The 288,358-nt window shown below is 31.7% G+C and overlaps 2 long non-coding RNA genes across 5 annotated transcripts; one reads left to right on the forward strand and one right to left on the reverse strand.

Moving 5' to 3' along the window:
• Window positions 1–5,838: 5,838 nt before the first annotated feature.
• Window positions 5,839–209,455, reverse strand: LOC142321394 (uncharacterized). 4 transcript variants are annotated; one of them, XR_012755617.1, is made up of 7 exons: window positions 131,960–132,119; window positions 28,603–28,754; window positions 24,484–24,637; window positions 24,009–24,181; window positions 22,661–22,786; window positions 13,591–13,785; window positions 5,839–11,460 (listed from the first exon to the last, which is right to left on the reverse strand). It is a non-coding gene; the product is annotated as an uncharacterized LOC142321394 (long non-coding RNA). The 4 variants fall into 4 exon arrangements; XR_012755618.1 differs by having other exon boundaries at window positions 13,591–13,801; XR_012755616.1 differs by lacking the exons at window positions 13,591–13,785; window positions 131,960–132,119 and adding an exon at window positions 209,213–209,455 and having other exon boundaries at window positions 5,840–11,460.
• On the forward strand, window positions 146,119–198,664 carry LOC142320848 (uncharacterized). Its single transcript, XR_012755488.1, has 5 exons — window positions 146,119–146,208; window positions 162,141–162,335; window positions 195,518–195,613; window positions 196,119–196,569; window positions 198,153–198,664. It is a non-coding gene; the product is annotated as an uncharacterized LOC142320848 (long non-coding RNA).
• Window positions 209,456–288,358: the final 78,903 nt, after the last annotated feature.

Consider the following 288,358-nt stretch of genomic DNA (forward strand, 5'->3'; position numbering starts at 1 on the left):
AAACTGTGTTCCATGGAACCCTGGGGTCCCGTGAAACGTATGTCCTTTTTTTCTTAACATTCAAAACAAAACTATAAAAATTAACCCCCCCCGAAATTAAAAAATAAAATCCCAAATAACCATCGCTTCCACTAGCTTACGCAGTACGATTTTTTTTGTAACATCACACCAAAATCCTGTCTTTACATCAGGTGTTTAGGTGTGCATGGTTGCCTGCCTACATTATTGTGGACATTATTTAAATATGGTAATTTACACAGTAATCTTTAAAATCAATAGGTGTATCCATAAATATATTAACGTGTTCACACAAGTATGTATACATTAACTTACCCATCTGTGATTTTAATATGCAATCATTAGCATGGTTGTGAAAATAAATGAATAAAACCATAAGCACTGCAAAAACAATCACAATATCGTCTTTGCGTTTGACACAACCTCAAAATGAAAACACTATCACCAACAATGGAGTTCAGGTAATGTTTTCATTGATAAAGTATAGTTAGTGTAACAGAGCTAAAGATGATGAAATGATTTCATTTTCTGTCAATAAATAGTTTTCACCCATGATAATTAAGAATTTAATTAATGTCATCTGTCATAAGTCCAGTCAAATTCAATTGCATTTATAACGAAATAAATGAAATAGTCACTTGTCGATGTGTCATATTTTTTTTATTTTAAATATTTACTTATTGATAAACTTTATTGGTTTTGTCTTTGAAGTTTTAAAACCCATAAATTGTATTAATAATGTGTTTGTGTTTTATATTCCGTAGTTAATCATATAATCAATGTTAGTAACCATATAAACTTTATCCTGATTTAAAAGCTACCTGCCACACAATTTTTTGCTTTAAAATCATTTTCAACATTTTGTTACAGGATGGAAAGGAGGTCACTAAAGCGTTTTACTGTAGAACTTGACTCTTCTACTTCGGACTCAACAACTAAGTCTTTTGTTAAAGATAACGTTGGTTATAACGAGAGTGCTATAAATAAAATGACCTCAAAAGAAGTTACGCCAGTTATTGCTTCTACAAGTTCAATCCAGGCAGTTACTAAAAAGCTCAGGAAGTATGATGTAAGTTATGTCTTTAGGATTTGTGGCAATCCTCATTGTGTATATATGCAGCAAGTTCTCCCAAATAGTTCCAGCTAAAATGCGTCGGCATTTGAAATCTGTTCATAGCGAATTAAAAGAAAAAGATGTTGAATTCTTCATTAAAAAAAGTGAAGAACTTTTAAAATTAAAAAGTTTTATGGAATTACAAAAACGGTAAATGAAAAAGCAACTGAGGCTTCTTAGTCAGCTAACGGATAGCTCAACACGGTGAAGCTTTCTCAATTGCGGAAAATCTTATTAAGCCTTCCGTTGTGGAGATAGTAAAATGTATGTCAGATGTTAAATCAACAAAAGAAATTGCTAAGATCCCAATTTTGAATGACAGGTAGCTCGGCACATCAGAGATTTAGCAGCTATTTTAAAGAATGAACTTACTTTTCGTCTGAAATCTTGCAAATTTTCATTACAAATGGATGAATCTACCGACATAGCTGGATTTGCAGTTTTAATTGTAATCGTTAGATATGAGCACGAAAATGCATTATTGGGGGATCTTCTGTTCTGTAAATCTCTACCACACATACTACTGGAGTCGAAATATTTGATTCCTCAAATTCTTTTCTTGAAGAGAATCAAATACCATGGAACAACTGTATTGATATCTGTACCTATGGAGTAAAAGGCATATAAACTAAATAAATAAATGGTTTGATTATAAACAGTGGCATCATTAATGGGGCTGTACAGCTTATTAAAAATATCCCCAGAACTGTTCTAGTAGCCACTGCATGATTATATGTAAAAATATTTCACACTTGTTGCGAAAGAGCGCAATTGTAAAAAAATTGTCTCCCAGTCATAGAATTGCTTTTGATGAGGTCAAAATGATTAATTTCATAAAATCTTGGCTACTAAATAATGGTTTATTCAAAATACTATGTGAGGATATGGGAAGGGTACATTCATCTCTTCTTTTACAACTAAAAGATGGTTATCTCGAGAAAAGATACTAACCCGTATTTTTGAGCTAAAGGTGCTTGCCTTTTTCTAGACCACAATTTTGAATTGAAAAATCAATTATTTGATAGAAATTGGCTGTTTAAATTGCCTATTTAAGTGATATTTTTACAAAAATTGATGAACTTAATTTAATCGTTCAGGGAAAACAAGTAAATGAATTTACTACCCACGAAAAGATTCTTGCTTTTAAAAAAAGATTGAATTTTGGACAATTTGTGTGAGCTCCAACAATTTTTATTGCTTCCCAACAATAAAACGTTTTTCAGAAGAAGGTGTTCAAATAGAAGAAACATATATTGAAGAAATTATTCAGAACCTGAAAGGTTTGAGTGAAGCTTTAAAAAGTATTTTTCAAATGAACAACAGATTAAATATCAAAATTCATTGTGGTTTATTGTCAATGCAAAACCTCCAACAACTATGTCAGCAGAAGAGTACAAAACTTTTACTGAAATGACCTCTGAGTCAATATTGCAAGAAAAATTTTAATTAATGATACTAATAGAATTCTGGTGCAGTTGATACTCAAAGATGAATATCCTCATGTGTCAAAAAAGGCCATGTTGCCACTTTTACCATTTGCAATTATATATATGAGCAAAACGAGGTTCTCAGCTTGTGTCGACAAAAAATAAATATCGCCACAGAATGAATGCCAAACCTGACATGAGAATTCAACTTTCATTTATAAAACCTAATATTAAGTATATCTGCGATAATAAAATGCAGTACCACTCATTTAATTAAAATTCAAATTCTGTTTAAATAACTTATTTTTTAGATATTTTAAGATTTTTGCATTAATGTTAAAATTATTATTTGAAGCAAATAAATATTGTTCAAAATAATTTTTTCATTGTTATTGCAAATAATCCATTTATAAAAAATTGCATTAAAACCATACTATTGAAGCAAACCAGGGGGTTCCACAAAAAAGGTGGGCATTAAACAGGGTTCCACTTATAAAAAAGTTAAACAAACACTGATATATAGATAATAAAAATGAATTTCTGCAGAACACATGTTTACCAAAAATTATTTGTCTTCCAGTACAATTTGACTGAAGTTCTTTGTATTGCATATCTGGGGGCAGGTTGTTTACTGAATTTTCTTTGTGTAAGGGCAAAGAACTTGAAGACGTTCAACGTTGCTACAAGTGCTCCCAGTTTCGACACACAGTTGAACGGTGGAAAATCCGGTGGTAGTGTGCTTCCATTTTGATGATGAGAAACATAAACGAGAACAGTATTCAACGTAGTCGGTGGGCCCGACAAGTGTTTACTGCAGACGTCTTCGGAAGTACCGTAAGCACTCTGTAAATAGTAAGTATTGTGCGTGTTTTAAGGGGGCTATCGTAATGTATTACAATTGAATACCCTTAGATAGTTAAAATTCAGAAATTAAATGGGTAGGGTGCTTACATTGCTCAGGTTGAACTTGGTAAGATCGCCATGCGTAGGGGGTTGGATGTTTTCTTGTTACAGCATCCTATGTTGTTTAAGGATCATCAACAAAAGAAGTCGTTTATCTCAGAGAAGACCACTCTGATGCTTCCCCAAGGATGTTTGGGGGCGAGTCGGCGTATCGATACTCGAACACGAAAAATATTCAGTCTTCACAAAGACAATTATAAGGGGATCACTTTTTCTAAATTTCCTGACTTCCTGTTTGTCCCAGACCAATACCGATCCGGGCCTTCGCTGTCTCCTGATACTAAATCCAAAAAACCCTCCCCCCCCAAAAAAAAATCTTCATCAGGCCAAATTTTATTAATAACATAGTTCATGCTTTCATTAAGAGGCTTGATGTCTGGATTACTTGTCTTCAAAGTAACAATTTTGATTATACTGAGAAGAATTATTATTCACCACAGTTTGAATAGCATGAAGATGCATTTGCCTGAGCTAAAAATTCAGTGGGCGAGTGTTTCCCGGAAGATAAAAATTTTTTCTGGAAGAGATTGGTACTGAATTTATTTATTAGCTGCAACTGCTAAGTTACCATTTGGAGATTCACGACCAGTTCATGGAAATGTCTACCGATAAAACACTGGAACTCTTGACTTCCTAAAATGCTGATTTTGGAAGACGTTTTCACTACTAAACCAACCCGGTAGGTTATCCCAGAACACCTAGGTTCTTCAAACCTAGCACTGCAGTTGTCAATATATCTGACTGAAATTTTTTTTTTACAATTTTGAAATTTTAGGTAAATAAAAAAATCAGTATCTGTTCCTTTGTAATTCAATGGCGGTGTTGACGCTTCAAACCATCTGGGCTTGATCTTCAATTCCCTCCTTGATCACATGGACAGGACTAAAGAAGTGTAAATTCTGTAGTACTATCCAGAACGATCTCTCGTCTTTTCTGGTAAAAGCATGTCCTATAAGATTGCGTTCTCTAAGGGATTGAATAATCCTTTTATAAGCATTATTCTCAGTTGTTTTTTATCAATCACTCGCATACTGTACTCGGATTTGGTCACGATTGTTTTTAACAATTCATAATGTTTTCATGCGTCAGTGACACCATACAATACAATTGGTGAAGGTTTAACCTTCTCCTACTGATTAGTTTGCTCACTGGCCTCTTCCACAGGAAGATGATTAAACTGATTACAAAGTGTTCTTAGATCATTATTAAAAACCAAAAACACCAAGGGTTTGCAAACTATTTTCTGGTGTGCACAAATTGGTAGAGTTTGCCATGGTATATTCTCCGTTAGGAAACGCACATTATCAGATTCACTTTCATTCCCTGAGATATCACTATTACTATCAACAATATCGTCTCTAATCAATCTGTGGACATGATGATTCTGGGGTCATTATCCCCCAGAATAATTATTATGGAGATTAGTTTGTAATAATTATAATTACAGACTAATAATGCTTAAAGTCATTATTATTAGTCTTCATTCGTGTTGCCCAAACTTTTGGGTAGCACCTTGTAATACTACACAAATTCCTAAAGTTTTAGGCAATGCGAGCATGTCTGTTCAGCTGCTATTGTACGAATTTTTGCACGCAAGTACTGCGTATGAAGTGTGCGAACAAATAAATAATTACTGGATCGAATCCTCTATAATGTACCGACAGTAATGGTGGAAACTATGGGTATTTTGATGACACGGTACAACTTCATACTTATGGAGGTTTATGGGAGTTGACTACAGTTGGATAGATTTTTGCATTAATTTTTGAAGTCTATCCTAAGATGAACTTTACGCAAAGTTTCTTAATAAATTATTGTGTCTTATATATTATTTTAGTGAACTATTTTAACGCTCATGGACAGTTCTAGGAGGCATGTTTGAGATTGTCTGTGGTCATTTTTGCACCTGAATGTAAAACCACTAATATAGTTTGCAGGGAAGTGTTCAAAATCCATATTATCTGCGCCACTGCAAATAATATGGATTGTCAATAAAATCTGTAGTAAAAAACATTCCCAAAATAAAGTCAGATGCTATAAACAATTTGATAAGATTAAAGTATTATTAAAGCCAAGGTAAATCGACCAATTTACCCACTAAAATATCCGTCTTTAAATTACGATAGAATTTAAAAAATCTTATGTTTCTTTAAAAGACTTATTTTTTTAACATCTTGTTTTCTATATTCAGATTTATTTCAATAACCATTTAATTTACTACTAAATAAATATTCTGTTGTAAGAATTAATAAAGAACTAAAGTGGTAAGGACATAATAAAACAACAAATGGCATTAATAACATATTTTATCATATCACAGACTAAATATTAAGAAATATAATTAAAAATAAAACAATAATAAATAATAAAAGATTACTTAATTACTTAATAAAACAATAATTATAAGAATAATTAATAATATATTATTTATATATAAGTTATATACAAAAATAAAAGCTAGTTATTTATAAAGCTATTTAAGAAAATAATTTTTTATGATTTATTCCTTTAATTATATAATACTATAGAAAATTATATTTATAATTTTTATATTAAAGAAAATCACCTTAATCTATGAATCAATCTTTTAACTTTGTTTGAGTGATGTAACACTTAAATTAAACACTTAAACATAAAAAGATTTTTTATGTTTTATAGCATAACATTAAAGGTTTGTGGTATTCGAACTGGTGTGAAACAATCATTCATAAAAATAGCATAATTATACACAACAATAACTAGCATCTGATGATAGGTTTATTTCAAATGAGAAATGAAGTAGCTTCCTGATGCCTTGATTAAAGTTAATTATACTTATACTTATGATGATGCCAAACCCAATGTAGGTAATTTTCAGTTCTAAAAGTGAAATCCACATTATATTCACCATTAAATATTGAATCCATTCAATTGTTTGTTTATAATAGGGAATGACAGTACAATATACATCATTCTTACAAAAAGTATTTTACGACTAGTGCACCATTTATATCAGATAATTTGTATGTATCACAGTCATAAGAAGAGAATTGAATAAACAGCAGAAAGGGACAAATTAATTAATTCCTTTCTGTGGGAATACATCTCTTCACTAAGCAGGGAAATCGATGTTTACAGGAGTTACAAACATCAATTTCCCTGCTTAGTGAAGAGATGGTGGAATTCCAATTACAATCTTTCAGTCTTGTTAAGTTTATCATAAAATATAAATTACTATGATAATTTTACACATATCTCGCAATCATGTCGATGTTTTTGTACAGTGTATGTTGTTAAAAGTTGACTGATACTTTGAAATGATTTCTGTCTCAATATCCTGTCCTTCTTCACTTAACGACTGATGATTGTACGATACAATATATTTATCGAAAAGAGATTTTGTCTTGAACTTCTGAAGCTATGAATTTGAAATTCTTATATTACAACCGTTTTTATCCACTTCTACGTTAATGTATTTATAGTTCTTGGTGGAATCTGTGCAGTTATAAGTAAGAATTAATATTCCTATGGCACAAGCTTTCTAGTTATATGGTGAATTAATTATCAAAATAAAAAAAAACAAAAAGGTATTTAGTCGGGGCTTTTTAATCACCTGTATAAAAACTGATCGCAAACTTTTGATAAATGTATATAAAATCAGTTGTCTTATTTATTTATAAACAAGTATTTTTATAATTTACAAAAAAATTAATATAAGTGAACAACAATTTTAACCTGATAACAGGATTACACAACTCAGATTGCTTCATTATATCAATAAACAAAGTTGCAAGACTGATCCAAAAAAAAAAGTGTAAATTTATTCCATTAAAATTAAAATAAACAAAAAATCCAATCCGAAGAAAAAATCCACAAATTGAATAACTTGAATACAATAATACAAATACAATAATAATAATAAATAATAATAATAATAATAATACAATAATATAATTGAATAACTAATACAATACAAAATTTATGTATTAAATATTTTTAAATACAATAATAATCATTTTGTTTATATTTCATTTGTATATTTATAAAACTTCCATGTTCCAAATTAAATTGAACACAATGCAAAGATTAATTTGAAAAATTGTCGTTAATAGTAGATACTGGTAACAGCTATGCCTTACTGCAAAGTAATCACTCAACAAGAGATTCATACCAACTGCTCTGATGTCTGTTAGTAATTTTGTTAACTCCTAATTAAAATGTAGGATCTTCATACAAGAATAGTGGGGGTTTTGAACATGGATTAAATGAAAACAAAAATACCTACAGTTGATGTTTATTTATCAAATTTCTCATCTCATATAGTTTTCTTACATAACTAAAAATTTGAATTGGGCACCATTAGTTGCTCGGCAAATCATAAAAGAAAGTTGGACTTTCTCTAATTCAGATGCTGATTTCTGTGGTGTGAATGGTAGCATCTCGACCTTTCATCCGGAGGTTCTGGGTTTGAATTCCTGTCAGGCAAGGCATTTTCACATGCTATAAAAATTTCATTCATTTCATCCTCTGAAGCAATACCTAACAGTAGTCCCAGAGGTTAAAAAAAGGATCAAAGCAGAAGGGAAATTTTGAAAAGTTATTTTGGTAGCCCTGATAGTCTCCAACCTAAACGTTTGTGTAACAGCAGTTCAAACCACCGCAGTAGATTTGTATTATTGCGGAAGCGTTCATTATTATGTTCACTGTTCAAAAAAAAGCTATGTGTGTTTTGTGGCGGGCAGAATTAAAGTCTGTAATTTTAGTTCAGCATGCCTTTTGACGTTAAAATGAAAAATAGCCACCACATAAAAATAACGTATGATTGGTTCAAATAGTTCTTGAGAAAGAAACTGGTTCTTTCTCAAGGAAACATCAACTGGCAGACCACGAGTATCAGATGAAACTGTTGAACAAATTATCAGTTGATAATTAACTGTTGAACAATTAACTGTTAATTGTTAACAGTTAACAATAAACTGTTGATTCAATTAACTGTTGAACAATCTGCAATCAGGAGTCTAACAAATCTATCTCTCGTCAAAGCCTTGACTTAGATATTTTGAAAATAACAATTCAAAAAGTTTTATAAAAAAAATTGAAAAATACATGACATATGCCACTTAAAGAAAAGAATTAAAGAAGCAGTTGTAACCATAACAGAAGATATGTTAATTCAGGAATGGGCAGAAAACTGAGTATCAATTGGAGATTTACTGAGTGACTAATGGCACATATTGAAATTTATTAATTATGTAAGAAAAACTGTTTGAGATGACAAATTTGATAAGTAAACAACATCAACTGAAAGCATTTTTGTTTTCATTTAATACATGTTTAAAACCACCATTCTTTAATGAAGATTCTGAATATCAGTTTGATATCCAGAAAGGTTTTGACTCAAACTAAACTTCCTTTCAAGGAAATTTCTTAAATTAAATAATAATGTATATTAAATACAAATTCTAAACAAGATAAATTTTTTTGTAAAAAATTTTGCTGTAAGAAGATTATATTATGTGAATCCAAAAATAATTTAATACAATGTACATTTTTTTATATAGTTATACAGTTTTATTAGGTAACATAACCATAATGATTGCAAGCAATTTGGCTTAAGTCACAATTTACTTAAGAAAAAGTTCTTCTCAAACATAAAAACATCCCTTGCAAGGTTTAACAAGGTAATGGCTCATCATTTCCCTACAGCAATAGGTAAATTACTTTGTGGTATTCAATTGCCTTCTTCAATGAGCCTGATATAGAAATGAACAATAGCATTTTAGGACCACCAAAATGCAATTGATATTCACCAAAATATATGAAAATTTGAACATGGAAGAATTCTATGCGATTATTCATACTATGTTTCTTTGTAAGCATTAACACACACAGATATATTTACATAAATATAATAAAAAATAAATAATAATTATTTAATAAATGTTGAATATATTGCTTGATAATAAAATATCTACAATACTTTATGTTAATTTGTAATCGTTGAATGTTTATAGCGTTTATTGATATTCATACTGATTCTAAACTTTTATTACAAAAGTAAAACTTTTTAAAATAGAATCAAACGTAAAATTGTTTTGCTAAAAATGAATTTGTATTTGGTAGAAAAAATTTATACAACTCAAAAAAGTTTTATTTTTACAACTACTTACAACCTTTGTTTTATATTTCTAAATATCTCTTTCGCAACTAAGGCATTTATTTTAATTAGGAGATGTGCTTTAAGATCTCCATATCACAGAACTCAAACACCAATCCATTTAAAATAATATATAAAAGTAATGAACAAAAGAGTTTCTAGTAATCTAAAATCAATCATATATTCCAATGGACCATCCTAGGACACTGTTGTTAATTGAACCCTATGAAAAAAATATACCAGTAACTAAGTATTCTAGTACAATTTTAAGCTACTTTTCCTTTAATTAAATTTTAACCATAGTCCTGCAGCCTGAGAAAATTTTTTATATAAATAAAAATGGTGAATTATTTTAAAAATATCTAATTATATACAGTGGCATACAAAATGATCTAACTTTGTTTTGTCAATAATTGTTTATGTTAATTATTAATGTGTTTTATGTTGGCAGAAGTGACAGCAGTTCATGTATATTAGTCTCTTCTCTTTCCGAGTGTGCTGTTTGTGTATCGTTCCAAGATGGCTGACAAACGAAGACTAATTGTTGAATAGTGCATAAAGACTGTTGTTTTTTAATGAAACGAAAAGTGTAGTACTTACACAGACGTTTCGTGCACAGTTTCAAACTCTGTGATCACCCTTATTTAAAACAATATGTAGACTTTATGAAAAAATTAATAATGATGGTTCAGTGTTTGAGAGTAAGTGCAAACGGTCTGCCAATGTTCATTCTCCACAGAATGTTGAAGATGTCAGAGCAGCGTTGCCAAGGGGCCCGGGCAAATCAAGAAGAAAAGCAGAAGCACAACTTGGGATTTCTAGGTGATCTGTACAGCGAATTTTAAAAACTGATTGCATTTGTATCCAAACAAAATATCAGTGTTGCCTAAATTAATGGTTGACAATATACATCAATGAATGGCATTCACTGAATGGGCTGTGAACCGAGATGTATTGTTGAACAATGTTTGGTTTTCAGATGAGACACATTTTTACCTAAACAGGGTTGTTAACAAACAAAATGTGCATTTTTGGATTTCCAAAAATCCACATGTGTTTCATGAAAAGATGCATCATGCTTCAAGAATTACAGTATGGGCCGCTATCTCAAGTCATCTGGTAACAGGACCATTCTTTTTTGAACAGACAATAAACAGTGAACGTTATCTAAACATGCTGCATAAAAATTTTGTTACTGAGTTCTTGCAAAAGAGTTTCAATTAGAAAATGAGTGGCTCACGCAGAAAGGAACCACAACACACACAGCTAATGTTGTTTTAAACTATATACATGAAACTTTTAGTGTAAATGTCATTTCAAACTGATTTTCTAATTGTTTTGGGTGTGGACAGAATAATCCTGATTTGAATTCGTGTGATTATTTTCTTTGGGGATTTCTAAAGGAAAAGATTTTCCCTAAATATCCTCATAAGTGATGGAACTGTGAGTGTTGATCATTGAGGTGTGCTATGGGATAACCAGAGATATGTGTCGTTGGGTTATTAACATAGGAGTTCATGTTGAAGAAGTAAAAGTAAGTGATGGTGGTTGTATTAAACATGTGATAAGCAGAACATAATCTCCAGGTATATAGTAAACACATGTATTTTGCTTTTCTGTATTGCGATTCAAATAAATATTTTTTAACAAAAAAATTGTTGGATCATTTTGTACGCCACCATGTAGTAAATGGAGAGATGACCTTTTAATTGTATCTTGAGTTGCTGGTGTCCTATAGACAATATGTCTTTGAAAAGTGTATCCATACATAAAAATTCTGCTACTTTTCCTTGTCCTTAGCCCTAAAAAATATTTAAGAAAGATTGGTATTACAAAAAAGAAATATTTTATATGCTTTTGTTTATGTTATTTCCAATGAATTAAATAAGATCTGTCCAAAAAGTAGAATTAGTTTTGCTTAGTACAATTCTTTACTATTAACACTAGGAAAAAGACGGGCCCGTTGTGAAAATGTTATTTAGTTTGTTTCATTACACATGAACATGATTTTGCCAATTGCAACTAAATAATGTTTATGAATTTAGCATACTAACAACAACAAAAATTTTTCAATGGAAAGCTACAAAATCCTAGACATTTTTAGTTATTTCTTGAGTTGTGATTTTTTAAACACAGCTCTAGCTCTAACCCCCAATGTTTCCTTTTTTATCCCCAAAACACAAATATAATTTTAGATAAATTATTTAAACAAATGAATTGTTTGTGCGCTGCGTGCAGCTGCTCGGTGCTGCTCTGGGTAGCTAAAGTAAAAATGTGAGCATACACAACAAATAAACCCACGCACTATTTTTTTTTATAGGAAAGCATACAATAATTTATTAAATTAATTTACGTTTCCTAGTTAATAAAAATGAGCAGTTTGAATATTTTTTGGCAGGTAAAAAGAATTAAGAGAAAAACTAAGAAACTATATGTTTTATACATTTTTTTCCAGAATAGAAGACTTTCAAAAAATGTCATAATATATTTTATGTAGAGAATGAATGAGCTATACAGAGTACTACATAATAATGTGGGATTACTATGACATATATAAAGAAAGTTCTTTAAATATAATAAAATGATAATGTTATTTTAATCGGAAAAGCGTGATGATTCAACAAGTTACCATTGGAGAAAATGATAGTACTTTAAGGTAGTTGATTTCTAATTCAATAGATAGCAGTTTGGATTACAAATACATCGTTTAAGGTTTATTTTAATGTATTTTTTTATAACTACTTTTATATACTGATTTTCATTAAGGGGAATTTTGTTCACATGTGTATGACCTTATTAACAACTAATATTACTTCCAACTTATTTATTGCACCCTTAATTTTTTTAAACACTTGTTCAGTGTTTATAACATCAATGGGGGAAAATGCTATGTATTTGATACTAGTAGGAGATAAAAAAAATACACTGATATAAAACAGTATTATATCTCAAGGCAAAAATAAGGAATAATAAAAATACATATTACATGTTTTAGATTGGATAATAATAAAGATGGCTGGCTGTATTTGTTAAAATTAAAGCCAAATAATTATAAACAAATTTGTTATGCAAATGAGTTGAGTTCATCATATAAAATTAATAATGATGTTTATTTTAAAAAATAACACATTTGAGGGAGATAATGAGAATAAAAGAGTTATGAAGAATATAAAAAATATGATATGAATGCTATACTTTGACAATGCACTCATTTATTTACAATATCTTATGCTTATTATAATTTTTAGAAGAATTAGAAGGTTTGACTTCACCCAATTGGCACTTCAGCTATTATTAGACTTATTATGCAGTCACCAATGAAAAAAGAGTCCTGGATTGTTGTATTCAAGATTGCTACTTGTCATCATATCATTAGGATGAACATAATAGGGTCACACATACACTCACAGTAACAAAATGGAGAAATTAAGGATAAGGAAAAGGAGCGGGCGCTCAATAAGGAATGATCTACCTTTCTAGGAACTCCAGTACACAACAAAAAACTCCACACTTGATGTAACTTAAAGGTTCTTTCCAGAAGATCTAACCTGCAAACAATTTCTTGGGAGATTGAAATTTCTCCCTAAACAGAAGCATATATTTTTTGTCATGATTTTGTGTTGAATTCCTCTAATATAAGAAACAACCAACAGTGTTTTAACTCCAGAAATAAAAGAATCATTGGAGAATACGTACAAAATTCCTTAATTAAGAAAACCAATTATTTTTCTCTAAAATTGGGTAGAACGTAACTTAACTGTAAAACTATATATAAACCAAACCCATTACTAGATTAGTCTCTTATGTCACTTTTGTATGAAAAAAAGAAAAATAAATGATTGTTAGAACAATTTAGTTTTCAAAATTTTTTTTTATATGGATGAAATCTACCCTGATTGATCATTATTTTCAACTAATTAAAAAATAGTCACCTTTTTTTTAGATAGTCCGTTTTTATTACAGTGAATAAAATATAGTGTATGTAATATCTGAAGGCTAGTCCGTAGTATGCTATGGCATCCCCTCCATTGCTCTTAACATCACAAAGCCATTTCTCCTCACACCAGCAACCAAAGTAGTGTACTCCAAAAGTCACATCAATTAATTTGCAATGACTTGCACCATATCTAATTATGACAATCACTATAATAGTAACAAAATATGTTCTGGTAATTTGTTATTATAAATAAAATTAATTATCCCTAACATTTTATTCAAGATATATATGAAGTAATTTATTTATTAATTTCTTGAACGTATATGTTTTTATTTCCAAGTATGTTAAACTGTTGTTGTTAAGCTCTCGAGATGACTGAATTTTCACTCTGTGAAATAGTACTTGTTTTCATTGTTATTGTTTTTCTGTTTATGGTTTTTGTTTTCATTATTAAGTTTTATTTTTTTGCATTTTCTCCATCGTTCTGTTGTATTTTTGTTGTGTCTTTAGAGTTTATTTGAGTTTGTTTTGTTTCCTGTTTGTTGTTTTGCGCATTTTTTGCACTTGTATGAGTGTTTTTACTCAGTTCCATGGTGTTAATTGCTGTATTCATTGTTAATTTGTTGTTTGTTATTTGTTTTAAATCGTCTTTGGTGTTTTATATTTATAAAAATGCTTCTTAGCCTATGGTTATCAGGGCTTGATGACTGGAAAGCAGCTGTGTTTATTTCATTTCCATCTCTGTTTACATTCGGCTTACAGAGTTTATTAAGTCGACTTTTATAATCTTATTTAAATTATTTTTTATATTAGCGGTTCAGAGTACAAAAATTTTGAATAATTTTTTTCCCTCCATCAGGGTTGTTGTTTACATCTGCACTTAGAATAATTTTTGTACTGGATTTTTCGGGTGCTGTGTTTTGTAAGTTTAATAATTTATTTTTATGGTTATTATTTCTTGATTCAGTTATTTATTTTGTTTTTGTTTTATATAAACTTGTAACTGATATATGGCTGATTCAGGTGGACCTGAGGACAAGGTCCCGATCTGATATGAAACAAGAGTGTTTTGCACAAAACATGAGGCTTCTCTTTCATAGTCCGAGGGAGCTGAATTTACTGATTCAACAGCACTCGAATATTAAACTTGAAATTAAAGGGTGCTCTGAGGATATGGACAGAGGTGTTTGTATGTTGGAGTCTTTTGAAGAAATTCTGGGCCGACCAGAAGATGGATCTCAACGGCAAAAAACGGTTTGAGCAAATACAGAACAAGGCTACTCAGATGTGCTATGTCATCTCTGTCACAGCATCTCAGACTCCAGATGGGGGATTGGGACGGATCACAACTTGGTCGCTGGAGGAGCTTTGACAGGTGGTCGAAGATGGAGTTGCTGATGTTGACCTTGAGCAGCTGGTCCTTAGGGACTCTCCAAAGACATCTTTCAATCCTCCACTCTTGTGGAGGACACTGACGGATTGGATGAAGTTGGATCCACCTGGGTTGCTGACATGGCAGCTGGAATTGAGCAGTCCCAGCATATGACGGTACACTGGAAAGCTCCATGGCTTAAGGACTTGGTTGCTACTGGTAAATTAAAACCTGGCCAGATTTTCCTTTTGCAGTCAACTACTCGGGACCTTTCCGAGGAGGGTAGCAGCACCATGGTTGCACTCGGTCGGACTGATTATGCTCTGGTCTTTGTTTCATCAGCAGGGGATTGTGGGATGTCCTCTATCTGCAATCCATCCTGCGGGTGTTGGAGGATAACAGGATCGAAAAGTGTGCTTTTGTGATCTGCAAGGGCGGATCGGGCAAATTTTACTACGTTCTGTGGAGTATGTGGGCAGAAGAGCAAGGAAGCAACTTCTCGTCCATTTGATACGGGCGTCGCCACCATCGATGCCTACAGGCAAGAAGCGACCTGCGGGTTCACCGTTGTGGTTAAGGTGAAGGGGCGGACGTTCGCAGATCTTCTCAGTTTGGTGAAGGGGGCGGTTTCACCGGTGCAAACTGAGGTTCCTTCCTTCCGGCAAAGCAAAGGGGAGAATCTTTACCATTCTGGCGGACAAACTATTATCTGATGGACGCATCCGCATTGGATGGGTGGCCTGTCTAGGTCACCCTAGAAGTTTGTTCCGGGTGCCTCTGATGAAGTTTGTTTCAGATGTTGGAATTCATGCCACAGGGCCAAGTTTTGCTCTGGTGTAAATGGGAGTGGCCACATTTTACATGCAGTAAAAACGGCCATTTATGTAAGGATTGCAAGCAGGAACTTAGATGCTCGTTCTGCAAGTCACATGGTCATGCGCCCGGAGGTCAGGGATGTAAGACAGCTTCATCTACATCTGGAACTGTGTCTTCATAGGAACATCATGGTTTCTTTGAGGGAAAGCCTCACTCAGGAGGGGTGGTTCTACCTACGATGATATCGGGTGGCGACTCCCTTGAGATGCCATTGAGGGGTAAAAATTAGACCGTAGTCCTGGTGGGGAATCCCAAATAGAGGCAAGGCATCAAAACCGCAATCCCGATGGGGGTCCTTGCCCCTATGGCATGGGGGCAAGGATTCCCCCACTTGAGGCATGACAAGCAAAAAAACCTAGTCCTGGCTACGCACCCCTCCCCCCTGGAACTGAGTTTAAGCTTAATTGTGGGTCTGGCTCTGGGGGGCTCGGAAACAAAAGATGCCAAGAAAAAAAGAACTTTAAAATATATTTTTGCTATAAATAAGCAATAATGATGACGGAATACAAAAGTATATGAAATGTGAAATGATTTGTTTATTTATTATAGATTATAATGTTATTTTCTTTGACGTGGTGTAGTTTTTATGAAAATTATTTCTAAATAGCACCGTTCGCACCAATAACTAATATTCTTTTGAACTTTGTAGGCCTACAAAATGCAAAATAAAAATATTAAATTATACAAAAAAAATACATAAATAAATAAAAATTTATGAATACTACAGAAATATTAATTTCATACTATAAATAATGTAAAATTAATTTAATTAAAACATTAATTTGCACTATATTTTATAAACGTAAAACGGAATGATTTCATACAAAATAATCTATATAGCAGCTCAAATAAATAAATACAGTAGAATAAGTATATAACAGATAAAATAAATAATTAAATGACAAATTTAAATAAATAAATAATAGAAAAAATAAATGAATACAGTAGAATAAACAATAATAAAAAAATAAAAATAATAATAAATACAAGTCTATCATTTTTGAGGTCTTACTTTTGTGGCAATCAGTAGTAGCACATGTTCCACATTTTGAGTTATAGGAGGAAAGTAGAGGCAGCTTGTAGGTAGGACCGGCCTTTAGATTTTACAAACACTATAGTTTTTAATATAGAAGTTTTATATTTTTCGGTTCTTTCTTAATTACTGATGTAGAAATTTTCAAATATTTAGTTAAGAATATTTATTACTTCACATGTGTTCTTCACGTGTTCATTTAAAGGATGGCTGTACCATTTTAAGGAGGACGAAAGAAAAATTATGGTAACTCTGAATGAAATTATGCGATGTCTGTAAAACATTAATCACCAACTGACCATGATGTAAGTCAATTCATATTTACTTACTTGAGATACATAAAAAAAACTACTAGAATAAATCAAAGAAATAAAATTTACAAAAAAAAATTTGTAATATGTTTTTGAAATCGTGAATAATTTTACATTCTGCCAGTAAAATAAGCTTTTCTGGTTCTGTCACTGAAAGTACATTAACAAAAAAGAGTTTACAAGCCCAAACAGCTCAAACTTATATGGAACTTTTTTCTCACATAGATTTTACTGACTGGTATAATAATTTACATTTAATACATTTACTGGTAATTTCTTCAGCTTAGCAAGTTAGTTACCTCAACGAAGTCGAGAAATTTAGCTAGTGTTTTATTGTAACAAGAATAAAACTTCAGCTACTTTCTCATACAAATGTTCATCTATAAACATATTTATTTAGAAGAAATCTTCAGATTAGACAGAGGAAGATGGAACACTTGTTCCATTTATCAATTATCAGAGCAAAGCAATTTTTACAAAAAGTTTTTTAATCAGATTCATCAGAATCAGTTGGATTTAAGAACTTTAAAGTACACAGACAATTTTAATGTACCATCGTAAAAAAGTGAGCATTAAGTATATCGATAAAAATGAAACTTTAGGCTTTATAGTAAGGCCTATAATTTAACTGCTCTATGATAAAAAGCTAAATAATTAACAACACGATGAATTTAATATCCAGAAACACACAATTTAATAAAATAGAATGAATTAAGAAGTAAGGATTCTTTTGAACTCAAGACAAGAGAATTACCTAACACAGACTTGATAAAAAATTTTATTGTATTACATGATCAAAATTTCATAAATATTTTGTACTTCAGTAATACAAAAACTACTATCAAAGGGGTGCTTCATTTTTATTTCAATAATTTACATACAAGAATACACCAAAAGCTTGCACCATACTCATCAGTATGAATGGCCTAATAATTTATTTTACGTTCTATTGATATTTAATTTTTATTATAAGTATTAAATGTAATAAAATGTATTATGTGTATTAAAATGTATTAAGTATTAAACATAAAATGCAAATTAAGAAAAAAATAGTCAAATTTTGAAAGATTAGTGAGCCTAAATATATAATCTGCCTATACAATCATCAGTACTGAGATTTCTAAATGATTTAATAGTATAAAATAAATTAAAGCCTTTATTTTAGAGAAGAAAACTGCTACAGACCAATTTTTTATTTTAAGGATTCGTAATTTTCATACTTAAAACAAAGGATCTTGAACAAAATAATTGTTGAAAGCAACAAGAAACAATAATTATTTCCAGAAAACATTGAAAAAACAATTAATCATTTTCAGAAATCATTGAAGTTAAAATAATTATGAAGATGTTACTGTGTTATATTTTCTTCATATTTTGTACCATTAACAAAACAAATAACAATAAATGTACCATTAACAAGGTTTAATATCAAGCAACTGTTCCAGTCTTCTTCTTCCTCTTAGAGAAGATAATTTATCATTTTACCCACATTTAACATAGATATGGGTCAGGTGTACAATTTTGAAAGATGATCTGTATATTTAATCTTAAGACTAGAAAGTGCAATAACTAATCAATACTTTTATGGCAATTAAAAATTAGAAAAGTCTAATTATAGTTTGGATTCAATGTGATACCAACACATGATAGATGGTGCTGCCAAACTGATTATTACGGTTTTCTTTAACTTATCTTTTTGTGGAAATATATGCATTCCAAGGTATTAGAATAACTTTTAGAGATACCCAGTGACCGGTTAACTAAGCTGTAATTTTTGGGATCCTAGTTTCAAATTCTAATTTCATTGCATATAGGAATGTTCCAACAAATCAGACGTCCTGTAACAATAATGGTACCCAGAACTGACTTTGATTGGTGCAGAAGTAAAAAAAAAAAAAAAACACTATATAAGAGAGAACAGAAGAAAAAGAAAAAGTTAAAATAAATTTAATTAGAAAAACAGAAAAATAATAATAAAATCACTAGCGATACAACTATCCAGATTTATATTTCAGAGGCCAATTTGTTACTGAATATGAACCGGTGTTTAACTTCAGGTAATGTGCCAAGACACTATTGCAACCTACAGGAATATGACATTAACAATTTCTGAACAATTGGCTACTCTTAATTTACACCAGACTTTAATAGTGTGGTTAAAAATAGCTGTATTAAAAGACTTCCTCTATGAATCATGAGACCTTGCTGATGGTGAGGGGGCTTGAGTGCTCAGTGATACAAAGTAGCTGGAACAAAGGTGCAACCATATTGGAGAGGTATCTGTTGAGAGCCAGACAAAAGAATGATTCCTGAAAGAGGGCAGAAGCTCATTCAGTAGTTGTTAAGGGCACAGGTTTGGAGAAATTAAATGATCATATCAACATCACTCAATCTTATGAGCACTGCGAAGCTAAGAACAATGGAAAACTACAGGTGTTATTTTTCCAAGAAAATGTAGCTCTCTGTATTTTCATGTAACAAAGATGGAGGCGCCTTCCTTGGTAAACTAGTCCCCCATTTGGATCTCTGGATAGGGACTACAGAAAATTAAAAAATAACGTTTTACAAGTCATAGCATGGAATGTTATAAGTCTAAAATAGGTTGATACGTTACAAAATTTAAAGAGTGAAATGACTTTTTGTCTGGGAAATTTAGAATAATTAACTCAGCATCAAATAAAGGGCAGGAAGGAGTAGGTCTCATAATGAACAAGAAGATAGGGGAGAGATATTAATCATTGTAATAAGGATAAAATCAAAACCTAAGCCGACGATTGTTAACATCTATATGCCTGTAGCAAGTGCCCATAACAATGATGATGAGGTAGAGAGTATATACAAAGAAATTGACGAAGCAATTAAATACATAAAAGGGGATGAATGAAAATTTAATAATATTTGGAGACTGGAATGCAAGCATCGTAAAAGGCAAGGTAGGAAATACTGTAGGTGAATATGGGCTGGGAAAAAGGAATGAAAGAGCGGACCGACTTATTCAGTTCTGCATGAAGTACAGCTTAGTAATTACAAACACCCTTTTTAAAAAGCATAATAGAAGAATATATACATGAAAAAAGCTGGGCAATACTGCAAGGTATCAGATAGATTATATCATGGTTAAACAAGATTTAGAAATCAACTCGTCAACTGCAAAGCATATTTAGGAGCAGACATTGATAGCGACCACAATTTAGTGATAATGAAATGTAGATTGGGGTTTAAAAAACCTGAAGAAAAGGTGTCAGATGAATCGGTAGAATTTAGAGAAGCTTGAGGAAGAGTAGGTAAATAAGATTTTTGAGGAGGACATCGAAAGAGGTCTGAATAAAAAAGATAAGTTAAAACATGCAGAAGAAGAATGGAAAAATGTTAAAAAGGGAATTCTTAAATCAGCAGAAGCGAATTTAGGCGGAACAAAGAAAATTTGTAGAAAACCTTGGATATCAGAGGATATATTGCAACTGATGGTTGAACGTAGAAAGTATAAGAATGCTAGTGACGAAGAATGTAAAAGGAACTATCCACAATTTAAGAAATACCATAAACAGGAAGTGCAAATTAGCAAAAGAGTAGCGGATTAAAGAAAAGTGTTCAGAAGTGGAAAGAGAAATGATCATCGGTAAAATAGACAGAGCATACAGGAATGACAAGGAGAATTTTGTAGTACATAAGTTAAAATCTAATAATGTGTTAAATAAAGATGGCACACCGATTTATACTATGAAAGAAAAGGTCAATAGGTGGGTGATATAAATTGAACAGTTATACGGAGAAAATGAATTAGAAACTGGTGTTATAGAGAAAGAAGAGGAAGTTAAAGAGGATGAAAAAAGAGATACAATACTGAGATCTGAATTTAATAGAACACTAAAAGATTTGAATGGCAGAAAGGCTCCTTTGATAGATGGGATACCTGCAGAATTACTGTGCAGTGCAGGTGAGGAAGTATATACAAACTGGTGTGAAATATTTATTAAAAAGGGAAAGTTCCATCAGACTTCAAAAAGAGTGTTATGACATGATATCAAAGAAAGTAGAATCAGATAGATGTGAACAGTACAGAACAATTAGCTTAACTACTCATGCATAAAAAATCTTAACTAGAATTCTGTACAGAAGAATGAGAGGAGAATGGAAGAAGTGTTAGGAGAAGGACATATTGGTTTCAGGAAAAGTATAGGGACAAGGGAAGCAATTTTAGTGCTCAGATTAATAGTAGAAGGAAGACCAAAAAAGCAAACCAACATACATGGCATTTATAGACTTACAAAAGGCATTTGATAACGTAGACTGGAATAAAATGTTCAGTATTTAAAAAAATTTAGGTTCTAGTATAGAGATACAAGAACAATTGCTAACATTTACAGGAACAAAACTGCAACAGTAATAATCGAAGAGCATAAGAAAGAAGCCCTAATAAAACAAGAGTCTGACAAGGATGGTCCCTATCCCTGTTACTTTTTAATCTTTACATAGAACTAGGAGTTAATGATGTTTAAGAACAATTTAGAATCCAGAGTAACAGTGTAAGGTGAAAAGATAAAGATGCTATGATTTGCTGATGATATAGTAATTCTAACTAAAAGTAAAAATTATTTAAAAGAAACAATGAATGGCATAGATCTTCATCCATGCCATTCATCCTATGCAAGAACTACCGCATACAAATAAACAAGAACAAAACGACAGTAATGAAATGTATTAGAAATAACTTAGGTAAACCACTGAATATAAAATTAGGAAGAGAAAAGATAGAAGGGGTAGAAGAATTTTGTTATTTGGGAAGTAGAATTACTAAAGATGGATGAAGCAGAAGCGACATAAAATGTCAAATAGTACAGGCAAAATGAGCTTTCAGTCAGAAATATAATTTGTTTACATCAAAAATTAATTTAGACAACAGGAAGACATTTTTGAAAGTATGTGTCTGGAGCATCGCTTTATATGGAAGTGAAACTTGGATGGATGATCAGAGTACTTGAAAAGAAAAGATTAGAAGCTTTTGAAATGCAGTGCTATAGAAGAATGTTGAAGATCAGATGGATGGATAAAGTGACAAATGAAGAGGTGTCATGGCAAATTGATGAAGAAAGAAGCATTTGGAAAAATAGTTAAAAGAAGAGACAAACTTATAGGCCACATCTTAAGGCATCCTGGAATAGTCGCTTTGATATTGGATGGACAGGTAGAAGGGAAAAACCCTGAAGGCAGGTAACATTTGGAATATGTAAAACAAATTGTTAGGGATGTAGGGGGCATACAAACATGAAACAACTGGCACTTGATTGGGAATCTTGGGAAGCTGCATTAAACCAGTCAAATAACTGAAGACAATTAAAAAACAATATTAAGAGAAATAAATTCAAGAGGACTGGATAATATTAATGAAAACTGAGAGATTATGACTTAGAATTAATATACAACACATTAGAAATGATGATCTTCATAGCGAAAATTAATTTTATATACTCACCAACACACATACGGACATCATTAACAGTAAAATTTGCCCTAGGTACTTGCAATACCAGCCCAGTTTTCTCTTTAAATAAAAGCGGTGTGTTGAATCCATGTCGCTGTAAGTAAGCTAAATTAAAATCTGTAAACATAAAAGAAATACATTAATTAGCACAATCATAGAAGCATTAAAATAAACAAGTATATTTAATTATTACAAAAGCAGTAGTAATAACTACATAGCTGAAATATACATTATATAAAAATGTGCCATATATGTTTTTTTATATTAAACAGCTACATCTACTTGTTGCGAGCAATGATATGCCATATGTTTCACAACTTTCACCGGTAGTAGTAAGGTAGCTTACTAAGTAACATATCATGTTTGGATGTATCGATTATTCTCTACCTGCTGCTCGCACACCATTTATTCAACGAATTCCAAAACTTCTAACTTAAACCCTACAGTGAAACTTTTCCATGAATTCACTTTACCAGCAACGCAGACACAATGCAAGAGAAACTCACTTTCCATAAAGTTGCTACTGTTCTAACCAAAGGTCTTGTCTTACTAGTAAAAAGAACTCGGGTAGTAGGATTGAAGCTGCCACTGTGTAAAGGTCGTCTCACCTTCTACCCCCTCCGTCAAATATCATACCATTGTTTTGCAAACATCTGAAAGTGTAAAATTTGTCCTTGGCCAACAACAAAGAAAATTCCCGAAGAACTGTTTTCCTAGAAATTACAGCCTGTCAAACTGACGGGTCTAACATTCACAAATTTTTTTTTCTAAAATTTGCCTGCAAAACTTGGAGGATCTTACAATCAAAGGGGTCTTATTTTTTAATAAATATATTTTGTATAAAAACATATTTATTTATGATTTGTTGAAATTATTTATTGAAAATTTTGAAATTTATTATGTACAAATGTGCAAATTCTGCAGTCCAGTAATAAATATGTTTTAATATAATTATATAATTTAATAACAACTGAAGATGTGGGATCCTGTGAAAATCGATTCTTGGAATTAATATAGTTTAGTATAACTTATCCATTTACTGTGTTTTGGTGGGTTATATTTTATTTTATTTTATTTAAATTTTATTAGCACAGTGGTCAATATGTTAATGAATTATTTGAATTTTCCAAAAAAAAATTATACATATATATATATACATTCAAAATATATAAGGTTAATAGAAAGAAACTAAGCACCAACAATACAATCAATTACTGATCCCACCACACTTGATGCAAAACTATTTAAAACCAAAATTTACTATAATCAACAAGAATCAGTGCATTTGAAAAAATTAATTCACACAAAAAAAAACTGAAGTTCATTTATGAATTTTTACCTTGAATGGAGAGCCAGGTATATGTTTGTCAGCAAATTTTATACTGACATCATAATCACCAGGTTCATTTGGTATGTATTCAACAGAACAAGATCCATCTCTATTATCCTTACAAGTCATTTTTGGTTCAGAAGGTCCTTCAATAGCTAAGCCTAAACCACCAGTACCAGCACCTATAAAAGAAACATCATTTGCAAACTAATAAATCAAACTAAAAAGACAGGTATTTACAAAATAATAGGCTAAAGAATATATACAAGAAAAAAATATATAATATAATAACAATTAAAATTAAATTAATATAAAATAATTTGACCTAATTTGAGGACATACAGAATATTTTTTTAACATAACATGTAAAATGAATGTGATGTTAAACATTTATAAAGCTTATTAAGAAGAAATAAATCATCATTTATAAATACTGAAAAACATTATCCATTCAGTTAAAACATTAAGATGAAAGTTTAGTTACCTTTTGTTTCGTCAGTAAACGTATTTGCTTTGTTCACAATGCCTCTGTCCAAATGCTCTGCACTTGCTGGGGTCACATCCTCTTCTTACATTTACAACAAATGGAGAACCAGGAATCGCAAGACCATCATATAGAATATCAATAGTATGTCGACCTAAAATGAAAAAGCTGTATCAAAAAATGAAATTATTTCAAAACAAAAAATAAAATACACTGCAGTCAAAAGTAAATATTACAAAGAACTTTAACTTTTAAAAGATGCATATAAATGACCTTTCACTGTAGTGTAGAAAATAATGTTTTAACATATAGTTGTTCTTATGTAGGTAAGGCATTCAATGAAGGGATGCCTCCCACCAATTACAGTGGCCAACAAGATTCTTGTCTCACGAGTACCAGTAGGTGTACTTAAAATGGTTTTTTAAACTGTTTTCAAATATGTAGTCGGAATTTCTCCATCGCTTACAGATTTTTGTTATTTTAATTTTTTTTAAATATTTTAAAACATTTTTTCGTCCATTTGTCTATTGTCAAGTAAAAGCTCCTAGAACATTGTAAATATGATGGGACCAAATGAGCTAACTCAAAGATTAGTGTTGCTACTGTTGTGTAGGTTCAGATGTGTACAGACATGTACATACGTGATCTATTGTAGCCCACATTCATCAGAACAATGCCAGTTGTGAGATAGTAGTGAACCAGTAAACACGTCATTTCATATATCTGAATTATTGTGTATTACGTATTTACAACTTTATTTCTTTTAATTAGATGTTAGTTACAAAATGCCTAAGTTTGTTTAAATCATCCTAACAATTTTTGTTATGTATATGGTGAAGTGACACTCAAGTAAGGTGGAAAACTTACTCCAATAGTAAAAAAGTGTTGTGAACTTTATTTTGGGTGTAAAGTCGGGGAACAAACAAGAGCCTGGGCCCCACATATCTATTATTTATTGTGTTGTAGGCTTCTCACTGCATGAAAAATGGCACAGGCCACATGCCATTTACTATCCCTATGATTTGGAGAGAACCCAAAGATCACTCTTCTGACTGTTATTTCTGCTTAATAAATATTAAAGGGATTACGTCAAAATCAAAACATACAGTGGTGTACCCTAACTTGTAATCTGCAATAAGACCAGTTGGACACTGGAAAGAATTGCCCATAGTAAAACCTCCAGAGCATGTGACATTAGATGAAGTGAGCTCAGAGTCTGATGGAAGTAAGGAAGAAAAAGAAACAGATTCTGGTGATACAATTTTTAAACAAAGCAGTTCATCTGAGCCTCATTTACTGACTCAAGAAAATCTTAACGATCTCATACAAGATTAAAAATTATCCAAAAAACAGTCTGAAATGCTTGCTTCCCAGCTAAAAGGATGGAATCTTCTTCAAAAGAATACAAAGATATGTACTTACCGTAATCGTTATTCTGAATTTAAAGACTATTTTTCTGAAGAAAATGGCTTAGTGTTTTATAATGACATTTCTTTTCTTATGGAGACACTTTGTAATGAACATAAACCAACAGAATGGCACTTGTTCACCGATTACTCTAGAGTTAGCTTAAAAGTTGTGTTTCTGCATAATGGCAACAAATTCCCATAGTATCTGCGGCTAACTCTGCTAGTATGAAAGAAACATATGAAAACTTTAAATTTATATTGGAAAAGCTTCAATATCCAGTGTATGAATGGAATATTTGTGGTGATTTGAAGGTAATTGCACTTATTCTTGGTCTGCAGCTCGGTTACACAAAGTACTGCTGTTTTTTGTGTAAATGGGATAGTAGGGACAGAAAAAACCATTTCCTTAGAAAAAAAAAGTGGCCTAAACGCGAATCACTCATTCCTGAACAGAAAGATGTGAAACATGACCCATTGTGTAATCTTAAAAATGTGTATCTACCAACGTTACACATCAAACTAAGATTAATGAAGAATTTTGTCAAGGACATGGACAATACTCGTGGTTTCATGTACTTAAAACAGAAGTTTCCTAAAATTAGTGATATAAAAATTAAAGGAGGAATATTTGTGGGTCCACAAATATGACCACTAATGCATGATGAAAAGTTTGAGGAAATATTGAATCCACCAGAGAAAACAGATTGGCAAACATTCAAAAATGTTACTCAAGAGTTTTTTGGGAAATCGAAAGGAGGAAAATTACCGTGATACTGTCAATGATCTTTTAAAAATTTGGGTTATAATATGTTCGTAAAGGCACACTTCCTGCACTTACACCTAGATTTCTTCCCAGAAAATCTTGGCACAGTGAGCAATGAGAATGAGGTACACTTTCATCAGATTTCAGCTATGGAAAAGATGTATCAAGGAAAATGGAATCCTAATATGCTGGCCGATTATTGTTGGACCATCAAGAGGAATGCTGCACAATCAAAATATAGCAGAAAATCATCATTTCTTACTTTCTAGATGAGTCAAATATTTGAATATTGTGTAATTAAGAATGCAAAAAGTATTAAAATGTTTGAAATTATAGATGCCTGTTTCTCAGAAACCTTGTGTAATGGGAAAAAACTGATATCAGATTTAAATTCAATAGAAAAAATACTATTAGAAATACATATTTTTCTTCCTAGGGACAAAAAAAAATTACTTTTTATTCCCCAATGTTATTACTTAAATATGAAGAGTTAGGAAATCTAAAATTTTTGACATGAGTTGAGTAAAAAGAGTAACAAAGGAGGGTAAGTGAGAATAACTAAAAAAAAGAGATTCTAACATAATTTTTCATACGAATTTAGATTATAAAAGAGCTCAGTCACCACAGATTTATTTTTATTAGATAATCCGTTGAAAGAACAACAAATTTTTCATTGTTTTTCTTGAAGGAGATAAATTTTAAACAGTTGATAACTTTAAATATGGTAGTTCCAAACAAAACAATTTTAATGGCAAACCAAGACAAATTTACACTGAATAGACACTTTCATCATAACACTTTCAGAAACTCTTCTGACCTTCCAAGGACATCAAGAAGTTGACAAATATAATAAATTGATTTAGCACAAATAACAAAATGAATTTATCAAATTATTGTAACAAATACACAGATCACTTCCTCATGTCCCTGTGCATGTGTAAATTGTATGGCCACAGCAAATAAAAATCACCTTGCACGCCTTATCTAACATAAGTAAAATATTCAAAAATAACAAAATTAAAACAACAGAAAATTTGACTTTTCTCTCCATGTAAAGAAAAGTGTTACTAAAACACAAAATTAATGGATGTTTTTTTTTCTCTTTAAAAACACAATTATGTTCCTCTACAATGAATGACAGAATAAATATGATTTTATAAAAATTAGCAATAAAAACACTTTAGAAAGAAACTTATTCAACAATCACACAAATAAATCTTTGCAAATAAACATTGTCATGTATACAAAGTTACATATTTTTATGGTTTCTCTTGAACCCTTATGATGACAGTAGAAATTTCAGAAACAATTTTTTATTCATTTAATGGTGGTTTTGAAAAGTTGTAATGACAACTTTGAATCTTTTCTATTAACAGGCAGCATTTTTAAAATTATATAAATAATGTAAGCATACCTTTTTACACACCTATGCTTCAATCAGAAATGTTTATTATGTACATCAGAATATGCAGTTAATTAAATAATACTGTGAATATTAGTCTAATTAAACGCATTATGTAAACAATAAAACATTAAAACCAAAATGAGAAAGGTGATTGAAATAAATTTGTTATTTTGATTTTAAAAAATAAAAAAGAGATAATGAAATCAAAAGTAAAGTAAAAACAGTAAACAATATTTTATGCTAACAAATGCATTCCTGAACTTGTACTAATATATTCTAAGAAATCCAACGAAAAGGTAATCTATCACTTACATTTACAGAAAATACTGCCAATTAATGGAAACGGTTCTCAAGTTTTTTTTAAATACCTAATTTCATTAATTTACTCTTTTTTATATATTTCATTCTATTATTTAAATGTAGACAAACCTAACAATAGACTGGTTATATTATTCAGTTAACTTCACCCTTTTAGAAAACCTTGAACATTAACTAATTTTTATAACTGTTAAAAAATTCACTTAATATAGTAGAACCAATACCTTCTTCAAATGGTGTATAACAACCGATTCAGTATGTTCCATCAGCAAGTGAAGTAATATGGTTTTCTGTGAGAGACCGAGATGGATTGGTTATAGTACATGTCACTTTACGATTTTCTACTTTTCCAATTGCACCAGAATCCACCAGACACCTGTAACAGAAGAACTTAATAATGTATTATACATAAAAAATTAACTATTTTATTTATTTTATTTCATTTGATTATATTATTTTAGACTAGAACCTAAATGTACCTCCTACAGTAAAATAGTATTTTTTCTGTAACTGCAAATTCTGATAATTATCAGAGATCATACTACCTTCAGGTGTTTTTCACGTCTTGAAAAAAAAATTTAGATTAAATTGGAATAATTATGACTTTCTCATAGTTTACCTCACTGATTATAATAATTAAATTTTATTACATTTATATATCCTCAGTTCAATTATTAAGTTATTAAACTTAATTTATTAAACTTAATAAAGCGACACTCCAAACTTACACTTTCAAAAATCTTTTCCTGACATTTAAATTAATTTCTGATGTAAACAAATTATATTTCTTACTGAAGGCTCGTTTAGCTTGTGCTATTTGGCATTTTATATCGCTCCTGCTTCGTCCATCTTTAGTAATTCTACTTCCCAAATAACAAAATTCTTCTACCTCCATAATCTTTTCTCCTCCTATTTTCACATTCAGTGGTTCATCTTTGTTATTTCTACTACATTTCATTACTTTTGTTTTGTTCTTGTTTATTTTCATGCGATAGTTCTTGCGTAGGACTTCATCTATGCCGTTCATTGTTTCTTCTAAATCCTTTTTACTCTGGGCTAGAATTACTATATCATCAGCCAATCGTAGCATCTTTATCTTTTCACCTTGTACTGTTACTCCGAATCTAAATTGTTCTTTAACATCATTAACTGCTAGTTCCATGTAAAGATTAAAAAGTAACGGAGATAGGGAACATCCTTGTCGGACTCCCTTTCTTATTACGGCTTCTTTCTTATGTTCTTCAATTGTTACTGTTGCTGTTTGGTTCCTGTACATGTTAGCAATTGTTCTTCTATCTCTGTATTTGAACCCTAATTTTTTTAAAATGCTGAACATTTTATTGCAGTCTACGTTATCGAATGCCTTTTCTAGGTCTATAAACGCCAAGTATGTTGGTTTGTTTTTCTTTAATCTTCCTTCTACTATTAATCTGAGGCCTAAAATTGCTTCCCTTGTCCCTATACTATTCCTGAAACCAAATTGGTCTTCTAACACTTCTTCCACTCTCCTCTCAATTCTTCTGTATAGAATTCTAGTTAAGATTTTTGATGCATGACTAGTTAAACTAATTGTTCTGTATTCTTCACATTTATCTGCCCCTGCTTTCTTTGGTATCATGACTATAACACTCTTTTTGGAATCTAATGGAACAGATATACGATGTATATAATGTATATAATATATTATTATTAACTGATCAGAATACAAGATTTAATTGACTCATTTAAATAAACAGTCTTGGATGCTAAAGACAGTAACATCTTGAAACTTAAAAGCCAAGAGGAAAAATGGTCTGTCATTAACGGTGAGGCTTTATGGCGTAAACCATACTGCTGGAATGAATGTACGGGAATCAGTCGATTCATTCAACTACAGCCAACAAGTCTATTTTTTGTGAAGGTAGATTCTGCCGTTAGCTAAATTCTTGGTTGTGTCCATAACGATGTATAGACATCGATCGCAACGGTAATCGTGCAGCTAAAAGAAGAGTTGTTAGCGGCAAATTAATCAAGTCATAAGAGGGGAGTCCGTCCCTGACTTCTTTTAACTTTATTTTATTTTGTCAACTATAAGGCCAAATTTGATGTTTTAAATCTATGCGAGAGTAGTCTACGTACATTTGACTAGGGACTAATAGCCGTATGTACTCATTATCTATTTTATACCTAAATATAAGTTTTAAATATTTAGCTTTAACAGTAAAATGACTGCTAACTAAGATTACAATTAGCAACAGCTCCAAAGACTAGACTGCGGGTCTATATGCCATCATTAGGTAGCCTAAAGAGGTAGCAGAAGAAATATTAGTTAAAAAATAAAAATTGATTCATAAAATTTTAATCTTCCTCATCTAAAGTTGAAAACGATTTGTTTGTTTACGTCACTCATATGAAAGGCACAATTCTGTTCATACATTTTGTAAATTAAGCATAGTAAACGATATTAAAGAACAAACATTTTTTGATTTATTTATAACTGGAAAATAACAGATGTTTTTTTGTTGCAAACCCCAGAAATACATATATATGACAAATATCAGTACACGGGATCAAAATACTGTTAAGATTTTATCTGGAACCGATCAGAATAGATTACGTAATTGTAAAATTCTGTTTGAGTTCATTGTTCAAAGAACTTTTATAACTTTTATTCTATTAATCCACATATCAATTACATTCATTGTAATTTTCCTTATTATATAAGCCTTTTTTTAATATTTTATCAAAAATGTATTCATAATAGATCGTTAGAATTGAAGTAATATACTCGTGCTTGTAATGAACTACCGTGAAACATAATGTGTTTTTTCACTCCATTCTTTCTATATTCTCCTGAAGACGGGTGTAACAGGTGAAAGCCTTTCGATATATTTTATCGATAAGAGATTGTAGATTGTTGTTATTATTATATAATTTTTATTTATTTTTGCAGGGAAAAAGGATGGATATCATCAGATGTGGAAGAAATTTATAAATCATAAAGATTTATTATAATTAAAATTGTAATATTATCGTAATGTATAATTTGTTTTTACTATGTTATAAGCCTGTAATGTGAAATTTATCATAGACATAAATATTGTTAGGCTGTTCTTATCAAGGTTTTGCCACGGTTTCCCTTGATACAAGAGGGCAAATGCCGGAACAGTTCGTTTGGTTTTCCGTGGAATTTAATCTTTGATATCCTTATTCTCACCTAAAAATAATAAAAATAAATATTTATTTATAATTTTATTTTTTGTAGTTTTTTTTTCATTACCTGCTTAATGCCGAATTAATGTGACCTCATTAACCACTAAAAATTGAAATTTAGCTCAAATACTTTTTACTTCCTTTACTTCCTACAAGGAAGTAAAAGGATTAATTTTCTATCGGCTAGATGGCGTTCCGCCGTATTACACCGTGCTGCATTATACATCGGTTTCAAAACAAATGGAATGGAAGAGGAGGGCTGATCGCACGGCCACCAAGGAACCTAAACCCCCATTAGATTTCTTTTTGGGAGGGCATGCAAAAATCATTATACGGAGAAAATCCGCGACATCAACCATCTACAGGAGACAGTGCGACAGTAGCATACATTACAATCGACATTTTGACGAGTACGTGGGAAAAGCCGGATTACCGTCTGGACATTTGCAGGGCAACGAATGGACATACGAAGTACACCAACAAAAACTTCAAAATCTACCCGTTAAGGATAGACACTAATGTACAGTAAGTAAGTTAATATACCTTAAATATAATGCCGTTTAAATCATACTTGAAATCAAACAGTTCTGATATAAACCCTCTGTATGTATATTTATTTGCGAGTAAAATCATATTTCTATGGTTTACATAATTTTTCCATATGCAACAGACATCCACATGTGGATCTAACTTACGAGGGATATCTCTAAAGTAAATTTAAAGTAAAGTTTTAAGCGATTCCACGGAACATTTTGCCGATAGGTTATATATACTAAATACAATTCGATGCTGTGTTAATAAATTGTACTAAATCGCCCGCGGTTATGTTTTTTTAGTATTAATACAATTTTTAACTGATTTTAATTTTTTTGTTTTTCATTTAATTAAATATTTTGTGACACTCATTGTCATGAATTTATCACGGTTATGCATTTATCATGATTTTCCTTGATCTATCCAGGAAAATCTTGAGCGGTTCTTTTACTTTCCCGTCTAAATAACGCTATAGTAGAGCTGCAGCTCTAGAAGGAAAAGTATCGTAATTTGTCCATTTGGACATATGCAGTTTTCGCTGGATCTTGACGTTTTCGCATCTACGGAACCCAAAAACCGGATGGAAATTTTCCTAATGTTAACGTTCGTATGTACGAGTGTGTGAGTTCGGGGTTGGCCTTTAAATCGTCTTATATCACCGGATCAACTGGACCGACTTTGACCAAACACGGTCAGATTACTTCTGTATATAGGGCATTGATGCGTTAAATTTTTAACTTAAAAACTCAAGGGGGCGAGGCTGTAGAGCAAGGGCACCCTCAGTATCTCCAGATTTCGCCTAATTAAAGTCGTATTTTTCTTAAAAATAAAAACATTTGCAAAATCGCACCTCCACCCCAAAAAATGCTCTAAACTACTGCTGTACGAGTATATTGTGACGTCACAGGTGAGCGGTAAAATTAAAAAAAATAATTCGGACTGGCTGGATCTCGAACGCGATTGCCTGGTTAATTCAGTACCTCGTGCGTTAAGCCTCACAGCTACAACAATCTGCCGACGGTATAAGCGAAATTTGTTCTGTGCAAGTTGTGAAATTACATTAGTTAGTACCGACTGTTGCCGCTAGTACCGTTACACCTGAGCGAATTAAATACGGTATGCGCGCGCGCTTTAGTTAGAATCATTGAATTAAGTAAACGAATAAATATTATATTTAAATAAAATGATAAATATTTTTAATTAAGTTGTGTGTGTAAGCCGTGCATCAGAATTAAAAATAATGACTAATTGAAGACTACAGAATAAGAAATTCACAGTCCACTTATTTTATTCTATTCCTGTAAAAAATTATATTTGATCTATATATTTTTATAATTTTTTTTTTTTGAAAAGCCAAGGCGCTACCACTAAGCTACGGAAATCAAGTAATTAATTTTATTTTTCACTTTTAGGTAGGTTCAGCTATTAATTACGTTTTGATTGTTTTGTTATACATTTACCATAACTAGGCGGCAATTCAACCCACGACTTACAGTGTGACAGGGGGAGCAGTTCTTTTCCCGTTGTTGCAATCTTCATTCGTTTTACTTATTTAATTTTAAATATTTAGTGATATGCGATATCAAATTTCTATGCGCGCGCGTCCGATTGTATTAATGTGCACTTTTGTATTAATAATAAAGTCGCCTCCATCAAGTCGATAGCACATTTCAATTTGTTTCGCCGATGTCAAATTTTCAAGCAAAAAAATACATCGTTTAAAAATTTAAGATAATTTCTCCCCGCGTCACGTTCTAGTAAGAAAGGGCCTAATTTGTTGTCGATCGTGCCGCATCAAACGTTCACCGAAAATTACGGCTAGAAATTTGATCCGACTGGAGCGTGTGGTTTTCTTCACACCACCGATGTGAATTTCACGTGTTGTTTACGCCGTTACGGATACAAGTAGCTTCGTCCGAAAATAGTACGAACGAGATTTAAAAGTAATTATGTTAACCCGCTGAAAAAACTCGTCCGGCACGGTCACCAAGCTGGAGGTGTTTTATTTTCTGGACGTGACAAGGATTCAGTCCTTGACCGTGTAATGTCCTCCGTACTGTACTTTGTAGAATGTTGAGTAGCGTAAAAATTCTTCGCGTGCTCGTTTTAGAACTAAACTGTATTACTTGAAGAATTTGTTTTTCATCGGCTTGTACCGGTCGAGGTTCAGATGAAACACGAGTGCTGCGAAGTGTACTCTTCTCACAAAGATTAAATTACTCACGAATTAAATTCTATAAAACAATTTGTTGTTTGCGATCTAAATTTATTACGCTTAAAAGTTGTTTTTAATTTTCATAAATTCATTCGCTGTTTTCTATTAAATTTTGTTCTGTTTTGTTTTTAATAATAAAAGTTGATATTTTTTTTTGTTTTTCGTACTTTATTTCATCAATTTTCTCAAAATTAAGTTCTCTACACGTTTTCTTAATAAAATTTACGCATTTTTCAGTCGTTTAACAAAGTTATTGTACTTCAAACCTAAAAAAATGTGTTTTTCGTTACTGAATTTTTCTGTTTTACGGTGGTTATCGTAAAATCTATGGGAGATACAATATTGGAACCTCCTTTATTCGATTTTTCAGGTGAAAATCATAAGAACCCGTCAAGTTTACTCCTTTTATGACCCCCTTAAAAATTTCAGTACGACCTCATTTCACCGGGGAACTGAAATCCGCGCGAAATTTACGCTAACCGTAACTCGACAAACAAACGTTTTCGGACATATGTTTGTTTCTTTATTTCAAGATCTAGAATCGGTTCCCAAATTGTCTCCTTTTACTGAATCGCTCTGTATATAAATTAATGCTGATCTAAACAGTTTTAAAATTTAAAAAAGTTAAAGCGATCTTTCTAAAAGAATAAAACAAAATTAACTTAAATCGATTATACCGTATATAAAAATCTAGTAGTTTCTGAGAGTCTGTTACTCTTTTACGCAAAAAATTACTAAACCGACTTTCTGAAATGTTGCATCAACATTGTTTTTGTACCTCGAAAGAACATATGATTACTGCCATCACGAATTGTTTCACCGTTTCAAGATTGTGGCGGATTAACTAACTTACTTACGGTAACAACCGGATCAGGTCCTTTTTGTTTTCTCCGTTTTCCCTCCAAATGTTTGCAAGTTTCTCGCATGGAAATATTTCAAATAGTAGGAAATATTTTTTTACTCGTACGAAGGACAGTAACCGACTATAACTACTATTTTTAAGATGGAAATCGACTATTTTGAAACCCGTATACTTCAGACCATTCAAAGTTTCGAATCCTGTACTAACCAAACTGTTGCACTGCAGAGATTACACAATACAGTGATCGTTTTTAAAAATTGAAGAGAGTTTGATTGTTATTTGTCACAAGAAGGATAATGAACACGGTGGGGCCCGGCGATAAAAAAGCAAATAGCTTAATGCTCGTTGAAATAACTGCATAATAATTAAAATCGATCGTATAAAAAGAAAATAGAGAAAACATTTTAGAGGTAATTATTATTTATTTAAATTTTTTGTGGTGCTTTGAGACGAATCACTGGAGAACATTTGTCGGTAGTGATATATTATGAATTTTTGTAATATATGTTTTATATTTGTAAAAAATCTTCCAAGCGGATACTGAGCGTCACCTGAATTAGCGTCAGGCATCGCAGAAACGTTGACAACAGCGTTTTGCACATTGTTGTCAACGGCATTGATTTCTGTCGAACGTTCGTTTTCAGTTCATCGATATTGCGGGGGATCGATTCGGAAACCCTACTCTTCAAATACCTGCTAAGGAAAAAATCGCAGTCTCTGCTGACGGTTCGTTCTTCTGTAAAAACAGCACAAACGACTACAACTGAACAGTTTGATATGTAACAAGTTGCTCCGTCTTGTTGAATAAAAACGTACTATTTTTCACGATCTGTTAACCGAATATACAATTATTTTAAAATTGTACGGTACACTTCTGTACTGACGGTCCGGTTAAAAAAAATATCGGCCTCGATATACGATTATCAGAAACAGCACATGATCTACCGATTTTCTAAGCGAAGTGGACGCACAAACATTCAGTGAGGAATTTTAGCCACCCGCTACCTTGTATTTTGCGAATTGAAGTGTCACGATAAACGAATCCGTGTCTCGTCTGACGTGAAATACAACTTCGGGTCTATCTGTTCATCGACTATGGTTTTGTGAAATAGGTCGCAATAATTAAGACGTTTCGGTGTGTCTGTTTTGCTTAGTTTTTACGCGATAAGGTTTCCGATTTAAGTCGTGAAGAATCTTACGACAAGATGTGTATTTTACACGATCTTGGTGCGATAATTTACCCTTTGTTTGGAGGGCAGATTTAGAAGGTGCCGAGATTACAATTTTATAAAATATATCAGAAAATACAGCCTGTTATTTTGAACGTTATTTTATTAAGAAAAAATATTTCGTTTATATTTGTTTAAAATTTACAAACCTACACACAGCCTTTTATTTGAATATACGATTTTCAAGTTATATTAAATCGATAAAACGTTTTTTTAAATAATAAAATAAAGTAAGCAACAGTTAAAATGTGGATTTTGATTTTTACCCTTTTCAAATGTCTAGTCAATTTATCCATTATTTCAATAAATAAGAAATAAAAAAAAATGGTGTCACTTTCCCATCGAAATTATTTTCTCACAATAAAAAAAAAAAAAACGTTTTAACAAATAATGTTAAAACAATTCACGAGGTAAGACTTACATGAAACAAATAATATTTTTTGACTATGATGAATTAATTCATAGATTCAACACAGAAGCTGTTTGAACATACACGTGGGAATATGGAAATGGAATTTTGCAGCGTATGAATCCCATCTCTAACCAGGATTCGTACCCGGGTCCCCCGGATGAAACTCGCAACGGAGATCGAAAGTATACTTTAATATTCTTTTTTAGGTAGGATAGATTTCATAAGAAATCCTGTTGAAATGGGTATAGTGATTCGACTTAGGAAAATTTCAACATATCTTCGCGTTTCATATCCCCCAGACACCAAAACCACCTAGTCCAAAAGTTTATATATATATTTCACTTTTTGTGGACACGATAATTGCCGTAATTTTGCGCCAATCAATTTCAAATTGATACATAAAATATAACGACTCAAAATATCGGTCGAGTTCGTTAATGAACAAAATCTGATCACGGGAGTGTAAATGGAGGGGCTTTTTCGAAAAAGAAAAAAATATCGCTATGACTTTCTTATTAAGTAAAACATCGAATTCATTTAAAGTTTCTACTGTTCTTTGGATAAGAACCTAAAACTTATCTAGGTAAACTTTTTTGATATCTCCAACCATTGACCCAGGGGATGGAAAAAATGGGGTTCTGAAGACAAAAAAATCATACCTCCCTTAATAGGCACAGTATCGAATCGGTTTAAAGTGGTCGTTAGTTCTCTAAACATTACCTAAAACCTTTGTCTGAAACAATTTTTGATATGACCAACCCTTACGGCAAGGGATGGCTAAACCTTTCCTGGAATATTAAGAAGATGGGTTTGTCGTATGCTAAACATGTGAAACTTTTGTTCACATGCAACCGTTGTTGTATTGAGTAAATTTAAAGTTTTTCTTAACTTTAAGGTGGAAATCTTTTTTATCCGTTACTTAGCACCGGTGAAATATACCTCAGCCTTCCGGCGTGCTGGAAAGCGGATTTTTTTTTTTAATTTCTAAGATTCGATTATGTCCCGGTTAAAAAAAATTACACGATTTAATAGGATAAATAATATATATGGCTATATGATAAAATTATTATAAAAATCGACTAGAAAATATTATAAGTAAACGTAATATTTTTGTTAATGAATACTAAATCGTTTATTTATCATAAAAATTATACCTTTTCTAGAATATAATCGGTATGTGTAGGCAGACCACGTTTGGAATATGTAAAACAAATTGTTGGGGATGTAGGATGTAGAGGGTATACTGAAATGAAACGACTAGCACTAGATAGGGAATCTTGGAGAGCTGCATCAAACCAATCAAATGACTGAAGACAAAAAAAAAATCGGTATAAAATAAGTTTCAGAATAAATAAAACAGATAAATGCACATCTCCGTGGCGGAGTGGTAGGTAGCGTCTCAGCCTTTCATCTGGAGGTCCTGGATTCGAACCCCTCTCAGACATGGCGATACTCATACTCTTCAAATTTCCATTCTCACAGAGAAAAATGACCAAAGAGGTTGATGCCCGTCATCTCAAAAAATCGTATCAAAAATTATAAAAAAACGTTGAAAAAGTTATTAAATTCATAAATCGGAGCCCCTAAGGTTACATTTTTAAAAAGTATCCGTTCTGCCCGCATTAATACTAGACACAATTGGACTTTCAATTTTCAAAAATGAAAGTATAAAAAAAAATTATATTTTAGCTATCTCAGTTTTACTCAGCGCCCCCATGTTACGGGGTTTTAATAAGTTTATTATTGGAATATTATTTTTTTTTCAATCGGTTGGTTCAATCTGATGCGATATTAATAAATAATTCGAAAAAAATGGATTGTTTGATTCTCCCTTGTCCAATGGAGACGAAAAATCAACCGATTTATAGTCAACCGACTATTTGTAGCAACTTTCAATTGTTTTTTGGTAAACTGGTTTTCGTTTACTAGGTAGGAGGCAAAATCCGATTAGAAATTATGTTGAATATTCCTACCGTTAAACCGATCGATTTAAAACTTATTTAATACGTACTTTCATTCTACTAAATCTCAATTTTCTACAATCGCTATATAAAAATTCAAAATAACGAAAACTAGCCCTCCCTCGACTTTGTTTTTCAAAAATTTAATCCTATCAATACCTCATAAAGAACATTTTGAGTCGTTTTCCAAGTTTATGTCGAGTCTGTCTGAAGTAATTAATAAAAATACAGGTATGCTACGAACATACAATTCCAGAAATTTCTATTTTGAGTTTTTTTATCTAATAGCGCTTACAAACTTCAGCATCTACAAAAGCCCCAAAATCCAAATCGTTATACTATTTGTTTATAGCTATGCTGTTTCAGCATCGACAGAATTTTAGTCGGGAAGTTAAAATACAGATGAGTTCAACGGTATTACTAAAATAGTCATTAATACGTGAACGTAGAAAGGAAATCGACCAAATTTTTTTTCTACAAACAATCTTCATTTTAAAAAGATTGTAAGGACAGAATAATAATCAAAAAACAACCGCTTACACTTTTCGTAAAGCAAAAGAATACAGACACTGAAAAAAAAAAAATAAATAAACGTAATTTTAGCGTTAACGAGATCGCGTTAAGCAAACTATTCTCTAAGATTGGAAACATTAAACGTAAAATTAATTTTGTCAAGACGGTGCGAAATTATTCTTTAAAGAAAATAAAACCGGTTACAGATTCCTACGGAAAATTTATATTGAAATTAGAATAAAAACCAATTTGGCTCGTTATAAGAAAAGAGAAATACGCCTTTGCGCTAGGCGACTGAAAATAAAATTAATTTAAGTTAGAAAACAATTATTGGAAACTTATTGCAACAGCAATGCAGAAAACTATCGTTAAATAAAAGTACGGAAACACCGTTTAAAAAACTTTAAAATTAAAATTTTTTTCTTTAATTTTTCTTTCTCGCAAAAGTTTCTAGAACGCTAAACGTTACTCTTAACGGTTGTCGAGATTGAATCTTCAGGTCATCGAGTCTTGAGTTAAAATCTTTTTTTATAATACCAAACTTAAAATAAGAAAAGTGAAGCAGCGGCTGGTTACAGGGTATCATTTTATAAATTCATTTTTTAAAATTTAAATTTCTATCTTTGCATTTACAATGCATATTACTGATGTATATAAATATATTTTTATTTAATTACGATTATTTTATTCAGCATAATCTAATTTCTATTAATGATCACAAAGATTAGACGCGTAATAAATTGTTGCCGGTATCGCTTTTGAATAATAACTGTAAATTCTATTACGCTGGAATGAATCTTCGTTAACATCGGGAAACATTGTTTCCCTTTGTAAAGCTATAAGGAAAAAAGAAATTGTGGAATAAACAAATAGATTATGAATATTTTTTTACAAACTAATTTCTATTTTTTGTTATATCCGAACACTTATTTAAATAAAATAAATATTAAAAAAGAAAATATGATTTTATAACCAAGAAAAATCCTTTCCGATCGTGGATTTATTGCATTTCATTACTTTTAGTTGTAAATGCAGTAAATTACAGAACGTTTTAAATTTTAAATATTTTTATAATCTACTAAAGTATATTTTTTTGGCATTGAACACATTTAAAACATACGAGGTACAAGAACCATCATTCAGATAATACTTTTTCTGATAGTAATGATGTTCATTACATCCGCGATCATTCGGAGAGATGTCATTTGTAGAGCTGATAATCACCTGCATTTTAGTTTAACGCAGGTATATAGCAGAAGCTGTTCGTTCAGCTTTAACGAAGAAGGAAACAGGAAACCGCTTCACTCCTGAGGTTTCCTACGTAAACTTGGTATGTTTTGATTGTTGTTCTTAAGAATGTATTTGAAGTTGCGGCTTTTGGCCGGTGTCAGGCTGTTTTAATATTTTCCTGACACCGGTTAATTATTTCTATATAGTGAAAAAATAATGATTCAAGAAAAAAGTTTAAAAAATTCAAAAAAATCGTTATTTTATTACTTTTTCTGCTTTCCTACCCCCAAAATCACATCCCAAGAAAATGTTTAGGTTTATTTTCATTTAGTATATTAAATGGAAGAAATAAGAAAATTTCACTGAAAAATGTACAACAAAAAGTTATCTAAGGTTTCTTTTTTACGGGTGGGGGTGAATCATGATGATTTTTTATTGTAATATTATTAATAAAGATTTAAATAAACTAGAAACTTTTTTAAAAATTCCAGAATTTCATATTTTTAAACTTTGATCGATTCTCCCATCACCAATATTGTCTCCAAAGTTACGAAGACAAAAAGAAAAAAAAATACTGTGGACACCGCATGACTTAATTGTACGCCTATTAAATTACATATACACATCTTTTTAGAATGAAAGATAAATAAAATTTTATTTTATTAATAAATTCGGATATTTTTTCATATTCTTTATTTTATTTAATTATTATTTATTGTAAAAATTGTTTTACAATCAGAGGTTAATAATTGTTAATAAATCAATGTATTTAAATTGAAAAAAAAAGAGATGAAGTCGAATTGGAACCGATCCGATTAAATAAACAATTATTATTAATTAAATTCTGAATAAGTGCTCTGTTTCTGTCCAACCTATGGGCCCAAACGGACGCAGCATAAAAGACCATACTTTCGACGACACCTCAGTACACCGTGTACAAATGACGGCCCGATAGCCCGTAATCCTTCCCAGCAATCCTCCTACGCTTGTGCATCAGAGACACTTACGTACTTATGAACTCTTAACTCGGCTGATCACACAGCCTTTATACTTAATGTGAGGGTCGCCTGGGCCGTGACCCTTTCTGCGAATGTCAGTCTCAGAAATCCGTCAAATACCAGGTTCCACTGCAGCTGACCGAGAACAGAACCCTGCGGGCTTCCCCTGGTGACGGACGTTTCCACAGCCAGGTACGTATCTCTAAACAGAGCCGTACGCTTATACAAATAGTCACGCACTACGGCCTGCAGGGCTACTGCAACATTGCGGCGTTCCAACTCATAGAGGACAGAACTCCAACACATGCCGGTGTTCTTTAGCGATTGGGTTTCAACTAACCACATATCTCGGGTACGGTCGAACTGAGAATGTACAAGACTACACTTCATTTACACTCATACATATCATTCTCATTCATCCTCTGAAGTATTATCTAAAAACGGTAGTTACCCCTCCGGTAACTACCGGTAACTACCTAGACAGGAAAAAGAAAGAGAACTCCAACTCCAACATAAGGATGGAAATGCTCCCTCTATGTCAATAAAAATTGCCAAAACATATTTACAATCGGCGCTTTCCACTTCGGCAAGAGCATTTAAGATGCAATCCTTGGTTCCAACCCTTTTAACGAAGCCGTACTGGCCTCGATTAAGAAGCGAGTTCATATCGATGCTTTCCAGAGCCGTTCCACAACCAGCCTTTCAAGCAACTTGGCTGACGGGTCGATAACTGCTGATTTCACTCGGATCCTTTCCTGATTTTAAGAGCACCCTCACCAAAGTCACCTTCCAAAAATTCGAAAAGCAACCCCAGCTTAGGCACCCCGAGAACAGCCTGCCAAACGGCTCTGATAGAAAATAGCAACAGATGATAGAAAATATCCGGGTCAAGTTGATCAGTCCCCGGTGCCTTTATCTGTGTTATCCTGATTTTTGAACAAGATAGGGTTAAACTAGACAATAACTCGATCAAAAATTTATGAATGTTTAAGCCACCAAAGGAAAAACTGAATAGCAACCGCATTCGTGTAATTTGACGCCTGCAATTTTTAATTTTTTTTTAAACAAAAAAAAACACAGTATTTCCTTTAAATACAAATGACCTGAACAATTTCAAGCTTTTAAATATTTGTTCTGACTTTATAAATCAGAATGAAACTTTATTAAAAATAAAAGATATGCACTTCATCGATTAAACGCTGCATGAACTCGTAAGAACAAAAGGACAACACTCTTAACACTTCTTCCGATGTGAATTGGACATAATAAAACCTTTCTTTATTAACTTTTTTCTAATTAGTATATAGTGAAACAGAATTTTTGTTCACCTGGTCTAAGATACCCGCCTTAGAATTGTTTCATACTATTAAGATGTATTATTTACACGCTTAATAACACATTTTAGCCAGGTTTCTATGTTGCTTGCATGTACTGCCTGTAATTTCATGTAAAAAATGTTACATCACATCGATTATTATATTCAGCATTCCTGATGCTCAGTATATATACAAAATTTGACTTAAACTTTACTGAACGACCGATAACTACATTTTTGAAAAAAATCTTTAGATTCAACCAAGTCGATATTCTATATGTGCGTTTTCAATTTTTTCTAAAAAACTTAATGAATATTACTAACACTGATTGTAAATGCCATGTTATTTCATAAGATATCAATTATTGAAATTTCCAATATTAATATTTTTACATTATTTTATTTTTCTGACAGTACATATATGTATTATTACATCCATAATATTTGATTTAATATTGTACAGCAAATATGACAATGCGTTCTTATGTATGATTAAATTTCATAAGGGCATAAGTTGTAGATGACCTGAAATGAATCCCAGTTACTTCTAAAAATAGTAGAGCCATCCTCAAGAACAATAAAAATCCCGTGCCAGATTTACCAAAAAATGCGAGAAATGATATATTTCCTATGGCCTTCTTCATCGAGTCAAACATATCAGCATGCCGAGTACGTAGAAAAAATCAACTAATATTTAGCTGGCAATGGACTTTTTACTACGCTCGACACACGGACTGGCTTTTTAATAAACATCACTGCTCTCAGAGAAGGCTGCTCTAACTGGTATCTCTTGTGCTTTGTTATCTTTACATGCATTACATTTGTAAAAAGAGACGGGGACAAACAGTGCAAAGTTACATGTTAATTTTTACCTTTCTATTTTGAAACAATTGATTATACACACTGCTTTAACTCGGTAGGAAATATTCATTCGCTCACATATTGCATAATATTAGCGTTTTCACTTTCCCATCTACGTAGTGCTATAGCAGAGCTGTAGCTCTACAAGGGAATGTATTGTAATCGGTCCGATTCGGGCATATGTGGTTTTCAGCCGATCTTCAGGTTTTGACATCTAAGGAATCCAAAAAACCAAAATCCAAAACAAATTTGATTTTGGACTTTTTCTTAACTGCAGTAATAAGCGTTCATCGAGAGCTTTTCAATGATATATCACGAGTGAGACTTTTTCCATCGGTTCTAGAGTTGAACCTAAATGAAAATTTAATTTATGAAATATCTGGATCTATAAGGGGAAGGCATATCGGTTCGAATCAGACATCTCCTTTTCCAGTTTAACATTTTTTTTTTATATTTTTATTTAATTAAATATATTGATTTATTAATAATTATTAACCCGTGATTGTAAAAAGAATTTTACAATAAATAATTATTTTCAATAATAATAAAAAAATATGAAAAAAAAATCAAAAGTTATTAGTGAAATAAAATTTTATGTACTTATAAAAATGAGTAGACTATGTAATTTCACAGGCATTATTACATGTGTGTGTACGAAATAGAGATGGTGAAACATCTGATTATTTAATAATAATTGAAAATTATAATTTAGAATCATATTATTTTTGGAAAGAAAGGAATGAAAAAGAAAGTGTAACTAACTAAACTGGTACAAGGGATTTATTTAATAAATTCAAATATAAAAAATATTTTTAAGAAAAAAAGAAATGATTGTTGATTTTTAATAATTCAAATAAGTGAAGATATCTTTGAAGAAATGTTATTGTATTTATAGAAAGAATAGCTGATCTAAGTACATTAGAAAAGAAAGATATGAAGCAACTGCAGACTACAGTAGTATAATACATTACCGTTAAAAAACAAAGAAACACCGCAGAGAACCAAAAGACATAAATCATTATTAATAGACAAATAACGACAACTGTCCAGTATATTAAAAAACAGTTTTGTAACTCATGTTAGAAAGAGAGAGATGATAATGAGTGAGCTAGTAAGTGCGCAGCTGTGCAATACGAACGAATTATTATGAACAACTAACAAATCTATTACGTTTCTTTTATTCTCTTGGTCGTTGTCTATGCGTTCTACTCGTGCGTCCATATATCTCAATACATACACACGCACGCGCATAAGCAAAGCAAATAAAATGTTTAGACTGCACAATTAAAGGAAAGAATTATTTAAAACTACATTATCTATACGAATATAATTTTGTGTCTTTGATTAAATGTTTTTAAAATTTTTACATTTCCAAGCATATAACTTAGAAGGGATACGAGGGCTTTTAAAATATTAAAAGTTGATAATTTTTATTAATTTACTATCATTAATTTTTATTACATTTAAAGGAGGAAAATAGAAACAGAAAAAAATAATTATCAGCTTCCATTACGGTCCAAAAGCGTACTGCCCCGGGTTGTCTGCTACAACTTGATTGTTTGTCAACGAAATTTTAAAAGTGAGGTGTCATTTTGTTCAAAATAAAATGCTTAATAAATTTTGTAATTAGTAAAAATGTTATCAAACAATTACAAAGATATTGACGAATTAAAATTATGATTATCATTTGTATTATTTTGTAAAATAAAAAATTAGATTTTCTAAATTTAATTAATGTAGGTTTACCCGCTCCTGAGAAATGAGAAATATTTTTTTTTTTGAATATCACAAACTGGCGTCCGAAGGAAAACAAAGCTGAGCAGGACTTATGTTGATATGATTATTAAAAATTTGAATCTGAGAATTTGGAATTTGAATTTTATCTTAACATTTTACTTTTAACAGGTAATTGTGAATAGCGATAAATCTTGAGATCAACAGTCCATACGTAATTACTAAAAATCTATTCCAAATTTTTGAAGTTCTCTACGCATATAGTACGGGCGAACCCGCGACGAGGAATGCTAGTAATCAAATAAAATTTGAACATGATGAATTTTTTAAGGAAAAAGTATTATTTATAAAATATTCAGACGAACCAGAAACTTTCGTGAAAATACCATCATTAAAGAATAAAAAGTAAATTTAGTACTTTTAACTCAAACTTTAGATTCGAGAAACAGGAGAAAAAAAATACGGGATGGTGTCATTTTTTACTGATAGATACACACACGCGCGCGCGCGCGCGCACTAACACATGCATATATACACATACACATTTACTCACTCTCACACATACACACACAAATGCACTCGTATACATACATACACACGCGCGCGCGCGCGCACTCACAGACACACGCCTTAATATACACACACATACGTCACGCCGAAACTAGTCAAAATGGGTTTACGGATGGTCAAAATGGATATTTCCGTTGAAATCTATAAACCGAAATTTTCGTGACAGTAATATATTTTTATTTTTACACTTATATGCCTTTTTTAAAAGATAATATTAATTTACAACATATTTAAGGAAGTATATGACCGCGAAAAATGTCGGTTTTCAGATTTCAACGGAAATATCCGTTTTGACCATCCCTGAATCCATTTTGACTAGTTTCGACGTGACGTCTGTACGTACGTACGCATGTATGTATCTCTCAAGTATGTATGTATCTCTCATAATCTAGAACATATATGTATGTATGTATCTCAAGAACGACTAGCCGTAGCACGATTAAATGTTGGATTTAGGGCTCTTGTACACCTCCCTTTTTGATTTGTTTGATTGCAATCGGGTTGGTTGAGTTTTAAACCCGACCACCAAAGAACACCGGCGGTTTCCACGATCTAGTATTCAAATCCGTGTAAAAATAACTGGCTTTACTACGACTTGAACGCTGTAACTCTCAACTTCCAAATCAGCTGATTTAGGAAGACGCGTTAACCACTAGACCAACCCGATGGGTTGCGGCAGAAACGCTGAAACTACATAAAGTACAGGACGGAGAGAGAATAGAGAAAAGAATCTTACGGAAAATATTAGGCCCGAAAAACAACAGAGGACTAGATTATAAACAAAGATTAAACCAAGAGCTATATTCCAAAATAGAAAAAATAACAGATGTAATCACTAACAAAACATCTTCACCCTACTAAGCACTCACAAGAACAAGATAACCTGGCTTAAAGAAATAGACAATGACCTAGTAAACGATTCAATAGACTCAGACATTTTAAAAGACACAGCGACATTCAGAAAAACAATACAGGAATTTTCAGCAGAGTAAAAACCTCACTAGTAGAAGAGGGTGAACTTTGTTCAAGACGACAAAGAACACCACTCTAGAAAAATGAAAGAAGCACGGGCTAAAAAATTGATTAAGCGTGCCCTCTAAATGGGCTATTCAAAAAGAAAAAAATTGAAAAATTAAGTTAAACACATAGAACCAGAATGTAAAATTATTTAAGTTTACATTGAATTCATATAAAATAAAATACATTTTGGAGAAATAAAACAAATATATATTTTAAGATAACGTATGACACGACCACAAGAAATATTCATAAGATAAGACAACTTAATACTATTATGAAATATACTGCCTTAGCATTCACGGTTTGAAATAAGTAGAGTTTTTAGTGTTAAGTAGTATATTAACGTATTTTGTTGTATGTTATTCGTTACAATTGTATGTTAAACTTATTGTTATTATTGTGGATTATTTGCGTCTTTCAATTTGATAATTAAAAATATATATTGTGTTTCACCCGTTCATCTATTTCTTTGATTAGATTACTATTTATTATTTGGACGTTAAAATGATTGCGGACTTTATTAGAAAATATACTTGCGTAATACGAAAATTGACGTTTGCAAACTGTTAATTTTGAAAAGAATGCGGTATAAGTATATTTTCCTGATGAACGAGTATTGTACGGTGCATTTTTAAATTTGAATTCATTTATATATTTGTTTACGTGTAATATTACTTTCTTGACATATATTTGTCTCAAAGTAGTTACTTTAAAAAATTCAAATAAGCGAGCATCTCTGTAAGGAATTATGTCAAATGTCTTAGTTAAATCGAGGAATGTTGCTATAAAATTACGGTTAATTATTCCAGTTAAATGTAAAACCGCATCTTTTGTTGATTTTCCAGTTTGAAAACCGTACTGATTTTTACGAATAAAATTACTTTTATCAAGAAACTTTATTATTCGTTTTTTTAATAGTTTTTCAATTATTTTGGAGAAGTTACGTAACAAAACTTATAGGTCTGTAATTTGCCGGCTTGTTTTTATCTCCCGATTTATATATTGCTTTTATTTTGGCTTTTTTTAAATTTAGTAGGGAAATATTCTTCAATAAAATATCCATTTATTTGTTCAAGTGGTTTTGCTATGTAGTTACTTATTTTTTTTTAAGCAAGAAGCATTAAAGCTATCGATTCCAGGTGACGAGTTTTTCTTTTTAAATTTTTTATTACGTTTAATATTTCAGTAATATTAGTCGGGTTAAGAAACAGGCTACTAATAGAGGGTAGGATTAACGAAAGAGAGAGATTTTAAGTTATTTGTATTTTTTAGTATCGCATTTGCATAATTTTCTCCTACATTTGTAAAGTATTTAATTTTTGGGTTCAATTTTCGGTCGTGTAATTTCTTTTTTCATATCCAATATTTCATTAATAGATTCCAATTTTTTTCTTAATATTGTTTTTATTTGATTTTAAAATAATTTTGGTTTCTTTATTATAATGTTTAATGTGTTCCTATATTTCTCATAATAATCTTTTAGTTTTGTATTAAAAGCTTGTTTTAATAATTTACGGCGCATTATATCTCTTCCATAGCAGCTACCGTGCTCGGAATGACCAGTTGTTTTAGTGGTTTATTTTTATGTGATATTTTAATAATCAGTTTATGTTTATTTAAGTAGTCGGTAAGTTTATTAATAAAATTCGTTACTACCGGTGTTATTTTTGCATATCCCGTTCCAGTTTTCTTTATCCAAGCTAGATTAAGTTCATCAAACCCACCGGGTTGGTCTAGTGGTAAACTCGTGTTCCTAAATCAGCTGATTTAGAAATCGAGAGTTACAGCGTTCAAGTCCTAGTAAAAGCCAGTTATTTTTCCACGGATTTGAATACTAGATCGTGGATACCGGTGTTCTTTGGTGGTTGGGTTTCAATTAACCACACATCTCAGGAACGATCGAACTGAGAATGTACAAGACCAAGTGAAACTTGGACGATCGGAGTATCTGAGAAGAAAAGATTAGAAGCTTTTGAAATGTGGTGCTATAGGAGAATGTTTAAAATCAGATGGGTGGATAAAGTGACAAATGAAGAGGTATTGCGGAAAATAGATGAAGAAAGAAGCATTTGGAAAAATATAGTTAAAAGAAGAGACAGACTTATAGGCCGCATACTAAGGCATCCTGGAATAGTCGCTTTAATATTGGAAGGACAGGTAGAAGGGAAAAATTGTGTAGGCAGGCCACGTTTGGAATATGTAAAACAAATTGTTAGGGATGTAGGATGTAGAGGGTATACTGAAATGAAACGACTAGCACTAGATAGGGAATCTTGGAGAGCTGCATCAAACCAGTCAAATGACTGAAGACAAAAAAAAACATCTAATCACCACTAGCCATGTACTAACGAATCAGGAGTTTCAGCTAGTGAACAGTACATTCCCGTGCTAAGCTAAGGGGACACAAACATACACACATACAAATGCCGTTTAGTAGGATAGAATTACCTGCGGCAATGGAGCTTTTAAGCGGTCCTCTGTGGCGCGAGTGGTAGCGTCTCGACCTTTCATCTGGAGGACCCGGGTTCGAATTCCGGTCAGACATGGTATTTTCCACACGCTATACAAAAATTGTCATTCATCTCATTCTCTGAAGCAATACCTAAAGGTGGTCCCGGAGAATAAAAAAAAAGTAGCTTTTTTATCGCTTTAGGTATTCCAGAGAATGGAACTTCGTATATATATTTGTAAAAGTATTATTGGAATAAATTTGAATTTGAAATTGAATATACAAATTATACATGTTATTTTCCAACACTGGAGGAATTTGACTCACCGCCTTCAGGGTACACTGATAGTGACTGGACCTTTCAATTTATAAAATTCTGAAAATTTGATTAGATTGTTTATAAATGCGGTGAATTTGATTAATAGCTTCCAGTGTGGGAGAATAACATATTTAATTTGTAAATTTAATGTTAATTAGACGAGATTAGCAAACAGTGTATAGTAGCATAGTAGGTTACATATGTCGAAAATGTAACTCCTTTTTTACGACCATTTCTTGTAATCTATTTACCGTAAACATTGGTATCGCGTGATTTTTTTTTTAAATTTTTAGTTATCGTTTTGACCCTCTACCCCAGAACTTATCTGTGTTGTCACATATTCTGGGGAAGGTCTGAATAAGTAAATATTTTGATATTTCACAGATGTATTTGGTGTGAGCCGATATGTACCGGAGAAAATCCATATTTGTCAGATATCGAGCTTTCACGGTAACATAAATTAATTGTAAACTAAAATTTTGTTTCATATAAATTTAGTTACGAATAAGGTTAGATTTGCTTAAAGTTGAGTCGAACAGAAATCTTGAAGTGTGAATTAATCAGATAAATTACGGAAAATTTCAATCGACTTACTCGTAAACCTAACATTAACCTTGTTCTAAACCTAACTATACTCGATTAAATTTCATTTAAACCAAGCGTTTTACTCCGCAAATAATGTATATTGTACGTTTACCAAAACCCACATCGTAAACTAAACCTAAATTAATTTAACCTTAAGTGAATTTAATTTCATTGAAACCAATTTATTCAGTCCCAAAATAAAGTTTATTTACGCTTGTAATATTTCGAAATTTCGGTAAGGATGCTGCGTAACTTGCAAGGGACGTAACGTAACTCGATGGAAGGCGTTTCCCACGAATAATTTTAATAGTAACGAATAACTTTCTTTTACATAAGTTATATTTCAAATTTCATCAAAATCAGAGGCGAGACCGTAACTTATATAATTGCCAAATTTATTATTAAATGTGGACATAAAATATACAGGAACCAGAGACATTTAAATTTTGCATCTTTTTCATAAATAGAGCAATTTTCCTATAAATAATTTTATAAGCGCACCTTTTTAATTAGAATAGTTGATTTATTATACGTCACACAATGTCTAACAGTACAAACGCAAAGAAGAGTTACTAGATTACCTTTAACTTTCCCGTCTAGATAGCGCTACAGCTCTAGAAAGTATTGAAATCGGTCCGATTTCGGCATATGCGGTTTTCACCGGATCTTGACGTTTTCACGCCTAAGGAACCCAAAAAACCGAATGGAAATTGTCCTGTTGTTAATGTTCGTATAAACATGTGTTCGGTGTTGGCATATAAATCACCTTATATCTCCAGAACTACTGGACCGATTTAGACCAAACTTGGTCTGATTACTTCTTATGAGGCACATGACATTAAATTTTCAACTTAAAAGTTCAAAGGGATGAGGCTGTGAAGCAAGGTCAACCTCAGTCTCGAGATTTCGCCTAATTAAGGTCATATTTTACTTAGGCGCATTTGTTAACGATTAAAAAATAATAATATTTGCAAAAAAACATTTTTTTAAATCGCATGCCCACCACAAAAATTGCTCTAATTTACTGCTAAATTGTGCCGTCACAGGTGAGCGGTAGAATTAAATAAATGAATAATATTTAAAGTGTAAAAAGTAACTCGGTCTAACGGGGAAATTTTTTCTATGCAAGTTGTGAAATTACATTAGTTATATTATATATCATTTGGTAATTCTGAGCAATTATTCCCCCAACCTCAATTTTTTCCAGATTGCAATACGTTATATTGGAGGTCAACACGAAGACGAAAGAAGAGACACGATTTGCCCGAACGTTCGTAGATAACGTGAATGAGCAGTTGAAGATAACAAAAAGAGCAATATTCGTGTTCGGTTATGAGATAAAACAAATAAATATATGGGATATAACATATAAATATATGAGATATATAAATAAATAAATATATGTTTGGTTAAATTATATTCATAGTTATATTGGTAATGTTCAGGAAAACTTTTTAATTTTTATTTTATTATTTAATTATGGTAAATCATTTATTTACGTACGTCTACGTTATATAGAAAAACCTAAATTTTAAACAATGAAGTTTTTTTAAGTCGGTTCAGTACCTCCAAAGTGAGATAAGAAAAAAATCATTTTTATGTTTTATAATTCACAACCGGTAGACTGAAAAATATATCATAACTAGTGTGTTAAGATAGGCTTGATTTATGACAAAAAAAGTCAAAATCCATTCTTTTAACAATCAGTTAAAAGAATAAATTAAATACATACACATACATAGATGTGCGCGCGCGCACGCAAACTCGCACAAAAATGAAAAAATCAATAATAATGTGATGATTATGAAGAATTAATATAAAAGCAATAAAGGATTAGGACACACACACATACACACACATACTACAAGCAGGGTTGAAACAGGTTATTCAATACTATTTTTTTAAATATAATACAAATGGTAATACACTACATTCTATATTAAGTATATGTACATTATTGAGTCTATATTAAAAAGCACATACCATGATGTTAAAATAAAGACGTTAATTTTGTTTAAATAAAACAACACACATTAATGAAACGTAATTTTAATTTTAATTTCGTTTATCGCCCGTAACACTAAGCGGCTGGATCGAGTGAGTTAGGCTGTATACATGTTCGTCCATCTCCGCGTACAATCGGTGATCTTCGGTGTATACACGTCTTAACTTTGTACAATAATAGATGATAAACAATAATACAATAATTGTACAATAATTGATAATATAAACTGTAAACAACAGTAACATTAATCAATTACGTAAAACGTACGCGCACCCTCACATATACATTAAACATCTATTTAAAACAACTAAAATAATAAAATAAATGTTAAAATAATCGGTTAAAATTTAATTTTATACATAAATATTTTTATTTATTATCAAAAGTTAAGAAACTAAATAAAGGTTTATTTAAAAAAGAAAATAGATTAATATTAAAAAAATTTAATTAAAAAACTGTTTAGAAATCGAACTCAGTTTTAAAAAAATATACTGATTTAATAAATTATATTAAGCATACCACTCTTCCGATTACCGTGGCAGTGTGGTAGCGTCTCGGCGTTTCATCTGGAGGTCCCGGATTCGAATACCGGTGAGGTATTTCCATTTTTACATTCCTTTGTAAACTTGTACGGTGAATCATTCATCAGTTGTAGAAAAAAGAACCGATTCAATCGAATCTCATTGAATTTCAATTAAAATTTTATCTTCCCGGTAATGTATTATCTATTACATATACAATTATTTATTATATATACAGAGTGTATCACGAATTTCTTCCGGGACTTTCACAACCTATTCTACTCGCGAAGATAATGGAAAATGTTCATAATAAAAATTTGTCCTAAAATGCTTCGTTTGCGAGTTACGTCGGATTTCAGCTATCCCGGTGAAATAATGTCACTGAAATTTTTAAAACGTTAATTAAGGGACAAAATTAGTGAATCGTTTTGTTTTTGACCGGAAAAATCGAATAAAATATATCCCAGAACCGTATCTGCAGTAGTAGTAGAAATCTAGTGTGAAATTCAATAAATCGGGGTAAAACCCCTGTTTTTAATGTTAGATGTACAATAACTTTGTTAAATAACTTTTAAACAAAACTTGTAGAGGATTTAATTCTAAACAAAATGATATAGAGCAAGTTGAATCAAACAAAGAAAACTTTTTCACGTCTCTTTCATTAGCCGTAAATCGCAAACGAAGTATTTTAGGACGAATGTTTAAATGAAATTTAAACGAGTAGATTATTTTCACGAGTAGAAAGGGTTATGAAAGGGCCCGGGAGAACTTTGTGATACAATCTGTGTAAATATATAGTAATTTTTATGAGGCTGTTATTCTTTCACGCAAAATCTACTCGTCCGATCGAGGTGAAATTTTGTACTAAAATAGGTTTTATAACCGAAAAGAATTTACGACTATTACCGTAACGAAATATTCCACAGTTTCATGACGGTAGTCGTTTAAATTGCTTGCGGTAACCACCGGATTATGTTCCTTTCCTATATTTAAATTTACCACGGCGAAACCGTTGATCGATCGAATTCTGACAGCATTTACAGTTTATGAAATTAAATTTTCTACAAAAAAAAGGTCTCTCTCTATCTTTTGCGATACTATTTTTATTATCGGTAAATATACCTTAAAGGAGCGATGGTGTTCGTGTTCGATGTACATTCCTTTAGACTTGCCCTGACCGGGATTCGTCCCGGTCAGGCATGACATTTTCACACACGCTACAAATCATTCATCTCATCCTCTGAAGAATGCCTAACGGTGGATCCGGAGGTCTTTACATTCAAACACCTTCAGTTTTCAAATAAAGTCGCTTGCTTTATGCTCATGTAGAAACAACGTATATATGCATATTCCAGAGAGAAGAGCTGTAATTCTGTATGCAATTTCAGCATTTAGATTATGACGTTTCAACATAATGTATCGAAAACTTTTTCGCAAAGAAAAATAAATAAAATTGGTCATTTTCTTGTGGTGTTTGTCGGATAACGCTATGAATCGTGCAAAGTACATTTTTACCCGTACGAAAGAGCGTAGAAATAACGCTCAATTACAGTTATTTTTTTTAATAGCTTTCTTATTTTCGAAATCCTGTTTAGATGAAATTTAGTAACTGAAATCTGACAAACTTCCCGTTATCCAATCAAGTTGAAATTTTGCACACACGTTTGGCATGAATGATAATATAATATACCATATTTAATATCGTTCTAAAACAAACATGTCGGACGTTTGTAAAAACATTTATTTGTTTACTTACGGGTAACAAATCATATGTTTCGGTAACTAAGGGTGTGTTGTGGCAGCGAAACGATTTTGTTACGATTACAAAATGGATTTGTTACTATCAACTGCCGTTACTGATTTTTTAGTGTAAGTTATCTGATTTTGTTACGACGACAAACCGATTTGTCGTAAGTAAATGAATTCTGTTACTATAACAAAATCATTTTTCTTCGTGTAGTGTAGATTCTCATGGGAACAAAAAGATGAAACTAGAGTACAAAACAAAAAAAAAACTGCAACACACCGTAAAATACGGTTGGAGAAATAGCATGAAAAGCGAGCGAATGAAAAGCGAAAAGGTAAAACGGGCGAGATTTGACGAGTTGATTTTTAGCGGGCGAAAGTTGAGTTTTTATTTTATTTTTTTACGCGCCCGCTACTAGAGTAGGAAAGAATGAGAAAAAATGATAAACCGATGTGAATGAATCGATAGCATTTGAACGAACAAGCGAAGGCGGGAGACCAAAAAGTAAAAATAAATAAATAAAAAAATGGTATTCTTTTAAAAAAATTTCTCTAAATAGTAGGAAATAATTTTTCAGTAACTGTAATATAATCAAAGTAATTTTCAATATTTGTAAAAAGAAATCCATTGTGGCTCATAAAATTTTACTGAAGAATTGGAATAGGTGTTCTGCGAGGATTAATAAAGGTAAAAAATGCGAACGAACGTAAATTAAAATTATAAAACTAAGTAATATTTTATGAGCGCAAAATTTTTACAAATGTACAAATATTTTCTAGTTTTTGGAGCAATTACGTTTTAAAAGAAACCCATTTCACAATTAAAACATTTTTTTTTACGTAAATATATAAAAAATAAGATATAAACCCTTTTGGGGCATAACTATCTATATTCCTGCAGAAGTAATTTTTAAAATGTTATTAATATCTTTTTATGAAAAATTTTACATACATGCGCGCACGCGCACACACACACGCATGTTAGGATTCAGGATGTAGCATATGTAAGCATTATTAGTGGTATGTATTCCTTTTATTTTTCCTGTTTAGCCTCAGGTAATAACTTTCAGATAATACTTCAGAGGATGAATGAGGATGATATGTATGAGTGTAAATGAAGTGTAGAGTCTTGTACATTCTCAGTTCGACCGTTCCTGAGATGTGTGGTTAATTGAAACCCAACCGCCAAAGAACACCGGTATCCACGATCTAGTATTCAAATTCGTGTAAAAATAACTGGCTTTACAAGGACTTGAACGCTGGAACTCTCGACTTCCAAATCAGCTTATTTGGGAAGACGCCTTCACCACTACACCAACCCGGTGGGCTGGTATGTATTCCTGGTTGAAGTCTTTGTTACGTGTTATTTTATTCAGTTTTAATTAAAAAATCACTGTTAGCATTTACACTTAACATTGGCTAATATAATATAATTCTGGAAGAATATTTATATTGAAATAATTATTTTATACATATAATAAAATGTTTGTTTTTTAAAAGAATAATTATCCTTAAGAAATAACTGTGTGTGTGTGCGTGTGTCTCTATCTCTCTGCGCGCGCGCGTGTGTTACATGATAATTAGATGTACAGTTAAACCTGAAAAATATTCGATATAATATTGATATTGATATTTTTATTTGATGATATATTTTAACAGTTTGTTAGTTATAAAGTTTAAGTTTGTGCAAATATCTTTTTAATAACATTTTTCATTATCCATCATAATCACTTTCTCCGTTACCTTTACTATAGTTTTATCGGTGCTTTCTTGATGAGTATTTAAAATCATAATCCGTACATAGTTATTCCTAAAACAATATTACCGTAAAATATGTAATTGGTTTTTATACTGCAGGATAAAAATTATTAAAAAAAACCAGACTACTCCTGATTGTACACATCTACCTAGAATAAACAACAAAAAATAGTCGAGCGAGTTTTTCTTTATTTTATCGGCATTTTTTTCAGATACAATAGTATAGTCAGCGATATGAAATTTAATATTACTTTTATGCGTTATCTTGTACTCGGGAGTTACCAACTCATACAGCCTACACAGGCACCCGACTACATCAAATATAGAAATAATATTAAATTTCACATCGCTAACTTACTATATCATGAAAAAAAGCTTGTAAGAAAAGAAAGAAAAACAAATATTTTTTGTCGTTTTTCATAATTATTCTAGGTAGATTTTTGTACAATTAGCGTAGTCAGAATTATTTTATTTAGGACTTTTTTGTTGTTTACATAACTTTACATGTCGTACATTTTTTGTTTTTATCTCGAGAATGAAGAATTTTTCTTTTTTTATCGTTTTATGTTCAATTAATGAAATATTTTGCTTTTACAAGGGGAAGGTACATCGGTTCGAATCCGACTTCATTTCCTTTTTTAACAAAAAATGGAAAGTACATAAAATTTTATTTCATTAATAACTACTGATTTTTGTTTTATATTTTTTTTATTTTTTATTATTGAATTATTTATTATAAACCTTTTTTACAATCAGAGGTTAATGATTATTAATACATCAATATAATTTAAAAAGAAGTTGAAAAAGATTTCACCGGTGCTAAGGAGGGAATAAAAAAAATTCCCACCTTAAAGTTGAAGTTAAAACTTCAAATTTACTCAATACGACAATCGTATGTGAAAAAAGTTTCACATGTTTAGCTCACGACAAGCCCGATCTTACAATTCCAGCAACACTTCGGTCATCCCTTGCCGTATGGGTTGGTTATATCAAAAATTGTGTCTGACAAAGTTTTACGTAATGTTTAGACGATTAAAGAACACTTTAAAGCGATGCGATACTCTGCCTATTAAGGGAGGTATGATTTGTTTTTTGTTTTCAAAACTTAATTTTTTCTACCCCCTGTGCCAATGGTTGGTGATATCAAAAAACTTTACTTACAAAAGTTTTAGGCTCTTATCCAAAGAATCGTAGAAACATAAACGAATTCGATATTTTACTTAAAAAGGTTATAGCAATATTTTGTTTTTTTTCGAAAAAGTCCTCCATTTCCATCCCCATCGTCCGATTTTGGCCGTTAACAAACTCGTACGAGATTTGGGTCGAATTTTTTTTTAGGGAACAGTTTGAAAGTGATTTGCGGAAAATTACGGCAGTTATCGTGTCCACGAGAAAATGAAATATATATAAGCTTTTGAGCTGACGGTGGTTTTGGAGTCTGGAGGATGTGAAACGCTTAGATATATCGAAATTTTCCCGAAGTCGAATCACGGTATCCATTACAATAGGTAGCTTTCTAATGAAATCTACCTAATAGCTTACCTACCTTCCAACACATTACGAATATACTAGTTGGAATTCAGAATAAAATTAACCTGTTTATCTTATTTATTCAACTAGTTTAGAGGAACATATATCAAGACTTGAACATGTTTTTGATAGATTTAGATCCGCTAATATTATACCCCGCATTTAAAAATACATATGTAAAATTATATAAATGTAAAATTCGTTTAAAAACAAATCGTGAAAGAATTCCTTTAAATTCAGAAATGAATTTGACTCCAACACCTAAACCACAAAAATACTTCATATCGATAGCGTTTTTTTTTTTTTGAAAATCAAAAGATTTTGTCAATTTAGGTTTTATTTATTTTTAGTTTTTTAGGTTTACACAAGTATAATAGATTGAAAGATCACAATCAACCGAAGCAGCTGATAAATTATTAAATTAATCTATCCATCGTAAAATACCTGAAAAAATTATTTCTAATAATGATCCGAATTCAATAATTAAAAAATTAATGCGGATATATAAAATTAAAATATATTTTACAAACACAACATCCATCGTCTTCGTGAAAGATTTCAGTCTGCGGTAACTGAACATATCAGAATCATTAATAACCGAAAAGTAGTTAAAAACGATAGTATTACAAATGAAATCAAATATGCAGTTATTGCATACAACAGTAGTATTTATTCTGTTACCAAATTAAAACGGTTTGAAAATTTTATGGACATAACCCAACTTCATTGTTATAAGCAGATATACAGCGGCAGATAATAAACGATTACGTCAAAAATCATAAAGAAAAGATGACGAAGTAAAGAGAAAAATAAAAATGATGAAGGAAAAGTCAGTTCAGTGAAAAACAGCACGACATATGCAAAAAGTAAAATACATTTAAGGACCTTGAAAGGTTAAACAGATACAACAGAAAAATCCTCCAATACAGAAGAAACTAATCTGTATTTAAAATATCTTGCAGGTCCTAACTATTAATACGGAAACGGTCCCGATAGAATTAGATTTAGCTAAATTAGAAGCTTCTTACCATACATTTATTCATTATGATAAAGTAGTAAATCTTTTATAAAATTTGAATAATATTTATGAATATTTATTAAATTGTTTTAATTATACCTTTTAATTATAAATTGTATAATGTAAGTAAAAACAGTCATAAGTCTAGAGATGGAAGTAATTATTTAAAATTTATTAATCGTTCGAAAATGAAAAAGTTAGAAATAGTCTTGGTAAGTAACAAAGTAAGAAATAAAAGACGAATTGTTAATGGTCTCGGTTCGATTGTTTAATTCTTTACTACCAATTTACATGGTTATGATGGAGAAAAATATAAAAAATTGTTAGAAGAAATAAAACAAACAAAATGTTATTGTAAATCAGATTAATGACCAGTAATCTTAGTACAGATATTATGAGTTTCATAAAACAGTTAGTATAATTGAAGATAATTTTATGGAATTACGTAATATGTAAATCATTTTGTTGAATTAGAAAAATTAAGACATTTCGTGTATCTATATGTAAAAGAATTAATTTGTAAAATAAAGTTTTTTTTTTCAAAAATATTATTCTTTAAAAGAAATAACTTATATAAATAGAAAAGATAGATTGTCTTGTAAATTAATAAAATGAAAATTAGATTTTCAAACTTACCTTATTTTACATCCAATATCCAAAATATAATATTTTGAAAAATGTAAATTAACTATACACCTTTATCCACTGTTACAAAATGTATTTGAGTTTATTTAAATAAACTTTTCAGTGGTCGACTGAAAACGATCATCCCCCTTACAGTGAGCAACAAAATTAAATGACTCAAGGCTACGACTGAAGAATGGATTTCGAAAGCTTGAAATGATCTGCCATCAGAAGTAGTTAAAAAGACATTCTTGAAGTGCTGCTTATCAAATCCACTGGACGGTTCTGAAGACGATATTACTTTGGAACCAAAGTGACGCAAATGAATCCGACTCAGATGAAATGGACGATGATTCGAAGGTAACATAGAAAGCTAATGAGACACACTGTTTATTCGTAAAAAATTACTGTGATTAATGATAGAATACCGTACTTTAACTTTATATAAAGCTAAATACGTACGTACCTAACTACATTACATTTAAGGTACTATAATACAAAATATAGCGTTAAATGCTTTAGGTGTTTTACTACAAATCTGGATTATTTAATAAATTGTTGTAAGTAGCTACTATTTAACTTTTTATATTCATTTTTCGAAATAGGATGAACTTAATGAAAAATACTGATATATATATATCTATATATATATATATATATATATATATAGATACAAAATACTTATATGACTTACCGTAATTTATAATAAATAAATTATACAGTATTTTAACATTTCTATTGGATATTTTTATTTTTTTCAGAAATTGTTTACTAAATTTACGGTGCATCTTAAATTCGAAGCGATGAGGTATTCTGTGAAATTTTGAAGAAATGATTAATGAAAGTTCAGTTAAACGGGGCTGGATAGTAAATTTAGCTATACAAAGCTTATTTCCTAATATGAAGTATTATAACTAATCGAAATATTAATAGAACCTAACGAAGGTATTCCATAAATGAAATGTACAGTAGTCAAATAATATAGCAAAATCGGGCGTCCCATGATTAGTGCAGAAATGTCACGGTAGGTGGTAGTAGTAGAAGTCTTCCAAACTTCATCACAGATTGGTTCAGATCAGTGCTATGTACCTGATGATCATTTTTTTTTAACTTCTGCTGATTACAACAACCGCAATATTTTTGACGGATAACTAGAAGGAACATAAGGTACTGGAACCACTCAAAATATGAAGGTTTATACATTTTGTATGACGTGTATTTTATCTTTTAAAATAAATTCATCTTTTCTCCTTTTTTTTATAAAATGTTCTAATTTAAATAAGTTTATTTATCGCGTAAAAAGAATAAAATAAGCGGTAAAAAGAATAAAACCGGTTAAGTGGCAAAGAAAAATACGATAAGGCAGCATGTATATTAGTACACAAAGTACTACAGCTGTTTATTTTGTCCTAAAATACTCATATAAGTCTAATGCTTTGTCGATCAAAGTTTTAAGCACAAAAGTATACTTAGGAACATATGTTAATAACCAAAAAGCTAATACTTTTTATAAACAGTTACTATTGATACTATCAATATGTTAAATAAGGCCAATAAATTAGAATCTGTTAATATTAGATAACATAACATTAAACTTTGTCTCGCAAAACCTGCAACAGATATAGAATGAATTTAGCATATAAAAGTAATATCTCAGTAGTTTAGGCGGAGTCATTCTGTCACTCCCATGTATAAGTGCAATTATTGCTTTACGCATACAATATTGCAATGTAAACTATAACTTGTCTGTTGCTGTGGCATGCGGATGATAAACAGAACACAAATAATAACACAACATTTAAGTTAAACGACGTAAAAAATCTACCGATAGATGTTAATTACAAATATTTGGAAAAATTGTATTCAATATGTAATAAAAGAGGAAAAAAAGGATGGGAAGCAGATAGTTTGTGTGATAAATTTGAGAAACGATGACAACGGTTCAACAGGTAGTAGTTTATTGGATATTAAAAAAATACACCAAGGCAATAAATATTTTTTTCTCATTTACTTGATGAAATTTTAATATAGCGGTAACATAATTTCTTAAAATTTTTATTTTTAAGGTAAATATACAATTTTATCTCAATTTTCAAAATTTTTGTATTACCAGTTATTTTTATTAAGTAGAGAAGTTTTTTTCTCAGATGGATGGCACTAAATTAAAAAAAAGTATTATCATCATACTATTATTTTTTGGTTTGCTAATGGTTTTGTGAGACAAGGTTTAGTTGTAAGATCAAAAATAACAGTTATAATGTTCATCATAGAAATTGTTCCCTTAAAGGCACAAATATTACTATATTTAAGACACAAGAGAAAAAACCATTAGTTTTTTTCTAAAATTAAACCATCTATACTAAACAAATTAACTAACATAAAACAGTTACGTGTGCATTAAAATTATAAATAACTTAAAAATATAATTCTACTTTTATCATTAGTAGGTTAATTATTTCTAAAATTATTACGAGTTACTTCTAAGAAGTATGAACATTTTGTAATAATACTTTCTTCATCAAAAACATCCTTAACACAAAATTCTGAACTCTAAACAAGATAAGTTATTAAATACCCACAAGTATCATATAAAAACATTAATGATCCGATTAATAGAAATTAACTTCGGTAGTCATACATTTATAAATGTAAAGGATCATTTTGAGAAGTTAAATTAATAACACTGAAAGTAAAAACCTCCATCCAAAAATTTTGTGTAACAGCCATTTTAACCAGTACATCAATTTCTATATTGTTGTTGAGGTGTGTTTCTTTATTTACTATGTTTTCTATTCAAGAAAAAGGACAATGTGTTTTGTCAGTAATCAGAAAGGTAACTAATCTCCCCTCAATTTCCCTTCTGTGCGGCAACTGTATCATATATTTCTTTTCCTGTTTAGTCTCCAGGAATCACTGTCATGTATTACTTCAGAGGATGAATGAGAATGATATGTATGAGTGTAAGTGAAGTGTAGTCTTCTACAGTTTCAGGTCGACCATCACCGAGATGTGTGATTAATTGAAACCCAACCGCCAAAGAACACCGGTATCCGCTATTTATCCTCTTTATATTTTTATATCGTACTGAGAAATTCTAAAAATAATATTTTGACATTAGAAAGATTACACCTGACATGAGAGACCGGTACCGCATCATTTGAATATAAAATTCACTAATAGTTCTATCAATGACCGACAGGTAGCATTTCAAAACCCAAAGGTTACATGTTGCGAGTATCTTGTAACGTACCGATAGAAACATAAATACTGGATAACAGGTATTTGTAACGCATGAAAATCGCTTGCGTTAAAAAAAAAAACTGCAACTAATGTGTTAATGGATATGTAGTAGATAACAGAATTCACAAATATGGGGATCTGAAAACAGACTTTAGCTTTGAAAAATATATGACATACTTAAAGTTAATGTTTGGTGTGGTTTAATGAAAATCATGCATCTTGGACTTTTTTCTTTGCTGAAAAGTCTATTAATGGAAATATTTATCTTAATATATTAACAGGCTGTTGCTTACCTCAACTGGACGAATGTGAAAATACATGTCAAATTTATTTATAACAAGACGGCTTAAGTAAAGACTTAAGCACGCTTTAATGAATTTGTTGACTAGTCTTGAAATGAAAACTTTGTGCGTAAATAGCTTAACCCCAAGAATTCCAGACCTAAACTCTTAATTTTTCTTGTGGGAATATATTAAAACCGCTATTTACTTGAACAATCAAATGACCTGAATCAGTTAAAGGAAATAATAATGAAGCAAATACAACCGTAACAGAAGATATGTTACATCACATACAGGCAGAAACAATATTGATTGGACATTTGCCGAGCTGAAAATGGTTGCATATTGAAATTCACTTTGTAATAAAACTATTTGAAATGAAAAATTTGACAAATAAAACAATATTTGTCAAATTTTTCAACAATATAAAACTGTAATTTTTGTTTTTATTTAATTCATGCCTTAAACACCGTTCTTTTATGATGAACCTATATATATATTAGAACAAAGAAGATTAACTATATGGAAAATAGCAATAAACTCAATTGTAATATACTCATATACAGAAATTTCAGCCGATAAACAATATAATATAATATCTAGCTTTTGAAAGATTTTAATTTCATTATTTAGGTTTATATAATAAAATGGGTAAGCGAAAAGATGAAAACTATTTGATCGCTCAATCCAGAGCAATCAAGATAACCATCGGTCTAAAAAATGTTTTTTTTTTTTTTTATAAATTTACATAAATCTCTGAAAGATTATTCATATTTCTTGATACATTAAAAGTTTGATCTAAATTTCATATACAATTCATCAAATTTTATGGTGACATAAAATTTCAAAGCAATTTATTAACTTAAAAAAATATAATACAACAAACCAAAATGCTGAATTGAAAACATTTTTCAATTTGTTTTTTTATTTTTAATTTACAAATATAACATTTTTTCTACTAATACTGGTATATCTTTCTGTATATGATTCTCTATACGGTTAAGCACCATTTATCAGACACTATCAACGTTAACCCTCATAAATGTGATATTTTTATTAGGCAAATAATCGTTTCGCATTACCATTGCCCGGGTCAAAAATAATTACAAAAAACCCTTCTCGAATATTAAAATATTAATAAAGTAAGGTTAAAACTAAGATGGAAATTAATACATACGATTAGAATTAAAATAATAAAAAAAAATATATATATAATTGCTACGATAAAATATACAACACGAATAACAAAATAAAATCAAAATTTACGGTCGCTAAACATTAAATTTTATGAAGTATACTGATTGCAAAGTGTATTGACTTTATTTTAAATGTGATATTGCTGGACAGGGAATAACCCTCCCCTCTATGTGTGCATCAAACGATTTAAAATGAAAAATAAAGTGAAAAAGTGTTGAAAGAGCAAAAAAGTTACATAAAATTCAAATTTGTTTCATTGGCCCATTGATGCGTTCAATTGCCATCAACGTGCCACCATCAAGTCACTGTGTTACAACCAGAACACAACCGGCATACAACTCAATTCAGCGTATTATGAATTGTAATCTGCGATCAGGATATCAGAAGTGTTTTGTTGACCATTCATTCCATCATCGCATTATTAAAACAGTATTTACATTGTCACTGGTAAGTATTGTTTTTTCAAATGTACCGCCTATGTCAGAACTGTTTTGTCGACTACAAAAGAAAATTTTCGTTCCTCACTATTATATTATTTACTCTATTTTATTTTTTATGTAATAACACATACGAAATGGTTACACAGTTGAAAAACATTGTGTCAAGAGAACTCTACAGAGATTGCAGAGATGCAATATCTGATGCCAAATCAGATGTAAAATCATATATACAAATACACAAAATAAAAAAAAGTAATAATACAAAGAAAATAACAGTACAAGAAATAAAAACTATAGGAAAAAAAAGAATACAAAAATTTTAAACTACAATTGCAAAACCAAATATGATACCATCCAATACAGTCACTTAAGTATTCATCTATGTGAAATAGCCTTATTTTAAGTTCATTCATCTTAAACCTTTCCAATCTCTTGATACTAGACTTTTCGTTTCAAGAGGAAGTTTATTAAAATAAAACATAGCAGTATATTAATGATTCCTTAGGTTGTATTTTTAGCCCCAGTGGTGAGGGCTGGCATGCTTAAGTGTGTCAGTTCCAAGGATCCACTGGGGACTCCGAGGGAGAATAGGTCTATACAAATGTAAAAGACCCATCGATGCGTCACGACTTTCCAAGGTATGGCGTAGCGATACAGAAGGGCAAATGAGACTCAAAAGACCTGACCGGTGGGCCGACCTGCCTTTCCGGACATACAGCCGGTAGGTGGGGAGGCCCATTAGAGTATAACAGGCACTCCCCTGGGTGGCGTAATACCAACCAGTCGGACCGGCCCAGGGGAGCAGAGTCAAAAAAAAAAAAAAAGAAAAGAAAATGTTGTATTTTGATATTTTTATTTGCTGACCCCCAAGCAATTATACTATACCTCACAATACTGTAATAAATCCCATACATAATAGTAATTAAATTTTGAGCAAGTAAGAATTTTGCTTACTCTAGGTAAACAAATATAGTATGAAAACTATATTATATTTTATTTTATATTTCAAAATACCATCTGAAATGTTGATCGATAAATAATACCTAAATAGTTTGTGTTCCATTTTTTTTTTTTTTAACAAATTCACTTCTGATAACAACAGTAAAATCAGTAGGCAAACAGTCATAATGATTACCAAAAATTAAACAGACAGTCTTATTTACAGTTAGAGCTAACTTATTAGAATCTTTTTCTTTTTCCTGTTTAGCCTCCGGCAATTACCGTTCAGGTAGTACTTCAGAGGATGAATGAGGATGATATGTATGAGTGTAAATATGATATGTAGTCTTGTACAGTCTCATTTCTACCATTCCTGAGATGTGTGGTTAATTGAAACTCAACCACCAAAGAACACCGGTATCCACGATCTAGTATTCAAATCCGTGTAAAAATAACTGACTTTACCGGGACTTGAACGCTGGAACTCTCGACTTTCAAATCAGTTGATTTGAGAAGACGCGTTCACCACTAGACCAATCCGGTCGGTAACTTATTAGAATCTAACAGTGCGTTTTAATTTAGTAAGTTGATTTTCCAATTTATTATAAATTATAAATCAAGAATTTCCATAACTTATTGTAACTGTGTCATCGGCATAAGATAAAATTTTATAATCAGGATTTTGTAGTTCAAATGTATCATTAACATAAACAATAAATAATAAAGGCCCAAGAATGGTTCTTGGACACCTTATTTATTCCTTCATTAAAAGAAAAAGATGGCTGCCCCAACAACCAATTGCACATATAATGCTTGACTACAGTCAATGTCTTTCCTCTCCTAAAATTTCTTTAGGAGAAAAGAAAAGAGAACTTCTTTAGGAAAACGTTTGGTTCAGCAAACCAAACATGTGGAAATCACATGGTGACAAGTTTGAATTGTGTGGCGGGTGTTCAATGAATTTTAGTGAGTTGATCGCAAGTCTGACCTGCTATATGCGGCTGTGCGGTCACAGAGAAGGAGGACATTGAAAATCGGTTGCTGGCATTAACTGTTGCAATAAGCAGTCCTTATGTCATCAGACAACTGGGAGGAAGTAGTATGCTGCATTTATCGTCCCTCATTCAAGCAAGAAATCAATCAACAGCACACCTTTTCAGTCCCAAAACTTTTCAAGCTGACAAGTATTTCTTGGCCTTGAGTGGTACCTCCTCTTCACTTTTCCACCACTCCATACTTGTTCTCTTGCTTTTGGTATAGTGGAGGACCACATTTTGTCAAAGGTCACAATACGGTCCAAGAATGCCTCTCCTTTTTCCTCAAAGCGATTCAGAGGCCACTGACAAATGTCTTTTTAGACATTTCTCTGTGCCTCAGTGAAAAGACATGGAACCAATCTTGCCGACACTTTGCTGTTTCCAAGAATGTCTGACAACATTGTATGCACACGTCCAACACTTATGACCACCTCTGATGCAATTTCAGAGATTTTTTGCAGCAGTCACCTTCCACACGGTCAATTCACAGCCTGAATGTTGTCACCGATGATGCTGGTCCATGGACGACGTTTGTGACTTCTGTTCTCCACTGCGTTACAACCACTTTGAAATTTTTTGGCCCGATCAAACACTTGAGTTTTTGACAAGGTAGCATCTCCCAACTGTGCCTGGAGTCGATTCAAAATTTCAGAGGATTTGACACTTTTATTGGCAAGCGATCTGATTATAATTTGTTACACAACAGATGATGGTACCTCCTGCTCAGAAATTTTGTTTACGTCTCATGCGGTAACAATAGATTTAAAATATTAATATCTAATATCAATCGGCCGTTCATATAACCATACATTTACTAATAACTTTACAGTGTTGCCACTTTAGGTGGCAAAAAAAATAGTTTCATTACTTTATTTACAGACCTCGTATTACGTAGTCATATATTTGGTCGGTTAGACAGATTTAGATCGGCAGGTTGAAAGAATTAAAATTATGAATCACTTGTAGTAAAAAACTCGAATAATGTATGCTTTCTTTACTAAAAAATAAGAAAAAGTAAAATAAATTTACTAGGTAAAAAATTTTATGGACATTTAATCGTCATCTTGATTACTTCATCTTATCGAGAAAAATTACCTGCCGCCGAAATGCGCATCCAGTATCAGGGTATAAAAGTCATTACACGAACGGCGGTATTTATAATATACGAATTCAAATCGTTTACCCGAGTTTTAATAAATATATAAATAATGTAGGTTATAGTAGTAAAATGAAATTATTAAACAAAATTAAATAACGAACGCAAATTTGTTTAATAATAAATTATAAGAATACCAATTCATTCAAATTATGTAATTTGACTTATTCGTTTAAACTCTTCAATTTGAGATATATGTTTGACAAATTTAAAAGAGTAATTACATAATTATTTAAACACTGATAGGCTTCTTATAATCTTCCATTAAATCTTATAACTCTGGAACCGATGAAAATAAATACCACGTATGTATATCGTCGAAAAGCTCTCGATGAAGACATATTACTCCGCTTAAGAAAAAATCGAAAATTCAATTTTTTGGAGTTTGGGCTTTTTTGAACACTTTTGGTCCAGTCGATTGCAATCAAAAGGAGAGGTGCACAACTAGATGTTACAACAGTCCTAAATCCAAAATTTCATCATCCTACGGTTAATCGTTTTTGAGTTATGCGAGGTAGGTACATATGTACAACGTCACACCGAAACTAGTCAATATGGATTCAGGGATGGTCAAAATGGATATTTCCGTTCAAATCTGCGAATCGAAATTTTTCGCGATTACAATACTTCGTACAAGAAAGTATTTGAAAAATCAAAATTCTTAGTAAAAAAAATTGGAATCACTTAATCTTGACCAAATGACGTTTTGATTATCGGAATTATTTCGTATATTTCATCGATAGTCCATCTCATGTAAGTTATTAATACAAGAGAGCCTAAATATTTTAATACAATATACAATTTTTTTTTTTTTTTTAATATACGTCTCTGTACAGTCTTTTGATATGATGAAAAGCATAAAGCTATAAACCTAATATAATAATTAACAGTGTCGTTTAAGTGTAGAACGGGCTTATAAATGCTTTTTAGTATGAACAAAACGTTTTGGACTATCTATATAAGCACTAACTTTGTAATTTATATTTTTATTAGTAGTTTCATAGAAAAATGATAAAATATATGATAGAAACCTAAGGAAATAACCGGTTACCACCATTAATAATAAAAATATTACAAATAACTAACATAAATATACAATACAGAATACAAAACATTAATGAAAGCAGATGAGGGTTTGCCGTCTTATCACATCTGATGTTTTATTACAGGAACTGCTCCCGGAGCATATTCTCCTTTTCTACTGCACGTTTGAAGAAACGGCTGGATCTTTCGAAAATGAAACGCATTCTATTCTGAGCCGGTTTTTAACATACTCCTGAAAGTCCTGCAAATTAAACGATTTGAAAAAGTTAAAAATATATAGAATCGGAGATTAACCTTTTCTGATCATGTAGCCGTTAAACTGGCTATGTAGAATGAAATGTATACTTAAAGTTTTAAACCCAAATAATTCAACGTTAATATAGAACTATTATTAAAAAAAAAAAAAAAAATTGAAACAAGATAAATGTTTTTTATAAAACGACGATAGTGAAAGAGTGCGGACTAGCTTTGTGTAGTGTGATTACGAAAGATGTATAAACACAAGGAAGAGAAATAATCATATTGCGTAATTGCTGCATGTACATTATTCACCGCCTAGCTGTCGCCTATTTAAAACTGTTTCAAAGGATATCGCATTTGCTTAGGCAATTATTTCTAGTTATTTTAACTTGCGTTATACGAGTATTTTGTATAAATAAAAAGCAATATAGAAAATCATTTTTGTACACAAACTCGGTAAGTAATTTAAATAATATTTTGCACTAAGAAAAACAGTTCGGTATTAAATAATGTGATGGAGGAGTAGAACGTTAATTTATTAACAGAATAAACTTGTGAATTTGTGTAACGACAAGAATTAGTGATCTCCCTTTACATCTATAATTTTTTGTCTCTCCAAACAATCTCTGGTCCACATCCCCGTGTGTGTGTGTGTGTGACGGAGGGAGGGGGGAGAGAGAAGAAAAAGAAAATGTAACTATACATTTTATAAGAAGCTTACAAAAAAAGTCTGAAATACAGATGAATAAATAATTATGTCTTATACAAGGTAATATAAGACACGTACAATGATCGATGTACTGCAAGAAGTGAGTGGGGGAGGGTAAAATGGTGAAAAATAAGAAGTGAGGTAACAAGATATAATATATTCAACAATCTTTTTCTTCTAAATCTACAGTATTGTGTAGAGAAGGATGTTAAGCAAACTCCTACATCACACACACACACACACACACACACACATATATATATATATATATATATATATATATATATATATATATATATATATGCGCAGTTCCTAGTGACCAAATTTCATATCCTCAGAGTACAAAAAAGTATCGATTTTTACTTTTTACAAGATATATAAAATAGCGTAAAATGTAACGGATTAACGCATCCCTTTCTGTGGATAACAGTGAATTCTGTACGCATTGTCTACACTCAACGGAGGAAAATACAGTTTCGCATTTAAAATGTTTAAAAGTCGGTTTAATAAAAATAAATCTGAATTATCAGTAAATAACAAGAATTCCATACTGCAGGCTAATGTCACGGCATACATTGAAAGATGTATATTATTAGAATGAATTTGAAAAATGTTATAGTTTTGGTTTGACGTAACCGGACTACAGCAGTAACTACCGTAAAGTACTACTACATAAGCGCAAAATTACTATCTACAGCTCACTCGCATAATCAAAGATCGCTACCGGTTAATATTGTATATAACATACTTCCCCGATAATGGTTGTACCTTTTCCCAGGAGGATCACGCCACGAGAAACCCAAAAATAAAAAACCGGTGGCCATGACATGATGCTCCAGAAGATGGAAACGTTTTTGCTTTCTTTGGTGCACTTTGACTCGATTCCACCCGCTGTTTAATAAACTGCTGTCTGGCGTGTAACTGTGAATGTTTCGTCTACTGTTATGGAACGTCGATGAAACTCCGGAATTGTATTTAAATAAGTCTAAACGACTCTGAAAATTGTTCAGTCAAGCGTTCATCATCTCGAATGGATGTACGAGTACGACTACGTTTAAATTCAGCGATTTATGTTTTTACCGTCGAAGTCGAAAGGGAAGAATCCTTTAACGTAAAATCTAACTCTTTTTGTATGTTTGTTGGATTAAACTTTTCAAAAAAAAGTAATTTATAACAGTTTTAACTTAAATTTTATACATTTTTCAGATGTCAAACCTTGTGTGTGTGATTTTTTAATCTTGGTGTTGATTATAGCGGATGCGTGAGTGTGTGTTACCGTGACTGTTCATAGTGTGAAAAAGAAATTCTGTATTGCGTGTGTTTTTTCCTTGTTGTGATGTGCGACTGATTTGTTACTCCTTGCGTTACTGTTATTCTTGGTATCTCATGAGATGTGTAGCGTAAGTGTGCGTTTGGATGTTTCAGTTGTGATTGTGGTGACCGATTGTGTGTGCGAGCATTTCCCCCTTCCTAAAATAATGCTACTAAGCGGTTTCAAGGAGGGGCGGAAACCCAGAGGTGGAGGTTTAGTCGGTAGTGCGCAGGAACACATACACACTTATTAACATCTTGCGGAACCTGTTAGCGAATCCGACAGTGCTTCGGCGCCCGTAAATGGGGTTCCTCTACCTTTATAACAAAAAACAAAGTAAAAAAGAAACGATGTAAAAACTTGTTTTCTTTACTCGACTGCCACTTACAAGCGACTAAACTCATGCTTTTGAAACTTCGCATCGAGTCATCCTAAAGGATCATACTTGACAAATAATATCTTAGTCGTTCGGTCAAAAAATTAAAACTCAGGTAGTTTTAAATAGTTCTGGTCGATATTTGTATTTCTGTTCGAGTAGCTTTGATAAATATTTCGTTTTTATTCGATATTTATAGTTTTGATCAAGCGGTTAAAATCGGCTTGCGCCATTTTTGTATCGGTTTTTTCTGTTTAGCCTCCGGAATCACCGTAAGGTATGACTTTAGAGGATGATATGTATGAAAGTAAATGAAGTGTAGTCTTGTACGGTCTAAGGTCGACCGTTCCTGAGATGTGCGGTTAATTGAAACACGACCGCCAAAGAAAACCGGTATCCACGATCTAGTATTCAAATCCTTATAAAAATAATTTCCTTTACTAGGATTTGAACCTTAGTACTTCGATTTCGAAATCGGTTGATTTACGATGACGAGTTCACCGTTTGACCGACGGAAACTTTTGTTAGGTATAAAATATAACTTAAAATATTCATGTTAAAAAAAAAAAAATCGAAACTAAATTTTATTCTAGTATAGCGTATAAGTATATTCTTATAGTATACTTTTACGCTATAAAGTATATACCGACGAAAAAAAATTCGGCAAATATGTGATGCAAAATTTAAGTCGAATTAAGATGTACGGATTTACTTTATGTTGACGATAAGTAGACTTGGCTCTCTAATTCTTTTCTGATTGACGACCGTATTTATTATTTCAGTTTATAATATTCTACTTCCTTTTATGCATTATTAATTCCTAAATCGAAAATATACACTGCAAAAATAAACACGGACGTAATCTCTTTGAGATTAATATCACTAAAATCTTACAACTAATATCACAGAAGAAGTTTTTTTTAAAAAAAAAAACTATATAAAATTTGACAAACTCCGATAGGGATTATAAAAGACTCCCTACTCGGATAACAACAGGCTGTCCGTGGAACGGCTCCGGGAATGCATCGATGTTAGATGTCTTTTTAGTTGAGGCCAGTATGGCTTCATGAAGGGGGCAAGTGCATCTTGAATGCACTTGCCGAAGTGGAAGGGGCCGACTGTGGATGTGTTCGGCTTTTTTTTTTTGACATGTTGGCGTCATTTCTTTCTTTGTATTGGAGTTCTATCCTCTGTTGGTTGGAGGACCGCAATGGTCCTGTGCTCTGCAGGCCGTAGTGCGAGACTATTTGTCTAACCGTGCGGCTCTGTTTGGAGATGCGCTGCTGTCTGTGAAAGGGTCCGGGTCGTACTGGCCTTTCCGTACTATACGTAAAGTAATTCCGAATAGTCAGTTGTTTGTTCGCGTACAGACACAACCCGGACAACAGTATCACGTCTATTAATAGATCCTCGGCCTGACGGCAACGTTCTGCCGTCTTGCCTACTACTGAATTGGCGTTCGACTGTAGCAGTCTGAGAGTTTGCCTAACCATTCCTAGATAGCATGTCACACTCTATGATGGACTGAATATCAAGTCCTTCACAGAATTTGCTTGGTGCAGGCGGGGCAATATTGCTGGAATTTCCGGTAGGACATCCTTAATTGTCACTTGTGACAAGAAATCCGTACCGGAACTCTCCTTCGGGAGTGCGGTTATATTTATTTTGCCGCTGGAGGGGCCGGGAGTCATTAACGCATTTTGGTGGGGCGTGGGGCTTCTGGGACCTCTTATTTGCTATAGTTTTTGTGTAACTTTACTAAATAGCTGAATACGTGGGAAGCCACAATAAATGCCTTTTGTTGTGGGTATGAAACGATCTTTAAGGACCACTCACAGACTGTTTACTCTTGCATCACAAAAATTAAAGGCATTACAAGTAAATTTAAGAAATCTGTCTCATATTATACTCTTCCTTCAGTTATGAGAGCCTATTCCAAAAAAATACGATACGTATTAATTTAACACTTCCTTGAATGTATTCTACTGTAATAACTGACAATAATTAGATCGCATTATAATAGGGAAATAAAATATTTATTTTAAATGATAAAAAAAAAAAAAACAGCAAACGTAGTGTAAGTTCCCCGTCTATCATCGTATATCATATGTTGTTATTTAAATTTTCATCGCGTATTTTTTTTCTGTAAAGAAATTATAAAACGCAAGGGACTTTTATTAATATCGATTTCTAATACTGTCACGTCTTCGTTTGAAAATTAAAATTATTTTCTGAAATACGATCGGCTTAATTAGAATCGATACGGTTGTTAATATCATCGAGAGGTTTTTTTTTTTTAATATAAAAATCCACATAATAAAACCGTAATGAAAATATAAATAATGAACGATTGAAATATGAACATTTTTATTAGCTTAGGATTATAATGCGGATGAGTTTTTATTTATCAGACGTATGTAGACTTTTTTATTAAGATTTTACTCCCGGCAAAATATTTATAAGTCTCTGCTTTATTTATGTATATTAGAATTAAATTCTACGTTTTTAAATATTTTATTAAAAATTACACCAAAATATTAATTTCGTTTCCTATTAATACGAGTTGAAATATAACGCACGGTCGCTCTTAACTCGAATACAAAAACAGATAATCAAATTAAACAATTTCGCGTAAAACGAACGTTTTATTTGCTACAAAACTTACATTTATCTTTACTTTCCCGCCCAGCGTTATAGCAGAGCTATAACTAACTGTAGAAGGGAAAATATTGAAATCGAGCCGCTTTGGGCGTATACGATTTTCACCGGATCTTGACGTTTTGACACCCAAGGAACCTAAAAAACCGTACGTGCGTGTGTTCGGTGTCGCATTCTAAGTCACCTTATATCTGCAGAACTACTGGACCGATTTTGACCGAACTTTGTCAGATTACTTTTGAGTACGGGGGCATTGAAGCCATTAAATTTGTAACTTAAAAGGTCAAGGGTGTGAGGCTGTAGAGCAAGGTCATCCTCTGTAAAATCTTGATATTTGTCTAATTAAGTTCTTATTTTTCTTAGGCTCGTTTGTTAACGATTAAAAAAATAGTATTTGAAAAAACATTTTGCAAAATCGCATTCCCGCTCCAAAAAATGCTATAAACTAGCGGCTAAGTGTGTGTACTGCGTCAATAGTACCCGCTGCCATAGGAAGGAGCGCTAGTGTAGCACTGACGTATTTTAAATTAAGTTGTACGTGCATCAGAAAAAAGCCGCGTGGCGGAATAGTCCTACAACTGTGTTGTCGGCTTTTTTCAAGTAGTTTTCTACCGCTTTTCTCCCGACAGTCTCATTTCGCCAGTGAAGAATGATCGCGGTCAATCCTTGATCTACGACCTCAGCGGGTCCTTCAGTCCATCATATCTCTCTTTAATTTTGAAAGAATTGAAAAAATCGCAGGATGCCAAATCTGATGGTTAAGGAGGGTGTGAAGTAGATTGAAATCTCAATTTCCCAAGATCATCGGCGGTTAGTACAATGCGTGTGGCCAAAACGTTTTCGTTTTGCAGAATTATAGGCTCTGTCGATTGTCGAACACAACCGCTCGCGTATCTACAGGAGTTTTAATATCTATGTATCGCACAGAATTTACAGTCAACCCGATTTCGAGGTAGTCAGTCATATACTCGTGATTGGCATCGTAAACGCTGTCAAACGTTTTTTTTTTTTTTGTTGAGGGCTGTGTTTTGAATTGTTTTTTTTTGTTTATATTGTGGCAAACCGTAGTATCAATTTCCTATACGCAGCCGTTTTCGTACTGGGTTATAACGATGCCGCCAGCCGAGTTTTGTCTCCCGTTACTGTACTGAAAAGTAAATCATCTCCTTGTCACGATGACGTTCCAGAGGTTGTTCGTAACATTCCTCCCGTTATTTATTCTTTTCTGTAAGTTTTCGGGGCATCCACCGCAAACAGATTTTAAGATAGTCCAGTTATATCCTAATCGTTCTTTCGACGTAACTAACTGGTTAGCGACGCGTTGGTTTGTGTTGCCGCAGTCATTTTGAATCGGTTCCAGCGTTCAAATCCTAGTAAAGCCAGCTATTTTTACACGGATTTGAATACTAGATTGTGGATACCGGTGTTCTTTGGTGGTTGGGTTTCAATTAACCACACATCTCAGGAATGGTCGAACTGAGAATGTACAAGACTACACTTCATTTACACTCATACATATCATCTTTTGAAGAATTATCTAAACGGTAGTTACCGGAGGCTAAACAGGAAAGAAAGAAGAAGTCATTTTGAATCGATTTATCCATTTTGTTTGGTTCTTGGCATCGCTCACAGAAACCGATCGACCACGGCGAGGTTAATTTTACCTGTTTCTGATGTACGAAGTTTTGTTACCCGCCTATTCACAATACTTTGATAACGTCTCATCACCAAAAAAAGCTTTAGATGATGATGTCATTAGCGTTCACTTTTCCCTTTAAAGATTAAATCGTTGCAAATTGTTGACATATTAGTCGTACTCTCGACTCCATAACAATGGTGACTGAGGAGAAATTAAAGGTCGGTGGTCAGAGTCGAGGAATTTTAGTACGAGTACTACGGGAATGGAACTACCAGATTGCAACACCTGTCAATTTGTTCGATATTTTGGCATATATATATATATAAGATATAATATTTGTCATACATTTTATTCTTTTGCAGCCATTTATTACCACATTTTCAAAGAGATTCCTTTTTTATATATAAAATACTTCCACCTTCCTGACGTAGAATAAAATTAACTTTAATTCAGAAAACATTACTGTGTGTATTCGCGTACGTTCGTTGGCGTGTGAATGTATAGGTTCTTGAATGCAAAATCGATGATAAATATTTAAATATCTACTTCCGAGAAGCTTTTCAAACCTTCTATGCGCATCCTATAAAAAGCAGTTCGCAAGTAATAGAAATGAACTCTTTTTTTATTTCACTGCTTGTTTATTCTGATTGAAAAGTGATTAATGCAGGCAATTTGTATTCACCGACAGTCAATCGGTATTCACTAATATCCGCAAATGTTTCCGATATAGGTATATTATTAATAAATTTAGTGGATGTTTTTAATTTACAATTATATTAATAAATATATAATTAGTAATTATATATATTATTAATAATAATAAAATTTAGTGAATTAACTATAAGTAAATTATTCGGAATTGTAAATGTAAAAATATAATTTTTATTCTTTTGAATATCTGGAATGGCGTATAAAATATATGCTTTATCTACCGCGTTGCGTGCCTATATATATATATATTTTTTTTTTTTTTGTCTGCAGTCATTTGACTGGTTTGATGCAGCTCTCCAAGATTCCCTATCTAGTGCTAGTCGTTTCATTTCGGTATACCCCCTATATCCTACATCTCTAACAATGTGTTTTACATATTCCAAACGTGGCCTGCCTCACGATTTTTCCCTTCTACCTGTCCTTCCAATATTAAAGCGACTATTCCAGGATGCCTTAGTATGTGGCCCATAAGTCTGTCTCTTCTTTTAACTATATTTTTCCAAATGCTTCTTTCTTCATCTATTTGCCGCAACACCTCTTCATTTGTCACTTTATCCACCCATTTGATTTTTAACATTCTCTTATAGCACCGCATTTCAAAAGCTTCAAATTTTTTCTTGTCAGATACTCCGATCGTCCAAGTTTCACTTCCATATAAAGCGACACGCCAGACATATACTTTCAAAAGTCCTTTCCTGACGTTTAAATTAATTTTTGATGTAAACAAATTATATTTCTGACTGAAGGCTCGTTTCGCCTGTGCTATTCGCCATTTTATATTGCTCCTGGTTCGTCCATCTTTAGTAATTCTACTTCCCAAATAACAAAATTCTTCTACCTCCATAATCTTTTCTCCTCCTATTTTCACATTCAGTTGTCCATCTTCATTATTTCTGCTACATTTCATTACTTTCGTTTTGTTCTTGTTTATTTTCACGTGATAGTTCTTGCGTAGGACTTCATCCATGCCGTTCATTGTTTCTTCTAAATCCTTTTTACTCTAGGCTAGAATTACTATATCTTCAGCAAATCGTAGCATTTTTATCTTTTCACCTTGTACTGTTACTCCGAATCTAAATTGTTCTTTAACATCATTAACTGTTATTTCTATGTAAAGATTAAAAAGTAACGGGGATAGGGAACATCCTTGTCGAACTCCCTTTTTAATTACGACTTCTTTCTTATGTTCTTCGATTATTACTGCAGCTGTTTGGTTCCTGTAAATGTTAGCAATTGTTCTTCTATCTCTGTATTAGAACCGTAATTTTTTATAAATGCTGAACATTTTATTCCAGTTTACGTTATCGAATGCCTTTTCTAGGTCTATAAATGCCAAGTATGTCCGTTTTTTTTTTCTTTAATCTTCCTTCTACTATTAATCTGAGGTCTAAAATCGCTTCCTTTGTCTCTATACTTTTCCTGAAACCAAATCGGTCTTCTCCTAACACTTCTTCCACTCTCATCTCAATTCTTCTGTACAGAATTGTAGTTAAGATTTTTGATACACGACTAGTTAAACTAACTGTTCGGTATTCTTCACATTTATCTGCTCCTGCTTTCTTTGGTATCATGACTATAACCCTTTTTTTGAAGGCTGACGGAACTTCCGTCAAAATAATGAAATAATTGCCGATATTAACAGAATTTTTCCCCTTAATGGTGTTTTTTCATTTATCAATAATCTGTTACCCATTGCTAATACTGTAGTAAAAATTTCAGCCCTGTATTACATTTACTCATATTTGAATATTAAAAAAACTTACTTTGCCTGAAAACGATAAAAAACAAAACGATTTATATATTAAATTTATCAGTAAACGTTTTAATAATATTCTAAATGTATAATAAAATCGGATAATATTAATGAGGTTCCATATAATATTCTTTATACGAATATAAAAAACAATATTCCGGGAATTTAATTTTTAAATAAATTATATCGGGTATTTCTATTTTTTTAAATTAGAGATATTTAGTTTTTAAATAAAAACTGTTTAAAGAGTTACTAAAAAGTTACTTTACGAATATTTGTGAGTAGATATGATAGATATGATGATATACGCCATCGTTCTTATTCCCTTTAATTGTAATTAAACTATACAATTGCATTCTCAATGTATTAAGATTCTCAAAACGTCACCTACGACACTTACAAATCTTTTTCTGTTTGAGAACGGAGAGATTTACAAAAGAGATAATTATAAAAAAGAAAAAAAATTATTTTTGACCGTATAATTTCAAGTTTCAGAAAATTGTTGGCCAATTAATACATAATTCAAGAAGGTCATGACTGAAAGAGCCATTAGGCCTTACATATATTTCAGAGATATATTTATTATTCATTTATTTTATATATGTATATATATCTGAGCGTCGTTACTTAACGGTAATAATTTTGGAAACATAAATAGGAAAATGTACGTTTAAAGTTGAAAATTAAATTTGTGGGTTACGTACTCGCAGGATGATTGAACGAAAGAAGTTTTAAAGATTTGAAAGCGATTAATAGTAAAACGTGACAAATAGAATTTTATTTGCGGGTGTTGTAACAAATTGTATTAGATTTTGAAGTAAAATATTAGATATTTAATTTTTAAGTAAAAATTATCGTATTTAATTTTTAGCCGAAGCGTCGGGATATAGAATTTTTAAATAAAATATGAAAACGTTTGATTTTATCGTTAAAATTATAATAAGTATTAGTAGGTGCGAATCTATTATCTTTGTTATTTAATCGATAGAATTATTTATATATTACGATTAAGCCGCGGAATCTTGATGATTTTTAAAGAAAAATAATGTTTGCGTTCTGCGTCCCTTCATTTATTCCAAAGTAGCGTAAAAAGAATTCGGCACAACGATTTGAACTCTCATCCGTATAAAACTACAGAGGTGCAACGAACACGACGATAATCGGATGATATTTTTGTGAAAATTCGAATTAAAGGAGGTATTGTTCCAAGTGGACGGAGCCGGATTTCCAATAGCCCGAATTATCAGAGCATCCATCGGCTACCGATGAAACTCCTGAATTACCTCCGATCGAGAGGTGCTTTCCGGTCGCTCCATAGGAGGAGCCCTGTTTGTATGCGAGTATTTACTCTGAGATTATCTCAAGCCTGGTACCGTATCAGTGATATTATATGAACGTTAACGGACTAAAGGCCTCCACACAAGAAGAAATCGCATCGTACTAGACATCAAGGGGCAAAGAGCGATGTAAAATCTGCGGGAGAGATTGCTATCAACAGATAAAAAATGGTGAGACATTTAATGAAGTACCCCCTTAAATCTGCGGGAGAGATTGCTATCAACAGATAAAAAATGGTGAGACATTTAATGAAGTACCCCCTTATATGCCCCAATCATATTTGCCGTATTTAAATTCTATTTTCGTTTTAAGTCGACTGTTATTTATTAATTATACAGATTTTTATTATTTATTTATTAATTATTAGATTATTATTTATTTATTATACAAATTCTATTTCGAGTAGATAATAGTAATAATAATAATTAAAAACGGGATAAGATTTTACGTTTGAAGATTTTAAATTTTTAAATGTAATTGTGTTAACTCATTAATATTATTTAACGTAATTGTAATTAAATTAATATATTAAAAAAATCATCAAAGAACTGAAAAACTTTCCCTGTGCTGTACCTATGTTCAACAAATTTTTATTGATTTTGCTGAACGTTTTAAAATTTTGTTGCATATAAAGTACAGCACCGGGAAAGTTTTTTCAGTTCTTTGACAATTTTTTTTATATATTAATTTGATTACAATTACTAATACTACAATAATTAATACAGTAACTGGCGAAAAAGTAAAAAAGAAAAAAATAGGCTTATAATTTATAATCGTATAAATTGAAATAGCCAAAATATAAAAATGAAATACAATACTAATATAACGGTATCATCTGATTACTACAAAAATGTAACTTTGAATCTGAAAATAACAAAAAAGAAAAAAAAATGTATTTTTGCCCGCAGCCCTTTATATTGATTTGAATAATGCTAAACACCATCAAAAAATATCTTCGCTTATAGTTACGTAAGAAAATAAAACATGTTCTTCCTGCCCTTTCGACCGATTACAGACACATTAAATATCTACGTTCCAATTACGATAATGTTGCAAATTTTTACTCGAATCGGTTGATCCGGTCTGAAGATATCGATAAAAATCTAAAAAATAAACAGGGTATTATAAAAAAAATTCCAGAAGGATGTATGTACATTCTGTTGGAATTTTTCTATCTTAAAATTTTATTTTTCTGTTAGTTTCTTTTGAAATATGGGCGTCTATAAAATTATCAGTACGTGAAAAATTTGATCCGATGAGCTTACTTATATAATTTAGCAGTGATTCCCAAACTGTGCGCCGCGGCCTCTTCACAGGGGCACCGCGAAATATTGTAAAAGCTTCATAATTAATTGAACAAAGATATTTATAATTAATAAAGTAAATTAATATTAATAAAGTAAAAAAATAATGAAGATACACGAGTTCTTTTATTTACAAACAGCCATACAATTTACTTAGAGTAGAGCGCCATGGAAAAAAGTAATGTATAATTTTACTTTAAATATTATTCTAATAAACTGAAAATTTAATGTTTAAAAAAATATTTAAACAAAAAAAAGTTACTGTAAATTATAAAATATCTATAGATCATACAAAAGAAAAGAAAGAGAATCATTTTTTAAATTGAAATATTTTAAAAAATTAGGTTAATTCAATTAAAATAAATTTTAACTTACCGTAGATTTAAACAAAAATGTTTTATATGAAAAAACTGTTAATTTAAATATATATTCAGACTTAAAAATTAAAACATGTATTTTAATTTTTACGATAAAAAATATTTTTATCCTGTAAAAACTACCCTAATGATATTGACCGATCTCATCAAGTTTTTTTAATATCTTTTTAACGATTAGCCACTAAAAAATACCAAACCGTGTCTTTTTTTTAAATGCTGACTTACACATTTTTTAAATGTATCTCGTATATATAAACATATTTAAACGAAACGTTTTGTTGTTTAACGATCAATTTTTTTTACATTTGCATAGCATTCCTGAAATTCTTTCATTTTTCTGTAAAACACATTTCTGTTTCTCTCGTGTATATATATATATATATATATTACGTAAAAATAATAAATTTCAGGAATGCTATGCAAATGTAAATAAAAAACAGATCATTAATCGACAAAACGCTACGTTTTTTCAGTTATATATGCTAAAACATCCAAATTTGTGTTCCAAACATAAAACGAAGACATTTTAATGTACGTCGGAAGATAAATTCGATTTTTTTGGACTTAAAAAACTGAATAAAATAAAATAATATTCGATTAGATGAACGAATACAATATTTAATGTTAATTTTAAAAAGTTATTGTACGTCTAACCTAAAAAAAATCTGCTGTACTACCTGACTTCCTTGTAAAAGCTATTTACGCTATTTATCGTAAAAATGTTTTACAATCAGTGGTTAATAATTTATTGATAAATCAATATATTTTAATTAAAAAAAAGGAGATGAAGTCTGATTCGAACCGATTTGCCTTCCCATGTAAGATCTAAATATTTAATTAATTAAACTTTTATTTGGTATAACTCTGAAACCGATGAAAATAAGTACCGCTTATAATATATCGTTGAAAAGCTTGCTTATTATTCCAGTTAAGAAAGTCCAAAACCTAAATTTTTTGGAATTTTAGGCTTTTTTGGATACTTTTAGTTCAGTCGATCGCAATCTAAAGGGGACGTGCACAACTAGATTTTATTACAGCCCTAAATAAAAAAAATTTAACTTACTACGAGTAATAGTTTTTTTAGTTATGCGTTTGTTCGTACTGAGGTCGCACCGAAACTAGTCAAAATGATTCAGGGATGATCAAAATTGATATTTCCGTTGAAATCTGAAAACCGAAATTTTTCGCGATTACAATATTTTCTTTACTTCGTACAAGGAAGTAAAAAGTATAGAAAATTTAATTCGAATAAAATTTGTGTACATAAATAAGAGTTTCAGAATTAGATTTTTATTTATTCGCATTAGATTTTTTTTATTTTTAATCGTTTACGTAAATAAAAGGAATTACCTAACAAAAGTTACTCAGATTGGAAAGAGACATCTCATAGTTACCTTGAATTTTACCTTGAACGTGGCTTTTATCTTATTTTAAGGTTAACATGATTTTTTTTTAGAAGGAATGACCTATTTTTGATCCGCCGATGAAGGAGTAGAAAATGTTACATTGAAATATATAATCACACGTATCACCTTGGATCTTTTTTGGAGGTCACACGGCTAACCGTCAGAGCTAATGTTTTAGTGTAGTCATTTTTATGGTCTTTCTCTTTGGAACATAAACGTGTAACTCGTCAGGTCCACTATTCCTGGGATATTTGTTTAATTGAAACCTAACCGCCAAAGAACACCGGTATCCACGATCTAGTATTCAAATCCGTATAAAAGTAACTGCCTTTACTAGGATTTGAACCTTAGAACTTTCGACTTCGAAATCAACCGATTCACCTTATTTAATTTTTCCTTTACTTTCCCGATTAGCGCTATAGTAGAGTTACAGCTATAGAAGGGGGATTATGATAATCGGCCTAATTTGGGCACATACGGTTTTCACCAAATTTTGAGGTTTAGACAGCCAAGGAACCCAAAAAACCGAATGGTAATTTTCCGAAAATTCGTATGTACGTGTCCGTGTTCGGTGTTAGGTGCCACATCCTAAATCACCTTATATCTCTAGAATTACTGAACCGATTTTCACAACCTAATCAGATTACTACTATATATGAGGCATTGATGACATTAAAATTTCAATTTAAAAGGTCAAAGAGGTGAGGCTGTAGAGCAAGGTCACCCTCAATATTAGTACCCCCTCTCACCACAAGAAGCGCTAGTGTAGCACTGACATACAGCTGTTGTAGTCGTCTCTCTTTCTTTTTCTATTTAGTCTCTGGAACCACCGTAAGGTATAACTTCAGAGGACGATATGTATGAATGTAAATGAGTTGCAGCCTTGTGCACTCTCAGGTCGACCGTTTTGAGGTGTGCGGTTAATTGAAACCCAACCGCCAAAGAATACCGGTATCCACGATCTAGTATTCAAATCCGTATAAAAGTAACTGCCTTTACTAGGATTTGAACCTTAGAACTTTCGACTTCGAAATCAACCGATTCACCTTATTTAATTTTTCCTTTACTTTCCCGATTAGCGCTATAGTAGAGTTACAGCTATAGAAGGGGGATTATGATAATCGGCCTAATTTGGGCACATACGGTTTTCACCAAATTTTGAGGTTTAGACAGCCAAGGAACCCAAAAAACCGAATGGTAATTTTCCGAAAATTCGTATGTACGTGTCCGTGTTCGGTGTTAGGTGCCACATCCTAAATCACCTTATATCTCTAGAATTACTGAACCGATTTTCACAACCTAATCAGATTACTACTATATATGAGGCATTGATGAAATTAAAATTTCAATTTAAAAGGTCAAAGAGGTGAGGCTGTAGAGCAAGGTCACCCTCAATATTAGTACCCCCTCTCACCACAAGAAGCGCTAGTGTAGCACTGACATACAGCTGTTGTAGTCGTCTCTCTTTCTTTTCCTATTTAGTCTCTGGAACCACCGTAAGGTATAACTTCAGAGGACGATATGTATGAATGTAAATGAGATGCAGCCTTGTGCACTCTCAGGTCGACCGTTTTGAGGTGTGCGGTTAATTGAAACCCAACCGCCAAAGAATACCGGTATCCACGATCTAGTATTCAAATCCGTATAAAAGTAATTGCCTTTACTAGGATTTGAACTTTGGCTCGCTCGACTTCAAAATTAGGTGATTTGCATGCAGAATTCACCGCTATACCAACCCGGTGGGTATTTTTGTAGACGACTGTTATGTTGTGACGTCGCAGTTGAGCGGCAGAATTAAAAAATTAATAATATTTAAAGTGTAGTAAAGTATTTAAAGTGGCCGCTAGTACCGCCACATCCGCGCGAATGAAATACGGTATGCGCGCGCGCTTTACTTAGAATCATTGAATTAAATTAACGGAAAAATATTATATTTAAATAAAATGATAAATGTTTTAAATTAAGTTGATGTACGTAAGCCGTTCATCAGACAAAAGCCGCGTGACGGAAAAGTACTACAACAGTGTTGTCAGCTTTTTTATTTATTTTTAATAGAGCGATTTTCTCCTTAGATATTTACTAATAATAAAATGGTTTTTGGTCTGGTTTAATAATATTATAATAACGTGTACTTATTCCACGTTTCGTTCTATTTTGTTCAGTCAATCTTTTTATACTTTCCTTTATGTTCAGTCGTTTACATAAATTTACTTAGAATTAAATAATCTACATAAATTTTTTCGTAAGTTTATTTCTTTTCCAGCAGTTTAACGTAAGACGTATCACACTGTTTTTTGCGATTTAAATTTTGTATTTTACATTACTTATCTAACTTATCTAACAGTTACGGTTGTGGAGCATGTTTTGTTCAATATTTGACGTAAAAAAATAGTCTGAACCAGACTCCAATTTTCGCTTCGTGTAATTCACGGGGGTTAGTTGCAGGCCATAGTAATATATTTTGTGAATTAATATGAAACCACGCTTCATCTGTAAAAAATGTCGTGTCGAGGATACCGACGGAATTTTAGTCGGTAATTTAGTCCTTCGGTATGATCTGTAGGCTTCAGTTCTTGAACACACATTGCTTTGTAGGGGAGTTGCAGTTCTTTTGTTAGATTTATTATCGGTAGCAAGTACCATATCTTGATATTGAACGATATAAATTATGTTATACGATATAATTTTATATTGATATTTCTATATTACTTATCGTTCATAAGTTGTGTGACCTTATACGATGTTAATACTAGACATATTTGTTCTTATTCGATGGTGTACATCCATGTTTGTGCATAATCTTAATAGAGATTTTTTGTTTTTCATATTACATCACTTTTTTTTCATTGTTTTCATTCAGTCGCATAACTTGCTTATGAATTTTGAAATGATATTAATTAAAAACTTTTATTTAAAGATAAAACCTTCAATTTTCTACATCCCCATCTATATGTATTCAAATAATTTTCATTATTTTGTAGTTATTTTTACGATTAGTATTTCCATATAATGGTTAAATTTTATACAGTTAATTACATTTAAACAGCGGCGGCTTGTAGCTAAAATTAGTGGGGGTGCTGCTTTAGAAAGTTTTTTTTTCTGGGCCTTTTCAAGCCCCAAAAGTTAAGGTTAGTTAAAGTTTTCTGTAAAATAAAAGAATCAAAAAGAAAAAAAAAATGGATCAAATAGAATAGCCGGAAGCAGGATAATAATCTAATTTTACACTTTATCACATTCAAGATTACGGTACACGTTTTTAAGCGCACTGTTCTTAAAAAACGTATTCGGTTTAACCGAATAAATAATAAAGTGTCGATACTGATAATATTTTTTAGTATAATTAGATAATAACTTAATAAAATGTCTACTTAAAAACACTATAGTCCAGCGGTGCTAATTTAAATTTTTGGTGTGTTTTTGGGCAGATTAGGCAATCAAAGCCAGATGCTTTTCACCATCTTCTGATCGCTATTGAAAAAACAACTAAACCGCTTTCATATTCCTTCCGCCGACTAAACTAGAAAAGGGAACGTTCCGTACATATGCGGAGTAAAAAACTAAACTACCTTCCTCCAGCATGCCAGGGTTGGTACTGCGGGAGCGACAGTGTTCGCTCTCTCTCGTAGCCTCATGTGCAGATTCCTATGCGCACAAAATCCAAAGACCACACTGCTGGAACTGTGAAGCGCACAGTTTCATACAAAGATTTTTTCATAAGATTGCTACTGACATTAAGCGTAAGGATTACGTATTGTATAACTGTAGAGAAAAAAGGACTCGTTATGTTAAACGTTATCGTCAATATCGAGTGGAAATAGGGGGTGCTGCAGTTCCACAGTGCCTGTACACGAGTCGCCACTGCGTTTAATTTTTATTTTTAAAAATTAATTTGAAATTCTGTGTTGTCCGCTTGATCAAGATTTTCCCTTAATCCATCTGGGATAATTCTAGGGCAGTCTATTCTTATTTTTTACCTGTTGAATTGTATATCTATCCGCTCTTGAGTTCTTAGGTGATCTATGTAATGTACTATTATGTACTGATCACAATAATGACGTATTTACTTATTATATATACTTCTGTGATTTCACAATTTTATCTTGCTGTTATTTTAATGTTTAAAGGAACTAATTTTATCTCTTTAAAATTTAAAGTATTGACATTGCACCCATAGAAATAGCTTTTTATTTATTCGCTATAAGAACTAGATATATTTTGTAAGTTAATCTTTTCTGTTTTAAATTTATGTTTTTATCCGTGATATGATTAGCGATGAAAAATATAAACTTTTGCGATGATAAACCAAATTTTATTATAAAATGTTTTTAACCATCTTTACCGTCACTAGTAATCAGTGATGCTGTTTAAGATTTCAGTCTTTTTTTCTAAAATATTCACCGGTCTTAAAGAAGTGATTTTCCTCTTTTCTTTCATTAACTATCGTAATTATTCCTTTCGCTTCGTTGAAAAAAATAAGTAATTTTGACAACAAATATTGAAAAGATAAATAAATAACGACACCGTGCAAAATTTAAACGACATAAACTTTGACCTATTTGATGCGCTAGATATGATAATAAAAATATTTAAATCGCTAAGTAGGTTAGATAATATAAAAAAAAAAATTAGCTTTTTTTTTAATATCCATTTAATTTCATCTTCAGCATATAATTCACTCGTTAAAATACACGTGTATGCTAATACGAGGTCGAATTGTAAATAAAACTGGAAAAATTTTATCTGTTACGTAATAGTAGAATCTTTTTTTTTGTAAAAAATTACAAAACGGATAAACCTTATCGTAATATTTAAAAAATAAATTATAAAAATTAAGGGAGATTAATTATTATTTTAAATAAAATGTAACAAATATAAAATAATCGACAAATCTTGATTTAATTTAATTATATTGAACGTCTATATAAGAAATAGAGATATTAATATTGTTGCTCGCTGGCAATACACACACGTACGCACACATGTAATCAAGTTTACATCGCGTGATCATTACTGTCCGACGGTAGCCAATCAGAGCGAAGGAAGCCAACTGTGTTTTGTTCATTACCTCCCTCATACCACCCTCGTATAGTCGCAGACAGAGAGATGTGTTTACTAGATGAGTCATCCAAAAAAAATTAAAGAAAAAAAGAATTACCTCTAAATTCCTCTTAGCAAAAGTCCTCTGTCACCGCATTCCGATACAATTTTATAAATAATTGTTTTATTTTATCATTAACTATGGAACTACTGTTTTTTTTTGTTTTTTTTTTTTTTAAAGCATTTATTACTATAAAGAATGTATTTATTAAATTTATTTTATTTTATTTATATTTACATTTTCATTTATTTTTTTTTTTTTTTATTAAACACTTCGTTTTTATCATAATCTGATTTTTTTTAAATCTAGCACAGATTATGTATTACAGTAAATAAAACTGTACCTTCAAAACTAGATTGAACTAACAAGGGGTTGATGAAGCTTTCTATTATTTAATAAAATCTAATGTTCCAGCTTAATAAAACTATTGTGTATGTGTCTTTATCAGTAATGCAAGAGTTTGGACACGTACACATTATTATTATTATTTTATTTTATTTTTTATTTTTTGCTTGATATCACCACATAAACTTGAAGCTTGTGCGTGAAATATTTATTATTTACTGTAAATATTATTTTTTCATAGTAAATCTGATTTTTTAAAATCTCAAGTTAAATAACTGTGAGGTACTTACGTATTAACGCCACCGCAGCTACAGCTTTATTTAAAATTGAGTATTTCTTTTATTGTGTCTCTTTATTAATTCTAAAAAATGGTTATTTATATTTATTTATTTTATAAATATAATTTAACCAAACTTAACCTACGCTCGCTTCGCTCACTAACCTTGACTAATTAACACCGTAATTTTTTGAGTATTTATTTAATAAATTCAGTAATTATTGCAATTATTTATTATTTAAATAACAATAATTACTTTTATTTTTATTATTCAACAATCCTGTGTTTTGAGGCCGTGCCTGAGTTTTGGGTAAGGTAGGGTTAAAATTACACATTACCTCCATCAAACTTTTTATGAATGTTCCATAAACTTTTTATGAAAGTCACCAAAGAACAACCGAGTAGCTACCGCATTCGTGTAATTTGACGCCTTATAATATTTCATTCTTTTGAAACAAAAAAGACACGGTATTTCCTTTAAACACAAATGACCTGAACCGTTTCAAGCTTTTAAATATTTGGCCTGATTTTATAAAATCAGGATGAAATTATATTTAAAAAACAAGGATGCGTATTTAATCGGTTAAATGCCGAATGATGTATAAGAACAGAGGGACAACACTTTTAGCACGTCTTCTGATGTGAATCGGACATAATAAATCTTTCTTTATTAACTATTTTCTAATTAGTAAATAAAGACAGAATTTTAGTCCACCCGTCTCAGAATTGTTTCATACCGACAAGATGTATTTCTTACACGCTTAATAACACATTTCAGCTGCATTTCTATGTTGCTTCCACGTACTGCTTGTAATTTCACGTAAAAAAATGTTACATCAAGTCGAATATTATATTCACCATTCCTGATACTGAGTATATGTATATAAAATTTGACTAACATTTCAACGAATGACTAAAAACCACATTTCTGAAAACAATCTTTAGATTCGACACGAGTGAATTTTAAAAAGCTGTACGTTTTCAGTCGCGTACACCTAATATTGTACAATAATTAACTTAAGATTATCACAGGTAATTGCTTTATTTTTTTAACTATTAGGTCTATTATTGTGAAAAAATTATTATTTCATTTGATACTAATTTACAATACCAGAATTAACAATAAATAAAAATAATTAATATTTAACGGAATTGAACGTAAAATGGAGAACGTAAAAATAGACATAAAATTACAACATTAATTTTCTGTCATAACTCGGCTGTTTGTTAACCGATTTTAAAACATAAAATGTAATTTTGTTCCAAATAAAAGGCTTAATAATTTAGCAAAAATATAAATTTTGATAAAACTTATATTTACGGAGACATAACGAATTGAAAAATAAACGTGGCCGCCACTTTGTAATTTGCTAAGATATTTAATTCTTGATTTTTTGGTAATTCTATAACTATATTACCGAGACGCTTACCAAATATATGAATGCGATTCGACTATCCGAACTTGAGATATTAATTTTTATATAAAAATTACAAAACGGTAGACAGGGGAAGAACGAAGGAGAAAACGCATTTTCCTAAGGATATAATAATCGGACTGAACCGTTTTAAATGTATGACCTCGCTTTAGAATCCTTATGTTACCGGAAGTATCATAAGCTGTATAAATATGTATATATATTTCAATAAATTAAAAAAAATTTGTAATTTATTTAAAAATTTTACGGTGTATGTGTGTTTATACATATACCCTAAATACATTACACTCCTTTTTGGTCATTCGTGTAAAAATAAGCGATTCTTTTTATAAAATATTTTAAGTTATATGTATATGTACGTTAATTGTTATAATTCAAAAGATTACACTGCGGAATAAAAAGAATTCTTTTTTGTGTCAGGAAGAAAAATATTCGATTCTGATATCAGATTTTCCCCGTCACGCAAGGTTTCCGACAAAGGCGTATTAAATTTCAAACGTTTTTACTACTTTCTACATTCTTAATTACACAATATTCAAACGTTTGCCTCGCCCAGAAAATAAGAAATGATGATTTTGTGCTTTATTTGGCCTGTGGAGCATCCCTCTTGATGGTCCAACAATAATCGGCGGGCATATTAGGATTCCATTTGCCTTGATACCTCTTTTTCGTACCTGAATTCTCCTGATGAAAGTGTTACCCTTGCTCATCGCTCGCTGCGCCAAGATTTTCCGGGAAGAAAGCTATGTGCGCGTGCAGGAAGTGTAATTTTAAGGACATATTACAATCCGAGTTTTTAAAAAGTAGGCGCCTGAATGAACCGATCGCTAGTGGAGAATTTTGATTCGTTAGTATCAATTTCTAGAATTAAATTTCCAATTTAACTTGGTAAAAGCCGTGTCTCGTTAAACGCCTTGGTTTTCAAATTATAAGCAATAAATTTTGCAAAAACGGAAAAATCGCGCTAGTAATGAAACCAAGTAAAACACTGTGTAGTAATTTAGTAGCAAGTTACAAACCGATTTTACTTAAGGTGTTTTACTTAAACAACATTTGAAACGGGGAGAGGGGAAATGCGCCGAGGGCCTCACCACCGGCAAGTGTAGGTTTAATTGCATATCTTATTCCGTGCTTTATAAGATTGTACATTTTAGGATAAGTAAGTCGCATTTTGTGACGCTTGGGGACGGTCGAATGTGTTTACATGTTCCCGTCGTTACGGTGGAAGCTCGATGTCATTTACGCAGATTTGAATGGATGTATTTCTAGGTCAAATTGATGTTTCGTACGATTCGCTTTGTGGTCTATTACCGGTTCATTTCTCTGATGTATGTGGCTACAATTCCCCCACACTAACGTGCTCGTAGAGCTATATCCTAGAGTCGGTGGGTCGTTGAAGGACTTGCCGTAATTAGGTCTACGATGCGACTGGTATCGCTTAGTAGTTCCTTTCTGGTTACGGGTATAATATAAGCGATCGGTCACTACAAAGGTCACATATAGAAAGAGTACACATATGTACAATTTGAAATTTATCGATTAGTCGGTCTACTGCGGGCGTACTGGTGCACTATGTTTCGGTGTGGTGTGTCAATGGTCTGTTAGTGGATAGTGTGGTTTAGCTGCGCTTTAAATTAAAAATTTGCACGTTTACGTGTAAAATCTGCAATAGTTTTATAAAAGTATATTGCGAGAACTTTTTGTGCCTGTACATTTTTGCGAGAGATTCTTATTAGAATCTCGCTTAAGTACCTTTCGAACTCAAAATTATCGGTTCTTTAAATCGCATCGCTTTATGTTCAATAGAATCGTACTCGATAAGGGAACTGGACGCGGGTTTAACTTTCACCCGGGGCCTAAAGGTGTTTTAATTTTTTTTATCTAGACTAGCTTACACGGAAGTCAACCCTGAAAGAAGCGTATCCTCAGTTCAATTTATACGGTCTTTCAGTTTTACCACTGCCATAGTCTGTTAAGGAGATACATTTTGAATATATCTTGTAGAACGGTACGATTTCAAAATGTATTGTGTGAAATAATTTAGGACCGAAAACATTTTACTAAGTTTAAAATGATATAATTTGATTATTAAAACAAATATCGGTACACCCACCGTTCTGAAAAAGTTTGATTTAGAATGTCAGATCGAAGGTGGACAAAATTTCAGAAAAAAAAAACAAATAGTAGTAAATTTCACACGTAACGTAGTAACTTCGTAATTACGTAGATTCACAGTTGTTTATACCTCCTAGTATTCGTGGTAATTCACGACCGCAGCTAGAGAATAGGGGGCAGACGGCTTTGTCAACCGCCGAGGGCTGGATGGACATGCAAAATTTAAAGATTTCTGTGCCCAATACGAAGTTTATGCTTCTGATGGGTACAAACAAATGATCAAGCAGTCGTAACCCCCACATTAAGTATAAAGGCTGTGTAATCAGCCGAGTAAGGGTTCAAAAGTACCTAGGTGTTTTGTTTGATGACAAGTTGCTTTTTAGTAACCAATTAAGAAAGTTGTGGCGGACGCCGTCTTTGTGATGCACAAACTTAGAAGTAGAGCTCCGAAGGATTACGGGCTGTCGGGCCGTCAAATGTACTTGGTGTACCGAGGTGCCTTTGAGAGCATGATCGCATACGCGGCGCCAATTTGGGCGCATAGGTTGGATAGAAATAGAGCACTGCTTCAAAATTTAAGGAGTGCCCAGCGCAGAGCTTTGATAGTATGCACTGGTGTTTTTAAAACAACCTCCTACGAGGCTACCACCGTATTGGGAAAGACTCTCCCAATCGATTTAGTGGTGAAAGTTCGGGCAGAAAGTTCGTGCGAAAGTTCGCAACTTCCATGTCGAAGTTGCGAAGAGGTCGGGAGGCCGAGGCATTTGGGATGCGGTTTCGATCCGGGCTAGAACCGGAGCGGAACGGGGATCATAATGCACCGGATCTAAATTTCGTTCAGTTGCCCATTTCCCACCTGCGGAAGAGGCTATGGAGCCTCGCGATGAGGCATGGCAGCTTGAATGGCACACTACGACTAAGGAAACGACTTGTATAGGTTTATACAGGATCTGGGGGGATGGTATGCCTCGAATTCATTTTTAAGGGCAGCGGGTGCACAAGTGCTCACCAACCATATGGATTTAAAGCAATATCTGTTTCGGTTTCGCCTAGCGGCTATAAGTTGTGTGTCTGCGGGGAGGTCCAGGCGAACGAGCATATGATGTTCGACTGCCCTGCTCTTGGGGGGACCAGAGACCGGGCTACCCTGGAACTTAGAGGTCAGCGGGAAAACTGGCCGTTTATAAACGGTGAGTCAGTATGGCGAGAGCCGCATTGTCGGACGGTGTGGGAGTTCCTCGTGGGAGGTTGCGAAGTTCAACCGTCATCGCTAGAGCTTTTTAATTAATCTGGGTTATACTGATTCCTATAGCGCCGCTGTGGGAAGTTTTTCCTGAGATAATGGCTGGCCACCAACCAGATACAAGCTCCAAGCGCTTTAAATGGTGGACAGGCACTAGCTGGCATGGCGTGACAGCCTAAATTGCTGTCTTTTATTTTATTAACTTTAATGACTTTTAGTAATTAGTAACAAGGGGTTCGCCTCCCCGATCTAGATTTAGTTTGACAAGTGAGCGGTTGGGACACATAAGCGGGTGGTGAATAGCACCCTGCTTAATCCGCTCACGCTGATAGGTAGCTCACTAGGAGCTTTTAGGTAACGAGATCGCTAAACTGTTTTAGAGGCACAATAGCCGTATCTTGGCACTGGCATTTGGTCTATGCTCTAGGGCGACCGAATGGGGTGATGGCGGGAGAAATGCCAGTTAACCAATACCTTCTAGTATACCTAAGTTTTGAGTAACCAACACAGTATTACAGAATAAGGTAATATTTCTGTTAGAGAAAATATTATAATTTAATAATTGTAAGTAATATTATTTAATATTGTGTTACATCCGTTGAAATTAATGTTATCGGTAAGTTACCCGTTATTTTATATTTTTAATACATCGATTTCTCGCCAATTACATTTACGCTAATTTGTAATTATATTATGTTACGATAATGAGACGTGACATGTATCGGTATCAGTACTCACAACACATCCCGGGCGATCTTTATTAAACGACTTTGCCCGGCGACAAATATACTTTTAAAGCTATAAAATGATCTTTCAATCTAACTGAAAAACCATTAGTTTAAGATAAGACAAAATAAATTGATAAGACAAAAATAAAATTCAGTTTTAATCGAAACTTGAATCAAAATGTGTCAGTACTTCATTTAATATTATATACGCTGTTTAATTAGCGATTAGTATTTTAAACGAATTAAATAGCTACATTTATTTTTAGTTTTCTATTATAATATACACAACATATATTTTTTTTATATATTTTAATACCGCAGAAAATACTACATTTGTTTAGAAATATATATTTTTTTTTCCAGTTATACAACTAGAGAAGGAATGTGTAAACTTTATTATTTTTTTCTAGTACAGGTAGCATTTCATTTTAATAATTAAATACAAATATTTTAACACGATTTGAAATGCACTGTTATTAAACGAGAAAATAAATGGAACTCAAAGTTAAAGAGAAAGAGATGAGTTCAGGGGTAATTAGAGGGTACAGATTAACAATGTCTGAATGAAACAAACAAGAAGTGTAATGAATGAAGGCGGGGTTGAAACGGTACACTACTTGTAGAAGAGGTGTGAATAAAGGACATGAGACGATGGTACTGACGCGGCAGCTCTTTCTTAAATAATACACCAACTGTCGGTTCCAGGTTCGGTCAGGATCTATATTAACATTATTAAGGGAAGGAAGTTCTAAACTGCCATTTCTCTACTCTTCTCTTTACTTCAACGTTCTATTCGACCGTATTTCATATTTTAAGTCGGCTATACCGACTGTCTGACCGACTGATAATGTATTTTCCTATTGTCAGCTAAGATTTTTTTCTTCTCGCTCGATCTTTACCCCGACTATCGCTTCCAAATACTATTATTTGTTGCGTCGGTTAAATTGTCATTTCTTTTATGCGATACTGTTTGTCCGCTGATGTTATGGTGTCCGATATTTAACACTGTTGATTATATTGTGTCCCCGTGTCACCTATTTTGAAAACCGGCCTGTGTTGAACGTAAACGCTTTTATTTATTCGTAATAGGTGCTACCGTTTTTTTTAATTTCCGAACTAAATTATTAAAATCTTATGTTTATAAGATTTAGACGACCGCTTTAAACGATTATTATTTGAATGAATATTATCGAACGAATATCTTCCTAGATTAATTTTTAAAACGATAATAATAATTACTGTTATTTTGAAAATTACGTTATGAAGATAAAAGTTTAATTATTTAATTATGTTATTTTGAAAATAAATTTTATGGATTTTCTTAGGTAATTATTGTTTTATCGCTTTTTTTTTTTTTAAATTTCATCCTTTTATAGTATTAACAACGGTTAATCCTACCCTACTAAAGGGCATTTATACGTGTGTCAGTCTGTCTGTTGTGTGTCCGTCCCCCTTAGCTTACAACATAAAACAACACCACTAGTCCGAGCGAAGTCATTCCGTTCAACAATAAGTAATAATGCGCTCAGGCACCGGAATGTACCGATCGCTAGCGGAAAATTCCGATTCGTTATTATATGTCATGTGGTGGTCAGGTGTACAATTGTTATATTATTATATATTTATTACTTCTACTTATTATTTATACTTGTAATACGTACTTATTTCTTTAATCGTTATGTACGCGAAATATATGTTACTAATATATTTTTTTAAATCTATTATAAACTCTAAATCTATTATAAATAAAAAAACTATTATATTTTTTAAATCGTCTTGCGTTTAAGAAATTCGAGCGTAAAGATGGTTTATGCGATGTAACGAGAGTTATTGTTAGAGGAATGGAGAATAATGTTATAAAGTGCAAAATTTTGACCGGAGATAAGAAAGGAGAAACAGTGTGTTTTCCAAGAATAACTTTGATCGATGAGAGTACAAAAGGGTTTTCATTGAAGAGACTTCAGTTTTCTCTGCGATTAGATTTTGTATAAAGAAACCTTTGAATCGGCCGATATTAATTTGAGAAGTTTTCTGGCACGGGCAGTTGTTTGTCGCGTTATCAAGAGTGATAGCACGGAGTGGAATGAAAGTGAAATTGTCTTCAGAGCGTAGAAATAAACGAGTGAAAAATGTTGTTTTTAAAGAAATTTTGGACGGTCTAGATAAGTGGAACAGTGATTTTCGTTTATTGAAGAGACTTTTTTTAAAAATATAACTTTTTTTTTATTAAATATAATAAAAGAATCGCCTCAAGGTTTTTTGTTTGTATGTTTATTAATAAATTTATTTTATAGTTATATATATGTTTCAATATTTATAAATAAATTTAAATTATACTATACAATATCATTTCGTATAAAAAAATTCAAACTTCCGACGCCTATGCCTCTCTCTTTTTCTGTTTAGCCTCCAGAACCACCGTAAGGTATTACTTCAGAGGATGATGTGTAATCTTGTACGGTCTCAGTTCGACCATCCCTGAGATTTGTGGTTAATTGAAACCCAACCACCGTAGAACACCGGTACCCACGATCTAGTATTCAAATCCGAATACAAGTAATCCGGTCTTCACTAAGGACCAGATTGAATCGGGAAGATTTCCTGATATTTTTTCGCTTTTCCTTGATCGGTTTTCATTTACAAAAGAGGTAATCAATTTTGGACACCACCTAATAGTCCCATTCCGAGACGCCGCCCGCCACGGCAACCAGATCGGAATGCCTAGCTGCGGAGGGCGTGCCATAGGCACGCCGGGAGAAGCTAGTAATAAATTATTTTAATTTATTAATAGCTTCTCTCGAATTACTAGAGAACCCGATTTAATAGAGAAGGAGATGAAATCTGGCAGATAATAGTCGTACATTTTCTGCCAAGTTTATTACTTGTCGTTGTACGTTGTTTCTCGATAATTGCGTGTGGGTTTTCAGAGCCCCATATTCGTGAATTGTGTCTGTTAACGCATCCATTCGCATGGAATGTAGCTGCGTCTGTAAAAATTATATCGTCTAAAAATGATTCGTTTTCACTTATTCTGTCCGACATTTCAACAGCGAAATTGTAACGTCTTACACCATCATCGGGTTTCAATTCCTGCAGTATCTGGATTTTATAAGCGTGTAATTTCAGTTTTTTACGTAAAACTTTGTGAACTGTTGATTTTGGAATACCTAATTCGACGCTTCGACGGGGGATGGACTTCCCAGGACTTCTAATCGCCGATCGTCTAATTAGTTCAACCGTTTCGTCCGGTACACTTGGTCTGCCGGTTGATTTCTGTTACTTAACCGATCCGGTTTCTTCGAATCGTTTGAACGAACGTATTATGTTATTTTTGTGTGGCGGATCTCTTCCGAATTCAGTCGAAACGCAGGTTGAACTAAAATTACGGATTTTAATTCAGCCAGCAATAAAACACACTTTGCTTTGTCTTTATCCGAGAACATAGTAATTCACCGCAACAACAATACAAGAACTGACGTTGTGGTTATAACTGCTGATAAACAAACTTTTGGAGGGTTGGAGGCTTTCGGGGATATTAATATTACATCTATAAATTTCCCTACAATCTTCCTATGAATTACTGAAACCGCACCATTCTTTTATGATAACCCTGTATTTGGATCTTAAAAGGGGAAGACACATCGGAATTCGAATCAGACTTCATTTCCTTTTTTTTATTTAAATATATTCATTTATTAATAATTATTAACCTCTGATTGTAAAAAAAAGATACAATAAATAATAATTCAATAATAACAATAAAAAAAATATGAAAAAATATAAAGTTTTTAATGAAATAAAATTATATATACTTTTAAAAATGTGTATATGTAATTGATAGGCGTTCAAGGAAGTCATGTGCTGTCCACATCAGATTTTTTTTTTAGCCTCTGAGACCAATGTTAGATATTGCTTCAGACGATGGAATAAAATGATACAAATTTGAATTTTGTAGAGAGTGAAAATGCCATGCCTTACCTGGATTCGAACCCGGGACCTTCGTATTAAGACCGAAACTCTACCATTCGCGTCACAGATGTCGGCTAAAAAGTTAGTGTTCACTAAGTGGCATATAACTAAATTTTATCGCGTCTCATTTTCATTTTTATAATAGATTGCTATCGCAATTAGTAGAGCAAATGACTTATTTACTGAAGGTCTCGTGTTCTATGTTTAAGTTGGACACCCCTCGAAAGGGAGGTTGAAGGTTTCAGAGTCGATTCTTGGCTTGAATTGTCATTAAAAACCGATTAATGCACTGAAGGATTCTCGTCTCGGACTCAAATTTGCGTTGGTAATCCTTACCCGCATGTCGCTCACTAACAAAAAAGAAATAATACTGCAACCTAAAGGGATCGATTCTCGGTTACAATAGAAATAATCGCACGCTTAATGATTATAAACATTAATATCACAATCTATTGGTTTCTCATACAAATAAATATTTTTTACCTCGTCATCTACATATAAATTCATAATCAACAGTTTCTAAAAACCTACCGACACACTGAAGGTTTGTGGTTCGATTCTCATATTAGTTACCACCATCGACAATTGTTTAACCAAGTTTCATGCATTAAAAAAAAAATGAACATGGCTTGAATTTAATTCTTGAATTACAAGCATTTTTTTAATAATTCCAATCGAAAAAATAGCCACAACGAATAAAAAAAAATAAATAAATCGTTATGAAAGCGTTTGTAGTGTTTGCAAATTAATTTTATATTTTTGGTTCGGTTTAATTATTTTATAAAATATAGTAATATACGTAGCACTGCTTTAAGGGATGCAATAGTGGTAAACTGTCTAACCTTGAACGCTTGTATGTAGTGAAGTGAGGGAGGGAAAGTTGACTTGGATAGCAACCGTAGTTAGCAACAAGACGTTGCCAGACTGTGCATCAAAAAAATTGTTATTGTCTTTCGCTACTAAAACAAATACTCAATTGACCCATCTAAATTAATTAACAAATTGTTTTATTTTTGTCTTAATACACACACACACACACACACACACACACACACACACATTTCATGGCGGGATAGTAGTAGCGCTTTTCTCTTCAATTCGAAAAGTTTTGAATTAAAATATATATTTTATTTTAAATATATATATATATATATATATATATATATATATATATATATATATATATATATATATATATATATTCATAGAGAGAAGTGGTGGAGATAGCTCAGTGGTAGAACAGTAGAACATGTATTGTCGAATCCGTAAATAAATTTTAACCTTCTCAATGATACTCGCAACAATTCAATCGCAAGAAGTGTCTTTTCTTCAGTAATGGAGTCTGAGAAAGATGATTAGGCGCGGTGCTAGTTTCAAAACTCTTTATTTACCATCGGATTTAGCGGATAATATACTACCTATAATTATACATTTTGAATTACTAGCTAAGTTTTTGAAAATGCAGATACGAATAATCGAGATTTTGATAGATGTTAATCACAAAATATATTTATTTTGAATAGATTTACTTGTTCCGATTTCCAATGAAGGACTTTTTTTTAGCTAAATTAATTAATTTTTTAGCTATAATTAATAATTAATTCAGATAACAATTGAATTGTACAATAAAACTACGCGTATTTTACAATAAATGAAACGCGGAAGTCCGAGTAATTGAGAGTCGGATTAATAAAATCACTGCGAGAGAGAATGATGTAGTGGCGAGAGAGAGTGAGAGTGCATTAATACGCGATATCTTGTTTTACAACGGCCATATAAATTTACTGTTATCTGAAATACCTCATATACTAACGGTCAGAATTGCTTTCTCTGAGAGTAATAATATTCACTATATGAAGCTCTTACAGTGCTGAATATTATCTACATTTTGGTGGGCTTCGTATGTTGATATGCAATCGTATATTCAGTTCGGTAAATAAGTGAAAGGGAAACCATTTATTTCCAGTCTTTACTTTTCCTTGTAAACCTGTCATGTTTTCTTGTAGAAATTGTTTTTCTTAAGGTGGCTGCGTTTTATTCAGAAGCGACTTTTGTAACTCTTGTCGTGTCAGGTCACTTTCGATCGTTAGATAAATGAATTTATCATATATAAATTTTTCACACCCGCGCGCGCGGACGCACAGAAGCTTCTATGAACTGAAGAGTTGCGATTGTAATTTCAAGGTGATAGAATATTCCATAAACAGATGTGGATAAATATTTATTTACCTATCCTGTTACGTCGATGAAAAATGCATTTCTTTATAACTTTCTTTTTTCTGCTTCCAATATATTAACGGTAATCCACCGGGTTGGTCTAGGGGTCATCGTCATCGCAAATCAGCTGATTTCGAAGTCGTGAGTTCTAAGGTTTAAATTCTAGTAAAGGCAGTTACTTTTATACGGATTTGAATAATAGATCGTGGATACCGGTGTTCTTTGATGGTAGGATTTCAATTAACCGCGCTTCTCAGGAACGGTTGACCTGAGACTTTACAAGACTAAACTTCATTTACATTCACACATTTCATCCTCATTCATCCTCTGAAGTAATACCTTACGGTGGTTAAGGAGGCTGAACAGAAAAATAAAAAAATAAATAAAATATGAGAAAATATATTAAAATATCTTAAGAAAAAAAATGTTTACCTGTAGTTTAAATATATTTCATAACATTACTACACGTTTTCAAATATTTTCGGTAAATAAACGTATATTGTAATAAATTGTTGAGTATTATCCAGGTGTCGATGGGTGTTTTGTATTTCTATTTTCTTTTACGGTTATATAGTTCTGGCATAGAGCGGGTTTGTAAAATGTGCAAATAATATGGACAAAATAATCTTTCTACTTCAAGGTGATCCAGAAGAATTCTGTTAAAGGGAGTTTAAATAATATCAAAAGGCGATGAACGGTTAACTCAGATGTAGATAATTCGTTGAATGTAGGCTTAGTTGCCTCATTTATAATTAACCTTTAAATCGATAAATAAAATTACCGACATCCTGAATCCCGTAGGGGAAGATAGAATCGTCTTTTGACGATTCCGGTCGCCACACCACTCTCTCCGTTCCTAGCTCTGATAGGCTATTCTAGAGTCTTAGATGTCTTTTAGACCCGCTATACTTATAACAAGACACAGTCATCGGATTGGCCTCTGTCAGGATGCCACCGATGTAAACGCATCGACAGACATTTCCATTAGTGTATTTATACAACCTGCTGCCCAGGTTTCATTTCACGTTCTTTAAATTTTATTATTAATGAGGAACTTTAGATTTTATTTAAAGAAGGCCTTTTAAATTTTAAAAGTCCTTCGGACGGCTGCACTCGGCTCCCTCGACGCTGAAAGCGAAGCTTTACTTTACGCTGGGTCTCCCCGCTAGAATAGTCAGTCTTCTGCCAATCGTCAGTGATTCAATGTTTTTTAATACAATATCGGTATATATAATGTTACTAAAAGTTCAAATATTATAATAAAATAAATTAAAAATATAAAATAATAAAGACTATTATTTATTTAATTGAACCGGTAAAACATAAGATTTAGAATAATTAAACCTAACCAAAGTACTTCATCAAGGCGGCAGTTATTCATCAATTTTGGTCTTCTGGCCTCTTCAAACTACGACCGCGCACCGTCACTTACAACCTTCAACTAAACAATTAACCGATTTGCGGAAGCGCGATCCCCGCGCCTTCTTTTAACACCGAAGATTTCACACAAACATTCTTTCTACAGCTAACTTCAAAATTTCAGATTTTCTAGCTAGTATATTACGGTACTCTCATGTTGTTCTATTATCTCCATCGGTTGTAGTACACATAAAGAAAATTAATATTTTTGAGCGATTTTGTCGTTATTAAATATGAAATATATTGGAATTTTACTATCGATTGATATCACTATCTATATATTTATTGATATGTATGAAAGACTTAATATTTTTTGTCCTGGGATGAATATCCGCTTATTTTGAGCAAGTTTCCTATTAAGAGAAAACAATTTGTCTTTATGCCATTTATAAGAGCTCTTAACTATTCCGCTCCGATTTATTAACGTAAACAATTTAATTTATTGTCATTAATAGTATTTTATTTGTAAGTGAATCCGGTGCAATCAAAATAATTTTTTTCTTTGTTGTATCCTGGGTTTTGTAATTTTAAAATTATCAAATTTATAGCGGAGAAATTTTGATCGGTGTTATTATTTTAAGACTTCAGTTAATGTTAAATTGATGAACAGTGTACCTCATGGCATTAATTTGATGTCAAGAGATCTCAAAGAGCAAATTGTTAATGCCTGGCTTTGCCGATGCAGTCGCTTCTGCTGATATTATTACTCAGGTTTGGTCTAATAAATTATATATTTATATTTTTATTTAGTATATATAATTTGGTCGTCATTAGAATACTATTTTCTTAGAAATTGCAGCCGTCTGATCGATCGACTGATTAGGAACAGAAATAGGAGGCTTGGCTTTTCTAAGAAAGCAATTCACCCTTACATCTTGTATAACACATTAATTAATTCTACCATTTATTCATTTATCATTGATCATTTACTTAATTCTACTCCTCAGCAGATGACTAAAGCTGTAGTCCGGCCGCTGAGTGGGATGTGCGGTGTGTAAAGGGGGGGGGGGGGCTAGGTTAAGACCCCGCTTTGGTAGGGGAACAAATTTGTGGATCCAACGAGATGCTAATAGGAAAAACCGCAACGATAAAGACCCACTGTACTGCCTTCTACAACGTTTCAAAATTATTTCTATTTTTAGGAGTGGGGGTGAAATTTTGAAAAGAATTTTTTTATAAATGTGCTTACTTTACTGCTATTCAAAATATTATTAAAAAACCAAACTGCAACAAAAATCATCCGTTCTATTGCCTTCTCTAACTCTTCGAAATTAAAACTATTTTTAGAGGTGGCCATATAAATTTAGCAAAACATCTTTTTTATATAAACGTTTATTAATATTCACAAAATTATAAAAAAAAGTGTAACAATTACGTAAATCTTGAAACGATTTCATTTTTCCCTATGTATCCCCCACCCCCTGACTTTTAAATTGAAAATTTAATAGCGTCAGTCCCTCTACCATAAAAATATTATAGCTCTAATTTTGGTGAAAATCGGTCAAGTAGTTATGCAGATTTAAGGCGATTTACACGCCAAAAAACATACATACATACATACATACATACATACATACGTACGCACATTTTTTCGTGGAAATTTCGATGCCATTTTTCGGATTTCTGAGGTCCTTAGGGGTCAATTCGTTAGGATTCGGTGAAAACCGGATATGCACAATTTTAACCGATCACCATACTTTCCCTTCCATATAAATGGGAAATTAAAAGTAAAAGTAAGAATGTTTTTTTAAAAAATTAATTTTTTTCACACCTCTTTAGGTACTATAAATCGATATGAAATTAGAAACAACAAAATAAACTGCCAAATACCCTTACTAATTTGTCATTAATTACACATTAATAACAATGATCCCCTGAGATAGATAATCCCCACGTCCGGAACACAGCACCTACGTTCCACGTCCAGGGCGGCAACAGCTGTATATGCGTACAATTAATATACCTGGTTAACGGGCTCCGAGTATTTTCCTCGGCAATGTGTTCTTTCGTTTGACCTGTTTTTCACTTTTAGGTCACCAAAATAGACTGGATTTTTTTTGGCCGACTGCAGATCACGGATAATTATATAATTTGGAAATGGACTTATACCGAATTTAGAGCTGGCGATGTGGCGGCCTGTGTCGATGTTATTGCAGGTGTAACGGAGACCCTTCCGTGTCCCACATGCCCCCTGCGGTGGCAACCATGTAGCGAAGGTGCCCATGTATGTCGGTGCGTAGGAGCTCTTAAAGCTTCGTTGAGTAGGAGCCTAGAGTCGGTCGCTCTCTGCCAAGACATACGTCGGTTCCACCGAAGTACCGGATCGGACCACCAAGGTTAGTAACTCTGGAGTGGGGATGTACCTCGGCGGCTAGCCTTGCTACAGAAGGGATTAAATTTAATGGAACAAATCAACGTAGCAGAGGGTGCACGTAAACATCCTCGGTTAGAAAGAGCCGATTCCCACAAGCGAAGAGGAACCATATTAAGGAGACAGAGAAATTCAGAAATGATGCTCTGACAGAACCAGTAGAGACTTGAGGAAAGCTTTGCCATACATCGGCTTGATATATGCCAGCTCTTAAACAAACAAAAAAAAAAATACGCTGTAAACAAAAAAAATGTGTTATGTTAAAGAATCAGAATTTATCGTGTTTATATTTCTGCATTTGTTCGATTTTATAAGCAAGAAAGAATTAATTTTCCACACTTTGAAAGTGTGGAAAATTTAAGATTTTTCTTTTCTTTTTTTTTTTTGAAGTGGGAAGGGGCAATGACCAAAGTAATCGATGTTCCTAAAAACCTGAAAAAAAAAATCAAAAAATAATATCCTCTGAAGGAATTTCTTACAGTGATTCTGGGGAAAGAATACAGTACAGGATTGTAATTTTTGTACTTTCTATTTTACTGTTTAACCGGTAAATTAGTAACTATACCTTTTTCTTAAAATACAGCTAAGATTTCTGACTAATTTTAATGGGAATTCTTTTTCTAGTTGAAAAAAAAATAATATGTTAATTTAGATTGTCAAATTCGATATGTACCATAATGTTGTTTTTAATTTCTTTGATGCTACGCTTGCGCCGAGTTCAAGCAGACAGAAATAGTTGTGTATACCGTGTTCATGCCTAGTGCAGGCATTCAAATTTTAAGTCATTCTAAACATCTACTAATCAATCTATCTTCGTTCTTGTCCGTTGGAATTCAGTGAACGGTAATTTCTGTAATTTTTCTGCACTTTGGTGTTAAATTTATAGAAACTACAATGGAACTTGTGTTTCCGTTTATATGCGCGTAGCGTAGATGTAATATCGTTTAAAATTTGCTTTTCTGTTTTTGGAATCGTAAACTTCTATTGCAGCGAGTGTTTTACACTTTATTTTTAAGAATAATAATTCTCAAAAAGAACCTCTAACGTAGAATTTTCAACTCCTTTTTAATGATTATCTTCATATATAGGTAGAATCGCGTCATCTGCATAGAAAATAACCGTGATCGGTCCAAGATTTTGCGGCGGATCATTAATAAACGATAAGAAAAGCGAGGGAGACGTTTTTCTCTGTGGCGCTCTGACTTTCGAATCTTGTAGGTAGGACCTGCGGGATAGTTATCGAAAGGTGAAATTCTCCTCTGATATCAAACTCTAGGATTTTTCATCAGTAACACATGCGCATCTCGATCGAATGCTTTACCGAGATTGCAAAAAAAAATGAAGGCTGGAATATATTTCTTATATTTTAATTACCTATTTCTCCAAATTATGTACTCATATCTTCTATTTTCAAAAGTTTTGAATGGTTGCTATGAAACAGATTTTATAATGATTTTATTGTTACTTTATTTTGAATACTTGAAATACTATTATATATATGTACTGTTTTTACTTATATTTACATAAAGCGTTTGACCTTGATAATTGGTTTTTAAGTCGGTCAATTTTAAATTTGTTACTTTTAATACAAAAAAAAGTTTAAAATGTCAACTTGGATACATTCTTGTAGAATGGTACATAAATGTTGTAGATGTCAATAAATTTATCCCAAATTAACAAATTTAATTATTAAATTGTAAAAGAGAATTATTGATTTTAACTAAAAGTGTAGAATTTAAACGATACCAAAAATAATCTTACTGTATTAATCCCAAATTAAAAATGACCAAAAAATCAAAGAACACCGTACATCAATGACGATTGACTACCAAGGAGACATGTTCATTATATCTTATTTACTTTATTTATAGAGAAATTTAATTCTCTATTTTACAAATGAGCTTCAAGAATATGACCATCATATTCGTTAAGAAATGATCTTTTAAATTATAAGAACCAGAATTGTTGTGGTCACCAACGATTTGTGAATGTCATTATGTAATGATTTGATGAAAATTTCTTACACGTGTACTTTCAACACATACAAAAAAATTCTATGTTATAAAACGCAAAGATATGAGATCCAAAAAATTACTAACAGCATCTCGTTTTATTCAGGTTCAGGCAATTGAAATAAAATAAAATTTTTAAAAGTAAATTTCCTTATAAAGTAAGTATATATTAATGTTTCTACATTCGTATAAGCATATGTATATAGCCTGTCCTAGGAATTGTTGGCCAAACTTAAAGGTTGACAGAACAACATCAATAACAATAAGTTAATGATTTACCATCAAGGTTTATAACTGTTTTGTGAAAAATAATATTTACCCCTAACCTGTTATGCCAGTATTGATTTCCTTTTGAACCATAACACGGGTATAATATATCATTTTGACCAGCATAATCAAGAAAGTTTCATCACTTTTTATTTCGCTAATTTTACTCAATATCTAATACTGTAATATATAATATAAAAAAATATGAATAAAAAAATTAACGGTAATTATTAATATAAAAATTGATCACTTATTTATTATCATAAAATCAATTAAACCTAAATGTATGTGTAGTAATAATACAGATGTAGTTTTATTAAAACTTATATGCACACAAATAATTAATATTGTATCGTATAACAGAAACTAACTAAAGGGAAGCTAAATTTATAAATCATGAAATTTTTCTCAAATTCTGGTAAATACCTGCATGATAAAAATATGAACCCCAACTTCATTGATAGTAGAACATTAAAATTTATGATTTATCAAGATTACCGTGGTTTAATTTCAAGATGTAATCTTTCTTGATAACAATTATTTTCATCTTCCAAGGTGTAATAGTCTCTTTTGAGAACTGTGGAAAATATTAAATGGCCATCATTTTAGTTAAAGTTGTAACGCGATGTTTATTTTTGTCAAAATGTTTGGTTTCCAATTCCCCTTTAATATGACGCATCATACTCCTCGAGTTATTCTCCATGGTACTTGAGCGAGTGTGGTGGTCTCACGAAAAAAAAAGTTATGTAGAGGTAGGAACATTTGTCAAATTTCATTTTTCTACGCTCTGCGGTTGAAAAGCTTTTTTAAGGATCACAATACGTTTATGAAGATGCTGTGTATGTAAAACAAAGTGCTTGAAGCCTATATTATACTTAGAACTAATAGATATACTTGGTACAAATGTGAAAATATTAAATAAATAAAATATAAGTAGAAAAAAAATTGAGTAAGCATTAATGAAAATTTTATAAGCACGTATTTTTTTTTTTTACGTTCAAAGATACTGAAGATTCAAATTTTTTATTCAAGTATTATATAATAAATATATCATCGATAAACTACTTTCTGTTTTTATAAATGAAAATCTTTTTATTTTATTTAAAATAAATCAATAGGAATAATAAGTAATTTACTAGAAATGGTGATGTAAATATACAAATGTTTTTCATAAACCTATGTATTGTGCTATGTTAATGCAGAACACATTTTGTTATCTGGTCTGATTGTATTTAGCAATATTATTTTTTAGGAATAAGTAACCAATATTTTTTTTTTTATTAAAAAAAATACACTATTTTTGATGTAAAGTAATTCCAAGGAAAAGAAAAATATTGGATTTACTAAATATTGGTCTAAATGATTCATACGTAAGGGCAGCAAACAATGAACTTGAAGCCCTATTTTGTATCTTGGAAAGTGTTTTGACTTTTGAAGGAATTTCTTTCTAAGAGATATTATATTTCTGCTGGTATAATAAAATTAATAGTGATAATAAGTTTTGCGTTTTATTAAAATACTTTAACCAAGCAATAATACGGGTTAATTTTATTACAAACTAATTATGTGTATTGTGCCCCAAGGAATTATTATCAAATAAATAAATTATATATATATATATATATATGTTTGTTATTGCATCATGCGAGAACCAACAAACTGATTACGTTCAAATTTACAGGTTACAGTTGTGATATCCCAAGGAAAGTTTTAAGCCATCGACTGAGGTCCTAGTTCCCTTGAAAGTTAAAATATTCATTATTTTTTCACCTCTAAGAAGGATGAAGTTCTGAATAAAAGATATTCATTAAGGAAAAAATTAAATCCTTTTACACTATTATTGTATTTTTGCCACCATGACAAAGAAATAAGTTATGAATTTTTTATTGCCAAAGGTGTGTCTGCTTTAGTTACCGTAGTTTCGATTATTCTATATTTTGTAATTTACTTTTTTTTTCAGGTTAAAGCCTGAATACTATTATTATTATTTATCAGTATTATTCTCAAAGCCATGAGGATAACAGTGTGGGAGTCCAGGGGGTGGAGCCCTTTGGGTAGATGGGAATGAAGCAAGCTCTGAGGATGTCCAGGGTATCAGTACCCGTGGCAAATTGGAATGGGTGAGTGAACCGAGCTCTGCAGCCGTGGGGTAGGTCCCTTGCTGGCTCCAAGGAGCTGCTGAGTTAGCTTCGGGATTCACCTGGGCTAATCTGAGCCCCGAGGGTCCAGGTTCTGGATGGAAGGGTTGTCAGAAGTGTTGCAAAACTGTTGGATTTGTTGCCGATGAGATAGTTTATTTGCTGGAAAATCAGATATGGAAGGTTCAGGATTAGTTGTGTGTACATCACCGAATAAGAAATGAAAAGAAGCTAAAGGAGAAAGGTCGGTCGGGTTATCTGACAAAGGAACTAATGAGCATGAATTTATGCGTGTGAATGAGCATGAATTTACCTGTGTTAATGTACTAGAAAAATTATTTTTTTTTTCTTATTTTACGTGAGTTTTTGTCTGGCAATGTATATCTTGTTTTTAGTAACGACTTTGTATACAGTGTTACAGCAAGATTTTTTTTTTTAGTAGAGGCTAAAATGTTGAGAAAAGATTTTTTAATATTATAGCCATATTGCTGCAGGGCCATTAGTAAAATAAATACAAAATAACTCATACAAATAAACAAACAAATTTGATTCTGGTGTGCGAAACATTTTTGTCACAGAATTGTATCAACCAGTTTATTGCTGAACACTTTGGAAATTGCTGTATTTTATTGATTGTGTCTTATTTTAATTCAGTTTTCATTACTATATATATTTTTTTTATTTATTGCTTTCTTTATTCAATTTTTTTAAAGATTAATCAAATTATGATCTTAGCATAGAGTTCTCTTAATTCATCACCTGTTTTTTCCTCCAACATGTATCAGTTTTTCTCCTCTATAATCAGTTTATAATTTTAATGTTTTTTCTGCCATGTTAAACAAACATTTTCATTAAACAATTCTCTTCTGAACTGCGTGGTAAATGATGCAATCTTTCAATATCTATTTATGCCATCCAACTCCATTTGGGTCTGATGTTTATATGATATTTTTGAGTAGGTTCTAGTAAGGATTAAATTGAATTTTAATTTTAATGGGAATATTTTTAAAAATTCCTTTGTAATTATTTACGATAAAGAATATTTTAAACATGTGCTTTGTGATTGTGTGGGGTGTAATATATAAGGATAGCAAAATAATTTATTTTCGGTAATTTGAATCCAGACAGATGTTTTGTATATTGCGTATTGTATCAATACAATCGATCCAATATTACAAATTTTAATAAGTATTGAATATTTTATGGAATGATAGACGGATTGAATTGCAATTGTGATGATTTTTATATATTATTTTGATCTTCATTTTAAATAATAAGTTTTATGTATTAGATAAAATAACTGTGAACAAAATTTAATTTTTATTATTTTATTTTGAAATTGAAAATATTTTAATACAATTTAATTTACTCAAAAGAACATGTTTCTGTTCTATTAACAATTTTTTTTCTGTGCATTTGTGTAGTAAATATGTTTATTTATTTTTCCATCCTAAAATATCTAGGAAATGTATTCCTCTCTTTGCTTTTCTTTTATATTTCCCTCTATTGTCAAATTAGCTAAACCTGGGTGTCTTATTATACGGCCTGACAACTTAGTTGTCAGGCCGTATAATAAGATTTACCAAGATTCTGTTACAAAATGCTCTTTTCTTATATTCATGTTAAGAAGTCGTTTCAAATTTTATCAGTCCACATTATTTTCAACATTCTCTTGCAATACCACATTTCTAAGGTTTTTATTTTTTCTTCCCCTTTTCCTTGTTGTTCATTTTTCATTTATGGGGTATTACACCCAATCGAAATATCTTCAATAACTTCTTTCTAATTAGTATATCCATATTTAATATTAGTAGACTTTTTTTACATGAAATTTCTCCTTTTCGTGATTATATTACATAAGATTTTCTTATCGACTTCTAAACAAACAGCCTAGCTTTAAAAATTTCCATGCATTATTATTCTATAGATTTTTCTTACCCATTTCTGTTTCCATTGTAAAATACATAAGCTTTTCTTTTTTTTGGCACAATTTGGTCTCATACTCTATAGTAATGTGGGACTCTCCCTTGTGGGCCTGCACACTAAAACCTCTCGACTACAACATGGGATGCTGGGCCCACCTTATGGTATTATCGCAGCACCCATGTGACTTGTCTCAAACCGCACCTCCACTGCTGGCCATACGCCTCGAACTTTTTGGAATCCTGAGTTTTTTTATTTTTAAACTTCAATCTCTTGGGACCAAGAACATGCCTTAAGGGAGACTCAAAAGTAGTAATTCAATCCTGAACATCTTCCACCAACTTGGTGCAGATGATCTTAACCGGCATCACGGACACCGCATGCCACGATCTTTCGGTCTGAAGCATAGTCCCAATGATGTTTTTTGGGGAAAGCATGGCAAATTCTCCCCTGCATGCTTACCTATGCTGCAGGAACTGATCGCACATGAACACCGTGTGTTCTACGGTGCCTCCCTGCAGTAATCGCAATCCACAGAAGGACTCAGTGTCTGTGCACACAAGTTTTAAGGCACAAGTGTGCCTTGAAACATCCGTGACCGCAAAGGAACTGAGTCAACTGTCAACTGTTCCCCGTGTTTTTGTCAACTGATCCCCACTGCCTTTTGTCGACTTTTCCCATCTATTCTGCCATCTCCAGACAAGTGATTTCTCCACATCTGCCTTACCCGCTCCCCTGTACATCTCCTCCCTCTTACGAAGAAGGAAATCCAGAAGCGTAAGTTCACCACTACGATGGAGAAAAATACATAATCTAGCTTACAAAATCAAAGCATAAGTCTGGGATATAGCAAACTTCAAAAATTGGTTTTCTTTTGATTTTTGTATATCTCAAATTTCAGAAGTAAATACCATCCTCAAAATTTAGATATGACCTATTTTTTACAAAATAACATTTTTAAACATTCATAAACGTGTATCACATTCAGGAAAGACATAGATGATCTTTGTAAGTCTTTATCTATGAAGTCTAAGAAGAGTAAAGAAAATGTTCGCTGAGAAACTAGTCATATATTTAGTTAGGAATTAGGTTCTCGATTATTCATTTACTTTTTCACTAAACCATTTTCTGACTACAGTTTTTAACTTGTATAATAGTAATTGCATAAGACAGTTGTGGCTCAATTATTATGTCCTAGTTTTTATTTATTAAAAAAATTATCTTTCCGACTGTGACCCTTGAGTGTCCGTCCTTATATTGCAATTTTAATCTATTTAGTGTTGAAAGATATTAGTTTTTTATTATATTTCCTAACCAGTAAAAAGTAAAAGTGGTTTGGAGTAAATAATTTAAAAATTAGTGGATTATCTGATAATATAACTAAATATGTACTTGTCAGTGCATTTAATTCCTATAATCATTGAAAAAAGTGAAAATCTCTGTTTGAAAATCAAATTAGAATTTGCATAACATTTTAGAAATAAATTAAAAAATTACATTATCATTTACATATTTCCAATCGTAATATAGTATTTATATTCTCTTTCATGTTAAAACACTTAAGTTATTTGGGAAAGTTTTTAGATTTACAGCTATTTATTAACATCACCTACTCTATGAATCATGAGACCTTGCCGTTGGTGAGGGGGCTTGAGTGTTCAGGGATACAGAGTAGCTGGACCGAAGGTGCAACCATATCGGAGAGGTATCTGTTGAGAGCCAGACTAAGGAATGATTCCTGAAAGAGGGCAGCAGCTCTTTCAGTAGTTGTTAGGGGCGTGAGTCACAATGACTTAAACGGCCGTATCAACATCACTCAGTCCTCTGAGTACTGCGCAGCTGAAAGCAATGGAAAACTACAGCTGCTTTTTTTCCAAGAAAATGTGGCTCTCTGCATTTTCACATAGCAATAATGGAGGCGCCTTCCTTAGTAAAATATTCCGGAGGTAAAACAGACCCCCGTTCGGATCTCCGGGTGGGGACTACTAAGGAAGGGGTCACCAGAAAATTAAAAAATAACATTCTACGAGTCGGAGCGTGGAATGTTAGAAGCTTAAAAAAGGTTGGTAGGCTAGAAAATTTAAAAAGGGAAATGGATAGGGTGAATGTGGATATAGTAGGAATTAGTGAGGTTCGGTGGGAAGAGGAAGGCGACTTTTTGGTCAGGTGATTTTAGAGTAATTAATTCAGCGTCAAATAATGGGCAGGCAGGAGTAGGTTTCGTGATGAACAAGAAGATAGGGAGGAGAGTGGAGTATTTCAAAACGCATAGCGATAGAATCATTGTAATAAGGATAAAATCAAAACCTAAACCGACAACGATTGTTAACGTTTATATGCCTACAAGCGCCCATGATGATGATGAGGTAGAGTGTGTATACGAAGAGATTGATGAAGTAATTAAACACGTAAAAGGAGATGAAAATTTAATAATAGTTGGAGATTGGAATGCAAGCATTGGAAAAGGCAAGGAAGGAAATATAGTGGGTGAATACGGGCTGGGCAAAAGGAATGAAAGAGGGGACCGACTTATAGAGTTTTGCACGAAGTATAATTTAGTAATTGCCAACACCCAATTTAAAAATCATAATAGAAGAATATACACTTGGAAAAAGCCAGGCGATACTGCAAGGTATCAGATAGATTATATCATGGTTAAGCAAAGATTTAGAAATCAACTCGTTGACTGCAAAACTTACCCTGGAGCAGACATTGATAGCGACCATAATTTGGTGATAATGAAATGTAGATTGGGGTTTAAAAACCTGAAGAAAAGTTGTCAGATGAATCGGTGGAATTTAGAGAAGCTTGAGGAAGAGGGGGTAAAGAAGATTTTTGAGGAGCACATCGCAAGAGGTCTGAGAAAAAAAGATAACGTAGAAAATGTAGAAGAAGAATGGGAGAATGTTAAAAAGGAAATTCTTAAATCAGCAGAAGCAAACTTAGGCGGAATAAAGAGAACTGGTAGAAAACCTTGGGTTTCAGACGATATATTGCAGCTGATGGATGAACGTAGAAAATATAAGAATGCTAATGATGAAGAAAGTAAAAGGAACTATCGGCAATTAAGAAATGCTATAAATAGGAAGTGCAAACTGGCGAAAGAAAAGTGGATTAAAGAAAAGTGTTCAGAAGTGGAAAGAGAAATGAACATTGGTAAAATAGACGGAGCATACAGGAAAGTTAAGGAAAATTTTGGGGTACATAAATTAAAATCTAATAATGTGTTAAACAAAGATGGTACACCAATATATAATACGAAAGGTAAAGTCGATAGATGGGTGGAATACATTGAAGAGTTATACGGAGGAAATGAATTAGAAAATGGTGTTATAGAGGAAGAAGAGGAAGTTGAGGAGTATGAAATGGGAGAAACAATACTGAGATCTGAATTTAAGAGAGCATTAAAAGATTTAAATGGCAGAAAGGCTCCTGGAATAGACGGAATACCTGTAAAATTACTGCGCAGTGCAGGTGAGTTAGCGATTGATAGATTATACAAACTGGTGTGCAATATTTATGAAAAAGGGGAATTTCCATCAGACTTCAAAAAAAGTGTTATAGTTATGATACCAAAGAAAGCAGGGGCAGATAAATGTGAAGAATATAGAACAATTAGTTTAACTAGTCATACATCAAAAATCTTAACTAGAATTTTATACAGAAGAATTGAGAGGAGAGTGGAGGAAGTGTTAGGAGAAGACCAATTTGGTTTCAGAAAAAGTATAGGGACAAGGGAAGCAATTTTAGGCCTCAGATTAATAGTAGAAGGAAGATTAAAGAAAAACAAACCGACATACTTGGCGTTTATAGACCTAGAAAAGGCTTTCGATAACGTAGATTGGAATATAATGTTCAGCGTTTTAAAAAAATTAGGGTTCAAATACAGAGATAGCAGAACAATTGCTAACATGTACAGGAACCAAACAGCAACAATAACAATTGAAGAACATAAGAAAGAAGCCCTAATAAGAAAGGGAGTCCGACAAGGATGTTCCCTATCTCCGTTACTTTTTAATCTTTACATGGAACTAGCAGTTAATGATGTGAAAGAACAATTTAGATTCGGAGTAACAGTACAAGGTGAAAAGATAAAGATGCTACGATTTGCTGATGATATAGTAATTCTAGCCAAGAGTAAAAAAGATTTAGAAGAAACAATGAACGGCATAGATGAAGTCCTACGCAAGAACTATCGCATGAAAATAAACAAGAACAAAACAAAAGTAATGAAATGTAGTAGAAATAACAAAGATGGACCACTGAATGTGAAAATAGGAGGAGAAAATATAATGGAGGTAGAAGAATTTTGTTATTTGGGAAGTAAAATTACTAAAGATGGACGAAGCAGGAGCGATATAAAATGCCGAATAGCACAAGCTAAACGAGCCTTCAGTAAGAAATATAATTTGGTTACATCAAAAATTAATTTAAATGTCAGGAATAGATTTTTGAAAGTGTATGTTTGGAGTGTCGCTTTATATGGAAGTGAAACTTGGACAATCGGAATATCTGAGAAGAAAAGATTAGAAGCTTTTGAAATGTGGTGCTATAGGAGAATGTTAAAAATCAGATGGGTGGATAAAGTGACAAATGAAGAGGTATTGCGGCAAATAGATGAAGAAAGAAGCATTTGGAAAAATATAGTTAAAAGAAGAGACAGACTTATAGGCCACATACTAAGGCATCCTGGAATAGTCGCTTTAATATTGGAAGGACAGGTCCAAGGGAAAAATTGTGTAGGCAGGCCACGTTTGGAGTATGTAAAACAAATTGTTGGGGATGTAGGATGTAGAGGGTATACTGAAATGAAACGACTAGCACTAGATAGGGAATCTTGGAGAGCTGCATCAAACCAGTTAAATGACTGAAGACAAAAAAAAAAAAAAATTAACATCAATAATTCATGAGCATGTCATATCATTCATTCTGTCCAACTACTCGTGTTTAATTTTGTTCAAAAGCTCCAGTATATAGTAAATTATGTTTTTCATTTCTTATTTGTTAACAGAATGGATAAAGGAAATTTTCTTAAAAGTTTTAAATGTTTGTTAAAAACAACATGTTTACACACTCGTAATTTTATGTTTCAATACATAGATTGTTGGTTAAAATTAATATATTAAAGAAACAATAAAAATATTTAAATTGTTAAGCTTTCTCGTCGTTTACACATTTTGTAATAAAATAATAAAAACCTATGGAAGATTAGTATAAATAAATTATTCTGATAATTGAATTAATTCTATTAGATAAAATTCTATTGTTTATGTTCACTTTACTTAGCCCAATGTACTGGTCTAGTGGTTAACTCATCATCGCAAATCAGTTGTTAACAGCTAATTTTCAAAGCCGAAGGTTCTGAAGTTCAAATCCTAGTAAAAATTAGTTGCTTTTATGCGAATTTAAATACCGGTGGATGGAATTTAAATACCGATGGTGGATACCGGTATACTTTGATGGTTAGGGTTTAATCAACCACATATTTCAGGAATGGTCGGCCTGAGTCTGTTGTTTATTGTTCATTAGTTGAACAGATTGCAACATACATATTAGAAAATAAAAAAAATAAAAAATTTAATTGTATTTATGATTTACTTCAAATATAATGTTGGAAACGTAAATCTAAATTCAAGTGTTAACAATAACACAACATTAATTGTATTTTTTTTTTAATTCAGATTAATAATCGGTCGTGTGGAATTTCATTTTAATTGTAATTTATTTTACCGACACAATAAAAATAAATCTGTATTTTATAAAAATTTCAACCTAAAAAACCGGTTGGAAATTTTCTTAAACCGGTTAATGTTCATATTTACGCGTGTGTGTGTATGTGTTCAGTGTTGGCCTTTAAATCACCTTATATCTCCAGAGTTAGCGGACCGATTTTGACCAAACATGGTCAGATTACTTCTACATATGGGGGGCATTGATGCTATTAAATTTTCAACTTAAAAGGTCATGGGGGTGAGACTGTAGAGCAAGATCACCCTCAGTATCTAGGGATTTCGGCTAAATAAGGTCATATTTTTCTTGAGAACATTTGTTAACAATTAAAAAATGATAATATTTGCAACAAAAAGTTTTGCAAAATCGCAACCCCAGCCCAAAAAATGCTGTTGTACGAAAAAATATTATATTTAAATAAAAGAATAAATTTTTTTAAATTAAGTTGTGCGTGTAAGCTGTGCCTCAGAAACAACCCACAGTTGTAGGACTTGCTTTAGCCGCGTGAATTACTTTCTTATTTATTATACAATAAACAAAAAATGAAAAGCTCTTATAATTTTTCTCCCTTAAGTAATGAGTTTGGTTTTTCAATTTATTTTATAAGTATCATCTTCAAACATAAATTTTATAAACGATTGGAAAGAAAATTTGTCACATATAGAATGATATCACTTTTCTGAAGTTAATTTTCTAGATCGAAAACCTGAATTCACCACATTGACTGAATTTTAAAATCTTCAATTTTTAATCTTTTTAATATTTTCCTGCAAAAATATTAATTTCAGTTAGAAGGTTAAAAATGAGAAAAGTAGCTTTCTTAGTAAAATTTATTAAAATTAATTATATTCATATAGTCAATCTCCTGGCTCAGTTTTAGTATCTCGGCCTTACATCCGGTGGTCCCAGGTTCGAATCCCGGTCAGGCATGGCATTTTTAATTCGCTACAAAATTCTATTTCCATATTTCTAAATACCGTACACGCTTTAAAAGCTTTCTGCTGTGAATTAATTCATCAAGCAAAAAACTAATTTTACACATTTTCAAGCGTAATAAATTATTACTGATTTTTTGCAATTATTTTAGAAAGTTACTCATGCTGTGTGCTTAACTTGTATTAAAATTGCTGTAACATGTTTTTCAATAAAGACAAATTAACGCAAGACGTCTCATTTTACAGGAAATTTAATCATTTTTAAGTGTATTTGTAATAGTTTACATATAAATCACTGAAGGAACTCTATATAACAAATTTAAAAAAAAAGTTTTTTTAAGTTAAATAAGTTGTAAATTCATCCTGCTCGATTTTTCTACCAAAACGTTGCAAAAGGTTTGTGTATATTTGTTAATAGCATGCATTTTTATTATTTTTTTCTGTATTTTCCCCTCCCGCCGGAGCCGGGTTCGCAGCCAAGCATAAACTCAGTTCCGGAGGGTGCCATCGCCTGAAGCTACCTCAATGGGACCCCTCACCGGGATTCCGGTCTTTACGCTCTGCCTCTAATGAGGAATTCCCAAAGGGATCCCCCACCGGGACTACGGTCTTCATACCCTCCCCGAAGGTGCTGTGAAGAAGTCCCCAGCCAATCATTCATGGCGGGACCACGGAGCTTCAAACTCTTCCTGAACGGGGTGGTCCCCCACAGACACTCAACAGCGCTAACCAGAGGCCGCATATAATGGCACAGGTGAAGTCGTACATCCCGGCCCACCGGGTGCATGCTCATGCAAACTGCAGGAAAGAAATCGAGCCTCCCGCCGGTAGTCCTTCCGCAGGTGACCGGCCTCACCGCAGGTAAAAAAATGGCCTCTACGGTCTGGCCCAGTACAAGAATCGATTCTATGGCCCGCCTTTCAGCAGCGGAAAGAAAGGTCATCAACCGAGCGCCTCATGACTCTGCAAGCACCCATCCCAATACGGACACGTCCGTCGGCCAATAATTTGTCTGCCAGGATAGATGTCACGGTCACAGCGACCAGCTGCGTTTCACCATAAGCCAGTCGCATGGACAGAACGTCTATCGACACTGACTCCCCCGTAAACTTTCGATGTTCCGTCACGAACTCATCCTGAGTTGTTAGAGCATCCATGTCCTTGACAAGGACGTGAACCCTCCTGTCGTCCCTCCCTGTCAGGACCGTAGTGGTGGCCTTGAACTTTGCGGAAATATCCTTACTAATTCGTTCAGCCGCACCACTAACGGCCCGCAACCGCATATGAAGGTCCTCTCCTTGCCCCTTATGTGGGGAGAGGACCATAACTTCACCTGGGGACACAGCTTCTTTCACTGAGCGGAGGAGATCGGCGTAGGTTTTTCCCTTTACTTAAACCACCACTATCGTCGTCGGCGGGCCTACCGGTCGTTCCCTGACGATATCATTTGGCGTTGATCCCCACAGGTGCACAAGATAACTCTCCCTAACCCGTCGACCGAAGTACTCGACTGAAGGACGTAAAGGTTGTTTGACTACCCCGAAGGTCCTGAGAAGCACACCGCCTTACTGTGACCATCCTTCATAACTCGGGGATCCGAACGACAGACAATGGAGGTCACTTGCTGGTCCCCGGCCGCCGTTAAATTAAAAAAGTATACAAAGTTAAAAATTAAAATTATTTACAACAATTTCTGTTTCATAGCAACCATTCAAATTACGATTAAAAAATAAACATTCATATTCATTATACAATTTTGAAAGTAGAAGACATGAGGACATAATTTGGAGAAATATTGAAAATAAACACAATTAGTTAACAGTGGATAGAGGCTTATAATTATTTTATATTTTTGATACTGGACGTTAAACAAGGTAAATTTAAAAATATAATTGTCTTTATAAATTTACAAAAGCATTCTATCTTTGATATGATTGTCTTAATATTTTTATTTAAATTTATTAAATATAATATTTAAATATATTAAAATTTTATTAGAATTCCCTTAATTTTAGTTTATAAAGTTTTCTTTAGATATTTTAAGTTGTTTTTTTCAGATATTTTCGTGTTAAATAGACTTTTTATTAATACTTTTATTTATAGCCACATCAACAATCAGCAGTCAACAACTTATCAGTGTAACTGTTCCAGTAAATGTGTAGTCTTGAACAACCACAGACCGACCGTCCGTGAGGTGTGTGGTTAATTGAAACCCTTCAACCAAAGAACAGTGATATCTGGTGTTAAAATTTAAAATGTTAAATATGATATAAATATTATTTATTATTATTATTTTACATATATATTCTTTATATAATAAAATGAGTACAAGACCTTCCAACCAACCAAGTTCAAGACTCTGTTGTAAGTAATGTTAGATGTGCATTCTAACAGAGCTAGTTAAAAACTTTAATACAATGTTAGATTTTCATTCTAACGAAGTGAGTCCATGACTAAAGAAAAATTATATAAAAAACAAAGGCTTCAACAAAATATTTCTTTGAATAACTGCTATTCCAGGAATACATACCAGTAATAATGCTTACATATACTAACTACTAGTTCTAACTCCTCCTTACCCAAATAAAACGTCCGGGGCTGATTAGCTGGCTTAGATTGTCTTTGTTAAAATATTTTACGATACATTAAATAAACAATAATAATTACTAAAATTAAATAACGATAATAAAATTCAAAGAGATACTTGATTGAAACAATTGTTTTTTTTCTAACAGATGACAAATTATTCAAATTTCTTTTATCTAAATCTAATGTTTTTATGTTTACAGAAAATTCTGTGTTGAGCCTCATCAAAATTTAATTCATTATTATCCAAAAATGTTGGATGTTTGGAACTCTCACTTGTATACTGTAGAGGGTTATTTCTATACATAAATTTGCTATTATTGACTAATAAGTGTATTCCTTGATAATTTTTTTATATTTCCAATTTTAATTTTTGTCGTAACAAATTTCTACTTTTGTTTTAATTGTCATGTATTTCGATTGTTTTTTAATCGGAATAGAAATCATTTTATACAAATTAGAATCTAATTGTTCTACGATTGGCAACTTAAGAAAATACGCTACATCAGAATTAATCTTACAAGTAACTTTTACTAAACTTTCGAATCCTCTATTTTCTAATCTTGGTTCCAATGAGTACAGGCCGGTAAATCCTGAGCTCCTGAACACCCCGGAGGAAATCGACGACACTGTCGGGCGCGTCACGTCGTCAATGACCGAGGCCCTGGCAGGCAGCTCATCGGCCAAAACTCGAGCAGTTGTTCGAAACGACCTCCCTCCTCATGTCTCCGAGGCCATAACGGAGAAACGACGACTGAGGAGGAGATATCGAATCACCCTGTCCCCCGCTGATAAGCGGGCCTTTTATAATCAAACGGACAGGGTAAAACAACTGCTGACAAGCCATCGAGAGGATTCGTGGAACGAATACCTCGCCTCGGTCTCTGACGACATCTCCTCGGTGTTCAGGTTGAACAGGAGACTGCGAGAAGGGAAGAAGCCTCGCCATCCGGTTGTGGGGCAGCGAGGTTTTCTTGCATATTCGGAGGCGGAGAGGGCCGAGGTTTTCGCCGATACCTTGGAGGAGCAGTTCACTCCAAACCCCCCTCCATCCCCGAACGACGAGCACACAACCGAGGTGGAATCCTTTCTTGTAGATTATTTCTCGCAGGTGGAGGACGCCCCTCTAGAGATTGACCAAGTCACTGAAGCGGAAGTTTCCGCAGCCATTAAGGCCACAAGGCCCCGGGTGTCGACGGGATCAGCGCCCGTGCATTCCGGAACATACCGGCCTCCGTGATTACAGCAATTTCGGTGATATTCACGTCCATTTTGTACGTTGGATATTTCCCGAATTGTTGGGAAACGGCCAAAGTCGTATGTTTACCCAAACCGGGGAAAAGTTTACTTTTCCCATGGAATTATAGGCCAATCTCCCTGTTACCGGTATTGTCTAAGTTGTTCGAGAGGATTTTTCTCGAAAAACTGAGGCGATACATGGAGGGAGAAGTACGGCCCGAGCAATTTGGGTTCAGGGAGGGTCACTCAACTACCCTCCAACTGGTAAAAATAATAGACGACCTTGTCGGAGGCCAGAACAGGAAACGGGTGACTGCAGCCGTTTTTCTGGATGTGGCCAAGGCCTTTGACAAAGTTTGGCATAGCGGGCTGCTTTATAAGCTAGCGCGATCGGCGATCCCTTACCGCTATGTCAGACTGATGCGGTCATATCTGCTAGACCGACATTTTGTCGTGCGCGTAGGGGAAACGATCTCCTCTACCAGAGAAATAGCCGCTGGGATTCCCCAAGGAGCAGTACTTTCCCCGTTCTTGTACACTTTGTACGTGAACGATATGCCGCTGTCGGAAGGGGTCAAAACGGCCCTTTACGCAGACGACACGGCATATTTCTACGAATCCGCAAATGTGGATTACGCGGTCCGGAGGCTCCAAAGGCAGCTGGACTTAGTGGAACCGTGGCTCGACATGTGGAGAATCAGGGTCAACGGTGAAAAATCGGTGGCCGTGATGTTCACATGCAAGACACGAAAACCGACCAGAGAGCTGGAAATCTCAGGGGAGAAAATCCCTTTTGAGAAAACGGTTAAGTACCTGGGGGTGGTGTTGGACAGGCGGCTTACCTTCGGCGAACATGTAAATTATGCGACCCGGAGGGCTAAGGCCGCCAGAGCCTCGCTATACCCAGTGCTGAACAGTGCCAGCCCGTACCCACTGGCAACTAACTAAGCTTCTCATTTTTCGGCTGTACGTAGTGTCGAGCTCCTCGCTTCAAAAGAAGATCGAGGCCGTCCAAAACATCACGTTGCGGACGATCTTTGGAGCTCCGTGGTTCGTCAGGAACGCCACTCTCCGATCTGATGCGAGATTTCAATCCGTGTCCGAGGTGGGGGTGGCGCAGGCGCGCAGACTGTTCGGGAGAGCGGCTGTGTCCGAACACAGTCATCTTCGGGACATCTGCCGGGAGGACCCAAACCACAAACCAGGCTTAGGGGCCTCCATATCGCATGAGCCATGGACGGAATAGTGCGTCGGACGCGTTTCCGGGGTCGCGAGTGAGTAGTTTTCGCGAGTTGTATAGTTTGAAGTCGTCAAATACGGTAAGTCGCGCATAAAACAAAAACGCGGTCAAAATTAAAAAATTTTTTTTTTTTTTCCGCGTGTGTTTTGTTCTGTTTCTCTTGTTTCAGAAACGGGAGAATCGTGGATGTGGAACGACTCGTCGTGCCGTCTCATCCTGCCAGTCGAAAGAAAAGTAAAACTTAAACATTTTTTTTTTTTTTTCGTGTGTGTGTTCTGCTTCTTTTGTTGCAGATACCAACAGCCACCACAAAAACAAATGGTTTCTTCACTGCGGCCACGCGGTCCCCCCAACCCCTTCTCAGACACACGTGTGTCTGAAGGTTAATAATTACGTGGAGTGAATAATTTGTTTAATTCTTTCCAGAAAATCGCCGCCCCAAAACCGCGATCGCGAATAGGTATCACCATTTGTAAGTTCCCTATTACCTTCCTTTCCTTTCAAGAAAGAAGAAAGAGGGAACGAGCCCAGCAGCCATCAGCCCAGCAGCCACAAGCCCAGCAGACACCTGCCCAGCAGCCACTGACAGCACAGAAGAACGAAGAAACCTGCACTTTCCCCCGTTCAGCCCTTCGGGACTTCGGGAATTCCAAGGTTAATGGTATGTAACTTCGGTTACGGAAGTGCAGGCCAAAGAAGAACGAAGAGGTCTTCGGAAGAAAAAGAGGGAGAAGATGAAGAAGAAGGAAGACCAGCCACTCGTCTCAACATCACGGACTGGAGTCCGGAACAGAGCCCAGCAGAGATGCGTCCTGAAGGGCAGCCATACCAGAAGCGGATGAACAGCTTCTACACAACCTCTCCTTTTCAAAACTTACAGTAAGATAAAATAACCCAGCAATTGCGACTCCTCCGGAAAAGGGGACGCATTGCTCCCTCCTTACAGGTAGTGCCCCTTTGTGGCGTATTCCTGCTAGCCTATTAAACCGTTGTGGCGTATTCCTGCTAGCCTATTAAAGAGTTAGCACCGAAAGGACTTCAGTGGACGGTCTGAAGGGGAATTACGTCGGGAGGACAGGCTTTATAAGCCTAGCCTTCCGCGGTCGGCCCGTAAAATGGGTTCGATAACGCTGGTTTAACAACGGATTGGAATGCAATTAAATCCGTCCTTAAAACACTAAATAATAATAAACAAAACTTGAAAAAATTAGACCCGCTATTTAAAATTAACCCTTTTAAAAAAATCAAGCCCGATTAGAATAATTTCCTGCCAACTTTGCATTCCATTCCATTCCATAAGCCAGGCCTCGGTTCGGATTCCACCGATTTAAATGCCTCGGTAGTGATTTTTTAACTCATGTTTGCCTTCGCTGCAGGCCCCATACGGACATCATGAATGTCCTATATCGTTGCTCTCTAATTAAGCTGACCGAGTTCGTGAAAGCACGAACCCCGCGCCTAGTTCTACATTTTACAGAAGCAATTTGTAAATGTCGCTTAGATTGAGGCAATAGTATTAGTAACATGCCACCAGCAATGTTGCTCGCAACAACGGAATTTACTCCTAGCTTTCTTAATGAACTCATTTTTAGTTCATACCCCAGATATTGGAATAGTTGGCCTCCGGTCTGGTCTACAAGGGAGAGGCGGACAGACCGCCTACTCCCACTGAGCTCCATCGCAGAGTCGCACAAGACATTTACTTCACTTCATAATATCGAGATGTCACAACATTCACGGCCGCATGGAATCTAAGCCCCGATAGCGCAGTCGCCATCCCGCCGACATCCCCACTCCGTAGGGAAAGACACCCTCCTTGTAACGCATCCGGTCGACCCCCCCCCCCTCCACCATGTTCATAGGCCTGATGGGCTTTAACGGGAGCCATCACGCCGACAGTGATGTTTGGTCGTCTAAGATGTCCTCGTCGAAATGATGCTACGCCACGGCTGAAAGATCACACACACAACCGGTACCACAGACAGCTTACAATCAGTTTTTAAAGTAAATTGTATCAGCGGAGATGAAAAGCCGCAGAAGGGGTGGGATCAGCGGGTTGTCAGTGAATAAGAAACACCACAGAAGTTGAGATCAGCGGAGAGGAAACGTCGAAGAAGGGAGTGGGTTCTGTCAGCGGAGATGAAACGTCGCGCAACAGCGTGGAGAGTCGTCGGTATGGAGATATTACACATCCGAAGGGCGCCAGGAGGGGCGCTGGGACAATAGGCGTTGGGTGTGGTATCGGTCGAGGCGCGTTTGGTGGGGGAAGCGGCTCATGCAAAGGGTGCTAGCAGTAGGGAGACGGGAATGCTGCCGAACGTGATAGAGGTTCGTTGGGATGAAGGATGTACACATCCGACGGGCGCAAGGAGGTCCGCTGGGTCGATGGGCGTTGGGTGTGGTATCGCGGTCGGGGCGCGTTGGGTGCGGGAAGCGGCTCATCCAAAGTGTGCTAGATGTGCGGTAGAAGGCGGGGATGCTGTCGAACGGGATAGAAGTTCGTTGGGATGAGGGATGTACACATCCGACGGGCGCCAGGAGGGCCGCTGGGTGGATGGGCGTTGGGTGTGGTATCGGTCGGGGCGCGTTTGGTGGGGGAAGCGGCTCATGCAAAGGGTGCTAGCGGTAGGGAGACGGGAATGCTGCCGAATGGGATAGAGGTTCGTTGGGATGAAGGATGTACACATCCGACGGGCGCCAGGAGGGCCGCTGGGTGGATGGGCGTTGGGTGTGGTATCGGTCGGGGCGCGTTGGGTGGGGGAAGCGGCTCTTCCAAAGTGTGCTAGATGTGCGGTAGAGTGGCAGGGATGCTGTCGAACGGGATAGAGGTTCGTTGGGATGAGTGCTGTACACATCTGACGGGCGCCAGGAGGGCAGCTGGGTGGAAGGGCGTTGGTTGTGGTATCGGCCGGGGCGTGTAGGTGGGATATCGGACAGGACACGTTGGTGGGGGAAGCACGTTGGCTCATCCAAAGTTAATCTGGATGTGTGGATGGGAGAGGGGAACGCTGCCGAACGGGATAGAGGTTCGTTGGGATGAGGGATGTACACATCCGACGGGCGCCAGGAGGGCCGCTGGGTGGAAGGGAGTTAAATGTGGTATCGGTCGGGGCGCGTTAGGTGTGGTAATGGTCTGGATGCAGATTGAAGGCGAAACTGTCCAGTCAACGTCACCATACTCAGCCTACGGGATCTCAAAATTCATCGTATGTATCACTTATTTGCAATGAATATATTTACTTATATATTACATCTAGACTTTCTTATTATCTTTAATATTGAATATATCTTTCAGTTTCATCTCTTAAAAAATTATTTCTATTAAATATGTTGGTACAACTTCAAAAACTGGCAACATGATGCCTAATTTTACCAAAATCACTTCTTTTAATTTTTTCAAGTGCTATTGGTACTCTATATGTGTGAATTGGGAAATAATGGAAAAAGCCTAATAGCTGTAAAATGTAGTATTCTGTAATGTAGAATAATAATAATAATAATAATAATAATAATAATAATAATAATAATAATAATAATAATAATCGTTGGTAAGTGGATTGTCTGTCGTAAAGTACTTTGCAAAAAAATAAATAAATAAATATTTGGCAAACTTTTTTTATTTTCTTCAGTTAAGACAGATTTGTTTTTAAAATATCTACTTTAAAATAAATTTAAAGTGAAATCAGTCTCCATTAATTTATGCTTATCACACAGAATATCATTAGTGCCTGAAAAACTAAAACAAGTGATTTTGGAAAACTTAATGATACCAATATACCATTTTTCATGAATGTTACGAAAGGAAAAATTTAAATGAAAAATTAAATGTTTAAACACTTTACAGTTTCCATTTTAGTTTTGCTGAAAATTTCGATAAGTAAAATATATTTTACACTGTATATTTTTAATTATAGCCTGAATAAAGAAAAATATTGTAAAAAAAAAACAATTAAAATTATTGTTAATGAATCCAATTTGAACATGTAAAAGAAATAAATACCGTATTACAATATAATATTGTTATAAAAATAATACTTAAAATATTCCTGTTATTAAAAATTGATGTAATTATGTAATAGTTTACAATTTTTTTTTTTTGAAATATCAAAACTTTATTTTCAAGTTTTGAATATTCAAATGCTAACAAACAATTGTAATGTCAGTAGTGTTTTGGTGTAATATTTTCCCTTTACAACTTTATAAATATATCTTTATTCATATTTATATTGATATAGATGTAATATTTCTATATCAACTTTTATATATATTATCGATTTTTGTTGCGAATAGGAAAGACTTTTGGTTAGGTTATTTATTAACTCAGCGTCAAATAAAGGGCTGGCAGGAGTAGGTTTTGTAATGAACAAAAAGATAGTGAAGAGAGCAGATTATTTCAAAAAGCTTAGCAGTAGAATCATTGTAATCAGGATAAAATCAAAACCTAAGCCGACAATGATTATTAACATCTACATGCCTACAAGTGCCCATAATGATGAGTAGTGTGTTTCTTCATAATGATGAAGAAATTGACGAAGCAATTAAACACATAGAAGGAAATGAAAATTTAATAATACTTGGAGATTGGAATATAAGCATTGGAAAATGGAAGGAATGAAAATATTGTGGGTGAATATGGGCTGAGCAAAAGGAATAAAGGAGGGGACCAACTCATTCAGTTTTGCACGAAGTATAATTTACTAATTGCACCACACTCGATTTAAAAATCATAATAGAAGAGTAATCACTCTTGGAAAAAGAGTGATTACTCTTTTTAAAAGACTACAAAGCATATCCAGGAGCAGACATTAGCATCCAGGAGCAACCATAATTTAGTGATAATGAAATGTAGATTAGGGTTTAAAATCCTAAAGAAAAGATTTCAGATGAATCGCTGAAATTTAGAGAAGCTTGAGGAAGAGGAGGTAAACACTAAAATCCGCATCGAAATCGATCCTGTAGTTTTGGAGGAAAATGGTAACAGACATACGCACACACACACACACAATCTCTTACTCCAAATGCATATATCGTCTCCAATCCATCGCGGATAATAATATCAGTTGTACAGCCGTTTAATTTGTTGACGTGGCTTCGCCGCTATATATGATTACTCTCGTTTTCTGTCGTGATCAATTTTTTCTTTTACTTTATGTTGTTTTAGTCAAATAACTGACTGGAGGCAGGTGTTGCCAGTCGCGTCGCACAGGGACTGTTCTAAAACCGAATATGGTTATGGATACTCCATATATGTAAATGGAGAAGCCCTTTCTTGGAAACTCAGATATGGCAAGTATTTATACGGAAGAACTTATTGCCAAACACCTACATACATAATACCCATTGCCATTCCCACGGTTTAAATACATAATAGAACATATACACATTAATTCATTCTTCCTGACAAAGTCAAATAATCATAAAAAAAAATCATACATTTAGTTTAAATAAACAGAGAATTACATTTACCTTTCCTTATAAAAAAAAACACAAATTGCTCTCTTCATCATTATGTAGTGTTAAAAAAAATATTACCATGAATAATTACACTACAGAAAAATGGTTTTAATACCAATGTTTTTTTTTTCAATTCAAATAATTTCTATCCTAGCATTCAATAAAAGTGTTATATTTTATGTCAAATTTACTTGCATAAATCATTTAAATACATGTATCCCTCTTCTAGTGGTTATATAAAATAAAAAGTAAAAATATTCAAATAAAATTTTTAAAAACACAATATTGTTCAATTTTAAGAAAAATTTTAAGTTTAAGCACTTAAATTTTAAGCACCCCAGGGGCACCCCGTGTATTACAAATTGATGGTGATCGGTCTAGCCTCGGCCTTACCCCGTGGAAAGACCATTATTATTTTATAAAAATTTTTATCGAACAGAATTTTTAATCTATTTAATATTAGTCGATTTTATTTAACGTAAATGTAATTTAGTTCATTCGGTTCAAACCCGCCTCGCAGAGCGATAGAGGCTCACAATTCACAGTTTATAAATTAATAGCCTACTACAGTGCTTCCCAAAATTTTTCAAGTCGCGGCGTCGTTTATAAATTAAAATTTTCAAGGCGCCCCACCCTAAAGTACGGTTACTCGTATGTAAGAGATAAAAATAAAAAAAATCTCGTGCGCCTTAATTATTTTACTTTATTAACATTAAATTAATAATTATACATGTCTCGGTTCAATTAAATGCGAAGGTTTTAAAATATCTTGCAGCGCACATATGAAGAGGCCGCGGTTCCCGGGTCGCTGCCTTATGACACTCCCGGAACGAAAAATTCCAGGTGACGACACCTGGAGGAACCAATCGGTTCCAGGCGACGAGTTATATTTTTTTATTATTTTTTTAATCCATTTAATATTTCAGTAATACGGGTCGGGTAAAGAATCAGGCTATTAATAGAGGGTTGGGTTAACGAAAGAGGGCGGATATAAGTTATTTGTGTTTTTTAGTATCGCATTCCCACAATTTTCTAAGTATTTATTTAATTTATTAGGTTCAATTTTCGGTCGTATAATTTATTTTGTGATATCTAATATTTCATTATAAACATTTCCAAGTTTTCTTAAACTTTTCAGATCATGTAGCCTTGGAACTGGTTATATGCAGGGTCAGTTTTTAAAACTCCGTTACAAAATCATTTTATATGGCATCTAAGTCGGTTTTTTTTTATATTCACAAAGGAATCAGTTTTATTTAACAATTTGAACCACGTTTTTACGATGTAAAAGGTTTTATTAAGACTAGAAAGAATCTGACCGTTTTTTTCTCAGAAATGTGCTTGTGTGTGACTTGTGTATTATAATTGCTACGAGGGTTACGGATTTATTTATTTACAAAAATAGCTTATCTTACTAGCAACATACAGATGTATTGAAACGCAATAAATTATGTTATATAACAATAAAATAAGTTACAATAAATAATTTATTGTTAAAACAATAATTAAGTTATGTTATACGGCACAAACAAAAAAAGAGAAAGAATTTGCGGTCATAAATATGTCACTTTTACTTGTCCAATCTTTCTGACAAAAGATGTCGGTAAATATGAAACGCATACCGATTCCAAATGAATAACAGTAAACAGTAAAAATTGTTTTTGTCAATCTAAGTAGCCCTTTAAGCGACGGGAATTTTTATAAAAGGAATTTTTTCACAACAGGGTAGCATTAAACATAAATTAGCATTTATAAAACAATAGCATTTATTAAACAATAAATTTGATCAAAATGCAAAAGAATTAAAAGAATCTAATAATATATTAGACGATCAGAGAAAAGAGAATGTTCAAAATATAAATAGATCTGAGAATAAAATATTACTTACGGGAAAGGAGTTTAAAGAACATGTAGCCGAGGAAATTGAAACGATTAGGAAGGAAAATTTAGAAATAATAGATAACGCTAATTAAATCGATAAGACAAAATAATATTTTTTCGGCGCACGACGGGTTATTTTTTACAAATCCTGAAAATTATTTTCATTATCTTAAAATCACCAGAAAATTTATTTTCTACTTTTTAGAGCGATTTCGTTTTAAAAGTAAACCGTTGTTGTTTTTAAACTTTATTTAATTTTATTTTTTGTATACGTAAATATTTTTTAAAAAAATATATAAACCCTTTAGGAGCAAAACTATATTGCTGTAGAAGTAATATGAAATTTTATAATCTATTTTTTTTTTTTTTTTGAGAAATTAATTCAGACGGAAAACGCGAGCGCGCGCGCGCGAATGCACAGTGCTCAATTTTCCCTGAATCCATTTTGATTGTTTTCGGCGTGACGTCTGTACTAGGTACGTGCGTGTGCATCTCGCATAACTCAAAAACGATTAGGATAAGAATTTTGAAATTTTGGATTAGGACTGTAAACATCTAATCGTGCATCTCCTCTTTTGATTGCAATTGACTTGACCAAAAGCGTCCAAAATCAAAAACAATTTGATTTTGGAGTTTTCCTTAACCGTAGAACTATAGTAGTACAGTAACCGCAATAGGCCCTCATCGAGAGGTTTTCAACGACGTATCATAAGCGGTACTTATTTTCATCGGTTCCAGAGTTATAGCTAAATAAAATTTTAATTAAAGAAATATTTGGCACTTACAAGGGGAAGGTACATCGGTTCAAATCTGACTTTTCCTTTTCTTTTTTTTTATAAATGAAAAGTACATAAAATTTTATTTCATTAACAGTAGATTTTTTCATGTTTTTTTATTAAATTATTTATTTTAAATCGTTTTTACAATCGGTGCTTAATAATTATTAATAAATCGATACAATTTAAAAAACATTTCACCGGTATAAGGAGGGGATTAAAAAAATGTCCCACCTTAAAGTTAAAAAAAAATCAAATTTACTCAATACGACAATAGCAACAGAGAAGGGAAGCGGAGCTGGCCTGGCAGCACACACACACACACACACACACACATCTAATGGAAATATCCATTTTCACTTTTTGCGTGACGTCTGTACATATGTATGTGCGTACGTAATTACCTCGCGTAGCTCAAAAACGATTGGCCGTAGAATGTTGGAATTTTGGATTTAAAACAGTTGCAACACATCTAGTTGTGCACCTCCCCTTTTGATTACAATCGGATGAACCAAAAGCGTCCAAAAAAAACCAAAATTTAAAAAAATTAGATTTTGAACTTTTTCTTAACTGAAGTAATAAGCTCTGATCGAGAGGTTTTCTGCGATATATCGTAAGCGGTACTTGTTTTCATCGGTTCCAGAGTTATAGCCCCCAATAAAATTTTAATTAATGAAAGAAAGCGACCCCACGCACTCGTGGGTAAGACTACCTTTGCGGGCCCAGTTAAGAGTTAAATTAAAAACTTGATTATATATTTAATAATCTTTACATCACACGAATTTATTTTATTTGTTTTTCCGATTAACATTAGCATTTAATGTAGTTTTTAACTCTTAAGTAATTAACCGTTTAAAACAATATCTTTTTCACGTGTAAAGAAGGATATATTTTAGGTAAGAGGGTCGTATTAAAACCACGTGTTTTCGTGTCCCTCAGTTTTCTGTTTTTTATTAAATATTTATTAATTAAATATTTACTCGATTAGTATTAGGGCATAGAGTATATTTTTGTGAACATTTTCAAGTGATTTGATCAATTTTACAAGTGATTTGATCACGATTCTGTGATTTATTGTAGAATTTTTTTAATTTTAATATTAATTTTGCTGGTAGACATTTATGTTTGGATATGTTATTTTATGAGTGAGTGTGTGTGTGTGTGTGTGCTGCCAGGCCAGCTCCGCTTCCCTTCTCTGTTGCTATTGGTGCAGAGGGAACACGAGATGCGCCATGCTGCTCTGCGCATCTCAGCTATTGCTATGTAGTGAGTGCACAAGATAAAGATAGATTTCATAAAAATAAAAAACATAGACTTTCACGTAATATCTGTTAGAATTACTACTATTCCAGGAATACGCTTGCATATGCTAAATACTAACTCCTCCTTCACCCAAAAATACCCGGGAGCTGTTGATTACAATACAATACATAAATACGAGCCTTATAAAAATTTAATTCGCTAACGTCTAAAAATCTGGATTCCGGCAACTCTTTCTTGCGTAAAGTAGTGGGTTATTTCTATATAAAATTTTACTATTATTGGGGTCGATGAGATACGTTCCTATTTTCGTCTTTTCGTTATCGTTTCCTAATGTTCTGAGAGGATCTGATCGGGTAGCGGTTACGAAAGATAAAAGAAAAAAATAATAAGTCGCATAAACGCTATTTAAAGTGAAGAGTTTATGCGTCAACTATAATAAAGGAAAGCAATACGGTAAATAACATTTACGCTACAAGAACAGAAGACTAAACAGAAAATATTACACTCTGCATCGAATACAATTACATTCGCAAATACAAAAATAATAAAATCTAATTTTACCTTTTTTTTATTATATTCCGGCAATCCAGAAACAGCCGCGAACCGTAAGTAAGAATTAAATAAAATATTTATATAACTTAAATCTTGTAGAGCACAGCGCGATGATTTATCGATAACGAAAAATTTACACTGCACAACCGAACGTAGTCGCTCACGAACAGAAATGCTCGATAGATTGGTAACATCGTCCTCCCCACACATTAATAATAGTCTTGCGTGTGTAATTCGTAGGTAAGTTGTTTATTACAACGTTCACATTTGTTGACAAATTCTAGCCGGTATTGCGAAATCGACAAAACTGCTGGCGACGTGTGTCCTTGACCACAAAATCTAATAATTTTTATTTTTTCCTTTTGCGGTACACTTGACAAAAAATACTGCATCTCTGTTATAGCCGTTTAACTAAATTTTAATTAACATCTAAAGAAACATATTTACTATTCTTACTTGTGTATCGCTAGATTAAATAATAAAATCTTCACAATTTATTTCTCGATCGATATTACTTCAAATGAACATAAATATTTCCATTACTTTTTGTTAGCACTATATAGGGAATCTTGGAGAGCTGCATCAAACCAGTCAAATGACTGAAGACAAAAAAAACTCGATTTTCCTAATTCTAATTTTTGTTGATACTATTCCAGTCGCATAAAATATCAGTTACATATTATTCATACAGTCGATTATTCTACTCTCTTTTTCTAAATAAGATACATCCCATATATCGTTTATTTTTTGAATTTTTAGTACTCAAAATCGTATTTTGAAATTTTAAAAAATAACTGAGATTACTAATTTTCCCTACTCCAATCCTAATAGCCCAGTCAAAGTTACACACCCGAGCTCAACACTATATCGAACAAAAAGGAAAAGGAAAATATAAGCGGATTTTTCCAACACTTTTAACCAAGCAGCGGCTTGGTTTGACAGTGGCAGAAACACGTTTGACATTCGTGTATCCTGACGCGGTGAAGGACAGGATCTTAAATCGATTTTATTCTCGAGTAGTTTTAATTCCTATGGAGTTTTTCTGTCCAGTCGTATCGATTCTTTTTTCTACAATCGATGAACGATTTACCACACAAGCTTACAAAGAAGTTATTACGAACGAATGTGAAAGTGGAAATTTTTAGCGTAAGCAAAATGTTACACCTGACCGGTATTCGAATCCGGGACCTCCGGATGAAATGCCGAGACGCTACCACAAAGCCACGGTGATCAGAAGAGTGGTACGCTTAATTTATTATATCGGTATATTTTTTTAAACCTTTGTTCGATTTCTAAACGGTTTTTTAATTTAATTTTTTTAATATTAATCTATTTTCTTTTTTAAATAAACCTTTATTAAGCTACTTAATTTTTTATAATAAATCAAAGTATTTATATATAAAATTAATTTTAAATTACGTTTAACGCTTTATATTAGCAGGTAGTTTTAAATAGACATTGAGTGTATCTGTGAGGGCGCGCGCACGTGTGTATTTGATAATAAAACCGTTAACTATACGTTAATCTATATTATATAAATTCCTGTAATCATACACCGAAGATCTCCGATTGTACGCGGAGATTGACGATCATGTATAATTAACTCGGTCGACCATCTGTCCGCTTACTGTTACGGGCAATAAGGTGTACGTATACGTTTCGTTAATGTGTGTTATTTATTTATACAAAAGAATCATCTTTATTTTAACATTTTGGTATGTTTTTTTTACACATAAGGATATTAATTTAAAAAAAATTCAATACGCATATATTTCATTTTTAAGTAGTCACACATGCTTTTTAATAATAAGGTTAATACAGAATATAATGTATTACGTTATAAAAAATAGTATTGAATAACTTGTTTCAAACCTGGGTTTGTGTGTGTGTGTGTGTGTGTGTGTGTGTGTGTGTGTCCTAATCCTTTATAATAATCAAATTATAGTTGATTTTTGTGTGAGTTTGCGTGCGCGCGCACATCTGTGTATGTATTTAATTTATTCTTAAAACTGATTGTTAAACGAATGGATTTCGACTTTTTTTTCATAAATCAAGCATACCTTAAAACACTAATTATGATATATTTTTCAGTCAACCGGTTGTAAATTATTTTTTTTTTTTTTGTCTTCAGTCATTTGACTGGTTTGATGCAGCTCTCCAAGATTCCCTATCTAGTGCTAGTCGTTTCATTTCAGTATACCCTCTACATCCTACATCCCTAACAATTTGTTTTACATATTCCAAACGTGGCCTGCCTACACAATTTTTCCCTTCTACCTGTCCTTCGAAAATTAAAGCGACTATTCCAGGATGCCTTAGTATGTGGCCTATAAGTCCGTCTCTTCTTTTAGCTATATTTTTCCAAATGCTTCTTTCTTCATCTATTTGCCGCAATACCTCTTCATTTGTCACTTTACCCATCCATCTGATTTTTAACATTCTCCTATAGCACCGCATTTCAAAAGCTTCTAACCTTTTCTTCTCAGATACTCCGATCGTCCAAGTTTCACTTCCATATAAAGCGACACTCCAAACATACACTTTCAAAAATCTTTTCCTGACATTTAAATTAATTTTTGATGTAAACAAATTATATTTCTTACTGAAGGCTCGTTTAGCTTGTGCTATTCGGCATTTTATATCGTTCCTACTTCGTCCATCTTTAGTAATTCTACTTCCCAAATAACAAAATTCTTCTACCTCCGTAATCTTTTCTCCTCCTATTTTCACATTCAGTGGTCCATCTTTGTTATTTCTACTACATTTCATTACTTTTGTTTTGTTCTTGTTTATAAACCGTAGAAATTAATTATTTTTTCTTATCAAACTTTGGAGGTATTGAATTGACTACCGGTTTTTCTACCGGTGGTGGGCGTGCGATTTTAAAAATGTTTTTTTTTGCAAATATTGTTATTTTTTAATCGTTAACAAATGCGCCTAAGTAAAATATGACCTTAATTAGGCGAAATCTCGAGACTGAGGGTGACCTTGCTTCACAGCCTCATCCCTTTGAACTTTTAAGTTCAAAATTTAACGGCATGCGCCTCATATGAAGAAGTAATCGGATCAAGTTTGGTCTAAATCGGTCCAGTAGTTCTGGAGGTATAAGGTGATTAATATGCCGACACCGAACACATGTTTATACGAACATGAATATCCGGAAAATTTCCATTCGGTTTTTTGGGTTCCTTAGGCGTCAAAACATTAAGATCCAGTGAAAACCGCATATGCCAAAATCGGACCGATTTCAATACTTTCTAGAGCTCTAGCGCTATCTAGACGGGAAAGTTAAAGGCAATTTAGTATTGCGTGTGTACCGTTAAACATTGTGTGACGTATAATAAATCAACTATTGTAATTAAAAAGGTGCGCTTACAAATTTACTTATAGGATAATCGCTCTATTTATGAAAAAGATGCAAAATTTAAATTTAACCGTCTCTGGTTCCTGCATATTTTATCTCCACATTTAACAAATTTGGCGATTATATAAGTTACGATCTCGCCTCTGATTTTGATGAAATTTGGAATATAATTTACGTAAAAGAAATTTATTCGTTACTATTAAAATTATTCGTCGGAAACGCCTTCGATCGAGTTACATCTCTTGCAAGTTACGCAGCGCCCTTACCGAAATTTCGAAATATTAAAGTGTAATATATTTTATTTTGGGATTTAATAAATCGGTTTCCGTGAAATTAAATTCGCTTAAGGTTAAATTAATTTAGGTTTAGCGTACGATGTGGGTTTTGGTAAACGTACGATATACATTATTTGCGGAGTAAAACGCTTGGTTTAAATGAAATTTAATCGAGTGTAGTTAGGTTTAGATCGAGGATAATGTTCGGTTTACGAGTAAGTCGATTGAAATTTTCCGTAATTTATCTGATTAATTCACACTTCAAGATTTCTGTTCGACTCAACTTTAAGCAAATCTAACCTTATTCGTAACTAAATTTATATGAAACAAAATTTTAGTTTACAATTAATTTATGTTACCGTGAAAGCTCGATATCTGACAAATATGGATTTTCTCCGGTATATATCGGCACACACCAAATACATCGGTGAAATATCAAAATATTTACTTATTCAGACCTTCTCCAGAATATGTGACAACACAGAGAAGTTCTGGGGGTAGAGGGTCCAAACGATAACAAGAAATTAAAAAAAAAATTACCCCGTACCGATGTTTACGGTAAATAGATTACGAGAAATTCTCGTAAAAAAGGAAGTTTAAATTTTAGCCGAATGTAACAACATACGTTTGCCAATCTGGTCTAATTAACGTTAAATTTACAAATTAAATATGTTATTCTCCAACATTGGAGGCGATTAATCAAATTCCCCGCATATATAAATAATTTAATCAAATTTTCAGAATTTTATAAATTGAAAGGTCCAGTCGCTATCAGTGTACCCTGAATGCGGTGAGTCAAATTAATCGCCTCCAGTATTGGAGAATAACATATATAATTTGTATATTTGATTTCAAATTCAAATTTATTCCGGTAATACTTTTACAAATATATACACGAAGTTCCATTCTCTGGAATACTTAAAGCGACAAAAAAGCTCCATTTTTTTATCCTCCGGGACAAACTTTAGGTATTGCTTCGCAGGATAAAATGCCATGTCTGACCGGGATTCAATCCCGGGTCCGCCGGATGAAAGGCCGAGACGCTACCACTCGCGCCACAGAGCACCGCTTAAAAGCTCCATTTCGAAAGGTAATTCTACGCTACTAAACGGTATTTGTATGGGTGTCTGTATATGCGTGTGTCCTGTTAACGTAGCACCGGAATGTACCGATCGCTACCTGAAAATCCTGATTCGTTAGTACATGTCTAGTGGCGGTTAAGTGTATACTTTTTATATTATTATTTATCGATATACCTTATATACATCGATATATATGTTCCGACCTTTGGGGAATATTTAATACTTTTTAACCGCAACCGAATTTCGGTAAGAAAATCGTACATATCTTGAAATCGGTTGGTCCTAGCGCTCTGAAAGATATTAAATCTATTCGCTCCCGGTGGTACCCGTCGGATAATAATATTTTCAAGCGCCCCCGGGGCACCGTTTGGAAAATGGGGAGGGATGCGATGGGGTGCCACCGTAATATTTCGGCAACTGCTCGTCTGATTTTCACGATTCAAACGGCGTATGTATCAGCAGCAGGTTAAACGCTAACTATTTAACTTATCGGGCACACTGTTTTGTTCGACCGGATCTTAGTTATCCGAAAATTAAATCGTTCAGCCCTATGTTTAGTTTGCACTCATCCACCGTAAAACGTACCGATACGTTCTTTTTCTAAATACGCTCAAACCTTTGCGTTAGCGCAGCTGTAAAGTATAAACTTACGAACATGAAATGTAGAAAGTAAGGAATATAAAAAAAAACTTTTTAAAAACACTTTTATAAATACACTAAAAAGTAGAAAATGAAAAATACGGAAAAAATCTTTTTAAAGTACCACTATTAAATTAAACACACTAAACGTTAAAAATTAATGAGAACGGATTTGACAACAAGCTTTGATAATGATATGCAAGATTAAGTGAAAGTCATAGCTTCAAATTAAAAGTTTGTTGTTTTTACCGATTTTTTCTTATGCGTGTTTGTACCTCACTCTTTAGGCCACGCGTAAGACAAAATTAAGAAAAACATCAAATTTTTAATTTTAAACTATGCGTTCAGTTTTCGGTCAAGGTCGCAGAAACAACGTTGTTTGAGAACCAACAGTTTAGTCGATGTCGCAATACGGCTAGATTAATTCAACAAACCCCGTTGTTATCAAAAACATACCGCGAATTACATCATCGACGTAACGCAATATTATTTATTACTATGTCAATACTGTTCAGAGTGGGGAGTGACGATGGAGCTCTCTGTGTGCAGTCAGATTACTTATCGATAAATCGTTTCGGGTGTGTTTGATAATAATTCTGTTTCGTTTTTAAGACGTGCTCGCATAACTGTTAACAAAATTAAGCCGGCAGTACAGAAAATATTTTCTCAGATGTTTCTTTAATTATATTTTTCTGACCCGATACATATTATTCGGCAGCTTGACTTTATTTTCGCCCAAGTCAGTTAATCGGGTCGAGCGATACGGCGGCTATCTTAATATGTTGTGATCGCAACCCTGTATTTTGTCGAATTTGTACTTTTCATAGCGGTTCTTATTTAATCGCAGTAGGAAAAAAGAAGAAAACCCTTTTTCTACCGATTTTTGAAGGTTACTTGATTTTTCGTGTAAAATACGCAAAAAATATTCTAAAAATACGCCCTATTAACTAATCTTTCTCGTTTTCCTAGCCAAATTTAGGCGCTTTTAGACCTAACACTTTCCGAACATCGGCTGTTTTAGTCAGAAATGGTTATTTAAAAAAAAATGAAAAGACTTTTTTCTTATTTTTTATAAGTTGAGGAAGCGTTTTATAAGCTAATTGATATTTATAAAAATCCATTAACCGATAACGCTAAGCGTTAAAAAGTATCGGTTATTTTAAAGGTAGCGTATTTGATTCTGGCTTGGACCGGTAAGGGAAGCAAAGGAGGTCGTATATGGTGTTAATCACGTCTCCATCGTGTAACTTTTCAAACGAGGTCCTTTACCTTACTCGTTTTCGTACTTCCGCAGAAGAGTGAAATTTTATAATTCAAGATGTAACTAAAACCGTCTTTTTACAGTATATATTAAATCTAGCTACTTGCAAACTTTATGTGAATTTAGGTGCACACTTAAATTGACCCACCGGGTTGTTCTAGTGGTGAACGCGTCTTCCCAAATCAGCAGATTTGGAAGTCAAGAGTTCCAGCGTTCAAGTCCTAGTAAAGCCGCCTATTTTTACACGGACTTGAATACTAGATCGTGGATACCGGTGTTCTTTGGCGGTCGGGTTTCAATTAACCACACATCTCATGAGACTGTACAAGACTACACTTCATTTACACTCATACATATCATCCTCTGAAGAATTATCTAAACGGTAGTTACCGAAGGCTAAACAGCAAAAAGAAAGAAAGAAAGGTGCACACTTAAAAGTTTAACCGAGGTAATATGCACACACGCGCGCGCACACACACAAATTCTTACACGAAACTGAAGTAACATATTAAGAAAGCGTAATAGTAGCGAGTTGTTATTACGATCAACAAATTTTAAGGAGTATCAAACTGATAGAATAATAGCGATCACAGTGACTTAGTAAACTGCTAAATTGCTAACTCTACTTAAAAACTCTACTCTAAAAATAGCTGAAAGATTACTTTGAAAGTTATAAAAATAGTGTAGTACACTGTTCTTAACTAAAACTCGATATTGATTATTAGTTAAAAACAAAATTTTTAAACAAGATTTTTATAATTTTGATTATCTCTCGTATTATTTATATAATAAGAGATTTTTTTATTTATTAATAAGTCGGAAAATCTTTAAGTTACAGAAGAGTTACAATTTTTTTACAAACATGACCGTTATCGAAAAGGTGACGTTGAAGGGAGATTTGTTTTGAAATTTAATAAAGAGCAATAATATAATGAAATAATTAGACTATACCTTTCACGTATAATCGTGTAACATTATCTTACAGAAAACATTTCGCTTAATTTCTGTGTCCAATTATAACACCCGGATTACCAGCAAATATGCAATTTAGTCCAGTTTTTTAAATTAATTTATTACAGATCGTATTCGATATTAAACCGCACATTTTAATCGGTATTTGTTGATTTATTTTTAAAACGCACTATTATTGAAGTAGAAATTATTTTGTAACGAAATAAAATTTATAAATAATTATCTGATTTCTGATAATAAGAATAGCTAATAAATATTTTAAAAGTTAATTTTCAATCCCGTATGTATTTTTCAATAAACTTTCAAGCCTTCTCTTCATTAAACTTAACTTTTTTATTCTGTAAAGGAAATTCACGATTATAGTTTTCTCCTTTTAGTGGAAAAATGTCTAATCGGTAAATTACATTGTTTAGATAGATGATGTGGAGATATATTTTTTTTTTTATAACCGTATTTTCTTACGATTATCATCAAATTGTTTCAGAGTAACGATAAAAACCCCGATGTCATTCTGATATAAATGGCGCGAAAACTCGAGAAACTTTATCGGAGGCGTTAGGGTAAACACGTTCCACAAAATTGTAGCTGACGCTTGTTAGAATTGTATCATTAATTTCTTTGTATTTGTTATTTATATTAAGACGCCGGTTTAGGTAAGAGTAGGTGTTGCGATATATACGCGTGAGGTAGAGTAGAACGTGAAAAAATTTACTTTCGTAAAATGTTTGTGTTATTAATGTACAAAATACCGTAAAAATTAAAAACGGTAATTAATTAAAAGCGGAGTTTGAATTTGTTATTTGCCGCGATGCGGAAAATTTAACGTGAAAAATATCTACTTACTGTTACATAACACAGAGTTTGTCATAGAACAAGATATTTCGTTAATTAAAATTTTATTTGGCTATAACTCTGGAACCGATGAAAATAAGTACCGCTGAAAATGATAATAACTACATATATAGTTGAAAAGCTCTCGATGAGGGCTTATTACTACAGTTAAAAAAAGATCCAAAATCCAATTTTTTTGGATTATTGGCTTTTTTTGACGCTTTTGTTTCAACAGTCCTAAATCAAAAATTTCAACATCCTGCGGCTAATCGTTTTTGAGTTTTGCGAGATAAGTACATATGTACGTGCAGATGTCGTGCCGAAACTAATCAAAATGGATTCAGGGATGGTCAAAATGGATATTTCTGTTGAAATCTGAAAACCGAAATTTTTCACGATAACAGTACTTACTTTGGGATCTGCTTTTTTCTTTTTTTTGTTTAGCCTCTGGAACCACCAGAGTCAGGTATTACTTCCGAGAATGAATGAGGACGATATGTATGAATGTAAATGAAATGTCGTGTTGTAAAGTCTCAGGTCGACCGTTCCTGAGACGTATAGTTAATTGAAATCTGATCGCCAAAGAACACCGGTATCGATGTACGATAGTATTCAAATCCGTGTAAAATAAATGTCTTTACTAGGATTTGAACCTTAGAACTCTCGACTTCGAAATCAGCTGATTTGCGATGACGAGTTCACCACTAGACCGACCCGGTGGGTTATGCCAGGCTTACTAGAAAAAGAGAAGCGATACATTATTTTCCAAGTCAAATGTACTATTCTCCATCAGAATACCGATCCTATTCCGTTACAGGTTGATAATTTTAATCTGTTTATCAAAGAAACTTGGGAACTTGCGTTCAGAAAAGTAAATCTGACCGGTACCTTTTGTACGTCAAGTATTTTACACGTGTCGCTGACATAAGAAAGACCGAGACAGATGCAATATATTAATAAATTAATGAAATTCTTTTTGTCGCTGTGAAAAATACATTATGTATATTCGATAGGGAAATCGTAATAAGTGTTGCGGTTTTGTCTTTTTCCTAATTATGTCGTCGGTAGGTGTTGAATCGGATGAATTATGAGAATTTTACAGCGTTAAATTATTTTGAAACAATGCTATACGGTCGTGATATAATAATAAATAAAACCGATTATCAGAAAAACTTGAAAAGTAGTTTATAAAAAGTCGCGTTACATTATACGCCTTTTGAATAACTTCTAGATGTGCTATAACAATCTGATATGTTTTAACAAATCCGATCTACTACACGATAAATATTAAGTAATATTTTCACGGTTTCAATGATATTTTATTTTATCGTAATATTTTCATAATTATTAATCTATTACAAAGTAACATTAATAAAATTATTCCGGTTGGGATCACGTCAAGTTATTTTATTTTCTTTGGGAGAAAATGAAAACCGGTTTTTATTTGTAGTGCGAGTTACTTCAAGAATTTTTGCCGTAACTTTGTCATCGTAAAATGGATTTGAATAAATAAGACGTCATTTTCTTCGCAATACCCTTAACTTTCTTTGTTACAACATTTAAATAAAACAGCCGTCACAAAGATATTAACAATAAAAATTATTACAAGACCACCATTTTGCGATGGATTGAGAGATTACGTTTTTATTTTTGTAAATTTAAACCTCTAAATACCCCAGCAGTACAAAAAACATCATCACGATATGACTACCCGTACCTGAAAAAAATTTTAAGTTAAAAATACAAAAAGGATAGCCTGTAAACTAAACATGTTTGGACATGTGCAAGTATAAAGTTTCTTTCTTCATTTCATTTATTTTCGTTTTTTTATTAACGCTCTGTATACTACCTGCATTTAGTACTGAATAAGAGAAGTACGAAAACTAAGATTCATAGGCACGCTCGCATATTTGCGAAAAATAAATTAAACTTCTAGCGTTCAGGAACTACATTCTTCGCGCGTACTATAAATTTTAAACTTCTGGGGATATTTTTAAATTGGAAAACAGAATTTAGTACATTATACATTTAAAGTAACGGTTTCACGAGGAGACAGCGTTAAAGAGATGAGTACCGGTTTGAACTATTTAATTAATACTTTGACAAAATCGTATAGCATATACAAAAACTGTTCTATCCTATATTCTCTGAATTTTAAGTAATATCGGTAAAAGTAAAAAAGAAAATTTGATTTAAATAAAAATAATTAATAAAAATTTGCTTCGTAAACAACCGGTCGAGTAAATTAAATAAAATTAGAAAATTCATTTTTACAGTTGTTAAGAGTTTTTAACATTTGTAATTTATTTTAATTTTATTGTAAAATATTACTGTATAATAACCAAAGAAGTAGTAATTAATAATCGCGGCAAAGTATATTTAATCGGCGTAAATGTATAATCAGGCCGATTAAAGTTGTAAAACGTTTTCTGTACATTTTGTGTCTGACGAGTCAGAAATTACGGTATACTTGTCGCATAACATCTGATGATACATTTAAAGCCGACTTCTTTGCTTCGTTGACCAAAATTTTAGTACTGTAACAATATTTTAGTAGCAATCGATCTATAAAAAGAGAGAAAATGAAACTAAATTTTGTAGTAATTATATGATAAAACTAAAATAAATTACGAATGTTAAAAACCTTTAATAAGAAAACTTATACCTGTAATATATAAGTTTTAAACCGGTCTTACGTACTTTTTTCTTACCTTTCTTTCTTTTTCCTGTTTAGCCTCCGGTAACTACCGTTTAGATAATTCTTCAGAGGATGAATGAGGATGATGTGTATGAGTGTAAATGAAGTGTAGTCGTGTACATTCTCAGTTCAACTATTCCTGAGATGTGTGGTTAATTTTGAAACCCAACCGCCAAAGAACACCGGTATCCACGATCTAGTATTCAAATCCGTGTAAAAATAACTGGCTTTACTAGGACTTGAACGCTGGAATTCTCGACTTCCAAATCAGCTGATTTGGGAAGACGCGTTCACCACTAGACCAACCAGGTGGGTACTTTTTTGTTACCTGTAATAAGAAATAATCTTAAAATAAGTTATAAACGTTAAAAATCGATTTAACTATTCGGTTTTCCATTAAACAATTTTTTTATTTAGATTAATATTTTAGAAATTTTTTAATACGATTATTCATAGTTAATTTCTTTTTATTAGTATTTTTATAACAGCCGTATAATCATTTTAATATACTGTAATAAAAGTGTATTCTTACAAGAAAGCTGAGAGGGATTAAATAACAGCCGATTAAACAAGATTGTAAGATGTATATGATATTTATTAATGTGAATATCAATTGTTACATTTCATTGTATCTCTTTGTTTTTGTTTTGGACATAATGGACTACGTTATTTTAACAGATTCACTTTTTTCTCCCCAGCTCCATCGTAATTTCCCTGATATATATATGCGATATGATGTTTTTTATTCCGATAAAAATGTCGCGAGAAAGTTTGCAACAAGTTTGTACTTTGCCAAATGCCGAATTTATACTTTGGCATAAAATGTAAATTATTTATTTATTAAATACTTTTTCCCTTTTTTACATTTTAATTTTCTCGTAACGGTACCGCGTAAAAAAGTACAAAAATTAAAGTTATATTTATAATGTAATTTAATTATTATTATAAAAAATCTCTTATAAGATGTATTCCTAAGCTGAAAATCGTGAAAAATGTTTTAAGTGCGGTGAGACGCGACGAATTTCACCGGTTACATCAGTTATGCCAGATTTTATCATCATCGTAATGTACGTCAAATATTCAAAGAAAAATTTTGAAAAAAAAAATCTAATTTTTTATATTTTTTTTTAGGAAGGGGATAAACTCACCCCTAGATATAAAGTCTTTAAAAAAAATCGGGTGGAGCTGAGTCGGGGCGTACGGTTGTTGGTTTAATGTGAAACATTACAGACCTTGGATGAAGTTCCTCCGAGCTACAGACCGACCGATAGGAGAGCCACCGTCGTATCTTTTGAATAAAACTGAAAGACTCCGATGGAAAATTTTAGTCCCTTCGTTTGGCCGACTCTACAGATAAATTAGTCGGTCTGTGTGTCTGCGAGTCGTTTTTAGTATATCGGATCGAAACAAAAACGAGGAGACATCGATTGCGTACTAAATTTAATTTTAACATGAAACAGACGCTAAATGTTACACGATATTTATTTCGATTAATATTCGACGACAATTTTGTTCAACATCGGTGTGTGATATGAGAAGTAAGAAGCATAACGTATAATAAGCAGCGGTAGAGGTGCTCGCGCCGTCGGCGTCGTTCACTGAGCGCGCCGTGTCGGCTTTGCGACGTTCCCGAAACAGTTTCGCTTTCTCAGTACCGGACACTGGGGTACCTGTGCGCGGTACCTTTCCGACGATATGCGTAATTTATATTTCCGACTGGCTTTTGCGCGGGCTGAGGCTGACATATTGAATTTCTGTACTTTTTTACACGTTAATATTGTCCAAAATACACTTATTATTACATAAATCGATCTATCTCGAAAAACTCTAAACGCAGACACACGAATCACCGCGCTATAACATCTAAATCGTCAGCTACACCGAATGGAATTGGGCGAGAGCGCCAGTTTTGGTCGATCTGTGCTGTGCTCCCTTCCCGCCAACCCGCTCACCAGTGACGCAAACTCAAATTCCTATCGGCGAGCTGACCGTGTAAGTTATAAAATGACACCGCACGAGACTAATAGTCAGGGAGTTCTTAAGGCTGGACGATGCAGACCTTTTCGTTACGCTACAAATTTCTGTTCTGGTACCCGTATGTTTCGGTGTGATTTTAAAGATGTTTCGCGTCAAAAACGCCAAAATATTGTATAAATATATAAAAAATATCAAAATCGATCCGACTGTTAACGCCAAAACTCTGTTTCAGTCACACGACTCTGTGAAAACCTTTTTCTGAATATCTAAAACGAATTTTTAAATAAAAATATAGGCGAGTAAATACAAAATAAAAAATTATTACGGTAATATATATAATTTTTCTTTTTTGAGAAGACGGGCACCGACTGCTTTGATCATTTTGTCCTATGAAAACGGAATATTGTAGAGTATGAAAAATACTGTTCCCGACCGGGATTCGATTCAAACCTGGGACTTCTGAGTGAAAGGCTGTAACCCTACCGCACCGCTACGGAGATCGGCAAAAGATATTTAGAATATAAAATAATTTTTTTTATTCTAAATACCTCAGTTATAAAAAAAAAAAACGATAAAGATTTATTCAAAATAAACGATCGGAAATTTATTAAATTAACTATTTTACGTTTTAACCGCTAATTAATTTTTTCTTAAAAGAGGTCTAAGTTTATCCCAGCAGTTATTCCGTTCAGTTGTAAAGAACCCGAGTCGGTATACAAGTCAGGTTGACGGTGTAATTAATGCGTAAAAATTATTGCGGTAATTAAACATTAAAATATCCTCGTTAACAAATTATGCGATTATATCGTTAAAATTTTTAATATGTAATAAAGTAAATAATTCTATAAAATAGCAAACAAAATCGTATATCAACTAAACGTAACTATATATAATTAATGCCCTTATGAAGTAACAACGTTATTCACTATACGTGTGTCTGCATTAGAACGTTGTTAAAAGTTAGTCAGTTGTTAACTGTATTTCGTTCTTTCAAATCCCGCTATGAACGCTGTTGTTTTCGTGATTACTCAGCAATTTTCGGGTCGGTAGACGTCTAGTACTGCGTACGTTTTAATTTCAACTCTCGGTGAATGTAGTCGGTTATTATTAATGTGTTCCTGTTTTGATATGAACAGACGCGTTATGAATCAATTATATTGTAAGTATATATTTATTTTATATTTGTTAAATAAAATTTATTTATTTATCGATAATAGATAGATTAAATACGCTTTATTTGTAATCGTACATTTCTGTTTAATTCGTCGTATGAGTTTTCTTATATTCTATATTAAGCTATAAAGAATAGGGGGCAATTTAGTAGACGTTTAGCCATATTAAATTACATGAAAAACTTTAAAATAATTACGTATCTTTCTTTCTCTTATTTATTTAATTTCTTAACTTTTGAAATTTTTGTTTTAAAAATCATCTTCGAGTAGAATATTTATTTCGATATAACGTTAATAACACCCGTTCAAAAATTACAAATGCCTTCTTATGTTTTGAAGAAACTTTTAAAATAACATTTATACATGTAGATTTAAAATTTATCATCAGCAAAGATTTTTATTACGTTATATCAAAACGATGTCTAGTCATTTTAAAGTAAAAATGATTCTACAAAACGGCGGTTATTTGTATAATATAAATTCACATATTAACAACACGCCTTCAACGATTGTTTTATTTGTTAGGCACCTAATCAGTGGCGGCTCGCGTATAGGCACTGTGGAACTGCAGCACTCCCTATTTCCATTTGTTATTATCATTAATACTTAATATAACGAGTCCTTTTTTCTTTATACTTTTACAATATATAATCCTTAAGCTTAATGTCAGTACTCATCCCCCCGTTTATATAAAAAAAAAAAAAATACAAATTCCCAAAACGTCAAAACCATTATAAAAATACAAAAAAGGCTTACTTGTTAAAAAAAAGAGTAGCGAAGCGGTTTCCTCAATACCTTCTTTTCAGAATTACACGTACAATTATATCATCATACCTAGCTAATTTAAATCGAATATGACACTTCCCCTGTGAAGTAATTTATATTTTACCCGTACTAAATTACGAAATTTTTTATCAGGGTATTATGTAAATTTTGACAGCCATAATTCGAGTGAAAGGCGTTTTCGACGCATAATTAAAATCTTAACGAGTAACTTACGTCAAAAATAAGGTATATTCTAAATTTCATCAAAATCGGAGGCGAATCCATAATTCTTTATAATTTATCGATGAGAAATTATACCCCAAAATTATTGTTTATAACCGGCGATACTCGTGTCAGTCTTCGATGAGGTTTCTTTCGATTATTAAATTATCGCGTGAATTAAATATCAGACATATTATCCGATAATAATAATTAGTTACCGTCATAAATTTACCCTTGAATCTAATCCGGTAAAAACATTGTAAGAAAAATCATTTACGTCGGGCGAACGGTTTTTGAGTTTTAGTAGACGTTCATACAGAATGTCCTTAAAAGGTGAGGTTGAACTCTAGGAAGCGATTGTACTTAAGATACTGAAGAAAAAATCTCCACTGAACGTAGATCCGTAAACGCATATTTTTCTGTACGTCAGGAATTTTGTGTTTTTTAAGAAAAAAATTATTTTTCAAGAACGGTTGGAGATAACGAAGTAAAATTTTGTACTTTATTTTAAACTGATATTTTTTATTAGGGAAAAAAATAACGATATTCTTCGTTGACAAATTTCAAAACGGCGGTGGTTTCAATTTTTCAATCTTAAATATCTTAGGATTTATCAAATTGTATTGTATTATAAAAATCGTGAAACATTTTTTTGTTTGTGAACAAAAAAACCTAGTCGTAAAATCCGACGACAAACAACAGAGTTATTCCAAAAATTAGGCCTAAATTGATAAGGCGGCATATTGTTTTTTTTTTTTATTATCGTGACTCACCCGATAACTAAATCAATTTTTCTAATTAAAATTATTAAAATTAACAATTTTAATCGTAAACCACGATAATAAATCGGTAAAAAAAAACGAAATTGAAAAAGGTGAAAGGGGAAAACGAGAGAAGGAAATTGAAAGAAAAAGAGAAAAAATAAAAGGGAAACAAGTAAGGAAAAGCGAAATGAGGGAATGAAAGGGAAAGGGGTTAAAAGGGAAAGGTTAAATTTTGTGAAGTTTCGTAATATTCATTTTGTTAATGTTTTATCAAAGTTTCAATTGTGTTCATTTACTCTCTCTCTCTCTCTCTCTCTCTCTCTCTCTCTCTCTCTCTCTCCCGATTTATAAATCTCCCGATTTATAAAATTATAATTAAAATTAAAATTAAATTTAATTAAAATTAAAATTAAATTTAATTAAAATTATAGATTTATAAATCTCCCGATTTATAAAATTATCTTTTATTTTGTGTGTTTTAAATAAAAACAGGAATGCTCCTCAAACTTCAGCATCTTGATAGGAAGAGTATAATATTTTGTTTAAATAACCCAAAATATTGTCTATTAATTAAATCTGATATTTATGGTATATAAAATAATATTTTGTCGATAAAATATTTTTAATCATAATTTTCAGCTAAACCACAGATTTTTTTATGAGAATAATTCAAAATTTTTTGTTTTAACTAATCGTTATTACCTTTTCAAATTGCAAAACAAAATCGAAGCCAAAAAAGAATTTATAAAAAATTTCACTTAAAATCTAAAACTAAATAGCCCGTTTCGATTACTATATATCAAATTTAATAACGTATTAATTGACCTCTGATGCCGAGTAGGTAGAATATTGGCAATCGATACAGAGGTCCCGGGTTCGAATCCCGGACAGTCAAGTCATCTTTTCATACGCCACCAATTTCTTTCATTTGATATATATATATATATATATAAAATAGTATTTACTTACTATAACACTAATAAACTAATAAATATCAGTATTGTACGTTCCGACCAGTACTGTTTTATTTATTAATAATTTTGTTTATTTTTACATTTTTTTTTATTTACGTAATTTTTCCGTAGTGTACTGTTGAGGGTTGTTTAGTAATTAAAATTACAATCTAGGTTTAGATACCAATATCGGGGTTTTTTAAAAGTAATCTTGTCGCCTAATTTATTTCGGTAACCGATTTAACTTAATTTTTACATTCCCGGTTATAGCGATATATGTTGCTAGACCGGCTGCAGCTGTAACCGGTATACAGATCGTTAAAAAAAATTCTAATAAAATTGGTCTTTTTTTAAGGTTTGGGCCTTAAGAAGATATTTTTTTTTTAAATTTAACAAAAAGAAATAGATTTAAATAAATTGCAAATAATCTGCATAAAAATCTTTTTATTCCGACGCTGCCAAGTCCAAAAAATCTGTTTTTGAAAGACTGACGTTTGTGCGTGCGTACGTTTGTATTTACATCGGATTGTATTTGGTCTTAATGTGGATCCCGTAAACCGATTTTCTTCATAATCGGGAGATAGATACTGCCTTTAGTGGGGATGGGTTTGGAAAGAATCTATTAAACTTTTACAAAAATTGGAAAAAGGGACAGGGGTTGTTCGACCGAAATAAAATTTCAAATATTTACCGGGTAGCCCACCGTTCTAGTGGTTAATTCGTCATCGCAAATCAACCGATTTCGAAGTCGAGAGTTTAAGATTCAAATCCTATTAAAAGCGGTTACTTTTATACGGATTTGAATACTAGATCATTGATGCCGGTATTCTTTGGTGTTCGGGTTTCAATTAACCACACGTCTCAGAAACGGTCGACCTGAGACTGTACAAGACTACAGTCAATTTACATTTATACATATCATCCTCTGAAAAAATACCTTACGGTGGTTCCGGGGGCTAAATAGAAAAAAGAAAGAAAATATCTTGGGGAAATCTAGAAAAACATTCTTCTTTCAAAAGTCGAGCTTTTATTTAAATCAGAAACTAACTAAACTTTTTAATTAATATTCAACCTCTCAAAAAATTATTTTACATATTTTTCTTTTTTTAGCTATATCTTTCTTTAGAAAAGGAGTTAATGGGAGTTTTTTGCCTGTTTTCTAAATAGATAGGCGTGCACACCGGTATAAAATGTTTTTTCCCGTCCCGGTCCAACGGTCACTTTTCCCACTGTTTAGCCTCCGGGAATCAGCGTCAGGCATTACTTCAGAGGATGATATGTTTGAGCGTAAGTGAAGTGTAGTCTTGTACAGTCTCAGGTCGACAATTTCTGAGATAATTGTGGTTGATTGAAACCGAACCGCCAAAGAACAACGGTATCCACGATCTAGTATTCAAATCTGTATAAAAGTAACCGCCTTTATTAGGATTTGAACGTTAACTCCATTCCAACCGCGTGCGTTAACAAAATATATTTTTTTATTTTTAAATTTATTTTAAATTTAGATCCGTCTCGGTAGTTATACATCCATTTAGAATGTAAATGCCCTAAATTTTTGATAGCTCTTACCGTTTAAAAAAAATTAGCTAAAAATTTTATTCCTTTCCTGGGAAATTACAGTTTTGTTTATTTATACATTTTGGTTGTACGTTAGTGTTTTTTTAACGATTTTAAAAATTTACTTTTTTTAATTTATTATTACCACTTCAGGAATATTTTCTTCAAAATTATTTTTATTACAACCGCTTCCCCTTGAGTATGGCAGCTCCCAAAATAAAAAACATAATCTTATTTCAATCGCAAATTTTTAACTATCAAAACAAACTTGTTAAACAATAAAGTCATTGAAATAACTTTATACACCTCCCTTCATATGAGAGCTCCTTAATTTTAAAAAAAGAAACGGAAAAAAAATATTTTTAATTTCGATTTTAATTTATTTAAAATCAATTTTAGTGAATATTTTAATCGCTAAAAATATCTCTGTTGCACGAGCACCGAAATTTTTAAAAAAAGAAAAATTAATATTCGAAATGTAATATGCTAATATTAAACGTTTGATTAATATTTCGTTAGTCGGGCATCTTGAATTCAAAAATTAATATTAAATGTAATAAAATAGTAATTTTATTATTTAATAAAAAGAAAAGAAAAAATTATTATGATACACGTTCATTTTAATACGTCGATGAAGAAATAACTGAAGCACATTTTTTTTCGGTTGATATTTTTTAATTGAAAAAAAAGTACAAAATAACAAATAATTACAAAATTTTTTAATACATTCGTAGGTTGTATTTTTTTTTCTTCCTACCGGCTATTGAAATTTACATTTTTGGGTTTTTTGAATATTCGTAAAACATTTTTTCGTTTAATATTTTAAGTAAATGTTGTATTTTTCGTTCATCATAACTTTACTCTTCCGGTTTTTTTCCAAAAGATATAGTAGAATCAACAACCGTAAGCATCGGTTTGATTTTGAATTTTGTAAAGCGTTTTCGTATTTCTTTCGTAAAATTTGGATAAAGTTTTACGACATTAAATGTTGAATTACGAATGAATTACAAATATTTTTATTACGGTTGTAGGATAAAATATTGGTGATGATAATTCTCTCTCTAGTAATCGGTCAAAATTAATTCTTGCCCGGATGCGTCTGATAAAGTATAAAGATTTGATATGTTGTATAATAGCATTCAGGTCGAGCACGAATTTTTATCGGTCAAAATTTGTTGAATTACAATCTGTAATTTTCATTAGTACGTTATGATTTTTTAAAAGAACAGGGATTACGATCGGGTGGAATTTACCGCCTTAATAATTGTCGGTTGTAATCGGTGTGAAGTAGGGATTTTTTGATCGGTTGGGGACGTTTTGAAGTCGGGACTTCTGTTTAGCTATTTGCTAACGTAATCCGTCGGTGTAATAAAACTTCTTTTTTTTCAGTGAGTCAGAGGAACCCCGTGGGCGAACTGTCGGACTCGCTAACAGGTTCCGCATGATGTTATTAGAAGTGCGTGTGTGTGCCTGCGGCCTATCGACTGAACCTCCTATCTCACCAACCCCTCCTGCCGTGGCCGGACCCGCAATTAAGCATTACCACGACTCTGGGTGGTGCCATCGTCTCTAACTACCAGGATAGAGCGGTACCGTGCCCGGCTACATCATTCCCGGTAAAACTTAATTGTAATTCGCCACATGCAAGGATGAATATGTATTGTCATCGGTTTATTTAGACTCGTGTTCGGATCGTATTTCATTATTTTTATGCGCGTTAGGTGGCCGTTACGAAGGAGCAAATGTTACATAAAGTTTCATCGAATTTCACTATTATTAAAGATTAGTGAACGCCTGTATCTTAATTTCTTTTACATATTCCTACGTTAGCCTCTGCTATTAGAAAATTATTAACTTTGTACGCGTGTATTTTTAGAATTACCCGTTAAAATATACTTGCGTTTGAAAAGTAGAATGATATAACGTTACCCGTTTGGAAATATTTATCGAGTCGAATATTTACTGTGGAATTTCATTAATTTTTAATAATTATATTAAAATATTACAGCGATTTATTTCAGATTAAGACTTTCAATATATACCGTCAAATTTGTTATCGCGTTTGTTTTGAATATAAAAACCGTAACATTTAAAGCAATAATTTTAGTCCGCGGTCCGACGTCTACGGGACGCCCTTGGTTAACAGCGTTGCGGTAGATTTTAGAGCGAGGGTGGACTCTATGTGTTCATAGGTGACGAATGATTGTCGATCGCTAATGGATTGTTTAATTGTACGCCGTCTTGACAGTTTAAAATAATTTTGTAACGTAACACTTGTAAGTTATAACTTAACTTTAAAGATGGCAAACGTAAACTAAATAAAACTTAAAATAATGTTCATCCGAACAAGAACAAGAGGGAGTCCATCCGGACACGACCGCCTTGAGTCAGGTGTGAGTGCAGATCGGTATAAGACGCTAGGTACAGTGCTCGAGGGAGCAGCTAGTGACGTACAGTCGCGTGACCTTAGTTTGCTGCGGGCACCGTAGCCGCCTCTAGGTTTCAGCATCCGACGGAAAGAGGGGGTGAAAACGTAACAGTCCGTATTAAAACGGTCACACGATAAAATTATATAACCGCTGCGATTCCAAAAAATCGAATGACGAATCTCCTAGATTTTTCTATGAAGGGTAAAATTCGATCGTCAGATTTTTTCCGGGAATAATGAAGCCGAAGATATCGTTCGGTATCCTTGTGATTTCATTTAAAATTTGATTTTGGGAATTTTTTTTTTTTTAGCTAAACGTTTAATAATAATAATAATAATAATTCTAGACGGTACAATACCGTATGAAAAAAATGTAATTTCTATTAAATAATTAAGCTAAAAAGCGATCTACGTAGCGATCGTGTAGCGTTTTAAAGGGAAAAGGGAATTTACTATCGGGAAAAAGGGGAAACGGGAATTCCCTGAGGTAAAAGGTCAAGTTTGGGCCCGATTCTTCCAATTATATCTGCTGTTATATTGTCGAACTTTTTAAGTAATTAGTAAAGAGTTGAATCGCGGTATACTTTTGAATAGCTTTCTTTTTCGTGTTTTAGCCTCCGGTAATTACCGTTCAGATAATACTTCAGAGGATGAATGAGGATTATATGTATATTTTTATTTATTTATTATAATAAATAAATCCTTTTCCAAATATCGGCTGATATTTGGAAAAGGAAACAAATCAGCTGTAAATACTTAATTAAGAAATCTGATGTGGACACCACATGACTTCCTTGTACGCCTATTAAATTACATATATCCTTTTTTTTTTAATTGAAAAGTACATCAAATTTTATTTTATTAATAATTTTTTTTTGGAGTCTGATTCGAACCTAGGTGCCTTCCCCTTGTAAGATCCAAATATTTCATTAATTAATATTTTATTTGGCTATAACATTGGAACCGATCAAAAATAAGTATTTTTGACTTTTTCTTAATCGCAGTAAGCCGTCGTCGAGAGCTTTTCGACGATATATAATAAGCGGTACTTATTTTTATCGGTTCCAGAGTTATAACTCAATAAAATGTTAATTAATGAAATATTTGGATCTTACAAGGGAAGGGATATCGGTTCGAATCAGACGTCATCTCCTTTTACTTTCAATTTAAATATATTGATTTATTAATAATTATTAACCTCTGATTGTAAAAAAAAAATAACAATAAATAATAAGTCAATAATAAAATTAAAAAAAATCAATTAAAGTTTTATGTACTTTTAAAAACGTAAAAATGTAAATATGTAATTTATTAGGAAATCCCAGTTGGAAATTCCCTATTCCCTTGGCGGGAGTTTGTAATTCCGCAGGGGCGTCAACTTAGGTAATATTTTCGTTTTAAATATTATTTATAATAATTAATTCAAAGTTTGTTACCGCTGATGAGCAGCTGCTGGTTTGAATTAAAAAAATAAATGATTTTAAAGTGAAAAAAAAAGAGCTCACCAAGAATCTAACTATGTTACGGTGAGACAGGGTTGACTGACGCCTTAGACCACTCTGCTACAGCAACTACACATGACGGTTCGTGAAAAATGTTGTATATAAGTTGCGCGGGAGAAAAATGAAATTTATTAGTATACTTGGACCATCTTAACACTGTGCGTGCGTGTGTGTGTGTGTGTGAATTAAATTTGTTTTCTCTAATTATCATCCGTCATAGTCCGGTAAAGCGTTACTATACACCGCCCTCACAAATTCCTTCAGTACCTTTCTAATCAGAATAGGAAATTCGATAAAAATTAAGCCGATGATAACAGACATTCGCTCTTCAGTATCTTAGATTACACTTAACTCGTTGCCGGTTTTGCAATTTCACATAAAATAATGCTGTTTTTATTTATTTATTATTTTTACATATCTATTTTATTACGACTAATGATGTCCTAGTATATATATATATAATAAACTGTAATTTTTGATGCAAAACATATGTTATTATGTATACTTTCTTTTTCGTGTTTTAGCCTCCAGTAATTACCGTTCAGATAATACTTCAGAGAATGAATGAGGATTATATGTATATTTTTATTTATTTATTATAATAAGATACTGTAGATTACGTATAGGGAATTATGATAATTTAATTTAAATATTATTTAATCTTATTACATTAACAGAAAAGGGTGGTAATTATAGAAAAGCCGTTTCAATGGAACAGCTGGAGATTACAAAAAGAGGCGGTTGTTAGCGGCTGCGGTTGCTAAGCGGTCTGCAGCGAGCTGCGCAGAGCAGCAGTGCGCATCACGTTATCCCCTCCACGCCAATAATAACAGAGTAAGAATGTGCGTCTAGCCCGGCAACATACCATCAACCTCACACCAACGCATACACTCCCGATTACTAAGTTTACAGTAAGCATATTTACAATTGAAATACGCGCGCACACAAACACACAGAGAGAGAGAGAGAGAGAGAGTGAATATGACAACAGAGTACATATGTACACTATATATATATATATATATATATATATAGTGTACATACACATTAACACATACACATACACGCGCACGCATAGACACAGATAGAGAGAGAGAGCGAGAAAGTGTGAGAGAGAGACATTGACAATTGACTATTTAAAGTACACACACAACACAACACACACACTTGCTCTCTCTCTCTCTGAGAGAGCGAGTGACAGGGACAGAGCGAGGCTGTCTGTCTTGCCGGCTGAGAATTCTTTTTTAGTTCATCATTCCTGACCCTATCTTGGGCGAATCTCGTTTTTAGTCGTGAACGGTTTCTCTCCGTCATAATGTATATGTCGGGTATACGGAAACGCTGTAAGTTTGCATTTCGCCTGAGACAACGTGAAATCGGATTTCGTACTTGAATTTCCGAAAAACCGGCCGACCGATCGCTTTCAACAGTCTACCGTATTTTCAACTCGATCCTACTATCGGTTTTGGTTCAGTTAACGGCACTGTTCTATACCGATAACGGTTAGAGATAATCCATTTATAGTTGAAAAATCGGATTTCCGAGCCGACTTTACCTACTGGGTAGCTTCCTTTTCTTACTCTGACGCTCGGTTCGTTCGTTTACGATTATTTTATAAATCAGCCCTTAAGGCCGTTTTTCAAAACTTAACTGCCCGAACCCTCGTCGCGCAACAAAAGCGTGCCTGCCGTCAAAAAATTCAGCAGAAAATCTAGTATTTTTTGGTTTTTTTTCGACTTTTTAACTGTGACGACAACGATTTTGGAAAAATCGCTTCGACGCGGTAAGGGCGTTTTTCTAGGCTAAGGGAGCTTTTTTGCCGATTTTTCACCGCCAATAACTCGGCAACCGTTAGGCCTATCGATAGGTGAAAAAATATGCCGTTCCGATTCGACTCGGCTTCCGAGGTCATTTTTCATTTGAGGTGTAATATGTAGTATAAAGGTTGCCAGGTGGGAGAAAAAAGTGCCGGCGATTCAAAATAATTCTCCCTCTATCGCTCATAATAATAAAAAAATAATTATTTAAGTCAGTGTAAGTGAAGATTTTAAATTCCTTATTTATACGCGTTAAAAAAATCACTAAGCTTGAAAATATTGTCGGTAAAGATTGCTATTTACTATTAAAAAATTACCTTATATGAAATATTTTGGTCCTGCAATTCTGCGGGGGCGAATTTCGCTCGCGCTATTATTTCGAGAACGGTAGCCGCTAGACGCGTGGGATTAGGGCCGATCGATCCGGGCGATGGAAAAATTCCTTTCGGGTTAAGAATTTTAAAATGGTGTTAAAAATGCCGTAGGGCACGCCGTTTTCGAGGTACGCCCTTTTATTTATTTAACAAAATAATGTCCGATCGATCTCGTTTCTTATGTATAATATAAACAAAATAACATCGGCTGTCGATAGTAAGCTATTACAACTATAAAAAATTAAAAATCATCCGCTTTCTTTGAAAGTAATGATGACTGATCGATGCAGATCGCCGTAATAAATTTACACCGTTAACCGAATAGCTATTAGATTACGAAAACCAACAATAATTTTAAAGGTTGAATTGTAAATAATGATCGTTGCGTATATTAAATAACGATCGACGATATACACACATATCGCTGAAAGTAATGATGACCTACATCGTCATCATAAATTTAAAATTAATCGTGGTGTTTGCGGTTAAAACATGTTTTATTATGAATTTTTCAGTGGATCGACTGTTTCGACATGTGAAGAACACTCATTCGTCATTGAAAGTAGCCGTTCTTTAATGTATTCGAATAAAGAATATTGATTTACATACGCGACCGGTCCCAGTGTTGAACAGAGTGAAGGTGTCGCTTGTACAGGTGAAAGATTTCCTACGCTTTAGTGGGGTGGCCTACTCTGGGTAGAAGACAACGGGTAATCGCTTCAGCCCTCGCTTTCCTTATTATGCCCGGCGTGAAATGCTTTTTTCTTGAGAACGGCAATGCCGTTTTGTGGGACTTGTATCTCGTATCTTGTCGCATTCGATCCTTTGTTTACGGCAAATAAGCAAATGGACATGTATAAATGTCTATAAATATTTTATTGACTTTTTTCAAACTACTTTTTCTTCTTAAGTAATTAGAAATAAAAAAAAATATCGTATCGGCTGCGATTATCTATCGTGTTTTAAAATAAATATCTAAACTTCAATCGGGTTTAATGTAATTCTTAATTACAAAAAATTGTTCGGCTCTTCTTATGCGATGTTAGAACAAACGGTTAAAACCGGCAAGTTTTACTTTAGTAAAAATCTAAAGCTATCGTGAAAAGTCGTTTCTCCTCAATGTATAGACAAATGTAGCATGTTCATGATTTCTGGTAATAAAAAAAAAAAAACGTTGTCTAAATATTTTGTTATTTGGATCGCTATATCTTACAAACATATCTGCAGTAAACTTTCGTCTAGTCGCTTTCCACTCTCGGGTGGACCCGAGAGTCTTGTTGCACCGTAACACCGACTTTTGTAGAAATGAATTTTGAAATCCACCACCCGTCCATTTCTGAGCACCTTGTTAGTTCATTATACCGATTAACAGACAAATCTTTATCTTAATAAAGAGAAGGTATTCAAGCATGTCCGGACAATAAAAATCTCCAACTTGAACCGACAACTAAAGTCTTTAAGTGGCCTACAGGGTAAGATTATGCATTTTCATTCAGACGAATAACAGCCATCGAGAGCAGCCTGCACCGTTTGATTTGTTTAGCATCCTTCAATTCATAATAAGATTCTGATATCGCTGCAGTCTCAAGCTCCATCAATTCTGTTAGTAGATTCTTTTGTTCCCAAAATGTTGCGACAATCGTTTTTCAGTTCAATAATATCATCTGAATCTGTATGGCTCACTTCTCTCTGATTTTCTGGCGTCATGTCGCGCTCATAATATTAGTATGAACATGAGATTATCATCTACCGATTTTAGTTTCACTGTTCGCTTGCTCACAAAAAATGAATTACAAAACACAGAATTACAAGTTGGAAACGACGATATCATCGTGTCTTTCATCGATTGCTTCTTTACCAGCGCTAAACAGAATGAAGAAGCGTTTGAACAAGTTATTACATTATAAATTCCTGATCTGTGACTTCTGTGTTATACAAGTCGTGCAAGATATATAAGTAATAACATATAAAGTTGATTTCTTTACGTTTATTATGACACGATATAACCGTTCGATGCGATGAACAGAGTAAAAAGACTAATTTCAGGGCTGAATATCAGCTATAGTTTAGTCGGCTTCGTGCTGGTATGCAATAATTTTTGAGGGAAAGGCATCAGAAAAAAAATTAAAATAATATAAAATTAAATAATATCATAAAGCTTTACTTAGATAAGTTTTAAACCCTTATCCAAAGAATAGTAAACACTTTTCGATATTTTACTTAATAAGACAGTTGCAGCGATATTTTGTTTTTTCGAAAGGCCCTCCCCCATTTCCAGTCCCATGATCCGATTTTGGCCGTTAACGAACTAGACCGAGATTTTCTGACGAGTTATTTTTAAGGAAAAATTTGAAAAATTACGGCAGTTATAGTGTTCACAAGAAATTGAAATATACATATATAAAATTTTGAGTTGACGGTGGTTTTGGGGTCTGAGGCTGTGAAACGCCAAGATATGTCGAAATTTTCCTGAAGTCAAATCATTGTACCCATTACAATACGTAGCTATCTTTTGAAATCTACTTAAAACATTAGATTGCAGAAAAAAATACTGAAATAAACCGTTTTGTAATTCGTGGGGTTGATAATTCATTCGCTTCGAAAAATAGATATTTTTCGTTTAAAACATCGTTTTAAACGATGTGTTTCGCGACACATCGTTTAATTTCGCTCTGCTATTCAGGAACGGTGTGAGGATGAGTTTTGTAAGCGGCATCCTTAAGGTATCCCCCCCACAAGAAAAAGTCAGGAAAGGATAAATCAGGAGATCGAGGGGGCCACAATCCCTTCGAAATCTATTGTCCACGAAAACACCGATACAAGAAAGTCGGCTATATGAGCCGTAGCATTGTCCTATTAAAACCACGTGTAATCTATCCGGTCTGCAGGTATAGTGTTTACAAATTGTTGCACCGTCTGTATATAGCGCTCATATTTCACAGTGCCGGAAAGAATGTATGAAGTTTCGACTGCTGATATTGCACGCGAAACACGCGAGACTAGTGCACCGATGTGGATTTCCGTACGCGAGATGCGTGAATTCTGTGCGTTCATGGTAGTTCCATATTGCTGGAACCGTGCCTCGTCGGATCGAAACCGATCGTCCAATTCATCCCCGTCCGAGTTATGACGTGAACCGCTGACAGAAAGCTACACCTTTTCCAGTGTCTTCAGGTAACGACTCGTGAACGACAGCAATTCTGCGTGAACGCATCTTTAAACGCTTGTTCCATGCCGTGCGGGCGTTACCAAAAAAGATCAAAACGGTTAGATAGACGTCGCACAGATTTCTTGGCACTAACAGAATATAAAGCTTGCACGTCGATCGACTTTTCTGATGCTACCGTTTTCGGTCGAGCGCTTTTGGCTGCGTCTATCGCATTCCCTGTCGCTTGATTCTGCCGCTTGATGGAGAACTACTTTTCTGTGAAGGCGTTCTGGGTCTGGGCGTAACTGGCACATCTAATGTATCGGGAGGCGACGAATATATTCTGCTGCATTTTGTAACCCGTTTTACCTGATTAAACTTGCAACTAAAGAATAAAACATTCTTCCGTGAGATTGTGTCGCTCTTTGAACCGTCTGTATTTTAAATAAATCGGCACTAAGATTTTTTAAATCGTTTGATAATTTATTAAAAACGGCAAAGTAAACACGTATGAAGTATTTTATAAAACTTTACGCTTGACAATTATTAAATATGTACTATACTTATGTATATTGAATTTTAAAGTATAGTAAACCTCTTTACGGTTTCCCTAAAAAGTTAAAACAAATTTTCAAAATGCATAAATAGGCTGTTAGAAAATTGTTTGGCGACAATAAATATGAATCGTGTAGATTGATATTTAGAAAATGAAATATTTTTAGTTATCCTTGAGTTTATATTTATGAATGTGCATTCTTTTCCAAAAATAGTCCCTTTTTAAAAAAATAACAATATCCATGCTATCAAATCTGATAATAGAACTCTCTTTTTCTGTTTAGCTTCTGGAACTACTGTAAGGTATTACTTCAGAGGATGATATGTATGAATGTAAATGAAGTGTAGTCTTGTACAGTCTCACATCAACTATTCCTGAGATGTGTGTTTAAATGAAACTCAACCATCAAAGAACACGGTATCCACAATCTAGTATTCAAATCCGTATAAAAGTAACTAACTGCCTTTACTAGGGTTTGAATCTTAGAACTCTTGACTTCGAAATCAAATGATTCACTATGATAAGTTCACCACTAGACCCCGACCGGTTAATGCCGATAAAGAACTTCTTTCTTTTTCTGTTTAGCCTCCAGAACCACCGTAAAATATTACTTCAGAGGATGAATGAGGATGACGTGTATAAATGTAAATGAACTAAACTCTTTAAAGTCTCTGGTCAGCCGCTCCTGAGATCGTTGTTAATTGAAACCCAACCACCAAAGAACGACGGTATCCATGATCTCGTAATCAGATCTGTAGCCGATATTAGAACCGGTTTCATTTAACTCAGCGCAATACTTTGGCTTACGACAAAGGGCCTTATGCTTCTGTTGCGATTTTAAATAGATTACCAAATCGTTTAAAAACTTCTCCCGACAATTTATTTTAAATAGAATTAAAATATTCTGTTTTACTAAAACATAATATTAATTCTGAAAATAAATTTCTAAATAATAATTGAAAATGTTTAAAAAACTCTAAATTTTCTGCACCTTATTATTAATATGTACGTAAATATGGAGTAAAATAATTTTCGTTATGCCTTCTAAATTGTTAGTTATTTTTTATACTTTGTATCTCCATTAAAATACCATAATATTATTTCATGTTTTTATTTTTTGCATTTAGGCCGACTACAAACCACACAAATGTCATTTCTTCCGCTTTCTTTTTCATTTCCTTCAACATTCTTTTGTTCTTTATATATGTTTGGCATTTATTTTTTTTTTACCGTTTCACTTTGGTATGTCTTTTCCTTCATCGCACATTTCTAACTCAATTTTACGTATTTTTTGTCAGATTAGCTTTCTATCTTTCGTTTCCTGTTCACGGATCCCTAAGTTCTGTAATTCTTTTTTCATCGTTGTAGGTCCCAAAGTTGCTCTTTTGTTCACAGATTTTAATGAAAATCTGTTTATTTAGTCGCTGTTCGTCCATTCTGTACACACGACCCAGGAATTTCAATCTCCACTTTCTTATTAATAAACTTAAAATATAAATACATGTAAATGGTTATTTTGTGACGCTAATCTGGATGGTTTTACCTTGACTTTCTACGATTCATCCGGCAAAGGCTGACACAGTTCCTTTTCTTTTTACACGGAATAGTATACGAGTACCGTTTATGAAATCATCTATATAATGTGTTGTTATGAATCGATCAGGATAAAAATTTTATTTATTTATGCTTCAGTTCAACAGAGGATTATTCTGTCTTTTTAACAAAATTTCTACAAAAAAACCTCCTTAATATTGCATAATTACAATGCGCGTGTTAAATCTTATAATTCACAATATATTACAAACAAACTGAATTATAATCTTTTTTTTCCAGATATGTTTTTTAAAGAATCTAATTTAACTCATCTTAACGATTGCTTTATTACAATGTAATAATTCAGATGAGGATATTGCAGTCTGGTATGGAATTGATATATTTACACACCGAGGGGGACCTCGGACATTTCTTTAGAAATTATATTAGAAATGTTATGATGCCTGTATATCAACATCCACTAGCTATTATAAGGTCAGTAATATATTTGTTTTTATATTATTTACTACGTTTTTTCTTAGTTTTTACGTAAATATTAGAATTTTCTGTTTAATTATATTATATTTTCTGTAAAAGACCCTGAAAAAGATATTTTAATTTTTTTATACTGTTAACAGCCTATGATTATCTTTGTCATTCTTTAGTACTTCTCTTCGTTATGATACTTTTCTATAATTTTTCTTAAATTGTTCTCATATATATATATATATATATATATATATCTTGGTCTATAATTTTGTATCCTATTTGATAGCTTTAATATATAATAATCAATCAGAAACATCTTACAAACATGATGTTACTATCATATTGACGCACGAATTTATTTTATTCTTGACGACCGACTGTAATAATTTTGATTATGGATTATTTGAATTTAAATTAACATACCTGAAGATGGAGTTACAGCTCCGAAAGTACTAGGATTTACACTTTTTAAATTGTTGGTTAGTAGAAATTAATTTATACAAAAATAATTTTCATTACAAAAATACTGTAGCCAACGTGATATAATGTGTTGACTTCCGGGACAGTTCGACTGCAGGGAAGTCCTGGATTTTATAAATTTGATTTGTTTATAAAGTGTGTTGTTAATTTATAACAACCAAATTTTGTGTTGTTAATCTATAAAAATGGTGAAATTAGAAGGTCAGATCAGAATGTCAAAGTAACGTATTATTTACTGTTAATAGATCGGTCGAGTGGCCGAAAACAAAATAAAACAAACTTAAGAAAAATAATAATGAAACCGATTTCAAAAGAAACACACTAGAGATAAAAATTGCTTTCTTAAATCTTTCAATTTTAACGTATTAGAAAAGTTGTAAATTATTTTATTTTAACGTTTTTATAATTTTATTTTTATTTAAAATAAAAATATATCTACAAAAATTTGTCAGAAAAAATCAAAAGAACCTTCTGAGTTTGACATATGGTTCTGGTATGTAGAAATCTATATTATTTTTCTGTTGTACTAATTTTCTTGAATTTTGTTTGAAAATATATCCGACAGAAAATGACAACAAAATGTACGTTAGCATGTTATTATATTATAACATTCCAGTATTAAGTAATGTTAACGATAAATCTTATGTACAAAGCCAAAATTTTGTCTGTTTTAAGAAAAAGAAATTCATTATTATACGAGGGTTATTTTTTTTTCAAGGTCGATCGGTCACGAAATTAAAATCAAGGTGATAATAAAAAATGTTTTATTTGTAACAAGTAATTACATAGTTACGCTATTTCTTTACATAGTTGCAACTCCGATTTAGACATTTGTCGTAGCGTGGTTCCAACTTTCCAATACCCTCGTCATAGAACGGAGTCGCCTTTGTTTTCAGCCGTGTTTCTACGCCAGTCTGCAGCTCGATGTCTGCCAAAATTTTGTCCTCCTAGCCGGCGTTTCGTGTGAGCAAAGAGGTGAAAATCGGACGGAGCCAAGTCCGGGCTGTATGGTGGGTGATCAAACACTTCCCGACGAAAACGCTGCAGGAGCTTCTTTGTTACAGCCGCAGTGTGCGGCCGAGCATTGTCGTGGAGAAAGACAACGCCTGATGACTACATTCCTCTCCGCTTATTCTGAATCGCCCTTCGTAGACGTTGAAGAGTCACGCAGTATGAGGCTGCTGTGATGGTCGTGCCGCGTTCCATGAATTCCACCAAGAGAATTCCATTCCGGTCCCAGAACACAGTAGCCGTACGCTTTCTGTTGGAGAAGGTTCGCTAGAACTTCTTTGATTTACCGGGAGAATGAGAATGCATCCGCTGTTTGGATTGTTCTATTGTTTCTTCAGTTTCGAAATGGACCCGTGTCTCGTCCATTGTGACAATTTTGTTCAAAAAAACTTCTTCATTGTGGTAACGCTGGAGAAACGTTAGGGAGGCCTCCGTTCTCATTGTTTTGTGATGGTCGGACAGCGACCATCTCAAGAACCCATCTCGCACACAGTTTACGGTACTGAAGTCTCTCACTCGCAACGGTGTAGAGAGCTGACCTTGAAATTTCAGGAAGCGAATCGCTCAATATAGAAATTGTGAACCGACGATTTTCTCGAATTGCCTCATCCACTCGCTCAACGAGATCATCGGTTGACACTCGCTTCCTTCCCAGACCGCCTGCATCATGAACATCTGTACGTCCTGCTTTAAAGTTACTGCACCATTCTCGCAATTTGCTGTCACTCTTGAAGTTTCAACGTACACATTACTTATTCGTCGTTAAATTTCAGCTGTATTACACCCCTAAGCCTGAAGAAATCGAATTACCGCACGCACCTCACACTCGGCGGGAGATGCTATTGTTGTAGACATGTTTACGCGCTAGCTGCGTGTTCAGAACAAAACGAAGTGACGCGGCGTGATTGAAGGCCTTACTAGAAACGTTGCGTAACACATATGCGCAAAGGTTCATCCGATTTTTGCGAGGGTTTTTATTTCGCGACCGATCGAACCTTGAAAAAAAATAACCGTCGTAGATATAATATGCCAAAGTTTGGTCAAATTCGGTGGAGTAGCTCTGGAGATACGAAGTGATTTAGGGTGTGAGACTTTTTTTTTTGGTTTGTTTTACCTCCGGGTCCGCAGTTAAGCAATTCAATCCGCAGAGATGAGATGAATGTTTTGTATCGTGTGTGAAAAATGCCATGCCTGACCGGGATTCGAACCCAGGACCTCCGAGTGAAAGGCCGAGTTGCTACCACTCGCGCCACGGAAGCCGGCAAGGGTGTGAGACCTAACACCGAACACACACACACGTACATACCAACAACCGGAAAATTTCCATCCGGATTTTTGTTTTTTCCCGGTGAAAACCGCATACCCCAAAACTGGACCGATTACTATACTTTCCCTTCTGTAGTTATAGCTCTGTTATAAGCGCAAGGCGGGAAAGTAATAGTAAATATTTATATTTTCAGAAAGTGGAATAATTAAAACCTTTCGTATCAGTTTAAACGCATTAAATAATCCGAAATGTTTTTCTCTTGCCAAAAACTGATGCACCGACCATATAAACAGATTTAAAGAAATCTCTATTATAAATACTTCTTTTATTTATTTCTTGTAACAGATATTTCTTGTAAAAATGTTTATAATTTTGTTATTTGCTGTTCAATTGCGCAAGAGATAAAACATATTCGTTATCAGAAGACAATATCACTACGACTGAAAGCTTGTAGATTCTTTTACCCACCTACTCGACGTACACCACCATCACCACGTTATTTCCACACTGCGCCCACATCACCTCTTGGACGCCAAACCTAATTGTTCCAAATACGATTTAATTTTTAATGTAGAGCGTTTTTCTAAATATGTTTGTCTATTATTCAAGATTATAGAGAGCGAAGTAAGATTATAATAAATAATTGTATAGAATATAAGGAATAACGGTCTTCACCGCTAGCCTTAACTGTTATTTCATCGACTAAAACCATCGTTCCATGTTACGATATAACTTTATTAATAATAATTAAAGGTTACTTAACGATCACATTCTTTGTTTTTGCTACAGCTTGTAGCGAAAAGCAGGACTCCTTATTTCATTTTCCCTTTTACAGTGGACTTATTAACAAATAGAAGATAACGAAACGATTTTATAATCTTTAGATATAAACCTGAAGTATAATTTGAATAACAGTGTTTGCGTAGCTACTTTATTGAATGTTTAATAAAGTTAACTCTAGCAGCTGCTTATCAGATGTTTACGTTTCATATAATCCCAAATTAAATTAACTTATTTTCTCGTCATGCGTCTCCGTATTTGCCCGGGAAATAATACAGATTTTAATGAAACTTGTAAAGATTACATACATGCTTTCAGCTATATTATTAAAATATTTATAGGGTGTCCAACCACTTATAATATTGTCAGCATGACAAAAAAAAAAAAAATTAAATAAATTGAGAAATATTTAAAAAAAATTTCTCACTTCTCTCTCTCTCTCTATTTATCTATCTATCTGTGTCTGTCTCTCTGTTTCTCTCCTGTGAATGTGTAACTGTTTGTGTAAGCCGCGCATCAGAAAACAGTTTTCTGTTTATCGGTAATATTGTGTGTGTGTATTTTCGGTGTTAGTCCTCGCATATAATATTGGTTAAAAACACATGTATTTATATTTATGTACATACGTAAATAACTCCGGGGTTCGCCTCGGCCGACCTGGACTGCGGGGGCACCCTCTAGCACCCAATTAGACGGAGGGGCCAGCTAAGCGAGCCCTGACCGACTAGTATATATATATATATATACACATACATACGTTATGGAGTCCTTTATGGTTTATAAGTTGAAGTTTCAGGTTGATGAAATATAAACGTGAAAATAGATTTAAATGTTACTGTTTGTAATAATAATACGTATATGTACTACTTATGTTGTATTATAATTACTTACATACTATAATACTTATATAAATACTTACGTCAAAAATTAAAGCGATTCATGATATTATTAATCTGTTATTTAAATTTATACTGTAGCAGATAATTTAAAAAATAAATATTGTCTACTGAAATCATGGAATTAATTCAAATTACAAGTGTTCACACACACACACACACACACACCCACACACACACGCACGCACGCACACAGAGAGAGAGAGAGAGATGATTTTTTATTATTTTCCGTATGTTTTGTATCGTATGCAACAATAGTTGTGATAATAATATGTGTGATATAAAAAAGTTATAAAATATTTCGTTCTATTATCTTACGATTTTACTGTAAATCATTTGAATTTTTTTATTTCTTTTCCTTTTATCCGATAAAGGTTTAGTAACGTTTTATACTTTTCTTATTTTGTATTTTTCTCAACCGTAAAAATAAATATTAAGTAAACATCGGAATAAGGTGGTATAAAGTTGTATATAGAATATACGACATAAATTTACTAACTCAAAAACCAGTTTTCAGATTCAAATATTTACACATTAGGTGATTAACGAATGAGATTGTATGCGATCTGATTAAGTAAGACGTACGTAGTGTGTTACATTATTAGACTAACTTGAATTTTGCGTTAGTTTCTTGGAACTTACGTTATTCGGTTTTGTTTTGTATTTTTTTTTGTTGGAAAATTTTCTAAAGATAATACTGATAAGTAAGGGTTCGAGTAACTGGCTTTACGGCAATAACATATATTTTAGATGTATCTAATGCGCTTGAGAAATATTGACGTGAAAATATTGAAATATTATTAATACATTCTGAAGTCAATAATTTGTTACTTAAAAACTGTAGACGGTTTTCTGTGGAACTAAAAAAGATTTTATCAGTGAATGTACGAAAATGGAATATTACAATATTTTTCTATCGGCGCGAGTGTTGTTACGACTATACCTATTATATAATATTCACGAGACGTAATTTTTACGAGATGCAAAGTTCCGTTTAAAAATTTATTAAAACCATTTTATAAAATTTATCGACGTTTGTTTTTTTTTTACTATCGGCATAGAACGTTAAAAACCTTCTCTGGATTATAACGCTTAATTTAAATCTAAATTATTTTTATAGAAAATTTAACCCGGATAAAACTTTGCCGATATTATACACGGGAGAGGGAGAGAGTTTGAGCGAGAGAACGATCGAGATGGCGAGTTGGTGTAGGGGAAGTAGGAGTATACAAGCGAAAATGTTTCATCAATTTTACGATAAACCAAATATAAAATTAATTTTGTCCGTAACCGGTTTTTTTTGCAACGCCTGCTTTTTAACTTTTAAATAAATAGGTAATGGGAAAACGATTTCACAGAACAAACCGGATTTAATTCTAAAACTAAAGGTGTACAAAATGTTTTATTAACTTTTTTATCAGTTTCAATTTATCTGAATACAAAATTCAAAGTTCAACGCGAATATAATGATCTGTGATTTTGTAAACTTTAATTTTTATTTACGATAATTTTTTTACGTTCTTATAAATAAATAAATAAAACCGTGATTTAACTTCTGGAAAGTTTTGACATATCTTCGCGTTTTTACATCCTCCAGACCCCAAAACTACCGTCACTTCAAAAGTTATACATATGTATATTTCACTTTCTTGTGGACACGATAACTGCCGTAATTTTCCGCCGATCACTTTCAAATTGTTCTGTAAAAATAACTCGTCAGAAAATCTCGGTGGTGTTCTTTAACCGCCAAAATCGGACCGTGGGAATAGAAACGGGGGGGACTTTTTCGAAAAAAATAAAATATCGCCCTAACTTTCTTATTAAGCAAAATATCGAACTCGTTTAAATTTCCTACTGATCTTTGGATAAGGGCCTAAAACATATCTAAGTCAAGGTTTTTGATATCATCAACCGTCGGCCCAGGGGGTGAAAAAAATGAGGCTTTAAAAACAAAAAAAATCATACCTCGCTTAATAGGCACAGTATCGAATCGGTTTAAAGCGGTCGTTAGTCCTCTAAACATTACCTAAGACTTTTGTTTGAAACAATTTTTTATGACCAACCCTTACGGCAAGGGATGACCAAAATGTTGTTGGAATTGTAAGAAGATATGCTTAAATAGCTTGTCGTATGCTAAACACGTGAAACTTTTTTTCATATGCAACCGTCGTTGTATTTAGTAAATTTGAAGTTTTTCTTAAATTTAAGGTGAAATTTTTCTTATTTTCTACTTAGCATCGATGAAATCTACCTCCGCGTTCCAGCATGCCGAAAGGGATTTCTTTTATAATATCTTGAATTTATTCAGTATTATTAACATGAAAAGTTCATTCGTTTATTCCTTAAGTTTTCTTTTGCTTGTTTTTGTATACCTGTAATTATAACGTACCGATCGTAAAAAGTCTAATTTATTTTACAATTTTATTTATATATTTAAATTTATTTTCATTTAATTTACCTTTTACTTTTCCATCTAGAGGGCGTTACAGCAGATCTATAGCTGCAGAAGGGAAAGTATTGTAATCGGTCCGGTTTGGGCATGGCGTTTTGACACGTAAGGAACCCATAAAACAAAAAAAAAAGGATGGAAGTTTTTCGGATGTTAATGTTCGTATTTGGTGTGTGTGTTTGGTGTCGGCCTCTAAATCACCTTCCGCTAGATCGCACCCCGGATCAAAAAATACTACTGTAGTCGTCTGCTATGTTTTAACGTCACAGATGAATGAACATCACAGAATTAAGTAAACGAATACTTTTTAAATTGTAAAAAAATAACTCGGTCTAGCTGGGTCTTGACGAACCGGATCGCTCGGTTTACTCGGTTCTTGGTGCGTTAAGCCTCGCAGCTACCGTACAACCGTAGAAGCGAAATTTGTTTAGTTAGTGCCGCCACATTCGCGCGAATTAAATACGGTATGTGCGCGTGCTTTAGTTAGAATTATTATGTTACTTTCCGCTTTTGCCGTCGGGTGCTAGAGCTCTCCGACAAGCTATGTTCATACGATGTCCTACGTCATAATACCGCAAGGAGTGGTCATTACGATGCAGCGACTTCTATTCATTCGGGGCCCGAATCCTGCAAAGAGCAGTCGTATTTTCGATTTCGTCCGGATGGACGATTAGTGTTACTAGTAGTATTTTTGATAATGTTCAAGTCTAGTTATATTAGCATTTATTATTTTCAATTTAGTTTGTCGTGTTAGTTATTATGTCAAGAGTGTAACGACATATTAAACGTAACGATTCAAAGGCGACAAGGAGTTGTTTTATTTCATCATCTACAGTCCATACTCGCTCTAAAACCAACCGCAAAGGTTTTACGGTCCTCCGCATCGCAAAGGATCTAACATACGTTTTGCTGATAAACTTGATCTTCAAACCAAACCTGTTTTGATGCTGATCACCGGCATAAAACAGGCTTAGATTTAGGTTACTAAATTTAAGCTAAGTGTCGATTTAAATATTAAATCTGTTCGATCGACTCGTAATTCCGATCGTACCGTACTTCAAGAAACTCGTCTTGGTTTCATAGTCTCTGGTCAACTCCCTACTAAGCCTAGTAAACGGAAAAATAATTCAGATTCAATATCGCTTCTTGTTAGTAACGAACAACTTTCCTCTTAAATAGAGACATTTTGGAGATCTGAAGAGATCGAAGATCGTTTACCGACTGTGGAGGAATCCTTTTGGGAAAAACATTTCCCTCAAAATATCTTTCGTGATCAACAAGACAGATTTGTTGTATCTCTTCCTCGTAAGGAAAACTGCACTTAGGAGATTCTTATGAAAATGCGAGACGTCGTTTCAATTTGTTACATCGTAGATTTCAGAAAAACGCTAAACTTAAAGAAGATTACTTCCGTTTCACGAAGGAATATCAAGAATTAGATCGCATGCGACCTGTAGATTCATTTCAGTCTAAGGTTCTATCTGAAACCTTTTATTTGCTTCACCACGGAGTATTTCGTGAATCTTCCACCGCTACTAAACCTAGAGTAGTATTTGATGGTGGGGTGAAAACTTTGAACGGCTAATCGCTCGATTCAATTCTCGCTACGGTCCACTAATACAACAAGATTTATTTTCAATCGTAATTCGTTTTAGAACTCCTAGCTACGTGCTATCAGGAGATATTCCCAAAATGTATAGACAAATTCGCATCGATACTCAGGACTTCCCATCGCAAAGAATCGTCTGGTATGATAATGAAAACTCATCAAATACAGTCCATACTCGCTCTAAAACCTATCAAATTGAATTAAAATAAACGAAAAAATATTATATTTATATATATAACGATAAGTATTTTAAATTAACTTGTGTGTATGCGTATATAAGCCGTGCTTCAGAAACAACCTATAATTTTTCAGTTATTGTTGTACAAATCTGGTAAAACTACATAATAGTTATTGTATTATCTTATCCAGGAAATAATTTTGGATGAAAAGTTATCGATAAAAATTGTTTTTAACAGACTTCCATGAAAGAAAGAGACTATAAGTTCAGTCCATTTATTTTTTGTGTGTATCCGTTAAAGCATTACTCTTCATCAAATGCTTTTATATTATCGACGAAGTAGCTTTGATCATTCAGCGTTAAGATGCGGTTGTCATATTCACGTAAAATATAATTAAAAAAAAAAAAAATAAGAACCTACAATGTTTTAATTTTTTTTTATTATAACGACATAGCAACTTTACAATCTGTTCAGCAAGATAATTGAACAATAAGTAAATAAGATCTATTTGAACTAACATTAAGCAGCCACAAACCCAGCGGCTTGTTTAATAATGAAATAGAAGAGCACTCTGTACGGCCAGACCGTAAAGTCACCTGATTGAAACGATAATGCAGATCAAGAATATTGTTCCTTAGCGATCTTGAAAAATCATCGATCGTGTTAACCAATAAATTGATCGCCAAATTATTCGGGTGACGATCAAACGATTTTGATACCGTAGGCTGATCAGACAGATTTCCTGCCGAACGGTTCGAAATTTAAGATCATTATAATATATGAGGCTGTTGCTTATGTACTAAGGTATGTTTAGCGTTTTTCGCAATGTTTTTGTCTAGTAGCGTTCAAGTATGTCAATAGTGGAGTTACACACGCTGAACCCCACAATTCAAGCCCGTAAGTCCAAATAGGCTTGAAAACTCATTTATAAATCGATAATTTACTTTCTCTATTTCCTATCCGCCAGTACTTGAGATCCAACTGATGTTTCGCCCAAATATTTGCAGTCCTGAGATCTCGGAATCGGAATAATGAAGATAGAAACAGTAGCACACTGTTCCTTACTAAGGAACTTGACGCGCTTTGTTTCGTTTATTTTTTTTTTCCACCGCGTAAGCCAAGATATAATCTTGAATAAAACGAGACGCAGTAGTCGGATTTTCTTAGAAAGTAAGAATTTTCATCGTCAGCAAACGTTGCTACTGTGACATCTGCCGTAATCGGCAAGTATTAATTAAAAAACTGAAGAATTTTTTTTTTAATTTTCTTGTCATCATCATTAAATTGTTTTTGTAGCAAAATCATATAATATTGATAACGTTACTGACAAAACCTAGCTTACATTTTAACTTTGCTACCGTTGTTGGGATCTCGTACACAAGAAAAGCTGTGAAGAATTTTAAATGGAGAATTTTTTTCGATTTTTGAGTTCCGTTAAAAATACCCTCTTGGCATTTTTGAAATTTCCACCATTTTGTCAATAAGGCGGCCAACAACTTAATTTTTTTTAATGGAATCCTTTCCCAATTTTTATCGTACTTTTAGATACGACATATAATATTATAACATGTTTTTATTTTTTTACATTTTCCCTTAATCACAACCGTTCAGGAGCTACATCTCTTCTCCTGTTGTACCTATTGAGGGTATAAGGATGATTCAAAATGAACTTCACAACTTTAAAAGCGTATAAAAATTTATGTAGATAACACTTACAGATTCGGTTTAAGTCTCATTTCATAGAAAAATACATCAAGTTTGTCATCCGACGTTCACTTTGGTTCGATGCCGCTTCCATTTGTGGTGCGACATACATCCCACCTGAAGTGAAAGTTTTCTCCCGGATTTCAGCTAACCCGGTGAAATGAGATCGTACTGAAATTTTTAGTATGTTAATTAAGGGACAAAATTAGTGAATTTTTATGGCTTTTTACCTGAGAAATTGAATAAAATAGGTTCCAGAATCTTATTTGCAGTAGTTTCTGAAAAATCTGGCGTGAAATTCAGTAAATTGGAGTAAAAACGCCTTTTTTTATGTTCGACGTACAATAATTTTGTTAAATGGGTAATAAACGCATAAAACCCTTAAAAAAACTTGTAGTAAATTTAATTCTGAACAAAATAGTGTAAGATAAGTGAATAAAACAAAAAAATATCTATACGAACATGTTTGTTCATATAGAATAATTAAAGGGCAATTTTGTATTTAGTATAATTTTGTTTTAAATTTTTTAAAATTTTCGTAAATATACATATATATAGCCTATAAGATTCCTGGTAACGTAAGGATTCCGACACGAGAGTCACACATCTACATCGGTTCAGCCATTGAGCTGTTTCGGTGGAACAAATATACATACAAACATAGGAGTATATACATCCTAAATACATTACAGTCCTTTTTGGACAGTCGTGTAAAAACACTAGTAAAACAATTTAATACGTATGAGATACGAGGTTTGCGAATCATTCAGAACGAAGCGTTGAGATGCGAGTTATTCAAAAACAACCCGTTTGTCTGATAATTTTTTAATTTTTTAAAAAATTTATATATATATTACGAGGTGCAATAATAAAGTAATGAGACTGATTTTTCTTTGCAAGATGTGGCAACCCTGCGGCTTGGGTAGGCACACCATCTTTGACGTTGGTCTATAAGCTACTTCTAGTCCACGCGGCACATTGATGCAACTGCTCGGTCGTGAGTTGTGCTGTAATAAGTGAACACGTGTTTGTGTCTCTCGGCACAGAAATGAAACCGCAAAATATTGCGCGACGGTATGCCATTTCTTTTTGCGTTAAATCGGGTGAAAACGCGACGACAACTTACGGTAAGCTTCAGAAGGCTTTTGGAGAGGAGGTTATGTCAAGAGCTCAGGTTTTTCGGCGGCATAAAATTTTTAGTGAAGGCAGAACGAATGTCGAGGATGAAGACCGCAGTGGACGACCGTCAACCTCACGGACAGATGTCAACTTGACCGGGGTGCGGGAAATCGTACGATCCGATCGAAGATTATCCGTGAAAATGATCGCAGAAGAACTCAACATCGATCGAGAAACGGTTCGTCCAATATTAACTGAAGATCTTGGTATGTGAAAGATTAGTGCAAAAATGGCCCCCAAAAATCTCACACAACAGCGAGAAACACGGAAAAATGTGGCAGCCGGTCTGTTAGAGCAAACGGAAATCGATCCACATTTGTTGAGCCGTGTTATCACTGGTGACGAAGGTTGGTTTTTTCAATACGATCCAGAGACAAAACGCCAAAGTTCGCGATGGTGCTCAAAGGGATCATCCAGATCAAAAAAAGTCCGCATGTCAAAGTCAAAAGTGAAACGCATGCTTGTGTGCTTCTTCGATTCCAAGGGAATTGTTCATAAAGAGCGGGTGCCTCCTGGACAAACAGTTAACCGATATTTCTAGAAATAAATTTTAGAAAGACTTCGTAAACGAGTTCTTCGTGTCCGTGCCAACATTGCTGATAATTGGATTCTGCATCACGATAATTCCATCCCATACTGCTCTGTCAGTACAGCAATTTTTAATCTCATACAGCAATTTTATCCACCTTTTTCCATCATACGTAGGTCATGTTAAAGTTCCAATTTTTCCGTATGTTTTTTTTACTGATCTGTGACTACGCCGTACGGTCATCAGAATATTTCAAAAACAACATTGATATCTACAGTAAAAGTAAATTGAAATTTACAAAATTAAACAAATGTATGCTCGTGCATATTTGTATGTGCGAGTATATATATAAGAAGGGACAGACTTATAGGCCACATATTAAGGTATTCTGGAATAGGAATAGTCGCTTTAATATTAGAGGGTCAGGTAGAAGGAAAAAATTGTGCAGGCAGGCAACGTTTGGAATATGTAAAACAAATTTTTAGGGATGTAGGATGTAGGGGGTTGACCGAAATGAAACGACTCGCACTAGGGAATCTTGGAGAGCTGCATCAAACCAGTCAAATGATTGAAGACAAAAAAAAGTATATATATGTCCACACACGCGCACACACACATACACACACACACACACACACACACACACACACACACACACACACACACACACTATATATATATATATATATATATATATATATATATAAACTATTCATCAAGAATTCGAGTAGGCTGATTAACTATCTTCTTTTTGTTGTAGACCATCGAATATGTTAGGTCAGGGTAAAACGATACCTATGGATGACAAACTGTACAACTGTATAAGATAAAGTTCCACTTACCAACAATTATGAAAGTATATATCTGAGTACTTTCGGAGCCGTTCCTCCATCATCAGGAATTTCCCAAAAGATGTTAGTTCAAATTCAAATGTATAACTCTGTTTAAAGTAAAATTGTTACGTTCACAATAGTCGGTCGGCAAGAAATAAAATTAAATTGTACGTCAATAAGAACGTAACGTCATGTTCGTGAGATGTTTGCGACTATTATGTCCATTTAATAGATAATTCCTGATGATGGTGTAACGGCTCCGAAAGTACTCCGATATATACTTTTAAAATGATCGGTCGGTGAAACATTATTTTATACAATCGTATTAATAGTAACGGTGCCAAACGCTTAGTAAATTAAATCTAAACCGTACAATATAATAGTAGACTCAAAATCGGTATAAACAGTTCGCCTACTAATGACATAATCGGAAATCGTTTCTTTCTAATTAAAAATGAGTACAACGACGAGGGTGTAAAAGGGAATACAAATAAAATGAATACAATGTTTATTGATTTTCCGAAATCGTATTTCACCAGAAAACATAACGAGCTGGCCTAGTTATTCAGATTTCAGGAATACTGAAATATGAGCTCTGAACGTGACTGACTTTGAAACGAAGCGAATAAGTATACACTCGGATCGTTAGATTTAAAGTCTCCATTTAAAAACTACGGAATCATAAATATAACATCTACAAAGTACATTCTTTTTATTTACGAACCGATCACTAATACAGACACTAAAATCCATTTATTACTGGTGACTAGCGTATTATTTTTTATTTTAGTAACTAAATCTTAACTCCTTTCCTTCAATGTAGGGATTTTTTAATTTAACATTTACGCCATTCATGTAATATCTATTTTATTATTAAAATATTCTGTTGAAAGTTTGACATAACGTGGGACCAGGGAAAGTAACGTATGGAAAAATTGCATTTACCGTGTGATTAGGATCACAGCTGTTTACGTCATTCTGCATTCATATTAAGCATGGCGGTAACAACCATGTATATTCTCACTATTATATTTAGCGTCTTTATAATGACGCTAAATATAGCGTCATTTTAATTTCCTAGCATCATAGCCGTGCTGAAAAACGGAAAATACGGTTGGTAATCGGTCAAAAAATGATTTATGTGTTTTTTTCTTATATTTCTCAAATTTTCATGAGCCAGGGACCCCAAACAACAAAAAATGAGGTTGTAATGTTTGTATACGTACGTGTATTGGCGTGTTTGAAGCTTAACAGTAACTTTTTGACTGGATAAACTGATTTTGATGAAATTTGACTCAGGCTCGTGTGTATGGGCGATTTGTTAGTAAACGTCTTTCTGAAAATTTTGCTAACTTAACTCCATTATATTAACCTCAATACATGCTTACAAGCTTATATTCTTTAAAAAAATTTTGCCTCCTAATTTTTTTCTTTTCTCAAAAATCGAAAAAACAATTTTTTTATTTATTGCATTTTTTAACGGAATTTTTTTAAGTCTTCCTGTAGTAAGTAATGTAAATAAACAAAAAAAAACAATACATACATATATATATATATATATATATATAGTTATATATATATATTGTTTGAATTGAATCGAATTTTATTGGAAAAAGCTGACAACGATGCCATTACGGTGCACTTTTCTTTTTTGTATTCTAATTTACTCGTTAGGTTTTGATATCGCTAAATAACAATCCTTCTCTTTTCTTTTTTATTAACAAAAGAAATTATAAATAAAAGAAATACATTTTTTTAAATAAAATAATTTGTTTATTATTTAAAGAAAATAGAAGTAAAATGTGCTTAAAACTAACTCGTTCTCTCCATAAACCCTGGTCACTACCCTTCTTTTTCTTTTTTCCTGTTTAGCCTCCGGTAACTACCGTTTAGATAATCCTTCAGAGTAAATAATAAACAAATTATTTTATTTAAAAAAATCTATTTCTTTTATTTATAATTTCTTTTGTTAATAAAAAAGAAAAGAGAAGGATTGTTATTTTTTTTTTTTTTTGTCTTCAGTCATTTGACTGGTTTGATGCAGCTCTCCAAGATTCCCTATCTAGTGCTAGTCGTTTCATTTCAGTATACCCTCTACATCCTACATCCCCAACAATTTGTTTTACATACTCCAAACGTGGCCTGCCTACACAATTTTTCCCTTCTACATGTCCTTCCAATATTAAAGCGACTATTCCAGGATGCCTTAGTATGTGGCCTATAAGTCTGTCTCTTCTTTTAACTATATTTTTCCAAATGCTTCTTTCTTCGTCTATTTGCCGCAATACCTCTTCATTTGTCACTTTATCCACCCATCTGATTTTTAACATTCTCCTATAGCACCACATTTCAAAAGCTTCTAATCTTTTCTTCTCAGATACTCCGATCGTCCAAATTTCATTTCCATATAAAGCGACACTCCAAACATACACTTTCAAAAATCTTTTCCTGACATTTAAATTAATTTTTGATGTACACAAATAATATTTCTTACTGAAGGCTCGTTTCGCTTGTGCTATTCGGCATTTTATATCGCTCCTGCTTCGTCCATCTTTAGTAATTCTACTTCCCAAATAACAAAATTCTTCTACCTCCATAATCTTTTCTCCTCCTATTTTCACATTCAATGGTCCATCTTTGTTATTTCTACTACATTTCATTACTTTTGTTTTCTTCTTGTTTATTTTCATACGATAGTTCTTGCGTAGGACTTCATCTATGCCGTTCATTGTTTCTTCTAAATCCTTTTTACTCTCGGCTAGAATTACTATATCATCAGCAAATCGTAGCATCTTTATCTTTTCACCTTGTACTGTTACTCCGAATCTAAATTGTTCTTTAACATCATTAACTGCTAGTTCTATGTAAAGATTAAAAAGTAACGGAGATAGGGAACATGCTTGTCGGACTCCCTTTCTTATTAGGGCTTCTTTCTTTTGTTCTTGAATTGTTACTGTTGCTGTTGTTTTATGGTTCCTGTACATGTTAGCAATTGTTCTTCTATCTCTGTATTTGAACCCTAATTTTTTTAAAATGCTGAACATTTTATTCCTGTCTACGTTATCGAAAGCCTTTTCTAGGTCTGGATTGTTATTTAGCGATATCAAAACCTAACGAGTAAATTAGAAAACAAAAAAGAAAAGTGCACCGTAATGGCATCGTTGTCGGCATTTTCCAATAAAATTCGATTCAATTCAAACAATCGATAGTTTTAAACTTTAGATCGGCTCCCGCAATCCCAATATTCCCCGAAAGTATATATACGTATTTTTTTTTTTGTTTATTTACATTATCAATTTAATAGGCGTAAAAGGAAATAATGTGGTGTCCGCATCAGATTTTTTAATTAAAAAATGCGCCTAAGAAAAATATCACCTCAATTAGGTGAAATCTCGAGATACTGAGGGTGACCTTGGTCTACAGCCTCACCACCGTGACTTTGTAAGTTGAAAATTTAGTCGGCATCAATGCCTCGCATATAGAAGTAATGCGACTATGTTTGGTCAAAATCGGTCTAGTAATTCTGGAGATATAAAGAGATATAGAGACCGATACCGAACACAAGTATGTACGAACCTTATCATCCGGGAAAATTTCCACTGATTTTTTTGGGTTCTTTAGATTTCAAAACTCAAGATCCACTGAAAACTGCATATGCTCATATCGGACCGATTACAATACTTTCTAGAGCTACAGCTCTAGAAGGGAAAGTAAAAATATATATACGTAATAAAAAATAAATGCACCACGCCTTCCTTTTTTTTTTACATATTTATTTTCCCCGCCCAACACCTCAGCCGAACCCGAAGTTAAGCATAAACTCAGCTCGGAGGGGTGCCATCGCCTCAAACTACCTTTGCGGGAACAAACCCCTACCCAGGCAGCCGGGACTCGGTCATTAATTGTCATGCCATGCCTCTAACGAGGGGACACCAGTGTGCTCCCCCCACCGGGACTCCGGTCTTTATGTATCGTCTCTAATGAGGGACCCTCAAAGGGATTCCCAACTGAAACTACAGTCTTGACGCCTCGCCTCAAATCAGGAATCCTTAAAGGGATCCCCCACCGGGACTACGGTTTTTCATTCCCCCCAAATGTGCTGCAAGGGTGTTCCGCTCGATCATTGATGATAGGACGTCGGCCTCCCACACTTCCCGATGAAATTCGTAACTGTCTTTTAGATACGTCATGGTTTTATTGTATTGTTGTTTAGAAATTCTTTATGTAAATCTTCTGCGATAGGTATTATCCGGTTAGAACTGTAAATTTCTTTATACAAATGCGGAGATATGAATATAATTGTTTGAAATCTAATATATAAAGATTATTTATTATAAACAAAATTTTATTAGTCATTTTTTCAAACAATATTACCAAAGGAAACGCGATTCTTTAATCTGAGCCGAAGCCGGAAAACCGACTGCGGCTTTTTTTCATCAAACGGAACCGTGTTAACAAATAAATAATTATTAGATTAGATACTTACTTCTTTATATTTATGTTTTTAAATAATATATGGTCTTTAAAAAATATTTGTTCGTCGATTAAATTTTTATTATTACAATATATATGATATTTTTCCAAATTAGAAATATTATAAATATCTAAGATTTTCATGAAATTATTACGATCGGATGTATGACCGTATTCTATTATATGTTGCCGGAATGCCGACTGTGGAAACATTTGGTAGTCGGAATTGCGACCGCCAAAATATCTTATATAAAGTAGATTCAAAGGGTACAAACCGTTAGATTTGGCGATTTCTGGTACTTATTTAAGGGAAGAATTAATTTTAAATTTAGCAAGTCTTTTCTAGAAAGATTTGAAATAATTTCTGTATCGCTATTTATATTAATTTAGTTATTTATTTTAATATATAATTTGTTCATTACAACAGTTAGCGACAGTAACGTTTTTAATTATTTCTATTTCTTTATTTGAAGAAGTTTTATCGTGTTTGAGGTATTTTACGACTCTATATAACAATTAATTAAAAACACCCGTGTTTTGGGAGCATGGATGAAATTAACGGTAATTAATTATTGTGTTATTTAATATGTCTACTATATATTTCTAATTTTATTTGGTTATCTATTTTATTATGTATTTTTATATCCGTAAAGTTTAAACGATTATTATTTTCTATTTCCATTGTAAATGTTATGTATTTATCAATTTTATTAAATTCATTTAATATATACTTCATTCATTTTGAACCTTTTCATTATATATATATATATATATATATATATATATATAGTGTCATCTACATAACGTTTATGCAATAGTATATTATGTTGAGTCAAAATTTTATTGATATAAGAATCTTCTAAAAACTGCAAATATATCTCTACCAAAATTGCAGACAACGGTTCACCCATAGCCAAGCCAAACGGTCGTTTGGCTTTCGTTGGGCATTCTGCAAATACTAAAATATGACGTTCGGCTGATAAATTTTACACACTAGCGTGCTACATGGAGACAAAAGTTATTATGGAATTGGGCGTGGCAGAACATGAGCTAAAATCCCCCTCTACAAAATTGCGATAAGAGTGTACGTGAACAAGCCACATACAATCAAAGATCTGATAATTTCCATTCCTCAAGAAATTGAAACTGTGTCAAATGAAATGTTAAAGTAAGCCGTGCAGTGCTTTGAGGAGAGGCTACGAATTTACGTCCGAAAAGAAGAACAGCATCTTATTGATATTCTTTTTCAAACCTATTGATCTCAATAAAAATATCATTATTTAATGTAAATTTTTTTTAATATATATAAAACAACCGAAATGATTCAACAGTCAAAAACATGCGTTTTTGACCCTTTATTTATCATATTAATCATCAACGGAGCAAAATTTCTTTTGGTATTCTTTTAAATATCTTAGTCATATATAAAAATATCTTTATTAAAATAATTCCAATAAAATATTTAACAAAATCTCTCATAAAAGAATTTAATATAGAACAAATAAAATTCTTCATATACATATGATCATAAAAAATGACATAAGACATACCATCTTAGAGAGAGAAATAATAAATACATAGAACGATGAAAGAGAGAGAGAGATTGAGAGAGAGAGTGTGATCATATGAGAGTGTATTTACGAGTATGTTAAGAACTGTACAAAGATAGCCTCTTTGATATTTAAATACTCATGAAAAATCAATTGTCTTTTATATTCTGAGTCAAATACGAGTTTATCATTTTCTTAAACACTCATTTGTTTCATTAGAATTATGCGTTATATTTCATAGTTTTTATACACCAATAAAAATAATAATTTTAGGAATGATAGAGCTAAATGTAATTTTTTAATTCTTAAGAAAGAATAACAATGTAGTAAAAGAAATAATAAATTTCCTCTTTTTATTAAAAAAAAAATAATGCTACTAAAGGTAATTTGTGTGTGTGTCTGTGTGTCTCTCTCTCTCTCTCTCTCTCTCTCACTCTCTCTCGCTCTCTCTCACTCTCTCTCTCTCTCTCTCTCTCTCTCTCTCTCTCTCTCTCTCTCTCTCTCTCTCTCTCTCTCTCTCTCTCTCTCTCTCTGTGTGTGTGTGTGTGTGTGTGTGTGTGTGTGTGTGTGTGTGTGTGTGGTGTGTGTCAGTCTCCTTTAGATAACAGACACCGGACATATATCCCACTGTTGGTCGTTTTCACAATAATTTTTTTTTCTGTTAATTTATTTCATTTACATTTTTATAGAGTTCCTTAAACTAACACAGCAGTTTGTCAGGGGATTCCACATAAATAACAAATACAAGGTACGGGACCACACCGCTTCCTTGTACGCATATTAAATTACATATACACATTTTTTTTTAATGAAAAATACATAAAATTTTACTTCGTTAATTACTTCTGATATTTTTTTATGGTTATTATTGAATTATTCTTAATTGTAAAACATTTTTTACAATCAGAGGTTTATAACTATTAATAAATTAAGATATGTAAATTAAAAAAAAAACGTTTAATTCGAACCGATGTGCCTTCCCCTTTATACAAATATTTCATTAATTAAACATTTTTTTGACTATAACTCTGGACCCGATGAAAATAAGTACCACTTATGACATATCGTTGAAAAGATCTCATTTTGGAAAAGATTTGTTTGATTTTGGGCTTTTTTGGACACTTTTGGTTCAGTCGATTTCAATCAAAAGGGGAAATGCACGACTAGGAGGTGTTAAAACAGTCCTAAATCCAAAACTTCAACATTCTATAGGTAATCGTTTTTGAATTATGCGAGATACATACGTACGTACAGACGCCACGTCGAAACTAGTCAAAATGGATTCAGGGATGGTCAAAATGAATATTTCCGTTTAAATCTGAAAACCGAAATTTTTCGCGATCACAATATTTTCTTTACTCGTATAAGGAAGTAAAAAAAAAAGAAGAAATAATTTTACATCGCTATCAAAACGTCTCAACACCGATTCTTGTCTGTTGTTTATGAATATTTTTTTATAGTCTTCAGCGAAACCCAACAGCATCGATAACGGTATGCGTAAATTAAAATTACCATTTTCATCTAAATCGACTTTATTTTTTCCGCTAATCCATCCTGCTATTTCGGCACATGGCAGCATAGAATTTGTCATTGAAAGAACGTTTTTCATAACAGTTGTCACGCCTACATTTCTCACCGAAGCTACTTCTTGCGCGTTAATAAGATATCGTATATCCTGGAATAAGAAGGCCGCACCAAAATTAACTAATTCTGAAGTAGTCGATTTTCTTCCGTCTGTTCCGACGAGTTTGCCGGAAACAATCAAATAACTTTCACCCGGAACGGTATACACGTCCGGTTGATTTATAGGGATTTTAATCTCCTTTTCGATTATTCGCTAAGGAATAATGATTGTGAAATTGATTGTATGTTAGGGACTCATCTGAACGCGCTATCTTATTAACTGTTAAATAATTCATCTCTATAGAAAAAGTTTAATTTTTTATTTCAATAACGTAATGGTGCTTTTAAGTTTCCCTTCGACGATTTCAAAACCTAAAGATTTTAATTTTTTAACGCTTTCTTCGGTCAATTTGTAACGTTTTTTAACATCAGTTTCATCATCACTTTCAAATACTAGCGGCATGTCTATCTAAAACAACAAAATAAAAATCCAAATTACAATATTCTATTCAGAAACTCCGATGGGTCCTTGATTCTTTCAAAACTAACATCGTGTTTACTCGTTCGCCGCGCAAATTTAATAAATTATCATTTTCATCGGTCAACGATATAATTAAATCGTAAATTGCTCTCACATCTACCGGCGGAAATTCAATATAAGGAGGATATTCTTCAATCATATCGCCCGGATCTACACTCAGCGGAAACTCATATAAAATGCGGTCTTGATTTTCATTTCTAAAATTGCCCGAAATAACGTTACATTTCACGCGTACTACATTCACGGAAGCGATATTTATTATTTCATCCGAAAGATGCGTCGCATTCGCTTTGAGAACTCTCGACACATAGCCCAACAGCCTGCCGATACTGCAATCTGTATCCGAAAAGTCTATCCATACGGTGCTTTTAATTTCACACTGTAACGTATTTGGGTTTTCTTGCAATATGATGGTTTTATTAATTTTATTCTGTATATAGTTACTGATATCTTCAATTTCATAACTACCTGTTGGTATTGTTATGTATTGCTTTTTTGTCAACACATAATTATTATTTTCATCTTTTATGACATCCTTTTCCAAAGCGAAACAAAATTTATTATTTTTGTTTTCCTCGACGTGTGTTGGCGGTCATCTACCACTTGAGACCCAATTCATATGGGCCTTTTGAAAGGTCGATCGGTGGAAAAAATGATTTTTTAATCATCGAACTGTTACCATCAATCGATAATAGACACGACATATCTATTTAGAAAAAATAAAAAACAAAAAAACGTAAATTTATTCGGATAAAAATTCTAAACATAATCGATCGCAAATCACATCATCGTCGGTTTGATATCTATTGTAATTGTACGTTACGTTGGAGTTTCTGAAATAATTCATCAGTTCTGGAGGCGGATGCGCATCGCCTATGCTATCAAAATAATCTACATTTTTATCGGTTTTTTCGGAAACAAACCCAATGCGTACCGCGGCCGTTTGAAGTGTCTAAATTCACTATCGAGCATTCATTTTTCCAAATCTTTTTCGGTAAAGCGTCCAACATAAAAACACCGCGGAAGTGTGGAATTTTCAATTGTTTCACGTATTCAATCATTTCGTGATCGTACAAAGCGCGATTTGGTATTGAATCGATTATTATTTATTTTTTTTTTCTTAGCCGTACCGCCGTCTTTCTTCAATCTCAATCGACCGCCAAATTTGGATTTAAGTTTCATCGCGTTAGTTACTGCGTAGGCGGCCGCTCTTTCAGTCAAACTGCTATCTGGTGCGACACACGTTTCCAAGCCCGTTCGGCAAGCGCTTTATCGGCTTGAGATCTTATTTTATTATCTGAATATTTCGAATATGCTATATCGTGCAGTTTACACGTCTCATCTAATTTATTTACGCCTCTATCACCACGCTTCAACCTCTTATCCAAATTCGTGCCCGGACCGCAATAATTGTAACCTGGTATATGAGCTTCAAACGGTAATAAATCTACAGCCTTATTTATTACTGACCCGATTATACCGCGTCCGCCTTTTTTCTTGGAAATATTTTTCTTCTTCACCTTCATATCTCTGTATATAAAAAAAATTATTTTTTCATTCAAATAAATTATTCATCATGACGAACCAAATTTATTTTTATGCCATCATTATTGTTTTTGTTAATCGCTTCCAAAATTTCCTTAATGGCCGTCTCTATCGCATCATCTATATATCTATCAACTTTTGTTTTAAGCTTGATGTTTTCATCATTTATAAATCGTAAAGTATCGTTAGCAAGCCTTTCCATTTCATCTTCTATGTATTTTCTAATAACCTCATCATATGCATTTAATCTTTCTAAACCTATAAACTTTTCATACAGATGGATTGTGTATTCATCAAACATAGTTTTGCTTCGACGCAGATTCAACGCGTCCGCATCATCGACAGGATCGGACACGTTACAAAACCTATGATTTTTTATATCGTAATTTCCATCGGTTGTGATGGGGAAACCCGATGAAATTTGTTTGGCATGTTTCAAATTCACCGCATCCGAATCACCGATAGGATCGGACACGTTGCACAATCTATGGTGATTTATATCATAATTTCCATCACTAGTCGACGAAAAACTTTCCCCAGGAGGCCCTCGTTTTCTCGCTGTTCGACGTCCATTACGACCTAATCTTAATCGTGACATTTCTATATTTGCAAAAATTAAAATTAAAAACAAATAATCTATTCTTCAAATTCAACTTGTTTCAATTCTTTAATTATGGATATCAGTTCGTTAGAAACGCCCTTGTTTCCAGCGTCATATTCGCCTACAAGAGTATGCAATCTAGCTACCAGATCGTTTGGATCGTGCCAATATAAATAGACCGGATTATAATTGAGTTGCGCGTGCAACAGCCCGGTGCCGCTGAACGATGACGATGGTGTCTTATATGGTGAAATTGATTTGACGGGTCTTTTTGAAGGGAACAGTTTTCTGATGACTTCGTTGTATTTGAAAGATTTATTCGTTTTTACTGCGCCGGCGTCCGTCATACTAGTACCAAAAAATGCAGAAATTTCTGCTTCAGTAAGTTTTTTGCATGTACTTGCCATATTATAAAATAAAAAAGAATACAAAAAAAATACAAATCACTACTTCAAACAAATCACAAAGTAAATAACAAACTTATAAATTAGTTTTATTCCGACACTAACCTATAAAAAATAAGCACAAACTGCATTTTACACAGAACGTTCCTATAAAACGAAAAATAAAAATACCGGTATTGCTAACGCTAAAAAAATTAAAGATTTTATAAATATTGAAAAATTAACTAGTGTGTTTCTTAGTTATAGACTAACAGACACAATACTTAAGTAGTAGACAAAAAAACCGAAGATAAATGTAAAACTATTAACCTACGTCGCTCATTAAAAACACGAAAACAACATTATAGTTTGACATCGAGGTATATAATCAATAGGTCGAAAGAAATCGATTATGAACGATAGTATCGCAATACAATTGTCTACAAGTGTGTAATCTTACTCTATGAATCACGAAACTTTGCCGATGGCGAGAGGGCTTGAGCACTCGGTGATACAGAGTAGCTGGACCGAAGGTGCAACCGTATCGGAGAGGTATCTGTTGAGAGCCAGATTAAGGAATGATTGCTGAAAGAAGGCATCCCAACCCCGTAGGGGGAAGACATTCACTTTGTAAAGTTACCGGTCGCCACACCGCCCCTTCTGTTGCGAGCCCTGAGGGGCTTTACCGGAGGTCGTCTTTAGACCCTCTAACTGATTGCAGCTCACAGCCGTCAGCCAGGCCTCGATCGGGATCCCACCGATGTAAATACCTCGGCAGACATTTGCATCGGTAAAATACAAATCAAAGGCCTTCGCATAGGCCTCAAACGGACATCTTCACATCCAACTTGACATGATTCCCTCAAACTAACTGACCGAAACCTCGGAAGCGCGAACCCCGCGCCTAGTCCAGATTTGACAGCACCTTTCGTGACTGTGAATGCCTGAAAAAACAAACGAGTTGAAAGGTAAATCAGTGCTACACTCGCAAAATTATGTCTCGCGCAACATAGAAATTCAGACATACACCCTAATAAGTCAACCGGTTTAAGGTCACCTAACAAGAGAAACGTAACCTCATTACGGTCCGCGCAGGAGCAGGGGACAAACCCCGTACGTCCACCCGGTCCCATCATGGAGTCTCGTGTGGGACAAGTCACCATCAGCACCGCCACTGGCGGAACGAAGCCACGCCCCCGGTAGCACGGGCTACCATACCCCGGCGGCGCGGCCACCCCCACCAGCGAGAGCCCCAAATCGAATCATAAACAACACCAATATAACCGTGGCACGATGCCAATGCGTCTACCTCCAACCGATCCAATACCTAAGCCGGAACCCTACCCGCTTGGGGTCCTACCACGATCGAGTACCTCTTTCAGTAGTTGTTAAGGGCGTAGGTCATAACTTAAAGGCCGTATAAACATCACTCAATCTGAGTACTGCGCAGCTGAAAGCAATGGATAACTGCTGTTGTCTTTTTTTCCAAAAAAAATGTAGCTCTGCATTTTCACGTAACAAAAATGGAGGCGCCTTCCTTGGTAAAATATTCCGGAGGTAAACAAGTCCCCGGTTCGGATCTCCGGGTGGGAACTACTAAGGAAGAGGTCACCAGAAAATTAAAAAATAACATTCTACGAGTAGGAGCGTGGAATGTTGAGTCTAAAAAAGGTTGGTAGGTTAGAAAATTTATAGTGTTCAAATTAGTTGCATATTACAGAGTGAAAGTATAATTTTGGTATATTAATGTGTACCTAGGACATTGTACAGTACATACTGATTAAATACAACATTGAGTACTATATAAAGTACCTCATTCTACTATGCGTTACTGTATTGGTGTAATGGTTAAACAAATTCTAACACTAAATGTTAAGGAGTTAAATCTTAATCATAAAACGTTTTTTAAACATTAATTCCATTAGGAAATACATGGAATAAAATAGAATATAAAAGTGGTATTTTATATAAATTACATATTTTGTGTGTGTGTGTGTGAGAGAGAGAGAGAGAGAGAGAGAGTGAGAGAGAGAGGTTAAGATAGACATTTTTAATTAATTTCTATCTTGGAAAAGAATGGAAATATAAAACTGCTGGATCAAGTGAAAAATGAGGAGGTGCTTAGAAAGATTGTTGAGGCGATGCAATCCTACACACAATCAGAAGAGAAAAGAAAATTAGAAAATTTTTTTATTTTGAAGTAATAATAATAAGTGTTCTGCCGAAAGGCAGGTTTTCACATGGCCGCCCTCCATTCTGCTCGATTCTGTGCCATCCGTTTCATTTTATAGTAACTTCTTCCCTTTTTATATTGTCTACCGTTTTCATTCTTCTCCGACCTCTTGCTTTCCTCTCCGTTACAAATCCTTCCAATGCCGTCACCAACAGACAGTCACGTCTCAGCCAAAGTCCCAACCGACTGAATTTTCTTCTTTTTATTATTTCAATAATCGCCATCTCTTCTACCATTCTACGAAGCACCTCCTCATTCCGAACTTTCTCCGACCAGCCGATCTTTTCCATCCTCCTCCAAATCCACATTCCAATGGCCTCCAGTCTTCTGTCCTCTCCCTTCCTAATAGTCCATGCCTCTGCCCCATAAAGGGCTACACTCCACACAAAACATTTCGCAAGTTTTTTCCTTACTAACGACTTAATACTACTTACTACGACTTAATAACGACTTACATACGACGAATGAGTTTTAGTTTTTTCATTTTAAGAATAATATAAAAGTATTTTGAGTTTCTGAAGATGGATTTGGTATCCGAAAGTACTTGAACATATATAAAAAAAGTTTGTCGGTAAGTGGTTTTTATAAATTATTATTATTGTATAATCGTTTGATAAAATTATCGCAGTAACGAATCACAAATATGTTCAATCTGAGCACCTTTTTCCCGCGGCTAACATCAAACCGAAACGAGAGTTCGTCACGTGCTTTAACTGGCATATCTGGATTAACAAAAGCGACAGCGGCTTCTATCCTTACCTCAAACGGAGTAGATTAGCAGGTAGCGAAGCCAAATACGAGATAGCTTTTATAAAATCTTAAAGAAAAAGATTTCACGGGGTCAGATCGGGTAACTTAGAGGTCTTTGTCATCGGGTCTATGTATACTGATGCAGCGGTCGGAGAAAATATCATTCGACCGATCACGACTATCTTGTTGCCAAATTAAATTCTTCGGTCCATATTGCGGTCGAGGAAAAAGGTATGTACGGAGCATATCTAGATACACAACTCCTGTTCTCTCAGCGAAAAAGAACGGTCCGGGCGAACTTGCCATCGGGATATGCCACGGAAAACATTTAATTTGGAGAATCCCTTTGGCACCTCACGGGGAATTTCTGACCTACACCTACGTACATTATGAGCGTTAACGTTTCCACTAAGATGAAATGACGCATTATTAAACACGTAACGATCAAGAAAGTCATCGTTTTATGCTACAACATTTCGAACGCGAAGTCGACACGCGTAATAGATAGGCCTCAGAGCCTGTAACAGCTGCAAACGGCGTGTAAGACTTTCCTCGAAACATTATACAATATTATCACCGGCATTGCTGGTTCACGGCCGGCCTTCCAAACAGACGTTTTTTAGGACTACGTAGGAATAACTCCCTTATAAGTTCAATATTTTATTCAGACACCGTCGATCGTCCCTTTAAGAAACATCAGGTCATTTCAAACCGATTTTGCCATCGGCGAGTGTTATTATCATTCGAAGGATCACAATTAAACTTTCTACGTAACGCATGCTGAACGGTAACTACAGATTTACATTTAGCCGACTGCAAAGGACAGAAGGCTTTCTGTTCAGGAGCTATCAAGTGAAAAGATAGAGAGAGAATCAAACTTTTTTCAAAATATGTTATATTTCAGTTAAGATTATTAAAATTTATTTGTAAATTATTTTCCCCCTTTCCTAGTATTGTTACTCCAACATTCGTAGTTCACGCGTTTCGGAGTACCTCAATTCTCAAAACTACGTACTTTTAGCACTCTGTAGTGCTAAAAGTAGTAATCCAAAGTAGTACTAAAAGTAGTGACAAAACTGGAAAAGGCAGAAAATAACACTCAAATCAGTAGGTAATCAATTTACGGCCATGCGCGCAACTAAAACTGTCCTCCTTGCTCTTTGATTCTCGCTTTAAATCAACACAAACAGGTATAACAAATTACAAATCCAGAATTTTTAACCTATTCTAAATACACAGATAAAATAAGAAGAAAACTTATTTAAAATACCGATGCTTTTACATGACTAACAAAAAGATTTTCTCGATTCGATTCACATGCTGGCCTGATTTTATTGATTTTTCTTTTATATTGTAGAGGAAATTTCCCATATAACTTAGGTGAGTGTATTATGTGTATATACTTGTGTGTGTGTGTGTGTGTGTGTACACAACTTTTTTTTTAATCATACGTATATCTTATTTTTATACTCGTATAATGAGTGTACGAAAAAGAAATCCGGGGTTTCAAGAACGAATATAGTTTTACGTGGACAACAGTTAGGTTTTAATTTAATTTACGCATTGTCTGTCATGTAGCTGTTGAATTAGACTGTTGCACGGACCAAGCTGTTATGAGCCTAGTAAGTGGCGCCACCGTAACCAGCTGTTCTCGCCACCGTAAGTGGCGAGAACAGTTTTCGGAAGTAGGAAGCCTTTTGAAAGGACAGTCATTTGTAAAGGAAAAGCGTTTTGTAAAAAAAGTGCCAAAGACAGAGAGGCGAAGTCCAAAACTTTCAGTTCGTAGTGTCAGTCCGTCAACTAAACATCCGTAAGCGCTGCGTACGGTATTTGCAAGGAATTGAAACTTCGAGCTTATAAACCGCAGCTACTTCGTGAAGTTAAACCTAACGATAAGCCACGAACAGTTCAATTTGTAACGACCTTGTTTTAGTTTATTTCTGTTGCGCATTTTATTTTTTGATGAAGGATCATTTCATATTCATCGAGTCGTGTGAATCACCATAATTTTCGAGCATGCGCTCAGAATATACATATAAATCTGTGAAATTCGCCCGCAACTGTCCGAAAGTGAATGTCTGGTACGGTATCATGCATAATCGAATTTTTGGGTCATTTTTCCACGATCAGACTATTACGAGCATATTAAGAGAACTTTTTGTTTCGACAAACTGATAATTTGGAAGGCCTAATTTTCCAATAACATAGAACCTCTCCATATTAAGCAAAAAGTTTGCAGACTGCGCTCAACGACAAAATGAATCGACAAAAATCTGATCCCAGAAGATCGGATCTGAAGAGATGTTCTCATCGGTTGCAACCACGAAGTTCCGTTTTGACGGCAAGGTCTTTATTTTTTCTTTTTTTTGATATACGTAAAATACATTGTACACCAAAAAAACTCAGTCGCTCGATTATCTGAGCCGAAGAATGACAGCAGCCGTGGAACCGTTTCCTGCATACTTGCTTGCCAGAGTGGATTATCGGGATAATCCAGGTGGATTATCCCGACGTCTGCAGGGCTGTAAATGGTGCTCATGTTGAGTTACATTTAGAGGTTAAAAAAAATCTTTACTTTGTACTTTCATGTAATAAAATAGGTACATTTGTAATTAAATGTGATAAAGAAAAATTTAATTTAAAACCACGGAGCGGTTTTAACAGACAGCCGACAAATTTTATAAATATATATACAGCAAAAGGATAATGTCATTTGATATTCTAAGTATAGTCGCATGAAACTTCAAGAAAATAGTTATAAAATTTAGGCTAAATAAAACACAATCCCATATTCCAGACGTACTCAAGACTTTAATTTACTGTCAGTGATGAGCTCTCGACATTTTGTTGAGATTTTTTTTTTCATCATAAAAAATGTCTTGTCTTGCATTTCTAGCTAACAGATTTTTTCTAATACAATACTATATTTAATAGAGATATAAACTTCAAGAAAGAAAGAAAACGATTTTAAATTTTTTTTATTTTAAATTACAGATAAAATATTCTTTAAATTTTAAAGTAATTTATTCCTTTTACGAATGTGTATTAGTAAATTTTAATCGTGTTTTGTAATCTCATGTTTTGTAAAAGTGTTACACTTTTCCCTTTGGATAACTACCCGGGTGGCAGATTGGGAAATATCAGATATAGTGAGAATTGTAACGATATCATATAAATAATTACCTCAGTATGTTAGGATTAACACAAAACTGATAATTTTAAATAAAATTTGGTTTTCACCCAGATCTCAATTTATTTCGTTATTAATAAAGTTTTGCAGAATTTTATTTATCAGTAAAATATATATTTATATATATATATATATATATATATATATATATATATATTGTTATTTTATATCAAACAAAATTATCTTCATTAATTATAAAATTCGAACAACAGTTGTTACTAGATTTGTATAAATAAAACTACAGTTAATATTATTATCACTTTAAAAATAATGGCAGTTAGACAAAGCAATAGTTCAACAATGTATTGATTAAGAATAACATAAACACTGTGTTCAAAAGTTTGACAGAAAGTAAACAAATACTGGTACCGGTTGTATTGTAAATTTACCGATAAATCTTCTTAAGACAGATTTCAATTTAACTAATAAACGTAACATAATTATGTAAATGATTACCTTTCAAACAAGTAAATAAAATACTGAAAGCACATAAATATATTCTGAAAAGTAAACGGAACGTAACTGAAATCATTTGCTTACTGCACACACGTACTGAGTATATACAGTTTTTCCACAAATTATTCCGATCGGAACTAAACCTACACGTGTTAAATATGTTATGTTATTTGATCGATTAGAAAATGTTAAAAAATATTTTACGTACTTTGAGTATGACTTTAATCATCTTAACCGCGATTAAAGAAGAATGTTTGAAAAACACTACTTTCAAATCTGCATGCCCTTTTCAAAATATAGTTTTACTAACGTTTGATAATATTAATTTCAATAGTTCAAAGTGTAATAAAATAGTGAATAAAGCGCACTTTAAATATCCACCGAAAATAAACATATTAAATGCTAATGAGGTAATAACACTTAATATTAAAGTCATTTTGATAATGTCTTAAGTTTAACTTTATATATTAATCAAAATATTTGATTAATATATAAAGTTTGTTTGAATTGATATTATTAAAAATTAAAAAAAACCGCTTGACCGATTACATTTTTTTCTTTCACTGTTTTCACAAATTATCCGGTTAACTACATTACTAGGATCGGTAGTAAAGCTTAAGAGTTACCTTTTTTTTAGGTTTGTAAAATAAGTTACGGTTCACGTCTTCTTTTACAATGTCATTTATCTTGTAGCAATATTTTGAATCTTTAATTAAATCGCTTTCTGTAGAAAGTAGTATGATTTTCAGGAGTGAATTTGTACCGGCTGTACAAAATATAAGAGTTGACCCCAGTCATTGCGTCAAGCAACGTGAAAAAAGTAGCCATCGGCCACCTTCGTGTTTTCCGGCTTGATGAGTAGTTGGCGAATTTTTTGTCGACTGTCAACTCCACCTTTCGTGACATTATAATTCCACTATCTCTTATTTTCCGGTCGACGGGTGTGTTGTGGTGCATTGAAGATATCAGCACGACCGTTTTATTCCTATCCGAAACAAATAACAGCGTCATGTCTTCTGTGAACTCGTACAGACTTGACTTTGCCGCTCTTGCTTTGTTTGATAAAAACCGAAGGGGAATCTTCCTTTTATTTTTCTTCGTAGACCCAGCTTACGTAATACCTCTTTTTAACAATTCTGCGATTAAATCTACGGAAGTTAGATTTCGTCGGGTATTCTCAATAGGCGGGATAGATTGTAAAACGGACTGAGTAGGTATTGAAATTTTTTTTCCATTTCTCTCTTCCAAGGTAATCCCGTCACTATCATTTCAGGCGTATATGTAAACATTATATAGATAATTCGTCCTTGCATCTGTGAGGCATTGCACTTTTATGCCAATTATGGCCGGCTTGCTCGGCATGTACATCCGAAATCGGCACCGCCCGAATGAAACCAACTTTTCGTCTATGAAGACATAGGCAGCCATGAAATATAAACGTTTATGTTTTTTTAACTCGTTTTTCTGATCACTCTTAAACATCAGTCTTATATTTGGGATATGATTTTAATGTTCGTATCAGATTTCCTATCACGGAATTTTTAAGTCGCCTACACTGTTGCACTGTTTTAACTTTCATTTGACTTGTTTAGTTGACAAAAGAAGGCATCATCTGACTTTCTGCGATTATAAATTTACAACCTTATAAGTTTAGAACAGTTCATACCAAATGAAAGCTACTTCTATTTTACATTATTTTAAAAATAATTATTTATACTGTAAGAAACCCAACATTATGCAGAAATCACAGGAAAACTGAATTCCGTTATTTTTTTTTTTTTTTTTGCTAACATATTTTTCAAGCTCTATAACTCTGATAAAATTTTGTAAAAATGTGGTCATCATTTATGCTAAAATATCGATTTTTATCTTTAGCCTCCTAAAATTTTTATCTGTTTGTTATTTTGGTGGCAGTGGTGTGTTTGAAAAAATCTTCCTTTATCCCTATAACATTATTAAATCATTTGAAATCATTTACAGTAAACAGTTTTACCAAATAAATTTATAAATTTCATAGTTTATAAACCTGGAGGAGTGATTAAATAGGAGTGAAATTAATGAAAGTAGAAATTCATTTTTTACTCTTTTAGTTTATATTGAACCAGTTTACTCTTATTCACTCTATCGGTTGAGCGATTAGCCAAGAAAACTACTAGCGCCAAATTTATTGAGGATCTCATAATTCTTGCAAGTCTTATGAAATTTAAATAATATTCCCAATAATACATTTAAAAAATGTTACCAATGCTATACCAATAATGAAATTGTAAATCGGATGAGTAATAAAGACAAAATAACTGCTAACAGTGTCGAGGCTATTGTAGATATCCAGTTTTTAAACTGATAAGAGGGTTCTTCCTAGATATTTTTTAAGGATTTTCATTTTAAGGACTTCAACAGTCCTGATATTTATATCATGACATGATAGTATTTAAAACAACACTAATAATAAATAAACTTGGATATGTCATGAATTTCCGGCTTAATTATTTGAGGAGAACGGTTTATTTTTAAATCCCTATCACAGTTTTAAGAAGGGCAGATCAACTATAGTTATCAAGGCCTTTTTTTTTATAGAGGCTCTTTTTAGAAAGTATCTACTTGGGTATGAAGAATTAATCATGCTCACGCTCCGCAATTTGATTTGCTTTGGATTGCGTCAGTGAAACATAGACGGTTGGATTTGTTCAACTTGCGATCTAATCGCTTCTACAATTTCTGTTTTCTTGCTATTTAAAAGATTAGTGGATTATCATAGCATCCTCAGTCTATTCAAAGCGTTTGGAGTTAAAATCCTTTGGGGAAATTTTTTCTTTAGAACCATAGATTTGGAAGCTATGATGAATTTATTTTATCTTAAATGGATTTTTTTTTAAATAAATTTTTGTATTTATATTTTATGAAAATAATTAATTATTGTATTACAGACAGAACAATATACTTTAATGATGATACGGAGAGATTCTTTAACAACAAAATCACATTACCCGATAACGATTCATTGGATTGTTTACAATTTAAGTGTAAGTTAATTTCTGCATTTATTAATATTCAATATAATTATAAATATTAACTTATATTGTAATAAAATTAATGTTAATAGTAACCTGTTTGACAAAAATATAAATTTGTCACAATGTCAGTTGGTTCTTAATAGTTTCATTAAAAATGAAGCTCATGCTATTTCTCATTTCTATTATAAGTATTCTTTTAAAAATACAATTAATAAATAAATTCAATAAACAGTTATTTGATCTTATTGTACCGTAGTGGTCATGTGATGTTACCATATTTTTTCTAATTATTATAATTATTTAAAACTAAAATTTTAAATGACAAATCCACATTTGGTGTGCTTCTGGTTTGTTTATATTAGATTTCTGGCAAATGTTAACTGAGAATTGTTTATGTTTGTTAATTTGACATATTTTTTTGTTTTGCTTACTTTTGTTTTTATTTATTTTTTGTAAGAGATGTCAGTGTGTATTAAGTATTTTATAATGCTGAATTCTTTTGTATGGTTTACAGGTGACACTGCTTTTTGAACAATCTGTGTATCATATTTCTAAACGTAGATATTATATGTGAGGTCGGGTAGTTTGGCATATTATGAATGAGTATCATTGTTGGCTTTTTCCACAGAGTGATTTGTGAAGAATGTGATAAACTTTCAGGACATGATCAACTGGTGAAAATAAAGAAGGGAGTTCAGTTCATAATAGGTTCGGAAACGCTTCATTAACTGGCAAAAGATTTCGCCCAGATTTTTGCACCTATGGTAAAATTAAGCCAGGATGTAATTTTTGGAACCCAGTTAAAAGGAAAATATAGAAGTTTTATAAGAAATCTGACGTGAAAATTTAAACAAAAAAATAGGTCCCAGAACTTTATTTTTAATAATTTTCGAGGAATCTGGGGTAAATACAAAAAATTGAGTCGAAAAGTGGGATTTTCGTCACCATTACTTTGTCTTAAGGGGGTAAGTAAACCCAAATTTTGACTACTAAAATATTATTTTTTTTGTTCAAAAAAAATAATTTTTTGTGTCATTTATTGATTATTTAAAATCTGCTTTTTAGTGTGATATAATTATTTTTTTCTACATTTTAACTCTCTCTCTCTCTCTCTCTCTCTCTCTCTCTCTCTCTCTCTCTATATATATATATATATATATATATATATATATATATTATAGATCATTGCTAGATAAAATTGACTCACATTTAAGAAATTTGCAGAAATACAGATTAGGTTCTTTGTAAATTATACAGTAAATTACTGTACTTTATTTTACTATTACAGTGTTAATGTACCACTATTTTAGTGATATTACAGTACAATGTATGTATTTAAAAAGAAAAAAATATGTACCATTTATTTATTTTCTCCTTTCAGTGACACTATCTAACAACTAACTACAACAACAACTGACTATCTACAGATCGGCTGGGGGCATCTTTAAAAGTACCATATTTTTTGCTTCCAATTGTGTTGTTCATGTACATGTACATTTCATAATAGGGTTGCAATGGGATCATGTTAAAAAATAATTAGGTACACCAGAATATTCCAATTTTTCCTCCTCTGTGGCAGTTGCTAATTGATATACAGTCAATGAAAACCCTTCCACTCTTTCAGACTGGGTCACTTGATAGACAGAAGAGTAGCATGCACTCCTAGTGCCAACAAAAGAATGTATATGTTTCTTCCTGTTGAGATAAGTAAAGTAATATTCAGTCTAGATCATCTCTTGGAAAAGAAGGTTTGGTGGTGCACTCCCAAGAGAATTGATCATATCTATAATGTGAATCAAAAAAATATTTTTTTCAGATTTCAGTCGCTCTTTGTTACTAAGCTTGCTTTTCTCTACATATTTGCAGTTTTATGACTAATTCATCATAGTCTTGGACCAGAATACAGTGACCAGCATGGAACCATCAACTTCTATAGCTTCAAGTAAAATGTACTGTTGCAATCCATTTGAAAAGTCAAAGTCATAAATCCTGTAAGAAAAACGTGAGAAGTGCAAGCAAGAATTTGGTGCATACATTTACTTTTCTTAAACAAGGTTACAAAATTTGTAGTACTTGCCGCAAACAGATTAAAGCTTCTGCTAAAAATAATGCTGAAGAAACTACTTCTGATGAAGAATTTCAACAATTAGATCCTTTGTATACCCCAGAAAAAAATGAAGCTGTAAATGCTCTCATCAAAAGTTTGATTGTTTTAAATGAATCACCTATTCAGAAAAAAAGGACTTCAAAAATCAACTATTAAACAACTGATCTGTGACAATGATTTAACCATTAGACCAGCCCGTCGGGCTAATAAACATATTGTTGCGTGTTCCCGGCGATCAAGATATTGAGAGATTAAAAATTTTAAATGATTCTATAATTATAAGTTATTAATTTAAGAACATAAATAAAATAAGACAAATCAATAACAATAGTAGTGACAACAGTAATAATAATAAAAAACCACAATAATAAACAAATAATAAATTTAAAAACCCGATACCTAAATTAATCGATTAACTTGTTTTTATTTATTTGATTTCAGGTTATTAATAATTTCAGAAAAAATTGACAAATTTATGGATGTAATCTCATATTTCTCTTTAAGGCAATGGGAATTTTCTGATAAAAATACACAGGATTTATGGCACTCATTAGATGAGAGAGACAAAGAAATTTTTCCATTTAATTCAAAAGATCTTAAACGGGAAAAATATATTAATATTTATATGCGTGGAATTAGACAATATCTAATAAAAGATGATTTGTCAACAATTCCAGAAGGAATAAAAAGGTTTCACACTTCCCTATTCCTGAGATGGTGTAAAGAGTACAATTATAACTGATCTGAATAAAGTCATTATTAATTTAAAATGTTTAACTTATCATATCAATAAACTGAACCAAATTGTGTAATTACTATAAAAAAATATATATACTTTAACACATATTCATATGCTTTTATGACAACCTTTAGTTTGAAGTCTGATTAAAAAAAAAGAAGTTGCTTACAATTTGGTTTTGTTTATCATTGTAGAAGTTAAATTTTTACAGAAAGACTGCTTGACTTGAGTTACTGATGAAGGTTGAAAACTTTTTGAAGTTTTTAAAAAAAAAAATTTATTATGCAATTTCATTCAGTTTGTCGTTTAAAGTTACAATTTTAAATTAATATTTTTGCTGTCATAAACAAAAACGTAGAAAAAAATTATTTATTAAATGTTCCAGGGATTAAGGAGAAGAAAAGTGTATTAACATTTTTATACATTATATTGGTTAATTTTTACATTAAGGTCATCCAGTTCGTTCTATTAAAAAATAAATTTTTTTTGTTATAAAATATTCTGCTGTATAACATGGTCTTGGTCTTCCACGTAATCACTGTTACTTTGTTTATTTTCTTTATGCTGTTTAAAATATTCTGCTCATAGTATAGTTAGTTATATTTGTATATTTTTTGTTGAATACTGAAGTTATATCCAATTATTCTTTGTAAACTTAAAAAAACTTTCAAATAGATGCTGTCTTTGCCTCTAACATTGTAATTCAGAGATTTTAGTTTTAATGAAGTAATAATTAAATATACTGAAATGAAACGACTAGCACTAGATAGGGAATCTTGGAGAGCTGCATCAAACCAGTCAAATGACTGAAGACAAAAAAAAAAAATTAAAACTACCTATTTTGTATTTTTTATAAGTAGTTTTTTGTTTAATTTTACACAGTAGGTGTTAAGCCATTAGCATATGCTTTGTATTAGATTAAATAAAATGAAGAATCTAACATATTTAAGTTCGTTTTTAATGAACAATTAATGAACAATGCTTAGCAAACGCTTAATGAACAATTAAGCGTACAGATTAATTTTTGAGATTAAAGATGGTCATGACTACACTTGTTATAATTTTCACAAACAGGGAATTCATTTAAAACTATGTAATTATTATTTTGTTCTGATTTCAGCGGTTAAAATTAATTTTTTTTTTATTCCGCCTAGTTATTTATATAAGTAAACATATTTCAAGGGTTAGTTTAAAATCTCCCAGATGTGTATACGATCACTTTTTATTATTGTTTCACAATCAAATTTTTATGGTTAACTCGCATGAGTATTCTCAAAACTATTGCTAATGTCAACAGGCAGCTGTCAGTAGCTGTTTAACTGTACCTGATTTTTCATATGTTAGCTGCTTGGGAATTAAAAAAATAAACCTTTGAAATTTTAAATCGATCTTTTAAGACTATTCAGTATATTTGTAGAACAGATTTTTAGTTGACTGCAGTACAGTTTAATTACAAATAGAATTTATAAAAACCTTCCACTGTTATCTACTTAACAACTTGAAATTTTAATTTGGTTTTTTACATGCAAAATAACACAATGTAATATTACAGTGTGTAATGATGTCATTTCTTAGATGTGATTTATCTATTTTCATATTATTTTTAGTGAAACATTTCCATAAAAATGTAACCCGATAAATTTAAAGCCAGTGTTTATCAATGTTTGATTAACTTAGTTACACACATCTCAGGAACGGTCGAACTGAGAATGTACAAGACTACACTTCATTTACACTCATACATATCATCCTCTGAAGAATTATCTAAACGGTAGTTACCGGAGGCTAAACAGGAAAAAGAAAAAAAGGTACTAAGTACTAGCTGCATGTGGGCATCTAATCGATAAGCTATTACAATTATCTATCAGTTTATTTATTACTAATTTAAATGTTTGTTAAGTTTACTACTTTCTATTAATCATATATTTTTATCAGTTTTAAAAAGTGCCGTTTTAAATTTATCGATTCTTGATCTTATCGCAAATATGGTTATGTTGTTGGCATTAAATAAGTAAGGTATTTATAAATTCTGAGTTTCTTGTATTTAACTAGCGATTTGAATTAAATAGTTTAAATTAAAATATACTTTGATAATATAAAATAACCAGCAGGCATGCAAAATTACCAGTATTTTAAGGAAAATCAGTTACTGTATTAATTTTACAACTAAAAACAAATTATATAAAATCATGAAATACAATTCATATTGTATTATAGATATACAGTATGAAAAACACATGAAAATAATATGAAATTTATAAAGAAAAGATATGATTATGTATTGTTATATTAATATTATAATATTAATATTATTATATTATATGATTAAGTATTGCGGCAAATAGATGAAGAAAGAAGCATTTGGAAAAATATAGTTAAAAGAAGAGACAGACTTATAGGCCACATACTAAGGCATCCTGGAATAGTCGCTTTAATATTGGAAGGACAGGTAGAAGGGAAAAATTGTGTAGGCAGGCCACGTTTGGAATATGTAAAACAAATTGTTAGGGATGTAGGATGTAGAGGGTATACTGTAATGAAACGACTAGCACTAGATAGGGAATCTTGGAGAGCTGCATCAAACCAGTCAAATGACTGGTTTCATGACAAAAAAAAAGATACTAAATGAAAAAATATATTATTTTCTCATTAAAATATACATAAAAATATTTATATATAATATTTAGACAAGACAAAATAATCTTTGATAGCTTCTACAGTAAATTATTTATATAAGTATCTCTAAAAAATGGTTTAGAAGAACGATTTTGATGTAATTTGAAAGCGAGTAATAATTTTTAATATTTTAGTTTATCATGTTTCATTGTGTTAATCGGTGAATTAAGTGTTAGATATTTAATGTTTTAGATAGATCTATAATAAAAGAAATACTAACTTTGCCATGCAGCTGTAAAATAAAAACAAGATGTATTTAGAAAACAGAAAATATAAATATTATTATTCTAAATATTTAGATATATCTAAATATTATAAATATTAGATATATCTATTATATTCTAAATATTTATTATTCTAAATATTTAGAAAACAGAATGTATTTAGAAAACTTAACAATCATGTTAGGAACTCATAGCCATCGCTGAAACCTTTTGTAAAACTTTTCATTTTATATTTGTAATTTATTAACCGTAAATACTTCCATTCCTTCATACATTCACGCCCGTAATTTAAAAAAAATTTAATGTTTGTTATTTTATGTTTTATAAATTAATGATGATGTTTTTTTATTTTTTTATAGGGTGGATTTCATTATGTTTTACCATTTATTTTTGTTCTTTCTTCAACTGCTATTGAATATACAACTGCACTTTTCTTTTGTTATATTAATTTTGAAGCTGAATTTGAAAAAATCGAAAATATTTTTATAATAAACGTAATTCTAGCAGGTAGTATAAAAACTAGTTTAAATATTAAACATATAATAAGAGTGTTGAAGGAGATATTTGCCACCAACATTTTTCGGGGTAAAAATAGGCGCAAAATGTTTGGCTGCATAAATTTTGTGTTCACTTTAACAATTTCAACCATATCTCAAACTTTTTTATCAATGTATTTAAACGAATGGGGAATCATTTTGTTCATAATAAAATGCTTAAAATTTTATCTAATAAAACATAATTCGATAAAACTAACGCTATTTGTATAATGATTATTTTAATTCAATAAAATACGTACAATAAATTACTTTTATTCGATAAAGCTCTTTGCAGACCTATTAACGATTAAAAAATGTAAATGGCCACCGATTTGGAATTTTCAAAGGTAAAACTTAAGGGTGGAGTATCCCCATTAATCTAAGGAAAATTTACAAAAACCGCCAAACTTTTTCCTGTTTTTCTGAAAGCCTAAAGTCTGCTCAAAATAACGGTGTAATTACTGTTTCAGTAAATGTTTAATTTTATCCAAAAAATTATAATTTGACAAAAAAAATTTTAACACAAAAAACCTCTTATGAATCAAAGAATGAGGTTTTATCTCTTATTTAACGCTAAATTTAATAATGGGGCAAGAGAACTCTAATTTATGACCATCTCCATCCTGCATTTTCACTTAAACACATTTTTTAAGGAATGGTTGAGGTTGAATGCTAATTATGTATAATGAAAATATTTCATTTACCTACAGGAATCGCATTATAAAATATCAGCTTTATATGATTTACAGGAAAAACATTTTTTTTCAGGTATACTCCTCTCTTAAATATTTTATAGAAATTGTGTTGGGATATGTGTATCAAATTTCATTAAAATATCTAAATTTGTTCTTAAAGTATATAATTATTTTTTATTGAAAAATTACAAAATGAAGTGAATCAAGGTACTTGTTCATGTGAATGTTTTTGTTTAGTTTCATATCCCGAATCAGTCCCTTAAGTTTGGCCAATTCCTCCTTGGACACCCTATAATATATATACATAACTAATTTTTTTGAAAATTTAAATAATTGATTAACATAATTACCTAATGATTAGTGTGCTAATTAAATTCAATATTAACTGATAACCTAATCACTAAAACACAGTAAAACTTAACCAAAATCGATTTTACGGGATCCCGCATCATCAGCTGGTATACAATTATATAATTGCATAAACAAATTTTAAAAAACCTAGATTTATACTCAAATTATTACTCATTCCAGTAATAGTTCTGGAGTTATGTTTTCATCGTAACAAATTTTAGTGTTATAATACTGGTAATGTAAGTTTTTTCTAAATTTTTAGGTTTTTAATATTTGATTAATGTAATTATAACATTTTATTCCAATTGATAATGCGGGATCCCGCGATCGATTTTGGTGTTAAGTTTTTTAGCCTTTTGCTTATCTGTTACTGAGTTTTGGTAATTATAAATATGTTTATGAACCACATAGACCGTGTAATAATATTATAACCGTAAACCATATAATATTGGTTAAAATACGGATGATATATCACGTTAAGTAGATATTTTAGCAGCTCATTCATTACATGTAAAAATAAAAATAAAAGCTGACAACATGGTTGTAGGACTTTCCCGTCACGCGGCTTTTTTCTGATACACGGCTTTACACAAACATACACAACTTAATTAAAAATATTAATCAATTTATTTAAATGTAGTATTTTTTATTTAATTAAATGATTCTAACTAAAACGCGCGCGCGCGCGCATACCTGATTTCATTCGCGCGGGTGTGGCGGTACTAGCAGCCACTTAAAATATCATTAATTCTATCGCTCACCTGTGACGTTACAACATAGTTAGTGTCAGAGCTAAACAGAAAAAGACTTCAGTACGACTACAGTAGTTGTACATCAGCGGTACACTAGCGGTTCTTGTGGTGAGAACGGATACTAATGATACACCAACCCGCTTAGTCGCTAGTTTATTTAGAATATATTTTAGAGCGGGGTGCGATTTTGGATAACTTTTTTTGGAAATATTATTTTTTAAGTAGCAAATGGGCCTAAGAAAAATAAGACCTTCATCAGTGGAAATCTCGAGATACTGAGTGTGACCTAGTTGCAAGCTTACCCCCTTGAAATTTTAAGTTGAAAATTTAACGGCATCAGTGCCCCGTATATAGAAGTAAACCAAACACATACAAGTACATTCGAAGATTCGGAAAATTTCAACCCGGTTTTTCGGGTTCCTTAGGTGTCAAAACGTAAAAATCCGGTGAAAACCGCATATGCCCAAATCGGACAGATTGCCGTACTTTCCTTCTACAGTATATGTCTACTGCAGCGCTAGGCAGGAAAATAAAAGTACATGTAAACATACGTCCGGAAACGCTGCGTTAACGAGTTAACGGCTAGCGAAAAATTTCGCTCGTATTTCATCTCCTCCAGTGAAATGAAGCCATACATTAATTCTTGGGACGCAAAAATGTAAGCTATTTGATGGTTTCATATGAAATTCAATCTGAAAAATTGAAAAAAAATGAGTCCGAGAACCGTAACTTCTGTAGTTCTTTTTAGAAAAACGCAAAAAACGGTAGTCGAAGAACGGACATTCTTAGTCTAACTTTTAACATCTTTTTTAAATTGCCAATAAACAGATAAAACTTGTACGAAATTTAATTCTAAAGAGAATAGTATAAATAAAGCAAACAGAAAGCGAGTAAAAATTAAATAAAATGAACTTTTATTTAGAGCAATACAAAGCTACATTTAACGGAAAAATGATTTTTAACATAAAAAGTTGATAAAATTTACAATAAATTTTCGAATATTTATTGTAAAAATGTTATAAAATTTTCACGTTTGTGGATAGGTCGTGTTGCTTTAGTTCATCGGGGCTGTTCTTTAACGTCACAAAAGCATCAGTAATACGGTCAAGTAACTTCTATCGGGTATTTACTTTCAATTTATAAACATTACACTTCATCCAACCGCATACTCAAAAATCCATTGGCGTAAGATCTGGTGATCTGGGTGGCGAGGGTCTCCGTCTACCGTCTACCGATCTACCGTCTCGATCGATCAATTTATCTGGGAATTGCTTACGATTTAATTAGGCGGAAAAAATACGAAAGAAATGTGGAGACGATTTGAAAAAAGTCACGCGTTCAGATTAATTGTTAACATATAATCAATTTCACAAAGCGGTTGATAGGTTAGAATAAGAATAAATCAACCGGGTGATAGTTTTTTACGTATTTGTGGGAAGATTGTAGGCGAAAACGGTAAAAACTTAACAACATCAGAATTGGTTAATTTCGCGGGCGCCTTTCTATTTGACGAGATACAAAATATAATAAACGGGAAAGAAGTGGCCAGAACGGGAAATGCAGGTGTGACCTCTAAAATGAAAAACGCAATTTCAATGACAAATTCTTTAATTCCATTACCTGAATTAGGCGGATGGGTTAAGGATACAAATAAAATTGATACGAACTACGATAGTAATTTTAGTTTTTGTATACCGTTATCGATGTCGATAGATTTCGCTGAAGCCTGTAAAAAAATAATCGTAAACAATAGGCAGGAGTTTTATTCTTGAAACGTAGTCGAGATGATGTGAAACCGATACCGGCTAGAGTTTCATATCGTAAATCTACACTAGAAATAACAGAAATCGCACGGGTTATACCGTATTTAAAGGCGGGGTCTCAATATCTATTGGAATTGCTCGATAAAGAAAAATGAAGAGTTGCGTATGCCGTTTAGAATTTGGGAACTTTCTCGAAAATCCAACAGTTCCTCAAACAAAATCTGTGGCGTGGAACGTGAAAACATCATCACAATTAGACAAACCGCGATACGTTATTGCGGGTTTTCAAACCGATAGGATAAATAAAGCTACAAGGGACGCGTCAGAATTTGATTCGTGTATGTGAAAAATATTGAAGTATTCATAAATTCAAATCATTATCCGTACGAGGATTTAGAAGGGAATCGAACGATGATGTTTAAGATGTTTATAGATTTTCAAAAATCATATTATAAAAAGATCGATTCGCCGTACACGTTTTCAGATTGTAAAAACAAATATCCGTTGTACGCGATTGATTGTTCGAGACAAGATGAATCGGTTAAAATAGGCGTTATCGATTTGAAAATTAAAACTGAAACAGAAAGAGAACTTTACACCTAATACAATAGCGGATTGTTTATTAATTTATGAAAATATAGTTTCTTACTCACCATTAACAGTGATAAAGTAGTAAAATACGAGACAAACGAAGAGTCACAGGCTGTAACCTGAGTAGCTGTTAGATAATTTTAACACATTTTTTTGCGTTTGCAGTTAAATTTCACGATGAAAGAGTGGATTCAATGAAAATATAATAGTAAAACACCACTGATTTTTTTGATGAGAAGTTATTATTTAATATATCGAAAATCCCTGAAAAAAATACGTCCACATACATCATTTTGACCTTTGACCCCCTTAATTTTTGGGGAACTAAAATTTGAAACCCGTGTTTTAATACGTATTTTACAGTGAATGCACTCTTTCAGCTTGAAAATTTAACGAAAAACAGGAAGTAATTGTGGAGGGGTGGTCTCCCTTTAATTTTCCAGCTTTCTGATGACGGGGTCAAGGTCGAATTGATGCCGTATGTGGACATATTATACTACTGCTACAATCTTCGCTGATGCAGCTTTGAAACCCCGGGTCAAAGAAATATTTTAATCTTCTGATAAGAATTTAATCCTTCACCCTTTTCTTTATTTACATCAGGCAGAAACCGATTATTTGTTGAAAAAATTAAGTTTTTTATACGTAGCGCTGATAGACCTACATAATTTTTGTGATTACGCATATTCATTAACTCAGCGATTTTACAACGCCCAGCACATGATTTTACTTTTCAGGTTGATCTGAGGTAGCATTAAAATTTCTGTAGTAATTATTAGAAGAAAAAAGAAGCTTTTTATTCACTTCATTTAAATATTTACAGATACTAAAAAATAATTACGTATATTTTACAGAAAATTCTCATCAGGCCGATAAGTATTCCGAACGTCGTAAACACCAAAAAATTTTAATTTTTTTTCACAAGAAGCGAATTTTTTTTACTAAAAAACCGACGAGAAAAAGTAAATATATTTTTTTTATTCACTTCACCCATTAAGCGTAATAAATTCCAACATAACACCCTTATGTAAACGATTTTCCCGGAATAGATATTCTGTTGAGTCAGAAAAATAAATGTGTCTAAACGGGTCACTTTTAGAACGATAGTAATTCTTTTCCAGTATTATTATGCTTTTCATTGTAATTTTCATCTCAACCACTTCTTTTGCAACCAATTTAACTAAAATTCAAGATCACTACATAACCCACCAACCAGATTTTTTTTTTAAATTTAAATTTGAATTTTTATTTAAATTTTTCTCAGAAATTACGTTTTTATCACGAATATTAAAAGCATGGAGCGCCTTTCATTGTATTACATAGAAAAGTATGAATGAAATGATTATAAAATATAATTAATACAATAAAGGGAGCCCCATGCGCCCTTTTATTATTCGTGATATAAATGGAAAAGAAATTTTGGATCTCATAGGTTATACGACCTCTATATATATATATATATATATATAAATTTATATAATAAATAAATCTAAAAGTATAAATACAATCTAACCTAACTTACCTACGCTCGCTTCGCTCGATAGTCATGGTTAGCGAGAGAAGCAAGGGTAGGTTAAGTTTTGTGGGTTTTATATATATATATATTATTTGGTTATCTCATAACCGTAATTGGACAAATATTTATGGACAGATATTTATTTATTGGATATTTATAGTGGGGGTCGTATAACTCATGAGACCCGAAATTTTGTTAATAAATTCCTTCAATATGTATTATTATAAATAAATGTTCACATAAAAGTAAAATCACTACCGTCAGTAGAAAACAGATGTAAAGATCATCATTATCAATAAAAAACGTTATTTGAATTTATTCAAAGAGTTTATTATAAAGATTTATTCTTGATTTAATATGAAAGTAAAATTATTTTTATTTTTTTCATGCATCTTTAAACAAAAGCGTATTTTTAATTTTTTTTAAATATTTTTTGAGAACGCTATTAGTGATTTACTGTAGATGTATTATAACTAATTGTGAAAATATTTAATGGCCACCATTTTGACAGGGTTGTTGTAGTCCGAAATTTTTACCCCAAAATTCTTGTTTCTTTTTAGTGCATGGGTGTTTGGTAATCTAATACCGAAATTTAAATCGTTTTCAGATTGGAGCATTTACTAAATTTTATTTTATACTCGTATATTTATTTTTTAGTTTTGATTGTTGAACAGTTATGCAAGAGGTACTGAAGATTATTTCTTTAATTATCTCTAAAAAAAGGCATTAAATGACCGCCATTTTTATTAGACTTCACGTTGCCTGATTGCTTTATGTAAAGCAAACATTTTTGTTTTTCAATCCCCTTTACAATTCTGTGTCATAATCCTATTGCTGAATTTAGCTTTTCTATATTTAACTGTTGAAAAATTATTTCAGGATTGCCGTATTTTGTTAAGATTATGTATAATAGTTCCCATAGAATTAACAGTATATTTTATGGAAACCATACTTTTATACGAATGTGACTACTGCTGCAGCGATTTTTTAATTTCTTAAATGAGTAAAGATTTAAAATTTTATAATTAATCGATTTCATATAATTTGTTTTATAAAAACACAAATGTTAAAAGACAGACTCGATAGAAGCATGCTCGGCTATAAAACCAAAAAGTCTCTGGTTTGATTCCCGGCTAGGTTTTAAAGAAAATTTTAAATAAATCAACTTCAACATAGTCAATAATACAATGCTGACGATTAAAAAAAAATTTGTCTATTAAAAGAAGGTATCTAATTCTATTTATTAACTAACCGTGAGAAGCCGAGTAAAAATTCTTTTTTATGAATATTTAGTCAAATTTAACAATACATAAAGACTTGTGTATGTAAACGAAAAATAAAACGTTATTTTGATTGAAATATAGTACATTATATTATGTAGATCACGTTAGTATAAGTAACAAATATAAAAAGAAATTATATATATATATATATATATATATATACATTGGAAATTGTTTTGAGCACATATTTACGTACACGTTGAACGGGATGCAGAAAACTCATATTTTTGATTAGTATTACCAAAAATTCATCAACAGAATAATATTTTTCCTGTAAAAGAAAGATAACAAAGTTAATGAATAGAGCCCGTGCGAAGCCGGGTAGAAATTCTAATATATATATTTTGTTAACATTTAGTACAATCTACTACTTACATTCATTACTGTTTTTTTATTATCTTTTTCTATTAAAACAACACACAGTAAAACTGAAAATAAAACTGTTAAAAACGAACGTGAACATAGGCTGACCTTTCAATCTTAAAATTTAATAAAATTTGGTTAAATTATAATAGACGTATTTAATTATTAGTAACCAAAAAACCATTAAACAAGATTTTCTTAAAATATTGCTACAACCATTGTTTTTTTAAACGTTCTCTCAATTTTTTTACTCACTACGACTGATTTAACCTATCTCTCCTAACCTATCTTTGACCGAACATATGATCAAATGAAAACTGATACATATATACTACGGCTGCATTGATCACGTTGTTTTTATTGATGACTATTTTTATTGTTTTTAAAAAATAAAGATTACATTATTTTTATAAATTATAATAAAATAGTATTATAAATAAAAATTCAATTCACTTATAATTATAATAAAAATTCATATATAAATAAAAATTATTCACTCATTAAAATTAAAGGTTATATATTCAATAAAGAAAAAGAAGAAAAAAATTAAGGGAAGATCTTGTTTTCGACGTTAGTCGGTTAACGTATCTCTTCGTTGTCGCAGTTACGGAGCAGTTAACTTCAAATCCGTCGTTACTTTAAAATAAAATGGTAAACTGACCAGGAGTTTAAGTTAAAATTAGGGTAAGCTTATTGAATACAACATATTAATGCTAGGAATAAGTATTAAATGCTAGTTTTAAGTATTTTAAATTGAATTATTTAATTAAAATTTTAACGTAAATGTTTACTGCGTTATAGTAGACAACATGGCACATGCCTTTGTTCAAAATTATAAAATGCAATGAAGTATAATAATTCATTTAATATTTTATCTATTTTTAATATAAATATGCATCGATTGAATTATATGATTATATATTTTGTATTATATTTTAAATTAATATGATATGTTTGATAAAAAATAGTTTTTTTCTAGAATGTTCCGTGCTTTCATGATGAAACATTCTTTCTTTTTTCTATTACAGTAATGTAATTAAACATTTTTATGTATCAACATTTTCAGTTTTTTCGCTATATTTACTATTTATTTCTATAACATTTTTTTTTCTATATTTGATTGAATTTAAAAAAAAAAATGATGAAATTAAATGGCTGCTACCTTACATAATGTAAGATTATTCATTTTAAGCTGTTGAAATTTTTCCTGTAATTTTATTTGATGCGAAACTGAATGTTTCATATCATATTTACAGTAGAATTGTTAAAGTTGTTGCAACAGAATGAAATTGGGTGTTACCTTAAATAATCCAAGATTATTCATTGTAGGCAGTTGAAATTTTCTCTACAATCTTATTTGATATGAAACTGAATGTTTCATTTTGTTAAATTTACAGTTTGAATTGTTAAACTTTTAACAGCAGTATGAAATTATTACTTATATCAGAGACTTATTTTACCAATTATTGAGAAGACTGGTAGAATTTATGCTGTTTTAAAGCAATAATTTGAATCTCTTTATTTGAGATTACATGATCACTTGTCATTCTTAAATAAACAAAATAGATTAATATTTTTTATTGTTATTTCAGTATTTTTTATTTGGGCATAACATAAACCATTGTTTACTGTTATTTCTTCTGTTTAATATGAGTAATTATTAATTTTATTTCATGAGTATTTTTTTAATAATTAAAAAAAAAGCACTTTATAAACGCAATAATAATGTTATTTACAAGTTTTCTATCGTATATCTAATTTTTTTTTTTCAAAATTTCTATAACTTTTAATTAATGGAAACCTGATTACTATGTAAATTTCAGAACAGATCATCATTATAAAAGATTTTATCAAATATAATGTAAGAGTTAATAAAATTCTATATTAAACAGACAGATGTAATTTTAGACAAAGATAAAAATGAAAAGATGTAACCGTTTCTTCATTTTAAATAAAAACAAATCGTTCATTAATCTATTTGTACTTTTTCGAAAACTTATAGAAATTATATACTTAAATATAACATATTCGTAACTTTTTTTTGTCTTCAGCCATTTGACTGGTTTGATACAGCTCTCCAAGATTCTCTATCTAGTGCTAGTCTTTTCATTTCGGTTTATCCCCGACATCCTACATCCCTAACAATTTGTTTTACATATTCCAAACGTGGCCTGCCTGATAATTTTTTCCTTCTACCTGTCCCTCCAATATTAAAGCGACTATTCCAGGATGTCTTAAAATGTGGCCTATAATCTGTCTCTTCTTTTAACTATATTTTTCCAAATGCTTCTTTCTTCGTCTATTTGCCGCAATACCTCTTCATTTGTCACTTTATCCACCCGTCTGATTTTTAACATTCTCTTATAGCACCGCATTTCAAAAGCTTCTAATCTTTTCTTCTCAGATACTCCGATCGTCCAAGTTTCACTTCCATATAAAGCGACGCTCCAAACATATGGTTTCAAAAATCTTCTCCTGACGTTTAAATTAATTTATGATGTAAACAAATTATATTTCTTACTGAAGGCTCGTTTAGCTTGTGCTATTCGGCATTTTATATCGCGCCTGCTTCGTCCATCTTTAGTAATTATACTTCCCAAATAACAAAATTCTTCTACCTCCATAATCTTTTCTCCTCCTATTTTCACATTCAGCAATCCATCTTTGTTATTTCTACTACATTTCATTACTTTTGTTTTGTTCTTGTTTATTTTCACGCGATAGTTCTTGCGTACGACTTCATCTATGCCGTTCATTGTTTCTTCTAACTCCTTTTTACTCTCTGCTAGAATTACTATATCATCAGCAAATCGTAGCATCTTTATCTTTTCACCTTGTACTGTTACTCCGGATCTAAATTGTAAAGATTATAATGTAACGGGCATACGCAACATCCTTGTTGGACTCACTTTCTTATTACGGCTTCTTTCTTATGTTCTTCAATTATTACTGTGCTGTTTGGTTCCTGTAAATGTTAGAAATTGTTCTTCTATCTCTGTATTTGAATCGTAATTTATTTAAAATGTTGAACATTTTATTCTAGTCTACGTTATCAAAAAAATGGAACCGGTAGGTGGCGCTGGGATCGTGTTATTTCGAAAAATTGTATTTATGGCCCGTTTTGGCTCATATTCAGAATTTATATTAGTTAAGTTAAACGAAATATTTTTGTAAAAAATGGATCTGGTAGGTGGCGCTGGGATCGTGTTATTTCGAAAAATTGTATTTATGGCCCGTTTTGGCTCATATTCAGAATATATATTAGTTAAGTTAAACGAAATATTTTTTTTTAAAAATGGATCCGGTAGGTGGCGCTGGGATCGTGTTATTTCGAAAAATTGTATTTATGGCCCGTTTTGGCTCATATTTAGAATATATATTAGTTAAGAAAAACGAAATATTTTTTGTAAAAAATGGATCCGGTAGGTGGCGCCGGAATCGTGTTATTTCGAAAAATTGTATTTATGGCCCGTTTTGGCTCATATTCAGAATATATATTAGTTAAGTTAAACGAAATATTTTTTTTTAAAAATGGATCCGGTAGGTGGCGCTGGGATCGTGTTATTTCGAAAAATTGTATTTATGGCCCGTTTTGGCTCATATTTAGAATATATATTAGTTAAGAAAAACGAAATATTTTTTGTAAAAAATGGATCCGGTAGGTGGCGCTGGGATCGTGTTATTTCGAAAAATTGTATTTATGGTCCGATTTGGCTAATATTGAGAATATATATTAATGTCGTTCTAATATATATTAGAACATCTATTTCTGCGTTTATATGTAGCTTTATTTCATAAAAATTATTTTTTTTTTATATTTTAAACAATTTTAAACATTTTGAAATGTCGATTTGCGAGTTGGTCAGAGTAAATAAGTCTTTCGGTGTGGACAAACTCTCGCCGGCGTTATTCTACGGAACGACTTGAAAAATTTATCGAGGTGGATTGTGTCAATTAAATGTTATGTTATGTAACGATAAACTATACAGATCGATTAATAAATCGATTTTTTTTTGCGTTTATTATCAAAGTTTTGCTATTCAAATAAAACATCTGATGTGAACACTGCGTGACTTCCTTGTAAGCCTATTAAATAGCATACACACGGTTTTTTAAATGAAAAGTACATCAAATTTTATTTCATTAATAACTTCTCATAATTTTTCATGTTTTTTTTATTGTTTTTATTGAATTATTATTTATTGTAATTTTTATTTCAATCAGAGATTAATAATTTATTAATATATCAATATATTTAAATGAAAAAAAGGAGATTAAGACGGATTTGAACCGATGTGCCTTCCCCTTGTAAGATTGAAATATTTTATTAATTAAAATTTAATATGGCTATAACTCCAGAACCAATAAAAATAAATAACACTTATGATATATCGTTGAAAAGCTCTCAATGAGAAATTAATACTACAGTTAAGAAAAAAATGAAATCAAGATTTTTCGGATTTTGGGCTTTTTTGGACACTTTTGGTACAGCCGATTGCAATCAAAAGGGATGGTTCACAACTAGATGTTACAACAGTCCTAAATCGAAAATTTTAACATTCTATGGCTGATTGTTTTTCAGTTGTGTACGTATATGTTTTTGAGTCTGTACGTACATATGTACGTACAGACTCAATACGTTGATACATTGATAAAATTTAAAAACGCACAAAGGAATGTAGAATAGCGGAAAACCAATTAAATAACATAAAAAAACCAATAGTAAATACTACTCTTATGGGGGTATAAGTACTGTCATAAGTAGCTCATTTTATCAGTGCATGGTTTAAATCTGCAGTTCTATTAGATAGTATATTTTTAATTGAATTCTGCATTTGTAGATTTTGAACAATACTGTGTAATTGTTGCTTTTATATTTAATAGATATGAAATATTTATTTTTGACAAATAGTAATTTTCTTTTTATTTGATTAATAAATAGGGTTTTGTATTTTTTATCATGTTTATAATTTGTAGTGATTAATTATACCATTATGTTTTGAATGGTGCTGCAGATGTGTTGTTTTTATTAAACGATTAAAAAAATTACAAGAAATATTTTTTTAACATAATTCTTTTGTTCTATTGTGTGTTGTTAGTTGAAGGGCCTAGTAAAGTGTACGTTGTTAAAAAGAATGTTGCTAGGATACAAATATTCGATCAGTATTCAAATGTACAGCCTGATTCTACTGCTGGTCCTAAAATTCAAGAAAATATTTGTGATAATTATTCACCATCATCATCATATTTTCTAAAAGGTAATAATAATTTTTAATGATATTTATTAAATAATATAACTACTGTTTCAATAATATCAACAAGATCATTTTTCTGACAAATAATCTTTTTTTTTGTTTTCAGGTACATCTGTTACATTCGAAAATGTTTGCTTAGAATTAAATTCATCCTATTTCAAAGAGCTGTTCGGTGTGACTAAAAAATGACGTTACGTGTTAATTCCATAACGGTAGTAACCATTTTTCTCAGTAAGTTAGTTCTATATTTTTGTTGGTTTATACATGTTGATTTACAATTATAAGATTTTATTGGAAAACATCCATTTAGTTAATTAATATTCTAATTGATTATTGTTTGAGATTTATAAAATATGTTTTTTTGTGTTTCAGATGCATGAGTTGTCATTTAAGTACTGTACTTATTTTAAAATTATGCAACTTTCAGGACTTCCTAGCTGATTAATATATCATGTTCAATATAATTTAAATAGCGGTAATGTACAGTTTTGTTAGCTTCGTCATATTAACTAACAGTTTTTACTTATTATACGATTATTAGATTTTATTAGATAATAGCCACAGATATTAATAATACAATCATAAATCTTTGTTTAAGACAATTAAAATACTTAAAATTATTATTTTTTTGTTTCAGATGTAATTGTTAACATTTAACACTCATTTAACCACTCATTTAACTACTTCTTTTGAAAAAATGGATGCTTTCAAGACTGCTTGACAGTGAGTAAAATACGAGGGACGATCATAAAGTAAGTTGCACCCGATCTATGAAACAATTATATATTTATAAGACAAACCTACATACGTATATATGTTATTTGACTGCGTTTATTTTTGTGTCTCCATTTATGTGTTGCTCATTCAGTTTAAATAGTGTAATGTAGCACCCAGCTCTTATCCCCTATGCGGATTTCTTTCAAAACATGTGCACCCGCCATGGAATAATGTTGATGAAAATAAAAGAGCTGATGCAAAAAGTTGACGTTTGTGGTTGTCGGTCAACAGATGTGGCACAATTTGAGCACACATGTTGGGGTAAACAAGCTGATCGTGAATGAAATCGCATACACAATACTTTCACAGACGTTATCTTCACTGGCAATTTCTCCAATTTTACTGCGCCGGTTACTCATTATCATTTCATTCACGCTTTTCGATTTCCCATCGTGTTTTCAGTTAAGTGATCCCAAAAAATGCGAGCTTGGGATGAAAGTTGGCACCGCGTAAGTCGTGGGGGGTTCACACTATGGCTATTTTGATCTCTCCACCCACACGCATCAGTGGGGAATTCAGGCTTACTGATGGTAGCAATGGTGACCCTCGACATATGATGAACCTGTGAGGAGTGCGGGAAGGACATGTGCTAAGCGAGTCTGGATCAGATAGGCTGTCCCCAGGAAGGGTAACGCTTCAACAGATTAACACGCCGGTATTGTGGAAAAGTAGGTCGGCGTGTTTCAATGTAGCGGGAGGGATCCGGACGAATAAGCTCCTTAGATAGAAGCAAGAAAGGGTGGGCAAAGACTTTATTCATAGCACTTCAAGGTGACAGTGTTATCCTAAAACACGAAGAACACTCTCCTTGTGGATGCTAAACATATTCATGGAGGTTGGGAATGGCTATAAGGGCTGAGAGTAGGCCATCATTAAAAAAACAAATTTATGTACGCCTATCAACCAGCTCGTCACTCACATTTGTTCTCCCGATTCCGAACATTCTGCAGGTATTTATTATCGTGGGGTATATGATATTTATTCTCATCGTATATCTCAACAATTTGCTGAGGAATATCACAAGTGTAATTATTTGCTTACAAAAATCGGACTACCGAACGCAGTTCTGTAATCGACAAAACCTCTAGAGGACACGGCGTGTTAAACACGATAATGCATATATACTGAATGATGTACAGAACTGCTGCTGGGTGACGGTGAAAACAACAACAAAGCTAGTGCTGCATCAGAACACATTAATTTATTCCTTTCAGTATAAAAGACTGTAAGGTGTAACTCAATTTTTGACGGACGTGTTGAATCATTTACAATAGGGATTACAATGAGGTAACGTACAGTTTTTTCAGCATCATCATATATTCTATCACATTATACTTATTATATGATTATTACATTTTATTGGATGATGCCCATATAATTTAAATAATGTAATTTATTAATTTTTGTTTTAGTCAATTAAAAAATTTTTTTTTTCAGATGGATGAGTTATCGTTTATACCATCTACTTTTGTATAGTTATCTCACTTTCAAAACGTCTGGACTCTCGGTAATGTATCATGTATATTATTAATTACATAGTCGTAACGTACAGGTGTCTAGCATCGTCTGGTATTCTAACATTCTAACAGTTTATAGTTGTACGATTGCTAGGTAGATTTTATTAGATATAACCCTATGTTAAATTAATTTGAAAAAATGTAAAAACACACAAAGGAATGTAGAATAGCGGAAAACCAATTAAATAACATAAAAAAACCAATAGTAAATACTACTCTTATGGGGGTATAAGTACTGTCATAAGTAGCTCATTTTATCAGTGCATGATTTAAATCTGCAGTTCTATTAGATAGTATATTTTTAATTGAATTCTGCATTTGTAGATTTTGAACAATACTGTGTAATTGTTGCTTTTATATTTAATAGATATGAAATATTTATTTTTGACAAATAGTAATTTTCTTTTTATTTGATTAATAAATAGGGTATTGTATTTTTTATCATGTTTATAATTTGTAGTGGTTAATTATACCATTATGTTTTGAATGGTGCTGCAGATGTGTTGTTTTTATTAAACGATTAAAAAAATTACAACAAATATTTTTTTAACATAATTCTTTTGTTCTATTTTGTGTGTGGTTATTTGAAGGGCCTAGTAAAGTGTACGTTGTTAAAAAGAATGTTGCTAGGATACAAATATACGATCAGTCTTCAAATGTACTGCCTGATTCTACTGCAGGTCCTAAAATTCAAGAAAATATTTGTGATAATTATTCACCATCATCATCATATTTTCTAAAAGGTAATAATAATTTTTAATGATAATTATTAAATAATATAACTACTGTTTCAATAATATCAACAAGATCATTTTTCTGACAAATAATCTTTTTTTTTGTTTTCAGGTACATCTGTTACATATGAAAATGTTTGCTTAGAATTAAAGTCATCCTATTTCAAAGAGCTGTTCGGTGTAACTAAAAAATGACGTTACGTGTTAATTCCATAACGGTAGTAACCATTTTTCTCAGTAAGTTAGTTCTATATTTTTTGGTGGTTTATACATGTTGATTTACAATTATAAGATTTTATTGGAAAACATCCATTTAGTTAATTAACTATAATTGATCTAATTATAATTAATCTAATTGATTATTGTTTGAGATTTATAAAATATGTTTTATTGTGTTTCAGATGCAAGCGTTGTCATTTAAGTACTGTACTTATTTTAAAATTATGCAACTTTCAGGACTTTTTAGCTCATTAATATATCATATTCAATATAATTTAAATAGCGGTAATGTACAGTTTTGTTAGCTATGTCATATTAACTAACAGTTTTTACTTATTATACGATTATTAGATTTTATTAGATAATAGCCACATATATTAATAATACAATCATAAATCTTTGTTTAAGACAATTAAAATACTTTTAAAATTATTTTTTTTTTGTTTCAGATGTAATTGTTAACATTTAACACTCATTTAACCACTCATTTAACTACTTCTTTTGAAAAAATGGATGCTTTCAAGACTGCTTGACAGTGAGTAAAATACGAGGGACGATCATAAAGTAAGTTGCACCCGACCTATGAAACAATTATATATTTATAAGATAAACCTACATACGTATATATGTTATTTGACTGCGTTTATTTTTGTGTCTCCATTTATGTGTTGCTCATTCAGTTTAAATAGTGTAATGTAGCACCCAGCTCTTATCCTCTACGCGGATTTCTTTCAAAACATGTGCACCCGCCATGGAATATTGATGATAAAAATAAAAGAGCTGATGCAAAAAGTTGATGTTTGTGGTTGTCGGTCAACAGATGTGGCACAATTTGAGCACACATGTTGGGGTAAACAAGCTGATCGTGAATGAAATCGCATACACAATACTTTCACAGACGTTATCTTCACCGGCAATTTCTCCAATTTTACTGCGCCGGTTACTCATTATCATTTCATTCACGGTTTCCGATTAACCCATCGTGTTTTCAGTTAAGTGATCCTAAAAAAAGTGAGCTTGGGATGAAAGTTGGCAACGCGTAAGTTGTGGGGGGTTCACACTATGGCTATTTTGATCTCTCCACCCACACGCATCAATTCAGGGGAATTCAGGCTTACTGATGGTAGCAATGGTGACCCTCGACATATGATGAACCTGTGAGGAGTGCGGGAAGGACATGTGCTAAGCGAGTCTGGATCAGATAGGCTGTCCCCGGGAAGGGTAACGCTTCAACAGATTAACACGCCGGTATTGTGGAAAAGTAGGTCGGCGTGTTTCAATGTAGCGGGAGGGATCCGGACAGATAAGCTCGTTAGATAGAAGCCAGAAAGGGTGGGCAAAGACTTTATTCATAGCACTTCAAGGTGATAGTGTTATCCTAAAACACGAAGAACACTCTCCTTGTGGATGCTAAACATATTCATGGAGGTTGGGAATGGCTATAAGGGCCGAGAGTAGGCCATCATTAAAAAAAAAAAATTACTGTACGCCTATGAACCAGCTCGTCACTCACATTTGTTCTCTCGATTCCGAACATTCTGCAGGTATTTATTATCGTGGGGTATATGATATTTATTCTCATCGTATATCTCAACAATTTGCTGAGGAATTTCACAAGTGTAATTATTTGCTTACAAAAATCGGACTACCGAACGCAGTTCTGTAATCGACAAAACCTCTAGAGGACATGGCGAGTTAAACACGATAATGCATATATACTGAATGATATACAGAACTGCTGCTGGGTGACGGTGAAAACAACAACAAAGCTAGTGCTGCATCAGAACACATTAATTTATTCCTTTCAGTATAAAAGACTGTAAGGTATAACTCAATTTTTGACGGACGTGTTGAATCATTTACAATAGGGATTACAATGAGGTAACGTACAGTTTTTTCAGCATCATCATATATTCTATCACATTATACTTATTATATGATTATTACATTTTATTGGATGATGCCCATATAATTTAATTAATGTAATTTATTAATTTTTGTTTTAGTCAATTAAAAAATTTTTTTTTCAGATGGATGAGTTATCGTTTATACCATCTACTTTTGTATAGTTATCTCACTTTCAAAACGTCTGGACTCTCAGTAATGTGTCATGTATATTATTAATTACATAGTTGTAACGTACAGGTTTCTAGCATCGTCTGGTATTCTAACATTCTAACAGTTTATAGTTGTACGATTGCTAGGTAGATTTTTCAAAAATGTAAAAACACACAAAGGAATGTAGAATAGCGGAAGACTAGCAATTTTTTTTTTTACAGCATCTTATTATTTGCTTTTTTCACATTCTATTCTCCAAACATCCATATCCATATTCAACTAGTAATGCTGAATTTCCATCTCATACAAAATGTTTGAAGTTTGTTTTAAGTATATCTTTGATACAATCCAATACATTAATACTATTTGGTCCAAAACTATTACAATAGAGTTCTTGTGCTTTTAGATTATACTTCAAATCATAAAGCTTCAAGGTATTAGCACTAAATGAAGGCACTCACACTTTACCCTAATCGTTGATTTGGTGTAGCAACAGATCACTGCACTGAAGCTTCACAATAACAACTTGTGTGATATAGGCCAAATGACATGAGGTAGATCAGCAACTTTCCATGAAATTCTCATCTGTCACCCAAATTCTGCAAGAGATGTTTGCAACAATTAGTTGATAATGAAGAGTTTTGTTTTCTTTCTTGACCTTAATGATGGAAACATCTCTTCTTAAATTCATTCAGTAAATGTTAACGCTTCAAATTTTTACAATGTGTTTGCAAGACAGGTTCTGACAGATTTTATTTGATTGTCAGGGAAGGAGAATTTCTTTTCTCATTCAGTTTGCTTCAAGTACAATGCAATTTTGATGAAAAATTATTTTGACTAACTTTACAAGCATCTTTATAAACTAAGTATTCAGTAATATCATGTCATTTAAGTCAGAATTCTCAACTACCATCTATAATGAAAATTTAGTATTGTAAAACAGGACTTCCAACAGCAAGATAAAACTGCTTTTGAATAGGAGATGAAGACTAAAGACAAAATGAACTGTATTTATAATATGCAAAATATAATGCTAAACAGCCTTCATTCCAAAAAACATATTTTATGTTAAAATGATATAGTATTGTGTGCCTCTGAATAAAATTCATGTCCTATAGGGCTATTTTAATACAAAGTCCTTATTAGCACACTGGAACCTACGGAATTGTTATCCCACTTGTATCTGTGTTATTTAATTGTTTTTTTTTTTTTAAATTAATACAATTAAGTAAGTTTAGTGCTTTCCTTATTGTGAGTTATATTATTTTTTTGTTATTATATATGATTAGGGGGACTTACCACTCATTTTTATAAAATTTGGAATATACCTTATTTAGGACCTAAGTTATTCATTACAATTGAAATTATTTGTTGGAAATGCCTTTCACCCAAGTTACATCCCTCATAAATTATACAAAACCCTCACTAAAGATTTCCTAATTCAACACTGCACAATTGTAATATACATTATTTTCAAACTAAATAATTTGGTTGTTTGTTAATTAAGATAAGAATGACATTTAGTTTCACTAAAAACTAAATCTACGTCAAGCTTAAATGCATGTTAGGTTAAATGTGGTAAAAAAAGCAGCAATATACATTATTTATATAGTAAATAATTGTTTTAAGCAAAATTTAATTGAGTTTAGTTAGGTTTAGGTTAAGTAGAGTAACTAATGATTTCTGAACTTAATACAATATCAACATAACCTAATGCTCACTAACATCATCTAACTAAATATTATAGTGGCTGATTGTTAGGCTGAGTCCATAAATACATACAGTAATTAATTATTTAGTTGGAAAATAATGGTTGCACAAACCAACGTTAACCTTGACCTAAGTAACACTGCTGAATTTCACTTAAACAAAGTTATTAATGCTGTAAGTAATGTAAGGCATTCCAACGGTAAATTTCAGTTGTAACGAATAATTACATCTTAAATAGGTATAGTCCAAATTTCATTAAATTCAGAGATGAGTCCCTAATTACAAACTGTTTCTTTTTTATAAAACTTAGGCTTGTTCATGGAATTCTGTGTAGCAGTTGGGTATACAGTGTGCAGTGGTGTTTTAAGATTTGCAGTAATACCTTGTTTCCTTCTTTACTTTCTTGCCTTCAGTCTTCCCTTTCTCAGAGCAAACCTTACATCTTTTTGTTGTATTTGTCTTAATTGCTGTGGCACATAGTTTTTCAGAAAAATTGTGTGCTGACTGGTGGTTCATGCTTGAAAATTGATCTGACAGGTTAAATTCAATACCTGCTTTGCTAAATTTGAAATAAATGGAGCCAATTGGTATTTTTTGTTAGGCTTGCTCAACTCATTCACTATTTTAGCACTTGTTACACTTATCATAAATCAATATGAAAATCCTTCTATCATTTTAAGAATTTTCTATAAAATGCATAATAGCTTAGGACCTGGTTACCTCTGTCTGCACCAATTTTATTTTTATTGTAATCTAGTACAACACATAACTCAAGTCATGGTAGAGAAATCTGCTTTAGTGTTGCAATTCTAGATTTTGAACACAGTAAGTACGATCAAATTTTTCCATTAAATGATTTAATACAACGATTTTCTTAATTTATCTATTAATGATAATATAACTAACTAATCTTAATTGACTGTATACATTTTGCCAAAGTTGGGACAGTAAATTATCAAGTAAGGTGAAATCCGAATGAGATTTACCATAATTGTTGCATAAGAATACTACTGGCCAATCAAGCCTAATAGGTCGTAAATTCCAGCAATTATAGACAGAACATTTCTCTTTATAATTGCATTAATTTCCCCTTTATTACTTTCAGATATCAATTTACCTGAATATTATTCGATAAAATTTTTAATGTGATATATTTTCATTTTTGATGAGCAGAATATACCAGCAAGAATATAGCTAAGCCTGGTTTTAGAAATGACTGGATACAGAACATTACAAGTGAATTTATTTGGTTTGATATGCGATAAAATTCAGCACCAAAATAGTGTCAGTTTTTAGTAGAAATGTTAAAGTATGTATTAACAACGAATAAATTTTTTGGTAAATTAAAATTTGATATGTTGAAAGACTGCTTTGAAGATTGCAAATTAAATTTAGTAATGCAGCACACTTTGAACTTCAAAGTTGAAGTTTTCAAAATGGGAGTTTAATTTGAGTTTGATGCTATATTTAGATTGACAAGCACTATTACTATCAGATATTGAAAGATTATTTATTGTAAGATTAGGTCCTAATTTGTGCACAAAAATTTGCTTTACTACCAGAATCTATACTGCAAGTAATTATATGTTAACTATATGTTAAGTATGGGAATACTTAACATTACAGATAAGTATTCCCATACTTAACTGTAATGTTACACAGCACAATAGATGTTTTGAACACATTTTATACACATGTTTATTGATACAGTCCTTAACAAAATTACCAGGATGAGAACAGTTAACACCATACATTTTTTTGTCAGAACTTCTTTGTTTGTAAATAATTAGGTTTAAGAATTTTTATAAGTATGTATATAAGTAATGATTTGATTTACTACACGAGAAAAATATCTTTTTAATTTACATGATAACTGATTGAATTGTTTTTGAGTTTTACTGTAATATCATGGTAAGCTGTTTTGATTGTTGGTTGAACTTATGCGAAGTAATAGCATATATAACGTTAAGTTCAGTTTTACCAGTCACATTTTTCAATAATTGTCTTCTAGCTTCAAGAAAATAAACAATTTCTGAAAATCTGGAAATTGTGATATGGCTATCTTTCCTTCCATTATTTATCTCTGATACGATCTAGGATAGTATTCAAAGATATCCACTGGTGAATTCATGGCCTTAAATGAATTTATGGTTGAATAATTATGTTACAGATTTTTTTGGACAATTAATTTTTAGAATATTATGAATGTGATAAACAGCTATGAGCAAGTTATTGTCAAATATGTTTTTTGGTATATTAATTACTATTAAGTAGTTTTCAATGATAATAGGCAAATTTTTAAGTATATTAAGTGCTGTTCCCTCAAGTGTAGAATGTAAATAATGTAGTTTTTGAATGTCAGAGACAAATCACTTCCAGAATGCAGCAAACCATTGATCAAACTAAAATAATGTTGCCACTCAAGAATATTTCTATCAAAAGATGGCAATTTAATGGGCAGTAACAGAATCTGATTAACTCTTATTAAAATTTATTTTTTTATTACTATTTGAATCAATATAACAATTATTAATCAGTTTATTTAGTTTACATTCTAAATTACATAAATTTTCCCCAGTCATAATTGTCAACATATGTAGAATTGAGCTGAACAGGTGGTCTAAAAAATTGTTGAGGTGGGTTTTTAAGGTTGTGTCCGCTGAGATCTTAGATGGAGGGCATGGTGGAATCAGTGAATAGACAAGGATTGGATGCGGATGTTTGGAGAATAGAATGTGAAAAAAGCAAATAATAAAATGCTGTAAAAAAAAAATTGCTATTTTATGTAATCTGGAATTTTAATCAAAATTTTCCTATAGCTTAGATCCAGTCTATGACATACTGTCAGTTGGTTACATATTGACTCAGTAAGAGTTTAATTTCTGTATCAAGTCTATATTTAGATTAATTAAAATTTACCTAAAGTTATTCACCGTTTGTAAGCTAGCAAAAAAAACCACATTTACTTTTTGCTTGAAACCATATAAATGGTGAATAAGTTAAGGTAAATTTTAATTAATCTAAATTTAAACTTTATACAGAAATTAAGCTGTTACTGAGTCAATATGTAACCAACTGACAGTATGTCATAGACTGGATCTAAGCTATAGGAAAATTTTGATTAAAATTCCAGATTACATAAAATAGTAGCAATTTTTTTTTTTACAGCATTTTTATATTTGCTTTTTTCACATTCTATTCTCCAAACATCCATATCCATATTCAACTAGTAATGCTGAATTTCCATCTCATACAAAATGTTTGAAGTTTGTTTTAAGTATTTCTTTGATACAATCCAATACATTAATACTATTTGGTCCAAAACTATTACAATAGAGTTCTTGTGCTTTTAGATTATACTTCAAATCATAAAGCTTCAAGGTATTAGCACTAAATGAAGGCACTCACACTTTACCCTAATCGTTGATTTGGTGTAGCAACAGATCACTGCACTGAAGCTTCACAATAACAACTTGTGTGATATAGGCCAAATGACATGAGGTAGATCAGCAACTTTCCATGAAATTCTCATCTGTCACCCAAATTCTGCAAGAGATGTTTGCAACAATTAGTTGATAATGAAGAGTTTTGTTTTCTTTCTTGACCTTAATGATGGAAACATCTCTTCTTAAATTCATTCAGTAAATGTTAACGCTTCAAATTTTTACAATGTGTTTGCAAGACAGGTTCTGACAGATTTTATTTGATTGTCAGGGAAGGAGAATTTCTTTTCTCATTCAGTTTGCTTCAAGTACAATGCAATTTTGATGAAAAATTATTTTGACTAACTTTACAAGCATCTTTATAAACTAAGTATTCAGTAATATCATGTCATTTAAGTCAGAATTCTCAACTACCATCTATAATGAAAATTTAGTATTGTAAAACAGGACTTCCAACAGCAAGATAAAACTGCTTTTGAATAGGAGATGAAGACTAAAGACAAAATGAACTGTATTTATAATATGCAAAATATAATGCTAAACAGCCTTCATCTAAAAAAACATATTTTATGTTAAAATGATATAGTATTGTGTGCCTCTGAATAAAATTCATGTCCTATAGGGCTATTTTAATACAAAGTCCTTATTAGCACACTGGAACCTACAGAATTTTTATCCCACTTGTATCTGGGTTATTTAATTTTCTTTTTTTTTAAATTAATACAATTAAGTAAGTTTAGTGCTTTCGTTATTGTGAGTTATATTATATTTTTGTTATTATATATGATTAGGGGGACTTACCACTCATTTTTATAAAATTTGGAATATACCTTATTTAGGACCTTAGTTATTCATTACAATTGAAATTATTTGTTGGAAATGCCTTTCACCCAAGTTACATCCCTCATAAATTATACAAAACCCTCACTAAAGATTTCCTAATTCAACACTGCACAATTGTAATATACATTATTTTCAAACTAAATAATTTGGTTGTTTGTTAATTAAGATAAGGATGACATTTAGTTTCACTAATAACTAAATCTACGTCAAGCTTAAATGCATGTTAGGTTAAATGTGGTAAAAAAAGAGCAATATACATTATTTATATAGTAAATAATTGTTTTAAGCAAAATTTAATTGAGTTTAGTTAGGTTTAGGTTAAGTAGAGTAACTAATGATTTCTGAACTTAATACAATATCAACATAACCTAATGCTCACTAACATCATCTAACTAAATATTATACTGGCTGATTGTTAGGCTGAGTCCATAAATACATACAGTAATTAATTATTTAGTTGGAAAATAATGGTTGCACAAACCAACCTTAACCTTGACCTAAGTAACACTGCTGAATTTCACTTAAACAAAGTTATTAATGCTGTAAGTAATGTAAGGAATTCCAACGGTAAATTTCAGTTGTAACGAATAATTACATCTTAAATAGGTATAGTCCAAATTTCATTAAATTCAGAGATGAGTCCCTAATTATAAACTGTTTCTTTTTTATAAAACTTAGGCTTGTTCATGGAATTCTGTGTAGCAGTTGGGTATACAGTGTGCAGTGGTGTTTTAAGATTTGCAGTAATACCTTGTTTCCTTCTTTACTTTCTTGCCTTCAGTCTTCCCTTTCTCAGAGCAAACCTTACATCTTTTTGTTGTATTTGTCTTAATTGCTGTGGCACATAGTTTTTCAGGAAAATTGTGTGCTGACAGGTGGTTCATGCTTGAAAATTGATCTGACAGGTTAAATTCAATACCTGCTTTGCTAAATTTGAAATAAATGGAGCCAATTGGTATTTTTTGTTAGGCTTGCTCAACTCATTCACTATTTTAGCACTCGTTACACTTATCATAAATCAATATGAAAATCCTTCTATCATTTTAAGAATTTTCTATAAAATGCATAATAGCTTAGGACCTGGTTACCTCTGTCTGCACCAATTTTATTTTTATTGTAATCTAGTACAACACATAACTCAAGTCATGGTAGAGAAATCTGCTTTAGTGTTGCAAGTCTAGATTTTGAACACAGTAAGTACGATCAAATTTTTCCATTAAATGATTTAATACAACGATTTTCTTAATTTATCTATTAATGATAATATAACTAACTAATCTTAATTGACTGTATACATTTTGCCAAAGTTGGGACAGTAAATTATCAAGTAAGGTGAAATCCGAATGAGATTTACCATAATTGTTGCATAAGAATACTACTGGCCAATTAAGCCTAATAGGTCGTAAATTCCAGCAATTATAGACAGAACATTTCTCTTTATAATTGCCTTAATTTCCCCTTTATTACTTTCAGATATCAATTTACCTGAATATTATTCGATAAAATTTTTAATGTGATATATTTTCATTTTTGATGAGCAGAAAATACCAGCAAGAATTTAGCTAAGCCTGGTTTTAGAAATGACTGGATACATAACATTACAAGTGAATTTATTTGGTTTGATATGAGATAAAATTCAGCACCAAAATAGTGTCAGTTTTTAGTAGAAATGTTAAAGTATGTATCAACAACGAATAAATTTTTTGGTAAATTAAAATTTGATATGTTGAAAGACTGCTTTGAAGATTGCAAATTAAATTTAGTAATGCAGCACACTTTGAACTTCAAAGTTGAAGTTTTCAAAATGGGAGTTTAATTTGAGTTTGATGCTATATTTAGATTGACAAGCACTATTACTATCAGATATTGAAAGATTATTTATTGTAAGATTAGGTCCTAATTTGTGCACAAAAATTTGCTTTACTACCAGAATCTATTCTGCAAGTAATTAGAGTATTCCCATACTTATCTGTAATGTTACACAGCACAATAGATGTTTTGAACACATTTTACACACATGTTTATTGATACAGTCCTTAACAAAATTACCAGGATGAGAACAGTTAACACCATATATTTTTTTGTCAGAACTTCTTTGTTTGTAAATAATTAGGTTTAAGAATTTTTATAAGTATGTATATAAGTAATGATTTGATTTACTACACGAGAAAAATATCTTTTTAATTTACATGATAACTGATTGAATTGTTTTTGAGTTTTACTGTAATATCATGGTAAGCTGTTTTGATTGTTGGTTGAACTTATGCGAAGTAATAGCATATATAACGTTAAGTTCAGTTTTACCAGTCACATTTTTCAATAATTGTCTTCTAGCTTCAAGAAAATAAACAATTTCTGAAAATCTGGAAATTGTGATATGGCTATCTTTCCTTCCATTATTTATCTCTGATACGATCTAGGATAGTATTCAAAGATATCCACTGGTGAATTCATGGCCTTAAATGAATTTATGGTTGAATAATTATGTTACAGATTTTTTTGGACAATTAATTTTTAGAATATTATGAATGTGATAAACAGCTATGAGCAAGTTATTGTCAAATATGTTTTTTGGTATATTAATTACTATTAAGTAGTTTTCAATGATAATAGGCAAATTTTTAATTATATTAAGTGCTGTTCCCTCAAGTGTAGAATGTAAATAATGTAGTTTTTGAATGTCAGAGACAAATCACTTCCAGAGTGCAGCAAACCATTGATCAAACTAAAATAATGTTACCACTCAAGAATATTTCTATCAAAAGATGGCAATTTAATGGGCAGTAACAGAATCTGATTAACTCTTATTAAAATTTATTTTTTATTACTATTTGAATCATTATAACAATTATTAATCAGTTTATTTAGTTTACATTCTAAATTACATAAATTTTCCCCAGTCAGAATTGTCAACATATGTAGAATTGAGCTGAACAGGTGGTCTAAAAAATTGTTGAGGTGGGTTTTTAAGGTTGTGTCCGCTGAGATCTTAGATGGAGGGCATGGTGGAATCAGTGAATAGACAAGGATTGGATGCGGATGTTTGGAGAATAGAATGTGAAAAAAGCAAATAATAAAATGCTGTAAAAAAAAATTGCTATTTTATGTAATCTGGAATTTTAATCAAAATTTTCCTATAGCTTAGATCCAGTCTATGACATACTGTCAGTTGGTTACATATTGACTCAGTAACAGTTTAATTTCTGTATCAAGTCTATATTTAGATTAATTAAAATTTACCTAAAGTTATTCACCGTTTGTAAGCTAGCAAAAAAAACGACATTTACTTTTTGCTTGAAAACATATAAATGGTGAATAAGTTAAGGTAAATTTTAATTAATCTAAATTTAAACTTTATACAGAAATTAAGCTGTTACTGAGTCAATATGTAACCAACTGACAGTATGTCATAGACTGGATCTAAGCTATAGGAAAATTTTGATTAAAATTCCAGATTACATAAAATAGTAGCAATTTTTTTTTTTACAGCATTTTATTATTTCCTTTTTTCACATTCTATTCTCCAAACATCCATATCCATATTCAACTAGTAATGCTGAATTTCCATCTCATACAAAATGTTTGAAGTTTGTTTTAAGTATTTCTTTGATACAATCCAATACATTAATACTATTTGGTCCAAAACTATTACAATAGAGTTCTTGTGCTTTTAGATTATACTTCAAATCATAAAGCTTCAAGGTATTAGCACTAAATGAAGGCACTCACACTTTACTCTAATCGTTGATTTGGTGTAGCAACAGATCACTGCACTGAAGCTTCACAATAACAACTTGTGTGATATAGGCCAAATGACATGAGGTAGATCAGCAACTTTCCATGAAATTCTCATCTGTCACCCAAATTCTGCAAGAGATGTTTGCAACAATTAGTTGATAATGAAGAGTTTTGTTTTCTTTCTTGACCTTAATGATGGAAACATCTCTTCTTAAATTCATTCAGTAAATGTTAACGCTTCAAATTTGTACAATGTGTTTGCAAGACAGGTTCTGACAGATTTTATTTGATTGTCAGGGAAGGAGAATTTCTTTTCTCATTCAGTTTGCATAGGTACAATGCAATTTTGATGAAAAATTATTTTGACTAACATTACAAGCATCTTTATAAACTAAGTATTCAGTAATATCATGTCATTTAAGTCAGAATTCTCCACTACCATCTATAATGAAAATTTAGTATTGTAAAACAGGACTTCCAACAGCAAGATAAAACTGCTTTTGAATAGGAGATGAAGACTAAAGACAAAATGAACTGTATTTATAATATGCAAAATATAATGCTAAACAGCCTTCATTCAAAAAAACATATTTTATGTTAAAATGATATAGTATTGTGTGCCTCTGAATAAAATTCATGTCCTATAGGGCTATTTTAATACAAAGTCCTTATTAGCACACTGGAACCTACGGAATTTTTATCCCACTTGTATCTGGGTTATTTAATTTTCTTTTTTTTTAAATTAATACAATTAAGTAAGTTTAGTGCTTTCGTTATTGTGAGTTATATTATATTTTTGTTATTATATATGATTAGGGGGACTTACCACTCATTTTTATAAAATTTGGAATATACCTTATTAACGACCTTAGTTATTCATTACAATTGAAATTATTTGTTGGAAATGCCTTTCACCCAAGTTACATCCCTCATAAATTATACAAAACCCTCACTAAAGATTTCCTAATTCAACACTGCACAATTGTAATATACATTATTTTCAAACTAAATAATTTGGTTGTTTGTTAATTAAGATAAGGATGACATTTAGTTTCACTAATAACTAAATCTACGTCAAGCTTAAATGCATGTTAGGTTAAATGTGGTAAAAAAAGGAGCAATATACATTATTTATATAGTAAATAATTGTTTTAAGCAAAATTTAATTGAGTTTAGTTAGGTTTAGGTTAAGTAGAGCAACTAATGATTTCTGAACTTAATACAATATCAACATAACCTAATGCTCACTAACATCATCTAACTAAATATTATACTGGCTGATTGTTAGGCTGAGTCCATAAATACGTACAGTAATTAATTATTTAGTTGGAAAATAATGGTTGCACAAACCAACGTTAACCTTGACCTAAGTAACACTGCTGAATTTCACTTAAACAAAGTTATTAATGCTGTAAGTAATGTAAGGCATTCCAACGGTAAATTTCAGTTGTAACGAATAATTACATCTTAAATAGGTATAGTCCAAATTTCATTAAATTCAGAGATGAGTCCCTAATTATAATCGGTTTCTTTTTTATAAAACTTAGGCTTGTTCATGGAATTCTGTGTAGCAGTTGGGTATACAGTGTGCAGTGGTGTTTTAAGATTTGCAGTAATACCTTGTTTCCTTCTTTACTTTCTTGCCTTCAGTCTTCCCTTTCTCAGAGCAAACCTTACATCTTTTTGTTGTATTTGTCTTAATTGCTGTGGCACATAGTTTTTCAGAAAAATTGTGTGCTGACAGGTGGTTCATGCTTGAAAATTGATCTGACAGGTTAAATTCAATACCTGCTTTGCTAAATTTGAAATAAATGGAGCCAATTGGTATTTTTTGTTAGGCTTGCTCAACTCATTCACTATTTTAGCACTCGTTACACTTATCATAAATCAATATGAAAATCCTTCTATCATTTTAAGAATTTTCTATAAAATGCATAATAGCTTAGGACCTGGTTACCTCTGTCTGCACCAATTTTATTTTTATTGTAATCTAGTACAACACATAACTCAAGTCATGGTAGAGAAATCTGCTTTAGTGTTGCAATTCTAGATTTTGAACACAGTAAGTACGATCAAATTTTTCCATTAAATGATTTAATACAACGATTTTCTTAATTTATCTATTAATGATAATATAACTAACTAATCTTAATTGACTGTATACATTTTGCCAAAGTTGGGACAGTAAATTATCAAGTAAGGTGAAATCCGAATGAGATTTAGCATAATTGTTGCATAAGAATACTACTGGCCAATCAAGCCTAATAGGTCGTAAATTCCAGCAATTATAGACAGAACATTTCTCTTTATAATTGCATTAATTTCCCCTTTATTACTTTCAGATATCAATTTACCTGAATATTATTCGATAAAATTTTTAATGTGATATATTTTCATTTTTGATGAGCAGAATATACCAGCAAGAATATAGCTAAGCCTGGTTTTAGAAATGACTGGATACATAACATTACAAGTGAATTTATTTGGTTTGATATGAGATAAAATTCAGCACCAAAATAGTGTCAGTTTTTAGTAGAAATGTTAAAGTATGTATCAACAACGAATAAATTTTTTGGTAAATTAAAATTTGATATGTTGAAAGACTGCTTTGAAGATTGCAAATTAAATTTAGTAATGCAGCACACTTTGAACTTCAAAGTTGAAGTTTTCAAAATGGGAGTTTAATTTGAGTTTGATGCTATATTTAGATTGACAAGCACTATTACTATCAGATATTGAAAGATTATTTATTGTAAGATTAGGTCCTAATTTGTGCACAAAAATTTGCTTTACTACCAGAATCTATTCTGCAAGTAATTAGAGTATTCCCATACTTATCTGTAATGTTACACAGCACAATAGATGTTTTGAACACATTTTACACACATGTTTATTGATACAGTCCTTAACAAAATTACCAGGATGAGAACAGTTAACACCATATATTTTTTTGTCAGAACTTCTTTGTTTGTAAATAATTAGGTTTAAGAATTTTTATAAGTATGTATATAAGTAATGATTTGATTTACTACACGAGAAAAATATCTTCTTAATTTACATGATAACTGATTGAATTGTTTTTGAGTTTTACTGTAATATCATGGTAAGCTGTTTTGATTGTTGGTTGAACTTATGCGAAGTAATAGCATATATAACGTTAAGTTCAGTTTTACCAGTCACATTTTTCAATAATTGTCTTCTAGCTTCAAGAAAATAAACAATTTCTGAAAATCTGGAAATTGTGATATGGCTATCTTTCCTTCCATTATTTATCTCTGATACGATCTAGGATAGTATTCAAAGATATCCACTGGTGAATTCATGGCCTTAAATGAATTTATGGTTGAATAATTATGTTACAGATTTTTTTGGACAATTAATTTTTAGAATATTATGAATGTGATAAACAGCTATGAGCAAGTTATTGTCAAATATGTTTTTTGGTATATTAATTACTATTAAGTAGTTTTCAATGATAATAGGCAAATTTTTAATTATATTAAGTGCTGTTCCCTCAAGTGTAGAATGTAAATAATGTAGTTTTTGAATGTCAGAGACAAATCACTTCCAGAATGCAGCAAACCATTGATCAAACTAAAATAATGTTGCCACTCAAGAATATTTCTATCAAAAGATGGCAATTTAATGGGCAGTAACAGAATCTGATTAACTCTTATTAAAATTTATTTTTTTATTACTATTTGAATCATTATAACAATTATTAATCAGTTTATTTAGTTTACATTCTAAACTACATAAATTTTCCCCAGTCAGAATTGTCAACATATGTAGAATTGAGCTGAACAGGTGGTCTAAAAAATTGTTGAGGTGGGTTTTTAAGGTTGTGTCCGCTGAGATCTTAGATGGAGGGCATGGTGGAATCAGTGAATAGACAAGGATTGGATGCGGATGTTTGGAGAATAGAATGTGAAAAAAGCAAATAATAAAATGCTGTAAAAAAAAATTGCTATTTTATGTAATCTGGAATTTTAATCAAAATTTTCCTATAGCTTAGATCCAGTCTATGACATACTGTCAGTTGGTTACATATTGACTCAGTAACAGTTTAATTTCTGTATCAAGTCTATATTTAGATTAATTAAAATTTACCTAAAGTTATTCACCGTTTGTAAGCTAGCAAAAAAAACGACATTTACTTTTTGCTTGAAAACATATAAATGGTGAATAAGTTAAGGTAAATTTTAATTAATCTAAATTTAAACTTTATACAGAAATTAAGCTGTTACTGAGTCAATATGTAACCAACTGACAGTATGTCATAGACTGGATCTAAGCTATAGGAAAATTTTGATTAAAATTCCAGATTACATAAAATAGTAGCAATTTTTTTTTTTTTACAGCATTTTATTATTTCCTTTTTTCACATTCTATTCTCCAAACATCCATATCCATATTCAACTAGTAATGCTGAATTTCCATCTCATACAAAATGTTTGAAGTTTGTTTTAAGTATTTCTTTGATACAATCCAATACATTAATACTATTTGGTCCAAAACTATTACAATAGAGTTCTTGTGCTTTTAGATTATACTTCAAATCATAAAGCTTCAAGGTATTAGCACTAAATGAAGGCACTCACACTTTACTCTAATCGTTGATTTGGTGTAGCAACAGATCACTGCACTGAAGCTTCACAATAACAACTTGTGTGATATAGGCCAAATGACATGAGGTAGATCAGCAACTTTCCATGAAATTCTCATCTGTCACCCAAATTCTGCAAGAGATGTTTGCAACAATTAGTTGATAATGAAGAGTTTTGTTTTCTTTCTTGACCTTAATGATGGAAACATCTCTTCTTAAATTCATTCAGTAAATGTTAACGCTTCAAATTTTTACAATGTGTTTGCAAGACAGGTTCTGACAGATTTTATTTGATTGTCAGGGAAGGAGAATTTCTTTTCTCATTCAGTTTGCATAGGTACAATGCAATTTTGATGAAAAATTATTTTGACTAACATTACAAGCATCTTTATAAACTAAGTATTCAGTAATATCATGTCATTTAAGTCAGAATTCTCCACTACCATCTATAATGAAAATTTAGTATTGTAAAACAGGACTTCCAACAGCAAGATAAAACTGCTTTTGAATAGGAGATGAAGACTAAAGACAAAATGAACTGTATTTATAATATGCAAAATATAATGCTAAACAGCCTTCATCTAAAAAAACATATTTTATGTTAAAATGATATAGTATTGTGTGCCTCTGAATAAAATTCATGTCCTATAGGGCTATTTTAATACAAAGTCCTTATTAGCACACTGGAACCTACGGAATTTTTATCCCACTTGTATCTGGGTTATTTAATTTTCTTTTTTTTTAAATTAATACAATTAAGTAAGTTTAGTGCTTTCGTTATTGTGAGTTATATTATATTTTTGTTATTATATATGATTAGGGGGACTTACCACTCATTTTTATAAAATTTGGAATATACCTTATTTAGGACCTTAGTTATTCATTACAATTGAAATTATTTGTTGGAAATGCCTTTCACCCAAGTTACATCCCTCATAAATTATACAAAACCCTCACTAAAGATTTCCTAATTCAACACTGCACAATTGTAATATACATTATTTTCAAACTAAATAATTTGGTTGTTTGTTAATTAAGATAAGGATGACATTTAGTTTCACTAATAACTAAATCTACGTCAAGCTTAAATGCATGTTAGGTTAAATGTGGTAAAAAAAGGAGCAATATACATTATTTATATAGTAAATAATTGTTTTAAGCAAAATTTAATTGAGTTTAGTTAGGTTTAGGTTAAGTAGAATAACTAATGATTTCTGAACTTAATACAATATCAACATAACCTAATGCTCACTAACATCATCTAACTAAATATTATACTGGCTGATTGTTAGGCTGAGTCCATAAATACATACAGTAATTAATTATTTAGTTGGAAAATAATGGTTGCACAAACCAACCTTAACCTTGACCTAAGTAACACTGCTGAATTTCACTTAAACAAAGTTATTAATGCTGTAAGTAATGTAAGGAATTCCAACGGTAAATTTCAGTTGTAACGAATAATTACATCTTAAATAGGTATAGTCCAAATTTCATTAAATTCAGAGATGAGTCCCTAATTACAAACTGTTTCTTTTTTATAAAACTTAGGCTTGTTCATGGAATTCTGTGTAGCAGTTGGGTATACAGTGTGCAGTGGTGTTTTAAGATTTGCAGTAATACCTTGTTTCCTTCTTTACTTTCTTGCCTTCAGTCTTCCCTTTCTCAGAGCAAACCTTACATCTTTTTGTTGTATTTGTCTTAATTGCTGTGGCACATAGTTTTTCAGAAAAATTGTGTGCTGACTGGTGGTTCATGCTTGAAAATTGATCTGACAGGTTAAATTCAATACCTGCTTTGCTAAATTTGAAATAAATGGAGCCAATTGGTATTTTTTGTTAGGCTTGCTCAACTCATTCACTATTTTAGCACTTGTTACACTTATCATAAATCAATATGAAAATCCTTCTATCATTTTAAGAATTTTCTATAAAATGCATAATAGCTTAGGACCTGGTTACCTCTGTCTGCACCAATTTTATTTTTATTGTAATCTAGTACAACACATAACTCAAGTCATGGTAGAGAAATCTGCTTTAGTGTTGCAATTCTAGATTTTGAACACAGTAAGTACGATCAAATTTTTCCATTAAATGATTTAATACAACGATTTTCTTAATTTATCTATTAATGATAATATAACTAACTAATCTTAATTGACTGTATACATTTTGCCAAAGTTGGGACAGTAAATTATCAAGTAAGGTGAAATCCGAATGAGATTTACCATAATTGTTGCATAAGAATACTACTGGCCAATCAAGCCTAATAGGTCGTAAATTCCAGCAATTATAGACAGAACATTTCTCTTTATAATTGCATTAATTTCCCCTTTATTACTTTCAGATATCAATTTACCTGAATATTATTCGATAAAATTTTTAATGTGATATATTTTCATTTTTGATGAGCAGAATATACCAGCAAGAATATAGCTAAGCCTGGTTTTAGAAATGACTGGATACAGAACATTACAAGTGAATTTATTTGGTTTGATATGCGATAAAATTCAGCACCAAAATAGTGTCAGTTTTTAGTAGAAATGTTAAAGTATGTATTAACAACGAATAAATTTTTTGGTAAATTAAAATTTGATATGTTGAAAGACTGCTTTGAAGATTGCAAATTAAATTTAGTAATGCAGCACACTTTGAACTTCAAAGTTGAAGTTTTCAAAATGGGAGTTTAATTTGAGTTTGATGCTATATTTAGATTGACAAGCACTATTACTATCAGATATTGAAAGATTATTTATTGTAAGATTAGGTCCTAATTTGTGCACAAAAATTTGCTTTACTACCAGAATCTATACTGCAAGTAATTATATGTTAACTATATGTTAAGTATGGGAATACTTAACATTACAGATAAGTATTCCCATACTTAACTGTAATGTTACACAGCACAATAGATGTTTTGAACACATTTTATACACATGTTTATTGATACAGTCCTTAACAAAATTACCAGGATGAGAACAGTTAACACCATACATTTTTTTGTCAGAACTTCTTTGTTTGTAAATAATTAGGTTTAAGAATTTTTATAAGTATGTATATAAGTAATGATTTGATTTACTACACGAGAAAAATATCTTTTTAATTTACATGATAACTGATTGAATTGTTTTTGAGTTTTACTGTAATATCATGGTAAGCTGTTTTGATTGTTGGTTGAACTTATGCGAAGTAATAGCATATATAACGTTAAGTTCAGTTTTACCAGTCACATTTTTCAATAATTGTCTTCTAGCTTCAAGAAAATAAACAATTTCTGAAAATCTGGAAATTGTGATATGGCTATCTTTCCTTCCATTATTTATCTCTGATACGATCTAGGATAGTATTCAAAGATATCCACTGGTGAATTCATGGCCTTAAATGAATTTATGGTTGAATAATTATGTTACAGATTTTTTTGGACAATTAATTTTTAGAATATTATGAATGTGATAAACAGCTATGAGCAAGTTATTGTCAAATATGTTTTTTGGTATATTAATTACTATTAAGTAGTTTTCAATGATAATAGGCAAATTTTTAAGTATATTAAGTGCTGTTCCCTCAAGTGTAGAATGTAAATAATGTAGTTTTTGAATGTCAGAGACAAATCACTTCCAGAATGCAGCAAACCATTGATCAAACTAAAATAATGTTGCCACTCAAGAATATTTCTATCAAAAGATGGCAATTTAATGGGCAGTAACAGAATCTGATTAACTCTTATTAAAATTTATTTTTTTATTACTATTTGAATCATTATAACAATTATTAATCAGTTTATTTAGTTTACATTCTAAATTACATAAATTTTCCCCAGTCATAATTGTCAACATATGTAGAATTGAGCTGAACAGGTGGTCTAAAAAATTGTTGAGGTGGGTTTTTAAGGTTGTGTCCGCTGAGATCTTAGATGGAGGGCATGGTGGAATCAGTGAATAGACAAGGATTGGATGCGGATGTTTGGAGAATAGAATGTGAAAAAAGCAAATAATAAAATGCTGTAAAAAAAAAATTGCTATTTTATGTAATCTGGAATTTTAATCAAAATTTTCCTATAGCTTAGATCCAGTCTATGACATACTGTCAGTTGGTTACATATTGACTCAGTAAGAGTTTAATTTCTGTATCAAGTCTATATTTAGATTAATTAAAATTTACCTAAAGTTATTCACCGTTTGTAAGCTAGCAAAAAAAACGACATTTACTTTTTGCTTGAAACCATATAAATGGTGAATAAGTTAAGGTAAATTTTAATTAATCTAAATTTAAACTTTATACAGAAATTAAGCTGTTACTGAGTCAATATGTAACCAACTGACAGTATGTCATAGACTGGATCTAAGCTATAGGAAAATTTTGATTAAAATTCCAGATTACATAAAATAGTAGCAATTTTTTTTTTTACAGCATTTTTATATTTGCTTTTTTCACATTCTATTCTCCAAACATCCATATCCATATTCAACTAGTAATGCTGAATTTCCATCTCATACAAAATGTTTGAAGTTTGTTTTAAGTATTTCTTTGATACAATCCAATACATTAATACTATTTGGTCCAAAACTATTACAATAGAGTTCTTGTGCTTTTAGATTATACTTCAAATCATAAAGCTTCAAGGTATTAGCACTAAATGAAGGCACTCACACTTTACCCTAATCGTTGATTTGGTGTAGCAACAGATCACTGCACTGAAGCTTCACAATAACAACTTGTGTGATATAGGCCAAATGACATGAGGTAGATCAGCAACTTTCCATGAAATTCTCATCTGTCACCCAAATTCTGCAAGAGATGTTTGCAACAATTAGTTGATAATGAAGAGTTTTGTTTTCTTTCTTGACCTTAATGATGGAAACATCTCTTCTTAAATTCATTCAGTAAATGTTAACGCTTCAAATTTTTACAATGTGTTTGCAAGACAGGTTCTGACAGATTTTATTTGATTGTCAGGGAAGGAGAATTTCTTTTCTCATTCAGTTTGCTTCAAGTACAATGCAATTTTGATGAAAAATTATTTTGACTAACTTTACAAGCATCTTTATAAACTAAGTATTCAGTAATATCATGTCATTTAAGTCAGAATTCTCAACTACCATCTATAATGAAAATTTAGTATTGTAAAACAGGACTTCCAACAGCAAGATAAAACTGCTTTTGAATAGGAGATGAAGACTAAAGACAAAATGAACTGTATTTATAATATGCAAAATATAATGCTAAACAGCCTTCATTCAAAAAAACATATTTTATGTTAAAATGATATAGTATTGTGTGCCTCTGAATAAAATTCATGTCCTATAGGGCTATTTTAATACAAAGTCCTTATTAGCACACTGGAACCTACGGAATTTTTATCCCACTTGTATCTGGGTTATTTAATTTTCTTTTTTTTTAAATTAATACAATTAAGTAAGTTTAGTGCTTTCGTTATTGTGAGTTATATTATATTTTTGTTATTATATATGATTAGGGGGACTTACCACTCATTTTTATAAAATTTGGAATATACCTTATTAACGACCTTAGTTATTCATTACAATTGAAATTATTTGTTGGAAATGCCTTTCACCCAAGTTACATCCCTCATAAATTATACAAAACCCTCACTAAAGATTTCCTAATTCAACACTGCACAATTGTAATATACATTATTTTCAAACTAAATAATTTGGTTGTTTGTTAATTAAGATAAGGATGACATTTAGTTTCACTAATAACTAAATCTACGTCAAGCTTAAATGCATGTTAGGTTAAATGTGGTAAAAAAAGGAGCAATATACATTATTTATATAGTAAATAATTGTTTTAAGCAAAATTTAATTGAGTTTAGTTAGGTTTAGGTTAAGTAGAGCAACTAATGATTTCTGAACTTAATACAATATCAACATAACCTAATGCTCACTAACATCATCTAACTAAATATTATACTGGCTGATTGTTAGGCTGAGTCCATAAATACGTACAGTAATTAATTATTTAGTTGGAAAATAATGGTTGCACAAACCAACGTTAACCTTGACCTAAGTAACACTGCTGAATTTCACTTAAACAAAGTTATTAATGCTGTAAGTAATGTAAGGCATTCCAACGGTAAATTTCAGTTGTAACGAATAATTACATCTTAAATAGGTATAGTCCAAATTTCATTAAATTCAGAGATGAGTCCCTAATTATAATCGGTTTCTTTTTTATAAAACTTAGGCTTGTTCATGGAATTCTGTGTAGCAGTTGGGTATACAGTGTGCAGTGGTGTTTTAAGATTTGCAGTAATACCTTGTTTCCTTCTTTACTTTCTTGCCTTCAGTCTTCCCTTTCTCAGAGCAAACCTTACATCTTTTTGTTGTATTTGTCTTAATTGCTGTGGCACATAGTTTTTCAGAAAAATTGTGTGCTGACAGGTGGTTCATGCTTGAAAATTGATCTGACAGGTTAAATTCAATACCTGCTTTGCTAAATTTGAAATAAATGGAGCCAATTGGTATTTTTTGTTAGGCTTGCTCAACTCATTCACTATTTTAGCACTCGTTACACTTATCATAAATCAATATGAAAATCCTTCTATCATTTTAAGAATTTTCTATAAAATGCATAATAGCTTAGGACCTGGTTACCTCTGTCTGCACCAATTTTATTTTTATTGTAATCTAGTACAACACATAACTCAAGTCATGGTAGAGAAATCTGCTTTAGTGTTGCAATTCTAGATTTTGAACACAGTAAGTACGATCAAATTTTTCCATTAAATGATTTAATACAACGATTTTCTTAATTTATCTATTAATGATAATATAACTAACTAATCTTAATTGACTGTATACATTTTGCCAAAGTTGGGACAGTAAATTATCAAGTAAGGTGAAATCCGAATGAGATTTAGCATAATTGTTGCATAAGAATACTACTGGCCAATCAAGCCTAATAGGTCGTAAATTCCAGCAATTATAGACAGAACATTTCTCTTTATAATTGCATTAATTTCCCCTTTATTACTTTCAGATATCAATTTACCTGAATATTATTCGATAAAATTTTTAATGTGATATATTTTCATTTTTGATGAGCAGAATATACCAGCAAGAATATAGCTAAGCCTGGTTTTAGAAATGACTGGATACATAACATTACAAGTGAATTTATTTGGTTTGATATGAGATAAAATTCAGCACCAAAATAGTGTCAGTTTTTAGTAGAAATGTTAAAGTATGTATCAACAACGAATAAATTTTTTGGTAAATTAAAATTTGATATGTTGAAAGACTGCTTTGAAGATTGCAAATTAAATTTAGTAATGCAGCACACTTTGAACTTCAAAGTTGAAGTTTTCAAAATGGGAGTTTAATTTGAGTTTGATGCTATATTTAGATTGACAAGCACTATTACTATCAGATATTGAAAGATTATTTATTGTAAGATTAGGTCCTAATTTGTGCACAAAAATTTGCTTTACTACCAGAATCTATTCTGCAAGTAATTAGAGTATTCCCATACTTATCTGTAATGTTACACAGCACAATAGATGTTTTGAACACATTTTACACACATGTTTATTGATACAGTCCTTAACAAAATTACCAGGATGAGAACAGTTAACACCATATATTTTTTTGTCAGAACTTCTTTGTTTGTAAATAATTAGGTTTAAGAATTTTTATAAGTATGTATATAAGTAATGATTTGATTTACTACACGAGAAAAATATCTTCTTAATTTACATGATAACTGATTGAATTGTTTTTGAGTTTTACTGTAATATCATGGTAAGCTGTTTTGATTGTTGGTTGAACTTATGCGAAGTAATAGCATATATAACGTTAAGTTCAGTTTTACCAGTCACATTTTTCAATAATTGTCTTCTAGCTTCAAGAAAATAAACAATTTCTGAAAATCTGGAAATTGTGATATGGCTATCTTTCCTTCCATTATTTATCTCTGATACGATCTAGGATAGTATTCAAAGATATCCACTGGTGAATTCATGGCCTTAAATGAATTTATGGTTGAATAATTATGTTACAGATTTTTTTGGACAATTAATTTTTAGAATATTATGAATGTGATAAACAGCTATGAGCAAGTTATTGTCAAATATGTTTTTTGGTATATTAATTACTATTAAGTAGTTTTCAATGATAATAGGCAAATTTTTAATTATATTAAGTGCTGTTCCCTCAAGTGTAGAATGTAAATAATGTAGTTTTTGAATGTCAGAGACAAATCACTTCCAGAATGCAGCAAACCATTGATCAAACTAAAATAATGTTGCCACTCAAGAATATTTCTATCAAAAGATGGCAATTTAATGGGCAGTAACAGAATCTGATTAACTCTTATTAAAATTTATTTTTTTATTACTATTTGAATCATTATAACAATTATTAATCAGTTTATTTAGTTTACATTCTAAACTACATAAATTTTCCCCAGTCAGAATTGTCAACATATGTAGAATTGAGCTGAACAGGTGGTCTAAAAAATTGTTGAGGTGGGTTTTTAAGGTTGTGTCCGCTGAGATCTTAGATGGAGGGCATGGTGGAATCAGTGAATAGACAAGGATTGGATGCGGATGTTTGGAGAATAGAATGTGAAAAAAGCAAATAATAAAATGCTGTAAAAAAAAATTGCTATTTTATGTAATCTGGAATTTTAATCAAAATTTTCCTATAGCTTAGATCCAGTCTATGACATACTGTCAGTTGGTTACATATTGACTCAGTAACAGTTTAATTTCTGTATCAAGTCTATATTTAGATTAATTAAAATTTACCTAAAGTTATTCACCGTTTGTAAGCTAGCAAAAAAAACGACATTTACTTTTTGCTTGAAAACATATAAATGGTGAATAAGTTAAGGTAAATTTTAATTAATCTAAATTTAAACTTTATACAGAAATTAAGCTGTTACTGAGTCAATATGTAACCAACTGACAGTATGTCATAGACTGGATCTAAGCTATAGGAAAATTTTGATTAAAATTCCAGATTACATAAAATAGTAGCAATTTTTTTTTTTTTACAGCATTTTATTATTTCCTTTTTTCACATTCTATTCTCCAAACATCCATATCCATATTCAACTAGTAATGCTGAATTTCCATCTCATACAAAATGTTTGAAGTTTGTTTTAAGTATTTCTTTGATACAATCCAATACATTAATACTATTTGGTCCAAAACTATTACAATAGAGTTCTTGTGCTTTTAGATTATACTTCAAATCATAAAGCTTCAAGGTATTAGCACTAAATGAAGGCACTCACACTTTACTCTAATCGTTGATTTGGTGTAGCAACAGATCACTGCACTGAAGCTTCACAATAACAACTTGTGTGATATAGGCCAAATGACATGAGGTAGATCAGCAACTTTCCATGAAATTCTCATCTGTCACCCAAATTCTGCAAGAGATGTTTGCAACAATTAGTTGATAATGAAGAGTTTTGTTTTCTTTCTTGACCTTAATGATGGAAACATCTCTTCTTAAATTCATTCAGTAAATGTTAACGCTTCAAATTTTTACAATGTGTTTGCAAGACAGGTTCTGACAGATTTTATTTGATTGTCAGGGAAGGAGAATTTCTTTTCTCATTCAGTTTGCATAGGTACAATGCAATTTTGATGAAAAATTATTTTGACTAACATTACAAGCATCTTTATAAACTAAGTATTCAGTAATATCATGTCATTTAAGTCAGAATTCTCCACTACCATCTATAATGAAAATTTAGTATTGTAAAACAGGACTTCCAACAGCAAGATAAAACTGCTTTTGAATAGGAGATGAAGACTAAAGACAAAATGAACTGTATTTATAATATGCAAAATATAATGCTAAACAGCCTTCATCTAAAAAAACATATTTTATGTTAAAATGATATAGTATTGTGTGCCTCTGAATAAAATTCATGTCCTATAGGGCTATTTTAATACAAAGTCCTTATTAGCACACTGGAACCTACGGAATTTTTATCCCACTTGTATCTGGGTTATTTAATTTTCTTTTTTTTTAAATTAATACAATTAAGTAAGTTTAGTGCTTTCGTTATTGTGAGTTATATTATATTTTTGTTATTATATATGATTAGGGGGACTTACCACTCATTTTTATAAAATTTGGAATATACCTTATTTAGGACCTTAGTTATTCATTACAATTGAAATTATTTGTTGGAAATGCCTTTCACCCAAGTTACATCCCTCATAAATTATACAAAACCCTCACTAAAGATTTCCTAATTCAACACTGCACAATTGTAATATACATTATTTTCAAACTAAATAATTTGGTTGTTTGTTAATTAAGATAAGGATGACATTTAGTTTCACTAATAACTAAATCTACGTCAAGCTTAAATGCATGTTAGGTTAAATGTGGTAAAAAAAGGAGCAATATACATTATTTATATAGTAAATAATTGTTTTAAGCAAAATTTAATTGAGTTTAGTTAGGTTTAGGTTAAGTAGAATAACTAATGATTTCTGAACTTAATACAATATCAACATAACCTAATGCTCACTAACATCATCTAACTAAATATTATACTGGCTGATTGTTAGGCTGAGTCCATAAATACATACAGTAATTAATTATTTAGTTGGAAAATAATGGTTGCACAAACCAACCTTAACCTTGACCTAAGTAACACTGCTGAATTTCACTTAAACAAAGTTATTAATGCTGTAAGTAATGTAAGGAATTCCAACGGTAAATTTCAGTTGTAACGAATAATTACATCTTAAATAGGTATAGTCCAAATTTCATTAAATTCAGAGATGAGTCCCTAATTACAAACTGTTTCTTTTTTATAAAACTTAGGCTTGTTCATGGAATTCTGTGTAGCAGTTGGGTATACAGTGTGCAGTGGTGTTTTAAGATTTGCAGTAATACCTTGTTTCCTTCTTTACTTTCTTGCCTTCAGTCTTCCCTTTCTCAGAGCAAACCTTACATCTTTTTGTTGTATTTGTCTTAATTGCTGTGGCACATAGTTTTTCAGAAAAATTGTGTGCTGACTGGTGGTTCATGCTTGAAAATTGATCTGACAGGTTAAATTCAATACCTGCTTTGCTAAATTTGAAATAAATGGAGCCAATTGGTATTTTTTGTTAGGCTTGCTCAACTCATTCACTATTTTAGCACTTGTTACACTTATCATAAATCAATATGAAAATCCTTCTATCATTTTAAGAATTTTCTATAAAATGCATAATAGCTTAGGACCTGGTTACCTCTGTCTGCACCAATTTTATTTTTATTGTAATCTAGTACAACACATAACTCAAGTCATGGTAGAGAAATCTGCTTTAGTGTTGCAATTCTAGATTTTGAACACAGTAAGTACGATCAAATTTTTCCATTAAATGATTTAATACAACGATTTTCTTAATTTATCTATTAATGATAATATAACTAACTAATCTTAATTGACTGTATACATTTTGCCAAAGTTGGGACAGTAAATTATCAAGTAAGGTGAAATCCGAATGAGATTTACCATAATTGTTGCATAAGAATACTACTGGCCAATCAAGCCTAATAGGTCGTAAATTCCAGCAATTATAGACAGAACATTTCTCTTTATAATTGCATTAATTTCCCCTTTATTACTTTCAGATATCAATTTACCTGAATATTATTCGATAAAATTTTTAATGTGATATATTTTCATTTTTGATGAGCAGAATATACCAGCAAGAATATAGCTAAGCCTGGTTTTAGAAATGACTGGATACAGAACATTACAAGTGAATTTATTTGGTTTGATATGCGATAAAATTCAGCACCAAAATAGTGTCAGTTTTTAGTAGAAATGTTAAAGTATGTATTAACAACGAATAAATTTTTTGGTAAATTAAAATTTGATATGTTGAAAGACTGCTTTGAAGATTGCAAATTAAATTTAGTAATGCAGCACACTTTGAACTTCAAAGTTGAAGTTTTCAAAATGGGAGTTTAATTTGAGTTTGATGCTATATTTAGATTGACAAGCACTATTACTATCAGATATTGAAAGATTATTTATTGTAAGATTAGGTCCTAATTTGTGCACAAAAATTTGCTTTACTACCAGAATCTATACTGCAAGTAATTATATGTTAACTATATGTTAAGTATGGGAATACTTAACATTACAGATAAGTATTCCCATACTTAACTGTAATGTTACACAGCACAATAGATGTTTTGAACACATTTTATACACATGTTTATTGATACAGTCCTTAACAAAATTACCAGGATGAGAACAGTTAACACCATACATTTTTTTGTCAGAACTTCTTTGTTTGTAAATAATTAGGTTTAAGAATTTTTATAAGTATGTATATAAGTAATGATTTGATTTACTACACGAGAAAAATATCTTTTTAATTTACATGATAACTGATTGAATTGTTTTTGAGTTTTACTGTAATATCATGGTAAGCTGTTTTGATTGTTGGTTGAACTTATGCGAAGTAATAGCATATATAACGTTAAGTTCAGTTTTACCAGTCACATTTTTCAATAATTGTCTTCTAGCTTCAAGAAAATAAACAATTTCTGAAAATCTGGAAATTGTGATATGGCTATCTTTCCTTCCATTATTTATCTCTGATACGATCTAGGATAGTATTCAAAGATATCCACTGGTGAATTCATGGCCTTAAATGAATTTATGGTTGAATAATTATGTTACAGATTTTTTTGGACAATTAATTTTTAGAATATTATGAATGTGATAAACAGCTATGAGCAAGTTATTGTCAAATATGTTTTTTGGTATATTAATTACTATTAAGTAGTTTTCAATGATAATAGGCAAATTTTTAAGTATATTAAGTGCTGTTCCCTCAAGTGTAGAATGTAAATAATGTAGTTTTTGAATGTCAGAGACAAATCACTTCCAGAATGCAGCAAACCATTGATCAAACTAAAATAATGTTGCCACTCAAGAATATTTCTATCAAAAGATGGCAATTTAATGGGCAGTAACAGAATCTGATTAACTCTTATTAAAATTTATTTTTTTATTACTATTTGAATCATTATAACAATTATTAATCAGTTTATTTAGTTTACATTCTAAATTACATAAATTTTCCCCAGTCATAATTGTCAACATATGTAGAATTGAGCTGAACAGGTGGTCTAAAAAATTGTTGAGGTGGGTTTTTAAGGTTGTGTCCGCTGAGATCTTAGATGGAGGGCATGGTGGAATCAGTGAATAGACAAGGATTGGATGCGGATGTTTGGAGAATAGAATGTGAAAAAAGCAAATAATAAAATGCTGTAAAAAAAAAATTGCTATTTTATGTAATCTGGAATTTTAATCAAAATTTTCCTATAGCTTAGATCCAGTCTATGACATACTGTCAGTTGGTTACATATTGACTCAGTAAGAGTTTAATTTCTGTATCAAGTCTATATTTAGATTAATTAAAATTTACCTAAAGTTATTCACCGTTTGTAAGCTAGCAAAAAAAACGACATTTACTTTTTGCTTGAAACCATATAAATGGTGAATAAGTTAAGGTAAATTTTAATTAATCTAAATTTAAACTTTATACAGAAATTAAGCTGTTACTGAGTCAATATGTAACCAACTGACAGTATGTCATAGACTGGATCTAAGCTATAGGAAAATTTTGATTAAAATTCCAGATTACATAAAATAGTAGCAATTTTTTTTTTTACAGCATTTTTATATTTGCTTTTTTCACATTCTATTCTCCAAACATCCATATCCATATTCAACTAGTAATGCTGAATTTCCATCTCATACAAAATGTTTGAAGTTTGTTTTAAGTATTTCTTTGATACAATCCAATACATTAATACTATTTGGTCCAAAACTATTACAATAGAGTTCTTGTGCTTTTAGATTATACTTCAAATCATAAAGCTTCAAGGTATTAGCACTAAATGAAGGCACTCACACTTTACCCTAATCGTTGATTTGGTGTAGCAACAGATCACTGCACTGAAGCTTCACAATAACAACTTGTGTGATATAGGCCAAATGACATGAGGTAGATCAGCAACTTTCCATGAAATTCTCATCTGTCACCCAAATTCTGCAAGAGATGTTTGCAACAATTAGTTGATAATGAAGAGTTTTGTTTTCTTTCTTGACCTTAATGATGGAAACATCTCTTCTTAAATTCATTCAGTAAATGTTAACGCTTCAAATTTTTACAATGTGTTTGCAAGACAGGTTCTGACAGATTTTATTTGATTGTCAGGGAAGGAGAATTTCTTTTCTCATTCAGTTTGCTTCAAGTACAATGCAATTTTGATGAAAAATTATTTTGACTAACTTTACAAGCATCTTTATAAACTAAGTATTCAGTAATATCATGTCATTTAAGTCAGAATTCTCAACTACCATCTATAATGAAAATTTAGTATTGTAAAACAGGACTTCCAACAGCAAGATAAAACTGCTTTTGAATAGGAGATGAAGACTAAAGACAAAATGAACTGTATTTATAATATGCAAAATATAATGCTAAACAGCCTTCATCTAAAAAAACATATTTTATGTTAAAATGATATAGTATTGTGTGCCTCTGAATAAAATTCATGTCCTATAGGGCTATTTTAATACAAAGTCCTTATTAGCACACTGGAACCTACAGAATTTTTATCCCACTTGTATCTGGGTTATTTAATTTTCTTTTTTTTTAAATTAATACAATTAAGTAAGTTTAGTGCTTTCGTTATTGTGAGTTATATTATATTTTTGTTATTATATATGATTAGGGGGACTTACCACTCATTTTTATAAAATTTGGAATATACCTTATTTAGGACCTTAGTTATTCATTACAATTGAAATTATTTGTTGGAAATGCCTTTCACCCAAGTTACATCCCTCATAAATTATACAAAACCCTCACTAAAGATTTCCTAATTCAACACTGCACAATTGTAATATACATTATTTTCAAACTAAATAATTTGGTTGTTTGTTAATTAAGATAAGGATGACATTTAGTTTCACTAATAACTAAATCTACGTCAAGCTTAAATGCATGTTAGGTTAAATGTGGTAAAAAAAGAGCAATATACATTATTTATATAGTAAATAATTGTTTTAAGCAAAATTTAATTGAGTTTAGTTAGGTTTAGGTTAAGTAGAGTAACTAATGATTTCTGAACTTAATACAATATCAACATAACCTAATGCTCACTAACATCATCTAACTAAATATTATACTGGCTGATTGTTAGGCTGAGTCCATAAATACATACAGTAATTAATTATTTAGTTGGAAAATAATGGTTGCACAAACCAACCTTAACCTTGACCTAAGTAACACTGCTGAATTTCACTTAAACAAAGTTATTAATGCTGTAAGTAATGTAAGGAATTCCAACGGTAAATTTCAGTTGTAACGAATAATTACATCTTAAATAGGTATAGTCCAAATTTCATTAAATTCAGAGATGAGTCCCTAATTATAAACTGTTTCTTTTTTATAAAACTTAGGCTTGTTCATGGAATTCTGTGTAGCAGTTGGGTATACAGTGTGCAGTGGTGTTTTAAGATTTGCAGTAATACCTTGTTTCCTTCTTTACTTTCTTGCCTTCAGTCTTCCCTTTCTCAGAGCAAACCTTACATCTTTTTGTTGTATTTGTCTTAATTGCTGTGGCACATAGTTTTTCAGGAAAATTGTGTGCTGACAGGTGGTTCATGCTTGAAAATTGATCTGACAGGTTAAATTCAATACCTGCTTTGCTAAATTTGAAATAAATGGAGCCAATTGGTATTTTTTGTTAGGCTTGCTCAACTCATTCACTATTTTAGCACTCGTTACACTTATCATAAATCAATATGAAAATCCTTCTATCATTTTAAGAATTTTCTATAAAATGCATAATAGCTTAGGACCTGGTTACCTCTGTCTGCACCAATTTTATTTTTATTGTAATCTAGTACAACACATAACTCAAGTCATGGTAGAGAAATCTGCTTTAGTGTTGCAAGTCTAGATTTTGAACACAGTAAGTACGATCAAATTTTTCCATTAAATGATTTAATACAACGATTTTCTTAATTTATCTATTAATGATAATATAACTAACTAATCTTAATTGACTGTATACATTTTGCCAAAGTTGGGACAGTAAATTATCAAGTAAGGTGAAATCCGAATGAGATTTACCATAATTGTTGCATAAGAATACTACTGGCCAATTAAGCCTAATAGGTCGTAAATTCCAGCAATTATAGACAGAACATTTCTCTTTATAATTGCCTTAATTTCCCCTTTATTACTTTCAGATATCAATTTACCTGAATATTATTCGATAAAATTTTTAATGTGATATATTTTCATTTTTGATGAGCAGAAAATACCAGCAAGAATTTAGCTAAGCCTGGTTTTAGAAATGACTGGATACATAACATTACAAGTGAATTTATTTGGTTTGATATGAGATAAAATTCAGCACCAAAATAGTGTCAGTTTTTAGTAGAAATGTTAAAGTATGTATCAACAACGAATAAATTTTTTGGTAAATTAAAATTTGATATGTTGAAAGACTGCTTTGAAGATTGCAAATTAAATTTAGTAATGCAGCACACTTTGAACTTCAAAGTTGAAGTTTTCAAAATGGGAGTTTAATTTGAGTTTGATGCTATATTTAGATTGACAAGCACTATTACTATCAGATATTGAAAGATTATTTATTGTAAGATTAGGTCCTAATTTGTGCACAAAAATTTGCTTTACTACCAGAATCTATTCTGCAAGTAATTAGAGTATTCCCATACTTATCTGTAATGTTACACAGCACAATAGATGTTTTGAACACATTTTACACACATGTTTATTGATACAGTCCTTAACAAAATTACCAGGATGAGAACAGTTAACACCATATATTTTTTTGTCAGAACTTCTTTGTTTGTAAATAATTAGGTTTAAGAATTTTTACAAGTATGTATATAAGTAATGATTTGATTTACTACACGAGAAAAATATCTTTTTAATTTACATGATAACTGATTGAATTGTTTTTGAGTTTTACTGTTATATCATGGTAAGCTGTTTTGATTGTTGGTTGAACTTATGCGAAGTAATAGCATATATAACGTTAAGTTCAGTTTTACCAGTCACATTTTTCAATAATTGTCTTCTAGCTTCAAGAAAATAAACAATTTCTGAAAATCTGGAAATTGTGATATGGCTATCTTTCCTTCCATTATTTATCTCTGATACGATCTAGGATAGTATTCAAAGATATCCACTGGTGAATTCATGGCCTTAAATGAATTTATGGTTGAATAATTATGTTACAGATTTTTTTGGACAATTAATTTTTAGAATATTATGAATGTGATAAACAGCTATGAGCAAGTTATTGTCAAATATGTTTTTTGGTATATTAATTACTATTAAGTAGTTTTCAATGATAATAGGCAAATTTTTAATTATATTAAGTGCTGTTCCCTCAAGTGTAGAATGTAAATAATGTAGTTTTTGAATGTCAGAGACAAATCACTTCCAGAGTGCAGCAAACCATTGATCAAACTAAAATAATGTTACCACTCAAGAATATTTCTATCAAAAGATGGCAATTTAATGGGCAGTAACAGAATCTGATTAACTCTTATTAAAATTTATTTTTTATTACTATTTGAATCATTATAACAATTATTAATCAGTTTATTTAGTTTACATTCTAAATTACATAAATTTTCCCCAGTCAGAATTGTCAACATATGTAGAATTGAGCTGAACAGGTGGTCTAAAAAATTGTTGAGGTGGGTTTTTAAGGTTGTGTCCGCTGAGATCTTAGATGGAGGGCATGGTGGAATCAGTGAATAGACAAGGATTGGATGCGGATGTTTGGAGAATAGAATGTGAAAAAAGCAAATAATAAAATGCTGTAAAAAAAAATTGCTATTTTATGTAATCTGGAATTTTAATCAAAATTTTCCTATAGCTTAGATCCAGTCTATGACATACTGTCAGTTGGTTACATATTGACTCAGTAACAGTTTAATTTCTGTATCAAGTCTATATTTAGATTAATTAAAATTTACCTAAAGTTATTCACCGTTTGTAAGCTAGCAAAAAAAACGACATTTACTTTTTGCTTGAAAACATATAAATGGTGAATAAGTTAAGGTAAATTTTAATTAATCTAAATTTAAACTTTATACAGAAATTAAGCTGTTACTGAGTCAATATGTAACCAACTGACAGTATGTCATAGACTGGATCTAAGCTATAGGAAAATTTTGATTAAAATTCCAGATTACATAAAATAGTAGCAATTTTTTTTTTTACAGCATTTTATTATTTCCTTTTTTCACATTCTATTCTCCAAACATCCATATCCATATTCAACTAGTAATGCTGAATTTCCATCTCATACAAAATGTTTGAAGTTTGTTTTAAGTATTTCTTTGATACAATCCAATACATTAATACTATTTGGTCCAAAACTATTACAATAGAGTTCTTGTGCTTTTAGATTATACTTCAAATCATAAAGCTTCAAGGTATTAGCACTAAATGAAGGCACTCACACTTTACTCTAATCGTTGATTTGGTGTAGCAACAGATCACTGCACTGAAGCTTCACAATAACAACTTGTGTGATATAGGCCAAATGACATGAGGTAGATCAGCAACTTTCCATGAAATTCTCATCTGTCACCCAAATTCTGCAAGAGATGTTTGCAACAATTAGTTGATAATGAAGAGTTTTGTTTTCTTTCTTGACCTTAATGATGGAAACATCTCTTCTTAAATTCATTCAGTAAATGTTAACGCTTCAAATTTGTACAATGTGTTTGCAAGACAGGTTCTGACAGATTTTATTTGATTGTCAGGGAAGGAGAATTTCTTTTCTCATTCAGTTTGCATAGGTACAATGCAATTTTGATGAAAAATTATTTTGACTAACATTACAAGCATCTTTATAAACTAAGTATTCAGTAATATCATGTCATTTAAGTCAGAATTCTCCACTACCATCTATAATGAAAATTTAGTATTGTAAAACAGGACTTCCAACAGCAAGATAAAACTGCTTTTGAATAGGAGATGAAGACTAAAGACAAAATGAACTGTATTTATAATATGCAAAATATAATGCTAAACAGCCTTCATTCAAAAAAACATATTTTATGTTAAAATGATATAGTATTGTGTGCCTCTGAATAAAATTCATGTCCTATAGGGCTATTTTAATACAAAGTCCTTATTAGCACACTGGAACCTACGGAATTTTTATCCCACTTGTATCTGGGTTATTTAATTTTCTTTTTTTTTAAATTAATACAATTAAGTAAGTTTAGTGCTTTCGTTATTGTGAGTTATATTATATTTTTGTTATTATATATGATTAGGGGGACTTACCACTCATTTTTATAAAATTTGGAATATACCTTATTAACGACCTTAGTTATTCATTACAATTGAAATTATTTGTTGGAAATGCCTTTCACCCAAGTTACATCCCTCATAAATTATACAAAACCCTCACTAAAGATTTCCTAATTCAACACTGCACAATTGTAATATACATTATTTTCAAACTAAATAATTTGGTTGTTTGTTAATTAAGATAAGGATGACATTTAGTTTCACTAATAACTAAATCTACGTCAAGCTTAAATGCATGTTAGGTTAAATGTGGTAAAAAAAGGAGCAATATACATTATTTATATAGTAAATAATTGTTTTAAGCAAAATTTAATTGAGTTTAGTTAGGTTTAGGTTAAGTAGAGCAACTAATGATTTCTGAACTTAATACAATATCAACATAACCTAATGCTCACTAACATCATCTAACTAAATATTATACTGGCTGATTGTTAGGCTGAGTCCATAAATACGTACAGTAATTAATTATTTAGTTGGAAAATAATGGTTGCACAAACCAACGTTAACCTTGACCTAAGTAACACTGCTGAATTTCACTTAAACAAAGTTATTAATGCTGTAAGTAATGTAAGGCATTCCAACGGTAAATTTCAGTTGTAACGAATAATTACATCTTAAATAGGTATAGTCCAAATTTCATTAAATTCAGAGATGAGTCCCTAATTATAATCGGTTTCTTTTTTATAAAACTTAGGCTTGTTCATGGAATTCTGTGTAGCAGTTGGGTATACAGTGTGCAGTGGTGTTTTAAGATTTGCAGTAATACCTTGTTTCCTTCTTTACTTTCTTGCCTTCAGTCTTCCCTTTCTCAGAGCAAACCTTACATCTTTTTGTTGTATTTGTCTTAATTGCTGTGGCACATAGTTTTTCAGAAAAATTGTGTGCTGACAGGTGGTTCATGCTTGAAAATTGATCTGACAGGTTAAATTCAATACCTGCTTTGCTAAATTTGAAATAAATGGAGCCAATTGGTATTTTTTGTTAGGCTTGCTCAACTCATTCACTATTTTAGCACTCGTTACACTTATCATAAATCAATATGAAAATCCTTCTATCATTTTAAGAATTTTCTATAAAATGCATAATAGCTTAGGACCTGGTTACCTCTGTCTGCACCAATTTTATTTTTATTGTAATCTAGTACAACACATAACTCAAGTCATGGTAGAGAAATCTGCTTTAGTGTTGCAAGTCTAGATTTTGAACACAGTAAGTACGATCAAATTTTTCCATTAAATGATTTAATACAACGATTTTCTTAATTTATCTATTAATGATAATATAACTAACTAATCTTAATTGACTGTATACATTTTGCCAAAGTTGGGACAGTAAATTATCAAGTAAGGTGAAATCCGAATGAGATTTACCATAATTGTTGCATAAGAATACTACTGGCCAATTAAGCCTAATAGGTCGTAAATTCCAGCAATTATAGACAGAACATTTCTCTTTATAATTGCCTTAATTTCCCCTTTATTACTTTCAGATATCAATTTACCTGAATATTATTCGATAAAATTTTTAATGTGATATATTTTCATTTTTGATGAGCAGAAAATACCAGCAAGAATTTAGCTAAGCCTGGTTTTAGAAATGACTGGATACATAACATTACAAGTGAATTTATTTGGTTTGATATGAGATAAAATTCAGCACCAAAATAGTGTCAGTTTTTAGTAGAAATGTTAAAGTATGTATCAACAACGAATAAATTTTTTGGTAAATTAAAATTTGATATGTTGAAAGACTGCTTTGAAGATTGCAAATTAAATTTAGTAATGCAGCACACTTTGAACTTCAAAGTTGAAGTTTTCAAAATGGGAGTTTAATTTGAGTTTGATGCTATATTTAGATTGACAAGCACTATTACTATCAGATATTGAAAGATTATTTATTGTAAGATTAGGTCCTAATTTGTGCACAAAAATTTGCTTTACTACCAGAATCTATTCTGCAAGTAATTAGAGTATTCCCATACTTATCTGTAATGTTACACAGCACAATAGATGTTTTGAACACATTTTACACACATGTTTATTGATACAGTCCTTAACAAAATTACCAGGATGAGAACAGTTAACACCATATATTTTTTTGTCAGAACTTCTTTGTTTGTAAATAATTAGGTTTAAGAATTTTTACAAGTATGTATATAAGTAATGATTTGATTTACTACACGAGAAAAATATCTTTTTAATTTACATGATAACTGATTGAATTGTTTTTGAGTTTTACTGTTATATCATGGTAAGCTGTTTTGATTGTTGGTTGAACTTATGCGAAGTAATAGCATATATAACGTTAAGTTCAGTTTTACCAGTCACATTTTTCAATAATTGTCTTCTAGCTTCAAGAAAATAAACAATTTCTGAAAATCTGGAAATTGTGATATGGCTATCTTTCCTTCCATTATTTATCTCTGATACGATCTAGGATAGTATTCAAAGATATCCACTGGTGAATTCATGGCCTTAAATGAATTTATGGTTGAATAATTATGTTACAGATTTTTTTGGACAATTAATTTTTAGAATATTATGAATGTGATAAACAGCTATGAGCAAGTTATTGTCAAATATGTTTTTTGGTATATTAATTACTATTAAGTAGTTTTCAATGATAATAGGCAAATTTTTAATTATATTAAGTGCTGTTCCCTCAAGTGTAGAATGTAAATAATGTAGTTTTTGAATGTCAGAGACAAATCACTTCCAGAGTGCAGCAAACCATTGATCAAACTAAAATAATGTTACCACTCAAGAATATTTCTATCAAAAGATGGCAATTTAATGGGCAGTAACAGAATCTGATTAACTCTTATTAAAATTTATTTTTTATTACTATTTGAATCATTATAACAATTATTAATCAGTTTATTTAGTTTACATTCTAAATTACATAAATTTTCCCCAGTCAGAATTGTCAACATATGTAGAATTGAGCTGAACAGGTGGTCTAAAAAATTGTTGAGGTGGGTTTTTAAGGTTGTGTCCGCTGAGATCTTAGATGGAGGGCATGGTGGAATCAGTGAATAGACAAGGATTGGATGCGGATGTTTGGAGAATAGAATGTGAAAAAAGCAAATAATAAAATGCTGTAAAAAAAAATTGCTATTTTATGTAATCTGGAATTTTAATCAAAATTTTCCTATAGCTTAGATCCAGTCTATGACATACTGTCAGTTGGTTACATATTGACTCAGTAACAGTTTAATTTCTGTATCAAGTCTATATTTAGATTAATTAAAATTTACCTAAAGTTATTCACCGTTTGTAAGCTAGCAAAAAAAACGACATTTACTTTTTGCTTGAAAACATATAAATGGTGAATAAGTTAAGGTAAATTTTAATTAATCTAAATTTAAACTTTATACAGAAATTAAGCTGTTACTGAGTCAATATGTAACCAACTGACAGTATGTCATAGACTGGATCTAAGCTATAGGAAAATTTTGATTAAAATTCCAGATTACATAAAATAGTAGCAATTTTTTTTTTTACAGCATTTTATTATTTCCTTTTTTCACATTCTATTCTCCAAACATCCATATCCATATTCAACTAGTAATGCTGAATTTCCATCTCATACAAAATGTTTGAAGTTTGTTTTAAGTATTTCTTTGATACAATCCAATACATTAATACTATTTGGTCCAAAACTATTACAATAGAGTTCTTGTGCTTTTAGATTATACTTCAAATCATAAAGCTTCAAGGTATTAGCACTAAATGAAGGCACTCACACTTTACTCTAATCGTTGATTTGGTGTAGCAACAGATCACTGCACTGAAGCTTCACAATAACAACTTGTGTGATATAGGCCAAATGACATGAGGTAGATCAGCAACTTTCCATGAAATTCTCATCTGTCACCCAAATTCTGCAAGAGATGTTTGCAACAATTAGTTGATAATGAAGAGTTTTGTTTTCTTTCTTGACCTTAATGATGGAAACATCTCTTCTTAAATTCATTCAGTAAATGTTAACGCTTCAAATTTGTACAATGTGTTTGCAAGACAGGTTCTGACAGATTTTATTTGATTGTCAGGGAAGGAGAATTTCTTTTCTCATTCAGTTTGCATAGGTACAATGCAATTTTGATGAAAAATTATTTTGACTAACATTACAAGCATCTTTATAAACTAAGTATTCAGTAATATCATGTCATTTAAGTCAGAATTCTCCACTACCATCTATAATGAAAATTTAGTATTGTAAAACAGGACTTCCAACAGCAAGATAAAACTGCTTTTGAATAGGAGATGAAGACTAAAGACAAAATGAACTGTATTTATAATATGCAAAATATAATGCTAAACAGCCTTCATTCAAAAAAACATATTTTATGTTAAAATGATATAGTATTGTGTGCCTCTGAATAAAATTCATGTCCTATAGGGCTATTTTAATACAAAGTCCTTATTAGCACACTGGAACCTACGGAATTTTTATCCCACTTGTATCTGGGTTATTTAATTTTCTTTTTTTTTAAATTAATACAATTAAGTAAGTTTAGTGCTTTCGTTATTGTGAGTTATATTATATTTTTGTTATTATATATGATTAGGGGGACTTACCACTCATTTTTATAAAATTTGGAATATACCTTATTAACGACCTTAGTTATTCATTACAATTGAAATTATTTGTTGGAAATGCCTTTCACCCAAGTTACATCCCTCATAAATTATACAAAACCCTCACTAAAGATTTCCTAATTCAACACTGCACAATTGTAATATACATTATTTTCAAACTAAATAATTTGGTTGTTTGTTAATTAAGATAAGGATGACATTTAGTTTCACTAATAACTAAATCTACGTCAAGCTTAAATGCATGTTAGGTTAAATGTGGTAAAAAAAGGAGCAATATACATTATTTATATAGTAAATAATTGTTTTAAGCAAAATTTAATTGAGTTTAGTTAGGTTTAGGTTAAGTAGAGCAACTAATGATTTCTGAACTTAATACAATATCAACATAACCTAATGCTCACTAACATCATCTAACTAAATATTATACTGGCTGATTGTTAGGCTGAGTCCATAAATACGTACAGTAATTAATTATTTAGTTGGAAAATAATGGTTGCACAAACCAACGTTAACCTTGACCTAAGTAACACTGCTGAATTTCACTTAAACAAAGTTATTAATGCTGTAAGTAATGTAAGGCATTCCAACGGTAAATTTCAGTTGTAACGAATAATTACATCTTAAATAGGTATAGTCCAAATTTCATTAAATTCAGAGATGAGTCCCTAATTATAATCGGTTTCTTTTTTATAAAACTTAGGCTTGTTCATGGAATTCTGTGTAGCAGTTGGGTATACAGTGTGCAGTGGTGTTTTAAGATTTGCAGTAATACCTTGTTTCCTTCTTTACTTTCTTGCCTTCAGTCTTCCCTTTCTCAGAGCAAACCTTACATCTTTTTGTTGTATTTGTCTTAATTGCTGTGGCACATAGTTTTTCAGAAAAATTGTGTGCTGACAGGTGGTTCATGCTTGAAAATTGATCTGACAGGTTAAATTCAATACCTGCTTTGCTAAATTTGAAATAAATGGAGCCAATTGGTATTTTTTGTTAGGCTTGCTCAACTCATTCACTATTTTAGCACTCGTTACACTTATCATAAATCAATATGAAAATCCTTCTATCATTTTAAGAATTTTCTATAAAATGCATAATAGCTTAGGACCTGGTTACCTCTGTCTGCACCAATTTTATTTTTATTGTAATCTAGTACAACACATAACTCAAGTCATGGTAGAGAAATCTGCTTTAGTGTTGCAATTCTAGATTTTGAACACAGTAAGTACGATCAAATTTTTCCATTAAATGATTTAATACAACGATTTTCTTAATTTATCTATTAATGATAATATAACTAACTAATCTTAATTGACTGTATACATTTTGCCAAAGTTGGGACAGTAAATTATCAAGTAAGGTGAAATCCGAATGAGATTTAGCATAATTGTTGCATAAGAATACTACTGGCCAATCAAGCCTAATAGGTCGTAAATTCCAGCAATTATAGACAGAACATTTCTCTTTATAATTGCATTAATTTCCCCTTTATTACTTTCAGATATCAATTTACCTGAATATTATTCGATAAAATTTTTAATGTGATATATTTTCATTTTTGATGAGCAGAATATACCAGCAAGAATATAGCTAAGCCTGGTTTTAGAAATGACTGGATACATAACATTACAAGTGAATTTATTTGGTTTGATATGAGATAAAATTCAGCACCAAAATAGTGTCAGTTTTTAGTAGAAATGTTAAAGTATGTATCAACAACGAATAAATTTTTTGGTAAATTAAAATTTGATATGTTGAAAGACTGCTTTGAAGATTGCAAATTAAATTTAGTAATGCAGCACACTTTGAACTTCAAAGTTGAAGTTTTCAAAATGGGAGTTTAATTTGAGTTTGATGCTATATTTAGATTGACAAGCACTATTACTATCAGATATTGAAAGATTATTTATTGTAAGATTAGGTCCTAATTTGTGCACAAAAATTTGCTTTACTACCAGAATCTATTCTGCAAGTAATTAGAGTATTCCCATACTTATCTGTAATGTTACACAGCACAATAGATGTTTTGAACACATTTTACACACATGTTTATTGATACAGTCCTTAACAAAATTACCAGGATGAGAACAGTTAACACCATATATTTTTTTGTCAGAACTTCTTTGTTTGTAAATAATTAGGTTTAAGAATTTTTATAAGTATGTATATAAGTAATGATTTGATTTACTACACGAGAAAAATATCTTCTTAATTTACATGATAACTGATTGAATTGTTTTTGAGTTTTACTGTAATATCATGGTAAGCTGTTTTGATTGTTGGTTGAACTTATGCGAAGTAATAGCATATATAACGTTAAGTTCAGTTTTACCAGTCACATTTTTCAATAATTGTCTTCTAGCTTCAAGAAAATAAACAATTTCTGAAAATCTGGAAATTGTGATATGGCTATCTTTCCTTCCATTATTTATCTCTGATACGATCTAGGATAGTATTCAAAGATATCCACTGGTGAATTCATGGCCTTAAATGAATTTATGGTTGAATAATTATGTTACAGATTTTTTTGGACAATTAATTTTTAGAATATTATGAATGTGATAAACAGCTATGAGCAAGTTATTGTCAAATATGTTTTTTGGTATATTAATTACTATTAAGTAGTTTTCAATGATAATAGGCAAATTTTTAATTATATTAAGTGCTGTTCCCTCAAGTGTAGAATGTAAATAATGTAGTTTTTGAATGTCAGAGACAAATCACTTCCAGAATGCAGCAAACCATTGATCAAACTAAAATAATGTTGCCACTCAAGAATATTTCTATCAAAAGATGGCAATTTAATGGGCAGTAACAGAATCTGATTAACTCTTATTAAAATTTATTTTTTTATTACTATTTGAATCATTATAACAATTATTAATCAGTTTATTTAGTTTACATTCTAAACTACATAAATTTTCCCCAGTCAGAATTGTCAACATATGTAGAATTGAGCTGAACAGGTGGTCTAAAAAATTGTTGAGGTGGGTTTTTAAGGTTGTGTCCGCTGAGATCTTAGATGGAGGGCATGGTGGAATCAGTGAATAGACAAGGATTGGATGCGGATGTTTGGAGAATAGAATGTGAAAAAAGCAAATAATAAAATGCTGTAAAAAAAAATTGCTATTTTATGTAATCTGGAATTTTAATCAAAATTTTCCTATAGCTTAGATCCAGTCTATGACATACTGTCAGTTGGTTACATATTGACTCAGTAACAGTTTAATTTCTGTATCAAGTCTATATTTAGATTAATTAAAATTTACCTAAAGTTATTCACCGTTTGTAAGCTAGCAAAAAAAACGACATTTACTTTTTGCTTGAAAACATATAAATGGTGAATAAGTTAAGGTAAATTTTAATTAATCTAAATTTAAACTTTATACAGAAATTAAGCTGTTACTGAGTCAATATGTAACCAACTGACAGTATGTCATAGACTGGATCTAAGCTATAGGAAAATTTTGATTAAAATTCCAGATTACATAAAATAGTAGCAATTTTTTTTTTTTTACAGCATTTTATTATTTCCTTTTTTCACATTCTATTCTCCAAACATCCATATCCATATTCAACTAGTAATGCTGAATTTCCATCTCATACAAAATGTTTGAAGTTTGTTTTAAGTATTTCTTTGATACAATCCAATACATTAATACTATTTGGTCCAAAACTATTACAATAGAGTTCTTGTGCTTTTAGATTATACTTCAAATCATAAAGCTTCAAGGTATTAGCACTAAATGAAGGCACTCACACTTTACTCTAATCGTTGATTTGGTGTAGCAACAGATCACTGCACTGAAGCTTCACAATAACAACTTGTGTGATATAGGCCAAATGACATGAGGTAGATCAGCAACTTTCCATGAAATTCTCATCTGTCACCCAAATTCTGCAAGAGATGTTTGCAACAATTAGTTGATAATGAAGAGTTTTGTTTTCTTTCTTGACCTTAATGATGGAAACATCTCTTCTTAAATTCATTCAGTAAATGTTAACGCTTCAAATTTTTACAATGTGTTTGCAAGACAGGTTCTGACAGATTTTATTTGATTGTCAGGGAAGGAGAATTTCTTTTCTCATTCAGTTTGCATAGGTACAATGCAATTTTGATGAAAAATTATTTTGACTAACATTACAAGCATCTTTATAAACTAAGTATTCAGTAATATCATGTCATTTAAGTCAGAATTCTCCACTACCATCTATAATGAAAATTTAGTATTGTAAAACAGGACTTCCAACAGCAAGATAAAACTGCTTTTGAATAGGAGATGAAGACTAAAGACAAAATGAACTGTATTTATAATATGCAAAATATAATGCTAAACAGCCTTCATCTAAAAAAACATATTTTATGTTAAAATGATATAGTATTGTGTGCCTCTGAATAAAATTCATGTCCTATAGGGCTATTTTAATACAAAGTCCTTATTAGCACACTGGAACCTACGGAATTTTTATCCCACTTGTATCTGGGTTATTTAATTTTCTTTTTTTTTAAATTAATACAATTAAGTAAGTTTAGTGCTTTCGTTATTGTGAGTTATATTATATTTTTGTTATTATATATGATTAGGGGGACTTACCACTCATTTTTATAAAATTTGGAATATACCTTATTTAGGACCTTAGTTATTCATTACAATTGAAATTATTTGTTGGAAATGCCTTTCACCCAAGTTACATCCCTCATAAATTATACAAAACCCTCACTAAAGATTTCCTAATTCAACACTGCACAATTGTAATATACATTATTTTCAAACTAAATAATTTGGTTGTTTGTTAATTAAGATAAGGATGACATTTAGTTTCACTAATAACTAAATCTACGTCAAGCTTAAATGCATGTTAGGTTAAATGTGGTAAAAAAAGGAGCAATATACATTATTTATATAGTAAATAATTGTTTTAAGCAAAATTTAATTGAGTTTAGTTAGGTTTAGGTTAAGTAGAGTAACTAATGATTTCTGAACTTAATACAATATCAACATAACCTAATGCTCACTAACATCATCTAACTAAATATTATACTGGCTGATTGTTAGGCTGAGTCCATAAATACATACAGTAATTAATTATTTAGTTGGAAAATAATGGTTGCACAAACCAACCTTAACCTTGACCTAAGTAACACTGCTGAATTTCACTTAAACAAAGTTATTAATGCTGTAAGTAATGTAAGGAATTCCAACGGTAAATTTCAGTTGTAACGAATAATTACATCTTAAATAGGTATAGTCCAAATTTCATTAAATTCAGAGATGAGTCCCTAATTATAAACTGTTTCTTTTTTATAAAACTTAGGCTTGTTCATGGAATTCTGTGTAGCAGTTGGGTATACAGTGTGCAGTGGTGTTTTAAGATTTGCAGTAATACCTTGTTTCCTTCTTTACTTTCTTGCCTTCAGTCTTCCCTTTCTCAGAGCAAACCTTACATCTTTTTGTTGTATTTGTCTTAATTGCTGTGGCACATAGTTTTTCAGAAAAATTGTGTGCTGACAGGTGGTTCATGCTTGAAAATTGATCTGACAGGTTAAATTCAATACCTGCTTTGCTAAATTTGAAATAAATGGAGTCAATTGGTATTTTTTGTTAGGCTTGCTCAACTCATTCACTATTTTAGCACTCGTTACACTTATCATAAATCAATATGAAAATCCTTCTATCATTTTAAGAATTTTCTATAAAATGCATAATAGCTTAGGACCTGGTTACCTCTGTCTGCACCAATTTTATTTTTATTGTAATCTAGTACAACACATAACTCAAGTCATGGTAGAGAAATCTGCTTTAGTGTTGCAAGTCTAGATTTTGAACACAGTAAGTACGATCAAATTTTTCCATTAAATGATTTAATACAACGATTTTCTTAATTTATCTATTAATGATAATATAACTAACTAATCTTAATTGACTGTATACATTTTGCCAAAGTTGGGACAGTAAATTATCAAGTAAGGTGAAATCCGAATGAGATTTACCATAATTGTTGCATAAGAATACTACTGGCCAATCAAGCCTAATAGGTCGTAAATTCCAGCAATTATAGACAGAACATTTCTCTTTATAATTGCCTTAATTTCCCCTTTATTACTTTCAGATATCATTTTACCTGAATATTATTCGATAAAATTTTTAATGTGATATATTTTCATTTTTGATGAGCAGAAAATACCAGCAAGAATTTAGCTAAGCCTGGTTTTAGAAATGACTGGATACATAACATTACAAGTGAATTTATTTGGTTTGATATGAGATAAAATTCAGCACCAAAATAGTGTCAGTTTTTAGTAGAAATGTTAAAGTATGTATCAACAACGAATAAATTTTTTGGTAAATTAAAATTTGATATGTTGAAAGACTGCTTTGAAGATTGCAAATTAAATTTAGTAATGCAGCACACTTTGAACTTCAAAGTTGAAGTTTTCAAAATGGGAGTTTAATTTGAGTTTGATGCTATATTTAGATTGACAAGCACTATTACTATCAGATATTGAAAGATTATTTATTGTAAGATTAGGTCCTAATTTGTGCACAAAAATTTGCTTTACTACCAGAATCTATTCTGCAAGTAATTAGAGTATTCCCATACTTATCTGTAATGTTACACAGCACAATAGATGTTTTGAACACATTTTACACACATGTTTATTGATACAGTCCTTAACAAAATTACCAGGATGAGAACAGTTAACACCATATATTTTTTTGTCAGAACTTCTTTGTTTGTAAATAATTAGTTTTAAGAGTTTTTACAAGTATGTATATAAGTAATGATTTGATTTACTACACGAGAAAAATATCTTTTTAATTTACATGATAACTGATTGAATTGTTTTTGAGTTTTACTGTTATATCATGGTAAGCTGTTTTGATTGTTGGTTGAACTTATGCGAAGTAATAGCATATATAACGTTAAGTTCAGTTTTACCAGTCACATTTTTCAATAATTGTCTTCTAGCTTCAAGAAAATAAACAATTTCTGAAAATCTGGAAATTGTGATATGGCTATCTTTCCTTCCATTATTTATCTCTGATACGATCTAGGATAGTATTCAAAGATATCCACTGGTGAATTCATGGCCTTAAATGAATTTATGGTTGAATAATTATGTTACAGATTTTTTTGGACAATTAATTTTTAGAATATTATGAATGTGATAAACAGCTATGAGCAAGTTATTGTCAAATATGTTTTTTGGTATATTAATTACTATTAAGTAGTTTTCAATGATAATAGGCAAATTTTTAAGTATATTAAGTGCTGTTCCCTCAAGTGTAGAATGTAAATAATGTAGTTTTTGAATGTCAGAGACAAATCACTTCCAGAATGCAGCAAACCATTGATCAAACTAAAATAATGTTGCCACTCAAGAATATTTCTATCAAAAGATGGCAATTTAATGGGCAGTAACAGAATCTGATTAACTCTTATTAAAATTTATTTTTTTATTACTATTTGAATCATTATAACAATTATTAATCAGTTTATTTAGTTTACATTCTAAATTACATAAATTTTCCCCAGTCAGAATTGTCAACATATGTAGAATTGAGCTGAACAGGTGGTCTAAAAAATTGTTGAGGTGGGTTTTTAAGGTTGTGTCCGCTGAGATCTTAGATGGAGGGCATGGTGGAATCAGTGAATAGACAAGGATTGGATGCGGATGTTTGGAGAATAGAATGTGAAAAAAGCAAATAATAAAATGCTGTAAAAAAAAATTGCTATTTTATGTAATCTGGAATTTTAATCAAAATTTTCCTATAGCTTAGATCCAGTCTATGACATACTGTCAGTTGGTTACATATTGACTCAGTAACAGTTTAATTTCTGTATCAAGTCTATATTTAGATTAATTAAAATTTACCTAAAGTTATTCACCGTTTGTAAGCTAGCAAAAAAAACGACATTTACTTTTTGCTTGAAAACATATAAATGGTGAATAAGTTAAGGTAAATTTTAATTAATCTAAATTTAAACTTTATACAGAAATTAAGCTGTTACTGAGTCAATATGTAACCAACTGACAGTATGTCATAGACTGGATCTAAGCTATAGGAAAATTTTGATTAAAATTCCAGATTACATAAAATAGTAGCAATTTTTTTTTTTTACAGCATTTTATTATTTCCTTTTTTCACATTCTATTCTCCAAACATCCATATCCATATTCAACTAGTAATGCTGAATTTCCATCTCATACAAAATGTTTGAAGTTTGTTTTAAGTATTTCTTTGATACAATCCAATACATTAATACTATTTGGTCCAAAACTATTACAATAGAGTTCTTGTGCTTTTAGATTATACTTCAAATCATAAAGCTTCAAGGTATTAGCACTAAATGAAGGCACTCACACTTTACTCTAATCGTTGATTTGGTGTAGCAACAGATCACTGCACTGAAGCTTCACAATAACAACTTGTGTGATATAGGCCAAATGACATGAGGTAGATCAGCAACTTTCCATGAAATTCTCATCTGTCACCCAAATTCTGCAAGAGATGTTTGCAACAATTAGTTGATAATGAAGAGTTTTGTTTTCTTTCTTGACCTTAATGATGGAAACATCTCTTCTTAAATTCATTCAGTAAATGTTAACGCTTCAAATTTTTACAATGTGTTTGCAAGACAGGTTCTGACCGATTTTATTTGATTGTCAGGGAAGGAGAATTTCTTTTCTCATTCAGTTTGCATCAAGTACAATGCAATTTTGATGAAAAATTATTTTGACTAACTTTACAAGCATCTTTATAAACTAAGTATTCAGTAATATCATGTCATTTAAGTCAGAATTCTCAACTACCATCTATAATGAAAATTTAGTATTGTAAAACAGGACTTCCAACAGCAAGATAAAACTGCTTTTGAATAGGAGATGAAGACTAAAGACAAAATGAACTGTATTTATAATATGCAAAATATAATGCTAAACAGCCTTCATTCCAAAAAACATATTTTATGTTAAAATGATATAGTATTGTGTGCCTCTGAATAAAATTCATGTCCTATAGGGCTATTTTAATACAAAGTCCTTATTAGCACACTGGAACCTACGGAATTTTTATCCCACTTGTATCTGGGTTATTTAATTTTCTTTTTTTTTAAATTAATACAATTAAGTAAGTTTAGTGCTTTCGTTATTGTGAGTTATATTATATTTTTGTTATTATATATGATTAGGGGGACTTACCACTCATTTTTATAAAATTTGGAATATACCTTATTAACGACCTTAGTTATTCATTACAATTGAAATTATTTGTTGGAAATGCCTTTCACCCAAGTTACATCCCTCATAAATTATACAAAACCCTCACTAAAGATTTCCTAATTCAACACTGCACAATTGTAATATACATTATTTTCAAACTAAATAATTTGGTTGTTTGTTAATTAAGATAAGGATGACATTTAGTTTCACTAATAACTAAATCTACGTCAAGCTTAAATGCATGTTAGGTTAATGTGGTAAAAAAAGGAGCAATATACATTATTTATATAGTAAATAATTGTTTTAAGCAAAATTTAATTGAGTTTAGTTAGGTTTAGGTTAAGTAGAGTAACTAATGATTTCTGAACTTAATACAATATCAACATAACCTAATGTTCACTAACATCATCTAACTAAATATTATACTGGCTGATTGTTAGGCTGAGTCCATAAATACGTACAGTAATTAATTATTTAGTTGGAAAATAATGGTTGCACAAACCAACGTTAACCTTGACCTAAGTAACACTGCTGAATTTCACTTAAACAAAGTTATTAATGCTGTAAGTAATGTAAGGCATTCCAACGGTAAATTTCAGTTGTAACGAATAATTACATCTTAAATAGGTATAGTCCAAATTTCATTAAATTCAGAGATGAGTCCCTAATTATAATCTGTTTCTTTTTTATAAAACTTAGGCTTGTTCATGGAATTCTGTGTAGCAGTTGGGTATACAGTGTGCAGTGGTGTTTTAAGATTTGCAGTAATACCTTGTTTCCTTCTTTACTTTCTTGCCTTCAGTCTTCCCTTTCTCAGAGCAAACCTTACATCTTTTTGTTGTATTTGTCTTAATTGCTGTGGCACATAGTTTTTCAGAAAAATTGTGTGCTGACAGGTGGTTCATGCTTGAAAATTGATCTGACAGGTTAAATTCAATACCTGCTTTGCTAAATTTGAAATAAATGGAGCCAATTGGTATTTTTTGTTAGGCTTGCTCAACTCATTCACTATTTTAGCACTCGTTACACTTATCATAAATCAATATGAAAATCCTTCTATCATTTTAAGAATTTTCTATAAAATGCATAATAGCTTAGGACCTGGTTACCTCTGTCTGCACCAATTTTATTTTTATTGTAATCTAGTACAACACATAACTCAAGTCATGGTAGAGAAATCTGCTTTAGTGTTGCAATTCTAGATTTTGAACACAGTAAGTACGATCAAATTTTTCCATTAAATGATTTAATACAACGATTTTCTTAATTTATCTATTAATGATAATATAACTAACTAATCTTATTGACTGTATACATTTTGCCAAAGTTGGGACAGTAAATTATCAAGTAAGGTGAAATCCGAATGAGATTTACCATAATTGTTGCATAAGAATACTACTGGCCAATCAAGCCTAATAGGTCGTAAATTCCAGCAATTATAGACAGAACATTTCTCTTTATAATTGCATTAATTTCCCCTTTATTACTTTCAGATATCAATTTACCTGAATATTATTCGATAAAATTTTTAATGTGATATATTTTCATTTTTGATGAGCAGAATATACCAGCAAGAATATAGCTAAGCCTGGTTTTAGAAATGACTGGATACATAACATTACAAGTGAATTTATTTGGTTTGATATGAGATAAAATTCAGCACCAAAATAGTGTCAGTTTTTAGTAGAAATGTTAAAGTATGTATCAACAACGAATAAATTTTTTGGTAAATTAAAATTTGATATGTTGAAAGACTGCTTTGAAGATTGCAAATTAAATTTAGTAATGCAGCACACTTTGAACTTCAAAGTTGAAGTTTTCAAAATGGGAGTTTAATTTGAGTTTGATGCTATATTTAGATTGACAAGCACTATTACTATCAGATATTGAAAGATTATTTATTGTAAGATTAGGTCCTAATTTGTGCACAAAAATTTGCTTTACTACCAGAATCTATTCTGCAAGTAATTAGAGTATTCCCATACTTATCTGTAATGTTACACAGCACAATAGATGTTTTGAACACATTTTACACACATGTTTATTGATACAGTCCTTAACAAAATTACCAGGATGAGAACAGTTAACACCATATATTTTTTTGTCAGAACTTCTTTGTTTGTAAATAATTAGGTTTAAGAATTTTTATAAGTATGTATATAAGTAATGATTTGATTTACTACACGAGAAAAATATCTTTTTAATTTACATGATAACTGATTGAATTGTTTTTGAGTTTTACTGTAATATCATGGTAAGCTGTTTTGATTGTTGGTTGAACTTATGCGAAGTAATAGCATATATAACGTTAAGTTCAGTTTTACCAGTCACATTTTTCAATAATTGTCTTCTAGCTTCAAAAAAATAAACAATTTCTGAAAATCTGGAGATTGTGATATGACTATCTTTCCTTCCATTATTTATCTCTGATACGATCTAGGATAGTATTCAAAGATATCCACTGGTGAATTCATGGCCTTAAATGAATTTATGGTTGAATAATTATGTTACAGATTTTTTTGGACAATTAATTTTTAGAATATTATGAATGTGATAAACAGCTATGAGCAAGTTATTGTCAAATATGTTTTTTGGTATATTAATTACTATTAAGTAGTTTTCAATGATAATAGGCAAATTTTTAATTATATTAAGTGCTGTTCCCTCAAGTGTAGAATGTAAATAATGTAGTTTTTGAATGTCAGAGACAAATCACTTCCAGAGTGCAGCAAACCATTGATCAAACTAAAATAATGTTGCCACTCAAGAATATTTCTATCAAAAGATGGCAATTTAATGGGCAGTAACAGAATCTGATTAACTCTTATTAAAATTTATTTTTTTATTACTATTTGAATCATTATAACAATTATTAATCAGTTTATTTAGTTTACATTCTAAATTACATAAATTTTCCCCAGTCAGAATTGTCAACATATGTAGAATTGAGCTGAACAGGTGATCTAAAAAATTGTTGAGGTGGGTTTTTAAGGTTGTGTCCGCTGAGATCTTAGATGGAGGGCATGGTGGAATCAGTCAATAGACAAGGATTGGATGCGGATGTTTGGAGAATAGAATGTGAAAAAAGCAAATAATAAAATGCTGTAAAAAAAAATTGCTATTTTATGTAATCTGGAATTTTAATCAAAATTTTCCTATAGCTTAGATCCAGTCTATGACATACTGTCAGTTGGTTACATATTGACTCAGTAACAGTTTAATTTCTGTATCAAGTCTATATTTAGATTAATTAAAATTTACCTAAAGTTATTCACCGTTTGTAAGCTAGCAAAAAAAACCACATTTACTTTTTGCTTGAAACCATATAAATGGTGAATAAGTTAAGGTAAATTTTAATTAATCTAAATTTAAACTTTATACAGAAATTAAGCTGTTACTGAGTCAATATGTAACCAACTGACAGTATGTCATAGACTGGATCTAAGCTATAGGAAAATTTTGATTAAAATTCCAGATTACATAAAATAGTAGCAATTTTTTTTTTTTACAGCATTTTATTATTTCCTTTTTTCACATTCTATTCTCCAAACATCCATATCCATATTCAACTAGTAATGCTGAATTTCCATCTCATACAAAATGTTTGAAGTTTGTTTTAAGTATTTCTTTGATACAATCCAATACATTAATACTATTTGGTCCAAAACTATTACAATAGAGTTCTTGTGCTTTTAGATTATACTTCAAATCATAAAGCTTCAAGGTATTAGCACTAAATGAAGGCACGCACACTTTACCCTAATCGTTGATTTGGTGTAGCAACAGATCACTGCACTGAAGCTTCACAATAACAACTTGTGTGATATAGGCCAAATGACATGAGGTAGATCAGCAACTTTCCATGAAATTCTCATCTGTCACCCAAATTCTGCAAGAGATGTTTGCAACAATTAGTTGATAATGAAGAGTTTTAGTTTTGTTTTCTTTCTTGACCTTAATGATGGAAACATCTCTTCTTAAATTCATTCAGTAAATGTTAACGCTTCAAATTTTTACAATGTGTTTGCAAGACAGGTTCTGACAGATTTTATTTGATTGTCAGGGAAGGAGAATTTCTTTTCTCATTCAGTTTGCTTCAAGTACAATGCAATTTTGATGAAAAATTATTTTGACTAACTTTACAAGCATCTTTATAAACTAAGTATTCAGTAATATCATGTCATTTAAGTCAGAATTCTCCACTACCATCTATAATGAAAATTTCGTATTGTAAAACAGGACTTCCAACAGCAAGATAAAACTGCTTTTGAATAGGAGATGAAGATTTAGACAAAATGAACTGTATTTATAATATGCAAAATATAATGCTAAACAGCCTTCATTCCAAAAAACATATTTTATGTTAAAATGATATAGTATTGTGTGCCTCTGAATAAAATTCATGTCCTATAGGGCTATTTTAATACAAAGTCCTTATTAGCACACTGGAACCTACAGAATTTTTATCCCACTTGTATCTGGGTTATTTAATTTTCTTTTTTTTAAAATTAATACAATTAAGTAAGTTTAGTGCTTTCGTTATTGTGAGTTATATTATATTTTTGTTATTATATATGATTAGGGGGACTTACCACTCATTATTATAAAATTTGGAATATACCTTATTTAGGACCTTAGTTATTCATTACAATTGAAATTATTTGTTGGAAATGCCTTTCACCCAAGTTACATCCCTCATAAATTATACAAAACCCTCACTAAAGATTTCCTAATTCAACACTGCACAATTGTAATATACATTATTTTCAAACTAAATAATTTGGTTGTTTGTTAATTAAGATAAGGATGACATTTAGTTTCACTAATAACTAAATCTACGTCAAGCTTAAATGCATGTTAGGTTAAATGTGGTAAAAAAAGGAGCAATATACATTATTTATATAGTAAATAATTGTTTTAAGCAAAATTTAATTGAGTTTAGTTAGGTTTAGGTTAAGTAGAGTAACTAATGATTTCTGAACTTAATACAATATCAACATAACCTAATGCTCACTAACATCATCTAACGAAATATTATACTGGCTATTTGTTAGGCTGTGTCCATAAATACGTACAGTAATTAATTATTTAGTTGGAAAATAATGGTTGCACAAACCAACGTTAACCTTGACCTAAGTAACACTGCTTAATTTCACTTAAACAAAGTTATTAATGCTGTAAGTAATGTAAGGCATTCCAACGGTAAATTTCAGTTGTAACGAATAATTACATCTTAAATAGGTATAGTCCAAATTTCATTAAATTCAAGGATGAGTCCCTAATTATAAACTGTTTCTTTTTTATAAAACTTAGGCTTGTTCATGGAATTCTGTGTAGCAGTTGGGTATACAGTGTACAGTGGTGTTTTAAGATTTGCAGTAATACCTTGTTTCCTTCTTTACTTTCTTGCCTTCAGTCTTCCCTTTCTCAGAGCAAACCTTACATCTTTTTGTTGTATTTGTCTTAATTGCTGTGGCACATAGTTTTTCAGAAAAATTGTGTGCTGACAGGTGGTTCATGCTTGAAAATTGATCTGACAGGTTAAATTCAATACCTGCTTTGCTAAATTTGAAATAAATGGAGCCAATTGGTATTTTTTGTTAGGCTTGCTCAACTCATTCACTATTTTAGCACTCGTTACACTTATCATAAATCAATATGAAAATCCTTCTATCATTTTAAAAATTTTCTATAAAATGCATAATAGCTTAGGACCTGGTTACCTCTGTCTGCACCAATTTTATTTTTATTGTAATCTAGTACAACATATAACTCAAGTCATGGTAGAGAAATCTGCTTTAGTGTTGCAATTCTAGATTTTGAACACAGTAAGTACGATCAAATTTTTCCATTAAATGATTTAATACAACGATTTTCTTAATTTATCTATTAATGATAATATAACTAACTAATCTTAATTGACTGTATACATTTTGCCAAAGTTGGGACAGTAAATTATCAAGTAAGGTGAAATCCGAATGAGATTTACCATAATTGTTGCATAAGAATACTACTGGCCAATCAAGCCTAATAGGTCGTAAATTCCAGCAATTATAGACAGAACATTTCTCTTTATAATTGCATTAATTTCCCCTTTATTACTTTCAGATATCAATTTACCTGAATATTATTCGATAAAATTTTTAATGTGATATATTTTCATTTTTGATGAGCAGAATATACCAGCAAGAATATAGCTAAGCCTGGTTTTAGAAATGACTGGATACATAACATTACAAGTGAATTTATTTGGTTTGATATGAGATAAAATTCAGCACCAAAATAGTGTCAGTTTTTAGTAGAAATGTTAAAGTATGTATCAACAACGAATAAATTTTTTGGTAAATTAAAATTTGATATGTTGAAAGACTGCTTTGAAGATTGCAAATTAAATTTAGTAATGCAGCACACTTTGAACTTCAAAGTTGAAGTTTTCAAAATGGGAGTTTAATTTGAGTTTGATGCTATATTTAGATTGACAAGCACTATTACTATCAGATATTGAAAGATTATTTATTGTAAGATTAGGTCCTAATTTGTGCACAAAAATTTGCTTTACTACCAGAATCTATTCTGCAAGTAATTAGAGTATTCCCATACTTATCTGTAATGTTACACAGCACAATAGATGTTTTGAACACATTTTACACACATGTTTATTGATACAGTCCTTAACAAAATTACCAGGATGAGAACAGTTAACACCATATATTTTTTTGTCAGAACTTCTTTGTTTGTAAATAATTAGGTTTAAGAATTTTTACAAGTATGTATATAAGTAATGATTTGATTTACTACACGAGAAAAATATCTTTTTAATTTACATGATAACTGATTGAATTGTTTTTGTGTTTTACTGTTATATCATGGTAAGCTGTTTTGATTGTTGGTTGAACTTATGCGAAGTAATAGCATATATAACGTTAAGTTCAGTTTTACCAGTCACATTTTTCAATAATTGTCTTCTAGCTTCAAGAAAATAAACAATTTCTGAAAATCTGGAAATTGTGATATGGCTATCTTTCCTTCCATTATTTATCTCTGATACGATCTAGGATAGTATTCAAAGATATCCACTGGTGAATTCATGGCCTTAAATGAATTTATGGTTGAATAATTATGTTACAGATTTTTTTGGACAATTAATTTTTAGAATATTATGAATGTGATAAACAGCTATGAGCAAGTTATTGTCATATATGTTTTTTGGTATATTAATTACTATTAAGTAGTTTTCAATGATAATAGGCAAATTTTTAATTATATTAAGTGCTGTTCCCTCAATTGTAGAATGTAAGTAATGTAGTTTTTGAATGTCAGAGACAAATCACTTCCAGAGTGCAGCAAACCATTGATCAAACTAAAATAATGTTGCCACTCAAGAATATTTCTATCAAAAGATGGCAATTTAATGGGCAGTAACAGAATCTGATTAACTCTTATTAAAATTTATTTTTTTATTACTATTTGAATCATTATAACAATTATTAATCAGTTTATTTAGTTTACATTCTAAATTACATAAATTTTCCCCAGTCAGAATTGTCAACATATGTAGAATTGAGCTGAACAGGTGGTCTAAAAAATTGTTGAGGTGGGTTTTTAAGGTTGTGTCCGCTGAGATCTTAGATGGAGGGCATGGTGGAATCAGTGAATAGACAAGGATTGGATGCGGATGTTTGGAGAATAGAATGTGAAAAAAGCAAATAATAAAATGCTGTAAAAAAAAATTGCTATTTTATGTAATCTGGAATTTTAATCAAAATTTTCCTATAGCTTAGATCCAGTCTATGACATACTGTCAGTTGGTTACATATTGACTCAGTAACAGTTTAATTTCTGTATCAAGTCTATATTTAGATTAATTAAAATTTACCTAAAGTTATTCACCGTTTGTAAGCTAGCAAAAAAAACCACATTTACTTTTTGCTTGAAACCATATAAATGGTGAATAAGTTAAGGTAAATTTTAATTAATCTAAATTTAAACTTTATACAGAAATTAAGCTGTTACTGAGTCAATATGTAACCAACTGACAGTATGTCATAGACTGGATCTAAGCTATAGGAAAATTTTGATTAAAATTCCAGATTACATAAAATAGTAGCAATTTTTTTTTTTTACAGCATTTTATTATTTGCTTTTTTCACATTCTATTCTCCAAACATCCATATCCATATTCAACTAGTAATGCTGAATTTCCATCTCATACAAAATGTTTGAAGTTTGTTTTAAGTATTTCTTTGATACAATCCAATACATTAATACTATTTGGTCCAAAACTATTACAATAGAATTCTTGTGCTTTTAGATTATACTTCAAATCATAAAGCTTCAAGGTATTAGCACTAAATGAAGGCACTCACACTTTACCCTAATCGTTGATTTGGTGTAGCAACAGATCACTGCACTGAAGCTTCACAATAACAACTTGTGTGATATAGGCCAAATGACATGAGGTAGATCAGCAACTTTCCATGAAATTCTCATCTGTCACCCAAATTCTGCAAGAGATGTTTGCAACAATTAGTTGATAATGAAGAGTTTTAGTTTTGTTTTCTTTCTTGACCTTAATGATGGAAACATCTCTTCTTAAATTCATTCAGTAAATGTTAATGCTTCAAATTTTTACAATGTGTTTGCAAGACAGGTTCTGACAGATTTTATTTGATTGTCAGGGAAGGAGAATTTCTTTTCTCATTCAGTTTGCTTCAAGTACAATGCAATTTTGATGAAAAATTATTTTGACTAACTTTACAAGCATCTTTATAAACTAAGTATTCAGTAATATCATGTCATTTAAGTCAGAATTCTCCACTACCATCTATAATGAAAATTTAGTATTGTAAAACAGGACTTCCAACAGCAAGATAAAACTGCTTTTGAATAGGAGATGAAGATTTAGACAAAATGAACTGTATTTATAATATGCAAAATATAATGCTAAACAGCCGTCATTCCAAAAAACATATTTTATGTTAAAATGATATAGTATTGTGTGCCTCTGAATAAAATTCATGTCCTATAGGGCTATTTTAATACAAAGTCCTTATTAGCACACTGGAACCTACGGAATTTTTATCCCACTTGTATCTGGGTTATTTAATTTTCTTTTTTTTAAAATTAATACAATTAAGTAAGTTTAGTGCTTTCGTTATTGTGAGTTATATTATATTTTTGTTATTATATATGATTAGGGGGACTTACCACTCATTTTTATAAAATTTGGAATATACCTTATTTAGGACCTTAGTTATTCATTACAATTGAAATTATTTGTTGGAAATGCCTTTCACCCAAGTTACATCCCTCATAAATTATACAAAACCCTCACTAAAGATTTCCTAATTCAACACTGCACAATTGTAATATACATTATTTTCAAACTAAATAATTTGGTTGTTTGTTAATTAAGATAAGGATGACATTTAGTTTCACTAATAACTAAATCTACGTCAAGCTTAAATGCATGTTAGGTTAAATGTGGTAAAAAAAGGAGCAATATACATTATTTATATAGTAAATAATTGTTTTAAGCAAAATTTAATTGAGTTTAGTTAGGTTTAGGTTAAGTAGAGTAACTAATGATTTCTGAACTTAATACAATATCAACATAACCTAATGCTCACTAACATCATCTAACGAAATATTATACTGGCTATTTGTTAGGCTGTGTCCATAAATACGTACAGTAATTAATTATTTAGTTGGAAAATAATGGTTGCACAAACCAACGTTAACCTTGACCTAAGTAACACTGCTTAATTTCACTTAAACAAAGTTATTAATGCTGTAAGTAATGTAAGGCATTCCAACGGTAAATTTCAGTTGTAACGAATAATTACATCTTAAATAGGTATAGTCCAAATTTCATTAAATTCAAGGATGAGTCCCTAATTATAAACTGTTTCTTTTTTATAAAACTTAGGCTTGTTCATGGAATTCTGTGTAGCAGTTGGGTATACAGTGTGCAGTGGTGTTTTAAGATTTGCAGTAATACCTTGTTTCCTTCTTTACTTTCTTGCCTTCAGTCTTCCCTTTCTCAGAGCAAACCTTACATCTTTTTGTTGTATTTGTCTTAATTGCTGTGGCACATAGTTTTTCAGAAAAATTGTGTGCTGACAGGTGGTTCATGCTTGAAAATTGATCTGACAGGTTAAATTCAATACCTGCTTTGCTAAATTTGAAATAAATGGAGCCAATTGGTATTTTTTGTTAGGCTTGCTCAACTCATTCACTATTTTAGCACTCGTTACACTTATCATAAATCAATATGAAAATCCTTCTATCATTTTAAAAATTTTCTATAAAATGCATAATAGCTTAGGACCTGGTTACCTCTGTCTGCACCAATTTTATTTTTATTGTAATCTAGTACAACACATAACTCAAGTCATGGTAGAGAAATCTGCTTTAGTGTTGCAATTCTAGATTTTGAACACAGTAAGTACGATCAAATTTTTCCATTAAATGATTTAATACAACGATTTTCTTAATTTATCTATTAATGATAATATAACTAACTAATCTTAATTGACTGTATACATTTTGCCAAAGTTGGGACAGTAAATTATCAAGTAAGGTGAAATCCGAATGAGATTTAACATAATTGTTGCATAAGAATACTACTGGCCAATCAAGCCTAATAGGTCGTAAATTCCAGCAATTATAGACAGAACATTTCTCTTTATAATTGCATTAATTTCCCCTTTATTACTTTCAGATATCAATTTACCTGAATATTATTCGATAAAATTTTTAATGTGATATATTTTCATTTTTGATGAGCAGAATATACCAGCAAGAATATAGCTAAGCCTGGTTTTAGAAATGACTGGATACAGAACATTACAAGTGAATTTATTTGGTTTGATATGAGATAAAATTCAGCACCAAAATAGTGTCAGTTTTTAGTAGAAATGTTAAAGTATGTATCAACAACGAATAAATTTTTTGGTAAATTAAAATTTGATATGTTGAAAGACTGCTTTGAAGATTGCAAATTAAATTTAGTAATGCAGCACACTTTGAACTTCAAAGTTGAAGTTTTCAAAATGGGAGTTTAATTTGAGTTTGATGCTATATTTAGATTGACAAGCACTATTACTATCAGATATTGAAAGATTATTTATTGTAAGTCTAGGTCCTAATTTGTGCACAAAAATTTGCTTTACTACCAGAATCTATTCTGCAAGTAATTATATGTTAACTATATGTTAAGTATGGGAATACTTAACATTACAGATAAGTATTCCCATACTTATCTGTAATGTTACACAGCACAATAGATGTTTTGAACACATTTTACACACATGTTTATTGATACAGTCCTTAACAAAATTACCAGGATGAGAACAGTTAACACCATATATTTTTTTGTCAGAACTTCTTTGTTTGTAAATAATTAGGTTTAAGAATTTTTATAAGTATGTATATAAGTAATGATTTGATTTACTACACGAGAAAAATATCTTTTTAATTTACATGATAACTGATTGAATTGTTTTTGAGTTTTACTGTAATATCATGGTAAGCTGTTTTGATTGTTGGTTGAACTTATGCGAAGTAATAGCATATATAACGTTAAGTTCAGTTTTACCAGTCACATTTTTCAATAATTGTCTTCTAGCTTCAAAAAAATAAACAATTTCTGAAAATCTGGAAATTGTGATATGACTATCTTTCCTTCCATTATTTATCTCTGATACGATCTAGTTTAGTATTCAAAGATATCCACTGGTGAATTCATGGCCTTAAATGAATTTATGGTTGAATAATTATGTTACAGATTTTTTTGGACAATTAATTTTTAGAATATTATGAATGTGATAAACAGCTATGAGCAAGTTATTGTCAAATATGTTTTTTGGTATATTAATTACTATTAAGTAGTTTTCAATGATAATAGGCAAATTTTTAAGTATATTAAGTGCTGTTCCCTCAAGTGTAGAATGTAAATAATGTAGTTTTTGAATGTCAGAGACAAATCACTTCCAGAATGCAGCAAACCATTGATCAAACTAAAAAAATGTTGCCACTCAAGAATATTTCTATCAAAAGATGGCAATTTAATGGGCAGTTACAGAATCTGATTAACTCTTATTAAAATTTATTTTTTTATTACTATTTGAATCATTATAACAATTATTAATCAGTTTATTTAGTTTACATTCTAAATTACATAAATTTTCCCCAGTCAGAATTGTCAACATATGTAGAATTGAGCTGAACAGGTGGTCTAAAAAATTGTTGAGGTGGGTTTTTAAGGTTGTGTCCGCTGAGATCTTAGATGGAGGGCATGGTGGAATCAGTGAATAGACAAGGATTGGATGCGGATGTTTGGAGAATAGAATGTGAAAAAAGCAAATAATAAAATGCTGTAAAAAAAATTACTATTTTATGTAATCTGGAATTTTAATCAAAATTTTCCTATAGCTTAGATCCAGTCTATGACATACTGTCAGTTGGTTACATATTGACTCAGTAACAGTTTAATTTCTGTATCAAGTCTATATTTAGATTAATTAAAATTTACCTAAAGTTATTCACCGTTTGTAAGCTAGCAAAAAAACCACATTTACTTTTTGCTTGAAACCATATAAATGGTGAATAAGTTAAGGTAAATTTTAATTAATCTAAATTTAAACTTTATACAGAAATTAAGCTGTTACTGAGTCAATATGTAACCAACTGACAGTATGTCATAGACTGGATCTAAGCTATAGGAAAATTTTGATTAAAATTCCAGATTACATAAAATAGTAGCAATTTTTTTTTTTACAGCATTTTATTATTTGCTTTTTTCACATTCTATTCTCCAAACATCCATATCCATATTCAACTAGTAATGCTGAATTTCCATCTCATACAAAATGTTTGAAGTTTGTTTTAAGTATATCTTTGATACAATCCAATACATTAATACTATTTGGTCCAAAACTATTACAATAGAGTTCTTGTGCTTTTAGATTATACTTCAAATCGAAAGCTTCAAGGTATTAGCACTAAATGAAGGCACTCACACTTTACCCTAATCGTTGATTTGGTGTAGCAACAGATCACTGCACTGAAGCTTCATAATAACAACTTGTGTGATATAGGCCAAATGACATGAGGTAGATCAGCAACTTTCCATGAAATTCTCATCTGTCACCCAAATTCTGCAAGAGATGTTTGCAACAATTAGTTGATAATGAAGAGTTTTGTTTTCTTTCTTGACCTTAATGATGGAAACATCTCTTCTTAAATTCATTCAGTAAATGTTAACGCTTCAAATTTTTACAATGTGTTTGCAAGACAGGTTCTGACAGATTTTATTTGATTGTCAGGGAAGGAGAATTTCTTTTCTCATTCAGTTTGCATCAAGTACAATGCAATTTTGATGAAAAATTATTTTGACTAACTTTACACGAATCTTTATAAACTAAGTATTCAGTAATATCATGTCATTTAAGTCAGAATTCTCAATTACCATCTATAATGAAAATTTAGTATTGTAAAACAGGACTTCCAACAGCAAGATAAAACTGCTGTTGAATAGGAGATGAAGACTAAAGACAAAATGAACTGTATTTATAATATGCAAAATATAATGCTAAACAGCCTTCATTCCAAAAAACATATTTTATGTTAAAATGATATAGTATTGTGTGCCTCTGAATAAAATTCATGTCCTATAGGGCTATTTTAATACAAAGTCCTTATTAGCACACTGGAACCTACGGAATTTTTATCCCACTTGTAGCTGGGTTATTTAATTTTCTTTTTTTTTAAATTAATACAATTAAGTAAGTTTAGTGCTTTCGTTATTGTGAGTTATATTATATTTTTGTTATTATATATGATTAGGGGGACTTACCACTCATTTTTATAAAATTTGGAATATACCTTATTTAGGACCTTAGTTATTCATTACAATTGAAATTATTTGTTGGAAATGCCTTTCACCCAAGTTACATCCCTCATAAATTATACAAAACCCTCACTAAAGATTTCCTAATTCACACTGCACAATTGTAATATACATTATTTTCAAACTAAATAATTTGGTTGTTTGTTAATTAAGATAAGGATGACATTTAGTTTCACTAATAACTAAATCTACGTCAAGCTTAAATGCATGTTAGGTTAAATGTGGTAAAAAAGGAGCAATATACATTATTTATATAGTAAATAATTGTTTTAAGCAAAATTTAATTGAGTTTAGTTAGGTTTAGGTTAAGTAGAGTAACTAATGATTTCTGAACTTAATACAATATCAACATAACCTAATGCTCACTAACATCATCTAACTAAATATTATACTGGCTGATTGTTAGGCTGAGTCCATAAATACATACAGTAATTAATTATTTAGTTGGAAAATAATGGTTGCACAAACCAACGTTAACCTTGACCTAAGTAACACTGCTGAATTTCACTTAAACAAAGTTATTAATGCTGTAAGTAATGTAAGGCATTCCAACGGTAAATTTCAGTTGTAACAAATAATTACATCTTAAATAGGTATAGTCCAAATTTCATTAAATTCAGAGATGAGTCCCTAATTATAAACTGTTTCTTTTTTATAAAACTTAGGCTTGTTCATGGAATTCTGTGTAGCAGTTGGGTATACAGTGCGCAGTGGTGTTTTAAGATTTGCAGTAATACCTTGTTTCCTTCTTACTTTCTTGCCTTCAGTCTTCCCTTTCTCAGAGCAAACCTTACATCTTTTTGTTGTATTTGTCTTAATTGCTGTGGCACATAGTTTTTCAGAAAAATTGTGTGCTGACAGGTGGTTCATGCTTGAAAATTGATCTGACAGGTTAAATTCAATACCTGCTTTGCTAAATTTGAAATAAATGGAGCCAATTGGTATTTTTTGTTAGGCTTGCTCAACTCATTCACTATTTTAGCACTTGTTACACTTATCATAAATCAATATGAAAATCCTTCTATCATTTTAAGAATTTTCTATAAAATGCATAATAGCTTAGGACCTGGTTAACTCTGTCTGCACCAATTTTATTTTTATTGTAATCTAGTACAACACATAACTCAAGTCATGGTAGAGAAATCTGCTTTAGTGTTGCAATTCTACATTTTGAACACAGTAAGTACGATCAAATTTTTCCATTAAATGATTTAATACAACGATTTTCTTAATTTATCTATTAACGATAATATAACTAACTAATCTTAATTGACTGTATACATTTTGCCAAAGTTGGGACAGTAAATTATCAAGTAAGGTGAAATCCGAATGAGATTTAACATAATTGTTGCATAAGAATACTACTGGCCAATCAAGCCTAATAGGTCGTAAATTCCAGCAATTATAGACAGAACATTTCTCTTTATAATTGCATTAATTTCCCCTTTATTACTTTCAGATATCAATTTACCTGAATATTATTCGATAAAATTTTTAATGTGATATATTTTCATTTTTGATGAGCAGAATATACCAGCAAGAATATAGCTAAGCCTGGTTTTAGAAATGACTGGATACAGAACATTACAAGTGAATTTATTTGGTTTGATATGAGATAAAATTCAGCACCAAAATAGTGTCAGTTTTTAGTAGAAATGTTAAAGTAGGTATCAACAACGATTAAATTTTTTGGTAAATTAAAAATTGATATGTTGAAAGACTGCTTTGAAGATTGCAAATTAAATTTAGTAATGCAGCACACTTTGAACTTCAAAGTTGAAGTTTTCAAAATGGGAGTTTAATTTGAGTTTGATGCTATATTTAGATTGACAAGCACTATTACTATCAGATATTGAAAGATTATTTATTGTAAGATTAGGTCCTAATTTGTTCACAAAAATTTGCTTTACTACCAGAATCTATTGTGCAAGTAATTATATGTTAACTATATGTTAAGTATGGGAATACTTAACATTACAGATAAGTATTCCCATACTTATCTGTAATGTTACACAGCACAATAGATGTTTTGAACACATTTTACACACATGTTTATTGATACAGTCCTTAACAAAATTACCAGGATGAGAACAGTTAACACCATATATTTTTTTGTCAGAACTTCTTTGTTTGTAAATAATTAGGTTTAAGAATTTTTATAAGTATGTATATAAGTAATGATTTGATTTACTACACGAGAAAAATATCTTTTTAATTTACATGATAACTGATTGAATTGTTTTTGAGTTTTACTGTAATATCATGGTAAGCTGTTTTGATTGTTGGTTGAACTTATGCGAAGTAATAGCATATATAACGTTAAGTTCAGTTTTACCAGTCACATTTTTCAATAATTGTCTTCTAGCTTCAAAAAAATAAACAATTTCTGAAAATCTGGAAATTGTGATATGACTATCTTTCCTTCCATTATTTATCTCTGATACGATCTAGTTTAGTATTCAAAGATATCCACTGGTGAATTCATGGCCTTAAATGAATTTATGGTTGAATAATTATGTTACAGATTTTTTTGGACAATTAATTTTTAGAATATTATGAATGTGATAAACAGCTATGAGCAAGTTATTGTCAAATATGTTTTTTGGTATATTAATTACTATTAAGTAGTTTTCAATGATAATAGGCAAATTTTTAAGTATATTAAGTGCTGTTCCCTCAAGTGTAGAATGTAAATAATGTAGTTTTTGAATGTCAGAGACAAATCACTTCCAGAATGCAGCAAACCATTGATCAAACTAAAAAAATGTTGCCACTCAAGAATATTTCTATCAAAAGATGGCAATTTAATGGGCAGTTACAGAATCTGATTAACTCTTATTAAAATTTATTTTTTTATTACTATTTGAATCATTATAACAATTATTAATCAGTTTATTTAGTTTACATTCTAAATTACATAAATTTTCCCCAGTCAGAATTGTCAACATATGTAGAATTGAGCTGAACAGGTGGTCTAAAAAATTGTTGAGTTGGGTTTTTAAGGTTGTGTCCGCTGAGATCTTAGATGGAGGGCATGGTGGAATCAGTGAATAGACAAGGATTGGATGCGGATGTTTGGAGAATAGAATGTGAAAAAAGCAAATAATAAAATGCTGTAAAAAAAAATTACTATTTTATGTAATCTGGAATTTTAATCAAAATTTTCCTATAGCTTAGATCCAGTCTATGACATACTGTCAGTTGGTTACATATTGACTCAGTAACAGTTTAATTTCTGTATCAAGTCTATATTTAGATTAATTAAAATTTACCTAAAGTTATTCACCGTTTGTAAGCTAGCAAAAAAACCACATTTACTTTTTGCTTGAAACCATATAAATGGTGAATAAGTTAAGGTAAATTTTAATTAATCTAAATTTAAACTTTATACAGAAATTAAGCTGTTACTGAGTCAATATGTAACCAACTGACAGTATGTCATAGACTGGATCTAAGCTATAGGAAAATTTTGATTAAAATTCCAGATTACATAAAATAGTAGCAATTTTTTTTTTACAGCATTTTATTATTTGCTTTTTTCACATTCTATTCTCCAAACATCCATATCCATATTCAACTAGTAATGCTGAATTTCCATCTCATACAAAATGTTTGAAGTTTGTTTTAAGTATATCTTTGATACAATCCAATACATTAATACTATTTGGTCCAAAACTATTACAATAGAGTTCTTGTGCTTTTAGATTATACTTCAAATCATAAAGCTTCAAGGTATTAGCACTAAATGAAGGCACTCACACTTTACCCTAATCGTTGATTTGGTGTAGCAACAGATCACTGCACTGAAGCTTCATAATAACAACTTGTGTGATATAGGCCAAATGACATGAGGTAGATCAGCAACTTTCCATGAAATTCTCATCTGTCACCCAAATTCTGCAAGAGATGTTTGCAACAATTAGTTGATAATGAAGAGTTTTGTTTTCTTTCTTGACCTTAATGATGGAAACATCTCTTCTTAAATTCGCTCAGTAAATGTTAACGCTTCAAATTTTTACAATGTGTTTGCAAGACAGGTTCTGACAGATTTTATTTGATTGTCAGGGAAGGAGAATTTCTTTTCTCATTCAGTTTGCATCAAGTACAATGCAATTTTGATGAAAAATTATTTTGACTAACTTTACACGCATCTTTATAAACTAAGTATTCAGTAATATCATGTCATTTAAGTCAGAATTCTCAATTACCATCTATAATGAAAATTTAGTATTGTAAAACAGGACTTCCAACAGCAAGATAAAACTGCTTTTGAATAGGAGATGAAGACTAAAGACAAAATGAACTGTATTTATAATATGCAAAATATAATGCTAAACAGCCTTCATTCCAAAAAACATATTTTATGTTAAAATGATATAGTATTGTGTGCCTCTGAATAAAATTCATGTCCTATAGGGCTATTTTAATACAAAGTCCTTATTAGCACACTGGAACCTACGGAATTTTTATCCCACTTGTAGCTGGGTTATTTAATTTTCTTTTTTTTAAAATTAATACAATTAAGTAAGTTTAGTGCTTTCGTTATTGTGAGTTATATTATATTTTTGTTATTATATATGATTAGGGGGACTTACCACTCATTTTTATAAAATTTGGAATATACCTTATTTAGGACCTTAGTTATTCATTACAATTGAAATTATTTGTTGGAAATGCCTTTCACCCAAGTTACATCCCTCATAAATTATACAAAACCCTCACTAAAGATTTCCTAATTCACACTGCACAATTGTAATATACATTATTTTCAAACTAAATAATTTGGTTGTTTGTTAATTAAGATAAGGATGACATTTAGTTTCACTAATAACTAAATCTACGTCAAGCTTAAATGCATGTTAGGTTAAATGTGGTAAAAAAGGAGCAATATACATTATTTATATAGTAAATAATTGTTTTAAGCAAAATTTAATTGAGTTTAGTTAGGTTTAGGTTAAGTAGAGTAACTAATGATTTCTGAACTTAATACAATATCAACATAACCTAATGCTCACTAACATCATCTAACTAAATATTATACTGGCTGATTGTTAGGCTGAGTCCATAAATACATACAGTAATTAATTATTTAGTTGGAAAATAATGGTTGCACAAACCAACGTTAACCTTGACCTAAGTAACACTGCTGAATTTCACTTAAACAAAGTTATTAATGCTGTAAGTAATGTAAGGCATTCCAACGGTAAATTTCAGTTGTAACGAATAATTACATCTTAAATAGGTATAGTCCAAATTTCATTAAATTCAGAGATGAGTCCCTAATTATAAACTGTTTCTTTTTTATAAAACTTAGGCTTGTTCATGGAATTCTGTGTAGCAGTTGGGTATACAGTGCGCAGTGGTGTTTTAAGATTTGAAGTAATACCTTGTTTCCTTCTTACTTTCTTGCCTTCAGTCTTCCCTTTCTCAGAGCAAACCTTACATCTTTTTGTTGTATTTGTCTTAATTGCTGTGGCACATAGTTTTTCAGAAAAATTGTGTGCTGACAGGTGGTTCATGCTTGAAAATTGATCTGACAGGTTAAATTCAATACCTGCTTTGCTAAATTTGAAATAAATGGAGCCAATTGGTATTTTTTGTTAGGCTTGCTCAACTCATTCACTATTTTAGCACTCGTTACACTTATCATAAATCAATATGAAAATCCTTCTATCATTTTAAGAATTTTCTATAAAATGCATAATAGCTTAGGACCTGGTTAACTCTGTCTGCACCAATTTTATTTTTATTGTAATCTAGTACAACACATAACTCAAGTCATGGTAGAGAAATCTGCTTTAGTGTTGCAATTCTAGATTTTGAACACAGTAAGTACGATCAAATTTTTCCATTAAATGATTTAATACAACGATTTTCTTAATTTATCTATTAACGATAATATAACTAACTAATCTTAATTGACTGTATACATTTTGCCAAAGTTGGGACAGTAAATTATCAAGTAAGGTGAAATCCGAATGAGATTTAACATAATTGTTGCATAAGAATACTACTGGCCAATCAAGCCTAATAGGTCGTAAATTCCAGCAATTATAGACAGAACATTTCTCTTTATAATTGCATTAATTTCCCCTTTATTACTTTCAGATATCAATTTACCTGAATATTATTCGATAAAATTTTTAATGTGATATATTTTCATTTTTGATGAGCAGAATATACCAGCAAGAATATAGCTAAGCCTGGTTTTAGAAATGACTGGATACAGAACATTACAAGTAAATTTATTTGGTTTGATATGAGATAAAATTCAGCACCAAAATAGTGTCAGTTTTTAGTAGAAATGTTAAGTATGTATCAACAACGAATAAATTTTTTGGTAAATTAAAATTTGATATGTTGAAAGACTGCTTTGAAGATTGCAAATTAAATTTAGTAATGCAGCACACTTTGAACTTCAAAGTTGAAGTTTTCAAAATGGGAGTTTAATTTGAGTTTGATGCTATATTTAGATTGACAAGCACTATTACTATCAGATATTGAAAGATTATTTATTGTAAGATTAGGTCCTAATTTGTGCACAAAAATTTGCTTTACTACCAGAATCTATTGTGCAAGTAATTATATGTTAACTATATGTTAAGTATGGGAATACTTAACATTACAGATAAGTATTCCCATACTTATCTGTAATGTTACACAGCACAATAGATGTTTTGAACACATTTTACACACATGTTTATTGATACAGTCCTTAACAAAATTACCAGGATGAGAACAGTTAACACCATATATTTTTTTGTCAGAACTTCTTTGTTTGTAAATAATTAGGTTTAAGAATTTTTATAAGTATGTATATAAGTAATGATTTGATTTACTACACGAGAAAAATATCTTTTTAATTTACATGATAACTGATTGAATTGTTTTTGAGTTTTACTGTAATATCATGGTAAGCTGTTTTGATTGTTGGTTGAACGTATGCGAAGTAATAGCATATATAACGTTAAGTTCAGTTTTACCAGTCACATTTTTCAATAATTGTCTTCTAGCTTCAAGAAAATAAACAATTTCTGAAAATCTGGAAATTGTGATATGGCTATCTTTCCTTCCATTATTTATCTCTGATACGATCTAGGATAGTATTCAAAGATATCCACTGGTGAATTCATGGCCTTAAA

Source organism: Lycorma delicatula, chromosome 3, assembly GCF_047948215.1.
Source record: "Lycorma delicatula isolate Av1 chromosome 3, ASM4794821v1, whole genome shotgun sequence".
NCBI classification, from domain to species: Eukaryota; Metazoa; Arthropoda; class Insecta; order Hemiptera; family Fulgoridae; genus Lycorma; species Lycorma delicatula.